The 288,358-nt window shown below is 39.2% G+C and overlaps 4 protein-coding genes and 1 pseudogene across 25 annotated transcripts; 4 read left to right on the forward strand and 1 right to left on the reverse strand.

Annotated features, from left to right (window-relative positions):
* The first annotated feature begins 4,029 nt into the window (after positions 1-4,029).
* Positions 4,030-16,409, forward strand: TOMM20L (translocase of outer mitochondrial membrane 20 like). Its single transcript, XM_070797670.1, has 5 exons — positions 4,030-4,156; positions 4,328-4,371; positions 11,814-11,895; positions 15,236-15,378; positions 16,298-16,409. Exons 1-5 carry the CDS (start codon positions 4,030-4,032, stop codon positions 16,349-16,351), a joined length of 450 nt encoding a protein of 149 aa, XP_070653771.1. The 3' UTR covers positions 16,352-16,409.
* TIMM9 (translocase of inner mitochondrial membrane 9) lies at positions 16,264-31,293 on the reverse strand. 3 transcript variants are annotated; one of them, XM_019968986.2, is made up of 5 exons: positions 31,145-31,293; positions 29,018-29,106; positions 19,530-19,593; positions 19,092-19,187; positions 16,264-16,924 (listed from the first exon to the last, which is right to left on the reverse strand). In XM_019968986.2, the coding sequence occupies exons 3-5, from the start codon at positions 19,566-19,568 to the stop codon at positions 16,790-16,792; spliced, it is 270 nt and encodes an 89-aa protein (XP_019824545.1). In that variant the 5' UTR covers positions 19,569-19,593; positions 29,018-29,106; positions 31,145-31,293; the 3' UTR covers positions 16,264-16,789. The 3 variants fall into 3 exon arrangements, with proteins under 3 accessions (XP_019824545.1, XP_070653772.1, XP_070653773.1); XM_070797671.1 differs by lacking the exon at positions 19,530-19,593 and having other exon boundaries at positions 31,071-31,286; XM_070797672.1 differs by lacking the exons at positions 19,530-19,593; positions 31,145-31,293 and adding an exon at positions 30,081-31,054.
* Positions 31,294-31,333: 40 nt separating this feature from the next.
* KIAA0586 (KIAA0586 ortholog) lies at positions 31,334-197,439 on the forward strand. 19 transcript variants are annotated; one of them, XM_070797657.1, is made up of 32 exons: positions 31,761-31,896; positions 32,404-32,685; positions 33,608-33,678; positions 36,091-36,157; positions 37,268-37,337; positions 43,754-43,928; positions 45,222-45,443; positions 47,747-47,900; positions 50,911-51,078; positions 52,686-52,809; positions 57,704-57,833; positions 58,423-58,637; positions 59,059-59,131; positions 60,827-61,054; positions 61,981-62,155; positions 64,398-64,592; positions 67,332-67,519; positions 69,283-69,393; positions 71,012-71,092; positions 77,335-77,528; positions 78,879-78,997; positions 88,368-88,567; positions 96,181-96,340; positions 96,752-96,971; positions 97,736-97,989; positions 99,124-99,200; positions 109,493-109,627; positions 117,056-117,230; positions 126,886-127,043; positions 130,787-130,895; positions 157,701-157,766; positions 165,039-165,379. In XM_070797657.1, exons 2-32 carry the CDS (start codon positions 32,430-32,432, stop codon positions 165,188-165,190), a joined length of 4,722 nt encoding a protein of 1,573 aa, XP_070653758.1. In that variant the 5' UTR covers positions 31,761-31,896; positions 32,404-32,429; the 3' UTR covers positions 165,191-165,379. The 19 variants fall into 19 exon arrangements, 15 of the variants coding, with proteins under 15 accessions (XP_070653770.1, XP_070653758.1, XP_070653763.1 ...); XM_070797665.1 differs by lacking the exons at positions 157,701-157,766; positions 165,039-165,379 and adding exons at positions 196,380-196,436; positions 196,943-197,439 and having other exon boundaries at positions 31,794-31,928; XM_070797659.1 differs by having other exon boundaries at positions 31,794-31,928; positions 126,889-127,043.
* A 979-nt stretch (positions 197,440-198,418) lies between these two features.
* Positions 198,419-198,516, forward strand: LOC139185476 (U6 spliceosomal RNA; annotated as a pseudogene).
* Positions 198,517-239,020: 40,504 nt separating this feature from the next.
* Positions 239,021-269,661, forward strand: DACT1 (dishevelled binding antagonist of beta catenin 1). 2 transcript variants are annotated; one of them, XM_070797673.1, is made up of 4 exons: positions 239,021-239,691; positions 241,881-242,013; positions 243,101-243,256; positions 246,851-269,661. In XM_070797673.1, the coding sequence occupies exons 1-4, from the start codon at positions 239,347-239,349 to the stop codon at positions 248,740-248,742; spliced, it is 2,526 nt and encodes an 841-aa protein (XP_070653774.1). In that variant the 5' UTR covers positions 239,021-239,346; the 3' UTR covers positions 248,743-269,661. The 2 variants fall into 2 exon arrangements, with proteins under 2 accessions (XP_070653774.1, XP_019823426.2); XM_019967867.2 differs by having other exon boundaries at positions 239,026-239,691; positions 246,962-249,897.
* The last annotated feature ends 18,697 nt before the right edge of the window (positions 269,662-288,358 follow it).

Consider the following 288,358-nt stretch of genomic DNA (forward strand, 5'->3'; position numbering starts at 1 on the left):
CAACAGACTGGTTTCAAATTGGGAAAGGAGTACGTCAAGGCTGTATATTGTCACCCTGCTTATTTAACTTATATGCAGAGTACATCATGCAAAATGCTGGGCTGGATGAAGCACAAGCTGGAATCAAGATTGCCGGGAGAAATACCAACAACCTCAGATATGCAGATAATACCACTCTAATGGCAGAAAGCAAAGAGGAACTAAAGAGCCTCTTGATGAAGGTAAAAGAGCAAAGTGGAAAAGCTGCTTTAAAACTCACCATTCATAAAACTAAGATCCTGCCATCCGGTCCTATCATTTCATGGCAAATAGATGAGGAAAATGTGGAAACAGTGTCAGACTTTGTTTCTTTTTTTTTTTTTCAGACTTTGTTTCTTTGGGCTCCAAAATCACTGCAGATGGTGACTGCAGCCATATAATTAAAAGACACTTCTTCGAAGAAAAGCTATGACAAACCTAGAGTGCATATTAAAAAGCAGAGACATTACTTTGCCAACAAAGGTCCATATAGTCATAGTTATGGTTTTTCCAGTAGTCACGTATGGATGTGACAGTTGGACTATCAAGAAAGCTGGGTGCCAAAGAATTGATGCTTTTGAACTGTGGTGTTGGAGAAGACTCCTGAGAGTCCCTTGGACTGCAAGGAGGTCTAACCAGGCCATCCTAAAGGAAATCAGTCCTGAATATTCATTGGAAGGACTGATGCTGAAGCTGAAACTCCCAATACTTTGGCCACCTGATGTGTAGAACTGACTCATTTGAAAAGACCCTGATCCTGGGAAAGATTGAAGACAGGAGGAGAAAGGGACGACAGAGGATGAGATGGTTGGATGTTCATCACCAACTCGATGAATATGAGTTTGAGCAAGCTCTGGGAGTTGGTGATGGATAGGGAAGCCTGGCATGCTGCAGTCCATGGGGTCACAAAGAGTCAGACACAAGTGAGTGACTGAACTGAACTGACTGAAGTGCTAGTCTTTTCTTTTTTTTTTTTTTTTTAACTTTGGCCACACCGCATCGGGATCTTAGTTCCCCAATCAGCGTCTGAGCCCTGGCCACAACAGTGAAAGCACTGATTCTTAACCACTAGACTAGTAGGTAACTCTGACAGTTTTATTTGTAATAGCCCCAGACTAGACAAAAATCCAAATACCTACCAACAGTTGAATGGTTTCCACAAATCAAATATTATTTACCTATAAAAATGAAGCATTGATAAAACAACATGGGTGATCTCAAAATCATGCTGACTGAAAGAAACCAGACAATATACAAGGGGAACATATTGTATGATTCCATATAGCATTATCGCTGGAAAAACATGGATTTGAACTGCCTGGGTTCACTTACATGCATTTTTCTAAATAATAAATGCTACAGTACTACATGATCTGAGATTGGTTGAATCTGAGGATGTGGAACTATGGATACCGAGGGCCAACTCTAAGTTATACAATGTTTGACTGTGCAGAGAAATGGCACCTCTAACCCTGACACTGTTTAAGGGTCAGCTGTACATAATAATCCAGAAAGTGCAAACTATAGTGACAAAGCAGAGGATGATGGACAAAGCAGGGAAGGATGAGTGGAAGAACAGATTTAAAAAAGGGAACCAAAGAAACTTTTGGGGCTGATGGATATGATTATTATTTTGATTTTGGTGATGGTTGAGTGGATGCACGCATATGTCCAAATCCATCAAATTGTACACTTCAAATATGTGCCATTTATTGTATATCAATTATAACCTCAATAAATTGTTTAAAAAAAGATCAATCATCCATTATAGAACCATACTTTGGGGACAATTATTAACACTATCTCAATTTGGAAAAAGCTATACTGGAATTCTTATTACCAAATCAGCAAGAGTGATGTCTATGTTTGAGAAGAAAAATCTACCCTTACCATAGAGACTTGCTTGAAAAATTTACTGCATGGTTTCTGTGGCAATTCAACTTCAGTGAGCTGTTTATTTCTATTTGCCTTAATAGTTCTCCTACTTTTACATGTCATTATATACCTTATCCCTGAACACCCAGCTGGGCTTCCTAGGTGGTGGTAGGGGTAAAGAACATGACTGCCAATGCAGGAGACATAAGAGACGTGCGTTTGATCCCCAGATGCAGAAGATCCTCTGGAGGAGGGCATGGCAACCCACTCCAGTATTCTTGACTAGAGAATCCCATGGATAGAGGAGCCTGGTGCACTACAGTCCATGGGGTCACAAAATCAGACATGACTGAAGTGACTTAGCACGAACACCCAGCTAGTCTCCAACAGTTTCTGTGCTGCCAGCCCTCTCCATGTACCACAAGGATTAGCTATGAGCTCAGGATGAAAAGGGGGACAGGGGAGAATGATTTTATTAGAAGACAAGCTGCTGCTGCCGCTGCTAAGTCGCTTCAGTCGTGTCCGACTCTGTGTGACCCCATAGACGGCAGCCCACCAGGCCCCACAGTCCCTGGGATTCTCCAGGCAAGAACACTGGAGTGGGTTGCCATTTCCTCCTCCAATGCTTGAAAGTGAAGTCGCCCAGTCGTGTCTGACTCTTAGCGACCCCATGGACTGCAGCCTACCAGGCTCCTCCATCCATGGGATTTTCCAGGCAAGAGTACTGGAGTGGGTTGCCATTGCCTTCTCCGTTAGAAGACAAGAACAGTCACCTAAAAAAGACTGTTTGGAGTTGGATTCGATCCATCACTAAGATTCTAAACTAAAAATCACTAGCAGATCACCAGTAACACTGGACACTGATGCTACTTTCTGTTTGTGTTTATAATCAGGTTACGACAACAGCCCAAGCTTCTAAATAGAAGACTGAGTTATAGGAAGAAACATGCAGTACGAAAGAAAACTACCTACATGTGACTAACACCTGCTAACTTTTAAATAGTGAGGGCATGGGCTGCTTCTTAGCCCCAGTGGAAGTCACAGCAGAGATGACTACCTTGCTGTGCACATACTAGCAACATCAGTAAACCGTGAGTAGCAGTTGAATAACCAACCAAACACAAAAAGATAAAGCTAGGTTTTACCTAGATTATGCCTTCTCTCTGGTTTAGTGTAAAAATCAAAACTTGTATTTGGAATGAAGTCTTACCTCCTTTTTGCTATGTCTTCTGAATAAGGCAAGTATTAGAAAAGCATCTAGGCTAGTTAAGTGGCATGGGTTTCTCAGAGTTGATCCTGCTCTGGAACCTTTTGCTGTCAGGTCCGGCCCAGACCAGCAAATTACTAAGTTTCACACGGTAAAGAATCTGCCTGCAATGGCGGGAGACCCAGGTTTGATTCCTGGGTGGGGAAGATCCCTTGGAGAAGGGAATGCCTACCCACTCCAGTATTCTTGCCTGGAGAATCCCATGGACGGAGAAGCCTGACGGGCCACAGTCCATGGGGTCACAAGAGTTGGACACGACTGAGCAACTTTCACAAGCTTTTTCTAGGCTAAACTTATTCTTGTTGTTGCTGTTACTATTATTATTACCTCAACAGGCTTCTTTGCTCCTGCTGTTTAGCTAAGGTGGTTGGGTACTTTAGACTGCTGGGTTCCTTCGGTGACAAAGCAGACGCGGTTGGGGAGTACGGACTAGTGTCCAGGTGTTCGGTGGGCAGTACTCTGAACTAAGAGATGACCAGAGTTATGGCTCAAATTTGCAGTTTAGGGAACAGAGACCAAAGGAGGGTCAGTTCCCTCAGATAACCAGATTCCCGCATACTGTGGTTTGCCTTGGATGGGTGTCTGAGCTGAGATAATGGGGCGCGTTTGGGTAAAGGGTTCAGAATTTGGAGTGCGACCGACCTGGATTGGAACAGAGCTCCACTACTCCGTACTGTGAGAATCCCACAAGCGTCCCCTCAGACCCTCCATGTTCTTCGTCGATGCGCTGCTCCTCCCGCCCGCGGCCCAGTGCACAGGAAGCCCCGAGGCCGGCATGGGCGCCGCGCCGACGCTCCCTGCCGGCTGGCCGGCTCCCCGCGCTCGCTGGCCCGCGCCCAACGCTCGGTTCGTGGGACGCCCGCGGCCGGATGCCCTGCGTCCGCACGGTCCTCGGCCTCCTGGCGGCCTGTGGCGCCATCGCCTTCCTTGGCTACTGCATCTACTTCGACCGGAGCCGGCGTGGCGACCCCGCGTTCAAGCGCCGCCTGAGGGAAAGTGAGTGAGACGGCGGCGGAGGCGCGACGGGCCGGGCTGAGCGGGCGGCGGTGGGGCTGACCGGGCCCCCGGGGCGAGGCCGGGCCGCGGGGGCCGCCGCCTAGGGGCCCGCGGGGCGCACGCAGGCATCTGGAGGGCTCACGACCAGCACGTGCCACGTTGTGTTTGCAGAAAGAAGAGCCCAGCAGCGAAAGGCTGAGGGACGGGGCGCCCAGGTGAAGTGTTTTAGCGACGCTGAGGTGGCGTTACAGTGAGTAACTTCCCGCCGGTGCAGGTAGCGGCTCGGCCTTAGGGTCCCTGGCGGTTTCCTGAGCAGCCGTTTCCCATTGCCTCGATGCCTGCCTGCACCCCGCTTCCGCTCGGGCAATATTTAGCTTTTATTGTCCGACATCGGGAGGAAGGAAGGAAGGAAGAACCATCTGGGGTCGTGAAAAGGCAGTAATAACGTGGTAGGAAAAGGCACTAATTTTAGTTTATAAAAAAGAAGAAAGAGGAGCCTTTGCCCTTCCTGAGCCGCGTGCGTGCGCAGTCGCTCGGTCCTGAGCCACACCAGACACTTAAAAAGAGACCCAGGTTTGCCCGGCCCGGTACGGTGCTGTACCGCCCATTCCTGTTCTACGGGGCCTTTCTTCTAGCTCAGAGACAGGATGTATCCTCTTTTTCTCCAAAATTGAATTTGATCAGTCGTTTTGAAGGATAATCACAATTATCTTGGTGATTGGTCCAACTTAACCAACTCACTTCATTTCTCAAACAGAGCGTTCTTGGGCTGTTCTGTGAAATTTTCATTCGGTTGATGCTCGTTTGAGCGCCTCGCATTTGAGTCGATGCCCACTGGAGGCATTGTTCTAAGTGTGGCAGAGGTTAGCAATGGCGAAAGAACATGCCCCATGTAACAGGAGCACAGGGGATTCCCTGGTGCTGCTGCTGCTGCTGCCAAGTCTCTTAAGTCGTGTCCGACTCTGTGCGACCCCATAGACGGCAGCCCACCAGGCTCCTCTGTCCCTGGCAGTCTCCAGGCAGGAGTGGTTGCCATTTCCTTCTCCAATGCATGCATGCATGCTAAGTCGCTTCAGTCGTGTCCGACTCTGTGCGACCCCATGGACAGCAGCCCTACAGGCTCCTCTGTCCACGGGATTTTCCAGGCAGGAATACTGGGGTGGGTTGCCATTTCCTTCTCCCATTCCCTGGTGACTCAATAGTAAAGAATCCGCCTGGCAATGCAGGAGACCCGGGTTCAATCCCTGGGTGGGGGAAGATCCTCTGGAGAAAGAAATAGCAACCCACTCCAGTATTCTTGCCTGGAGAACCCCATGGACGGAGGAGCCTGGCAGGCTACAGTTGCAAGAGTCCGACGTGACTTAGCAGCTAAACAACAACATCAGGAGCACGGAAGAGGCAAAGGATCACTTTCAGGGCCAGGTTATCATGGAGGTGTTCTGATTACCTATTGCTACTTTCACCTTAGAGCTTAAAACTTTATCTTATTTTACTCCTGAATCTTCAGTTTGAGTCGGGCAGGGTGGGGATATCACATTTTTGCTCCACGGACTTCCCCAGTGGCTCAGACGGTAAAGCGTCTGCCTACAATGAGGGAGACCTGGGTTCCATCCCTGGGTCAAGAAGATCCCCTGGAGAAGGAAATAGCAACCCACTCCAGTATTCTTGCCCGGAAAATCCCATGGATGGAGGAACCTGGTAGGCTACAGTCCATGGGGTCGCAAAGAGTCAGACACAACTGAGTGACTTCACTTTCACTTTTCACTTTCATGCATTGGAGAAGGAAATGACAACTCACTCCAGTGTTCTTGCCTGGAGAATCCCAGGGATGGGGGAGCCTGGTGGGCTGCCATCCATGGGGTCACACCAAGTCAGACACGACTGAAGTGACTTAGCAGACTTAGCAGCCCCAGGGCTACCTGCTGAGTCATCTGAAGGCTTACTCCCTCACATATTGGGCAGTTATGCTGGCTGGCCACTTGGTTGGGACTGTTGCACAGAACAGCTACACAAGTCTTCTCCTTGTGGCATGGTCTTCCTCACAGTATGGTGGAAGGGTCGTACTGGGTAAGCAAGTTTGTAATATATTTGTGTGTGTCTGTGTGGGTGTTGATACACACAATTGACCCTTGAACAGCAAGCAGTTGGGGCAGCAACACTTCTCTCTGTCAAAAATATGAATACAACTTTATAGTTGGCCCTCTGTATTGGTGGTTCCAAATCTGAGGATTCAACCAACAGCAGATTTTGTAGCACAGTAGCACTGTTTATTGAAAAAAAAACACACACATATAAGTGGACCTGGCAGTTAAAACCCATGTTGTTCAAGGGTCAGTTGTATATATGTATTTATTTATACATATATTTGAGAGAAAACATGGAGCCTGCCAGGTGGTGCCAGTTCTGCCTCATTGAGACCCACTCAGTTTTGAAAGGAGAGGAAATGGACTCCAGCTCTTGTTAGAGGAGGCTAGGTTTTGGAAGTGCACGCAGCTCTGGGAATATTGCTGTGGCTGTTTTTGGAACATGCAGTTCTTCACAGAAGACTTTGGGGGTGGCAGATCCTTCTACTCAGTAAATGTTTGACAAAGAAAGGAGTCACAGTTGGGGATGGTGGGAGGTGAGGTTGGAGAGCTAATTAAGGGCCCTGCATCTGGGAAGGCTTTGAAGACCTGAAGTTAAGAAATTCAGATTCAGTGGGGGGAATTATTGAAGATTTCTGAGCAGGAATTGTTTTTAAAATAAGGGGAGGAAAAAACTTTTTACGTTAGATCAGGCAGGAGTGTGCTAGATGGATTGAAGAAAAGGAAAGTTATTGCAGCAGTTCAGGTAAGAGGTAATCAAAGTCTTGAACTGTAGTGGTGTCAGTGGCAATTGGTGATGAGAGATGTAAGATAAACTCTCCAGAAAGAATAGGTAGTTCATGCTCGCTGATGAAAGGGTAGTAGAGAGCAGGAGACACAGATTTCTGGGGATTCAAGATGGAGTCTCATAGAGAAAAAAGGTACAGTTGACAAAGAAAGTAGGAGAGGGAGTATTCAAGGCTGGGCATGAGAGAGGAGATGCTTTCCCTGGGGCAGAGCCTGGGTCAATTCCACGTCCCTCTCCTTTCACTGCCCTTATAAATGGTTGAAGTTAGTGTTTGTTGGTGTGATTATTTGATAAATTCTTTCTGTTTATTAGAATCAACTCCACCAGGGCAGACCTTGTCTGTGTTTTTACTCTCCATTTTCTCCCCAGTGCCTAGAACAATGTCCAGTATATTGTAGGCACCCAACAAATATTTGTTGAATATTGTTGTTTATTGTTCAGTCACTCAGTCGTGTCCGACTCTTTGCGACCCCATGGACTGCAGCATGCCAGGCCTTCCTGTCCATCACCAACTCCGGGAGTTTACTCAAACTCATGTCCATCAAGTCAGTAATGCCATCCAACCATCTCATCCTCTGCCGTCCCCTTCTCTTCCCACCCTCAATCTTTCCCAGCATCAGGGTCTTTTCAAATGAGTCAGCTCTTTGCATCAGGTGGCCAAAGTATTGGAGTTTCAGCTTCAACATCAGTCCTTCCAATGAACACTCAGGACTGATCTCCTTTAGGATGGACTGGTTAGATCTCCTTGTAGTCCAAGGGACTCTCAAGAGTCTTCTCCAACACCACAGTTCAAAGGCATCAATTCTTCGGCATCAGCTTTCTTTATAGTCCAACTCTCATGTCAATATATGACTACTGGAAAAACCATAGCCTTGACTAGATGGACCTTTGTTAGCCAAGTAATGTCTCTGTTTTTTAATATGCTGCCTAGGTTGGTCATAACTTTTCTTCCAAGTAATAAGCATCTTTTAATTTCATGGCTGCAGTCACCATCTGCAGTGATTTTGGAGCCCCCAAAAATAAAGTCTGCCACTGTTTCCCATCTATTTGCCATGAAGTGATGGGACCGGATGCCATGATTATTGTAGGCAGAGAGAAACAGCTTGTGCAGAGGCACAGACCTTGAAATTGGAATATTTAAAGTATGTGGCCAAAGAGATAGCTGAGTGGTAGTTTGGTGTCTTATTGTGGAAGTCTTTGATGCCAAATTTAAAAGTTTTGAAATTTTTTTATTGTGGTGGATAACCAGTGATGGTGACTTTATTTCAGGAAGTGGATGTAATTATTTCTTTTTGAAGTATGGGGTGGAGAAGGGAAGGCAAAGACAGGAAAATCAGTGGCAGTCCAGGAGGGAAATGATAAAGATCTGTTTATGTCAAATGAGGAAGAGGCAGAAGCAGGATTTTTCAAATGTTCTTTTATATAATCCTCATAACAACTCTGTTCTTCTAGTTTTATAGATGAATAAACTAAGGCACAGAAAGATGTCTCTTCCTACTTACAGGATCTCTGTGCTTCGTCACCCCAGCCCTTTTTGTTTCCCACAGCATGGTCTGTGATTCATCTGCATTAGATTTACCTGGGGCATTTGTTAAAACAGATTATTTGACCCAAGCACCAGCCATTGTGATTTAGGAGGTCAGAGATAGCCCAGTGGTTATGCCAGCAGTAATTCTCAGGCTTCAGAATTTAAGAGTCATCTGAGGAGCTCATCAAAAATCCAGATTCCTGAGCTCTACTCAGAGAAATTGATTTGGTAGGTCTAGGTGGAGCCCAAGAAAACTGCAGTTTTAATAGCTCCTTAGGCCCATCCTTTGTGAAACACTGATCTCAGATTCTGCATAATCCCTCATCCCCCTGGAAGCTCCTTCTCTTCTCACTAAGTGAACTCAGATTTCTAGACCTGGGGCTCCAGATTTTGCCTGCCTGCCAGACTCTGTAGTCTTCAATGTTCTGTAGGCACCTCTGCTTTGTGTGTTCAGAAGTAAATTCATCATCTCATCCCTTGCCAGTGTTCCTTTTCCTGTTTCCCTGTGATACTGATTTTGCTCTCTGTTGTGACCCTGCTCAAATATCAACCTCACCTTCTACAGTCAACCCCCAGTTCTTATTTTTCTGTTTTGTGTCTCATACTCTGGGCTTCCCCAGTGCTTAGAAGTAAAGATGGGGGTTCCATCCCTTGGTTGGGAAGATCCCCTGGAGAAGTAAATGGCAACCCACTCCAGTATTCTTGTCTGGGAAATCCCGTGGACAGAGGAGCCTGGCGGGCTACAGTCCATGGGGTTACAAGAGTTGGACATGACTCAGCCACTAAACCACCCACAACCATCTCATACTCTTTTCCCTTTCTGTTTCCCTTGCTCCTTCACTACTTCAGGCTTTTATTACCTTTTACCCAGAATATTATAATAACTTCCTAACTTGTCTTACTACCTCTTATGCTGTCAGAGTAAATCCTTCTAATCTGCAGCTCTGTAATGTAGCTCCCTACTCTGCAGATGAAAGATGAACCCACTTAGCTTCACACCATGGACCTGGCATCTTGGGTGCCTTCTATATAGATAGCCTTCTTTTCCTAGGAATTAGACATAATATATGGAAAGCTTTCAGTCCATAGCTGGGCTTCAGTAACTGGTATTTATCATTGTTGCTTCATTCACCATATTATAATCCAGCTATGTAAGATCACTTGAGATTTTCCCTGCAATTTTGTGTCAATTGTACTCTTTTTTTTTTTTTTTAATTAGACCACTCAGTCAGGATTTCTTCTTTAAAAAATTTATTTAGTTTTTTTGGCTGCACTGGGTCTTTGTTACTGCATGTGGGCTTTCTCTGGTTGCCGGGAGCAGAGAGCTACTCTTCGCTGCAGTGTGAGGGCTTCTCGTTGTGGTGGCTTCTCTCACTGCAGAGCGCAGGCTCTAGGCATGCAGGCTTCCGTAGTTGTGGCGCACAGGCCTGGTTGCCCCGCAGGATGTGGAATCTTCTTGGACCAGGGATTGAACCTGTGTCCCCTGCATTGACAGGCGAATTCTTAACCACTGGACCACCAGGGAAGCCCACTTGTACTCTTTCTTCATCAGACTTTCACTGAGCTTCTTCACATCTCAAATGCCATCTTTTCTGAGGAACTTTCCCTGGTCTCCCAACCAAATGGAATGTGTTAATATTTTGAGCCTCAGAAGACACTGGACTTTGTTGTTGATGTGTTACTGATCTCAGGCATACTTATCTTTTCTCTTGGTTAGACTCTGGGCTCTGTGGGGATGGGCACAGGAGTCTAGATCTGCTTCCCTCTCCAGCTCTCCTAGAGTGTCCTGCTCTTGTTCACTAAATATCTCTTGAATGAAACTTGTGATTGTCACCAATCCAAGTTCGATGCATGATACTGGATGCTTGGGGCTGGTGCACTGGGACAACCCAGAGGGATGGTACGGGGAGGGAGGAGTGTGGGGGGTTCGGGATGGGGAACACGTGTATACCTGTGGTGGATTCATGTTGATGTATGGCAAAACCAATACAATATTGTAAAGTAATTAACCTTCAATTAAAATAAATTTATATTAAAAAAAAACAAAAAAAAAGAAACGTGATTGTGCTGATGACATGATCATCAGCATGTCTGCTGATAAAAGCTTAAAATATGATCTCATCTGCTGGTTCATCCTATTTAAAAAAGATAATTCTTGGGGAAAACAAACACAAAAACCCTCCGGATATAAAAGACTGAAGCTGAAGTGACTGTGGAGTGGATACTTTGAGCATGGTTTGCCCACTTTAGCTTTAAAGACAGCTCTTAGCTTAGTACAGTGATGACCCTGTCCTGTGAACCTGGTCACTTTCTTGAAACAGGCTGTAGCAAACCATAGCATCCTTCTGAATATCACCAACTGCCCTGTCAACCCCCACCATGCCCTTTGCTAAATCAACAAGCAGTGTTAATACTCTAAGCAAGAAAATAGGTTTGCAACATACAAAGAAAGCTACCTTTGTTAGAGTTGGTTACAGTGGATTTCTCCTATGTGTACTTAGCAAGCTGGGTAAAATATGAAGTTGTTACAAGTATCTTAACCAAACTTGAATATACCATGTTTTTCTTTTTTTTTTTTTAGGAGGGTGGGGTTCAACTTTTTTACAATTATAACCAGAGCTAAATTAAGAAATTACCCTAGTCTACTGACTTTATTTCTCAGAGTTGTTAGATCTAAAAGACAATATAACTCATGAAAATATATGGAAAAGTACAAAAGCTGATGTAAAATGGTAATCAGGATGTCAAAGAATTAGGGTAGCTGAAGAATAAAACTGGCTGGGCTGCAGACTGGCAGACAGTGGCTGTGCTGGTTGAACAAGGTGCCATCTAGGAAGGCCATTAAATGTACATGGTGACAAATCACAGCCACCATCTGCCATGTTTTTTTGCTTTTTTTTTTTTAGTTGCCTGAAATTATAACTCCATTTTAAGAAATTGTTTTAAATATAAAGAGCAACTGCATTTGTCATATTCTGTGTTTAGAGACTAGATTCAAGATGTGCTTTTAAAATAAAAGTTAGCCTGCCAGGCTCCTCTGTTCATCGGATTTCCCAGGCAAGAATACTGGAGTGGGTTGCCATTTCCTTCTCCAGGCGATCTTCTGAACCCAGGGGTCGAACCCAAGTCTTCTGCATCAGGCAGGCATTGGCAGCTGGATTCCTCACTGCTGAGCCACGAGAGAAGCCCTCAGTTTTGGCTAGTAACCATATACCTTACATTCGTTACTTATTGTTAAATATTCTGTGACTCTTTTAGTTGTGGGATCCAGCAAAAAATGAAAAATTACAAGAATTTTTTCTGCAAGAGGTACGAATGGGAGAACTTTGGTTATCCAGAGGTAAGAATGTAAACATACTTTTGTAAGCAGTTATTTATGATAACTGATGTTTGAGAAATATTTATGGATTGGTATTTTTATGTCAAAAAACTTCACCTAGCTAGATGTGTTTCAGTTAGAGAAACTATCCCAGCATTTTCACTTCATTGCTGTCCAGCTCCACTCTGTTAGAGTTTGTATTTAAGTTCATGTTGCAGTCTTGGGAAGTAGGCAGAAAGAAGCAAAGCCAAATACAAGAACACCTTATTTACTGTCAGATAAAATTCTAAGTAAGTGAGTTTTCCAAATGATTAAATGTTGTATGAATCAAAATGTAAAAAAAAAAAAAAAATTAACTTCTTTATAAAAATTTTCCTGCCTAAGCATATTCTTAATAAAATACTTACTTACTTTGATGATAAAATTATTGAGTGATCATTCAGTATAATGATACCTGTGGGGGTACCCTGCACTTGACTTGAGAAACTTCACAATGTTGTCAGGGAAAATGATGGTAGATAATATTTTATAAACATTGTATATAGTAATATCTTTATTGTGGTGTTTAACACTAGAAAGAAAAATTGTTTTGAGGCTTCTTATGTAAAGCATAAATGATATTGTATGCATGAGCACCACACCCATTTATGTCTTTTTTTCATGTGCTGCAAATTCCCATGCATATCACAGTGCCTACAGCTATTTCTGCTTCTCTTTTTTGTCATTTTTGGAGACTTTTTTTTCTCTCTGCATTTAGAGGGTAACATCCTCCAGGATTTATAAAAGCAAAAAGTAAGTCAAAATCCTGGAAAACTCATAGCAATATCCACGAATATTTTTTAATGCAGTGTTTTAAATGTTTTAATCCGATGGCTTAAATGTTTTAAGAAATGAAAAAGCCATTCAAAGGCATTGCGTATTAATCATCATAATTTGAAATTTCAGTACTTTTATTCAGTATAAATGTTAGTGACAAAATGAATAGTTAGAGCTGACTTAAACGACGTAAATAGGAGCTATTGTATACAAGATGATGAAACATAAAATTTAAGGGCTTTCATTTCCAAGGGCCTCTTTCAAGGTTCTGGGAAGATTCCTGCCAATCTTGTATTCTTAATTTCATATTCTTTTTCTTAAAAGGGGCCCCAGATTACATAAACTAAGGGCCACACAAATCTGCATGAAGCCCTGCTGCTGCTGCTGCTGCTAAGTCACTTCAGTCGTGTCCGACTCCGTGTGACCCCATAGACAGCAGCCCACCAGGCTCCCCTGTCCCTGGGTATACTCCTTTGTTATAGAGGCAATTAAAATACAAAGAACCTTTCACCTTTAACATTTTTTGAATTAGGACAGTATAAATATGGGTAGGAAAATGATGAATTATAAATCAAAAGAAAAAGAATTTTATTATATTTTTATTTATCTTTAAGAGCTATCATGTAATATAGAAGTGAATATTACAAATATTGAGATGATGACAAAAATTGCAAACTTGAGTTTTTAAATTTTTCTCTCCAGGATAACATTATTTCCGTGAGCCCCTAAAATAATTAGCACTTTTAGGGTTATATACTTCTACTTTATTTCTAAAATTCTCATTGGTTGCTTATTCTTTAATTCCCACCAAACCCAAAACCAATTAAATAAGAATCTCTGGGGTAGGACCCAGGTATCAGAATTTTTTTTTTATTGAAGTATCATTGGTTTACAATGTTGTGTTACTTTCAAGTGTACAGCACAGTGGTTCAGTTATACATATATTCTTTTTCAGATTTTTTTCTTATAGGATCTTGAGTACAGTTCCCTATAGTTCCCTTGTTGGTTACCTATTTCGTATTCAGCAGTGTGTATAAATTTGTCTCTCCCCATTGGTTACCATAACTTTTTCTGTTTGAGTCTATTTGTTGTGTAAATAAGTTCATTTGTGTCATTTTTTGGATTCCATGTTAGTGATATGACAGTGTATTTATCTTTCTGTCTGGCTTACTTCACTTAGTATGATAATCTCTGGGTCCATCCATGTCACTGAAAATGACATTATTTTGTTCTTTTTTATGGCTGAGTAGTATTCCGTTGTTTATATGTACCACATCTTATTTATCATTTACCTGTCGATGGACATTTAGGTTGCTTCCATGTCTTGGTAAATAATGCTGTAGTGAACAATGGGTGCATGTATCTTTTCAAATTATGGTCTTCTCCAGATGTAATATACAAGTTATTATTCTTTAAACTCCCCTAGGTTATTACAACACACTGGTTGAGAAACACTGTTCTAATGCAGTAATTTTTCAGCCAATTTTCTGTAATGTCTTCTCCAGTCACTTCTGCCACCACTGCCAACCCAGTTTTCACTACTTTGCTGTCAGGTAGTTCTGTAGCCGTCTCAGTTGTTTTTATGTCTATGTAACCAGAGGGACCACAGAGCCAAAAATTTTAATAGAAATCTCTGATTAGCTAATTTGATTGGATTGTTGGTTGACCTAATTAACCAAACTGACTAGTTTTGGAGCTATGTTAGCTCCATCGACTTGAGAGCAGCCTTACCGCTTTTTCTTTCTTTAAAGGGTTTGATACAAAGTCTTTGTTTCCTACTTAGTTATGTTAAATATGTCAAAATTTCAACTTTTGCTATTCCAAAACATGTGAAGGAGGGGCAGCGCACTGTAGTCTCAAGGTTCAGAAAATTAGGTGCTATTACTAATTCTGGCATTAATTAGCTTTGAAACCTTAAATTATTTCACTGATCTTTGCCTGATTTTCCTAAAACGAGGTAGTAAGATTAAGTGATTACATGTTTTAACTTAAAGTCCTATCATTAATGTCCACTCTTCACAAATTTTCATTCTTATTTTATAGCCAGTCATTCTAAAACTCATCTGTCTTCCCCTAGATACATAATTCATGGTTACACTAAATCGTGTTTCAGCTCTTTAATAATACAGTCTATTTTAGAAAAGTCTCATTTAGCTAGGATATCAAGATGTCTCATCTGTAATGTTTCATCAACCACATAGGTAAAAATAACTCATATCACTGACAGACACCAGTCTTTTTAAAATGAACTCAATATTCCCTCTTGCATACCCAAATTGCAGAACATGAACATTTTCAATTCAAGAGTGCACTTTTAAATGGTAATTTGGGTCAGAAAGTTATTCACACTGCAGCCTGATCACAGTGAATCTAATAGGCAGCTCAACATTTCCCTGTTTATATTATTTATTCTTTTTGAGATTTGTTCATAGTCTTTAGTTTGATATGCTTTTGTAGTTTTAATGCTTGGTGCTTTCTTGATAATTTGTAGAATATATGTTTGAGGAACTTTAAAATCCTGCTCTAAACTTATCAATCTATTCAGGAGAGCATCGAATGGGGGTTGAACATCTCAGCAATGCCCTTTTGGTGTGTGGGCAACCACAGGAACTTCTGAAAGTTTTCAAACACACACTTCCTCCCAAGGTATTTGAGATGCTATTGCACAAAATTCCCCTTATTTGCCAGGTAAGCACATATTTATCTTTGTTAAATGAACACTGTAAATAACCATGTTGGGCTTGATTAGACAAAAATAGCAAAGTATGTGTGTGAATGACCCTAAGTTTTAAATGAGTAACATCTCTGAATTTTTGTTTGCTTTTCTTAAGATGAAACAAATTTCTTCTTTCATGTTCCTTTGACTATGATGGATTGTATATTTTGTTGAGTATTATACACGTTTCAACATTTCAACTTTAAAGTTAACATTGTTTATTTTTGTACTTTCTGTTATTGACTGACCGCAGTGTCAACAGAGGCCTATAAGTGGTATTCTTAGATAAATGACCTAATGGCCTATAGAATGAGCATAGAAAACTGTAAATTATCGAAGCAGAATAATACTTCTACTTTCCAATATGACAAAACACAGAAATCACTTTGGTAAATTTAAACATATAGGCTAGTTAGTATTCTCTTAATTAGAAGTTTATATTCATAAGTGGACTGATGCCTATTAAAAAATTGGCTTATGAATGAATTTCATTTGATAACAAACTGCTTGCTGTGTGTACTTATACGTCAATCAGAATTTCCTGCAAATGCTTGGAATTGTTTAGCTCTAAGGTGCTACTTTAGTTTACTTTTTATTACAATTGATCACATGCAGTAGTTGAGAATATACTGTATACTGTTGGTCTGACTTGGAATCATTCATGGTGGATTCTCAGCTTTTAAACAAAATACAAAGCAACAGTCTCCACTAAAGCACAATAATCAACTCTTAAGCATTCCCAAACTAGTGTCAAATGGAATGTTTCCTCAAGATATATGAAAATGTAGCTAGGATAAGAATGTGTAGTGCCCACTGTGACACAAGAAAGGAGAAAAGAAAAGGATCATGCATTAAAATGATTAGCAAGTAACTATTTTATGTATTTACCAGCAATTTGAGGCAGACATGAATGAACAGGAATACTTGGAGGATGATCGTGATTGAAAAACACTTCAACGTATCCACAGTCCAGTCAGAATGCTATGGAATTATATAGTTTAAACAACTGCTCGGTGACATTTCCATTTATTTTACTTATAGTAATAAAATTTCTTCTATCTCATACATGATATTTTGCTTTAAAATTAACAGTCACAATTGAAGAAACAATGGTTTATTTTTCTAATCAAGTGACCAAGCTGCTGAATCTTAAGGCCTCAACAAGTGTTGCATCTTATTATTTTCATTGAACAATAAGACCTTCTATTTTGATTATTCCTGTATATAACAATTTTGTTTCTCCAGTTGTTTCCATTTGCCAGTCATGACAGATGGTTTAACATGGTGGCTACTGCTTTCAGAGGATTCTATCAGGTGAATCCTCATTTCCAGTGCAATAGCTGTTGGCAATCTTTCATCAAAAGTCCATCTGTTAGGACTTCTCTATCGTGGCTGGCCAAGGAGTCCTGCTTTGGCAGCCAGGGCTTCATTCTGCTGAATGTGATATTCCTGAAATCTCATAGATATTCGTTGAGTCATTTTTAAATACTTCTGTAAGCAATGTTCTGAACAGGTAGTCTAGAAATAAAAAGACCCAAGAGGCAACACAAAAATATTAATTAAAAATATTGCACATATTCTAAAAGAATAAACAGTGGGTACTTTTCTTTCTTCAAATATGTTTGAGAATTAAACGGTATCAATAAGTCACAAGTGATCATAGCTTTCAACTGTTAATACCTTCATATATTTATAAAAATTAGTACATACTGAATGCTTACCAGTTTGTAGGTACTAAAAACAATGGTAATTCCCTGCCTTCTGGACTAGATTTTCTGTAGGTATGTTTCAGTAGTAAGGCAAATTCCACATTCCCATCTGTTACTCTGATTGTCAGAATGTAGGTCCAGTAGCAGGTTGTTCCTTTTTAATGAGAAAGTCCATTCTCAATGTTGCTATTATTATTATAATAATTTTGGCCATGTTGTGCGGCTTGTGGGATCTTCGTTCCCTGACCGGGATTGAACCCAGGCTGTCAGCAGTGAAAGCACAGAGCCCTAACCACTGGACTGCCAGGGAATTCCCCATTCTTAATTTTCAACTTTTTACTTTTTAATAAGACTATTTTACTTAGCATCTCTCAAACTTTGTCATTTATTTAACAAACACTTATTGGATTGCTGTTTATATTAATATGTTAAGTTCTTGGCATTAAAATTTATCAGCATCTTCCACTGGAGGAAGTTTGTGTCACTTTTAGCAAATACATAAATGTTTTGAAGAGATTATTAAAAGTTAAGATTTGGAACTGGGATTTCAGAGTCCATCTATGCAATATGAGCCACCAGATTCAAGCTCTGCTTTTTCCAAAATTAACCTGAGTTCTCAGAGTCAGATAGGAGAGCTGTGTCAAGTTTCTCTAGCCTGGGCATCTTGACTAAAATCTAATTATTAAGAATCTTTGGGGAACACATGTACACCCATGGCTGATTCATGTCAATGTATGGCAAAAACTACTACAATATTGTAAAGTAATTAGCCTCCAATTAAAAAAAAAAAAGAATCTTTGCTGTGGAACAATATTCAGGAAGTCCCAGGCATCTTCTCTTTAAAAAGTCTGCCATAGTTCAGAGTGGCTGTGATACTAAATTTGATATCATTCAACTCAATGCCACAGAGTCCTTGGCTGTTTAAGTTCCTTTGAGTAAAGGAACATATAAAAGATAGCCTAAATTCACTAACACATGAAAAGATGCTCAACATTGCTCATTATTAGAGAAATGCAAATCAAAACTGCAAAGAGATAATTACCTCACACCGGTCAGAACGGCCATCATCAAAAAATTTACAAACAATAAATGCTGGAGAAGGTGTAGAGAAAAGGGAATGCTTTTGCACTGTTGGTGGGAATGTAAATTGATACAGCCACTATGGAAGACCATATGGAGATTCCTTAAAAAACTAGGAATAAAACCAGCATATGACCCAGCAATCCCACTCCTAGGCATATACAGTGAGGAAACCAAAACTGAAAAAGACACATGTATCCCATTGTTCGTTGCAACACTATTTACAATAGCTAGAACATGGAAGCAACCTAGGTGTCCATCGAGAGATGAATGGATAAAGAAACTGTGGTATATATACACAACGGAATATTACTCAACCATAAAAAAGAACACGTTTAAGTCAGTTCTGATGAGGTGAATGAACCAAGAACCTATTATAGAGTGAAGTGAGTCAGAAAGAAAAGATAAATACCATATTCTAATGCATATATATGGAATCTAGAAAAATGGTACTGAAGAATTTATTTACAGGGCAGCAATGGAGAAACAGACATAGAGAATAGACTTATGGACATGGGGAGAGGGGAGGAGAGGGTGAGATGTATGGAAAGAGTAACATGGAAACTTACATTACCATATGTAAAATAGACAGCCAACAGGAATTTACTGTATGGCTCAGGAAACTCAAACAGGGGCTCTGTATCAATCTAGAGAGGTGGGATGGGGTGGGAGATGGGAGGGAGGTTCAAAAGGGAGGGGATATATGTATACTTATGGCTGATTCATGTTGAGGTTTGACAGAAAACAACAAAATTCTATAAAGCAATTATCCTTCAATAAAAAAAGATAGCCTAAATTCATATAATAACTAGGAACAAGGAAAATGTTGAGGGGCATCCCATTTATATTGTTTATGATGACCTTAGAGAATTTTTAGTGAGCAACAGTTTTCATACCTCTTCAGGTTTTACTTCTCTTGTTGTGAAGTCTTTAACACAGTCCAAAAAGCAGGTTTCTGTAAGTTTATTGTAGGTTCCAAGAAATTCCTTAAACTACAAACAAATCAGAAGGTTCTTTAATAACAGGTTTTTAAAACAAATGTTTTAAATACTGATGTATCTAGGCAAAATATCCTGTAATACTTGAAAGGTTCTTTTACTACCTTCAATAGGTATAATATGATCTACAAAATATAGTCAGATTTTCTAGTTGAATAATTATCTTTTCCTGGATTATCTGAATTATTATTCAAACTATCTGAAAAATTTGCTTCATATAATTTAACATCCATCTGTGGAAATGAAATATAAATATTTTGTGCTGACTGACATGGTTGTATCCACTAATGCCTTTAAGTTTTGCAAAATCCCTTTTCCTTAATTATATTACCTTACCTGTTTTATCTGATCAGATTCTGGTATTTGTGCAGCCATATTCTTTTGGTACGTTATTAGTCACCTGATTTAAAAGTAAAAAGTTTTGTCAGTCTGTATACAAATGTTTTTAGGCTAACTGAAGGTAATAAAAACAAGAATAGATTATGAAATAGAATTGAAACAAGTCTACTTGAAATTACTGTTCAAATTTTATAGATTTCTAACTGATTATATAATTATATGCCATGCCTCCCAACTTCCCAGGTCATTAATAAGAACCTTATAGTTTAGAATTTAATTTTTTAATGTTAGCTAGCTATAAGACCCAAAATCCCTATCTATCTAAATCTCCAATTTTAAGTCAGTTTGCTCTGTTACTTTGCAAAGCCATGTGTTAAAGCCCCATTCATAGTAGAGTTTTATAGGAAAGAAATCTCTGGTGTCTCTCTATAAGTACTTAAGTTAACTGTTCCACTGGTTGCTAACACAGCTTAGACCTATGCTATTAAAGATCCTTTTTACAAACACCATCTACTTAAGACCTACCAGAAACTTCTGAATATATGACACTTGTGATCTAACTTGGGGGCAACAGAGAAGTGAAGATAAGGAAGTCAAAGAGCCTTTCTGAATTACTGGAATTTTCACATATCCTAAATGGAGGACACAGGCTCAGTTAATTCTGACACAGGAATGTGTCACATTACTTATTCTATCCTGGCTAGTTCTAGAACAGATGAAATATATAAAAGATTTGTATAAAACAAAGCTGTTTAAAACAGAAACAACATGTAAAGGAAGAAAAAACAAATGCTAATTATGTATACTGCAAACAGAATTTATATGCATTTAGCTTTGAGTTTCCTGGTAACCAATACAAAAAAGATAAAACTGGATATGTATACCATTCTTAGGTGCTGCTGCTAAGTTGCTTCAGTCATGTCTGACTCTGTGCAACCCCAGAGATGGCAGCCCACCAGGCTCCCCTGTCCCTGGGATTCTCAATGCATGAAAGTGAAAAGTCAAAGTGAAGTCGCTCAGTCGTGTCCGACTCCTAGCGACCCCATGGACTGCAGCCTACCAGGCTCCTCCGTCCATGGATTTTCCAGGCAAGAGTACTGGAGTGGGTTGCCATTGCCTTCTCTGACCATTCTTAGCTAATACTGTGAAAAAATATTCTCATTTTAAATAACAAATGCAATCAATGGTAATTCGATACCAGCATTTCCAAGCATGTATAAAACTTACCCTCTTTTGCATTTAGTCATCCCTCCTCTTTTGTCCCTATCCTGTATGTTCATGAGTATTATTGCCATTTTTAAAAGTTATCTTTTCCACATGCAAGGGGAAGCACCAGTTCTCTTCTATTTACTATCCTAGTCTTATTCCAAAGTCTAACTGTACTGTATTTTAGAGAATCTTTGGTTTAGCAGTAACATAATATAAACTATCTTTTCTACAAAAACTCTTTGGTATCTGCTATAAACAATGCAGTAGCGGTTTTAGATTAGCCCAGCAGTCAGGCAACCCAGTGTTCCATAAACACCTAAAAAGTTATCAAGAATGCTCTTTATTCCTATTTTACTTCACAGCTTTATAAATGAGATATATATTTTAACTACATAAATTACCTGAAAAATACCAGGAATTAACTAAAGATCACAACTTTTCAGGTATTGCTGTGACTATCATCATTGTTATGTTCCAGGTAAGATACTTCCATTATAGTTACACTTTGCTCACTTAAGTCATGAAACACTGATTCCATACCCTCCAACTATGGGACACAATAGAAACCCAAACCTAAAGATTACATCATTTTCTAATATCAATTTCAAACTTTTTTTTACAGTTTGAGATCTTAACAGTTACAATTTTGCTAGATAGATGTGGGTAGATGTTGATAGATAATCACTCAGTAAACATTTATGTACCAAGTATTGTGCTAGTTATGAAACCAGCCATGCTTCTGAGGTAAGGTGCACTTTATGACTGCTATAAAATATCACTAACCAGTCAAAGAAACAGACGATTCTGTTAATATATCATACAATGAGGTTTAGGATTTGTGCTTCTAGGAGGATGAGGTAGATATGCTTTTTGCTATTTGTCTAAGTACAACTAAAACCCCTGGACCTTACATGCTTATCCTCTCCACCAAAGGGCTAGGAACGGGGAAGCCTATAAAACAGAAAACTTTTAAACAATAACTGCTGTACTCCAGGCCAGCACAGAAAAAACTGTGGTCTTCACCTCTACCCAAATCAGCATATGCCAGGTAGACATCTACCCTCACCAGGCTCTCTAACAAGATACTCCAACTCCCATACCAGAGTAGCATCAGAGAAGCGTTATTAGGGAACAGGGGCTTTAATTCTTACTGAGTATTAATAAGGACTGCTCCCCCTAACTGTCAGTGGAAACAGCATGGGGAGCCTTCCATCTCAGTTGTCAGTGATGAAACACCTTTCTCCCTTCCCTCTGGGGCGGTATCAAAGGAGCCCTAGCTGAGATTCAGGACCTGCCTGCTGCCCCATAGTAATGAGGCCATATCCTCCTGTGGTGTCAGTGGAGGCTCTCTGGGGAGCAGCAGTGAGGTGCTCCAGTCCCCCTCGGCCAGGGAGAGACCAATGACGGCCTAGTAGAGCCACAGCTCCCACTCTCACCAGCAGAAAGGAGGAACATTCCCCAGACCCCTGAAACGCACACACCCCTCAAGTGACAGAGTGAGGAACCTGCACATCTACCTTCACCTGGCAGTAATGAGATGCCCTCCTCTCCCCAGTGAAGCAGTGTCAGAGCAGCCAGCTATAAGAGAAAGTTTAAGCAAATCTAGTCTCAAAATACAAGATGCAAAATCTCCAGGTTATAAAGAAAAAACCTCATACCAAAAACTAAGATCTCAAAAAAAAAAAAAAAAAAAAGTCCAACACTGAGATGAGAGATACTAGAATTATCTGACCAAGATTTTAAAACAGCTGATATAAAAAAACTTCTTCAATGCACAATTAAGAATGTTTAAAACAATTGAAGAAAATATAAAGCTCAGCAAAAAGTGAAAAATATGAAAGGAAAAAAACCCCAAATAAGCTCAACAGACAGAATCAACAGCAGAACAAGAATGGGGGAATAGAGGAAAGAATCTGTGAAGGAAGACAGAAAACAGAATTATCCAATCTGAATAACCAAAAAATATTGCATAGAATGAAAAAAAATGAACAGAGTACTAGGGATCTATATGACTATACCAAAAGATTTAACATTTGTTTTATTAGAGTCCTGGAAGAACAGAAAGAGGAGCAGGGCTGTTAAACTACTAGAAGAAATAATGGCTGAAAACCTCCCAGATTTGGCAAAAGAGGTTTACAGATTGAAGAACTAAATTGTATTCCAAAAAGCGTGAATACAAAGAAATCCACATCAAGATACATCATGGCCAAACATTTAAAAACTAAAGACAAAAAATTTTGAAATCTGCAAGAGAAAAAGAGACATCTTACCTATAGGGGATACACTATTAGGATGACAGCAGATTTCTTATCAGTCAACCCAGAAACCTGAATCTGGCAAAAATACCCTTCAGGAATGAAGGTGAAATCAAGCCATTCTCAAACAAAGGAAAACTAAGAGAATCCATTGCCAGTAGACCTGCCTGAAAAGAATTAAAGTTCTAAGCAGAAATGAAATTATAAAAGGAGACTTGGAACATCAGGGAGGAACAACACAGGAAGAAAGAATGAGTAAGTACAGTACATTTCCCTTCTTGAGTTTCCTAAATTATATCTGACAATTGAAGCAAAAATTATAAAACTGTCTGATGTGGCTCTAAATGAAATTAAAAGACACTTGCTCCTTGTAAGGAAAGCTATGACAAACCTAGACAGTGTATTAAAAAGCAGAAAAACTACTTTTCCAACAAAGGTCTGTATAGTCAAAGCTATGATTTTTCTAGTAGTCATGTACAGGTGTGAGGGCTGGACCATAAAGAAGACTGAGCACTGAAGAACTGATGTTTTTGATCTGTAGTGATGGAGAAGACTCTTGAGAATCCCTTGGATTGCAAAGAGATCGAGCTAGTCAAGCCTAAGGGAAATCAACCCTGAAATATTCATTGGAAGCCAGCGCTAAAGCTCCAATACTTTAGCCACCTGATGTGAAGAGCTGACTTATTTGGACCCTGAGGCTGGGCAAGATTGAAGGCAAAAGGAGAAGGGGGAGGCAGAGGATGAGATGGTCAGACAGCGTCACCAACTCAATGGACATGAATTTGAGGAAACTCCAGGAGATAGTGAAGGACAGGGCACAAAAGATCAGACACGACTTAGCAACTGAAGAACAACAAAATAAATGGGAAAGTAAAGGGAAGTAAGGCTTCCACACTTCACTGAAACAAGTAATATGCTGACACCATTAGACTATGATAAGCTTTGTATATCTCATTTAATACCTAGAGCAACCATTAAAAGAGAACAACATAAGGAGATAACACTCAAAAACATTAGATTAATATAAAATGTATTCAAATAATCCACAGTAAGGCAAGAAAAACTAGAACAAACAAAACAAAAAAAGCAATTAGATTAAATATAACTGGTGTAAATGATCAAGAGACAGATTGGCTGAGTGGATTAGCAAAATGACAAAATATATGTTGTCTACAAGAAACTGACTCCTGATTCAGAGTGAAAACAAAAGGACGGAAAAAGATTTATCATGCAAACATTCATCCAAAGCAAATAATGGATATATTAATACTAGATTAAGTAAGACTTCAGAGCAAAGGAATTTACCAGAGACAGAAAAGGACATTAAAGGTCAATCCATCAAGAAGACCCAGTACTCCTAGATATGTGTGCCTTAAGCAACACAGCTGCAAAATATGGAAAGAACTGAAAGGAGAAAAAGGCAAGTATAGCTGCAGATTTAAACCACCCTCTCCCATCAATTGATAAAATAACTCAACAAAATCCACAAGGCTATAAAAAACTTAACACCATTAACCAATAGAATACGATCTACATTTACAGAACATTTCACGTAATACCACAGAATACACGTTTTTTTATCAAGTGCCAATGGAACACATACCAAAATAAACCATATCCTGAGCCATAAAATAACCTCAATAAATTTAAAAGAACTGAAATCATACATAGTCTGTTCTTAGACCACAGTGGAATCAAACTAGAAACCACTACCAGATAACTGGAAAATTTCCAAACATTGGAAAATAAACAGTACACTTCTGAATAATCCATGAATCAAAGAGGAACTCTCAAGAATTTAATTAAACTAAAATACAGCATACTAAAATTTGTGTGACACAGGTAAATCAGTGCCAAGAGGAAAATTGTATTACTAAATGCATATATTAAAGAGGAAATGTCTCATGCAACTTCCCTGGTGGTCCAGTGGTTAAGAATTTGCCTCCCAGTGTAGGGGATGTGGGTTTTGATCCCTGGTAGGGGAACTAGGATCCTATAAGCTGCAAGGCAACTAAGCCAGTGCGCTGCGACTACTGAGTCCGCCACTGCACCCAAGACCCAACACAGCCAAATAAGTAAATTAAAAAAAGGGAACTGTCTCAAGTCAACAGTCTATGTTTTTATTTTCTTTTAACCTCAAGAACCTAAAAAAGAGCAAAATAAACCCACTTAAAGTATGTAGAAGGATGAAAATAATAAAGAACAGAAATCAGTGAAAATGAAAACAAAGCAACAAACAAAAATCAATGAAACAAAGATGGTCCTTTGAAAAGACTGTAATAGACCAACCTCCAGCAAGACTAACAAAGAAGTCACAAATTATCAGGAATAAAACAGGATATGGTAATATAAACCCTGCAGATTCAAAAGAACAGAACTATGAAGAACTTTATATACATAAATCTAACAACTTATTCATGAATTTAGTAGTATCCTAATATTAAAACTAGACAAGATGGTACATACAAGAAAACTACAGAAAAGTATCTTCATAAAATAGACATAAAAAATAGAAATAAAAATCCTTAACAAAACAATAGCAGATATAATCCACCAATATGTAAATGTGATCCACCATTTTAATAGATGGAAAAATAAAAGTCATATGATCTTATAAACTGATGCAGAAAAAACTTTTGATAAAGTCAGTACCCATTCATGATAAAAACTCTGAAAATTAGGAAAAGAGGGGAACTTCAACTTGGTAATGTACACCTACAAAAAATCCTATACCCTATACTACACAGTTAATGGTGGAAAACTGAATACTTTGCCCTAAGATAGTGAGCAAAGCCAGATGTCTGCCCTTAATACTCCTTCTCAACATACTGCTTGAAGTTCTACCCAGTGCGGTAACTCGAGAAAAGGAATAAGACATACAGACTGTAAAGGAAGAAAATAAAACTGTCCCTCTTTGTAGATGGCATGATTGTGACACAGAAAATCCCAAAGTCCCCTAAGAATCTACAAAGAAACTCCTAAAACAAAATAGTTTAGCAAGATCACAGGATTCAAGATAAACATGCAAAAATTGTATTTCTATATACTTTCAGTGAACAAATGTACACTGAAAAACAGAATACCATTTACAATCACTCAAAAAAGATTTAAGGGTAAATCTGACAAAGCATCTGCAAGACTTGTATGCTGAAAACTATAAAATGCTGATGAAAGAAATCAAAGATTTAAATGGAGAGACACATTGTGTTCATGGCCTGGAAGACTCAGCATAGTAATGATGTCAATTTTCCCAAAATTGATATACAGGCTTAATGCAATTCCTGTCATGGTCCCAGTAACATTTATTATAAATATGAACAAGATTATTTTTAAATTTATATGGAAGGCAAATGGACTTAAATTCAAAAAAATAATAAGTAGGAAGAATCAGTTTGCTTGATTTCAAGATTTAACTATATAGCTATAGTAATTAATACTGTATGGTATTGGTGGAAAAGCTGACACATAGATCAACGAAACAGGACAGAGAACCAGAAATAGTCACGCAAATAGGACCAAATGATTTTTGGTAAAGGTGCAAAAGCAGTTAAGTGAAGACAGCTTTTTCAACAAATAGTGCTGGAATAACTGTACATCTATAGGCAAAAAATTTAACTCAAAGTAAGTCTTTCACTTTATACAAAAATTACCTCAAAATAGATTTGGGACTTAAATATAGAACATAAAACTGTGAAAACTTATAAAGATAGGAGAAAATCTTTGGGCTTTAGGGCAAAGAATTCTTAGCCTTCACATGAACAGCAAACTACGTATCTGACCGATAACAATAAATAACCAGACAAGATAAAGAAGCCTGCAGACTCTAGTATAAACACAAATAATCCAATTAGAAAATATGCAACAGAAATTTCACCAAAAAGATTATTCAGATGATGAATAGGCACATGAAAAGATGTTCAACATCGTTAGCTGTTAGGGAAACAAAACCACAGTGATATATAGCATTATACACCTATCACAATGGTTGAATTAATTAATATACATCTATCATATGACCCAGCAATTGCACTTCTGGACATTTTCAGAAAGAAATATAATAATATATTAATATTATATTATTATAAGAAATAACAATAATATATTAATATTATAAGAAATATAATAATATAAAACTTATAGTCACACAAAAACCTGCACATGAATGTTTATAGAAACTTTATTCATAACAGTCAAAAATTGGAAGCAATCCAGATATTCTTCAACAGGTAGATGGTTAAGCAAACTGATACACCCATACCATAGAATACTCTTCAGCAATAAAAAGGAGTGAGGTACTGATACACCAATAGCCCGGATGAAACTGAGAGAATTACGCTAAGTGAAAACGGCCAATCCCAGAAGGTCATATATTGTGTGACTCCATGTATATAACATTCTTGAAATGACAAAATTATAGAAATAGGGAAATTATTAGTGGTTGCCAGGGGTTGAGGAGGGGCTGGAGGAGGAGGGAAGTAGGTGTTACGATAAAAAGGCAACATGTGAGACTTGTAAAATGGAAATGTTCTGCATCTCAATATCAGCATCCCGGCTGTGATATTGCACTATAGTTTTGTAAGATGTCACCACTGTGGAAGGCTGGGCAAATGGCACAAGGTATTTTTTTTCTTAGAACTGTATGTGAATCTACACTAATCTCCAAGTTTGAGGCTGCCAAGCTTTCTACTCCCTGCCCAAGAATAAGATACAGTGTGCTGTGTGGTTAGCAAATGTTCAGAACTAGAGTTCTTTTGGCTTACTACTCCAAAAGCAGCCTGAAAACCGGTAAGATGACTTTTGTGGATAGGTGTTAAATGAAACCTTTGTTTTGTGAGAACTTAAATTTATAAGTTTGCAAATTATAATGCCCAAATCAGTTTTTATTACTATCCCAGTATTTCTTCAGTTAAAATTCACATATGTGACTTTCTCAGGGAGAGGTCAGAGAGGCAGAAAGTATGAAATCTTTAAATGTTGTGTCAGTTTCAAAAATTGGTAACACTGTGTTGACTCCTCATCACTTCCCCTTTCATATATAATTCATAGTGACAAATGATTGTTATTGGGAAGTCTTTGAAGAGATACAGATAAGGAACACCCCCAAATATTATTTGTTCTTGGTACTGTCTTCTAATATACAGTCCTTAATAGTATGCTGCTGCTGCTGCTAAGTCACTTCAGTCGTGTCCGACTCTGTGTGACCCCACAGACGGCAGCCCACTAGGCTCCCCCGTCCTTGGGATTCTCCAGGCAAGAACACTGGAGTGGGTTGCCATTTCCTTCTCCAGTGGATGAAAGTGAAAAGTGAAAAGCACCCCACAGACTGCAGCCTACCAGGCTCGTCCATCCATGGGATTTTCCAGGCAGGAGTACTGGAGTGGGGTGCCATTGCCTTCTCTGCCTTAACAGAATATCTCCTCCTTAAAATGAAATAGTTTATCTTACTTCAACAGTAATAAAATCTGTTTCTTGAGAATTGGAAAATAAAAAAAATGTTTCTAGTACTCAAAGACCACTGTGTTAACATTATGATCTCCTTTTCTCTAGAATCATTCAATGATATATTTTCCAGTATCAAGATTATGGTATACCTAAGTGAAGGAACTTGTTCCTAGAAAATATTTGAGATAATTGAGTGAATAAATGATTTTCAAATTTACTTGCTAGTTTGGGTCTGACCTAAGTCTTCCAGCATTCTATTTTGCAGCTATTTAATCATTAGTTATGCTGACTGATCAAGTCCAACAGCCACACAAACCACTTGATAGTGAGAAGAGGTATAAGCAATATAGCTGCCCTTTTATTTGGTCCTAATTACCTTTTACTACAAGCAAATGTTTGTTATTGTAGAGGCAAATATCCAACCAAGGTGATACCTCTGGTTATATGCTTTAAACCTGGAGAGGGAGGGAAGGGGTCTTAAGAATGATTACAGCAATGCTAAGAAATTTTTGTGTCAAAATATATCATAAAACCAGGGAACTTAAAAGTAAAAAGAGATGTTAGTCATCAAGCTCAAACCTTTCTTGATGCATGAGTTTCCTTTCTGTTCTGGAAAAGGAGTTGTCCAATCTTCACTTGAATGTCTCCAGTAAGGCCTGATTTCTTACCTGAAAAAGGAAAGGATTACAGTATGACTGCTGAGGCCCCTTTAGGCTCTAAGTGTTTGATTAAATCTGAATTTCTTCTGGCTAAATCATATTTTTTGAAAAGCCTCTTCCTTTTCAATAAGCGAAATGAGTTTTCTCAGTCTGAGGTTATAGTTCTTTAGCATATGTGTTATTATGTATTAAAAAATACTTAATATCCTATTTTTCCAGGTAATATGTATGTTCAGGTGAACACACAAGGACCAACAATTCTCTGAAATTTCTGAGTATTAAAAAAAAGAAAGCTAGGGTGTGATGGGGAGATACCCTCTAGTCTTCAGAATTATATGCAGATCTGTACCATGTCTGCAGTCAAATTTCTAATTTTGTTCAAACTTAATTTACAATAAGTGATTCTTCTGATGTCCTTAGCCACTGTCACTATAATTGATCTTGGGTTCACCATGACTGGTACTGGTAATTGGAAATTCTGTGATTTAAGCAGGATTCATGAATGGATAATAAAACTACAGGGTTGTAGGTTGTTGGCGAACAGGATATATCCATTGTAGTATCAAAGCATTTCACAGGTTACACAAAAAGAAAACTTTCCTTTAACACTGGGAGATCTATCAATCACCACCTTAACCAGTGTGGTACCACATATGTGGTATTCTTGCCAGAAATGTTTGATGTGACTCTGATCATGAGAGAATAATTAGGAACATCCACAATGTGGGACAATGTATAAGATGACTGGTCTTTTCTAAAAATTAAAGTTATAAAGGAAAAGGAGTAGAAAGAGTTTTTCTAGAATACAAGACTAAAGAGTTGTGAATTTTGGATCATGAATCAAAAAAAAAAAAAAAAAAAACACTTTTGAGTTAAAAATAAAGACTTCTGGGGATAATCAGAGAAATTTGAATATGTCATTTTCTTAGGTGTGATAATCATATTGTGGCTATGTAAAAGTATGTTCTTAAGGAGATACATACTGAAGAAAATAGGGTTAAAGGTCATGATGACTGCAACTTTTAAGTGGCTCAGCAAAAAAAAAAAAGCCTGAAAGAGAAAGCAAGTAAGTAAAATGTTAACAACAAAAAGAAATGAAAGAAACCAGTCTTGTGAGCCATTTTTTTTGGTCCAGGGCTGTCTGTTCTTTATTTGATAGCTCAGATGTCTAAACCAATCTGCACTAACTTGCTATATTGATATAAAATAGGACTCTACGACATGTCCCTTTACTTCATATTATTTGCAGGAGGTGTAGGAAATTGTGCCTGATTAACCTTAGAGAGTAGAGGGCAAAGGTCACTTTTTCTTTTACATTTAAAGTTTCACCTAGAAAATAAGGGTGATAAATCATCTCCAAAGTCTCTTACAGCTCTGACACTGTCATTATATGTTTTAATTCACGTAAATTATAAAACAAATTGTGAACAGGTACTACCTAAAAGCCTAATAAAGGAAATATAACTGAAATTATAGAAACTCATCAAGATTTACAAGGTTCTCTAAAGCTGAGCCCTTACTGTCTTTTAATTCTAGGATTTCTTCTATCAAAATAGACAGCTGAGTTGTAAAAATAAAAATTTTCATTTAACTTTTACATCAGATTACATTTTAAAATTTTTTAGTAATGCGTAAAGGGAAACGTTTAAGTAATCCATCCTCGAAAATCAGCAGATCAGATAAGGTGTGTTGGCACTGGTATTCTCTCTAGAGAGAATTTTTCAGTTAAAGGAGGGTCTCCTGCTTGTCAGCTCAAGGTCAAGGCGTGGGTGCCTTTCAGTCTAACTCACTATCCCCAAACAAGACCCCGATTCCCCAGATCTGAAGATGGCTTAGAGCCTCGAATTCCGATTCTCGTCCAGTGACACGGTTCCGAGGGAAGTCCCAAACCCGCTCTCGGTACGCGCTGCCCGGATCCGCAGCCCCCAACAGTCCCAAGTACAAGAGGCGGCCTCCTTCAGAGACCCTGCCACCTTTCCCCGAGCGTTGCCGGCCGCCCCCTCGCCTGGAAACCCGGGATTCTGTGGACAGAGAAAAGAGACCATACTTAAGGACAGACTCTCGCATCCGACACCATAAAAGGCTGGGGGGCTGCGTTGCCAGTCGACTCGCTGGGGGTGGGGGGCGGAGGGTCTGGGTCAGGGCGGGCGCCTCAGTCGCTGGATGAAAGAGAACACGTGGGAATGGCGATGTCAAATGGCTCTTATACCCTTCGCCGCCGATTCGTTATAATGCCAGAAACTCTAGAGGAAAGAGTAGGTATCATAAGTGAATTTTAAAGTACCATGACAATTATTTTTTTACTCTATTCTTAGACAAAATTCTATATTTCTGACTTTCTCGCCAATATCAACACGAATCTGTCGAAACTTTTTGTAAAACTAATTTACTTAATCCCGCGTCCCTAACGGTCTCCAGGAGCATTACTGTAAACAGTCCCTAATAACAAGAATGGTGTATAACCAGCTAGGTCGGGAGTTCTTCAGGTCCTAGATGAGACTCGGGTGTTATTCAGTGTTTTAAGTCTTGTGGGGCAATGTACTACTGGCTTTAATAAAAAATTCACACCCGTTTTAAGTGTTTCACGCCGGCAGTTTGTTTCCACCCGGAGAGGGATGGAGAAGCACCCGACAGTATTTAGCTTTTTGGTTGGAGGATTTGGACGATTTCATGGCGCGCATGCGTGTTGTGTTTGAAGGGCGGGTTTAAAGGGAAGTAGGTGTTGACCAGCGGGCAACTGAACTTGTCAGATTAGACCTGTGACTCCGCAGAAACCGGGCTTTCGGGAGACATGGAAGGGTGAATTTAGGTGTCTGATTACTTCTGAAGGGGTGTGTAAGACTCTTTGGTTAAAGGAAGCTATTAAGCTTCTTATGTAGGTGATTTTGGAAAAACAGCATTTCATTTTGCCTGCTTGATTCCCTCTCATTTAACTCGCATCCGCATCTGGTTTCCTTTGTACTGCCGTCTCTCCCGGAGTACTGTAGGGCAGTGCTCTGTGTTATTGTTATTATTGCTTATGTGGCCGTTCTCCTGTCCTCCTCACTTTCAGATTTATTGGCGTGGTGCATTAATAGACTGAGTGGAATTAAAGGGTAATTATGTTCTAGTGGGATTGATGGGTAAATCAATCCTGGGTCAAATACCAAATTTAAATTTCCGGCTTTGTGGATAGTCTGTTTAGGCATTGTTTTATGTAAAAGTTGATGATTGCATGTTTCAAAATCACGTGAAATTAACCTTTTCTTTATCATACTCCTCCCTCATTTTTTCTCCCCTACGCCCGGCCCCCCTAAATCCTCATAGCGGTGAAAATTTTGTTCTGAAGTTTTATGGACCCAGAAGAAAATTCTGTTCAGAACTGTGGGACTAGGTTTGTTACCAGTAATATGAAAGGCTCAGAGTTTTGTCTGGAAAAGAAAAAAAAGGTTAAAGTACCAGCGAGGAGACTTCGTGAGATAGTTTCTCCAAATCAGGGAGATAATTTGGCTTTGCTGAAAGGTGAATTGTCCCGTGTTCCTCCAGCGTTGTCTGCAAATAAACGTCTTCCTGTTAGAACTGGGAAGAGCTTGAATGGAACGTTATGTGGTACGTGATTCCAAATAGTTTCAACCGGTTTTTGATTTTGTAAATCTTTAGTCTTTATTTTCATTTCGTTTTGTGTGTGTGTTTCAAAACCTAGAGGATTTTTAATGTTTAAATTCCTAAATACAAGATATGTCTCGCTTGTACAATCGTTAGAAGAGTGACCCCTTTTCCTGGGAAAATGGCCAGGCAGGAACAGTCTACATCGAATCATATTCAATAGATGGAATGAATAAAACATTTCGTATTTTTTCTTTGTGTGTTTTTTTTGGCACACGATTCTTGTCCATATCTGTGATGGAGACACTTAACTAGTGTGACGTGCTTTTCACCAGTAGGGCTGGCTTTTTACCTTCTGTTTGGCTAATGCTGTACAGTTTGGAATTGTAAAAAAGCACAATTTCTGCCTTTTGATGGCATCCATAATCCAATTCACTTAACTTGTCTGAGCTCCCTGGAAGTAAAGATAACATGTTGCTTTACCCACTTCACTGGTAATCAGATTAATGAATATAAGTGCGAAAAAGAATAAATAAAGTAGTTTTTATGGTGCTGCTTTTGGCAGTTTCAGCATAACCTAGGCCTGCTGTTTAACTAGGCTTTTATATCATGTGCATGTTTTCTTCCTGGCAAGTGATTGCACACATAGTTTGTCCTAATTCAGTAGTGTGACTGGTTGTATAACTTTTTATACTTGTCTTATTGGATTGTCAGTTCTGAGCCCTCACTTTCCAAAATATCAGATGTGAAAACCTTCATCGGTGTATATATATATGTACATTTTAAGCTTTTTGCATGAAGATTGGCTTCCAGTTTAGGTCTTGCATTAATATGGAATTTATAGTTATTGAATTATGCTTATACAGTTTCTACAGGAAACATTCTAATTTAAAACTCACTAAAATTGATTCTTTTATTTTGTTAGGTTCATCAGACTTAACTTCTGCCAGAAATTATCAGCAGCCTCCAGTAGAAAATCCTACTGTGTCAGAAAGTGTAAGCAAAAGAATTCTTAATTACACTCATGTTAAAGTTTTACCTATTGTCAAGTAAGGCTTTTTAAAATTTTGATTAGCAATAGGCCTTGTTTTTAATTAAAGTTCACTTACCGAAGACATATTTTTACAAACTGCTAGGTAAAGGTAAAGGAGCTGTAACAACAGAATTTTAAAAAAGTGAAGTGTGAATTTATTCTAACTATTCTGAAGCCTTTTGGGTGCTTTTTTTTTTTTGAGAGGTATTTAAAAGCTAATAACATGAAATTCTCATCTTAACGTCATTTTTAGTTTATAATGCTGAAAATATTTGTTTATAAATATATTTGGTCACACAATTTAATTAGACTTTGACCGCTTATCATAATATTGACTATATATTGTGAATTTAACAAGTAAACTAAAACGGGTATTGCAGCTATTTACTTATGAATTTTGTCAACAATTCATCATAAAAAGGTATAATTACGTGCTATACTTGGTCTCTGAATAAATGCCTAGCCTTTGGGTTGATGTTTTTATTTCTTTTTTGAGGAGGCTTTATTTAAAGATTAATGGTATTTTAATTCTGTTATTTAATTTCTCAAATATATGGATATGTTATTACTGTATAATTGAACATAAAAGGGTGATCTTTGGAAGATCATCAGGCAGGATTTCATTAGATTTAATATGGGCTAACAATTTGTTTTGTGTAGATTTGTCTAATATAAAATATACCTGCAGAGCAAACCTAGTTCTTTATCATTTTACCATGAACACAAACTGCAGCCTTTTTGCATTACGTTTTTATTTCATAAGTAAGGGCTAAGATTATATTCTCTATTGATTTGACCATACTATTTTAAAGAGGAAATGAAAGAAGTTTGTGTCCAATATGCTCATATTTAGATTTGCTCCTCTTCATACTTGTTTCTTTCTACTGATAAGTTACGTTTTCCTACTATAAGGAGCAAATCCTTATACATGTGCAGAAAGAAAACAAAACCTTAAAATCACTATAGAAAATTCAAAAAGAAGAAGGAAAAAAGAAATTCCACAATTATATAAAATCAAGTACTGTTAACATTTGGAGTTTTTTTCTATGTATATGTATATTTTATGAAATGGGACTATTTTATAACTAAGTAATATTAAAGTTATTGTTGCATGTCATTGATTTTTTTTCTTAGGAGCTTTTAATAAATTCACAGAATTTCAGTGTATGTATGTACCATAGTTTACATGTTCATATTCCTATTATTTGACATTGAGGTTTTTTCCCCCGAAATTTTTATAATATGTACAACCAGGTGATGAACATTCTGGTTTGTATCTGAGCTCACTTTCTTATATTAATTTCTAGGTATAAAATTATTACCTAAAAGAATATACACATTTTTTGTAATATTTCTAGATTGTCTCCAGAAAAACTGTATCAATATGTGTTCTCCAGCAAGGTCATGAGTAAAATTAGTGGATTTCCCTCCATCTTCATTTATATGAAGCATTAAAATTAAACAAACAAAGTTTGCTGTTTTGATAGGTGAAAAGGGCATCACATTGTTTGATTTTGTATTTCTTTTATTATTTGTGAAGGGGAAATTTTTTTCATTTATATTGCCACCTGTATTTATTCTCTTGTGAATACATATTTATGTGCTGTGCTTTTTCTTACTGTTTTGTGGGAATTCTTTGATTTCCCAGATGCATTCCACTGTATTGTTAGTCTCACTGGCTATTTTTAGGAATTTAACACCTATTATCAGCAGATAGCTTGTATAAATTTTCTTTTATTATTTTTTATTTTCTATTTAATGATTTAGCAGGGGGGAAAATGTGTGCCTAAGGAAGGTGAAGCAATGTTAAATGAAGCAAGTACTTAAAATGTCATGGTGTCTTAGCAGTGAATAGAATCTTAGAAGTGAAGTCCTGGGGTACACATGTGAGCAGAAATCTGTTTGGCTGTAGTTGTCATGTCTATAAAGAAGTCTTCTGAGACTACATTATAGCTCAGTGACAAAGAATACTGTGGAAATTAATTTCTGGTGTAGTGCCGTGCATTGGACATCCTTATAAACTACATTTGTCTCACAGTGAATCATGTTTTTACGTTTAACTATAACCATTGAAATGTTACATGGGTTGCTCTGCTGAAAGTAGCAAATTGGGATTTGAATCTGAATTTCAGGACCACTCTTGCTTGTTCATTTTCCAATTCATTCACTTGTCTGACAGCTCATTACTCATTCAACACATCTTTGAGTAGCTCAGGGTACCTAAGCATGGTGGTGCTGGAATTAAGTGTATAAATAAACAAATAGTTGTGTCCTCCCGAGACACAGTAGTCACATAAGCTAATAAATGGTACTTAATAAATAATGAATCATAAAGTGGATTTATGCCTTTCATTTCTTCCTTTCATATCCTGAAGGATTTTTCTAAAGATGCTGCAGTGCAAGTGTTGCCTTTGAATAAAATGGAAGAGAACAGACAAAAAGGTAAAAGGATAGATTTATTAATTTTTTTGGTAACATACCCATAATGTAAAATTTGCCATTTTTATCATTTTTAAGTGGCATTAGGTATATTCATGTTGTGCAGCTATCACCACCGTCCCATCTCCAGAACTTTTAATCTTCCCCAACCAAAACTCTGTTCTCATTGTATACTAACTCTATTCCCCTTCCCACCATTCTGCTTCCTGTCTCTATATATTCTATCTCCATATGTGTGGAATCATATATAGTGTTTTGTCCTTTGGTGATTGATTTATCTCACTTAGCATGTCTTCATGGTTCATTTATGTTGTAATATGTAAGAATTTGGGCTTCCAAGGTGGTGCTGGTGGTAAAGAGACATAAGATATGTGGGTTCAATCCCTGGGTCAGGAAGATCCCCTGAAAAAGGGCATGGCAACCCACTCCGGTATTCTTGCCTGGAGAATCCCATGGCCAGAGGAGCCTGGTGGGCGACAGTCCATAGGGTCACACAGAGTCAGACACAATTGAAGCGACTTAGCACACATGTAAGAATTTTTTTGGTAAGGATAGAATTTTAGAGTTTTAGATATTCATTGATTTTTTTTTAGGTATTTATTAAACAACCTTATAGTTTTTTCTTGTTTTCATTTTTAATTCATTTTTCCTTCCAACTTAAGCTTGGAAATCTCTGAAGTCCAGAAAATGATTTGTGATAGTAAAGGTAATTTTATTGTTGCCAACCTATTGCATAGTTTGATATTTAATACCTAAGTATAAAGGCTGAATAGTCTTTGGTAAGATAATAGATTAAAAATATGCTTTGACAAAATGGATTTAATAACATTTTAAAAGTAGTTGGTTTTGTTTTCAGCAAAGCAGTGTTCTCATTAGAGTTTGAACAAATGTCTCTAATTTGGCCCCAAGTGTTTCTACACAATTTTATTCTTACAATCTCGAGTTATGACTATTATTACTCAAGTCACTTAATTTGTTTCTTGTCTTTTTAAATTGAGAAATCATATTGCTGAATTCCCAAACATTTTTTTAATTAAAAATTTTTGAGTAGCTTATCAAAATGTGATACATTTCTAGGAATCTAAAGTATATTTTTGTGTTTTTATTTTGCAGCAAATGACATCTTTATTTCTCAGTACACTGTGGGACAGAAAGATGCTCTAAGAGCAGTTTTAAAACAAAAGTAAGTTTCATTTACAGAAAATGGGTGAGGCATTTCTTGTGTTTCTTTAAAATCAGCTTTGTTTATGTTTTGCACCTAGGGAAAAAAGTTGTTTTTTCCAATATGTGAAATATATAAGTGTGATAATATGTATAAAGCATTTTTCATGATGCTGGGCATGTATAAAATACTCAGTGGCTGTTAACAGCCAATAATAACAATGGCTGTTATTATTGTTGCTGTGGTGGTTGTTGAAGAGGTATTGTTGTAAGCACTTAATATGCATTAACTCATTTAACTTTTTCAAAATCCAATAATACAGATTATATTACCATCCCAATTTACAGAATCCCCATCTTAGAGATAAGGAAACTGAGGTACAGAGGGATTGATTTTCCTGAAGTCATTGAGCAAGTATTCACTGGGTTGGAATTCAAACCCAGGTAGTCTGTCTAAAGAGTACTCTCTTAGTCACTTCACTATACTACTCGTAGCAGCGGTCACATATATGACCACATACATAATACTGCTTACTGAAAAAGGACATTTAGACTTTTTCTTAATCTCTGCTTAGATTTGAGAAAGGGACAAGCTTAGTGTCTGAGTGGAGTGAAGGAAAACTGGCTATTACTCTATCTAAATACTTCCTTCCAGCTTTATCTTTACTGCTGATGAAGTACAGAATCAGCCCTGACAACAGCACTGTGCTAAACATGAAAGAATGTATCACCAGGGATATTTTTAAAAATCACTAGTGGGGGTGGAATGAGATTTATGTTCCTGCGCTAAATATATTCTACTCTTGGACCAGAGCTCTACAACTACTAAAGTAAAGTTTATTCTTTTTTTACCTACAGTTATTCATAATATACATATTATGCTCTGGGAAACAGTAACAAAGTAAATACTACCTCTAAACCACAAGGTCCTGGAAGAGGGCATGGCAACCCAGTCTGGTATTCTTGCCTCGAGAATCCCCATGGACAGAAGAGCCTGGCAGACTTCAGTCCATGGGGTTGCAAAGAGTTGGACATGACTGAGCGACTAAGCACAGCACAGTAAACCACAAGGAGTGTGATCTGAGCCAGCCAGAGTTTCACAGCTGGTTGTTTGGCTTAATGGTGCTTTTCCTTTTGACATTTGGTCAGCCTCCAGTTCCCAGCATGTAATAGGTGATTAGGAGGAGAATTTGGATGGTAAATTGTATCCTAGAGTTTGTAAATATATAAGAAAAGGCATAAGTAAGGATATGACGGAGGGGCAGTCTCCCAAATTCTGTACATAAACTAAAAATTTCAGATTACATCTAATTCATTGGAGAAAAAGTGATTACCATTTCCACCCAACTGACCCCAGGTAGAAGTGACTACTTGCAACCACAACAGGGGCTTTATCAACTTGCCTTCAAGTCAGAACTCTCAGATCCGAGAGGGAGAAGTTGTTCATAAACAAGTGGACAGTGAGAAGTAACTGAATACTACCCCTCCTACTTGTTCACAGTAGGTCTTTCCCTATTTCAGGATGAACAAACAGAATTGAAAAAGAAAAACTAGGAAGGGCCTTTGAGAAGGTTATTGCAGTGTAGAGAATGGTATGAGTCAGAACCATAAAAATGACTCTCATGTTGGGTTAAAAGATAGTCTAATTGTGTCTCTAGAGAAACTTTGCTGTAGTTCGTGTCACTTGATTTTCTGTTTTTCTTTTGAGAATGGCAGATGGAATTTGGCAAAGTGATACTAAAATTTACTTGAAAGGGTACACAGTTGAGAATATATACACATACTGTTAAGAATACATACATGTAGAATACACACAGTGGAGAATAGCTAATTTTGGAGAAACAAAAATGGAATGATGGAGAATCTGTCCTATTTGATGTTAGAACATGCAGTAAAGCTGTTAAAAAAAAAAAAAAAGGCAATTGACTGGAATGAGCCTTTGAGGAATGACGAGTCTGTCTAGAGTGTCTGGAACAAGGGTAGAATGACCTTTCCTGTGTCAGAAAGGTAAGTAGAGTTATGAACTACACCAAAGAAGTTTGGACTTAAAGAGAAATGGCAAATCATTTAACAGTTTTAAAGTTTGATATATATTTCTTACAAGGCTCACTCAGGAAAAAATGGATTAGAAGAGGGCTGGACTGAAGTCTAGGAAACCAATTGACTATGAACTTTTCAAAGATCTTTTAAAGAGATGGGTTAGATTGATCCTGAATCCATTGGTAAGTGGTAGGATATGAAGGTGGGAATCATGCTGGCCTGGAGAGGAGTGCACAGGTTTGGAAGATAATTTGGAGATAGAATTGACAGGAATTGATGCTTAGATGTGACCATGAGGAAGGAGCTAAGGATGGATCCCAGATTTTTGACTTGTATAAATGCAGTCAGTAATAGTATTCATTGAAAAGGGGAGATGTTGGGGGAATAAATTTCACTTTAGACATTGGCAAGGGTTTGAGATACCTATGAGACATCCAGGTGAAAAGCGTCTGATAGCAAATTGAACCTCTGTGCCATGTGCTCAATCACGTCTGACCCTTTGTGACCCCATGGACTGTAGCCCGCCAGGCTCCTCTGTTGATGGAATTCTCCAGGCAAGAATACTGGAGTGGGTTGCCATACCCTCCTCCAGGGAATCTTCCCAACCCAGGGATCAGACCCTTATCTCTGGTCTCTTCTGCATTGCAGGCGGATTCTTTACCCGCCAAGCCATATAGATGTCAAACTGGCAAAAGATTTCTAAGCTAGAAATCCATGTATATAAGTCATCTGTATGTAGATAGTAATCTGAGCTCTGAAAGTGGTTGAATTGGCCTGGTGGGAATGTGAGAGTGCAAAGAAATGGCTTAGGATAGATCTGTAAGAAAACCGAATCTTTAAGAGATGTACAGAGAAAGCAACGTGATTTCTAAGTGCCGCTCAGAAGGTTTATCCAGAGGTGAAGAGTTTGGTCTTAACAAAACCGGGGAAGTGAGGTTCTAAGTTTGATAGCTGCTCAGACATAAAGATAAGGACTGAAAAGTGTCCATTGAATTGAGCAAGAGGAGGTATTAATGGCCTTCGTAAGAGTGGTTTCAGTGTAGTATTGAGATAGATGCCACATTCAGAGGATTTAGGAATAAAAAAAGTTCTAGAGAAAGATAAAAAGGAAAGGAATAGTTTCTTCTGAGTGGGTGAATTATGTGCATTTTTTCTAGTTCTTTACACTTAGAAGTTCATTTGCTGCATTGAGCATTTCTTAATTTGATAATAGGAAAAAATAAAATTTTAAAGCTTATAAAGAAGTTGATGTCTGGCCTTATAATGTTATTTTTCTTGTTGGTCAATTTAAGATATTAATACAGAATGAGAGATCTTAAAGGATAAATCACATTCAGACTTCAGACAGAAATTCTACACGATAGGGATTATCTGAATTATATTTTCTTAGTACACCAGTCAGCTAAATGTATATTTAGAACCAACTCTGTGCTCTTTCTTTATGTGGTATAAAAGTCCCCCACTCCAGGTTGCTTAGAGCTTAGTTGGGGAGAGAATAGGTGCATAGATGGAGGAATGCATGATTAGAGCTGTGAGAGGAAACATTCGATACATTGTTAATTTTGTTAACATGTTCAGTTCAGTCTCTCAGTTGTGTCCAACTCTTTGAGACCCCATGAATTGCAGCTCGCCAGGCCTCCCTGTCCATCACCAACTCCCGGAGTTCACTCAGACTAATGTCCATCGAGTTGGTGATGCCATCCCGCCATCTCATCCTCTGTCGTCCCCTTCTCCTCCTGCCCCCAATCCCTCCCAGCATCAGAGTCTTTTCCAATGAGTCAACTCTTTGCATGAGGTGGCCAAAGTACTGGAGTTTCAGCTTTAGAATCTTTCCTTCCAAAGAACACCCAGAACTGATCTCTTTTAGAATGGACTGGTTGGCTCTCCTTGCAGTCCAAGGGACTCTCAAGAGTCTTCTCCAACACCACAGTTCAAAAGCATCAATTCTTCGGTGCTCAGCTTTAGTTTTGTTAAATGTCTATTCTGTGAAAGTGAAAGTTGCTCAGTTGTGTATGACTCTTTGTGACCTCATGGACTGTTCAGTCCATGGAATTCTCCAAGCCAGAATACTGGAGTGGGTAGCCTTTCCCTTCTCCAGGAGATCTTCCCAACCCAGGCATTGAACCCCGGTGTCCCGCACTGCAGGCAGATTCTTTACCAGTTGAGCCACAAGAGAAGCCATTTAAACCCTAGGATGGCTGACTGTCAAACCTCAGTTATATGATATTGGAAGTAAGTGTTGTGTTAGTCCCTCAGTCATTTCTGACTCTGTGCGACCACATGGATTGTATCTCGCAAGGCTTCTCTGTCCATGGAATTCTCCAGACAAGAATACTGGGGTAGGTAGCCATCCCCTTTTCCAGTGATCTTCCTGACCCAGGGATCAAACCTGGATCTCCTGCCCTGTGGGCAGATTCTTTACTGTCTGACCCATCAGGGAAGCCCATCGAAAGTAAATGAAAAGAAATTAATGAATGGAGAGATCAAGAAGAAGTGTTATAAGAACAGGCATATTTATTTTTTTGGCTGTGCCATTTGGCATTCAGGATCTTAGTTCCCAAGGTTGAACCCACGTTCCCTGCATTGGGAACTCGGAGTCCTAACCACTGGACGACCAGAGAAGTCCCCAAGAACAGGCTTATTGAAAAGGTAAGACTTTTGTTGAATCTTGGGAAGAAGGTTAGAGCAAGTTGGGTGAAGAAGATTGAGAGAAGAGAGTGAAAAAAAGCCTGGAGTCACCTGTGAGAACAGTGTAGTGCAGTCAGTGAGAGCAGAGTGACTGGGGAGAGGAAACAGAAAGTACAGTATGTGTTGGAACCTAGGGCAGAATGCCAAATAGGAAATTAGCCTATTTCAGTTGTCTATAAGGAATGACTTGAGATTTTTGAATGGTGAAATCTGTGTGAAAAGTTTTTAAGCAAATAGAAACCGGAAGAATGAAATAGTTGGCAAGAGATGATGGTTTTGTACTGAGCAGAATTATGAAGGGAGAAGTGCTGTTTTGAGAGAAAAAGCCTGATGTCATGGGACGGTCTATGGGCATTGGCCTTAACTTGGCTACTTACTAGTTCTATGACGTGATCAGGTAAATCCCATTATCTCTGTGGACCTCAGTTTCTTTCTTCATCTGTAAAATGAAGAAAATTAGGGAAGCTGGGCTATTGGGTTCGCCTACTTCTATAATTCCATGGCATGATTCCTGCAATTGTGATGAAATAATTGAGAAAACCTGATGACTCAGTTGGTTATGAGAAGGTAACTGAAGGGTAGAGAACTTAAGATAACTTCAAAATTTTGAGAATGTGAGACAAATGATGCTCTTAATAGAAATGAGGCAACATCAAAGAGGAGTAAGTTTAAGACCTCCATGCCTTCTTTAAAATTTAGAAGGTGGAAATCCAGCAGCTGGAGATGAAGCACATTCCTGCTGATTTTACTTAGACTTGTCTTAGGCACTCTTCAAGTTTGTCAGTGTTTCTTTAATTTCTTTTAGGCCAAACACAGCACAAAATTGACCAGTCTTTTTTTTTTTTTTTAATAAGTGTTTAGTTAAATGCCTTATTGTGAATATGTATTTTCCGGATTCATCTTTAATCCAGACTGCTTAGCAATGTATTTTATGCCCGTTTTAATAAATTAGGTGACATTTACTAAATCTAAATGAGTTAGAAGCTTAGAAATTCTTTTCAGCAGTTTTAATAGTCCCTCTTGGGTTGTCTTCCTTTGGGAGTAAAACTTGATACCTGAATACTTAGAGCCTTTGCTGTATGTTTTAAATTTGTACTTCTTTTTAAAAACGTTTTAAATTTTATTTTTCTTTATTTTTGGTTGCACTGGGTCTTTGTTGCTGCATGTGGGTGTTCTCTGTTTGTGGTGAGTGGGTGCTACTCTTTGTTGTGGTGCCAGGACTTCTCATTGTGCTGGCTTCTCTTATGGAGGAGCATGGGCTCTATGGATGCGAGCATCAGCAGTTGTGGTGCATGGCCTTAGTTATTCCATGACAGACGGGATCCTTCCAGACCAGGGATCGAACCTGTGTCTCCCTCATTGGCGAGTAGATTCTTAACCACTGGGCCACCAGGGAAGTCCCAGATTTGCACTTCTTGACTATAAATCATTGTAATTGTGCCCATGTCTTTTTCACATGTGTAAGTCATATTTTCTGAAATTATCAGTGCCTTCTGGGAATTATCTTTTAACTTTCTTAGTGTGTGGTGACCTGAACCTTAATAGATTTCATTAACCAAATGACTGATATGCTGACAGCAAAAAATAGGAATTTATCTTTTAAAAAAAAATCAAGAAAATTCACCTGCAGCAAATTGCCATTTGTAGGTATTTCTTCTAATGGTTCAGTATAGCTTATTGAATAGACTTTTTTTTCTTTTTTATTTCCAGAACTCAAAGCATGCCTGTTTTTAAAGAGGTGAAGGTACAGCTTTTAGAAGATGCAGGCACAGAAAAGGACCCTGTTACCCAGGAGAATAGAATTTCACCCAGTGGAATTGATTCAGCTACAACTGTGGCTGCAGCAACTGCCGCCGCCATTGCAGCAGCAGCTCCACTGATAAAAGTATATCTGTTTCTTCCTAGAGAGTCATAATTTCTTTGTAAAATGTACCAGACACTGATTTTGTAATTGTTGTGTCCAGCTGTGACTAGGGACATTCTCGTTGTTCTCTGTGGTTACGTATTATTTCTCAGAAGTTATGAGACTTAACTCTCATCCCTGTGTTACTGCTAGAAAATCCTGGATTCCTTTGTTTTAGCCGTGGAGTATCTCATCTTGGGAGCCACTCAGTCTTGGGTAGCTGGGATGGCTGGACATCCTAATTTTAGAGCTAGAATTGACCATACAGATCATATATGCAGAGCCCTCCATTTGTAACTGAGAAGACTGAAAAACAGGTCAGAGTCAGCATCAGGTCTTAGAGCTAATAGGTGGGAGAGCCAAGATTGCTGACCAAACTCAGTTCATTCACTCAGTCGTGTCCGACTCTGCGACCGCATGGGCTGCAGCACGCCAGGCCTCCCTGTCCATCACCAACTCCCAGAGTTTACTCAAACTCATGTCCATTGAGTCAGTGATGCCATCCAACCATCTCATCCTCTGTCTTCCCCTTTTCCCCCCGCCTTCAATCTTTCCCAGCATCAGGGTCTTTTCCAGTGAGTCAGTTCTTGGCATCAGGTGGCCAAAGTATTGGAGTTTCAGCTTTAGCATCAGTTCTTCCAATGAATATTCAGGACTGATTTCTTTTAGAATGGACTGGTTGGATCTCCTTGCAGTCCAAGGGACTCTCAAGAGTTTTCTCCATCACCACAGTTCAAAGGCATCAGTTCTTCAGCGCTCAGCTTTCTTTATAGTCCATCTCTCACATCCATTCATAACTACTGGAAAAACCATAGCTTTGACTAGACGGACCTTTGTTGGCAAAGTAATGTCTGCTTTTTAATATACTGTCTAGGTTGGTCATAACTTTTCTTCCAAGGAGCAAGCATCTTTGAATTTCATGGCTGCAGTCACCATCTGCAGTGATTTTGGAGTCCCCCCCAAATTAAGTCTGTCACTGTTTCCACTGTTTCCCCATCTATTTCCCATGAAGTGATGGGACTGGATGCTGTGATCTTAGTTTTCTGACGAAATAAAAATTGTATGTGGCAAATTTGGTATTTTTTAAGAGAAAAAAGATCTAGTTAAGGATAGCTATTCTGCCTTATTTCTGTGATTCTAAGAATAAAGGCTTTAGAAGCATAAGAAATATAGAAGGTAAAAGTTCTGGTTTGATAATTTCTCTATACCAGTTCACTTTATATAACCTTTCTAATAATTGAGCATGTTTTTGATGTCTGGATATTTTTGTTTTAGGTGCAGAGTGAGTTGGAAGCAAAGGTTAATTCTGTTACAGAATTACTCAATAAGTTACAGGAGACTGATAAACAGTTACAGCGTGTTACAGAGCAGCAGACAACCATGCAGAATAAACAGGAGACGCTACACTGTCATGATCATGAAAAACAAATGAATGTGTTCATGGAGCAACACATTCGGCATCTTGAAAAGCTGCAACAACAGCAAATCGATATTCAGGTATCTGTAATAAAGCGACCACACATCCCGTGACCTTTCATCACTCCGATCTCTAAGCTGATATTCATTGATTATTCCAGTAGTTCATCTCCTTAGATTGTAACAGTTTTAGTTATTAAATAATGGTTTGTTTGTTCATCATTCTTTTCTTCTATGTGGAAAAGAAGAACTCTGCATGTTCTAGTTCAGGTATCTAGCTTTGTGAGACCTCTCCTTAAAATTGTTTTTTTCATTCTTTTGTGATATTTCTTTTCATGGCATTTTAAAAGGGCTTATATTGTATTGCAGTTTTCTGTTTATATCAATGGTTCTTAGCCTGGCAAAGTGCTTCAGAATCACGTGGAGAGCTTTATAAAAATACACATGCTTATACCGGTCAGAATTCTGAAATAGCAGGTCTAATATAGGCCTGGACATCCGTGAAAGCTGTCTAGTGATTCTGATACACACCCTTGGATGAGAATCACCTAGTATACAAATTTGCTTCTACATTTACCTAGTTAAAAAGAATGAACATTCTTATGCCTTTTGAATGAGGCACAGGGCTATTATAAAGAAAGTTATCCTCACAGACAGCTAATAGTATAGCATATTTATTTTGAAATTTCCGAGTCCTTGGATAGTACCCAGCACTCAGGTACTCAGATTTTTTAAAAAAGATTTTTTAGAATGAGTGAATGACCAGCATTGTAAATGCATTGTTTTTAATTTACCCCCTCGCCTCCACCCCTTATTACTGTGCAACTTGAATTTCCCAGGTGATGTCAGTTCAGGAGATGCAAGAGACGAGGGTTTGATCCCTGGGTTTGGAAGATACCCTGAAGTAGGAAATGGCAACCCATTCAAGTATTCCTGCCTGGAAAATCCCATGGAGAGAGGAACCTGGCGGGCTACAGCCCATGGGGTCCCAAAGAGTTGGACAGAACTGAGCACACACTCCTAGTACTCCTTAAAAACTTTTAAAGATACAATTTAAATGTAGCATTCAGAAGAATATACAAAAATAAGCTTATTATAGCTCAGTATAAGATCATAGAGTGAACTCTAATATCCTATAATTTTTAAGACTTCCTAATAGGGTTTGTCTTGAAATCTTGATGTGACTGATATTAATTTAATTTGAATGATTATGGCATATAAAATAAAGTTTTAGTAAGTACTCTGTACATTGCTAAAATTGAGCGTGTAGCACGTCATCTGGAGAGGCCAGGAGTGGGCCTATCAGAGTGCTGGTCCCCAGTCTACAGAAATCTTTGCTTCTCTGAGCCTTGATTTCTTTACCTAGAAAACAATTTTATTTTTGTTGTTTAGGATAGAATGAGATTACACGTTTGAAGAGCACATTGATTTCTTTTTTTAACATAGTTCTAAGTGCCTTTCTGCCATTCATTTATCCTTCCATAAATAAACACATAATTTATTAACTTTATCATTTTTGAAGAATGAAATCTTTTGCTAATTCAGACATCTTGTTTGTGGAATTTATAACTATAGAGAAAATTGAACTTATGACATGTAAAGTATTTTCATAATTCAGTTAATGCTTAATGAAATGAAATTCTTTGAATCCATCCATCTGTTTTATGTAGAGGGATCTCAGCACACTTTTAAGAATTCTGTAAAATTCTTTTAAGAATTCTTTTTGTTTTGTTTTGTTTTGTTTTGCCTAGCATAAGACTCTTTTAAAATCAGTTTTATTAGTTATGATATGAGCACATTTCAGCTATTTTAATAAATACTGTTAAAAACTGTGTTGTCACTGTGTTTTCCATTTATATGTAAATGAATATTTTACTGCTGCTACTACACAAAGCTACGGTTTTATTTTAGTGCTTTCTACCAATGGTTTTTAAACCTTTAAATAAAATCTTATCATCAGTATTTAAAAGATGAGATGTTTTGGTTCTGAATTCTCTGGTTTAAGTAGAGGTCAAGGGCTAGGGTCCCTTTCTCCTGGTTCTCTCCTAGAGAGAGTGTCTCTAGGAGACAGTAGTGTCTCAGTGTTTCCTGAGGCATCAGGAGTGTCTGATGAGCCAGCTCTGAGGTGAAGAGGAAGAAACTGAGGTTTAGAACAAATGATCAGGGCCACACTGTAGAGCCAGACGTAACCCGAGTCTTTGTGTTACTGTGTCTTTCCAGTAGCATTGCTCCTGCAGTGAGTAGTTGCATGTAATGTTTATATTGTTATTATTTATTAAATCTAATAGATTGTCTTCAGGTCCTCCTATAAATTTCAAGATATTTTGTCATCTAACTCTTTCAGGTGATGTTTGAACTTAACAAAGTTATTTTATGTTTTCTAGGCTCATTTCATCAGTGCTGCACTGAAGACTAGTAGCTTTCAGCCTGTTACTGTACCTCCTTCTAGAGCAGTGGAAAAGTATTCTGTGAAACCAGACCGTTTGAATTTTGGTAGCAGTAATCTGTCTTCACATAATGTCTTTACTTCCAAACAAGGTAAAAATATGTAGTTCTCTATGAATAAAAGATGCCAGCTATGAATGTTCTTTGTAGTTTGTAAGCAGAAAACTTATTTACTAGGTTATAAGAGACTCTTAATTTTATAAAATTAGGGATTTTTTTCAGCCAAGTAATTTCTAGATTATTTTGAAAATTGTTCAGCCAAGTTATGGATCATGTTCTATTTAATGGTTTTAATTAATAACGTTCATAAATTGTCAGAAGCATTTCTACATAAATTTAGAAAAGTTTAACTTATCTAGCAGACCTGGGTTCGATCCCTGGGTTGGGAAGCTCCCCTGGAGAAGGAAATGGCAACCCATTCCAATATTCTTGCCTGGAGATTTTCATGGACAGAGGAGTCTGGAGGGCTACAGTCCTGGGGGTACAAAGAGTCATACACAACTGAGCAACCAACATACACACATATACACAGCATTGAAACTGCTTGTTAGCAGTTCACCAATACTCTGACAAACTGCATATTTACTGTTTTTCTTCATTCTGTCAGGGGAGAAACCACCTGAGTACAATTATAAACTATTTCTAAATATTTTCAAGGCGTAATACAAGTCTATTTTAATGAAATTTTAAAAATCTGTTTATAATAACAAAGGAATACACAACTTATTTGTGTTAAACCTTTGGAATTTAAACTCTTACCAAAAAATGTATCTCAAAGTTACTGATATTTGAATAATGAACTGATGAAAATCAAGAGCCTATCCCTTTAGTGATATATAAGATCCATGTAGTACATTATTCCTGACATTTGATTTGTTAGGACATTGTTACATTACAGACATATTAAAGGCTCCTTATACTTACACAGTTGCACTCACATGCTAGTAAAGTAATGCTCAAAATTCTCCAAGCCAGGCTTCAGCAATACGTGAGCTGTGAACTTCCAGATGTTCAAGCTGGTTTTAGAAAAGGCAGAGGAACCAGAGATCAAATTGCTAACATCCGCTGGATCATGGAAAAAGCAAGAGAGTTCCAGAAAAACATCTATTTCTGCTTTATTGACTATGCCAAAGCCTTTTACTGTGTGGATCACAATAAACTGTAGAAAATTTGAAAGAGATGGGAATACCAGACCACCTGACCTGCCTCTTGAGAAACTTATATGCAGGTCAAGAAACAACAGTTAGAACTGGACATGGAACAACAGACTGGTTCCAAATAGGAAAAGGAGTACATCAAGGCTGTATATTGTCACCCTGCTTGTTTAACTTATATGCAGAGTACTTCATGAGAAACACTGGGCTGGAAGAAGCACAAGCTAGAATCAATATTGCCAGGAGAAATATCAATAACCTCAGATATGCAGATGACACCACCCTTATGGCAGAAAGTGAAGAGGAACTAAAAAGCCTCTTGATGAAAGTGAAAGAGGAGAGTGAAAAAGTTGGCTTAAAGCTCAACATTCAGAAAACGAAGATCATGGCATCTGTTCCCATCACTTCATGGGAAATAGATGGGGAAACAGTGGCTGACTTTTATTTTTTTGGGGCTCCAAAATCACTGCAGATGGTGACTGCAGCCATGAAATTAAAAGACGCTTACTCCTTGGAAGAAAAGTTATGACCAACCTAGATAACATATTCAAAAGCAGAGACATTACTTTGCCAACAAAGGTCTGTCTAGTCAAGGCTATGGTGGTCATATATGGATGTGAGAGTTGGACTGTGAAGAAAGCTAAGCGCCGAAGAATTGATGCTTTTGAACTGTGGTGTTGGAGAAGACTCTTGAGAGTCCCTTGGACTGCAAGGAGATCCAACCAGTCCATTCTAATGGAGATCAGCCCTGGGTGTTCTTTGGAAGGAATGATGCTAAAGTTGAAACTTCAGTACTTTGGCCACCTCATGCGAAGAGTTGACTCATTGGAAAAGACTCTGATGCTGGGAGGGATTGGGGGCAGGAGGAAGAAGGGACAACAGAGGATGAGATGGCTGGATGGCATCACCGGCTCAATGGATGTGAGTTTGTGTGAACTCTGGGAGATGGTGATGGACAGGGAGGCTTGGCGTGCTGCGATTCATGGGGTCGCAAAGAGTCAGACACGACTGAGCGATTGAACTGAACTGATACTTGCAAGTTGCTTTATGTCTCCCACAAATGTGTGGATCTTAAACTTCTGTGAAGTAATGTGAGTCATTTTTTAAGTTGTAAAGGGAGGAAAATGAAGAAAGAAAGTTTATGACTGTCTGCTCTAGGTCACCTGGCTTGAGAGTTGGGAGTGTCAGAGCTGCAGCAGGAACTCAGGTTTCCCTGCTCACTGTTTATAGTTGTCAGTTTGTGGGCTTTCCTGGTGGCTCAGTGGTAAAGGATGGCTCAGTGGTAAAGAATCACCTGCCAGTGAAGAGACAAGTGTTGGACCCCTGGGTCAGCTGAACAATAGCAACAATGTGTTTTGTGCTCACTAAAGTGGGATCTCTAGATCAAAGTGAATAAAAATTTTAAGACTTGCTATACTTAGTACTGGGCTTCCCTGGTGGCTCAGCTAGTACAGAATCTGCCTGCAATGTGGGAGACCTGGGTTCAATCCCCGGGTTGGGAAGATCCCCTGGAGGAGGGCATGGCAACCCGCTCCAGTATTCTTGCCTGGAGAATCCCGTGGACAGAGGAGCCTGGCAGGCTACAGTCTATGGGGTCACAAAGAGTCAGACACGACTGAACAACTAAGCACACGTACTTAGTACTTAGTACCAGATGGCCTTCTCAGTTTTCATTGCCATGAGCAGTGTCTGGCTTTGCCATTTTCATCACAACTTAAATAGCACTGAATATTGTCATATTTTTTTCTTATTAGGTTTAAGTATAAAGTATTTATAGTTTATATTTTGATTTCTAGTAAGGATGAAGTTATTTCTATATATTTGTTAATAACTTGAGTATCCTATAGAATTTTGGTTTTATTTTTAAAACATGGGGAAGAGTAATGTTATAATTTAAATTTTTTTTAAAAGTAAGTTAAATTTATTATTTTCTTAATTTTCTGTTGAAGCACCTTCAAGAGAGGTTGAAGATACAAGTTTTGATAAACAGAGATCTCCGTTGGAGACACCAGCACCTCGCAGATTTGCTCCTGTTCCTGTTTCAAAGGATGATAAAATATCAAAGAGGGAAAATCCTATAGAAGAAAAAGAAAATACGGAGCTTTCATGTCATGCAGGTAATAAAGCAATTATGATTAGCACACACTACTTTTATTAGGGGCTTTCCTGGTGACTCTGTCACCGTGCTGTGCTCAGTCGTGTCCAACACTTTGCAACCCCGTGGACTGTAGCCCACCAGGCTTCTCTGTTCATGGAATTTTCCAGGCAGATTACTTGAGTAGGGTTGCCATTTCCTACTCCAGGGATCTTCCCGACCCAGGGATCGAACCTGCATCTCTGGTGTCTGCTGTGTTGGCAAGCAGATTCTTTACCAGGAAGTCAGCCTGCCAATGTAGGAGACATAGGTTTGCTATCTGGGTCAGGAAGAGCCCCTGGAGAAGGAAATGGCAACCCACTCCAGTATTCTTGTCTGGGAAATCCCATGGACAGAGGAGCCTGGTGGCCTGTAGTCCATGGGGTTGCAAAAGAATTGAACACGTCTAAGCGATTAAACAACAAAAGCAACAACTTTTGTTAGACCTATCTCAAGTTAGGAACAGATTTCCACATTTAGGATTTATAGTTCCCTCATGTGGACTTCCCAGATGGCTCAGTGGTAAAGAATCTGCCTGCCAGGCTGAAGACAAGAATTTAATTCCTGGGTCAGGAAGATCCACTAGAGAAGGAAAGAGTAACCCTAACCCACTCCAGTATTCTTGCCTGGGAAATCCTATGAACAGAGGAGACTGGTAGGCGACAGTCCATGGGGTCTTAGAGAGTCGGACACAACTGAGTGACTTAAAAAAAAAACAGCAAATAAACTGAAGTGGGACCTCAGTTCTTAATATTTTTCTTTAAGTGATACCAGGCAAATTAAGCTTCTTTTGATTCTCTGTAGAAGGAGTTGGAGATAAACCTTTGTAATTATTCTATCTTCTGCAAGTTATTATGTAAACCTTTAATGAAAAATATGTTATTAATAAATAAAAAATAATGCATTGTTGAAAGTAAGCTGATTATCATGTTTACTTATATTATTTTTAAGTGTGAGTTTGAATAATAAAACTAAGAAATTAACATTTATTATGTTCAGTTAGAAAAATGCTAATAACCTTTATAAGTGACAAGAAATAATAATTTGTTTTAGATCCTTATAGTATTATAGTAAAAGTAAGCAGAAATGTTAAGTATAAGCTATTGTTTTTGGAATTATATAAATGTATTCAATCTTGTCCTGGACATATTTAAAGACTCTTAAGTAATTTAAAAAATATAATCTTTATTAAGTAAACCAACCTTAACCACCCAAAAAAATTGATAAGTAGTCTCATTAAAGATGAGGCTAAAAGAAAGATTCAACCAATACTAGTTAAAGAAACTGTTAAATCTCCCTTTTACTGTTTATAAAAATATTTCTGTATACAGGGCTTTCCCATGATGTTACTTCTCAATCATACTCTTTTTTCTTCTGTAATGGAAATTAATTCAGGCCTAAACTTTTATAAGTATAGTTTCTGTGAGTTATAAATATTTAGTTTTTGATGTATATGTCGTCTACCTTGTAGAGTGAAATGAGTAGATCATTACCATGTGAAACTAATTTAGTACAAATATGTGTGAGCTATTATATAAAAGAGAAATGAATTAGTACTTGAAAAATGATACTATATTTCTTGTATTGTAGGAAGTGTAGGATTCTTGGAGCAAATTCTGAATAACCATGATTCTTTGACAAGAATAAGTGAATCTTCAGACAAAACCTCACTAGCTAGGTCAAAAATGGGATGGAATCCTGAGAGGAGAAACAGGTAAAAATGAGATTGGAATACAAACTAAATTGAACAGAATTTTTTTTTTAATATTTCTAAAATTTTTTCAGGAATTTTAATGGATTTATAAGATTGCTTTTAAAAATTGTCTTAGGTTTAGTTACCATTTTTTTCTGCTAATATATCTTTCCTCTTTTCTGTAATTATACAATGTGTGTGTTTAGTTGCTCAGTCGTGTCTGACTCTTTGTGGCCCCATGGACTGCAGCCTGCTAGTTTCTTCTGTCCATGGAGATTCTCCAGGCCAGAATGCTGGCTGGCGTGGGTAGCCTTTGCCTTCTTTAGGGAATCTTTCCAACCCAGGGTTTGAACCCAGGTCTCCTGCACTGTAGGCAGATTCTTTACCATCTAAGCCACCAAATGAATACATCTAATTTTCTCAAAATGTAAATTATTTACTATTCATTTCTGATTAAATGATATCTGGGATTTGCTTCAATAATAATCCATTGCAGGGTGGGGAAAACCAGGTTGGAAGTATAAATGAAATGAAGACAGCCATGAGTTAGTTATTGATGTAGGTAAATAGGGGTATATAGAGGTCATTATACTACTCTTTCTACTTTTGTGTTTGAAACTTTACATTATAAAAAGTTTTTAAAAAGTCAAGTAAGTAGTAAAAGTCAAGGTATAGTCAGCCAATATAAATTTTTCTTGAATGTCATGAAAACTACAGTAACAAAAACTAAACAAGCTACATTTTGTGTAATCTCATAAGGAGATATTGTACAATTTTAGTCTGTTACCAGTAGTTGTAATTGCTGATAAAGTAAGATTTATGTCTGTCATGTTGTTATATGTTTTTATATATCTTAGGTCTTTTTTTTATTCCACTATTCCTCCATAGTGTCTTTTTTTTTTTTTAACATTAAATAGATATTTTCTAGTATAACATTTTAATTCCCTTATTGCTTTTTTTTTTTTTTTTTTTGAGTTATTTTCTCAGTAGTTGCCCTAGGAACTACAATTAACATCTTAATTTAAAACAATCTAGTTCGGATTAATACCAGTTTAATTTCTATAGGATTCAGAAACTTTACTGCAATATAGATTGACTCCCTCCTCTTTCTGCCATTATTATCATACAAATTGTGTCTTTATACATTATAAGCTTGTCTCTGCAGCTTGATAATTACTGTTTTACACAGTTGTCTTTTATATCAGATAGAAGGAGAGAGTTATAAACAAATAATTTAATACTGTCTTTTATATTTACCTATACAGTTAACTTTCACTCATACTCTTTATTTCATGTGGATTTGAGTTAGTGCATAACGTCCTTTTATTTCACCCTAAGGGACTCTTTTTAGTATTTACTATAGGGTAGGTCTGCTAGTGATGAATGCTCTCAGTTTTATTTATCTGGAAATGTCATAATTTCTATCTTTGAAGCATAGTTTTACTGGATGCAGAATCTTTGGTAGATACTCTTGTCCTTTTACTGCTTTGAATGTATCATTTTACTACCTTCTAGATTTCATGACTTCTGATGCGAAATATACTATTAATCTTACTAAGAATACTTTGTATATAATTAATCACTTTTATCTTTAAGGATTCTCTCTTTGTCTTAGGCTTTTGACAGTTTGGTATGTCTAAATGTGGATCTTTTTGAGTTCATCCTCCTAAAATTGTGTTGATCTTCTTGGATGAGTGAATTAACATTCATGTTGGGGAATTTTTTGGCCGTTATTTTTTTACACAGTTCAATAGTACACATAACCTTTTTTTTTCTCCTTAGGCTATGTTGTCTGTTGGTATGCTTGATGGTATCTGACAGGTCTTAAGGATTTTAGTTTTTCTCATTCTTTTTTTGCTCTGTTCTTCAAACTGTGCTCAGTCACTCAGTCACGCCCAACTCTTTGCGGCCCCATAGACTATAGCCCACCAGGCTCCTCTGTCCATGGAATTTTCCAGGCAAGAATAGTGGAGTGGGTTGCCATTTCCTACTCCAGGGCATCTTTCCGACACAGAGATCAAACCCAAGTCGCTTGCATCTCCTGCATTGTCAGGCAGATTCCTTACCACTAGCACTACCTGGGAACCCATTCCTCTCACTGGATAATCTCAATTAACCTATCTTTAAATTTGCTGATTCTTTCTCTTACCAATCTGAATATGCAGTTTAGCCTATCAGGCGAATTTTACATTTCAGTTGCTATATTTTTCAACTCCAGAATTTCTCTTTTTTTAAAAATAGCTTTTTTTTTTTTTTTTTAATTATTTATTTATTTATTTTTGGTTGCACTGGGTCTTTGTTGCTGCTCGTGGGCTTTCTCTGGTTGTGGTAAGTGGGGCCTACTCTTTGTTGCAGCGCACAGGCTTCTCATTGTGTCTTCTCTTATTGCAGAGGGTGGTCTCTAGGTGTGTGGGCTCCGTAGTTGTGGCATGTGGGCTGTATGGCACGTGGGCTCTATGGTGCATGGGCTCAGTGGTTGTAGTGCATGAGCTTTAGTTGCTTCACGGCATATGGAATTTTCCCAGACCAGGAATGGAACTCATGTCCCCCACAGTGGTAGGCAGATTCTTATCCACTGTACTGCCACAGAAGTCTAGTAGTTTTCAACTTTTTTGGTATTCTTTGTTTGATGAGACTTCATTCTTATTTATTTATTTATTTATTTATTTTGATCTTGCTCCATGGCTTGTAGGATCTTAGTTCCCTGACCAGAGATTGAACCCAGGTCCTCAGCATGGAGTGCTAACCACTGGAAAGTATGGAGTGGTGAAAGCATGGAGTCCTAACCACTGGACCACCAGGGAATTCCCAAGACTTCATTATTATTTTTGTTGTTGTTGTTCAGTCTCTAAGTCATGTCTGACTTATTGCAACCCCATGGACTCCTGGACACCAGGCTCCGCTGTCCTTCACTATCTCCTGGAGTTGGCTCATATTTGTCCATTGAGTCAGTGTATCTAACCATCTCATCCTCTGCCACCCTCCTTTTCCTTTTGCCTTCAGTCTTTCCCAGCATGAGGGTCTTTTCCCGTGAGTTGGCTCTTTGCATCAGGTGGCTAAAGTATTGGAGCTTCAACTTCAGCATCAGTCCTTTCATTCTTTTGAAAACTGAAAGTGTTAGTTGCTCAGTTGTGTCTGACTCTTTGCAACCTCATGAACTGTAGCCTGCCAGGCTCCTCTATCCAGGGGATTTCTCAGGTAAGAGTACTGGAGTGGGTTGCCATGCTGTCCTCCAGGAGATCTTCCCAACCCAGGGACTGATACTTTTCTCTAATTATAGGTGCTGATTTATGGACTTTCTCTAGTTAAGTCCAATATTTAGGGTTCCTCAAGGATAGTTTCTACTGATATTCTTTTTCCTGTGTCTGAGCTATATTTCCTATTTCTTTGTATCTTACAACTTTTTGTTGAAAATTAGACATTTAAAATAATTTAATGGTCCAGTTCTGGAAATTAGATTCTTCCATCAACTCCCACCCTCCACCAGGGTTTGTTGTTATTGCTGGTTGTTGTTGTTCTTATTGTTGCTGTTTAATGATTTTCCTGGACTAATTCTGTTATTTTTATTCTTTCTTATGTGTAGCAAGTGTCCATTTGGTTAGTTAAGTTAGCTAATGATTGGAAGATTTCCTTAACTATTTTGAATGAGTAAGTCTCACTATCTTTGCCGAGGGGCTGTGTGTGTGTGTGTGTGTGTGTGTATACACTGGGGAACACCTTCAGTGCTCCAGCCGTTTGTAAGCCTATCTTAATCCTAACTTCCTACTCGTAAAGAGTTCATGGTCAGCCAGATGTGAAAGATTATGCCCTTCTTAGGTCATTCTTGTGCATGCATAGAGCCCTGTACATGCATGTGACCTTCTAGAGCCCTAGTAGTGTTTCGGAGCTTTTCAGACTCCACCGTGGGGACTTGCCGGGCAGTTCAGTGGTTAAGACTCCACCTTCCAGTGCAGGGGCTGTGGCTTGGACCTCTGGTCAGGGAACTAAGGTTCCACATGCCACGGGGTGTGGCCAGAAATTAAAAAAACAAACAGCTCCATCGTGGACATCTCCTTCCCCAGTTTTTGCTTATTGTCCACCCTCCTGTTTGCCTCAACTGGTATGAGTCCCTCAGGCAGCTAAGATGTTAAGCAGTTGCCACCGTTTTAAAAAAATGACCCTGGGATGGGATTTCTCACTGAGTCAGATTTAAGGAGAAACCTTGTGAATATGACTTTTTTGAGGAGCTCCACACTTTTTCCACCCTTTTAGTGGCTGTGAGGCTGTCGGTTTTCACAGCTACAGTGATGATGAGGCTGTTGATTTTCAAAGCTACTCAGAGTTGGGGAAAGGCCTCTGGGAATTGAGCAATTTAAAGTATCTTAGAGTTTGCTGTTCTTGTCAGTCATTTTTGTTAAGTAAGTGTTCCTACAAGCTTTTGTTTAATTTCCACCATTCTGAAAAAGCTGATTTGACCATTTTTGCTGGTTTTTCCAGTGTTCTTGCCTGGAGAATCCCAGGGACAGGGGAGCCTGGTGGGCTGCCGTCTATGGGGTCGCACAGAGTCGAACACGACTGAAGCGACTTGGCGGTAGCAGCAGCAGCAGCTAGTGTTTTGTTTGCTTTTATTCAGGAGTAGATTTTTAGAGGTTATTACTCTACCATTCTAGAAGTGCTTCTGCACATTAGTTTCTTCAAAGCAAAACCATTTTCTGCTCTTTTCCTACTATTCTTAAACCAATCTGGTCAGAGTAATTTTGTTCCTTGCAATTTTTGTGTTTTGTATGTTTAACCACATAATTGACTGATTCTTTGTACAATTTTAATAGGACCCATTTAGAATTCATATAACTAAGAATGTTTCAAAGATTTATATCATCAAATGTTTACTGAATTTATGGCAATTTAGAAAACTTTACTTTGAAATCTTTTTCAGCCTTGATACTATAGCCACTCAAAGATTTCCTTCCTGTGAAGAACTAGGAACAGCTAAAGTGACTGTGCAGAAGTCTGATGATATTCATGAACTTGATCAAAAGAGGAAAGAAACGAATAGCATACTCCAGGTAAAGTGTGAACAGTCTTGAAATTAATGATGAGCAAAGGTAAAAATTATGAAGAAATAAAGTTACCAAGACAAAGCAGGAGGAGGATGAAGAGCACTGAAAGACATGTGAGCCCAACTTGTTTCCCTTACAAAACTTTTCCAAAAGCCCTCTTCAGGTGATTTCTACTTCTTACTCCTTGGCTGAGAGTGAGCCACGTGGCCAGCTGTCACTCTCAAGCTTCTGTTGGAGAGGAAGGAAGGCGGAAGGGGAATGCGAATGGCCTTTGTTTATCCAGTTCACATTGTCTGCCCTGGCTACCCAGAGCCAAGGTACTCTTAATTTGTTTAGCTTTCTTCAGCAGATAGAGCTTTTATAGGCCACTGAACTACTATGGGCTTCCCAGCTCCATGCCACTGAACATTCACAGTATACATCTAAATGGAAAGAAACTTTAGTTGCCGAGTATTCTTTTATAGCTCTTCAATTTGACAAATTCATTCCTTAGACTGGTGTGGTATATGCCCCAAACTATACTAACAGCTCTTATGTGGATTAAAATATGAATATAAGTTTTACATATTGATATTCTTGCCTTTTTTCTTTTAAGTTGAAAGAATCTCAGATGTCAGGGCTTGCAGATCTTCCACAGAATTCCGTTAAGCTTCAAATAACAAATACAAGATCTGTATTGAAAGATGCTGAGAAGATTTTAAGAGGAGTACAAAATAATAAAAAAGTACTTGAAGAAAATCTGGAAGCTATAATTCGTGCAAAGGATGGAGCTGCCATGTATTCATTTATCAATGCTCTATCTAACAACAGGTAGGACAGGATGTTGGCATCCCAAGGTTTTTTATGAAACTGCCAGTTTACAGTCTCTCTCCTTTTTTTTCTAAGCACTTCCTTTTGCTTTAATGTGTTTTGATGTTTAGAAAAGATTCTTCATTGCCTTTGATAGTGTGGGCTTATTATAAAGTTGGAATTTGGTTATACACATGCTGCTATTATTTTTCACAGGTGTTAATTTTCTCTTTAATTTTTTTTTTCTCTTTTTCATACGAATTTACTGGAATCTACATATGCTTTGCAGGCATCCTTGAAACATTTGATGAAACTAATAACGTTGGCTTTTCCTTTTCAGATGAAGGCTATTGGGCTACACAATAGATTCAAAGCTAGATAAGAGATCTGCTCTTAGGACCTTTAATGTTAATCTAAAAAAATTCTTTTTTCTCTTTTGTAGGGAGATATCAGAGAAGATTCGGATCAAAAAGACTGTAGATGACTGGATTAAAACCATTTCTGCAGAAATTCAAGTAGGTATTGAAAAGAATTAAGTGAATTCTTAAGAGATACCATTGATTCCAATTTATAAGTATCATAGCTATTCTCAAAATATTCCTTATAAGTCCACTTATAAGTCTTAATTTCACTCTATCACCCATTGTACTTATTAGTAATAAGGTCCATTTTATTCATCATGTGCTTTGTCTCATAAATTGTATTATGGCTGTTAACTGGAAAATTGTAGATAACTACTAAAATATGAGTGATTTCAAAGAAAATTTAGCAAAAGCATTTGGAAAAGAAAATAGACATAAAGAAGTATACTTAAGAAGACAGCAGATTTAGAAGCATTGGCTTACCAAAGTAAAAGCATCAAAGTTACTTAAAAGGAGAATACTCCACAAAAATCTCTAAGGTTACTGTGTTTACAGAAGTCAGTTCCAGATGGAAAAATTGCCACTTTCTCACTTCCACACATCTTATGGTGTATCTACAGACATGAGTATTGCAAAAATTCAGGAGAGTTTTTTTTATTAGGTGGTCAGTAATTTAAAGGAAGTTTCTCAATATTTTATGTATTTTTAAGCAAAACTAGACAAGTTAACTCATTTTTACCTGTAAGTGCAAAGTGTTTTTTTCCTGACTGTAAGATATGTGTATATGCTTACTCAGTTGCAGCAGGGTGAAGTGTTAGTTTGGTTTCCATAGCACACTAAAATACACTTTTTTTGAAGGGGTGGGGAGGTTGTATGTGTGTGTGTTGCATTGTTTGTTGTCTGTTTCTTTTTTTTTTTATGGCTACACCATGCAGCTTTTGGGATCTTACTTTCTTGACCAGGGTTTGAATCTGGGCCCTTGACAGTGAAAGCATAGAGTCAACCACTGGACCACCAGGGAGCTCTCTAAAATACACTTTTAAACACTGTTATTTTAAGAATATGTATCTCTAAATACAGTTACAGAGTTTATATTAGCTGCTATGTGATGCACCAGAAAAAAAATTGACCTAAGGGTCAAAAGACTTGGAGTTCACCTCTGGTTCTTCAGATGACTAGCAATATATGTAACTCTGTAACAGTACATTTCATGCAAAATATGCTTCTTTAAACCTTCAAGTAACTTCTACTTTATAAATATCTCAGAGCTTTATTACAAAATTTTTACTTTTTGAAAACTTTTTTTTTAATTTAATTTTTGAAGTTACTATATTCATATGGTTTAAACATCAAAAAGTATAAAAACCTCTATGATGAAAAATTGCCCTCTTATCCCTGAAGATCATCTACTGTTTCTCATTCCTCTGCTCCATAAAATAATAGTCTTTAAAATTTTTTTTTGTTTATTCTAAAAAGAATTTTTATTCATATGTGAACCAATATCATTTATTTATAAAGCTTTTAAAACTGCTAAATCATATTTCTGTAACAGTAGGAAAAAATGGGCTTCCATGGTGCCTCAGCGGTAAAGAATCCACCTGCCAGTGCTGGGGACACAGGAGTCATGGATTTGATCCCTGGGTCAGGGAGCTCCCCTGGAGAAGGAAATGACAACCTGCTCCAGTATTCTTGCCTGGGAAATACCATGACAGAGGAGCCTGGCAGGCTACAGTCCATGGGGTTGCTAAAGAGTCAGATACAACTTAGCAGCTAAACAACAACAACTTTGGATGTGAAGTGTTACTACTTGGATAGATTTTAAGTAATTTTAATTTTGGTTATGTTAAGGATGAACTGACAAGAAAAGATTATGAACAAAAGAGATTTGATCAGAAGAATGAAAGGAACAAGAGAGCTCACAACATGAATAAATATATTAAAACCAACACACAAGATAAAACTGTAAACAACTCTGTAATTCTAAGAAAACATTCTCAAAAACAAAAAGAGGATCATCTTCGAAATCCACCTATAAGGAGCATGCCTGCTTCAAGCTTACAGAAAGAGAGAAAAGAAGTAAGATCCTAATCTGATTTTGTGATGTAAATGTTGCATAATTATTAAAGATATAAATAATGAAATGACTGTGAAAATATTTTAAAAATATGAATGGCTATACAAATGAAAACCGTCTTTAACTACTGATATTTAGAGTTTTGATATCTGTAATGTAGAAATTATTGCACAAAGTACACCATTCTTTTGAGTTGACATACTTATAATATTTCAGTTATACTGGATTTATCTAGAAATCATCTAGTCCAAAAATTAGATTTTTTTAGTTCATGGTATTCAAAATTGTATTTCATCTTTGCATGTGTATATGTGTATGTGTGTATTTTTGTTTGGTTAATTTTCAGTTTAATAAATGTCTGTTTAGTGCCCATTGATTGCATGGCAAGGTACTAGATGCTATGGAGGGAATTTTTTGGCTGCTCTGAGTAGTAACTTTGTTAATGCCAAACATGGATTGTTGGGCAGATTAATAAAGCATCTAATTAATTCAGTGCTTGGTGCTTAGCAGATATTCAATAAATGCTACTTTTCTGTGGCATTTAGATTATGATTGAAGGTGGGATCAGAAATGTAGAAAATTATTTAAAGACTTGGTTTGTGTCATTTTACTGTACTTGAAAGTTACTACTTTCAGATGTAAAATGTGTTTAAACTTTCTTTTTGGTACTGAAAATATGCTTAGTAGTGTAAGAATCTTCATGTTTCTTGGGTAAATGATTTTTGTCTTTAATTTTCATGCTTTTGAAAACTTTAAAACTACAGTTTGGAAATTGTCTCCAGAATTTAAGAGCCATTTACTACAAAGGATTTTCCTGATCTGATCATTCTTAATATAGTATCCTAGCTGGCAAAAGGAGGTTTTAGAAAAATGAGATAAGTGTTTGATGACTATTTTGCTGAAGAGTTGAATACCTTTGTGTACTTAGGGATTTTTGAAAGCAACCACAGTGGTGCAAGACAAGGATTATATGTTACAAATCTATGGAAAACCAGTTTATCAGGGTCATCGCAGCACTCTTAAAAAAGGACCATATCTCAGATTTAATTCTCCATCTCCTAAGTCCAGACCACAGAGACCAAAAGTAATAGAACGAGTTAAAGGTATGAAACCTCATTTTTTGTGGTATCAGTTTAATATATAAAGTTTAATTTTTGCTATTTATTTATTAATACATTCAAATTATATCATGCTTAGGGATGGAAATATTTCCTTTCAGGAATGTAGGAGAAAATAGACCAGATTTGAAATATTGGGGGGAAAAGTAGTATTAGATGGTATCTTCAGATAAACATGATAAAATTTATGAGATGATGACTCTTAAAGCAATTTCAATTATAATATAGGGAACGTAGACTATTCTTGCAGATCTTGGTCTATCATGTTCTTTATGGACAAAAAGATGAGCCGTATGCTGTACATTATCATAAAAGTGCGTATGAGCACTTTTAAAGTTCGGTTTGTTCTCAAAGATCCTTAAGTAGCAGAAGTGAAAATTTTTTTATCATGTTTATATACAAATAAAAATATCTTTATTTATCACTATATGTTTTGATTCACACATACCATTTCACTAGTATATTTAAATATAGCTCTTAGTTAAGTATTGAGTCTGTTGACTTTGGTTACATTTTGAAGTTTCTCAGCTTGTGCTTTAGCGGTCTGTAAGCCACTTTGATAATATGCCGTAACTTGTGGAAACCCAATTCATTTTCCTTTCTGATCCTATCTTGTGAGTTGGTGGTTGCTTTATTTTTCCTTTCCTTTACAAAAGTTAATTGATCATATAGGGTGTCAGTTTATCTAGAAATCTTATAGATTTTATTTTAGTAGGCTTTGTGGATGATATTTACCCTAATGTTTCCTTGATTTATTAGAGCTTTCTATTAACTTATATTTGTGATTTGGAAACTTTTGCAAACAATGACCCAAGGTTTTAAAATACTTTCAAATCCAAAAATCACTGTATGAATTAACTCTTAATGATAAAGTGATTGAGAACCTATGACACAGCCTCCTGTTTGGGCCTTGGTACCTGTTATTTCCCCTGCCTGGAGAGCTTTTCCCATAGGCCCTTGCATGGCTCACTCTGAGTTCTTTCAATCTCTGTTCTTAGCTGTTAGCTCAGAGGTCTATGTTGACCATCTCATCCAAAATATCATCACCTAACCCTCTCTATTCCCCTCCTCTGCATATTGCTCTTCATAGCAGTTTTCACCCTCTGATGTTGTATTTTTTATCAATTTTTTTCCTTAAGAAGTTATAAGCTACATGAGTACAGTTGGTTTATTCAATACTTGTATTCCCTTTGTCTAGAATGATGGCAAACACATTTTAAATGCTGAGAGAATATATTTTAAATAAACTTGTAAGAAAAACATTCATTCAGTTGAATGAATGAATATTTGAGAAGGCGATAAAAAAATTATAGGTGTAGTACTAAAATTTTTCTTCCTGGGATCATAAAACTATATTTACAAGTCCAGATTTATAAAACTACTCATATATTAAAACTAAAAATGTAGTAATGTCAGGTATCAATTTAGAAAAGATTTTAGTTTCTTTTCTTTTACACTTTTACTTAACTTTTGCAAGGTTTTAATAAGTATAGAATTTGATTATCTTTACATTATTTCCAAGGATAAAGTCTGGTTATTCAGAATAATGAGAGGATGAAAAAAATTTTCAATTCCAAAACTGAACTTTAACTTTTTTACACCTATTGGAAAAAATGTAAATGAGTTAAGTAATACATGCTGAATATTCTTTCAAATCGTAATCAACACTTTTTTGTAGTCATTATATCATTTCTTTGCTTTTTCTTTTTTTTTAACTTTTTGTCTTTATTTTTTGGTTGCACTATGCAGCATGTGGGATCTTAGTTCCCTGACCAGGGATTGAACCAGGTTTCCTGCATTGGAAGCCCAGAGTCTTAATAGGGAATTCCTGTAGTCATTGTATCTTTTCTATCATATTATTTGCACAGGTTGTTGCATCTATTCAGAGATTGAAAAACCACAACCTGCAGGCTACATGCCTGTTTTTATACATAAACTCTGTTGGAACGTAGGGACACATTCATTTATGTATTTGTCTATGAGTGCTTTCATGCTACAATAGCAGAATTGAGATGTTGCCACTGAGACCACATGGGCCAGGAGGCTAAAATATATCCTATCTGGCCACTTAAGAAAAAGTTTGTCACTCCTTGATATATATGTTACTTGTATTTTGGGGTCTTGTAACCTTGTTACATAGAGTGAGATCTTTCTGTGAAGAAGAGTTGCTATATTTGTAGATGTTCAAACAATATTTTTAAATATCTGCCATTGATGATTATTATAGGCACTAAAGTAAAGTCTATAAGAACACAAACAGATTTTTCTGCCAGGAAACCTACAAAGGTGGATTCTAAGTTGCAACATTCTATTACTACACTGTCTCCTGGTGATCAGCAGTATTTGTTCAGCCCAAGCCGGGAAATGCCTACTTTTTCAGGTACACTGGAAGGTCATCTGATTCCTATGGCAGTACTTTTAGGTAAGACCCAACAAAATATATGGCATAAATTTTAAAATTCTATTCGGCAATAACATAACTTACAAAATGGTACTGACACAGTAGTCATGTACTTTTCCTTTATGTGTTGCTTATATTTGTGAATAGGGCTTCGGGGTATGTTTTACTTTGTCTAGTAGCAGTGTCTGAAATGATGCTATATTTTCACTCACAGGAAACATTCTTACAGTATTTTATAGTATATCGCTGTAGATGAAATTAAAATAATGTTTAGACATGTCATGAAAGTAGTGAAAGTTGCTCAGTTGTGTCCAACTCTTTGTGACCCCATGGTCTATACAGTCCATGGAATTCTCCAGGCCAGAATACTGTTGGAGTGGGTAGCCGCTCCCTTCTCCAGGGGACTCTTCCCAACCCAGGGATCAAACCCAGGTCTCCCACATTGCAGGCAGATTCTTTATCAGCTCAGCCACCAGGGAAGCCCAAGAATACTGGAGTGGGTAGCCTATCCCTTCTCCAGCAGATCTTCCTGACCCAGAAATGGAACTGGGGTCTCCTGCATTGCAGGAGAGCTACCAGGGAAGCTAGACATGTCATAAACATTCATAATAATTAAAGAATTTAAGGATTTTGATTGGTTTAATATCATCGTATCTTAGGAGAAATACATTGAATTACCTTTTATGTACTTTTGGATTAAGCTATGATAAATAAAAAGTATGTAGCTGTGTGTTTTAAGCTAAGAGTTTGTTATTAACTTATTTGAGTTCTCTCTGACCCATCATTGTAAAAGTTGAATAAATAATTTTTGATATCACCCTAGCTCTTCAAACGGAGAAGGCAATGGCAATCCACTCCAGTACTCTTGCCTGGAAAATCCCATGGATGGAGGAGCCTGGTGGGCTGCAGTCCATGGGGTCACTAAGAGTCGGACACTACTGAGTGACTTCACTTTCACTTTTCACTTTCATGCATTGGAGAAGGAAATGGCAACCCACTCCAGTGTTCTTGCCTGGAGAATCCCAGGGACGGGGGAGCCTGGTGGGCTGCCATCTATGGGGTTGCAGAGTCAGACACAACTGAAGCAACTTAGCAGCAGCAGCTCTTCAAATCTAGTTAGCTATTTTTTCTTTTAATGTCATTGAAATGCTTAATTTTGATGAATTATTGTGAATATTTATATATATAATATGAATATTTTTCACCATTAGAGAATTTTTTATTTTTGATATTATGGGTTAATGACATATCAACTTGGTAGCAGTCTGTTCAACCATGTCTTCTACTAAAATAATAAGCAATACTTATAAAGTCCTTACTGTGTACCAGGTATAGATCTAAGTACTTTATATAAATTAGCTTATTTAATCTACCCTATAAAACACATGGTAATGTACCAGTTTTTATAAATGAAGGAACTGGGGCACAGAAGAGTTTACAGATTTCTCAGAGGCCACATAGTTAGAGTGGAGTAGATAGATTAGTTAGATTCAGACCCAGGCCATGTGATTTTTAGAGTCTGTGCTTTTAGTGAGAGCACTGCTCCCTCTTTACTTTGAAATATAGGAAACAAATGGAAATTTTGAAGTGAAAGGTAACAAAAATTTTGATTGGCTATGATAGTTACCAAATAGTAGGCCTACATGATATGTACTGGTAGTCAGGCACTAGCATTTTGTTGTTGGTTTTATTTCTGTCCATTTTTGCTCTATGAAAATTTGAGAATAAAAATAATGCAACATAATGCAGTATATTTCAGTCTTGCCTTCGCCTCTTACAAACTATTATGACCTTCAGCAAATTATGTTTCTAAACATCTATTGTCCTCAACTGTAAAGTGTGGATAATATTAACACTTCATCAGATCAGATCAGATCAGTTGCTCAGTCATGTCCGACTCTTTGTGACCCCATGAATCGCAGCACGCCAGGCCCCCCTGTCCATCACCAACTCCCGGAGTTCACTCAGACTCATGTCCATTGAGTCAGTGATGCCATCCAGCCATCTCATCCTCTGTCGTCCCCTTCTCCTCCTGCCCCCAATCTCTCCCAGCATCAGAGTCTTTTCCAATGAGTCAACTCTTCGCATGAGGTGGCCAAAGTACTGGAATTTCAGCTTTAGCATCATTCCTTCCAAAGAAATCCCAGGGCTGATCTCCTTCAGAATGGACTGGTTGGATCTCTTTGCAGTCCAAGGGACTCTCAAGAGTCTTCTCCAACACCACAGTTCAAAAGCATCAATTCTTCGGTGCTCAGCCTTCTTCACAGTCCAACTCTCACATCCATACATGACCACTGGAAAAACCATAGCCTTGACTAGACGAACCTTTGTTGGCAAAGTAATGTCTCTGCTTTTGAATATGCTATCTAGGTTGGTCATAACTTTCCTTCCAAAGAGTAAGCATCTTTTAATTTCATGGCTGCAGTCACCATCTGCAGTGATTTTGGAGCCCAGAAAAATAAAGTCTGACACTGTTTCCACTGTTCCCCATCTATTTCCCATGAAGTGGTAATTTAGATGGTGAATGTGAAGTGTTTAGTACATATGAATGCCTAGTAAATGTTGGTCACTGGGGAAAGGCTGACATGGTGAGGATCATGACAATAGTGATGACAGAGGGAAAGATGATTGCAGAGGGAAAGGAAAGGTCGTGCTTTCCTTTCATATGAGAATTTAACCATAAAGATCTAGGTAATTTATTAGAATTTTCTCTTTATTTCTGAAAAATGGTTGACTCCTTTTCTCCCCTGCATTTTTTAGGACAAACCCAAAGTAATAGTGATTCCATGCCACCTGCTGGGGTAATTGTAAATAAGCCACACCCTGTAACAGTGACAACTTCAATTCCACCATCATCTCGAAAAATAGAACCTGGAGTAAAGAAACCTAACATAGCAGTTGTAGAAATGAAGTCAGAAAAAAGGGATCCTCCTCAGCTTTCTGTACAGGTATGCAGTGTGTATGACCAGAAAAGTTTAAGAAATAAAACTGTTGGCATAACTTCAATGCTTAAAATCTGTTGTATTGCTTCATGAAGACTTTGCTTTCCTGATGGATCTTTCATTCTTTAAAACTATGATATTTATGTGATATCACTATCCTTGTTCTGCATGGTTTAAGCTACCTTTTTTAAGCCAGTGACTCATATCCTGGTGACTTCATGATATTCCAAAGGGAATAATTGAACAGTATGTTATAATTAATTTTTAAAAAGGCTTAATGTGTTTATATAATTAAACTTTAACCTTTACACAAACATATATGAGGACTTGAATTAATGGGGAGAGAACTTGTATGTGAATTTTAAATATTCAGGTTGTCAATTCTTCCTAAGTTAATGTATGATTTAAGTGAAATTGTATTTTAAAAATAAAAGCCATTAATTTTTTTTTTTAACTTGAACTTTAGGATCATTTTGATATTTGAAAGAACAAAGAGTTTAGTGTTTTGATACTGGTCCCATTTAAGAAATATTCTTAGTTTTTAAAAAGAATGTAGTGTGTAATAGATACTTCATTAGTCAATGGGAAATAGGATTCTCTTAAAAGAAATGACGTATGTTATAATTGGTTAGCAGTGCGGAAATGGATCAGTTTTAGACTCTAAATTTTTACTGTATGTAGCAAATGAGTTCCAAATAGGCAATAGGCTAAAGTATAGCTACAAAATATAAGAACAAGAATTAGAAGATAAGTGCATGCGGTCCTTATCAAAACTGAAGCTAAGTCTGGATATGAGAGGAGGAAACTTAGATATGATCGAAAACAGACTTGATTCTATAAAATTTAAAACTTATATATGTAAAAAACTTCTAAATAAAAAGGGAAGTGACATACAGTGAGCACATATGAAAGGAATATGATAGGTTTATTTTTAAATATAAAAACCTCCATAAATTAGTAAGAAAACATGAAGAAATTCAAATTCAAAGAATGTAAGACTATAGAATAAAAAGAGTTTATAAGATATCAAATTGAATAATTTAAATCTTGCTAGTTACCATGGTAATGCAAATTAAGATAACAATAATATATCTCCATTTTAAAATTGTTCTTGCCGAAATACTTCTGTTATCTGATTTCAGTGAAAGTTGGGTGACTGATTATGGTTTTGATGATGGAAATAGATCTCTTTTGGATTGCATTTCAGTAGCCATTACCAAGAATCTTAAATAATTATGCTTTTTGGCTCAAGAAGTTACTCTTATGTCTGACTGTATATCATAATGAAATAATTCAAAGTCAGGTAAAACAACCCTTACATATATATGAAATTTTTTGGAGTGATATATTTCTATCTATCAAATAGTGAGTATATAAGGAATATCCTGAACATTTACCAACAGGAAATGATAAAATAATAAAGGCATATGTACAATCATTTAAAATATAATTATGAAGTCTATATGGTAGTATAGTAAGGCATTTATGACCTGATTACAATGGAAAATCTGGAATGAAACAGTTTTAGATTTTAGCTATGCATAGTGGATAATAAAAAGATAAGGGGGATAGTAAAAATGAAGTTGTCTTAAGTAGGATTCTTTGTGTTTCCCTTTTATTTTCCAGTTTTTGTAAAATATGCTTTCATAATTTAAATTTGTTATCCATTGACTTTGCAATAAAAAGTTAAATATGTTATTGATACCTAGATTCACAGATATTTGAGTCAAAGTGATGAACTGAAAGCTGGATGTTGTATTCTGTTTTAGGTACTACCCAATGTAGACATTGACAGCATCTCTGATGGTAGTGCTGAGGTCGGTCTGTCTCCTTCTAGTCCCAAAGAAGCATCTTCTCCTCCTCTGAGAACCTGGATACAGGTATTACTTAGGAATGTATCATATATCTTTGAATAATCTGATTATAGACTTTAACTGATATTCTGTGCAAAGTCTTCCATTATAATATATTTTAATTATTTAGGTTTTAAGGAAAAGATTCAAAACAAATTTGAAATTGCTTATGAACTTGGAAAAAAGAGTTTGATTAAGACCTTTACATTTATCAACATTTTGAAAGTGATCATCCTTAGTGTAACTTTTTGGCAACTTAAGCTGTAAGACTCATACGTGAGGAAATAATTTCTGTCTCTTTGGAGAAGAATCTTGATTTAAATGGGAATTATATTAGTTTTCCTGAATGTGAATTTTATAATGACAATTAGAATTCATGTTTTGGGATGTTGCTTTGTCATCAAACTATTGACATGATGCAAAAATGTGCATTTCTCTCTAGTAATATTTATTTGCTGCTTGTGATTGAATGACAGAATTAGGACTAGCACTGTAACTTTTCCTTGGGTTTCATCTGTTCTAAGCAAATTTAGTTATTAAGCATATAGGTTTTTTTTTTTTTTTTTTTCTAGCGTGAAGGTCTTTATTTGTCCCATTGTTGAACATTGTTTTTGAGGAAAGAGTCGTCCGGGGTCGGGGTCGGGGTCGGGGTCACGGTCACAAATGGGGTTTCTCCTGGCACACCCAAGGAGTGGTGACAGGGATGAGGAAGATGGCGAGTTATTTCACGGGGCGGGGGGTCGCGCCGCCTGACGTTGGCCTGCGGTCCCTCTCGGATGGGAGTGCATTCCGCTGCCCCGTGGGTGGGGTTGTCAAGAATCCTTCCCTTTCCCCTCCCCCAACCCCCCCTCGCCCCCGTCGTACCTCGCCCAGGGACGTCCTCGAGAGGTGACTGAGCGGAGAAACTGCGTCCTAGGATGGGCCCCGTCTGGCAACGAGTCCCTGCTGGTCTCTCTCGGAGTTTCTAGGCTGCGGCCGGCTCTCTGGACAGCGGGTTGGTTGTCGGGCCTGAGCATATCGTTTTAAGGAGAGGAGGAACATCAATTTTTCACAATCAAAAATAGTGAAAATAGAATGACCCCGAATGCCATTTGTGCCTAATTTAATTTTTCATCAGTATTTTTTTTAACTAGAAGTTTATGAAAACATATATAATTTCAAATAATAACTTTTTAGACTATTAGTCATTGTGCTCCTAAGGAATTGTCTATTGTGGTTTTTGATAACTAGGTTATATATTGTGAGGCCTGGAGGCTAAATTTGTAAAATAATTGTTTTCTTTATTTTCTTATAAATTATTTGATTCTTTATCTTTTTGTGAGTTTGTGTATGTGTAAACTTATATATCCATGTAAACATTTTTCTTTAGGAGAAAAATCGCAATAATTAACTTGATCAGTTGACTTAAGTTGCTTTGTTGATGGAGTCCTTGATAGAAAAACTGATACTTAATTTTTTATAGCTGTTGAAATGATAACTTAATGACTTGAAGACTAGCTTGGATTTCATTTACTAATTACATCGTTTCTGAGCAGGATATCAACATAAAAAATAGAAGCATGTAATTATAAGCTTATGCTGTGGGTGGTATTACAGTAAATTAGGTATAATTTGCAACAAAAACTTTCTGAAAATGCTTTCTTAGGCTCCAGAATTTACGAAGGCAGATGAAGAAGAGATGAAGTTTCCAGGAATGAACTTTGATGAAGTAATTGATATTGTACAGGTAACAAAGCTTAGCAATCCTGTCAATTTATTTTTCTAGTATTTTTTCATGTGACTTGATTATCTTATTTTTTTTTAAACTTAATTTTTTTTTTTTTTGCTGCACCATGCAACATATGAACTGCCAGGGGATTCCCCTGAGACTTTTTTTTTTTAAGAGCAGTTTTGGATCACAGCAAAATGAGAGAGATGTACAAAAATTATCTGTATGTTCCCTACATCCACACATGCATAGCCTCCCCCATTATCAATATATCCTAACAATTTTAATTTGTTAAAGTTGATGTATCTACACTGACACATCATATTCAAAGTATGTAGGTGACCTTATGTTGTACATTCTATGGATTTGGAAAAATGTATTCATTGTTATACTGTTATACAGAGTATTTTCTCTGCCCCCAGGTCCTCTGTGTTCTATTTATCCTTCCCCTTACCCACCCCTGTCCCTAGCATCCATTGATACTCTTACTGTCTTTATACTTTTGTTTTTTCCAGAATGTCATATCCTTGGAATCATATAGTATGCAGCTTTCTCAGATTGGCTTCTTTCTCTCAGTAATATTTACTTAAGTTTCCTCCATATCTTTTCATGGCTTGAAAACTCATTTCTTTTTAGCACTAAGTAATATTCCATTGTCTAAATGGATCACAGTTTAGCCATTCACTTACTAAAGGACATTTTGATTGTTTACAAGTTTTGTCAATTATGAATAAAGCTGCCATAAGTATCTGTGACGTAAGTTTTTAACTCCTTTGGGTAGTTATCGAGGAGCACAATTGCTGGCTTATATGGTAAAAGTATCTTTCCATTTGTGAGAAACCACTAAACTGTCTTGTCATCCTTGCTGTACCATTTTGCATTCTCATCGACAATGAATGATAGTTCCTGCTTTTTCATATCCTTGCCAGCATATGGTATTGTCTGTATTCCAGATTTTGTCTATTCTAACAGGTATGTAATGATATATTATTGTGTTTTAATTTGCATTTCCCTGATGGCATATGATGTGGAGCATCTTTTCAAATGCTTGTTTGCCATCTATACATCTTCAATGAGCTGTCCGAAGGTCTTTGGCCCAATTTAAAGTTTGGGTTGTTCTCTTATTATTGAGTTTTAAGAGTTTTTTGGTATATTTTGGTTAACAGTCTTTATCAGATGTGTCTTTTGCAAATATTTTCTCCTAGTCTGTAGCTTATTTTCTAATTTTCTTGACATTCTTTTCAACAGAGCAAAAATGTTTAATTTGAATGAAGTCCAGCTTATCAGTTAGTTTTTTCATGGGTTGTCCCTTTGGTCTTATATCTAAAAAGTCACCTGATGTAAAGAGCTGACTCATTTGAAAAGACCCTGATGCTGGGAAAGATCGAAGGCAGGAGGAGAAGGGGACGACAGAGGATGAGATGGTTGGATGGCATCACCAACTCAATGGACATGAGTTTGGGTAAACTCTGGGAGTTGGTGGTGGACAGGGAGGCCTGGCGTGCTGTGGTTCATGGGGTCGCAAAGAGTCGGACACGACTGAGCGACTGAACTGAACTGAACTAAAAAGTCATTGCCATACCCACAGTCAACTAGGTTATCTCTAGTTTTATAGTTTTGCATTTTAATTTTAGGCCTATAATCCATTCTGAGTTAATTTTTGTGAAGGGTGTAAGCTCAGTGTCTAAATTTATTTTTTTGCCTGTGAATGTCCAGTTGTTCCAGCGCCATTTGTTGAAATGACTGTCTTTGCTCCATTGTATTGACTTCACTTCTTTGCCATAAAATAGTTGACTGTATTTATGTGGATCTATTTCTGGGTCCTTTGTTCTGTTCCATTGATTTGTCTGCTCTTTTGCCAGATAAAACAACTGCCTTGATTATTGTTGCTTTATAGTAAGTCTTGAAGTTAGGTGTTGTCAGTCCTCCAACTTTATTCTTCACCTTCAATATCATATTAGCTATTCAGGGTCTTCTGCTTCTCCATATAACTCTTAGAGTAAGTTTGTTGACATCTCCAAAATAACTTGTTGAGATTTTTCTTGGAATTACATCGACTCTGTAGATCAATTTGGGAAGAACTGACATCTTAATGTTATTTAGTCTTCCTCTCTATGAACATGAAATATTTCTCCACTTAGTTTTTTATTTCATTCATTTAAATTATATAGTTTTCCTCATAGATCTTAAGGGGCTTCCCTGGTGGCTCAGAGGTTAAAGCGTCTGCCTCCAATGTGGGAGACCTGGGTTCAATCCCTGGGTTGGGAAGATCCCCTGGAGAAGGAAATGGTAACCCACTCCAGTATTCTTGCCTGGAGAATCCCATGGACAGAGAAGCCTGGCAGGCTACAGTTCACAGGGTCGTAAAGAGTTGGTCACAACTGAGCGAGTTCACTTCATAGATCTTGTACATGTTTTGTAGGTTTTATACCTAAGTATTTCATTTTAAGGGAGCATGCTAATGTAAATGGTATTGCATTTTTAATGTCAAATTCTACTTGTTCATTGTTGTTATATAGGAAAGTGATAGACTTGTATATGTTAACCTTGATTCCTACAACCTTACCATAATTGCTATTTAAAAACAGGAGTCTTTTTGTTGTTTCTTTTTAGATTTTCTACATATATAATCATGTCATCTGCAAATAAAGGTAGTTTTATTTCTTCCCAATCTGTATACCTTTACTTTACTTTTCTTGTCAGATTACATTAGCAGGGACTTCTTAGTGCAGTGTTGAAAAGGAGTGGTGAGAGGTGATGACGTTCTTGCCTTTTTTATGATGGTTGAGTATCTTTTGACCATCAGTATTATGTTATAGTGCTTTGAGAAGCTTCCTTTTACTTTGCAGTTGAATATCTTTAAAAATTATAAGGTTGTTTTTCTATAGTACAGTGTTTATGCTTTGTTGCTCAGTCGTGTCCGACTCTTTGAGACCCTCATGAACTGAAGCCCACCAGGCTCCTCTCCATGGAATTTTCCCGGCTAGAATACTGGAGTGGGTTGCCATTTCCTCTTCCAGGGAATCTTCCTGACCCAGGGATTGAAGCTGCATCTCTGTGTCTCCTGCATTGCAGGCAGATTCTCTACCCGCTGAGCCATCAGGAAAGCTTTATCACCTAGCTGCCTCCATGGAACTTGATTGTTAGTTGTTTCCCGCCTGCGTCTCATCTCTCTTGCTTCCTACTTCCTTTTTCTTTTTTATTCCCTTTGGTTTCCTTCTCTCCAGTCTGTTCCTTCTTCTGTTACATTTGTCTGTTTTAATTTCTAGATTATTGACAAAGTTACTGCTTAGTTCATATTGAGGAAAAAAGTTGGGAGGGGTCTGAGATCCAAGAGAAGAGCCCATATAGCAGGAAGAGTTATAGAAATGATAGAAATGGTTAAATACAAAGAGAGAAAAATTAGGAGGAAGTAAAATATTAGATTGGCACAAAACTAATTGTGGTTTTGCATTGTTAAACTTTGCCACTTGATATTGGAATGCATTCTTAAATGTGGTTATGTTATACATCATTTTAATGCACATTTCTTGCTTTATGTTTTTTGTTAATGAATTATTACTTGCTCTTTATATGTATTTTAGACTATTGAAATGATGTTAGACAAAAAGCAAATTTGAGTGATTTTCTTATTCAAGTTCAAAATTGGTTATGAAGCAGTGGAGACAACTCACAACATCAGCAATGCATTTGGCCCCTGCTAATGAACTCCAGGAGTTGATGATGGACAGGGAGGCCTGGTGTGCTGCAATTCTTGGGGTTGCAAAGAGTCGGACACAACTGAGCGACTGAACTGAACTTAACTGAATGAATGGTAATGAATGTAAAGTGCAATGGAACTGCTAATGAATATAAAGGGCAGTGGTGGTTCAAGAAGTTTTGTAAAAGAGATGAGAGCCTTGAAGAGGAGGAGTGTAGTGGGCAGCCAATGGAAGTTGACAACTAATTGAGAGTAGTCATCAAAGCTGACCCTCTTACAACTACATGAGAAGTTGCCCAAGAACTCAATGTCGACCATTCTATGGTCATTTGGCATTTGAAGCAAATTGGAAAGGTGAAAAGGCTTGATAAGTGGTTGTTTTGTGAGCTGCCTACAAAGGAAAAAAATTCATCATTTTGAAGTGTTCCCTTCTCTTATTCTATGCAACAGTGAACTGTTTTATTGATCAGATTGTGATGTATGACGAAAATTGGATTTTATACCACCAGCAACAACCATCTCAGTGGTTAGACTGAGAAGAAGTTCCAAAGCACTTTGCAAAGCCAAACTTGCACCAAAAAAAGTGTCATGGTCACTGTTGGGTGATCTGCTGCTGGTTTGATCCATTATAGCTCTCTGAATCCTGGCAAAACCAGTACGTCTGAGAAGTATCCTCAGCAAATTGATGAGAAGACACCAAAAACTTCAATGCCTGCAACCAGCATTAGTCAACAGAATGGGCCCAGTTCTTCTCCACAACACCTGACCACACATCATACAACCAATGCTTCAAAAATTGAATGAATTGGTCTATGAAGTTTTGCCTCATCTGCCGTATTCACCTGACCTCTCCTCAACCAACAACCACTTCTTCAAGCATCTAGACAACGTTTTGCAGGGAAAATGCTTCTACAACCAGCAGGAGGCAGAAAATGCTTTCCTAGAGTTTTTTGAATATGCTAGAGAAATAAACCAACTTATTGGCAAAAATGTATTGATTATAAGGGTTTCTATTTTGATTAGTAAAGATGTGTTTGAGCCTAATTAGAATGATGTAAAATTCAGGCCCTGAAACCACAATTACTTTTTGTACCAACCTATATAAAGGATGGGAGAAATAGAACATAGAGACTATTTGAATAATGATGTGTCAGTAGACTTTCAAGAAGACATTTGTTCGTGTTTCTTAGACTTTCAGAACTAAGACTAGCTTTGTTTATAATAAAATAAAACCTTATTTTAAATATTAAGAGATATGTAATATATTAGTTACTTGCTCACTGGTATGTTTTCTCTTGTGAGCTCCACATGAATGTCTTGAAGGCAAGAATATTATTTATCTATGTTCCTAATGTGTAGAAGTGACTTTAGACAGCTGTTCAATGTACAAATGAAAGAAACATTATAGAAATAGCAAAGAATTTGGACTTCAAAGAGGAGTGTGTCTACCCTTGCTCTGCCACTTAATAGCTGTGGAATTCATTTTTCAATAGGAGAATATTATTGAGTTACACTTTTTAAAGATCCTTAACTTTTTTTGAGGTACATACTGGATTATTTACAGATAAAATGATATGATATCTGTGATTTACTTCAAAATGATATGTGAAGGGGAAAGTGGATGGGGGAAGTATAGATGACATAGAGCTGGTCATGAGTTGGTAATTTTAAAGTGGGGGAACAGGTAGGTGGGATTCTTGTCATTTATATATAGTGCTATTTTTTTAGCTTTAAATGTGTATCAGATCAGATCAGATCAGTCGCTCAGTTGTGTCCGACTCTTTGCGACCCCATGAATCGCAGCACGCCAGGCCTCCCTGTCCATCACCAACTCCCGGAGTTCACTGAGACTCGCGTCCATCGAGTCAGTGATGCCATCCAGCCATCTTATCCTCTGTCGTCCCCTTCTCCTCCTGCCCCCAATCCCTCCCAGCATCAGAGTCTTTTCCAATGAGTCAACTCTTCGCGTGAGGTGGCCAAAGTACTGGAGTTTCAGCTTTAGCATCATTCCTTATATTTTTCATAACAGAAAGTTTAAAAATTCCGGAAATAACACTGGATCCTGATGTGATGGCACAATTAATGTGTAAAATAACCTAACTGCATTTTTGCTGTTCAGTTGCGAAGTCATGTCCAACTCTTTGAGACCCCATGGGTCTCATAGCACACCAGGTTCCTTTGTCCTACACTATATGTTCCATAAGAGTAACAGCAATATTTGGAAGTATCAGTTTTACTATTATAATAAATTAATAAATATATAGGGGGAAATGTTGGTAATGTTTTATGCAGGAATAACCAAGTTCTCTAGTTTGTTTTTGACTATTTAAAATGAATATTGGGTTTTAAAAGACAAAATAATTGTATAATTAGAGTTTCTTCAATGTACTTTATATGACAAATGTATGTATGATAGTGATACCACCAAATTAGAAAATGATATTTATTAATTTAGAAGTGTTGGTTAATTCAACTATTTACGTTCCCCACCTATACTTGTCATTCAGTAAGTGTTGAACAGTTACTTGAATATAATAGTTCTTTTTTTAATTATTACCAGGAAGAAGAAAAATGTGATGAAATTTCAGAATACTCTGAACCAATTCTGGAGTTTAATAGAAGTGTTAAAGCTGTTTCTACAAAATATAATGGCCCTCCATTTCCGCCAGTTGCTTCTACTTCTCAGCCCACTACTGATATTTTGGATAAAGTAATTCACAGAAAAGAAACATTGGAAAATAGCTTAATTCAGTGGTGAGTTTATAGTGTTGGTGGGCTGAACAGAATTGTAGTAGCAAGTATAGATAGAATGTATTAAGTTTTGGTTGAATATCTTCCTTGTTTCTTTTTGTTTATTAATTTTTTTCTTTGCTGTACTAGTCACTGGACACTATCTGATGTGATGCCGAGGGTTTAACTAACTGTTGGAGGTATTATTTCTGTTCTTGAATATTTGTACATAGGCTGTCTATTATGGCAAAAGAGGCTATTGTTGAGTGACAAAAGAGCATTAAAAATGTTCACGTTCTTTGATCCAGTGGTTAGTTTCCAGAAATTTATCCTAAGGAAATAATTAGTTCTACCAGTAGGCCATAGAATACTTATCATTTGTATTGTAGTGCTAACTGCAAACAAGGCACTGTTTTATTATGTATATATTATGTATATAAACTCATGAACTCTATTTTTATACTTACTTTTACCTGTGAGAAGCCTTAAAGAAGTTATGGAATAAACTATACAATTGACTGTTAATACAGTTAGCAAGATTGGGTTTAAAAGAATATTTAATGATATAGAAAGATATTAATAACATACTGGTGCATAAATGAAGGAGGATACCAGGGATGCAACCATAGTTTAGAAGAGCTCACTCAAAAATGAATGTGCATGGGAAAAATATTGAAAAATAATACCAAATTGTTAATTAACTTTGTTTATTCCTGAATCTGAGATTGTGAGTGAGCTCTTTTTTTTTTTTTTTTAGCTTTTATGTTTTCTCTGATTTTTCTACAATGAACATCTGTTACTTGTATAACAATAATAATAATTAAGAAGCCTGTTAGCATCTCTAAAGAAATATACAGAAACAATCTCCCATTGTGTTTCCTTTCCTTTTACTCTCCTACTTTCCCTTCCTAATAATGACCTTGAAAATAAGTTTTTTCCCTTTTTAGGGGAAAACTGCCTGTGTTGCAGTATATATATTTACTCCTTTGAAGAGAGTGTAGCTGATCTTTTCTAGCTTTGATCTTGTTGGGGTTTTATACATGCTTTCAGAGTAGGGAACCCAACATTTTAGGTGCATGATATGCCAGGTAGTCATTGACCTAACCTTATTTTGAATTTATGAGGTCTTTTAAACTTTTCATTAGACTGATCAGAAAGATTTTAATTTGATAAACTATCTTTAACACAGAGATTTGATGTGTTTTGCTAGGAGATATTTTTGAGTTTTTTCTTCTTTTCCAGGTTCAGCTTTCAGGATGACTACTTTCACATGTAAATTTTTGTGTCTGTGGGTACCAGTTATTTTTAAGGGTGATATTTCTAACCATTTATATATTTCAACTAAATTTAGGAATTCTTAACTTTTTCCCTCAGGGTAGAACAAGAAATAATGTCAAGAATGATCTCTGGGCTCCTTCCAATCCAGCAGCAGGCCACAGCTAATGTCAGTGTCTCAGTCAGTGAGGCCAGTGAGCCATTGACTTCTGACATTGGTAGGTAAAGTGGAATCTTTTAGCTTTTTCTGTTATTAAAAGACAAAACCTTCAGGTCATTGCAAATTTATGTATTCTAGAAATCATGTAGTCCTTAGTTGACAAAAGATAAAAGTCCTTTTCTTTTCAGTATGACCTCTCAGTTCTCTGCAGAGGAAGTTATTTCTCCCTTACGTTCTTATTCCATACTGTAGCATTCAGATTATTCTACCAGCCTCTGTCCCCTTCCCCTAAATCTCTCTGTTATTTCCTGTAGCACTTTGTGTATGTGTATCTTTGTTATAGTAACTATCAAATTGTATTATGATTGGTTTGTATATCTGTCTCACTCACTAGGTTTTAAATTACTTATAAATAAGGGTTTTTCTCATTTAGATCCTAACTTTAAAAAAAAGTAATATATTTATTTTAATTGGAGGCTAATTACTTTACAGTATTATAGTGGCTTTTGCTGTACATTGACATGAATCAGCCATGGGTGTATGTGTGTTCCCCATCCTGAACCCTCCTCCCACCTCCCTCTTCATCCATTCCTAAGGGTCATCCCAGTGTTCCAGCCCTAAGCACCCTGTCTCATGCATTGAACCTGGACTGGCAATCTGTTTCACATATGATAATATACATGTTTCAATGCTATTCTCTCAAGTCATCCCACCCTCGATTTCTCCCACAGAGTCCAAAACTCTGTTTTTTATATCTGTGTCTCTTTTACTGTCTCGCATATAGGGTCATTGTTACCATCTTTCTAAATTCCATATATATGCATTAGTATACTGTATTGGTGGTTTTCTTTCTGACTTACTTCACTCTGTGTAATAGGCTTCAGTTTCATCCACCTCACTAGAACTGATTCAAATGCAGTCTTTTTAATAGCTGAGTAGTGAACTCTGGAAGTTGGTGATGGACAGGGAGGCCCGGCGTGCTGCGATTCATGGGGTCGCAAAGAGTCGGACACGACTGAGCGACTGAACTGAACTAAACTGAATATTCCATTGTGTAAATGTACCACAGCTTTCTTCTCCATTTGTCTGCTGATGAACATCTAGGTTGCTTCCATGTCCTGGCTATTGTAAACAGTGCTGCGATGAACATTGGGGTACACGTGTCTCTTTCAATTCTGGTTTCCTCGGTGTGTATGCCCAACAGTGGGATTGCTGGGTCATATGGCAGTTCAATTTCCAGTTTTTTAAGGAATCTCCACACCGTTCTCCATAGTGGCTGTACTAGTTTGCATTCCCACCAACAGTGTAAGAAGGTTCCCTTATCTCCACACCCTCTTCAGCATTTATTGTTTGTAGACTTTTTGATGGCAGCCACTCTGACCAGCGTGAGATGGTACCCCATTGTGGTTTTGATTTGCATTTCTCTGATAATAAGTGATGTTGAGCATCTTTTCATGTATTTGTTAGCCATCTGTATGTCTTCTTTGGAGAAATGTCTGTTTAGTTCTTTGGCCCCTTTTTTGATTGGGTTGTTTATTTTTCTGGAATAGAGCTGCAGGAGTTTCTTATATATTTTTGAGATTAGTTGTTTGTCAGTTGCTTCATTTGCTATTATTTTCTCCCATTCTGAAGGCTGTCTTTTCACCTAGCTTACAGTTTCCTTTGATGTGCAAAAGCTTTTAAGTTTAATTAGCTCTGATTTGTTTGTTTTTGCTTTTATTTCCATTACTCTGGGAGGTGGTTCATAGAGGATCCTGCTGTGATTTATGTCAGAGAGTGTTTTGCCTATGTTTACCTCTAGGAATTTTATAATTTCTGGTCTTACATTTAGATCTTTCATCCATTTTGTTTATTTTTGTGTATGGTGTTAGAAAATGTTCTAGTTTTATTCTTTTACAAGTGGTTGACCAGTTTCCATAGCACCACTTGTTAAAGAGATTGTATTTTCTCCATTGTATATTCTTGCCTCCTTTGTCAAAGATAAGGTGTCCATAGGTGCATGGATTTATCTCTGGGCTTTCTGTTTTGTTCCATGGATCTATATTTCTGTCTTTGTGCCAGTACCATACTGTCTTGATGACTGTAGCTTTGTAGTATAGTCTGAAGTCAGGCAGGTTGATTCCTGCAGTTTCATTTGTCTTTCTCAAGATTGCTTTGGCTATTCAAGGTTTTTGTATTTCCATACAAATTGTGAAATTATTTGTTCTACTTCTGTGAAAAATACCATTGGTAGCTTGATAGGGATTGCATTGAATCTATAGATTGTTTTGGGTAATATACTCATTTTCACTATAAAGATTGTTCTGATCCATGAACATGGTATATTTCTCCATCTGTTTGTGTCATCTTGATTTCTTTCATCAGTGTTTTATAGTTTTCTGTATATAGGTCTTTTGTTTCTTTAGGTAGATTTATTCCTAAGTATTTTATTCTTTTCATTGCAATGGTGAATGGAATTGTTTCCTTAATTTCTCTGTTTTCTCATTGTTAGTGTATAGGAATGTAAGGGAAATTTGTGTGTTAACTTTATAGCCTACAACTTTACTATATTCATTGATTAGCTCTAGTAATTTTCTGGTGGAGTCTTTAGGGTTTTCTGTGTAGAGGATCATGTCATCTGCAAACAGTGAGAGTTTTACTTCTTTTCCAATCTGAATTCCTTTTATTTCTTTTCCTGCTTTGATTGCTGTGGCTAAAACTTCCAAAACTATGTTGAATAATAGTGGTGAGAGTGGGCATCCTTATCTTGTTCCTGACTTTAGGGGAAATGCTTTCAATATTTCATCATTGAGGATAATGTTTGCTGTGGGTTTGTCATATATGGCTTTTATTATGTTGAGGTATGTTCCTTCTCTGTCTGCTTTCTGGAGGGTTTTTATCATAAGTGGATGTTGAATTTTGTCAAAGGCCTTCTCTGCATCTATTGAGATAATTATATGGTTTTTATCTTTCAATTTGTTAATGTGGTGTATCACATTGATTGATTTGTGAATATTGAAGAATCCTTGCATCCCTGGGATAAAGCCCACTTGGTCATGATGTATGATCTTTTTAATATGTTGTTGGATTCTGTTTGCTAGAATTTTGTTAAGGATTTTTGCATCTATGTTCATCAATGATATTGGCCTGTAGTTTTCTTTTTTTGTGGCATCTTTGTCTGGTTTTGGTATTAGGGTGATGGTGGCCTCATAGAATGAGTTTGGAAGTTTATCTTCCTCTGCAATTTTCTGGAAGAGTTTGAGTAGGATAGGTGTTAGCTCTTCTCTAAATTTTTGGTACAATTCAGCTGTGTAGCCATCTAGTCCTGGGCTTTTGTTTGCTGGAAGATTTCTGATTACAGTTTCAATTTCCATGCTTATGATGGGATATTCTATTTCTTCCTGGTTCAGTTTTGGAAAGTTATACTTTTCTAAGAATTTGCCCATTTCTTCCAAGTTGTCCATTTTGTTGACATATAGTTGCTGATAGTAGTCTCTTATGATCCTTTGTATTTCTGTGTTTGTTGTGATTTCTCCATTTTCATTTCTAATTTTGTTGATTTGATTCTTCTTTTTTTTTTTTATTTTGATGATACTGGCTAATGGTTTGTCTATTTTATTTACCTTCTCAAAGAACCAGCTTTTAGCTTTGTTGATTTTTGCTGTGGTCTCCTTTGTTTCTTTTTCATTTATTTCTGCCCTACTTTTTATGATTTCTTTCCTTCTACTAACCCTGGGCTTCTTCATTTCTTCTTTTTCTAGTTGCTTTAAGTATAAAGTTAGGTTATTTATTTGATTTTTCTCTTGTTTCATAGGATAAGCTTATATTGCTATGAACCTTCCCCTTAGCACTGTTTTTACTGAATCCTATAGATTTTGGGTTGTTGTGTTTTCATTTTCATTTGTTTCTGTGCATATTTTGATTTTTTAAAATTTCTTCTGTGATTTGGTAGTTATTCAGAAGCATGTTGTTTAGCCTCCATATGTTTGTATTTTTAATATAGTTTTTTTCCTGTAGTTGACATCTGATCTTTTCACATTGTGATCAGAAAAGATACTTGAAATAATTTCAATTTTTTTGAATTTACCAAGGCTAGATTTATGGCCCAGGATGTGATCTATCCTGGAGAAGGTTCTGTGTGCACTTGAGAAAAAGGTGAAATTTGTTGTTTTGGGGTGAAATGTCCTATAGATATCAATTAGGTCTAACTGGTCCATTGTATCATTTAAAGTTTGTGTTTCCTTGCTAATTTTCTGTTTAGTTGATCTATCCATAGGTGTGAGTGGGGTATTAAAGTCTACCACTATTATTGTGTTACTGTTAATTTCCACTTTCATACTTGTTAGCATTTGCCTTACATATTGTGGTGCTCCTATGTTGGGTGCATATATATTTATAATTGTTATATCATCTTCTTGGATTGATTCTTTGATCATTATGTAGTGTCTTTCTTTGTCTCTTTTCACGGCCTTTATTTCAAAGTCTATTTTATCTGATATGAGTATTGCTACTCCTGCTTTCTTTTGGTCTCCGTTTGCGTGAAATATCTTTTTCCAGCCCTTCACTATCAGTCTGTATGTGTCCCTTCTTTTGAGGTGGGTCACTTTTAGACAGCATATAGAGGGGTCTTGTTTTTGCATCCATTCAGCCAGTCTTTGTCTTTTGGTTGGGGCATTCAACCCATTTACATTTAAGGTAGTTATTGATAAGTATGATCCCATTAGGAGAAGGCAATGGCAACCCACTCCAGTGTTCTTGCCTGGAGAATCCCAGGGACAGGGGAGCCTGGCGGGTTGCCGTCTATGGGGTCACACAGAGTTGGACATGACTAAAGTGACTTAGCAGCAGCAGCAGCAGCAGCAGCATGATCCCGTTGCCATTTACTTTTTGGGGGGGATTCTAGTTTATAAACCTTTTCTGTGTTTCCTGTATAGAGAAGATCCTTTAGCATTTGTTGAAGAACTGGTTTGGTGGTGCTGAATTCTCTGAGCCTTTGCTTGTCTGTAAAGCTTTTAATTTCTCCTTCATATTTGAATGAGATCCTTTCTGGGTACAGTAATCTGGGTTGTAGGTTTTTCTCTTTCATCACTTTAAGTATGTCCTGCCATTCCCTTCTGGCCAGAAGAGTTTCTATTGAAAGATCAGCTGTAATCCTTATGGGAATCCCCTTGTGTGTTATTTTTTGTTTTTGCTTTGCTGCTTTTAATATTTGTTCTTTGTGTTTGATCTTCATTAATTTGATTAATATGTGTCTTGGGGTGTTTCGCCTTGGGTTTATACTGTTTGGGACTCTCTGGGTTTCTTGGACTTGGGTGGCTATTTCCTTCCCCATTTTAGGGAAGTTTTCAACTATTATCTCCTCAAGTATTTTCTCATGGCCTTTCTTTTTGTCTTCTTCTGGGGCTCCTATGATTTGAATGTTGGGGTGTTTAATATTGTCCCAGAGGTCTCTGAGGTTGTCCTCATTTCTTTTAATTCGTTTTTCTTTTTTCCTCTCTGATCCATTTATTTCTACCATTCTATCTTCTGCCTCACTTATCCTATTTTGCCTCAGTTATTTTACTGTTGGTTCCCTCCAGAATATTTTTGTTCTCAGTTATTGCATTATTCATTATTGAGTGACTCTTTTTTATTTCTTCTAGGTCCTTGTTAAACCTTTCTTGTGTCTTTTCAATCCTTGTCTCCAGGCTATTTTTCTGTAACTCCATTTTGTTTTAAAGATTTTGGATCATTTTTACTATCATTATTCTGAATTCTTTTTCAGGTAGACTCCCTATCTCCTCCTCTTTGGTTTGGTTTGGTGGGCATTTATCATGTTCCTTTACCTGCTGAATATTTCTCTGCCTTTTCATCTTGATTAGATTGGCCTTTCTGTATGCTGGAAGTTTGTGGTTCCTCTTTTTTATGGAGGTTCCTCCCTGTGGGTTTGGTTGGACAAGTGGCTTGTCAAGGTTTCCTGGTTAGGGAAGCTTGCATTGGTGTTCTGGTGGGTGGAGCTGGATCTCTTCTCTGTGGAGTGCAAGGAAGTGTCCAGTAGTGAGTTTTAATGTGTCTATGGGTTTGGTGTGACTTTTGGCCACCTATATTTCAATGCTCAGGCTTATGTTCCTGCATTGTTGGAGAATTAGCTTGGTATGTCTTGCTCTGAAACTTGTTGGCTCTTGGGTGGAGGTTGGTTTCAGTGTAGGTATGGAGGCTTTTGGATGAGCTCTTGTCAATTAATGTTCCCTAGAGTCAGGAGTTTTCTGGTGTTCTCAAGTTTTGGATTTAAGCCTCTTGCCTCTGGCTTTCAGTCTTATTCTTACAGTAGCCTCAAGGCTTCTCCAACCATACAACATGGATGATAAACCATCTAGGTTAGTGGTAAAAAGATTCTCCACAGTGAGGGACACCCAGAGAGGTTCACAGAGTTACATGGAGAAGAGAAGAGGGAGGAGGGAGATAGAGGTGACCAGAAGGAGAAGAGGGGGAATCAAAAGGGGAGAGAGGAATGTAGCTAGTAATCAATTCCCTATGTGCTCTCCACGGTCTGGAACAGTCAGAGAGGTTCACAGAGTAACATAGAGAAGGGAAGACGGAAGAAGGAGATAGAGGTGACCAAGAGGAGAAGAGGGGGAGTCGAAAGGAAAGAGACAGATCTAGCCAGTAATCAGTTCCCTTAGAGCCTAACTCTTGACTGACACCTAGTGATAAAGTCATTTTGTCGTGTTAGAAGAAACTTTTTTGAAAGAAGACATCTAGGAATACAAATCCGAAAGAAAACGAAAACCAATTCATCCAAATAATTGCTCCAAGAATATTTCAAAATCTGTTGAAAAAGCAACAGATGGAAAATGTCAGTCAAAATGAAACTGAAATAAAAAAGAACTAGAAGCTAAAGAGAAGGCAAAGCACCATGAAATATGCCTTGGAGAAACAGGCAGTTGGACTCCCATAGCTTTTGGTCAAGATTCTAGTTGTGGAGATGGTATTCAGCAATCCCAAGACAAGGAGACCAGTCCAGGAAAGCAAGCAAGTATCTCCAAAGATTCATCCAGTTTATAAGGAATATTATCCAAACTGCCAGATACTTTTTCCTCATTGCTAGGTCAGAATGTCCTGATGGCATATTTTGGAGTGTTTGCATTCTCCAGCAGTCTCTCCTGCTAGCACAAAGCAGGGCTAGTAACGGTCCTCTTCGCAGTCCATCACATGGGTCAGGTGGCGGTTTCAGTGAACTAATTCAGGCTTTGTTGCCTTAAGGAAAGATGGTCTCATGTAGAGGGTGTTTAGATTCTGTTCTGTTTTCTTTAAAAGCATGTATGTTCACTTTTGTTTTCCTATGCTTGAGTAGGGCTTTTAGGTTTTATAACAGAGATATTCTGATTTTTTATCATGTTGAAACATGGAATTATGGGAACTAAAAAGGAAACATATTGACATATATTTTTGAATTTGGGTTTGGGATTATGGTGATCTTTGCTGTGGTAGCTCCAGAGTAAATTGTTATTACTTACCTCTCAACAAGTGATCCCAAGATATCTCTACCTACCTTTTAGGGAATTCTGAGTAATGCTGCCATCAGTTCAGTTCAGTTCAGTTGCTCAGTTGTGTCCGACTCTTTGCAACCCCATGAATCGCAGCACACCAGGCCTCCCTGTCCATCACCAACTCCCGGAGTTCACCCAGCCTCATGTCCATAGAGTCAGTGATGCCATCCAGCCATCTCATCCTCTCTCGTCCCCTTTTCCTCCTGCCCCCAATCCCTCCCAGTATCAGAGTCTTTTCCAATGAGTCAACTCTTTGCATGAGGTAGCCAAAGTACTGGAGTTTCAGCTTTAGCATCAGTCCTTCCAAAGAAATCCCAGGGCTGATCTCCTTCAGAATGGACTGGTTGCATCTCCTTGCAGTCCAAGGGACTCTCAAGAGTCTTCTCCAACACCACAGTTCAAAAGCATCAATTCTTCGGCACTCAGCCTTCTTCACAGTCCAACTCTCACATCCATACATGAGCACAGGAAAAACCATAGCCTTGACTAGACGGACCTTTGTTGGCAAAGTAATGTCTCTGCTTTTGAATATGCTGTCTAGGTTGGTCATAACTTTCCTTCCAAGGAGTAAGCGTCTTTTAATTTCATGGCTGCAGTCACCATCTGCAGTGATTTTGGAGCCCCCCAAAATAAAGTCTGACACTGTTTCCACTGTTTCCCCATCTATTTCCCATGAAGTGATGGGACCGGATGCCATAATCTTCGTTTTCTGAATGTTGAGCTTTAAGCCAACTTTTTCACTCTCCTCTTTCACTTTCATCAAGAGGCTTTTTAGTTCCTCTTCACTTTCTGCCATAAGGATGCTGTCATCTGCATATCTGAGGTTATTGATATTTCTCCCGGCAATCTTGATTCCAGCTTGTGCTTCTTCCAGTCTAGCGTTTCTCATGAAGTACTCTGCATATAAGTTAAATAAGCAGGGTGACAATATACAGCCTTGACATACTCCTTTTCCTATTTGTAACCACTCTTTTGTTCCATGTCCAGTTCTAACTGTTGCTTCCTGACCTGCATACAGGTTTCTCAAGAGGCAGGTCAGGTGGTCTGGTATTCCCATCTCTTTCAGAATTTTCCACAGTTTATTGTGATCCACACAGTCAAAGGCTTTGGCATAGTCAATAAAACAGAAATGGATGTTTTTCTGGAACTCTCTTGCTTTTTCCATGATCCAGCAAATGCTGCCATAGTTGTACTAATTAAGGAGTATTACTCTTTGAGAGGTCATATTTCCATCAAGTTGTATTGATCACTGTTTACATGTTTTCCACACAGAGCTTTAGCGATATAGTCACTTTAAGCCTAATAAAGTCTCTTTAGGACGTTTTACTGACATCCTATATTCATACAAGTGAAAATTACAACCCATTTGGAAAATTAATATACCTATAGAGCTGCTGACAAGCCCCTAAACTATGTTAAAAGTTTGAGGAGGATTATCTGTAGTGTTAGTAATGGATATATCTGAAACTAGAGAAGGAAGTAAGGTTTGTCTTCATTTTCATGAAGAAGCTGCCATTTTTCTAAATATCTCCCTATCGCCCTTGTGTTTTGTCAGGATCCATCACAGGGTTTTCCTGATCCCCTTCTCTTGGAAATGTAGATTTTTTTTTCAGATGAAAACCTTTAAAGTGGCTGCAAATCCTTTTTAATCACTAAATTTTGTAGTGGTAGGGAAGAGGCCATATAAGTAAGTTTTCATTCGAATGTTTTCTTCCCCTGTTTAGTTTCTCTAGAGACAATGTTCATTATGTGAGTTTCCATCTTATTGTCTTGCATAATAAGTAGATTTTGTATTTTCATTTAATTCCTCGTTACACCATCTCATACACATATGTTCACATCTCTAAAATTATAAGAATTAAGACTTAGAATGCAAGCATGTTTTTTTCACACTTATTCTAAAGTTCTGTCATTTTTTAGTGGAAGGAACAAGCAGTGGTGCGCTCCAGCTTTTTGTCGATGCTGGGGTTCCTGTGAATTCAGACATGATCAGGCATATTGTAAATGAAGCTCTTGCTGAGACCATTGCTGTCATGCTAGGTGACAGAGAAGCAAAGAAGCCAGATCCTGTTGTTACAGGTGTTTCTGGGGATGTTTCAACAAGTGAAACACACTTGCCGGTAGGTATGACTCTTTTTCATGACTTGAAGTCCTGGGCAATTTTTAATACCTTTGTTAAAGAACAGTAAAACGGACAGATTTTAAATTGGGTCAAAAGATCATAGTTTGTGGTGGAGATTGATTTATTGTAGCTATGATTACAATAAAAATTACCCTTGTATTTTATTTTAAAAACTCTAAAATCTTAGAAAGTATAATACAGTGAACACCTGTGTATGCTTTATCTACATTTACCAATTGACAACATTCTGACACCTTTTCTTTGTCTTTGTATGTTGTGCATCGTATATTCTGTTTTTTTGGCTGCATTGGGTCTTCACTGCAACACATGCACTTCTCTTGTTGTGGAGCATGGGCTCTAGAGCCCATGGACTCAGCAGTTGCGATGTGCTGGCTCTCGAGTTGTGGTGCACAGGCTTATTTCCCCACAGCATGTGGGATCTTAGGTCCTCAACCAAGTATTGAACGTTCGTCCCCTTGGAAGGTGAATTCTTAACCACTGGACCACCAAGGATGTCCCTATATATTCTTTAAAAGTCATTTGACAGTTGTAGATATCATGATACTTTACTTCTAAAAGCATCAGCAGTATGTCCTAAGAATAAGATTCTTTATTACATATCCAAAATACCATTATTATGCCCCCCCAGTTTAACACGAATGTGTTAATACTATATAATATAGAGTCCATATTTGAATTCCTTCAGTTGTTCCAAAAGTATCCTTATAGCTTTTTTCTTTTTAAGTTCAAGATATAGCTAACAATCACATGCATTGCTTTTGGTTCTTACATAAACTGATATTTTTAATCTTTAAAAAAAAAATATATATTTTAAGCATTTCTGTTGTTGTTTAATCAAACTTTCTATGTTAAATAGAGTTTCTAATCTATTATAGTAAGATGGAATTATACAAAACCACTCCTGGTGGGCAGGGAGGAGAGGAAGTATCCAGGTAGGAAAGTGGGAGGTGCAAACTATTGGGTTTAAGATAGGCTCAAGAATGCATTGTTCATTACCATTCATTACCATGTGGTAAAATGGGTAGCCAGTGGGAATTTGCTGTATGACGAAGGCACTCAAAGCTGGTGCTTTGTGACAACCTACAAGGGTGGGACAGGGAAGGAGAGGGGAGAGAGGTTCAAGAGGGAGGGGACATATGTATACCTATGGCCAACTCATATTAGTGTATGGCAGAAACCATCACAATATTGTAAAATAATCCTTTAATTAAAAATTTAAAAAATTAATAAAAGGATGTATTGTACAACACAGGGAATATAGTCAGTATTTTGTAGTAACTGTAAATGGACTGCAACCTTTAAGAATTGTATAAAATTTTTTTTTAAACCAAAAAAAAGAAATTATGCAAAACCAGAATGTACTCTGTATTACCAACTCTTTAAAACTTCATAGTCAATTCTGATCCTGTAGATAATATAGACATCATTTTATATTGGTGAAACATTTAAACTGACTCATTTAAAGTATAAACATAAAGTTACATATTTGAATTTTATGGAAATCCATGTCAGGTAATTGGTATAGTGTTATTAGTTTGCCAGAGATTTGATACATAGTTTTGTTCCATGCTTTACTTATTAACTCATCAGTACTGTATGTAGTACAGATGTTGCCAGGGTTATGATTCTGCCTATACTAATTAATTTTGTCTTCTGTCCATATATTGCATATATTTTTATGAGGGTAATTTAATGAAAAAACATAGAAAAATCAGTATAAATCGGAAATATATGTAATTGTTAAGAGCATGAACTTTGGAGCTGGGAAGATCTGAATTTGAACCCTCAGTTCTGTTACTTTAGTTTTGAGATCTACTTTATACTAGAGATAAAATTTTAGAGTTTAAATAATGACAGCTTTACCAAAATCTGCTTTATGAATATTAAAGTGGCCAAGTTCTCTTCTCCCATTGCCATATTGTCCCTTATCTTAAGAATTGTCATGACTTCTTTTGCCTTTTAATCTTTTATAAATATTTTAAATTCTTTTTCAAATACTATAAAATATTTTGCTGGGATTTGTGTGAGAATTAATTCAGTTTTGGTTGGTTTAATTTGGGAAGAATTGACATCTTTATGATACAGTATCTTGTTGAGCCATAATACAAGATTTTGTGGAAGATTCAATGAAATGATGTATGAAAGAACTAACCTAGTTAAATACTCAATAACTAATTGTTTATCATTATTATCATTATTACCCATTACCAAGACTAGTAGAATATCTTTAAGTTTCTCATGATGATGAGTCAGTAGCGTTATATTTGAAAACAGCACTCTTATGCTATTGGCTTATGCAGTTAAGAAGAATAAAACATATGGTGTATTTCTTTCACTTAAAAAACAAAGCTAAGAATATGCAAAATGTTAAGCAATGCTATGGATTTTTTTTCTTTTTTCTGCATCACATGGCTTACGGGATCTTAGTTCCTCAATCAGAAATCAAATCCGGGCCCCACAGTAAAAGCACCAAGTTCTAACCAATGGATAGCCAGGGAATTCCCACTGTGATAGAATTATTAATATGATTCACGATTTTTAAATTATATATCAATTTGCAACTCAAAATACACAATGAAGACCAATTACCCCGCTATAAAAGTATGTTTTAGAAAGGGAAAAGACAAATAGAAAAATACAGAAAAGACATGTCTAGACAGTTCACAAAGCAAAATGAAATACAAAGCAAAAGGTGGTTAGTCTCACTGATAGTAAAAAAAATAAAAAAAAAATCATAAATCATTGAAATTTCATTTTTACATATCATATTGGAAAAACTCGAAGTCTGATTAATGCCATTGTTCAGCAAACCTTTGGGAAGCATAAATTCTCATACCTTCTGGTGTTAGTGTAAAATGACACTCGTTAAAAGGAAATTTGGCAATATGTATTCAAATTAAGAATTCTGTTAGCCCATTAATCAAGCAGTCCCACCTCTGAGAATTTATTCCGTATGTCAGTCAGTCAGTCAGTCAGTTCAGTTGCTCAGTCGTGTCCGACTCATATGCTTCCCCAGAATTCTCCACCCAACTCTGAAAAACACACAAGGCTTTCTGTATTCTGGTTTTTAAATCTCATGACATAGTTCAGTTCAGTTCAGCTACTCAGTTGTGTCCAACTCTTTGTGACCCCATGAATCACAGCACGCCAGGCCTCCCTGTCCATCACCAAGTCCTGGAGTTCACCCAAACTATTGTGCATTGAGTCGGTGATACCATCCAGCCATCTCATCCTCTGTCATCCCTTCCTCCTCCTGCCCCCAATGCCTCCCAGCATCAGGGTCTTTCCAGTGAGTCAACTCTTCTCATGAGGTGGCCAAAGTATTGGAGTTTCAGCCTTAGCATCAGTCCTTCCAATGAACACCCAGGACTTATTTCCGTTAGGATGGACTGGTTGGATCTCCTTGCAGTCCAAGGGACTCTCAAGAATCTTCTCCAACACCACAGTTCAAAAGCATCAATTCTTCGGTGCTCAGCTTTCTTCACAGTCCAACTCTCATATCCATACATGACCACTGGAAAAACCATAGCCTAGACTAGACGGACCTTTGTTGGCAAAGTAATGTCTCTGCTTTTGAATATGTTATCTAGGTTGGTCATAACTTTCCTTCCAAGGAGTAAGCATCTTTTAATTTCATGGCTGCAGTCACCATCTGCAGTGATGTTGGAGCCCCCCCAAAAATAAAGTCTGACACTGTTTCCACTGTTTCCCCATCTATTTCCCATGAAGTGATGGGACCGAATGCCATGATCTTCGTTTTCTGAATGTTGAGCTTTAAGCCAACTTTTTCACTCTCCTCTTTCACTTTCATCAAGAGGCTTTTGAGTTCCTCTTCACTTTCTGCCATAAAGGTGGTGTCATCTGCATATCTGAGGTTATTGATAATTCTCCCAGCAATCTTGATTCCAGCTTGTGCTTCTTCCAGCCCAGCGTTACTCATGCTGTACTCTGCATATAAGTTAAATAAGCAGGGTGACAATATACAGCCTTGACATACTCCTTTTCCTATTTGGAACCAGTCTGTTGTTCCATGTCCAGTTCTAACTGTTGCTTCCTGACGTTGCATATAGGTTTCTCGAGAGGCAGGTCAGGTGGTCTGGTACTCCCATCTCTTTCAAAATTTTCCACAGTTTTTTTTTTTTTTTTTTTGTGATCCACACAGTCAAAGGCTTTGGCATAGTCAATAAAACAGAAATATATGTTTATCTGGAACTCTCTTGTTTTTCTGATGATCCATCGGTTGTTGGCAATTTGATCTCTGGTTCCTCTGCCTTTTCTAAAACCAGCTTGAACATCAGGAAGTTCACGGTTCACATATTGCTGAAGCCTGGCTTGGAGAATTTTGAGCATTACTTTACTAGCATGTGAGCTGAGTGCAATTGTGTGGTAGTTTGAGCATTCTTTGGCATTGCCTTTCTTTGGGATTGGAATGAAAATAGACCCTTTCCAGTCCTGTGGCCACTGCTGAGTTTTCCAAATTTGCTAGTGTATTGAGTGCAGCACTTTTACAGCATCATCTTTCAGGATTTGAAATAGCTCCACTGGAATTCCATCACCTCCACTAGCTTTGTTCGTAGTGATGCTTTCTAAGGCCCACTTGACTTCACATTCCAGAATGTCTGGCTCTAGGTGAGTGATCACACCATTGTGATTATCTTGGTTGTGAAGATCTTTTTTGTACAGTTCTCCTGTGTATTCTTGCCACCTCTTCTTAATATCTTCTGCTTCTATTAGGTCCATACCATTTCTGTCCTTTATCGAGCCCATGTTTGCATAAAATGTTCCCTTGGTATCTGTTATTTTCTTGAAGATATCACTAGTCTTTGCTATTCTGTTGTTTTCCTCTGTTTCTTTGCATTGATCTCTGAGGAAGGCTTTCTTATCTCTCCTTGCTATCCAAAAAAAATACCCAGTTGTGGATGTGATTGGTGATAGAAGCAAGGTCCAGTGCTGTTAAGAGCAATACTGCGTAGGAATCTGGACTGTTAGGTCCATGAATCTAGGCAAATTGGAAGTGGTCAAACAGGAGATGGCAAGAGTGAACGTCAACATTCTAGGAATCAGCGAACTAAAATGGACTGGAATGGGTGAATTCAATTCAGATGATCATTATATCTACTACTGTGGGCAGGAATCCTTTAGAAGAAATGGAGTAGCCATCATGGTCAACAAAAGAGTCCGAAATGCAGTACTGTGATGCAATCTCAAAAATGGCAGTATGATCTCTGTTCGTTTCAAAGGCAAACCATTCAATATCACAGTAATCCAAGCCTATGCCCCAACCAGTAACGCTGAAGAAGCTGAAGTTGAATGGTTCTATGAAGACCTACAAGACCTTTTAGAACTAACACCCCAAAAAGATGTCCTTTTTATTATAGAGGACTGGAATGCAAAAGTAGAAAGTCAAGAAACACCTGGAGTAACAGGCAAATGTGGCCTTGGAATATGGAATGAAGCAGGGCAAAGGCTAATAGTATTTTGCCAAGAGAATGCACTGGTCATAGCAAAAACCCTCTTCCGACAACACAAGAGAAGACTTTACACATGGACATCACCAGATGGTCAACACCGAAATCAGATTGATTATATTCTTTGCAGCCAAAGATTTAGAAGCTCTATACAGTCAGCAAAAACAAGACTGGGAGCTGACTGTGACTCAGATCATGAATTCCTTATTGCCAAAATCAGACTTAAATTGAAGAAAGTAGGGAAAACCACTAGACCATTCAGATATGACCTAAATCAAATCCCTTATGATTATACAGTGGAAGTGAATAATAGATTTAAGGGACTAGATCTTATAGACAGAGTGCCTCATGAACTGGAGGGAGGTTCATGACGTTGTACAGGAGACAGGGATCAAGACCATCCCCATGGAAAAGAAATGCAAAAAAGCAAAATGGCTGTCTGGGGAAGCCCTTACAAATAGCTGTGAAAAGAAGAGAAACAAAAAGCAAAGGAGAAAAGGAAAGATATTCCATATGTACATATATGAAATAACTTGGGCTTCCTTGGTGGCTCAATGGTAAAGCATCTGCCTGCAGTACAGGAGACATGGAGACACAGGTTTGATCCCTGGGTTGGAAAGATCCCCTGGAGAAGAAAACGGCAAGCCACTCCAGTGATCTTGCCCAGAAAATACCATGGACAGAGGACCCTGGAGGAGCCCAGTTCATGAGGTCAGAGTCAGACAGGAGTGAGCGACTAAACAACAAGAACATGAAATGACTCAAGTCTAAAATTAGACTCAAAAGCTAAAATTAGAACTACCATATGACCCAGCAGTTTCACTTTTGGGCATATATTCAAAAAAAACCAAAAATACTAATTTGAAAAGATACATGCACCCCAGTATTCACAGCAGTATTATTTATAATTGCCAAGCTATGGGAATAACCTAAGTGTCTGTCAACAGATGAATGGATAAACATGTGTTTTATATGTACAATGGAATACTGTTCAGGCATTCAGGAATAAAAAAGAACAAAGTTGCCATTTCCAGCAGCATGGATGGACCTAGAGATTATCATACTGAGTGAGGTCAGAAAGAGAAAGACAAATATCCTGTGATGTGATTTCTATGTGGAATCTAAAAAGATGATGCAAATGAACTTATAAACAGAGGACTTACAAATATAGAAAACAAACTTATGGTTACCAAAGAGGAAAGGTAGAGAAGGGCAAATTAGGAGTTTCAGATTAGCAGATATAAGCTACTGTATATAAAATAGATAAACAAGGACCTCTTGTATAGCATGAAGAGCTATATTGAGTATCTTGCAATAACCTATAATGGAAAAGAATCTGAAAAAGGTTTTTTATAAGGCAAAAAAATCTGAATCACTTTTCTGTATACCTTAAACTAACACAATATTGTAAATCACCTACATTTTAATTAAATTTTTTAAAGTGGGACTATAGCCAATATTTTGTAATAACTGTAAATCTAGTGTGACCTATAAAAATTATATAAAAATTTTAAAAATTCTAGATATAAAAAATGACAAGATTGTATCTGGTAATTCTGTCGATGGGAACTAGTTAGATAGGACATGGATAGGAAAGGAGACTTAATTTTCACTAACATCTTTTTGGATTTTGAATTATTTGAATTACCTAATTAACAAATTGATTTAAAAATTTTTGCTTTTTCCTTCTCTAATACTTTTCATTTCTACATTGTCTTCATTTCATTTCCCCCTACTTCTTCTTATCCTTCCATTGCTTTTCATAAGCTCTGTTCTTTTGTACTAAAAGGTTGATTTTTGATATTGTATTAATTAGTTAAAATGCTTTCTTTCTGTTATTTGGTTTACCTAGCTTGTGTGTGGGTTTGATCTTCAGCTGTTTTCCTCTCTGTATTAGATAAGGGGGCCTTAGATTTCTTGGGAGCCTAATTCTGAGGTAGAGCTGTTTGAATTGTCTGAGGCTTCCTCAGACTAGTCCTGAAACAAATAGCTAGAAATTAGAGGACTCCATTTTTCACCCTCCATCCATTTAAATTTTATGCAACTCTGAATAAGATCATTTTATTTTTCAAATTACCCTTATTTGGGAATTATAAGCACTACTTATCTTGTTTTATTTTAGGCAAGAGTGTGTACCCCTTTGGCTACCCCACAGCCAACTCCTCCTCGTTCGCCTTCATCACCTCCTAAGGAGCACGTGTTGGTAAAAACTCCAGATTCTTCTCCCAGTGTTTCAGATCACGATGTTGCTTTTCCCATGAAAGAAATATTGGCTGAAGAAGGTAGAAACTTTATTTCTATAACTCAGTTTTAATTTTTGCAACTATCATGGTTTGTTGTATTAGAGTCTTTGTAGACTAGTATACACATAGCTATTGCTGATTAAGTTTTAGAAAATAACTTTTGCTGGAAGGGAAACTAAGGATTTGGTTGCCACTTTTTAAAGTATATGATCTGGTAGACATTTAGGTTGTTTTAAGTTCACGGTAATGTTGAAACTGAAGTCTTTTCAAGGTTATTTTTTTGTACTTTACTAAACTAATTTGGGAATTTTCCCATTAAGGGCCTTAATTATTATTATTAATTATTGTTGCCATCATTTGTATGCCAAAATATTAAGGGCTATCTGAAACAACATATCTTGCCTTCCTGTAGACTTCATATTGACTCTTTCTTTTTAAAACAACCTTTAGGAGATGATGTACCTGCCATCACACTTGTTAATACCCCAGCAGTCACCCCAGTGACTACACCTCCCCCTGCAGCAGCTCTTACCCCAACTTTGTCAGAGACTTCAATTGATAAATTGAAGATGTCAAGCCCAGAGCTTCCCAAGCCATGGAGTGATGGAGACCTGCCACTGGAAGAAGAGAATCCCAACTCTCTTCAAGAAGAGCTTCACCCAAGAGCCATGTAAATGATAATATATTCACCTTTAGCAACTATACATTTTACCTTAAGTTGACTTAGATGACCTATTGAAAACATCAGAAATGATAAATAAGGTTTATAATTCATGAGCTAATCTATAGTAGGAAGAAGTTTCATAAATTTCAAGTTTTTACCAAATTTATTCCTTCAGTTCTCTTTTTTCAAACAGAATTTTTGGGAAATAGGTTAAATTTGAGGGAGAATCAGATTAATTTTGGGGGAAAACAGATTAAAATAAAGATATCTATAATACTGTTAATAAAATAGAATATGATTTTTCCCCAATGTGAATCTTCATTTACTATGATAAGTTAAGTATTACCATGTATTACCATGCATTACCATGCATTACATTACCATGTATCCTCATGTAAGCTTTATTTTAGGGATGGCAGAACTTTCAAGATGGTCTTGAAAGTTCTAATCAAGAGATTAAAACATGAAGATGATTTTGGAAAAATAGATCTTGTTGGTTAATTATAGTAGTACAGATTATGTTAATATAGAAATATGTTTAAAGGAGACAGTATTTTTTCATCCATTTTTTTCGTATTATTTGGTTATACTGTGTGGCCTGAGGGATCTTAGTTCTCTGACCAGGGATCAAACATTTTCCCCCTGCAGTGGAAACATGGTGTCTTAACCACTAGATTGCCTGGGAAATCCCTATATCTATTTTCTTATATAACAATGAATATAGGCTTTCACTAACCTGATAAATTCAAACCATGTCTCTTTCTTCTTAGTGTAATGTCTGTGGCCAAGGATGAAGAACCTGAGAGCGAGGACTTCCCTGCTCAGCTTGCCCCTCCAAAGCCAGTTGCCCTTATGCCACTTCCTGCTGGCATCAAGGCTCCTTCCCCCATACAGATGCCAAGTTCAGATTCCTCCACTGTGGAGAGTACCTTGAGTGTTACTGCCACTGAATCGGAAACCTTAGATAGACCCATTTCTGAAGGAGAGATCTTATTTAACTGTGGTCTCAAAGTGGCTCCTAAGAGTAAGTTAGCTTGTATCAATTGATTTCACTGGTTAAATTATGATCCTTCCTAAGTAATACTTTTCTGTGTGAAATGTTTTTACTTAGTTTGTAAGATTTAACATAGTATAGTAGAAAGAATATGGACTCTGCAAGTTAACTTTTCTAAACCTTAACCTTAGACTCTAAAATCTCCCTCATAAATTCTACCTTCCAGAAGTATCACTCTTAAAAGTTTGGGGTATACTTTCCAGTCTTTTTTTAAATATGCATATATAGGTACCTAAATACATCTGTATGTTACCTTTAAAAATAGGGTCATATTATACATACTGTTATGAAACCTGAATTTTTTTAACCTTAAATACACTGTGGACATTTTCCTGTATTAATACATATAGTCCTACCTCTTTTTTTCAGTGACTGGCCATTTAGATTGTTTAGATTGATCTAGTGGTGCCCTAATGGTGGGCGTTTTCAGTGTTTTTATACCATACATAGCTCTCTGCTGAGTATCCTTGAACGTGTATCATATATCTAATATATAACTGATAGCTTCCTTATAATATGTGCCTAGAAGTGAAATTGCTGAGTCAGAGTAGGCACCTTTAAAATAGCAATACATTGCCAACATGCACTCCAGAAAGTTAAATCAGTTTTTAATTGTATCAATAGTATATAGGAGTATTTTCTCTTTTTCAGTTTCATAGTTCCAGTTGATATTTATAGCTCTTTTAAATTTCTGACAAGCTGGTAAGTGAAGCAAACATCTCACTCATCTTTGTTATAAAACATACTTTTTAAAGAACTGGTGAGATTGAACGTGCATGCATGCTAAGTCTCTTCAGTCTCATCCGACTCTTTGACCCTATGGACTGTTAGCCCTCCAGGCTCCTCTGTCCATGGGATTCTCCAGGCAAGAATACTGGAGTGGGTTGTCATGTCCTCTTCTGGGGATCTTCCTGACCCAGGGATCAAACCTATGTCTCTTATGTCTCCTGCATTGGCAGGCGGGTTTTAGCTTGTGAATTATGATTTATGAACTTTGTCAGTATTTTTATTGTGTAAGTTTAAGGGTAATGTTTTACAACTTTATCGTGAGATTATTTACTAAATTTGTTTCTTGTTTCTAAATTTTTGCATTTTAATTTCTAGTTTTAGGAGATGAAGGACTGTATCTGGCAAACCTAAATGATAGCTTATCCAGTACTTTGCAAGATGCCCTCGAAATGGTAAGAAATGATTCACTTCACTTTGAATTCTGACATAAAAGATATCCCGATGAACTTGCTGCAACTGATCAGGGTTTTTCCTCAAATATTTGAGTTATAGTCATAAAATTCAACAAAGGAATTTAAAGTTTCTTATACATCTTATTATCATATCTATATATTTCATTATTGTAATTATAAAAATAGAAAATTATAATAGAAGATTGTAATGAATAGAAAATTGTTGTTAACCCCTGTGGCTCCAGTAGTTGAAACATGCAATTAATGTAATTAGATAATGAAAATCTCAGTGTACATTGTCATGTGGAGATATTGTAAATGCCTTTATAATATTGCAGGCAGGACCTTCAGTGTTGAAACCAGCTCTCTTATATTTGTTATTTTTCCCTAACCATGATTATAATTCTTTATGCTAAAAAAATAACTGAATTTAGTTAGTTTTAAAAGAATTACTGAAATAGGACCCAGGGGCACTAACTCTTCTTAGTTATTATTTAGCTTTATAGACAAAAAATAGGCATTTAAAAATGTATTTTTACATAGAATATATATATTATATAATGTAAATATATATATTATATAATGTAAATACCACACAGAAATTATAATAGGAATTTTCTTTTGAAAACTGTTAAGGAATAGAAATCTTTACTTTTTATGTTTTCAAACAACCTAAGTGAGGAAGGGTTGTTGTGCTCAATTTTCATCTACATTTATCCATGTGTGTGTGTATGTGTGTTAGTTACTCAGTGTGTCTGACTCTTTTCAACCCCGTGGACTACATGCTGGGCTCCTCTGTCCATGGAATTCTTCAGGCAAGAATCCTGGAGTGGGTAGCCAGTCTGTTCTCCCGGGGATCTTTGCTGACCCAGAGAATAAACCTGGGTTTGCTGCATTGCTGGCAGATTCTTTACTTTCTGAGCCACTGGTGAAGCCCACATTTATCCATAGTCTTTGCTAAGCATTGCTAATACTATTGCTTTTAAAACTTAGTTGATAATTTTTGACATATGTATATGTCTGTAAGCCATTATCACAGTTAATGAAATAAACATACTCATCATCCATCACTCCCAAAAGTTTCCTCAGGCCCTTTCATTATCCCTCCTTCTCATCTCTCATCATTCTTCTCATCCAATTTATCTCTCCCACCAACCACTGATTCACTTTCTGTAACTATAGATTAGTTTGCATTATCTAGATTTATATAAAAGGAATCACATGGCATGTATTCTTTTTTTGCGTGTGATTGCTTTAACTCAGCATAATTATTTTGAGATTTATCTGGGTTATAGCTTGTATCATAGTTCATTCCTTTTTATTGCTGAGTAGTGCTCTATTGTCGGAGAAGGCAATGGCACCCCACTCCAGTACTCTTGCCTGGAAAATCCCATAGACGGAGCAGCCTGGTGGGCTGCAGTCCATGGGGTCGATAAGAGTCCGACACGACTGAGTGACTTCACTTTCTCTTTTCACGTTCATGCATTGGAGAAGGAAATGGCAACCCACTCCAGTGTTCTTGCCTGGAGAATCCCAGGGACGGGGGAGCCTGGTGGGCTGCCATCTATGGGGTCGCACAGAGTTGGACACGACTGAGGCGACTTAGCAGCAGCAGCAGTGCTCTATTGTATGGATGTACCACTGTTTGTCTGTTCACCTGTTGATGGACATTTGGATTTATTCCAGTTTGAGACTATTACAAATAAAGCTGCTGTGAACACTTGTGTGCAAGTCTTTGTATGGACATAGATGCTTTAATTTCTCTTTGACAAATAGCTAGGGGAGGAATGGATGGATAATGTGGTAGTTATATGTTAATCTTTCAGTTCAGTCACTTAGTCGTGTTCGACTCTTTGCGACCCCATGGACTGCACCCCCTGTTCATCACCAACTCCCGGAGCCTACTCAAACTCATGTACATCACATCGGTGATGCCATCCAATGATCTCAACCTCTGTTGTCCCTTTCTCCCGCCTTTGATCTTTGCCAGCATCAGGGTCTTTTCCAATGAGTCAGTTCTTGGCATCAGGTGGCCAAAGTATTAGAGCTTCCACTTCAGCATCAGTCCTTCTAATGAATATTCAGGACTGATTTCCCTTAGAATGGACTGGTTTAATCTCCCTGCAGTCCAAGGGACTCTCAAGAGTCTTCTCCAACACCACAGCATCAATTCTTCGGTGCTCAGCTTTCTTTATAGTCCAACTCTCACACCCATACATAACCACTGGAAAAACCATAGCTTTGACTATATGGACCTTTGTTGGTAAAGTAATGTCTCTGCTTTTTAATATACTTTTGGTCGTAGCTTTTCTTCTGAGGAGCAAGCATCTTTTAATTTCATGGCTGCAGTCACCATCTGCAGTGATTTGGAGCCCCAAAAAATAAAGTCTCTCACTGCTTCCATTGTTTCCCCATCTGTTTGCCATAAAGTGATGGGACTGAATGCCATGATCTGAGTTTTCTGAATGTTGAGTTTTAAGCCAACTTTTTCATCTCCTCTTTCACTTTCATCAAGAGACTCTTTAGTTCTTCTTCGCTTTCTGGCTTAAGGGTAGTGTCATCTGCATATCTGAGGCTATTGATATTTCTCCCGGCAATCTTGATTCCAGCTTGTGCCTTATCCAGCCCAGCATTTCACCTGATGTACTCTGCATATAAGTTAAATAAGCATGGTGACAATATACAGCCTTGATGTACTTCTTTCCCAACATTGAACCAGTCTGTTGGTCCATGTCCAGTTCTAACTGTTGCTTCTTGACCTGCATACAGATTTCTCAAGAGGCAGGTCAGGTGATCTGTTATTCCCATCTCTTGAAGAATTTTCCACAGTTTGTTGTGATCCACACAGTCAAAGGCTTTGGTGTAGTCAATAAAACAGAAATAGATGTTTATCTGGAACTTTCTCGCTTTTTTGATGATCCAGCGGATGTTGGCAATTTGAGCCCTGGTTCCTCTGCCTTTTCTAAATCTAGCCTGAACATCTGGAAGTTCACGATTCATGTACTGTTGAAGCTTTGCTTGGAGAATTTTGAGCATTACTCTGCTAGCATGTGAGATGAGTGTAATTGTGTGGTAATTTGAACATTCTTTGGCATTGCCTTTCTTTGGGATTGAAATGAAAACTAACCTTTTCCAGTCCTATGGCCACTGCTAAGTTTTCCAAATTTGCTGGCATATTGAGTGCAGCTCTTTAACAGGATCATCTTTTAGTATTTGTAATAGCTTAACTGGAATTCTATCACCTCCAAGCTTTGTTCGTAGTAATGTTTTCTAAGGCCCACTTGATATTGCATTCCAGGATGTCTGGCTCTAGGTGAGTGATCACACCATTGTGGTTATCTGGGTCATGAAGATCTTTTATGTACAGTTCTTCTGTGTATTCTTGCCACCTCTTCTTAATATCTTCTGCTTCTGTTAGGTCCATACCATTTCTGTCCTTTACTGTGCCCATCTTTGCATGAAATATTCCCTTGGTATCTCTAATTTTCTTGAAGAGATCTCTAGTCTTTGCTATTCTGTTGTTTTCCTCTATTTCTTTGCATTGATTGCTGAGGAAGGCTTTCTTATCTCTTCTTGATATATTTTGGAACTCTGCATTCAAATGGGTATATCTTTATTTTCTCCTTTGCCTTTTGTTTCTTTTCTTTTTACAGCTATTTGTAAGGCCTCCTCAGACAACCATTTTGCCTTTTTCACTTCTTTTCCTTGGGGATGGTCTTGATCACTGCCTCCTGTACAGTGTCACAAACTTCCGTCCATAGTTCTTTAGGCACTCTGTCTATCAGATCTAATCCCTATTAGTCACTTCCACTGTATAATCATAAGGGATTTGATTTAGGTCATACCTGAATGGTCTAGTGGTTTTCCTTACTTTCTTCAGTTTCAGTCTGATTTTGGCAATAAGGAGTCATGGTCTGAGCCACAGTCAGTTCCCAGTCTTGTTTTTGCTTACTGTATAGAGCTTCTCGGTCTTTGGCTACAAAGAATATAATCAGTCTGATTTCAGTATTGATCATCTGGTGATGTCCATGTGTAGAGTCTTCTCTTATGTTGTTGGAAGAGGGTGTTTGCCATGACCAATGTGTTCTCTTGGCAAAAGTCAAAGTCTGTTAGCCTTTGACCTGCTTCCTTTTGTATTCCAAGGCCAAATTTGCCTGTTACTCCAGGTAGCTCTTGACTTCCTACTTTTTCATTCCAGTCCCCTATAATGAAGAAGACATCTTTTTTGGGTGTTAGTTCTGGAAGTTCTCATAGGTCTTCATAGAACTGTTCAATTTCAGCTTCTTTAGCATTACTGGTCAGGGCATAGACTTGGATTACTGTGATGTTGAATGGTTTGCCTTGGAAACGAACAGAGATCATTCTGTCATTTTTGAGATTGCACCCAAGTACTGCATTTTGGACTCTTGTTGAGTATGATGGCTACTCCATTTCTTCTAAGGGATTCTTGCCCATAGTAGTAGATATAATGGTTATCTGAGCTAAGGTCACCCATTCCAGTCCATTTTAGTTCACGGATTCCTAAAATGTTGATCTTCACTCTTGCCATCTCCTGTTTGACCACTTCCAATTTGCCTAGATTCATGGACCTGACATTCCAGGTTCCTATGCAGTATTGCTCTTTATAGCATCGGACTTTATTTCCATCACCTGTTACATCCACGACTGAGTGTTGTTTTTGCTTTGGCTCTGTCTCTTCATTCTTTCTGGAGTTATTTCTCCCCTTTTTTCCAGTAGCATATTGGGCACCTACCAACCTGGGGAGTCCATCTTTCAGTGTCATAACCTTTTTGCCTTTTCATACTGTTCATGGAGTTCTCAAGGCAAGAATACTGAAGTGTTAATCTTTAAGAAGAGTTTTTTTTAAGTTATCTGCCAAAATCTTGTGTAGACCTTTTCCTTCTATGTTTTATATTTTTATATTGCTATAAATATGTTTTATATTACTGAGTAATATAAAATATACTGAGTTATGTTTTATATTGCATAATATGCTTATATTTATATTTAACTGAGTAATATGTTTTTTATTTACATTCATATTTAACTGAATAATATGTTTTATATTACTGAGCTTCTCTAATACCTCAGATGATAAAGAATCGTCCTGCAATGTAGGAGACCCTGGTTTGATCCCTGGGTTGGAAAGATCTCCTGGAGAAGGGAATGGTAACCCACTCCAGTGTTCTTGGCTGGAGAATCCCATGGACAGAGAAGCTTGGTGGGTTACAGTCTGTGGGATTGCGAAGAGTCAGACACTACACTTTCTTTGACTTTTATATTACTATAAATATTTCTGAGCATTGCTCAGGAAATGGCTAAGTACTCAGAGATGGTTTTATCCTTTTGCTTCTTGCTTTTATGGTTTTTTAGGCAAAACCACAGTGGTACTCAATCTAGGGCTACTTATCCCCATTGTGGAGAGAAGACTCTTCTATGTACTCCACTCAGTGCCTCAATATTGAGGTTTTCCAGCGTGGCCAGTGGAAACAACCATTGTCCTTTGTTATATATGATGTTATTTAACATCAGTTCAGTTCAGTTCAGTCGCTCAGTCATGTCTGACTCTTTGCAACCCCGAGTCACAGCACGCCAGGCCTCGCTGTCCATCACCAACTCCCGGAGTTCACTCAAGCTCATGTCCATCGAATCAGTGATGCCATTCAGCCATCTCATCGTCTGTCATCCCCTGCTCCATCAGGGGTCTTTTCCAATGAGTCAACTCTTCCCATGAGGTGGCCAAAGTATTGGAGTTTCAGCTTCAGCATCAGTCCTTCCAGTGAACACCCAGGACTGATTTCCTTTAGAATGAACTGGTTGTATCTCCTTGCAGTCCAAGGGACTCTCAAGAGTCTTCTCCAACACCACCATTCAAAAGCATCAATTCTTCAGCACTCAGCTTTCTTCACAGTCCAACTCTCACATCCATACATGACCACTGGAAAAACCATGGCCTTGACTAGACGGACCTTTGTTGGCTAAGTAATGTCTCTGCTTTTCAATATGCTATCTAGGTTGGTCATAACTTTCCTTCCAAGGAGTAAGCGTCTTTTAATTTCATGGCTGCAATCACCATCTGCAGTGATTTTGGAGCCCCCCCAAAAATAAAGTCTGACACTGTTTCCACTGTTTCCCCATCTATTTCCCATGAAGTGATGGGACCAGGTGCCATGATCTTCGTTTTCTGAATGTTGAGCTTTAGGCCAACTTTTTCACTCTCCTCTTTCACTTTCATCAAGAGGCTTTTTGGTTCCTCTTCACTTTCTGCCATAAAGGTGGTGTCATCTGCATATCTGAGGTTATTGATATTTCTCCCGGCAACCTTGATTCCAGCTTGTGCTTCTTCAAGCCCAGCGTTTCTCATGATGTGTTCTGCATATAAGTAAAATAAGTAGGGTGACAATATACAGCCTTGACGAACTCCTTTTCCTATTTGGAACCAGTCTGTTCCATGTCCAGTTCTAACTGTTGCTTCCTGACCTGCATACAGGTTTCTCAAGAGGAAGGTCAGGTGGTCTGGTATTCCCATCTCTTGCAGAATTTTCCACAGTTTATTGTGATCCACACAATCAAAGGCTTTGGCATAGTCAATAAAGCAGAAATAGATGTTTTCCTGGAACTCTCTTGCTTTTCTGATGATCCAGCAGATGTTGGTAATTTGATCTCTGGTTCCTCTGCCTTTTCTAAAACCAGCTTGAACATCTGGAAGTTTGCAGTTCACGTATTGCTGAAGCCTGGCTTGGAGAATTTTGAGCATTACTTTACTAGCGTGTGAGATGAGCGCAATTGTGCGGTAGTTTGAGCATTCTTTGGCATTGCCTTTCTTTGGGATTGGAATGAAAACTGACCTTTTCCAGTCCCGTGGGCACGGCTGAGTTTTCCAAATTTGCTGGCATACTGAGTGCAGCACTTTCACAGCATCATCTTTTAGGATATTAAATAGCTCAACTGGAATTCCATCACCTCCACTAGCTTTGTTCGTGTGATGCTTTCTAAGGCTCACTTGACTTCACATTACAGGATGTCTGGCTCTAGGTGAGTGATCACACCATCGTGATTATCTGGGTCATGAAGATCTTTTTTGTACAGTTCTTCTGTGTATTCTTGCCACCTCTTCTTAATATCTTCTGCTTCTATTAGGTCCATACCATTTCTGTCCTTTATCGAGCCCATCTTTGCATGAAATGTTCTCTTGGTATCTCTAATTTTCTTGAAGAGATCTCTAGTCTTTGCTATTCTGTTGTTTTCCTCTATGTCTTTGCACTGATCGCTGAGGAAGGCTTTCTTATTTCTCCTAGCTAGGCTTTGGATCTCTGCATTCAGATGCTTATATCTTTCCTTTTCTCCTTTGCTTTTCGCTTCTCTTCTTTTCACAGCTATTTGTAAGGCCTTCCCAGACAGCCATTTTGCTTTTTTGCATTTCTTTTCCATGGTGACGGTCTCGATCCCTGTCTGCTGTACAATATGACGAACCTCCATTCATAGTTCATCAGGCACTCTATCAGATCTAGTCCCTTAAATCTATTTCTCACTTCCACTTCATAATCATACGGGATTTGATTTAGGTCATACCTGTATTTAACATCAGACACTGTTATATCCAATCCCTTCTCAGATACTTGTTCCTGCAGTCTCATGTAGTTACCTCAGATGCCTCTGCTGATCAGTAATCAGCTTAATACTCAAGGGAATCATCTGCTGTTCTCCAGAGTTCTGTCTCTGCAGCTTTCACTTTTCTAGCAGCCTGTCTTCGGAGAAGGCTATGGCATCCCACTCCAGTACTCTTGCCTGGAAAATCCCATGGACGGAGGAGCATGGTGGGCTGCAGTCCATGGGGTCACACAGAGTCGGACACGACTGAAGCGACTTAGCAGCAGCAGGAGCAGCAGCAGCCTGTCTTAGGAACTCTAGCTGTCTTGGCCTTCCTGGAGTTTTAGCTCCATCTTTTCAGCTCAGGCTCCTGTGCCACAGTCTGGAAGCCTATAAGCTGTAAGCTAGAGCAGTCATAGGCTTCTTCTGATTTGTTTCCCATTTCTCAGGGATCATTGTTTTTTGTTAACTGATGCTCCATGTTTTGAAATGCATTTTTTCACATACTTTGTCCATGTTTTAAGCAATGTGTCTGGTCTTTATTACTCCATCTTGAATGGAAGTAGAAGGCTAGTTACATTAATCTTTTCATTTGTATCATTGTATATGATCATGATGAAACAGAAGGAGATTGGTATACTTTTGAAACATCATGTTCTTCTATCCCATTACAATCATAATGCTAGAAATTTCTTTAAAGCAACCCATTCAAGTGATGTAAAGTAGGACTGTATATTAAATTCACCAGTGGAGCTTTTAAAAATGTGTGTCTTTGGCCTCACCCTCTGATATGTGGATTCAGTAGATCATAAGGGTTATGTGGTATGCATGTATGTGTGTGGGCGGTTAGAAAACCTCTATATTTAAAAAAAGCATCTTAAAGGATGATATGCATCCTTTGTTAAAAATATGTTAGTACTTGTTTTACTTCGAGTTGAAGGAGGTTAAATCACTTATTTGTGTCACATAGCTATATAGTCACAGATTTTTATGTGGATACATAATACTTTTGCCTTTCATTTTAAGCTATCAACTTAAGCTGTGTGTACTAAGTCGCTTTAGTCATGTCCAAATCTTTGCGACCCCGTGGACTGTAGCCAACCAGGCTCCTCCATCCATGGAATTTTCCAGGCAAGAATACTGGAGTGGGTTGCCATTTTCTTCTCCAGGGGATCTTTCCAACCCAGGGATTGAATCTTGGTCTCTTACATTGCAGGCAGACTCTTTCCCATCTGAGCCACCAGGGAAACCTGATGTTAAGTTTTGTCAAGCTAAGAACTGTAAATTTTGAGTTCTAATAGGGGCTGTATGAATTCTAAAGCTTGAGTTGCAAGGGGCTGGTGTTTGTCAAGTCCAACAAACAAAAAATGAAAGATGCCATATAGCATCTTTACACTATTAAAGACACAGGAATGAAAGATGCCTAATCTGGAGATTCATATGTTCAAAATGTGTTAAAACAATTTTCTCTACTATATGTGGGAGTATGAAGTAATGAAGGAGCATTTTGATAAGATATTAATAGGGCAGTTACTTTTCCAACAGTAATTATTATGAGTAATTGGTTGAGTCTATTCTGAAGAGAGTGGAAGTCACTTTTATAAAAATAATACCAGGGGGAAGACTAAAGGAGAAGTCTTTGTTTTCAGAGAAGCATTAAACTAATATTTGGCCTACTTCATATTGTCATTATGGCATTTTTATCCCTTCTTAGAACTGTATCTTGGTGCCAAAGCATGTTTAAGTTTGTTCAAAGTAAATTGCTGACCTGAACCAGGACTTAATTATAACATCTTTCTTTTTCTGCATTTAAAACTAATTAACTTCAACATTTTTACTAAGCCTAAAATCAGATATGCTACAAAGTTATGATAGAATCACATGCAGAAATACAATCTTGAAAAGCTGAGACTAATTTTGAAGTTATGAATCAGTAGGTATTTACCTATGTACACCTGGGGGATAAAGACTTGTGCTCCAGAGTTAATAAACTTTATTTCATTAAACATATGATACTTAGGTAAAATTACTATTAATGGAATCTAAAGTCATGTTAATACTGGTATTTACAAGGAATCCAGTTTTCTGGCTCTGTGGCCTACATTTGGGGAACTGGTCTATTTTGAGGTGCCAAGAAGTCTAAGCTGGGTCTTCCTGCTCCCTCAAAAGCACTGGAGGTGAGCACAAAGGCACAGGGACAGTCAAAGGCCTGTAGGTGCCTCAGCATATTTCCGTAGGTTTTCATTTCTGCCTGTGGTCCGGGTTGCACCACTGCAGTGGTGCTTCACCCCCATTGCCACGTTGGGGCACAGCTTTGTGTGCCGCATCCACAGGAAGCAGGAAAATGTGTGAGAAGAAACTTGACGATCCTGAATAAAGTGTTTATGAATCATTGTCACTCAGTCTCATGGGACAGCAGGTTTAATTTTCATCTTTTATAGTAAATCTCCAATTCAAATGTAACCAAATTATTTTGTACTGATGATTATATTTGAGGCAAACACAAAAGATTTTTAGTATAGTTGAATAGAAATGAGATCTAAATGATAGTAAAGAGTCCATTTTCTTTGTGTAAAGTGCCAATATGATCATATTCATAATGACTTAAGTTTTATGAATCATGAATTATTAATATGAAAAATGGGATTGTTTGGGGGATTAATTTTTGTTTTTTGATTGTATTATCTTTGTATTTTATTTAGGAAGATGATCCTCCCAGCGAAGGACAAGTGATTAGGATGCCCCATAAAAAAGTTCATGCCGATGCAGTTCTTTCTCTTCTTGCTAAACAAAACCCGAAATCATTAGTTTCACAGCAAGCCGTATATCATTCAGAGGTACTTTTTAACTTTAATTATTTTTTCTGTTAGATCTAAATACAAGAATAAGATAACAAAGATATTCATAATTTTAGTTAAAGCATGCTAATTGCTGCTGCTGCTAAGTCGCTTCAGTGGTGTCCGACTCTGTGCGACCCCATAGACGGCAACCCACCAGACTTTGCCGTCCCTGGGATTCTCCAGGCAAGAACACTGGGAGTGGGTTGCCATTGCCTTCTCCATTGTGTGAAAGTGAAAAGTGAAAGTGAAGTGGCTCAGTCATGTCCGACTCTTAGCAACCCCATGGACTGCAGCCTACCAGGCTCCTCTGCCCATGGGATTTTCCAAGCAAGAGTACTGGAGTGGCTTGCCATTGCCTTCTCCAAAGCATGCTAGTACTTCAGCTTATTCAGGGATCAGCCTTGTAGTAACTTTAACCTGAAACCATAGAGTTATGATTTTTTTTACAACTGAAAGGAATTTAGGCCATCAGTTCTAAACTTCATATTCTACAGATGAAACAAGCTGAAGCCCTTTTAAATGATTTGTGGGGATCAGTCGTTTGTTCGTTCTTTCTGCAGCCATTTACTGAGTATCTACAATATGCCAGACACAGCATCGGAAAAGATATAAAGATGTTGAGGCAGGATCCCTACTTTTAAGCAGCTTACAGTCCTGTAGGGAAAAAAGAGCTTAAACAATTACTCTACCATGCAGTAACTGATCAAATAACTAGAGAAGTAGATTGAACCAGATAATCGTTAAGAGCCTTGTAGGGTAAGGCCATTGGAGTCCCTTAAGATATTGTGAGCAAGGGAGTCACAAGTTAAGATATTTAAGAAGGCATCAGGAGCCATGGACAAGTGACGGAAAGATGGAGGTCTGTCATAACACCATTGGAGTAGTCCAGACTGAGAACATGAACAAAGGCAGTTAAATAGAAATGGAAAGGAGAGAGATTTAAACTTGAGTACGGAATTGGCAGTAATTGGTCACTGATTAAGAGAAGTTGTGCTTGTGTAGTTGTGGACTTTGAAATGCAGAGAGAACAGTGCCAGGTTGTGTGAGGAAGATACTGAATTTGATTTGAAACATTAAGGTGCTTAAGGAAGTGCCAGGTGGAAAGGTACAGTGTGGTCACTCAGGCTGGTTAATGATAGAGGTGGGACTTGGATTCTTGATTCTGTTTAGTATTCTTTCTGTTGTGTTTGGTTGTGCTTGAACAGGTGAGAAACTATCTTTAAATGAACTGGAGATCCGAACTCTGTATATCATCCAAGGAGATGGCTAGCTTTATTGTCTATTAATTTTTATTCTTAAAGATTTAAATGCTTAGGAAAGATAGAGGAAAAAAGATATGGAACTTAGAAATAGGAAAAAAATGTAAATTTAACTTATTCCTTCTTGTTGAAAAACAACTAATTTTTCTGCAACTTATTTAGGTATTGATTAAAAATTGATTTCACTGGAAAGATATTATTTGTAATTGCTGCTACTGAGTTTGAGAAAGTACTCTTGTAACTCTAGAAACCAAGCTGCTTAGTATAGAGACCAGAAGTCTGAGAGAGAAGGAGAGAGAAAATGAGACACACAAATGGAACAAAAAATAGTAGAAAATAGCAGAAATGTCAGTGTAATTTAAAAATTCTGCTAACTTAATCCCTGTTTCCTTCTTTTTGGAAATCAGTAATATTGTTTAGCCTTCTCCAGCGGCTCAGTGGTAAAGAGTTCACCTACACTGCAGGTTGGATCCCTGGGTTGGGAAAATGCTTGAGAGAAAGGAATTGGCAACCCACTCCAGTATTCTTGCCTGGGAAATCCCATGGACAAAGAGTCTAGGAGGCTATAGTCTGTGGGGTCACAAAAGAGTTGGACACAACTGGACAGCTAAGCGCCGCCACCACCACCAATACTGGTCCATTTATTCCTTCTGTTCTCAGACTTTTGCATCTTTTTAATGCTGGGAAATTTATTTCTACTACTTTTTCAGTTTTTTTCTTCCTCTCATCTTTTTCCCTCTCTGGCTAAAACTTATTTCCAGATATTAATACTTCTGCTTCTGTTTGTGTCTTAGATTTTCTATCTCTTCATTCTTTTTTACTCTGTTCTTGGAGAATTCTTCAATCTGATCTGCCAACCACTAATTTGTTCTTTAGCCTACTGTTTATCTGACTTCTATATTATTCATACTGGATATTCTCACTTGTGTCTTTTTTTAATGATCTTTTGCTCCACATTGTTAGTATTTTCTTTATTCCTTTTGTATGTGTATATGTGTATATGGTTAATGTTTTTCACTTTTTTTTTTTTTTTTTAACATTTACTCCTTGAATAATTTGTTTCTTTTGTTATGTGAACTCATGTTCTGGGGCCAGGGTGGGGGCAGTACGATAAGCTCTTCTGTCTGAGAATTAGTGTTGGGTATGGCAGAAAGTGAAGAGGAACTAAATAGCCTCTTGATGAAAGTGAAAGTGGAGAGTGAAAAAGTTGGCTTAAAGCTCAACATTCAGAAAACGAAAGATCATGGCATCTGGTCCCATCACTTCATGGGAAATAGATGGGGAAACAGTGGAAACAGTGTCAGACTTTATTTTGGGGGGCTCCAAAATCACTGCAGATGGTGACTGCAGCTATGAAATTAAAAGACGCTTACACACCTTGGAAGGGAAGTTATGACCCTAGATAGCATGTTCAAAAGCAAAGACATTACTTTGCCAACAAAGGTCCGTCTAGCCGAAAAAGCAAGAGAGTTCCAGAAAAGCATCTATTTCTGCTTTATTGACTATGCCAAAGCATTTGACTATGTGGATCACAATAAACTGTGGAAAATTCTGAAAGAGATGGGAATACCAGACCACCTGATCTGCCTCTTGAGAAATTTGTATGCAGGTCAGGAAGCAACAGTTAGAACTGGACATGGAACAACAGACTGGTTTCAAATAGAAAAAGGAGTTCGTCAAGGCTGTGTATTGTCACCCTGTTTATTTAACTTATATGCAGAGTACATCATGAGAAACGCTGGACTGGAAGAAACACAAGCTGGAATCAAGATTGCTGGGAGAAATATCAATCACCTTAGATATGCAGATGACACCACCCTTATGGCAGAAAGTGAAGAGGAACTAAAAAGCCACTTGATGAAAGTGAAAGTGGAGAGTGAAAAAGTTGGCTTAAAGCTCAACATTCAGAAAACGAAGATCATGGCATCCGGTCCCATCACTTCATGGGAAATAGATGGGGAAACAGTGGAAACAGTGTCAGACTTTATTTTTTTGGGCTCCAAAATCACTGCAGATGGTGACTGCAGCCATGAAATTAAAAGACACTTACTCCTTGCAAGGAAAGTTATAACCAACCTAGATAGCATATTCAAAAGCAGAGACATTACTTTGCCAACAAAGGTTCATCTAGTCAAGGCTATGGTTTTTCCTGGGGTCGTGTATGGATATGAGAGTTGGACTGTGAAGAAGGTTGAGCACCGAAGAATTGATGCTTTTGAACTGTGGTGTTGGAGAAGACTCTTGAGAGTCCCTTGCACTGCAAGGAGATACAACCAGTCCATTCTGAAGAAGATCAGCCCTGGGATTTCTTTGGAAGGAATGATGCTGAAGCTGAAACTCCAGTACTTTGGCCACCTCATGCAAAGAGTTGACTCATTGGAAAAGACTCTGATGCTGGGAGGGATTGGGGGCAGGAGGAGAAGGGGACGACAGAGGATGAGATGGCTGGATGGCATCACTGACTCAATGGACGTGAGTCTGAGTGAACTCTGGGAGTTGGTGATGGACAAAGAGGCCTGGCATGCTGCGATTCATGGGGTCGCAAAGAGTCAGACGTGACTGAGTGACTGAACTGAACTGAACTGAACTGAAGGACTAAAATCAGGCCACGGTCTGTTTAAGTGAATAGAAGAGGAGACGAGGTGATGAGCCCCAGGAGGGGGCTTCTCAGGCAGCACAGAACCACTCCTGATGGTGACCACGGCTGTTTGCTGATATTCTGCCATTCAGTTCTTCTGATGGTTTTTATGTCTTTAAAACCCTTAGGAAGAAGTTTCTTTGAGAGGTTTTGTATTCCTGTCCTTGGGTTCAAAGGGGGACAGAGTGAGGAGTGAATGCCTATGGGTTCTTGGTCAGATGTAATCTCTAACTTTTCACCCCAACTGGGCCTTCATGCTCCCTGATATCGTTACTCTGGGGCACTAGTATCTACAGCCCAGATTGTTGCCAAGATCTTTATGGTTAAGGTGCAGGCACTGATGATTTCCAGTTAATGAGGCAAAGAGGAAATGACAGCAGCTCTTTACATCAGTCATTCTTCTCACTGCACCCCCTGTAGCCACCTTCCTCCACAGGATGCAGCCCTTTTCCCCCCCACACACCAGGTCAAGCTAGCAGGTGGTCTTTCCCAGTGTTTTTTCACAGTTTTTACTTAATTCTCAGAATCCGTGGCTTCTCACTTCTGTAGTTGCTCCAGCATTTTGGGGACAGGGAGCTGGCAGCCTTTGTTAGTGTGTCATCTTGGCTAGACCAGAAGCCCAGAAGTTGGAAGATTATCCTTTCCAGGTTTTTTCTAAGTATCTAAACATTTGCACGTGCATGTGTGTGTGCTCATGTGTGGGTAATTTTGAGGTATGTGTATGTGTTATTCTGCCATCTGATTCTTAAAATTTAACTAAATCCTAAAAGACGTACCATATCCTTTTTATCTACCATGTAGTATGCCCTAGTTTATTCTCCTACTGAAGAATTTTTAGACTGATTCCAATTTTTCTTTCTCCAAACTATGAAAAGAATAAAATCCTTTTTTGTACCATGAGGAATTGCCTCTCTACCAGACCACCTTACCTGCCTCCTGAGAAATCTGTATGCAGGTCAGGAAGCAACAGTTAGAACTGGACATGGACCAAAAGACTGGTTCCAAATCAGGAAAGGAGTACATCAAAGCTATATATTGTCACACTGCTTATTTAACTTATATGCAGAGTACATCAGGTGAAATGCTGAGCTGGATAAAGCACAAACTGGAATCAAGATTGCCAGGAGAAATATCAATGACCTCAGATATGCAGGTGACACCACCCTTATGCCAGAAAGCGAAGAGGAACTAAAAAGCCTCTTGATGAAAGTGAAAGAGGAGAGTGAAAAAGGTGGCTTAAAACTCAACATTCAGAAAACTCAGATCATGACATTCAGTCCCATCATTTCATGGCAAATAGATGGGGAAACAATGGAAGCGGTGAGAGACTTTATTTTGGGGAGCTCCAAAATCACTGCAGATGGTGACTGCAGCCATGAAATTAAAAGACACTTGCTCCTCAGAAGGAAAGCTATGACCAACCTAGACAGCATATTAAAAAGCAGAGACATTACATTACCAACAAAGGTCTGTCTAGTCAAAGCTATGGTTTTTCCAGTGGTCATGTATGGATGTGAATGTTGGACTATATAGAAAGCTGAGCACTGAAGAACTGATGCTGTGGTGTTGGAGAAGACTCTTGAGAGTCCCTTGGACTGCACGGAGATTAAACCAGTCAATCCTAAAGGAAATCAGTCCTGAATATTCATTGGAAGGACTGATGCTGAAGCTGAAGTTCTAATACTTTGGCTACCTGATATGAAGAATCAACTCATTTGAAAAGACCCTGATACTGGGAAAGATTGAAGGCAGGAGGAGAAAGGGATGACAGAGGATGAGATGGTTGGATGGCATCACCAACTCAATGGACATGAGTTTGAGTAAGCTCCAGGAATTGGTGATGAACAGGGAGGCCTGGTATGCTGCAGTCCATGGGATCACAAAGAGTCGGACATGACTGGGTAACTGAACTTAACTGAACTGATAGAAGATAACGAGAAGTGGAATTTACTCAGAAGGCACAGGCATTTATAATTTAAATAGACACTAAAGCATTGCTTTTCAACTTTATGAGATTCTGACACCTCATTATGTATTTTTTTTTCATTATGTATTTTTAATCTTAAATTTTTGCCAGTCTGATTAACAGTGATTGACATTAAATGTGTTCTCCTATGTTTTAAACATTTGTTTGTAATAAGAACTAGTAATAATGATATATTTGTAAGTTAAAATACTGCTTTGGTAAGAAAATAGTAGCCATTCTTTGTTGCTACTCTGCCCAGAGGGAGCATCTGGTCAGTGAGAGCAGTCTGAGGACAGAACTGCATCTTGTGCATTTATGTGGATGGGCTGGGTGTGCTACTGGAGATTATAGATAAACTAACTTAGAGTTGATATGAGTCTGAGATTTGCATAGGATATAAAAATGACAAATGCTTATGTGGTATTAGAGCATTGTGTGAATAGGGAAGCTAAATCTTCCACAGAGTATTAAGGTGTTCGGCAATTATAAGTACCCTTGACAATGTTCATCAAAGAGAAGGTACTGTATATTGCACAACATTTATATAGTAGTGGTAGAGTAATATAGGTCCTGTGAAATATTTCTAAGGAAAATGTGTCTGCCGTCATCCTAAACTCTGCCCAAGAATCTTCAAGGGTTTCATAATAATTAAAAACCAATCTTTTCCTGTTTAAAGGATGTTGAGCTATTGATATTCTTTAAGAAAAGTCAGATTACAGAATAAGGGGAGCTATAAATCTGTAGAGGATAATTAGGGTAAATTGTAGAAAATTGTGAATGATGAGCTAAGCAGTTAGATTTTATTTTGTAGTCAACAGTCATCAGAGATGTTTCAGCAGTGATTTCTTCATATATTCTAGTTTAAAAAAAAACCCTTGGTTGAAATTAAACTCCTTTTAAATAAAAAATATGAGAGCCTTCATATATTGGAATTTTTATTCAGTTCTTGATTAGTAAGCTCATTAATTAGAATATCTCCAAGTCACAACATGCGCTTATGATTAGGTCATCTAGTTTTTAACACAGAAAGAATTTTAACACATCATTTTTAAAGTTTTTACTTTATATATTTGGTAAAGAAGCATATTTGTACTTTTTGTATATTTTCAGCAAGTGTTTCATTATAAATTTCATTCTGACAACTTTAGCCCATTTTCATTTAGAAAGAACAAGAGGTAAATTTTCTGTTTTCTAATTTTAAACTATATAAACAGCTTAGGTTGTGTGCCAGAATTTAGTGTTTTAAATAATAAAAAATGTCTTGTGTGTTTTATTGCTGTCTAATTTGGAGGTTGAATAAACAGATAATGGGTATTTAACTTCAGAAGAAATACTTCATAAGAAAAGCAAAGCCTACACTTAGGTATCTTATTAAACTAACTTTCATGTAATGTGTATGTGGCTTGATAAGCACTTTCTAAAATACTTTTCAAGCAATCAGGTGGTCTGCATCCTGATACATTTGACAGATATTTTTTGTTTTGACTTGATTTTATTTTATTTTTTGTTTTTTGACTTGATTTTAATGTGATGTTTATAACAGTGGTTTCTACTTTTTACAGGACTTGGAAAACAGTGTGGGTGAGCTTAGTGAAGGACAGAGGCTGACAGCTGCAGCAGCAGAGAACCTCTTCAGGGAACTTTCCGCATACGTGCAGCAACCTGTGGCTGAGGCAGAGTCTTCAGATGCAAAATGTGCTCCGAAGCCATCATCTCAGCAGTGTGACACGGTTGCAGGTATTCACCAAAATACCCCTTCCTGATGTAGTGTCTGTTAGAATATTTACTTTGAATCCCATCACACTCTCTTTGTACTGTTTTCATGTCGAATGCTGTATTCTGTTTTGTATTATAATCTACAGTAGTGTTCCTACTCTGAATTAAGGAAAGCATAACTGTTTTCAGGTAGAAGCTTGCAGACCTTCTTTATTTAAAAGGGTATTCACAATTGAAAAGTTTGATAATGACTTTTTCTATATATAGCAATGTTTCCCCAAATGTGATTCATGTAACCGTGTTGGTGCATGAGTCTCTGGGTGGGGCATGAGATAGTTTTGGTAATATGTATATGTCTACTTTAGATTTTTTAGTAGTGATATTATTTTAATGTATATTGGGAAAAAGATGACTAGCACATGAAAACTGTCACATAACATCTTGTGTAGGACAATGTTTAATTAGGTAATACTGTAGAAGTTCACTCTTTATGCTGTAGGAATTTCTGACTCAGAATTCAGTGCACTCAGTCTTATTTTGAAACTTTGTTAACTAAACTTTTTGCTGTAACAGTTTGAGAATAAGAATAGAATAGAGAATATCAGTTTCTGGTATATGTAGTTGATTCTCATTAGGTCCTATAATAGAGACACCACAAACACTGAATTAGGAAATACTGAGCTACTCTTCCTAGAGGAAATCCTGGGTTAGGTTCCTATGAGCCTGTATATTATATTATATTTATATTTATTATATTTATTGATACATACACAACATTTTTGATAATATATAACCTTGCTTTATGTATGTTTCTATTTAAAGGCAGTTATTTAATATACACTGTTGATTCATTAACACTGATTCTCATGAGCAATAGCACTATAACTCATTACTGAATGAAACTTACCTAGCACATATATTTTTTCTGTAAGGCCCATCAAAGCTTTTTGCACTTTGGAACACTGAAGAGCACTTCTGCACTATGTTTTGGGGCCATTTTAAAGAGCAAAATCACGAAAAAAACATATAAGAATGTGGAAAACCTGTCACTAAATAGACAGCAAAAAAGAATACTTGTTCATAGTGTAAGAGCTGATCAGAAAGCAGAGCACCTGTGCTCAGCCTCGTCTGCTGAGTGTGTGGCGGGTGATTCAGGCCTCACTGCTGTGTGCATGCATGCATGTCCACAAGTCGCATGTGCTGAGTGTTGATTTCAGGGTTGCAAATACATTGTATCAGGTGGATTTGTAGAAATAAAGTCTTCAGAGTAATGAGGATCAACTATATTCTCATTTATTGGTAATCTCATGTTTATTATTGCAGTCTCTTAAATGAAAAGAACTTCTGGAGTCATGCAGATTTGCCAGAAATCAGAAAGAAGTACATTGGTGTGGAGTATTTAGACTGTCAGTTTTATATTAAGCTTTCCACCTTATCGTTCAGAAATGAGAGACTCTCAGGACTGAATTTTCCATGGGAATAAATATAAATTAATACTTGAATTATTTATTTTGTGCACATAGTAGGAGTATTCATTTTTAACAGTATTTTAAATTAGGGTTCAAAGTAGTATAAAATACAACTTCTATATCTGTATCCAGCTAACTGTGCAGATTGTGATTAAATAGAATCGACACTAGATGGCTCTCACAGATCACTTGAGAGCTGCTTGGTACTTGTGAACAAAGAGGTACTTACTGAATTGTTACAGAATAAAATCCATTAGGATGTATCCTATTCAGCCCCTCCTTATGGTATCACCTAGCTGGTTACCTACAGACCAGTACATTTTTAATTGTAGGTACTCTGTAGATATTTATTTAATTGAATTGAAAACAATAAGTTGTTCATGGAAAATTAGATGGGGAAACAGTGGCTGACTTTATTTTTGGGGGTTCCAAAATCACTGCAGATGATGATTGCAGCCATGAAATTAAAAGACGCTTACTCCTTGGAAGGAAAGTTATGATCCACTTAGACAGCATATTAAAAAGCAGAGACATTACTTTGTCAACAAAGGTCCATCTAGTCAAGGCTATGGTTTTTCCAGTGGTCATGTATGGATGTGAGAATTGGACTATAAAGAAAGCTGAGCACCACAGAATTGATGCTTTTGAACTGTGGTGTTGGAGAAGACTCTTGAGAGTCCCTTGGACTGCAAGGAGATCCAACCAGTCCATTCTAAAGGAGATCAGTCCTGGGTGTTCATTGGAAGGACTGATGTTGAAGCTGAAACTCCAGTACTTTGGCCACCTGATGTAAAGAGCTGACTCAACTGAAAAGACCGTGATGCTGGGAAAGATAGGGCAGAAGGAGAAGGGGACAATAGAGGATGAGATGGTTAGATGGCATCACCGACTCATTGAACATGGGTTTGGGTGGACTCTGGGAGTTGGTGATGGACAGGGAGGCCTGGTGTGCTGCGGTTCATGGGGTCGCAAACAGTCAGACACGACTGAGTAACTGACCTGAACTGAAAGTGGCATTAGATTAAGTATGTAGATGAGTCATTATAACAGAGTGGCTAAGAGCTTGAGCTTTTGAAGTTTTGGAGATCATTTTAAATTCCAGATCTGTATTTTTGGGCAAGTAACTTAATCTTCTGAGCCCAAGTTTCTTCATCTATTAAGTAGAGATAATATTAATGTACTAGTTATCTATTTCCGTGTAATATATTACCCCAAAGTTTAGCAGATGAAGACAGGAAATATTTATTCTCTCTCACAGTTTTGAAAGCCATGAATCTAGGAGTGGCGTAGCTGCGTGGTTCCCAGGATCTCTCATGGGGTGTAGTTAATCTGTTGGCTGGAGCTGCCATCATCTAAGGACTTCAGCTGGGGCTGGAGGATCTGCTTTCCAAGCTCATTCACATGACTGTTGGCAAGATGCCTCCGTTCCTCACCACGTGAGCCTTACTGTTATGCTGCTCATGACATAGCAGTTCGCTTTTCCCAGAGTGGATGATCTGAGACACAGTGAGCACCCAAGATGGAAACCCATGGTGTTTTATAACCTAAAGTCAGAAGTGACATGTCATCACTTCTGCCACATTCAGTTAATAGCAAAGACCAATCCTGGAATAATATAGCAGGGGATTACAGAAAGGTCTGAATACCAGGCGACAATCGTTAGGGGGCCGTAGTGGAAGCTGCTTATCAGAAACAGTATCTGCCTCATAAGGTTATTAGAGGTCAGTCAGTCAGTTCAGTCGCTCAGTCGTGTCCGACTCTTTGCGACCCCATGAACCGCAGTATGCCAGGCTTCCCTGTCCGTCACCAACTCCCGGAGTCTACTCAAACCCATGTCCACTGAGTCAGTGATGCCATCCAACCATCTCATCCTCCATCGTCCCCTTCTCCCGCCCTCAATCTTTCCCAGCATCAGGATCTTTTCAAATGAGTCAGCTCTTGTATATAAAGTGTCACTATGCTTGACACATGATACTGTTTTGGAGAAGGTAAAAATACCTTCTCAAATACATTTAATAGAACCAGAAATTACACACAGTTGCCTAAAAAAAAAGGTGCCTATAGAGGACTAGTTTGTCCCTCTTATTTTAAGTATTTTGTTACATTATGGTTATTGTAGAAGAATGAGTCCCATGTATCATTATTTCTGCTACTGTCTAATCTCATGCCCTTCATGTTGATTTCTAATAGCTTCCTCTACAGAGGCTCATCTGTTCTTACCTTGCCTGTCTCCACTTCTGCTCATTTTCAGAAAGTATCCTATTTGCAACTCATAGTCCTATACCACTGTTTCTAATTCTGAGGCTCTCAGGTTGGGTTGAATAACAAAAAGATGCTAAATAAGGTTTGAAGAATTGTTTTAAGAACCCTAAAATGTGAACTGGTATTTTGAACAAACTCTGAGGACTGAGATTTACTACCAATTATAACTCTTCATCTGATCTGATCTGATCTGATAACTCTTGATTTACTCAGAAAATGCACTAAATACCTGCATATATCCGTCACTATATTGGTACTAAATAAGGGTTTTGAGAGGCAGAAGTAATAGCTGTCTGCTCTCCAGGAAGTTTACAAACTCATGTAGGATAATGTGAGACAACAATTACAATATTGTTGATTAATGCAACAACACAGGCTGCTATGGGAGCACAGAGTAGGAATAACCCACACATGAGGGCTCAGAGGAGGTTTCCCGGAAGAGCCAATGTGAAACTGAGTATTAGAGGAATTAGCCAGACTATGAAGTGTGATAAACATGTTCCAGTTTGTTCATTTACATATTCAGAAAATATTTTTTGATTGCTTGCTCTGCTCTAAGGATATTCTAGGTGGTAGGAACATAAAACCTGGTAACACCTTATTCTTAGTGAATTTTTTCTCTAGTAGAGATAGTATATGAGAAAGCAAAAACATGCAATAGGTTATTGTGGTTATTGTATAGCAGTCCAAATAGGATTGGGGTACAGGTCAGTTGTATCTGGGGAGATCAATCAAGAAAGACATCATATGTGAGCTTACTTGAAATGAGTTCTCAATGATGAATAGGCATTTGCTGTGTAGTAAGTGTAGGAGAAACCTTCATGGCAGAATACATAATAAGACAAGGGGATAAAGTTGAAACGACAAAGATACTTAAGCAGGGAAGTGTAAGTACTTTGTCACAGCTTTAGAGCTTAGGATATAATGAAGTTGGACCAGTAAGCAGAAACCAGGTAGATATAGATGATAACATCCAGTGGTTTTGGGATTTACTCTTAAGATAGTAGAGATTTATTTATGTGCAAAATGGAAAATAATTCCAATCTTGCTTTATATTTATTCCCATGGAAAAGTCATTTGTGAATTTCTGTCAATTCTGAATGTTTTATAATATACACAGATCCATTAAGAATTGTATATAAATGAGTGAAATGATCAAATTTGCCTTTTATTTTGGCAAGAACATGTGAGGTGCAGTGTGATGGATAGATTGGAGAGAATTAAGGCTGGAGGCAAGGAGCCTCTAGCTGAGACAGTTATAGTAAACTTGGTGAGTCATTATTGAGCAGCAGGGAAGTATAAAAAGGGAGATTTGGTAGACATTTGAGGAGAGTGGACAAGACTTAGTTTGGATATGAGAAATGCAAAAGAAGAGAGGGTCTAAGAAATCTCCAGGTTTCTGGCTAGAATGATTTGATAGTTGGTATCTCCATTCACTGAGGGAGAGAGGAGATATGGAGGAAAGATAGAATTAGGAGGAAATAAGAAGGAGTGGAATTTGAGGTGCCTTTGGGTTTCATACAAATGGAGTAACTTACTAGACGTGCAAGAACCAAAGCTGCTGCTGGCACTGGCAAGTCAAGCAGACTGAGTCTACGATGGCTGCTTTTTCAAAGCAATAGTATTCTAGAAAAATAAAATTAGGGATTTCAAATTATAATTAATTAAATTAAATTTGACTTGAATGGAATAATCCTTTGAGCATCCCTCCTAAAAAGGGATAACTAACATAATTACACTCAATGAGTGTAATTTTTAGAAGTGACGTAGCAAATGCAACAGTGTGGTCATTGTTGTCATGGAATCCTTGCCTGACCCCTTATCACTGAGTTAGATACCGTCAAATATTCTCTCTGTGTAGTCCTCTAATGTCACCTGCCTAATGTTGCTCTTATCACACTGATTTGTAATCTCACTTGAGATGGGGACTTCATCCTGTCTGCTGTCATAGCTCTGGCATCTAGCAGAGAATGTAGCATAGTCAGTAAATAAAGGTTAAGTGATAGAGTGTTTTATGAGCGGAGAGTTATTATGCACTTTTAATGCTTTGGGGAGATGTTTGTTTATATACTTTTGGGTTTCTACATATAATTTTTTTCTTTTATCACAGTCTATCTTATGTCTTTGTAATTAATTTTTTTCATTACACCCATGCGTCAGCCACATATCATTTTATAGAAAAATAAAATGTGATTATATTATATATTACTTTAAAGTATAGATTCATTTTTTAATGTTCTTCATCTACCCCTCCTCCTCACATTTTTTCCTGTCACACTTTATTCCTTATCTCAGGTAACACATGTTAAGATTCTGATATGTAACCTTTTAGGTTTTTTTTCCTTCTGCATATAATTATATATGATAGGTACATATGGTGTGTATATATTTATTGTCATTTTTCAAGTTGAGATTATATCATGTGTTTTGTTTTCACCCAGGAAACCCTGTGGAAATTACTCCAGGTCAACTAGTATTACTTAAATTCATTCTTTTTATTGACTGCGTAAAACCTTTCAGTATGGATTTCCAGTAATTTATTCAGTTATTGCTTTGTTGATGAATGTTAACTTTATTATCATTTCCCCCCACTATAAACAATGCTAGAGTAAATATTCACTCATGTATAGCCTAACATTGGAGAAGGAAATGTCAACCCACTTCAGTACTCTTGCCTGGAGAATCCCATGGACAGAGGAGCCTGGCAGGCTACAGTCCATGGGGTCACAAAGAATCAGACGCAACTGAGCGACCAACAACAACAGCAACATAGCCTAGTATATTGCTGCATTATATATTTAGGGAGTAGTTTCCCAGAAATAACAGGTCCAAGGGAAAATATATTTTAAACTTTAAAATAGATATGCCAAGTTGCTGTCTTAAAAGTTTAAACTAATTTTTCTTTATCAGTAATATATTACAACCTTTCCCCTGTATCCCTGCCAGATATTATTTTTATTACCTTTTTTATTTTTGTCAATTAAAGTATAAACATATGACTGACTCCTGGTGAGTTTATATTTGATGATTATTTGGATTTGCTCTTCTGTGAATTACCTACTTAAGTTCTTTCCCTGTCAGGTTATGTTTTTCTTATAACTTTATGTAAAACTTACTGTGGCTCAGCTGGTAAAGAATCTGCCTGTAATGTGGGAGACCTGGGTTCGATCCCTGGGTTGGGAAGATCCCAACAAAGGGAAAGGCTACTCACTCCAGTATTTTGGCCTGGAGAATTCCATGAACTGTACAGTCCATGGGGTCGCCAAGAGTCAGACACAACTGAGCAACTTTCACTTATCTAAAAATACAGATTAATGTAAAAAAAGAGAGAGTGATTATTTGCTATACCTAAGAAATTTTCAACAGACTATACCTAAGAAATTTTCAACAGACTACCTGTAAGTGGAAAATATAATATCTGTGGGGTCTTAAAATATCATTTCATTTGAAACAACTTAGTTTATGTGTAGAGTTTCAGGTCTATTTCTGTTGACTAAAATGAGATAGACCATACTGTGCTGTATTTAAAAGATGACCATTAATTAGGAAAAACAGAATTTTCTGAGAAATAATTTAGCAAGAATGTGAAATAAGGAACAGTGAGTAGGAGTTGAAAGATGAGGATTTTAGTTCCTGTACACCTCTTAACTAGAATTCTGATTTTTGAACAATTGGTTAACTTTCCTGAGCCTTAGCTTTGTCAGTGAAAGACAGTTATAAAATTATCTGATCTTCTTACCTTACAGAATGATTGTGAGATTCAAATTAAATGAGATCATGTATGTGAAAGTGCATGGAGTTTAAAGTGCCATATAAATGTACAGTGATGTTATTAGATAAATATTTGTTTCTGTTTATATTGTCTTCTTTTTATTGATTTGATTGAGATGTCGTTTGGATGAGGAAAAGAGGAGCCTGATTGTTTGAAGAAAAATATCTAAGCAATATCAACATTTCCTAGTCAGGAAACTGTCCTTTGCTTTAAGATTACATTTTATTTTATTTTTATTTTTTTTTAAACTTTACATAATTGTATTAGTTTTGCCAAATATCAAAATGAATCTGCCAAAGGTATACATGTGTTCCCCATCCTGAACCCTCCTCCCTCTTCCCTCCCCATACCATCCCTCTGGGTCGTCCCAGTGCTCTAGCCCCAAGCATCCAGTATCGTGCATCGAACCTGGACTGGCATCTCGTTTCATACATGATATTTTACATGTTTCAATTGAGAAAGAAGAATGGAACTGGAGGAATCAACCTACCTGACTTCAGGCTCTACTACAAAGCCACAGTTATCAAGACAGTATGGTACTGGCACAAAGACAGAAATATAGATCAATGGAACAAAATAAAAAGCCCAGAGATAAATCCATGCACATATGGACACCTTATCTTTGACAAAGGAGGCAAGAATATACAATGGATTAAAGACAATCTCTTTAACAAGTGGTGCTGGGAAATCTGGTCAAGCACTTGTAAAAGAATGAAACTAGAACACTTTCTAACACCATACACAAAAATAAACTCAAAATGGATTAAAGATCTCAACGTAAGACCAGAAACTATAAAACTCCTAGAGGAGAACATAGGCAAAACACTCTCTGACATACATCACAGCAGGATCCTCTATGACCCACCTCCCAGAATATTGGAAATAAAAGCAAAAATAAACAAATGGGACCTAATTAACCTTAAAAGCTTCTGCACATCAAAGGAAACTATCAGCAAGGTGAAAAGACAGCCTTCAGAATGGGAGAAAATAATAGCAAATGAAGCACCTGACAAACAACTAATCTCAAAAATATCTCAAAAAAATCTCAAGCAACTCCTACAGCTCAACTCCAGAAAAATAAATGACCCAATCAAAAAGTAGGCCAAAGAACTAAATAGACATTTCTCCAAAGAAGACATACAGATGGCTAACAAACACATGAAAAGATGCTCAACATCACTCATTATCAGAGAAATGCAAATCAAAACCACTATGAGGTACCATTTCACACCAGTCAGAATGGCTGCGATCCAAAAGTCTACAAATAATAAATGCTGGAGAGGGTGTGGAGAAAAGGGAACCCTCTTACACTGTTGGTGGGAATGCAAACTAGTATAGCCACTATGGAGAACAGTGTGGAGATTCCTTCAAAAACTGGAAATAGAGTTGCCTTATGATCCAGCAATCCCACTGCTGGGCATACACACTGAGGAAAGCAGAATTGAAAGAGACACGTGTACCCCAATGTTCATCACAGCACTGTTTATAATAGCCAGGACATGGAAGCAACCTAGATGTCCATCAGCAGATGAATGGATAAGAAAGCTGTGGTACATATACACAATGGAGTATTACTCAGCCATTAAAAAGAAAACATTTGAATCATTTCTAATGAGGTGGATGAAACTGGAGCCTATTATACAGAGTGAAGTAAGCCAGAAGGAAAAACACCATTACAGTATACTAACTCATATATATGGAATTTAGAAAGATGGTAACAATAACCCTGTGTATGAGACAGCAAAAGAGACAGTGATGTATAGAACAGTCTTATGGACTCTGTGGGAGAGGGAGAGGGTGGGAAGATATGGGAGAATGGCATTGAAACATGTAAGATTACATTTTAGATAGAAAGTATTCTATTTACTTTTATTGACCGAAAAGGTATTCTGGAGGGTTGGGAGTTGGTATGTAAGAGTGGGTGTTGTGTGGGGGCTGCATAAACAACTTGCTGACTGGAACCCTACAATAATCCATAGATATGTTTGAACATAGATAGGTACTTTTTGAATTTGCTATGACCTTTGGTTTTAATTGCAATGAAGGCTTGGTGACAGGCATTTTCTGTTGAAGTATTTCTATTTCTAATTCAGCAGATGAGAAATATTGGTAATTTTAGCCAATTTTTCTTCCTTTAAGAAATAGTTTAACTTTTTGTTTACTTACTTGATAGCAGATGCTGTTTATGAAGATTTATGTGCTAGTCATGGTCCAATGAGTTTGGGAGAATTGGAGTTGCAGCCAGATCCTCACGTTACTCTTCCCACAACACTTCTGACAGCACAAGAAAGTGATGTTAAATTATCAGAAGCCGCTGAAGGCTTTCCTCAGGTACCCGATTAAGTACTTTACTTAAAGTACTTGTACTTTACTTAAATCAGAATGGTAACAGTATTGCCTTAGCATGGCACACTATCAAGAGCACAGTCTCTGGAATCAGACAGCCTCAAATCATGCCTCCTTTTTTCTGTTTTTTTTTTTTTTTTTTTTTAACTGACTCAAACTTGGCTATAAATCTTAGCTTATCCAGCTTCTAGCTGGGACCTTGAATATATACATAGCTTTTTTCTAAGCCTTAATTTCCTTGTCTTTAAATTAAAAATTAGAAATAATGTATATAAAAATGCCTGTTACCTAGGTAGATAGCTATGTTCTATATTCCCATGCAATAACTAGCTTAGTAGTCTGTCTATAGTAGGTATTCAGTAAATATTTACTATATTAAAATTCATGAATTCTTGTGTACTGAAAAAATAGGATACTCTCCAAGATGTAAAAAAAAGAATGCTCATGTTAAATTAAATGCAATAGCATTTAATTACAATGCTATTACAATGTTTCTCATTGTGGATTAATTTATTCAATAAATAGTCATGGTATGGTATTGTATAGCATTGCAGGGTGTTGCAGATGAAAGCCAAAAATGTATAAGATAAAGATTGTTTATGGAATACACTATTATGTAGGGTTTAATATTAATGACCTATGACCAAATAAAGATCAGGAAAAAACTAATAATAAATAAATATCTGTTAGTCACTTCTGTAATAAAATAAAAGTTGTGACCTTGGGCTAGGCAAAAATGGCACCAAAAACTGTGTCCATGAAAGAAAAAAGTTAATAAACTGGTCTTCTCAAAAATAAGAACTTCGCTTTAAGACACACTGTTAAAAGAATGAAAAGACAAGCTACAGATTGGGAGAAGATATTTGCAAATCACTTATCTGATAAAAAGCTTATATCTAGGATATATAGGGAACTCAGAATTCAATATTAAGAAAACAATCCAATTAAAAAATGGATGAAATCTTTGGATAGATACCTTACCCAAAGAAGTAAGCACATAAAAAGATTTTCAACATCAAGTAATCATTAGGAAAATGTCAGTTAAAACCACAATGAAATGCTACTACACACCCATTAGAACATCTAAAATTAGAAAGGCTAACAAGCCAAATTTTGGCAAGTGTAAAGCACTTAAACTCATATGCTGCTGTGGGAATGTAATATGATTCAACTGCTTTGGAAAACAGTTTGGCAATTTCTTAAAAAAGTAAAATGTACGCCTACCATATGACCCAGACATTTCACTTCTAAGTATTTATTTACCCAAGAGAAACTAAAACATTTCTACACAAAGACTCACACATGAATGTTGATAGCAATTTTCCATCCCTGGATCAGAAAGATCCCTCCAAGAAGGAAATGGCAGCCCACTCCAGTGTTCTTGCCTAGGAAATTCACGGACAGAGGAGCCTGACAGCTGCCATCCATGTTGTTGCAAAAGAGTTGGACATGACTTAGTAACTAAACAACAGCAAAAACTTTACACACACAAATGTCCATAGTTGCTAAATATACACATATTGGCATATCTATAAGATGGAATACTATTTAGTAAGAAGAAGCCATGGACTACTGATACAGAGTAACATAGATGATTTTCACAAGAGTTATGTTGAGGGGAAAAAAGGCAGAACCCACACCCAAATAAGAGTGCGTACTTTATGATTCCACTTATATAAAATTCTAGATGATGCAAGCTAATCTGTAGTTATAGGAAGGAATATAGAAGGTTATGAATAAACTTTTGAGATTGATGGATTTATTCATCGTATTATCTTGATTGTGATGATCACTTCATGGGTATATACATATGTCAAAATTTAGCAAATGATACACTTGAAATCGGAGAAGGCAATGGCACCCCACTCCAGTACTTTTGCCTAGAAAATCCCATGGACAGAGGAGCCTGGTAGGCTGCAGTCCATGGGGTCACTAGAGTCGGACACGACTGAGTGACTTCACTTTCACTTTTCACTTTCATGCATTGGAGAAGGAAATGGCAACCCACTCCAGTGTTCTTGCCTGGAGAATCCCAGGGACAGGGGAGCCTGGTGGGCTGCCGTCTATGGGGTCGCACAGAGTTGGACACGACTGAAGTGACTTAGCATCAGCAGCAGCACACTTGAAATATATGCTGTTTATTGTCTATCAATTGTACCTCAATAAAGATATTTAAAAAATAAAGATTGCCTTCCTTTATTTATTGGCCTGTTTTAAAATAAAACTGCAAAGTGTTACCATTAGAATGGCTTCAAAAAAATTCATTTCTTAGATTTCCTTTATTAAAGGAAAAATAGACTGATGATAATAATAGCATAAACTTATTTCCAGTGCTTATACTCAACTGGATGCTGTTCTATGTTTGTTACATATTTAACTCATTTAATCCTTACAACAACCTACTGAGGTAATTATTATTATCATCCCCATTTTATGAATGAGGAAATCGAGGTATTTGAGCATTAGGTAACTTACCCAAAGTCAAAGCTAGGTAATGCCTTACCCAGATTTGAATACAAGCAATTTAGCTCCATAATCTGCATGCGTGCATGCTCACCTCTTTGTGATCCCCTGGACGATAGCCTGCCAGGCTCCTCTGTCCACGGATTTTCCAGGCAAGAATACCGGAATGGGTTGTCCTTCCTTTCTCCAGGCGATCTTCCTGATCCAGGAATCAAACCTGCATCTCCTGAGTCTCCTGCATTGGTAGGCAGGTTGTTTACCACTGAGTCTCCTGGGAAGCCCCACAATACTCTGTGGTTAAGGGAGGCAGTCAATAGGAAGGATCATAGGAATGTTCTAGTTGAAGTGGCCCAAGATAGTCATAGTACTCATCTTAGAAATACACATCAAAATAATATTTCCTTCAGGGCAGAAACCTACATAACAAAGGCTCTAAACTTAAAAGACCAGCGGTAAGGCTAGTTGTGACTATTACAGCTTGAAACTGCTCATTCTTACCTGTAGATAAATAGGTCCCTGCCAGAACTGGAGTGGTTCCATTTGAGTCCATGTGGATAGGTTTCAGATTCTTCTCTGCTTGTATTTTGATAAGAGTTCAGGGACATCTTAAGTTTCTGTCAAATTGTATCTGGTAGCTGTTCTTAGAGTCTCATTCATAACTAGACTCATAAAACAGGAAAGAAAGAATGGCTAAATTCATCACAATTTGTAATATGTGATTGTGAAGGAATTTTACCACTGAAAATTTTAAATTTGATTAGATTGTAGTAAGGAAAAGAGATGATGAGGCCTATGGTAGAATATACATTTCTTGAGTGACAAAGGATAATAATACCTCTTCAACACTTGTGAGAATTAAATGATGTTATTATATATAAAAGCTTTTTGAAAATTGCAGTACATTATGCAGATTTTCATTTTATGCAAAAATAATTATATGGAAGTTCTTACAGCCAAATTAAGTTTTTATCCTGTCTAAATCCATCATGTATGTATCTAGAGTAGTTGATTTATAAGTAGCTCTGAATTCTCTAGTAAGAAATAGAAGCTATTTGCATATTTGAAATCTGTATATTATCCAAATCTTTTGAAAGATTTTATTTGTAACATCTTTTCTTTTGTAATATGTACTCCGTTACCCATCTGGTACTTAGAAAGCATGCATAGTATTCAAAGTTTATATAATAAACACGTAAATAATTGCTCATATCTTTTAAAAGTAACTTAAAAAATGATATTATGACTTCATGTCTTTAATTCTTTAGTACCCACAAAAGCAAGGCCAAGATGTTAAGCAAGTTGAACACAAGCCAGTTCAAAGTCGTCTAATACGTGTAAGAAATAAACCTGATATTTCACTTTCACAGCAGCAAGGTAAGACTTGTTTTCTTGTAATTAGTAGTTTGATACTTGTGATATTGAACAAATACATAATGAGAATACTTTTATATGTCTTATTATCTCTAGGGTTTTGTTTTTGTTTTTTCACATCTAGTCCATTGGGATTAAGACTCTCATCCTGTATTTGAGTATATTATTTGTTAGTTCTTTTTACCAGTAAATGCTATTTCTAATAGATTTTAAAAATTCTCAGGTAGTATTTTTCTTTTAATCTTATTTTTTGGTTCTTGTACAATTGAATGTCAGTATCTTTTTATCTGTGTACAAGTCTGTAACATAGTTGTCTGTTTTAAATTATGATAAAGGCAGCATTATGGATATTCAGGAGCTTTGTAAAGGCTGTTTATTATTGTGTGGCGATTTGATTAACAGGTGCAGCTTATAAAACAAAGGACTCTCATGTTAAATGCTGTCATATGAATGAACTTTTCTGTATTGTTTGATTAACAAAATGATGTGGCTGACTGATTCTATACTCAGTATCACAGCATTTTGATGTTGTCTTTATGTTTCTACAAGGTTGCTTTGTTTGCCTTCTTGCTTCTTAGTCATTTATTTTTTTTTAAATTTTATTTTATTTTTAAACTTTACATAATTGTATTAGTTTTGCCAAATATCAAAATGAATCCACCACAGGTATACATGTGTTCCCCATCCTGAACCCTCCTCCCTCCTCCCTCCCCATACCATCCCTCTGGGTCGTCCCAGTGCACTAGCCCCAAGCATCCAGTATCGTGTAGTCATTTAAATTTTATATAACTTAAATTCTGAAATTTGGCAGTACAAACTAAGATGTTTTTTGTTTAAAAATTCTTCTATCTGCAAAAGTGTTAGGAGTATTTTGAGCAGTAGAATTTTTTTTTTTTTTTTTGCTTTTGTATTTGTGTTTTTTTTTTTAGCTCATGTATTGAATGCCAGTCTAATTGCAAAGGTAACTAGGCATTTGGCATTTTGGGGAAGACCTAAATGAGAAAGAGCTTAAGATTATGTTATTTATGTTTTTACTTTTCTGTTTGTTTTCTCTTCCTGTCTTGCTCCAGCTTTTTAGAACTGTGCCCTCCTGACCACTTTTTTAAACTTAACAATGGTACAATAATGTTAGTTATTATGTTGATATTGTATTTTAGAACCCTATGGAAAATTGCCTGTAAAACTTTCCTCCTTGTATTAAATCATGACTATGTAGATATGAGCAAAGGAATATGTCTAAGATAGTATCAAAACTGCCTTGATGTACTACTGAATTCTGTTACCACTCATGGCCAATGACTGTATATTTAATTTAGTTTTCTAAAAAAATATATAATTTCTTAAATGTATAAATGAATTTTATCTCCTTGGAGAAGGGTGTATGTAATAAAACGATCATTTTTCTCAGCTGATAAGGAAAATATATTTGGGAATATTTTAAAGGTAAATCTCTTTAGGAAAGTGACATTGTTTTCAGTTTCATGTATATGAATGGCCACAAGATGGCAATATTTAAATTTTTGTTGACTTACAACAATGTCATTAAATAATGTCCAATTAACATTTAATGTCAATAAAAATAATAAAATAGAAGAAGCCAATGTGTTAGTTAGTGATGCAGTTTTATTTAGAAAGAATTTAGAATAATTGGATTTAATATGTGTAAAAATTATTTTCATTTAATTTTACATCTAATACAAAGAATCTGCCTGCAATGCAGGAGACCCAGTTTGATTCCTGGGTTGGGAAGATTCCCTGGAGAAGAGGTAGGCTACCTACCCCAGTATTCATGGGTGTCAGACGGTAAGGAATCCACCTGCAATGCAGGAGAGTTGGGTTCCATCCCTGTGTTGGGAAGATCCCCCTTGAGCAGGGCATGGCAAACCCATTCCAGTATTCTTGCCTGGAGAACCCCCATGGACAGAGCAGCCTGGTGGGCTACAGTCCATGGGCCGCAAAGAGTCGGACGCAACTGAGTGACTAAGCACAGTTACAGTATAATACAGAAGTTAGGGGAGCAGGCCTATGTCAGCTTTAACCAAGACAGATAGATACCCAGTGGGCTATAGATAGAACATTTCAAATAGTCGAGTGTTTCACTCTGTAATTGATATATATCTCCCTACTAAATACTTTTTGAATGAATATGATTCCTTTGGCAATAGTCAGTTACGACATTTTTCCCCCATAAATTTTGTGGGTTTTTTTTCCTCTGATAAAACTCTGTTACGTTGCCAAATGTTTTAGAGACTAGGAAAGTCAGAGTGCCAAAATAATCCTCTAGGGCTTTCAGGACTTTGACTGACCTTGAAGGAATTCAATCCTATCTTGCATATGCAAAGGGCCTTGAAGATACTGAAGGAAATTCACCTTATCACAAGGGAATCAAAACCACATCTTTTCTGGAAGATAAATTCTTCTACGAATACTTGAACCCAAAATTATGGCTGTTTCAGGAAGAAGTATCATGTATTTCACTTTGAAATGTATAGTAGTTTTATATATGTGTGTGTGTGTGTATCAAGAAATCAAGCCATTTACCAGCAATAGTGGTAGTTTTTCAGTGATCATCCATTAAAAATTGACTGAAGATAATGGTAGAACATAGATTCTAGCACTAAGCTTTTGGGAAATCTGTAAAGACAAGCTTTCTCCTCTCCCCTGGATTATTACTTTCAGATTTTAACACAACAGAGAAAAATTGATTTGAGTTCTGAAAGATGATATCTTTGGAATCTAAGAGTAAAACTCTTGGCTTTGAATTCATTGAATGTATTTTTGATCACATGATATCACTTATCTGATTCTAAGCCCTGATTAGTTATCTAACAGTTTTATAGTGAAAGCAGCTTTTTAATAATTTAACAACTCATTTCCCCCCCCTTTCACTGTGCAACTTAGCTTTCTTCAGTACAAATGAAGTATTTGTATTTAAATTCATGTATTTGTTATGAACCCAGGAACAATTAAATTCTATTGTGATATATTAAAATAGTTCACTTTAAAAAATATTTTTCTGTAGTTTTTCTCTTAAAATTTTAAGAACTTCAAGTAAATAATAAATTAGAAAAGTCAAACATGCTTTGCTAGAGTCAAGGGGAAAAAATTAGAGTATATGTTTTGTGGTTAAATAGTTGTCAAAGGTGTTTAAAATTACAGCATTCTTCAGTTTTCTTATTTATAGATGATATATGTTGCTCAGAAAATATGTAGCAAAGTGCTAAAAGTAATATAATTGCAATAGTTTATCAAAATCTGGTTACTTTTTTGTGGGAAATCACAGATAGATTTTTTTTTTTTACATTATGTATTGAATTGGGCTTCCCTCCTGGTAAAGAATCTGCCTGCAATGCAGCAGACTTGGATTCCATTCCTGGGTGGGAAGATCCCTTGGAGTAGGGAATGGCAACCCACTCCAGTATTCTTGCGTGGAGAATTCCACTGGCAGAGGAGCCTGGCAAACTACAGACCATGGGGTCACAAAGAGTTGGCTCAGTGGATATGAGTTTGAGCAAACTCCAGGAGATAGTGAAGAACAGGGAAGCTTGGCATTCTATGGCCCATGGGGTCACTAAGAATCAGACATGACTTGGTGACTGAGCAATACCAACAAATGTCTTGAATTTAATTCCTTTACATCTTAGCACCTTTTATGCCTCACTACAGTGATTATAACTTCAGATATGTGAGAATTAGGAAATTCAAATCTTATATATATTTGGAAGCTATTTCTAACCACAAGTGCAAATGAAAATTTTTGCCTTTGTATTTGAAATATAGTTAAGTTACAATAGATCTCAGAATTACAATTTATTTTAGTAATTTTAAAATCACAGTTAAAAGTTTGTTTAATGGATTTTTTTCTCATAAGGTATGACAGTAATTTAAAAACCATGTGTATAGATCTCTTATAGGGTTCCTGGGAGAAGGGGCACAGACTAACAAGTCTGCCCCAAATCCATGTAACCAAATGTTTAACAAGCATAATCTGAGTAAATGTGTTTTTTACAAATGCATGCTATTACTGATTAATAAAATGGAAATTCGCTTTAAAATGTTGCTGCATGTGGGGTTTCTGTTTCCCCCTAGGAGGAGGAAGGTGGAGAGTGTCACTTCTAACTCTAATAAAATGTCAGATAAACTATAAAGTCATAGCATTTCTTGAACCAATCAGATAGCTTATAATGTAGAGCAAGTAGCTTAAAGTCCACAGAAAGGCAGACTTCTCCAGAGAGATGGGACACAAGAACTGTGTCAACAGAGACTGTGCCACAACATAGTCACAGGCACCATACAAGCAGATAAAGATGTTGACTGAGCTTTTCTTTAATGAATTACTAAAAGCCAAGCATAGAGCCATTGGTAGCTACTGATATAAAAGTAGTTCACTGCTACCTGGAATCTCTTCTCCATAGACCTCTGGAAAAAGAAAGAATGGGAGCTAGGACAGGAGACTCGAGAGATTCTCATTCACTGATACGGTCTTAGAAGAGTAGCTCCCACTGCCAGAAAAACTTGTTAAGTTTAACAAGCTTGAACAAGGAGAACTTGTTCAAGCATAACCCTGATACCAAAACCAGCCAGAGACTTTACTGGAAAAGAAGATTATAAACCAGTATCCCTCATAATCATAGACAAAAAATTCCTCTACAGGATACTGCCAAACTGAACTGACACTTTTTATTATTCAGCATTCAGCTGCATTTTCCCAAGTCCTTTCTGAACCTGCAGTTGAAAATGGCTTCAGTTCAGTTCAGTGCAGTTGCTCAGCCATGTCTGACTCTGAGACCCCATGGACTGCAGCACGCCAGGCTTTCCTGTCCTTCACCATCTCCCGGAGCTTGCTCAAACTCATGTCCAGTGAGTTGGTGATGCCATCCAAAAATGTCTTATTCATCCTTAACTCCACCCTCCAGATCTTTGGTGCCCTGAACGTAATCTTTTTTTTGTTTGTTTTATGTAATTATGGTTGACTCTGCTGGGTCTTTGTTGCTGGTCAGGTTTTTCTGTAGTTGCGGCGAGCGGGGGCTGCTCTCTAGTTGCAGCGCGTGGGCTTCTCACTGCCGTGGCTTCTCTTGTTGTGGAGCACAGGCTCTAGGGCATGCAGGCTTCAGTAGTGGCAGCTCCCGGGCTCTAGAGCACAGGCTCAGTAATGTGGTGCATGTGCTTCGTTGCTTGGTGGCATGTGGGATTTTCCTGGATCAGGGATCAAACCCATGTCTCCTGCATTGGCAGGTGTCTTCACCACTGAAGCACTAGGGAAGCCCTGAACATAATCTTAGCAATAGTTTCCATTTACTGAAGCTTTATTAGGCACTTTATGTTGTCTCATTTATTCCTCATAATGCCACGCCACGCAGTTAGTAATTGTTCCCATTTATATGAGAAATGATAAGGTTCATGAAGGTTAACTAACTTTCCCAAAGCACACAGTTTAGAAAATGAAGGTCTAGAATTCAAGCCCATATCTACTTGAGGGCAAAATTGATGTTCTTTTCCTTGTTTTATACCATTTTATTGAGTGAACACTTCATAAATATTTATTGTACGACTTAATAGTTTATGGCAAGAGCTGCCTTTACCAACTCTGTATTCTCCAGACTGGTTAAAGTTTCAGAGAAAGTGATATATAGGATAGTTTTGTAGTTTATTTGTTAAGATAGGCTTTTCTATTTATTTAATAGACCTTGTTTCCCAGCATAGCACTGTGCTTAAATACAGTCAGTGATCAATGTGTTGATTGAATTGAATTTGATGATTCAGTCCATTTTGCTTTTGACCCCAAACAACATTTAATTCTGTCATTTAGTAAAAAGATAGAAGGAAGAAGAGAGGGAAAGAAAAGAAAGAAGAAAAAGAAGAAAATGACAATAGTTCCTTATAATCATTTTTCAGTTGATAATTTTGAATGTAGACATGGTACAAACAGCCGTAGTACAATAGCCTTGTCATTTTTACTTTTCTAAAAGATTTTGTGATTTCTTTTATGTACTAAAATTTTTCATTCTTTGAGGATGTATTAGTTAAGCAAGGGGAACAGGCAACAAGAATATGCCCAAAGTAGAGAAAGTTAAATTGGGTTACATGTTAGTCAGTGGGCAGTATTTTTGAACTCTAAATGAAATAGAAGTAGTGTGAGCATTCCTTCACTCATTCTTGATTTTTAAAATGGAGATAATTGGAAAATTTTACCTTTCATAAGGTACAGTTCAGTCATTTTTATCCAGAAATTTTTGCACTAAAGGAAATCCCATACCCAATAGTATTCATTCTCTTCCCTCCCCTCCCCCCAGATCCTGGCAACTACTAGTTTACTTTCTATCTCTATGGGTTTACCTATTCACATTTTATATACATGGAATCATACAGTATGTGGGTTTTGTGTCTGTCTTCTTTAACATGTTTTCAAGGTTCATTCATGTAAGGAATGTCATTACTTCACTCCTCTTTATAGTTCAATAATGTTCCATTGTATAGTCATTCTTAGGTCATTATTTTTAGCATCCTTTTTGTGTAAAGGACTGTGAAGGTGCTTTGGAGTTAGAGAAAGAAATAAGACAAAGCATCTTCTCTCAAAGGATAAGAAAAAGAAAAAGGAGTTGTTTGAGAAAAATAATTTCTTTAAAACACTGCATCTCAGAAATAATTGGTTGGAATGCTATTAAATATAAAAAGACAAACATCTTTTTGTAATCACACTGTCAAATTGTCCCTTTTTCTTACAGTGCTGAAAAAATAAACATATGGCAGCAAGTGTGTTAGGTCAGCTTGCTGATTGTCTTTATGTATATACATTTCTTACATTTTATGTGCGAATGTTTGGATGGAGGTGGGGACATAAGCCATATGAGAGAAGACACTCTGCTGGCATGTTAATGGATTTTTAGCATAGAGGAGTATTTCCACTGTTTCTTCCAGACAGAATTTACATCTTTTATTTAAAAATAGAAATATATGTGTGTATATATGTTATATGTGTGTGTGTGTGTGTGTGTAATCTGAGAGAGAAATGTGCATAACTAAGGCTAAGAAGATTGATAGAAAAAATCTATTGGAAAAGACACTGAAAATTATTCAAGGATTTCTATAACATTTTCACTTGTTGTTGCTAAAGTAATTTCACTTTCTATCTCGGAGTATTTTAATTATGGAAATTATTTACTTTTCTTATTGTTATAGAATTAATGATACATTTTGTATGAAGCACATAGATTTTTCTCAAGTCTTTGATAGTAAACCTGTCTCACCAAAAACATATACTAGGGTTGTTTTGAAGACTTGCCAGTATTCCAGAAACCTGTGCAACTCTTTCATAGTTCTTAGCCAGATTTCCTAAAACCTGACTTTAAAGTTTTTATGCTGTTGTTTATAGAAATCAAATTGATATAAAACATAATTTAAATTTATTCATTAAACTTAGTAGCCTTTTTATTTAGCAGCCATTAATTAAATAAAATTTAACCTTCCAAAATAACCACAGAGATAAGTGTAGATTTGATAACATCCTTGTATTTTAATATCAGTGAAATGCTGAACTAGGAGTCGGAAAATTGCATGCAGTCAGATGAATAACCTTTGGTTTTGTTGAACTGGGAATGATCCCTCTGCTACCAAGAACCAAAGGTTATAATTCTGATTAGTGAAGCATTTGATCTTCTTACTCCAGATGTAGTAGTTTTTCTATTATACTACATTATACAGTGGAAGTGAGAAATAGATTTAAGGGACTAGATCTGATAGACAGAGTGCCTGATGAACTATGAATGGAGGTTCGTGACATTGTACAGGAGACAGGGATCAAGACCATCCCCATGGAAAAGAAATGCAAAAAAGCAAAATGGCTGTCTGGGGAGGCCTTAAAAATAGCTGTGAAAAGAAGAGAAGCGAAAAGCAAAGCAGAAAAGGAAAGATACAAGCATCTGAATGCAGAGTTCCAAAGAATAGCAAGGAGAGATAAGAAAGCCTTCCTCAGCAATCAATGCAAAGAAATAGAGGAAAGTAACAGAATGGCAAAGACTAGAGATCTCTTCAAGAAAATTAGAGATACCAGGGAACATTTCATGCAACGATGGGCTCGATAAAGGACAGAAATGGTATGGATCTAACAAAAACAAGATATCAAGAAGAGGTGGCAAGAATACAGAGAAGAAGTGTACAAAAAAGAGTTTCACGACCCAGATAATCATGATGGTGTGATCACTCACCTAGAGCCAGACATCCTGGAATGTGAAGTCAAGTGGGCCTTAGAAAGCATCACTACGAACAAAGCTAGTGGAGGTGATGGAATTCCAGTTGAGCTATTTCAAATCCTGAAAGATGATGCTGTTAAAGTGCTGCACTCAGTATGCCAGCAAATTTGGAAAACTCAGCCGTGCCCACAGGACTGGAAAAGGTCAGTTTTCATTCCAGTCCCAAAGAAAGGCAATGCCAAAGAATGCTCAAACTACCGCACAATTGCACTCATCTCACGCACTAGAAAAGTAATGCTCAAAATTCTCCAAGCCAGGCTTCAGCAATATGTGAACCGTGAACTTCCAGACATTCAAGCTGGTTTTAGAAAAGGCGGAGGAACCAGAGATCAAATTATCAACATCTGCTGGATCATGGAAAAAGCAAGAGAGTTCCAGGAAAACATCTATTTCTGCTTTATTGACTATGCCAAAGCCTTTGACTGTGTGGATCACAATAAACTGTGGAAAATTCTGAAGAGACAGGAATACCAGACCACCTGACTTGCCTCTTGAGAAGTTTGTATGCAGGTCAGGAAGCGACAGTTAGAACTGGACATGGAACAACAGACTGGTTCCAAATAGGAAAAGGAGTACGTCAAGGCTGTATGTTGTCACCCTGCTTATTTAACTTATATGCAGAGTACATCATGAGAAACATTGGGCTGGAAGAAGCACAAGCTGGAATCAAGATTACCGGGAGAAATATCAATAACCTCTGATATGCAGATGACACCACCCTTATGGCAGAAAGTGAAGAGGAACTAAAAAGCCTCTTGATGAAAGTGAAAGAGGAGAGTGAAAAAGTTGGCTTAAAGCTCAACATTCAGGGAACTAAGATCTTGGCATCTGGTCCCATCACTTCATGGCAAATAGATGGGGAAACAGTGTTAGACTTTATTTTTCTGGGCTCCAAAATCACTGCAGATGGTGATTGCAGCCATGAAATTAAAAGACACTTATGCCTTGGAAGGCAAGTTATGACCAACCTAGATAACATATTGAAAAGCATAGACATTACTTTGCAAACAAAGATCTGTCTAGTCAAGGCTATGGTTTTTCCAGTGGTCATGTATGCATGTGATAGTTAGACTGTGAAGAAAGCTGAGCACCAAAGAATTGATGCTTTTGAAATGTGATGTTGGAGAAGACTCTAGAGAGTCCCTTGGACTGCAAGGAGATCCAGCCAGTCCATCCTAAAGGAGATCATTCCTGGGTATTCATTGGAAGGATTGATGCTGAAGCTGAAACTCCAACACTTGGGCCACCTCACGCGAAGATTTGACTCATTGGAAAAGACCCTGACGCTGGGAGGGATTGGGGGCAGGAGGAGAAGGGGACGACAGAGGATGAGATGGCTGGATGGCATCACCGACTTGATGGACATGAGTTTGAGTGAACTCCAGGAGTTGGTTATGGACAGGGAGGTCTGGCGTGCTGTGACACATCTGGTCACAGAGTCGGACATTACTGAGTGACTGAACTGAACTGAACAGCTGCTGCTGCTAAGTCGCTTCAGTCGTGTCCGACTCTGTGCGACCCTATAGACAGCAGCCCACCAGGCTCCGCTGTCCCTGGGATTCTCCAGGCAAGAACACTGGAGTGGGTTGCCATTTCCTTCTCCATGAACTGAACTGAACACTGCCCTATTCCAAATAACACAAACTACATTGACAAGTTAGTGTATTACAGATGATTTTCTTCCAATCAACAGAATAATCATTCAAATTTTTTATGATTTTAGTTTTATATAATAAAATACAAATTAGACTATTTCAATCAATGGATGCAAATAGTCTAATATTCTACTAAGCCAGTGATAGTGAAAGTTGCTCAGTTGTGCCCAGGTGTTTGCAACCCCATGGACTATACAGTCTCTGGGATTCTCCAGGCCAGAATACTGGAGTGGGTACCCTTTCCCTTCTCCAGGAGATCTTCCCAACCCAAGGGATCAAATCCAGGTCTCCCGCACTGCAGGCGGATTCTTTACCAATTGAGCCACAAGGGAAGTCCTCTACTAAGCCAGCTGTACCCTAAATAAAAGAGAAACTGGATTATTTCAATTCAGAATTAATTAGAACAGAGAAGTAATATTTTTATACTTACAGGATGTACTATCACTCGATAGTTTTAGTCTTTAATACAGTGTCTTTCAAATTTTGACTTAATCTCCTGCATTTCTAATTTAAAATGTAGATTCCCAGCTTAACCCTGAGACTGAGTCTAGGCCTGGCAATCTGAATGCTAAACTAGCACCCCTGGTCGTGCTGATGAGGAAAGAGGAGTGCCCTTTGTGAAACACTGCCTAATGACTCTAGATGTTCATGCTGATGTCTGTTCTACTGTAGAATTAGAAGCACTACAGCATAGAGCTTATACTTTGGACTCAAACTTCCTGAGTTCAAATTCTAACTCTGCTGGCTATTCACTAGCTGGTGACTTTGGGCAAGATACTTAACCTTTCTGTGCTTTTCTCATCTGTAATGTAGTATCTATTCCAGAAGGTTGACAGCTTGGTTGAAGACATGTAGTGCACATAGAACAGGACTTACACGTATTAAAAGCTATGAAAATATTAGTATCATTGGCATGACTGTCTCCAGAACGCCTCTTCTTTTTGAATACTCATGTTGTAATCCGCTCTTCTTTAACAGATAGGTATTGAATTTGCATTGGTCCTGAGCTTTAAGGACGTTGGTGAGAAAATGCTAGAGATGGTAAAGTTCTATATATAGTATTAAGGAGATAAATTAACTTACAACAATTTTTTTTATTCTTCAGTGATTGTATTTAAGATAATTTCTATTTACTAAACCTAGGATTGTTTTACAAAATTTTTTTATTGATCTGCATATCGGACAACTAAATATAGTGAAGCTTATTAACCAGGATGATTTCCAATTGATAATCTTATCTATTGAAAAATGAGTGTTGTAGTGAACTGGATTGCCAGCAATTCTCTTGTTTTTAAATCTAAGAGAAACTGATAATGCAAGAGCTTAGTAATCATTTATGAGCTGTGGCATCCTGATTAAAAGTAAGGGTTAAAATTAGGGGCCGTGTTGGACACACATAAAAATAATAAAATGGTTAAATTTCATGGCAAAAAACCCTGTAACTCAAATGGCAAAAGGCACTATAATTTCATCGTCCATCCTGGAAACCTTCCTCATATATTCTTGAGAAACATTTTTCTCCTTTTTATTGTACTTACATATTTATTTTATTAAATTAATACTTTAATGTTTCATATCCATAGTACTTTTGCTTTTTACCACTATTAACACTATTATTATTGATGTTATATAGAATAAGGTTTTATCTATGTAACATGCCCTCAATTTTTGCCTTTGGGCTCAGCCTTTCCACTATGCCTGTTCTAAAGAAAGATCTAACATCATCCAGGTATGCTTAATACTACTAGCTTTATTACAGAATCATGTAAAAAAAATTTTAAGTGGGAAAACTCTCCCAAGATTGTTCTTTGCTATAAAAAACAACATTGGAGAACAGTGTGGAGATTCCTTCAAAAACTGGAAATAGAACTGCCTTATGATCCAGCAATCCCACTGCTGGGCATACACACTGAGGAAAGCAGAAGGGAAATAGACACGTGTACCCCAATGTTCATCGCAGCACTGTTTATAATAGCCAGGACATGGAAGCAACCTAGATGTCCATCAGCAGATGAATGGATAAGAAAGCTGTGGTACATATACACAATGGAGTATTACTCAGCCATTAAAAAGAATACATTTGAATCAGTTCTAATGAGGTGGATGAAACTGGAGCCTATCATACAGAGTGAAGTAAGCCAGAAGGAAAAACACCAATACAGTATACTAACGCATATATATGGAATTTAGAAAGATGGTAACAATAGCCCAGTGTACGAGACAGCAAAAGAGACACTGATGTATAGAACAGTCTTATGGACTCGGTGGGAGAGGGAGAGGGTGGGAAGATTTGGGAGAATGACATTGAAACATGTAAAATGTAAGAAACGAGCTGCCAGTCCAGGTTTGATGCACAATACTGGATGCTTGGGGCTAGTGCACTGGGACGACCCAGAGGGATGGTATGGGGAGGGAGGAGGGAGGAGGGTTCAGAATGGGGAACACATGTATACCTGTGGCAGATTCATTTTGATATTTGACAAAACTAATACAATTATGTAAAGTTTAAAAATAAAAAAAAATTAAAAAAAAAAAAAAACAATGTTGGTCAAATAAAGGCCAAATTTTTAACCATGTAATTCATACGTAAACATGTAATGCAAGCCTATGGCAGAGTTCAAAGATGTGTTCTACCAAAACAAACCTGTAGTGATTTAGAAGCACAAATGAGATCATAGATACTGTTTGGAGATGGGAGTGACAGATTAAAATTTAGGTGCTTAGGACTATGAAGTTTTCTAGGCAAGTCTTACTGGTTTTGAACAGTGTTTATGAAGAAGAAATTTTAAGGGAATTATCTTTAGACAGAGTTCTCATTGCTGGTCTAGGGGGAGTTCAACTTACTGCCTCTCATTTCCCTTTCTGACATAAAGTCAACTCCATTAAGGAATAGAAGGGATGACTTTTGGACTTCTGTGATGTCGTTCGGGAGCAATTGAGTACTAATCAGCTGGAACTAAGTTTTCTGAGATGGCTTTTTATTTCCTTTCATCTTCTCTAGATTTTCTTTTTTCCCTAGAAACTTCAGTTTGTGGGAGAAATTGCTGGGGAATAATAAGTGATCCTTGGAGTATAGGGATAGTTGTCTTATTCATTATAGAGCTTAATACTTTTGTCTTTCTTCCCCTAACTAACCTGGCCGGGTTGGGTAATGGGACAGGAGGGAGGTGTTGTGAGGTAGTTAGTGTATCGGTTAGTAGAGCCACTTCAGTCATGTATTCTTTCTCCCACCTGTACTGCAGCCTCCATTGACTCAGTCCTGTTTCTCTTGACTGGCTGTTCCTTAGGCCCTATATTCTGCCTGATCTATATGGTTAACTCATGTAAATACTGTCTTATAACCATCCAAGACCTCTGTGTCTCTTTGATCTGTGTTAATCCCCATTCTCTGATTTTTGTTCCTGGTCATGAAATTCTAATGGTGTTCATGCAGTTTGTAAAATTATAACCTGTTAGCAAACTGTGCCGTGAGGCTTGAATGGAAGTTTGGCTATTCCCCAGTAATAACTTTTATTAATTTCATATGGATTTTGGCTCCAAAATAACATCTATTCTAGCCCTTCTCCCCAAACCCTTAATCCCAGTGTTATCCCCTCAGTTCTCTTTTAATTATGCTTTTGCTTTTCCAACTTCTACTCTTTCAAATGTATTTCCAAAATTCTACTTTCATTTATAGCTACTCTAGCTCCAACTTCTTACAATTCTACATTAATCTTTTCATTTTTTTTTTCCTTTTGGGTTCAAGAAAGAATAGTGCTTTTTACCTCCTTGAAGGTAACTCTTCTACCTACAACTTTGATTCCCATCTCATTTCTACTCTTGACAAAGGGAGAGGGAGAAAGATGTAATCCTGAGAGATGAAAAGGATAAGTGCAGAGAAAGAAAGGGAAGGAATAGGAAGAAGGGAAGAGGTCTCACTTTGAGAGAGTAGAGGGGAAAGGAAAAGGTAGAAGGGGAAGGAGAAGGGGGGCAAGGGAATGAATGTGGAATACGAAGGATCATTCATTGTTATGTAAAGAATGAAGGTGGGCTCAATGATTCTTCAGTCAGTTGTAGCCACAAATACTTCATAATTCTATTTCTTCTCAGCCCTCATCCTACTGTGCTTACCAGTGTCTCCTACATTTCCCTTCACATGCCTTTCTCAGTGTCTTCACTTGGAACTGTTCCCTCCTCTGCCCTCTTTTACCACCTTTCCATCCTAGAAACAAACATTTTTGGTCTACTATCTATCCCTGAAGGGCCTATGCTATTTGGTGTATATTTCGCTTTTAGTCCTTGCATCATACCTTGTAGGATTATTTCCTTATAGCCTCTCTCTTTCTCTGGAAAGTAACTGTCTAAGAGACAGTGGCCTTGTTTCATTCATTTCTGCACCACCTGCTCTCTAGCACAGCACCATAAATGGTAGTTTTCCATTAAGTGTTTATTGGATCAAATGTAAGAGGTAGTCCTATTCTCCCATCTAGTTCAGGGGCCTTGTTAACAGTTTTCTTTCTTTTTCTATTCATTCTTAAGTAGTTGCTATGGGCCAGGTATTGTTCCAAACCTTGGAGAGAGTACGGTAAACATATCAGGTGAAATCCTTGCTTTCACAGAGCTTACATCCTTGTATACATAATAGAAAAAAGTAAATTAATTTACAGCAATTTCAGATGATGTTAAGTGCTGTGAAAAACATGAAGGGCTTTTAGAAGTCCTAGGAGTCAACAGGCAAATGCGGAGTGACTAGTACTGCTGGAAAGCCAGCATGTTGCAAGCATCCTAGTAAAGATTACATGGGGCAGAGGTCATCAGTGAATGCTAAATGTACAGGAAATTTTAATGAGGGGCAGGATATTTGCATGGTCTTAAAGGGTCTCCTCACAGAAAGGGAAACGTAGGATAGTACCCTGATGGGATGATCAAAATTAGTGCAACCACGGAGGGCCAGATGAATACTGTGTGCCTCCAGTTGGGATTGCTGAGACCTAACCTGCATATGGTCATGGGGAAACAGCATACCAACCTAAACACAGGGGAAAGTTAACCACTATGGATCTGGGCAAGTGAGATACAGGTATTCTTTATATTATTCTTGTAACTTTGCCCCAAGATCAAAATTCTTTCCCAATAAAAAGCAAAACATTTTTGAAAGGTATTCTTTATTTTAAAATAATGTCTGTCAATTTGTATTTCTATTAGTTTCAATTAAGAAGAACATAAAGCAGAGTGATAGATAGTGAAGAAAGCACGGTAAGTGGTTTTGCTTCTGTAGATCATTTGGTTAGGGGAGCCCTTTTTGAAGGAATGGCATTTCCACACAGAGTGAAGGGAAGGAGAAATGTTCAAATGTTTGGGGAAGAGTATTCCATGTAGGAATATGGGAATATGAAGGAAAAATGAAGGTGTTATGGTGGGAATGAACTTGCCCGAGGAACAACAAGAAGGCCATTGTGGTTGGAGGGGAGTGTGCAAGGGATCTGTGGAAGGAACTGAAGACAGGAGACGTAGGCTGCAGACCATGTCGAGCTCTGCAGACTCTGAGAAGGAATTTGGATTTCAGTCTGAGCATGATGAGAATAAAGATAAACTGGAGGACCATAAAGAAGGCAGAGCACTAAAGAACTGATGCTTTTGAACTGTGGTGCTAGAGAAGACTCTTGAGAGTCCCTTAGACAATGAGGAAATCAAACCAATCAATCTGAAAGGAAATCAACCCTGAATCCTCATTGGAAAGACTGATGCTGAAGCTGAAGATCCAGTGCTTTGGCCACCTGATGCAAAGAGCTGGCTCGTTGAAAAAGACCCTGATGCTGGGAAATATTGAAGGCAGAAGGAGAAGATGGTGACAGAGGATGAGATGGTTGGATGGCATCACTGATTCAATTGACACAAACTTGGGCAAACTCCAGGAGATGGTGAGGGACTGGGAGGCTTGGCATAGTGCAGTCCATGGGGTTAGTGCAGTCCATGGGGTTGCAAGAGTTGGACACAACTTGGCAACTGAACAACAACAACAAATGAGGAGAATCCTGTGGAGGATTTGAGCTAGGAAATGACAGACTTTAATTTACATTGTTAAAAGTTTCCACCAGCTTCTAGATGGAGAACAGACCTTCGGGAGGCAGTGGTGGAAATAGACTAATTGGAAGTGTGTGACTGTCCCAGTATTCCAAATGAGAGGTGATGGTGGCTTGGACCCTGGTAGAGGTGTCACGTTAAGGCTATGTATTGATGGCATATACCTAATAGAACTGAAGAATAAGTTGATTTAAAAAATTACTTACTAAGGCAAATTAGATGTAGAGTGTAATTGAAACCAGAGTCAAAGATTCAGTTCAGTTCAGTTCAGTTGCTCAGTCGTGTCCATGACCCCATGAACCGCAGCATGCCAGGCCTCCCTGTCCATCACCAACTCCTGGAATTCACTCAGACTCATGTCCATCGAGTCAGGGATGCCATCCAGCCATCTCATCCTCTGTCGTCCCCTTCTCCTCCTGCCCCCAATCCCTCCCAGCATCAGAGTCTTTTCCAATGAGTCAACTCTTTGCATGAGGTGGCCAAAGTACTGGAGTTTCAGCTTCAGCATCATTCCTTCCAAAGAAATCCCAGGGCTGATCTCCTTCAGAATGGACTGGTTGGATCTCCTTGCAGTCCAAGGGACTCTCAAGAGTCCTCTCCAACACCACAGTTCAAAAGCATTAGTTACTCCTAAATTTCTGGTCTGAAAATTACTGGTTGAATGATAGTGCTACTTATTAAAGTTAGGAAGATTGAGGTGAAAATCAGCCATTCTGTGTAGGACACATAGGTTTTGAGAAGCCTAAAAAAACTTCAAGTGATAGGCAGTTTGTTATTAGAATTCAGTGAAGAGGTTGGGACTGGAGATAAAAAGCTGAGAGTTGACAGTATGGATGCTATTTAAAGTTGTGGTATGGATGACATCACCCAAGGATTAAGTAAAGGGAATGGGAGCATCCCTGGATTAAAATCTTGAACATCTTCAAGATTTGAAGATAGAGAAAGGAGAGGGAGCCAGCAAATGAGACATTACGCTCAGTAAATGGTTATCTCCCAGTATCAGGAAGCACCCTTGTTTGTTGTACATTTTATTGATGGAAAGCACTAATTATTCTTACTGAGTTAACATTGGCCTCTCATAACTTCTCACTTATTGGTTCTAGTTCTGTCCTATTGGGTGTTAGAAACAGGTGTTTCAATGGAACAGTCTTTCAAATATTCGATAACAATTATAATCCAAAATCTACATGCTGTGTTCCTTTTGCGTTCAGTCTCTCAGTCGTCTCTGACTCTTTGTGGCCCCATGGACTGTAGCCTGCCAGGCTCCTTTGTCATTGGAACTTTCCAGACAAGAATACAGGAGTGGGTTGCCATTCCCTGCTCCAGGGGATCTTCCCACTCAGGGATCGAACCCACATCTCTTGCATTTCCTGCATTAGCAGGTGATTTTTCATTACTAGTGCTACTTGGGAAGGCCCATGTTGCTTTTACTATTTCTTATATTGTTTCCAAGCTCTTAACTAGTTGAGCACACTAGAGTGTGCTCTAGTCAATCTATCCTGCCTAGAGTTGCACTAGGATAGAACAGTCAGTGCCAAATATGGTAGATTTGTTTCTTCCCCCAAACCTACAGTGATGAAACTAAAATCTTGGACATCATCAAGATTTAAAGGTAGAGAAAGGAGAGGTGCTTTATAGCTGACAAAAAACTCTCAAGTGTTGAAGTTTTCCTTCTCACAGTAAACTAGTGAGTATGTAAAATGTTTTTATTAGTGGTGTTATACAGATGAGAAAGCTGAGGTTTCAGAGAGGTTAAATAGCCTCACTACTCTTGATTGTCTCAGTGTTCACAGAAGTTGTTAAAAACTGGTTTAATACTAAAGTTTTTGGTGTTCTAATAAAGCTAACCACAATTTTTTTCAGCAGCTTGGTGTCAAGCTGAGTTTTCTACTTTCTGTAGTTGATTTTTTAAATCATAATATTCCTCAACTTTAATATTATCCTGAGAAATTTCTCAGTTGGTCTTCCTATATTCATTTTGCTCCCCTATTTTATCTACCCAGAGCAAGAGTCACTGTTTAAAATATTAATCAGATCACTTGACTCCTTGCTCAGACCCCTCCAAAGACTTCTTTTTGCACCAGCCTAGAGTCTAGACTTCACATCATATCCTAAAAAGTTCTGCCTGATCTGGCCTTTGTTCTTGGAAATCATTTCAAGATATGTTTATCAGATAAAAATAGTTAATGCAATTGCTTATTTTTTTCATACATATATGTGTGTTTGTGTATATATATATACACACATATATACCCATAAAAGTAAAAATGGGCAATGTCTGAAGAAATTTATATCAGTATACCTAATAATAAAAATGACACCAACTCCTTTTTCTTCTTGGGTTAATCCAAGATCTAAGAAATACATTTACTAATAAATCCCAGACAAACTACCTTTGTTAATCATTTTATTAGAGTTGATTCCATGTGTTTAGAATAACTTTTAGCAGAGTTGATACATTTATTCTTAATTCCTTTTGTATAAGACCAATTTTTTCATGTTTTCCTTTCCTTCTTATTACATGGGAATTCAGCTTATAAGCACAACCTGATTTTTGGATTTGATGATTAAATTTAGTCAAAACCATCATTCAGTACCGTTGCCAGTAATTTAGACTGTAAAACAATGTGTGTGAATGTGTGTGCATGAACAGCGGAGTGGAGGGGCCGGGGCAGGAGAGTGCCCATGGCTGGAAATGCTGATGACTGCATTTAGTCTGCACATCAGGCTGTTACTCCACTTCTGTTTCTCTGGTTTACTTCAGAAATGCCTTGCAAAGGATGAAAGATCTAATGCAACAGGAAAGATGTCATTAAATGTTTGGCCTCAGTTTTTAGGGGTGGGAAGCATAAAAAAAAAAAATAATCAGGATAGTGCATCAAATGCAAATTGGAAAACCTGGGTTGTGTCTCAAGTATCACAGTAATTTTCACAATTCCACAGATTCATGTCTTCTAAGAAACCATTTTTTATTATAAAGATACAAAATAGATTTACTGTTTTATATTCTTTTATATTTTAGTTTATATATATTTTATATTATAAAATATGTTCAAATAATTGTATGAAAAGTGCTGTTACTTTCAGTTTCTGTGATGGGCTAGTTTATCACCTAAGAATAGTGACTACACATATAAGGCTTTCTTGGATGTGTTATTAAATTAGTAGCAAATGCAGAGGCCCAAGTTGTGCTGGAATTTCTAATGGAAAATAAGCAGTTACCTATGAATTATTTTAAGCTAGAGTGCTATTTACTATCTTTCAGAATAGCAGAACAGATGACTGTTGTGGAGTATATGCCTATAAAGTCTTAAAGTGAAATGTTATTGCCGAAAGTTATCTTAAAATCGAATTGTTAATCTTTATTATATTGTCAAGATGGACAGGTACCAAAAAAAGAAAGATGAACAGGTACTTGTTAGTGTGATGACACTCACGCAGTTTAAGTCTGTAGAGAACTCTGGCACTTTTTTGCTGTGGATATAATTACAATAATACTGTCCCATCTAATAAAGTCCGAAAAAATCATTTAGGTAGAAATGTAGTTCCAGGAGCCTGTAATTATTGCCTTCATGCTTTTCTTCCTGCATTAAAACAAATCAGACCTAAGAAGTCATGGAAATATTATGTTGGATATTTTCTAATTGCTGTGTCAGCATAATCAATCATTTTCTAAATTTACCAATTTCTTGAAATAGCTTAACCTATGTTCATAGCACTTTACAGGAAGCAGCACAAAATTAGTTTCTATGTCCTCATATATTTCTCTCAGTGTCACAAAAGTATTTATTGTATAAATGAAATATTTGTCTTTGGCAGAAAGGCCTGTACACCAAACTGCAATTAATGAATATAAGAATTAGAAAGCAAAACTTTGTTTAGTCTGAGGGAAAACAATTCTTTAAACTGTAACCACATGACTGTTTCTTGTTTGCATCAACTCTGGGTGACTGTTATTGTCTTCTCTGAATTCTCTGGGGCAGGGGCCTGACTTTGTTGAATGAACCAATTGTTTTCCTTTGTGTTGCCCATCTAGTAAGTTCCCATCTGGTTTGTATCAGACTGTTTTCACAGCCAGCAACTGCTGTCTTCTCTATATCCTGACACTTCAGGGCCCCACGCTATCAAAGCACTGCTGCCATGGCCTTGCTGGCAGGGCCCATACAGCTGCGCCTCACAGCTTGGAACTATTACCCAGAGCAATGCTAACATAGAACTTGGACTGGCCCTTATTCCCACTGGTGTCCTGTGTACAGGGAGCAGAAATCCCCCTTGCCTCCCTTCCCCCCAACCCTGAAACTTACTAGTCAACAGAAATCTTTAAAGCTCTAATTTTAGGATATGAAATGGTGGTGTTCTTATTTTCTAGTGGCTTCCTGTATTTGAAAGCTCATTTTTCATTCTTTCACTCTTTTTTTCAAGTTGCCAGGTCTGGCCTTGGGGAAGTGAACTGGTCACTGTGTCACATTTAATTTTTGTTTCCAAATTTAGTTAGGCGTGACTAGATATGGCAAAATCCACTGTAAAGGATTTTACCGTATTTTCACTGTATTTTTAGTGATAGTCACAGGCCATAGTTTGATAGGAGTTTTCATTAGAAAGAATTTCCATCTCAGAAAATGAATTTTCTGTGTGTAAATTATAAAAACACTCAGATTCAAACTGTTAAGTAAATATTAGGGACCTACTTTGCTTTCAGCTTTGTTTGCTATCAAATGTTGTTTATTTATTTATTTATTTTTCAAATGTTGTTTATAACGATGTGATAATAGTGACCTTCTAAACAATCTGTGGCCTTGTGTGATTAAAGTTATAGGAGTTACTATTGATTAAGAGTTATAGTTGAGTTTAAATGTCATTATGATGTCATTGCTTTATAGATGTAAGCTGAAAGAGCAAACTTTTTTTGGTAGTCAAAATAAGTAAATAAATGGCTTTTATAAAATGTATTAATATTTTAGAAACACTGTCAAGATTAGTTAAAATGAGATTAGTTTGAGCTTTCAATTAAATTGAATGGCTCATTGTTGTAGCATCAGGTATTCTAAGTAGTAAGTCAAACTAGATTTGTGAGAGTCAATCGAGAACAACAACAACAACCAGAACTTACCTACTTACCTTCTGCTTCTGAATAAAATGGCAGCCCACTTCAGTATTCTTGCCTGGAGAATTCCATGGACACAGGAGCCTGGTGGGCTACAGTCCATGGGGTTGCAGTCAGATACTACTAAGCAGCTTTCCCTTTTTTTCACTTTCTGAGTAATTTCAGCTCACGGTTGTTTCAAAATTTTAAGAAAAGAAATAGGAATTTGTCTTTGCAGTCAGCAGTGTGGCCTGTTGCCGATGCTAACTTGATGTGAAGGGCTGGCTGGTACAGTCAGTTACGTGGCGTTTCATTCATTGGAAAACAGTCTAACACAATAAGATGAAACTAACCTTATGGCAGAAAGTGAAGAAGAACTAAAGAGCCTCTTGAGGAAAGTGAAAGTGGAGAGTGAAAAAGTTGGCTTCAAGCTCAACATTCAGAAAACGAAGATCATGGCATCTGGTCCCATCACTTCATGGCGAATAGATGGGCCAACAGTGGAAACAGTGGCTGACTTTATTTTTCTGGGGGGGCTCCAAAATCACTGCAGATGGTGATTGCAGCCGTGAAATTAAAAGACGCTTACTCCTTGGAAGGAAAGTTATGACCAACCTAGGCAGCATATTAAAAAGCAGAGACATTACTTTGTCAACAAAGGTCCGTCTAGTCAAGGCTATGGTTTTTCCAGTAGTCATGTATGGATGTGAGAGTTGGACTATAAAGAAAGCTGAGCGCCGAAGAATTGATGCTTTTGAACTGTGGTGTTGGAGAAGACTCTTGAGAGTCCCTTGGACTGCAAAGAGATCGAACCAGTCAATCCTAGAGGAGATCAGTCCTGGGTGTTCATTGGAAAGACTGATGTTGAAGCTGAAACTCCAATATTTTGGCCACCTAATGCGGAGAGCTGACTCATTTGAAAAGACCCTAATGATAGGATAGATTGGAGGCAGGAGGAGAAGGGGACGACAGAGGATGAGATGGTTGGATGCCATCACCGACTCAATGGACATGAGTTTGGGTAAACTCTGGAAGTTGGTGATGGACAGGGAAGCCTGGCCTTCTGTGGTTCATGGGGTCACAGAGTCGGACATGACTGAGCAACTGAACTGAACTAAACCTTTTAATTGATGAAACTAACCTGTTGTATTTTTTTCGACTTCAACCTTTTATGGAAGTATAATATACATATGGAAAAGTACACATAGCTGTACAGCTGAAGGAACTTTCAGAAACTAAGCACACTCAGGTATTCAAGAAACAATATTGCCAGCATCTCCAAAGCCCCTTCACGTTCCCTTTTAGACACAGCTTCCACCCCCAGAAAGATAACCACCATTCTGACTCTTTTTGTTCTGACTTCTAGCAGCATAGATTAGTTCTCTTGGCTTTGCACTTAAAAAAAATGAAATCACACTGAATGTATGGCTTCTTTCATGGGGCAAACCTATTGTAATTTTTAAGATTCCTTTAGTTTTCAAACCATTATGGCATGCTTTTATAAAGAATTATCTGAGAGGAATTTGTTTTAGTAGCTGTGTCACAGGCTGTTCAACCAGCAGGAAGTGTCTTACAGATAAAGTTGTCTACTAAAACATCGAGTCTCTCTGTTTGCAACCAGATTTTAATGCTGGAATGTCCCTCTAGACATTCCTGCCACTAAAAGGCAGGAACTCTCTTTGTCATTACACTGCTCAGTAAGCACTTAAATAGTTTTTAATGAGCCTTAATAACTAAGTGTACATTATTCAAATAAATCATAGTCTGCATTCAGAATAGGTGGGTCATCTATTTTCTGAATTACCAATCAGCTTCCTGTCAGTTGAATATAAGCTTTTATGCTGCCAAGATACTATTTCTGAAAATGCTATTATTGGCAAGAGTTGTATACCTATTAGAGATGCAGCCAATGAGTAACATATTTGTTTGAAAAGTATTAACTTCTATATCTAATAATATTCCTAATAGCCCCCTTTTTTCCTTCAGTGAGCACGCTAGTATAAAAGTTCCAGCTATTCTGATTGTTAATAATTTTAGATTTCTGCTTGTTAGATCTGGTTTCAAATTCTGGGTGTCACTCATTTAAAAACTCTTGTTTTGTGGGTTAAAAAAATTCCTGTTTTGGACGCCGTCATCTTTATATCCTTGTTTTGCAGTTAACAGTCCTATAGTACTGCATGGTTTTCTTAAATACATAAAGAATTTGCTTAAAACAGTAATATAATGATCTACAGGTTTAAGTATTGCTATACTAGTGGTTCTTACTAAAGATAGTATTACAGAGTGGAAGATAAATTTTCAGCCAAAAATAAAATTTTTATAATACAGGAGTAAAACATAAAGCCTACGTTCCTATCCTTTTAAAAGTACCACTTTTTGAAATACGATGACTTGCTTTCATGTTGACACCATATAGCTACAAGATTTTGAAAGACCATTTAAAGTGCTGAAATACAGTGAATGTTTGGAAGAAGTATAGTGTACAGGTGGCACAATCCCCATGCCCTCAGTGTGCCCTCATTTAAAGCTTTTTCAGGAGTATCCCTACTTTTCCAGCCTTCAATTCAATTTTAGATCTAAGATCATTTGTTTTTATTCCATGGTAGTTTTAAACATTTAAATAAAGTTAACACATTTGCGTTTTGTGGTGAAGCTAAAAGGATAAATTACATTCACAGGTAATTTATGACTCAATTTTTGGTCAATACTACCCACTCGGAATTTCCATAGAAATGTTAATAGAAATCTATAGATAAAATATTTAGAAATTTTTTATTCATTCTTTTACTTGAATACCAATGAATATTATGTTTCTTCAGTTTTGAACAGCAGGGTGAGGAAGTGTAAGGACTAACAAACTTGGTAGACACCTTTCAAATCCTGTTGCCATGGTGTGGGTTGTGTTTGCTCCCTTCATTGTCACCTACAGAGCGCAGTATACCAACTCCCAGTAAACCCTGTCGCCAGCAAGTGAGAATTATGAGGCAGCTACTTAGTATAGGAAAAAGTGACAATAGTTAACTCTGGTATTGACAGAGCGGTCTTTTTTTCCCCATTAGAAATCATTGTAGAAGTATTCTCTCCTAGTTTGGGTAAAGGGGAGTTTTGTTTATGGTTATAGTAACAATGAAAACAGGTAATAGCTACATTTATGTGTACTTCCTTTATGTCGTGTACTCTGCTAAGATCTTTAATCAATCCAGTTAGGTAGGTAATGTTAATAGTAGTCTTATTTCACATTTGACAGACCTGAGGCTCAAAGAAGTTACATATTTTGCCCAAGGTTACACACTTAATAAATGATAGAGCTGGGAGTCAAAGCAAGTCCAATTCCGAAATCAACGGCTATGCCCTTGAACATACTATATGTTTCCTTCCTTCATAACTCTTTTTTAAAAAGTAGAGCAGATAATTTCTGATTATTCTTACAGGTCTCGATAGCTCAATATCTACCAAGATACATCCTAGTAGAAGAATATGAAAATGTTGGGTGGTGGGGAAAGAACCTTTTCTTACGAGTTGTAGTTCCACAGCTAACTTGTGACGTTGATTTCTCTGTCAGTGAACCTTTCTGAATTGTGATTTCCTTATTAGTAAAAATGAGATAATCTCTGAGCTCCCTTACAGCTCTACTGCTCTAATATGTGATCAGTATTTTTTTTTCTTTTTCTTAAACAAAAAATCTCCCTGTCAAAATATGTTTTGGAAAGATTGCTTTAATGAGAGCAATTCTTTTGTCAATTGGAAAAAGTTAGAAAAAATCATAGGCTAAATAATAATAAAACAACCATTTGCTGAGTGCCTCTGTGGGCACTGCTCTAGGTTATTTAATTTACATATATCATTCTTGTTCACGATCATGAGAAATCTGTGAGCTAGAAGAGGAGATGGAAACACAAAGTGGTGATACTTCAGTGTGGTGTTTCTCCCAGACCTCACGCGAGTCGGAACTATGATTTGCATTCAGGTAGCTTAGTCTCTGAATCTGTGCTCTTAGCCACAAGCTTTCAGCTGTCTCTCTAATAAGAGTGTCTGGTTATTATTTACTTGCCAAAATTTTTTTATCTTACATACCAGTATAGTAGGAACAGAAAAAAAGTAGGTTCTTTTTCTTAGCTTCCACCCTGTTTTGTTTAGTCTGAAAGGGGATGGTGTTGCTTATTTCTTACTATAACACAATAGGTAAGTTTGAATTCTGGGCTTTCAGGCAACCACTTCAGAGAAAACTGCCTCTTAATTTACTTGCTACAAACAAGTGGTTCTTCAGTGGAAGGGATCTCTGAGCTAGTATTGATACCTTTGTTTCTGTGTTTGTATACCAGATTCTATAGACTCTGAATTACAGAATCTGAAAAACGCCTAGCAGTAAGTTTTGTCCCCTCGCTCAGAAACTTAAAGGCAGAGGAAAAGTGAACGTGCTGCTAAGTCGCTTCAGTCATGTCCGACTCTGTGCGACCCCATAGACGGCAGCCCACCAGGCTCTGCTGTCCCTGGGATTCTCCAGGCGAGAACACTGGAGTGGGTTGCCATTTCCTTCTCCAATGCATGAAAGTGAAAAGTGAAAGAAGTCGCTCAGTCGTGTCTGACTCTTAGCAACCCAATGGACTGCAGCCTACCAGGCTCCTCGGTCCATGGGATTTGCCAGGCAAGAGTACTGGAGTGGGCTGCCATTGCCTTCTCCAAAGTGAACATAGATAGTATCTAATAGTAACACCATAGTAAGCGCTACTCCCTCTCCCTCCTCACTGCATCCCAGAGTACCGGATTGAGCTCCCTGTGTTAAAAAGCAACTTCCTGCTATCTATCTATTTTACATATGGTTATGTATATGTTTCAGTGCTACTCTCTAAATTTGTCCCACTCTCTCCCCACACTGTGTCCACAACTCTGTTCTGGATGTCTGTGTTTCTATTTCTGTCCTGCAAATAGGTTCATCAGTACCATTTTTCTAGATTCCATATATATGCTTTAATATACAGTATTTGCTTTGCTTTTTCTGACTTACCTCACTCTGTATAACAGGCTCTGGGTTTATCCACCTCTCTGGGGACCCATCTTGCCCTGTTAGTGGGAGTGTAAATTAATATAGCTACTATGGAGAACAGTATGGAGATTCCTTAAAAACTAAGAATAAAACTGCCATATAACCCAGCAATCCCACTACTGGGCATATACCTCAGAAAAATCATAATTGTAAAAGACACATGTACCCAGTGTTCACTACAATGCTATGTAAAATAGCCAGGATATGGAAGCAACATAGATGTCTGTTGACAGATGAGTGGATAAGGAAGTTATGGTACATATATACAATGGAATATTACTCAGCTGTAAAAAGGAACAGATTTGAGTCTGTTCTAGTGAGGTGGATAAACTTCATTTATAATGATTAAATCCTTAAGTAAGCGAATCTGTGAAAACTTTTAGCTTTGGAAGAAATGGCCCATGAGCTTCTCTTATTTAATACAAATAATTATGCAAATTCTCTCATGATCCTTTTCCCTAATTTTTGATGCATAAAGATAATAATCCATTAGGTAAAGTATTATTCTATTGACAGTCATTAAAATTCAGCTGTTTAATTTCGTTTTTTACATTAAGGCCACGAGGTCAGGCTTCTGTTTGCCTGGTTTTATGAAACTAACTGTGGAAGTGCATTTAGTTTGTGGGTTTGTTTGTTTGTTTGTTTGTTTTTAAGTGGAAGAAACCATGATTATGCTTCACTGATTTTCTTATGAAAAAAAATTTTTAACTGTAGCTTCACCAGGTGATACGGATCAGACACAAATTGAGCCCAGTCTATACCTCACATCTTTATTTACAGGTAAGATTTTTTACTTTAAATGTTTCAATTTTTTTTTCATTTCCTTCTTTCTCTCATAATAATCAACACAGTAGAAACAATAATTCCAATTTTTTATTCTTCTAAATATCTCCAAATTCATCCCAAGTATAAAATTCCCTTCATACACTAAACTCAACTCTCCAAAAGTTAGGGGACCAAAAAATCTATCATTTCCTATGAAAGTTTATAAAATGTTGAATTAAAAGGCTGCAGGTGTGGTATTCAGAGCACCGAGGCTAGTACTCCAGATAATTCCATCTGGGGGAGGTTATTTGTTGGGACAGGACACTGTTTAAACTTTGAAGTCAGTTTTAAACAAAGTGAAGCAGCTGGAACCTGGCATAAGAAGAAACAAATCTTTCACATTAGCTATTGCTTTTGGAGAAAAAAAGATTTGGAGTTGTTTTTACAGGTGCCGATACATTTATTCTTTCTATAGGAACTGCTGTATTTTTATCTTAAATTATAAATTTAAAAATAAGCATTTGTCAACTCATTTAAAAAACAGAAGCAGTCATAAACTTAAAAAATGTAATAGGATTTATATGTCTAAAACACATTTTGGGATGAGACTATAAAACATTTAAATCACTTTTAAACTTGAAAGTAAGGAAAGAAATGTTTAATAGTGACTAATTGTGTGAAGCAGAGGCAAATCTAAATTTTCATACTATGTACTTAACATCAAATGACCAGACATCATCTTCATCAAAACTTGTAGTATTTGTTCTCAAGCACTCAAGCTATGATTGCAAAATCTGCAGGGCTGGGTTAAGTATGTGAGGAGAATTGAATACAGCAGGATAGTTTAGCAGCTGCTTAAGCAAGGAATTTAAGCAAGAGTAGATGAGCCCAGAGTGGACAGGAAAAATGCTTCAAGAACTCAATAAAGCACAGCTGAAATACTGTTAACATTTTCATAGACAGCTGGGAAGCAACTGTGTTACTGGAACTCAGGGCTAATCTTAAAGACAAGATCTGGTCAGCATGAATCTAAGCAAGCTGTTAGCCATGAGGAACCACAGACTGTCTAGGCAGAAACAAATCAGCTTGGTCCAGCAATCATTTTAAGGCCCAGCATGTACTAGCATTATGCTGCAACTTTGCAGAATACAGAGGTAAACAAGACAAAGTTGGTTTGCTCATAGGGTACATTTAATAGGAGCAGTAGACCTACAAACAAATAATAAGAATATGAATCACAGTCCATGCTTTTAAAGAATCTATTGTCCAGAGGAAGTTATAGACATGTAAATAACTGCAATGCAATTTCCTAAGTGCTGCAGTGGAGTTGCCATCCTGAGACTAAGGCATCAACAGTGTACAGGAGAGGAGCCCATGTATTTCACCACCGTGGCTGGAAAAACAACCCAGAGAATGTGCTTCATCTGCACATGTTCCTAAGTGTTTAGGGTCTGCAGACCCCTGAAAAACACTGATAGCTATGACTGCCTGACTCCCTTCCAGACTGTATTTATGTGAATACATATAAATATGAAAGGATTTCCTATGAAAGTAATTTGCATATGATTTCAGGGTATTCATAGATCCATGATCACCCATCCTTGGACTTTAGGTTAAGATCTTTCATGTACTTAGGTTAAAGATTATTACAGTTTTTGTTACCTTTTTCATTTTATTTTTAAATGAGTTTATAAGAAACCCATCCTTATATGCACAAAGAAATACCCAAATCCAAACAATTTAAAGTCAATGTACTATCTATTCATCTACTCATAGAAGAATCCCATAACTTTATTTATGTGGCTTATGCCACATGCAGTTACTGAATCCAAGTAAGGAGTATCCGGTGCTGCATTCTTCTGTGAAGTTCCTGAGGAATTTTTTTCTTCTTTTCTCTACTTGTCTCATGTTGTTTTAGGAGAGAATGCTTTGTTTGGATTCCTCTCAGTTTGCAAATAACAGAGACATAATAATGGGTTACCGGCTGTTTGAAGATTAGAGTCAGAATCTAAAACTTACTGATGAAATGGATTATCTAAACTTAAAAAACTTTTAGAAAGTTATATATATATATGTATTTTTAAAAAACAATACATGTACAATATATAGGCAGATTCTTAAATGGACATTAAAAATCTTGCATTATTGCTTTATTAGAGTAATTCAGTTTTAGATTTTCTGTTCGTTAGTCTTATAAGAAGGTAACAGAAAACAGAGTTTCTTTATGAATTTTAAATACTTTTAAAGCAAAAAAATGAATTTCAAATGTCTAGAAAGTATATTAAAGCCTGTCTTAGGACGCTTCAAATACATGGTCCTGCTCAATGACATCTCCGGCTTAAATGCATGCTGGGTTAAATGACGTACTGCCTACCCACGGAATCAGGGAATAGTTTGTCTTTTTTTAAAACAAATCTGAAAACAGCTGTTGAAACAATTACATCATAGAGTAATGATATGACTGTGGAAATTTAAAAAGTCAAGCTTTGAAACCATCAAACTACATTAATAGAGGTAGAAATTTTATGTTTGCTTTAATGATGATTTATTAAGATATTATGTCTTTTCTTAAAAAAATTAAACTCTTTGAGGACCATAACTGGATATGAATGTTATACTTTTTGCCTGTTAACAGTGATGCTTTTTAAAAAATGTTTCCAGCCTAAAAAGTTCACTTTTAAAGTTCTAAAACTCAGATTTTGCTTGTATAAATGAGCACTTCAAAAAATCTTTCCAAAATGTACATTAACAAACCCTTTAGATAAGATGATACATTTTATTTGATTAAAAACACAATTACTAGAGTTAAAATTAGCATAATTATTTGGAGGCCCTCTGGAACTGTGGGTGGGGTTTTTTCCTTAGTGTATTTCAGTGACACATTCTTACCCCTCTCTCATAAGTTGACCTACCTTTTGCAGCCAAGCCTTAGGATAGTTTCTTTCCAGTTTCTTAAAAGCAAGTGCTAATCTGTGTTAAGTGCTTTTTGTGTGCCAGCACTATTCAAAACACTTTATATACATTATCCCATTTAATCCTCACTAAACCCTTGGAGGTATTGGAGAAGGAAATGGCAGCCCACTCCAGTGTTCTTGCCTGGAGAATCCCAGGGACGGGGAAGCCTGGTGGGCTGCCGTCTATGCGGTCACACAAAGTCAGACACGACTGATGCGACTTAGCCCCAGCAAACCCTTGGAGGTAGGTACTCTAACCTATATTATGTAGGTGAAGAAACAAGGGTTTTGAAAATTATGTGTAACTTTCTCAAAGTCCCTCAATACTTATTCTTCCTCTTGTACTAAGTTGCTTCAGTCATGTCCAACTCTGCAGTTCCATGGCCTGTAGCCCTCCGGCTCTTCCGTCCATGGGATTTCCCAGGCAAGAATGGAGTGGGTTTTCATTTCCTCCTCCAGGGGATCTTTCCCACCCAGGGATTGCACCTGGGTCTCTTATGTCTCCTGCATTGGCGAGTGGGTTCTTTACCACTATAGCACTCATCACAGCCTGACATAGTATGTTTGTTTCCTTATTTGTTTGTCATTTGCTCTTTACACCTATCTGAAATATGATATCAGTGAGATTAGAGCTTTTCTTCTCTTCAAAATCTCCAGAGTCTAGAACAGTGCCTGTTCTGGAACATAGTAGGTGCTCAGTTGATAGTTGTTGAGTGAACGAGTGGATGTGCCCAGCTCTGCCGTGTCACAGAATCCACATTCTTACTCCTCCCCTTCCCTTTTTACTCCTTTCCACATGAAAGCCTTACTGACAGTCTGGATGGGACCATTCCCAGGTGACTGAACAGTAGACTTCATTTGGGTCCCAGCCTTGACCAATCATAAAGGGATTTGTGCTTGAAACTTTATCACTGCTCCTCTCTTTAGGTGCCCCTACCATTACATACCACTTCTAAAATGGAATTTCTCTCAACCACCTTAAAAATAATGATTTTTATGTGGGTAATTAATGTATTTGGTATCAGGCAGAAAGCGATGAGTATGAATTAGTTGAATTATACTAGACTCTTTCTTGAAAACCATCTCTTACCTTGTGTGACTCTTCAGTTTTGGATCTCCTTATCTAACATTTCCCTTTTGTGTTCCTCTGTTTTCTCTTTATTCACTTTTCTTTATCCTCTTATTTCTGTTATCATTTATTTTATTTCCTTCATTGCCTTCCACATCTTTTAAGTCCTAGCTCAACTGTTGCTTTCACTTAACTTAAACCAAGTATTCCTCTATACGTTTACTTCCACTACTAGGTTTTAAGCTTCTTGAAGATGAGGACTGTTTCTTTCTCACCTGTGTATCTTCTTAACACCATCTTGGCTCCACGCATGCAATAGACTTTTATAGATATTTAGTTAGTGTGCATATGCATCTGGAAAGGCCCACTCTGATATCTCTCTGCCTCAGTTACCTTTACCTTGTCTTTCTTCCAGAATTACTATCAGGATGAGATAAGATGATGTGGAAAAGATTTTTGCAAAATTTTAATTGCTGTATAAATATAAGATAGTAATTACAAGAATTAACATAACTTTATAATAATTGAATATGTTCCTTGAGACTTGGTGAAAGTGGAGAGTGAAAGTGGAGAGTGGAAAAGTTGGCTTCAAGCTCAACATTCAGAAAACGAAGATCATGGCATCCGGTCCCATCACTTCATGGGAAATAGATGGGGAAACAGTGGAAACAGTGTCAGACTTTATTTTTCTTGGCTCCAAAATCACTGCAGATGGTGACTGCAGCCGTGAAATTAAAAGACGCTTACTCCTTGGAAGGAAAGTTATGACCTACCTAGATAGCATATTGAAAAGCAGACATTACTTTGCCAACAAAGGTTCGTCTAGTCAAGGCTATGGTTTTTCCTGTGGTCATATATGGATGTGAGAGTTGGACTGTGAAGAAGGCTGAGCGCCGAAGAATTGATGCTTTTGAACTGTGGTGTTGGAGAAGACTCTTTGAGAGTCCCTTGGACTGCAAGGAGATCCAACCAGTCCATTCTGAAGGAGATCAGCCCTGGAATTTCTTTGGAAGGAATGATGCTAAAGCTGAAACTCCAGTACTTTGGCCACCTCATGCAAAGAGTTGACTCATTGGAAAAGACTCTGATGCTGGGAGGGATTGGGGGCAAGAGGAGAAGGGGACGACAGAGGATGAGATGGCTGGATGGCATCACTGACTCGATGGACATGAGTCTGAGTGAACTCCAGGAGTTGGTGATGGACAGAGAGGCCTGGCGTGCTGCGATTCATGGGGTCGCAAAGAGTCGGACACGACTGAGCGACTGATCTGATCTGATCTGATCTTGAGACTTGGAAACTTCTTCAAGGTCCCCCCACCAAAAACAAATAACAGCTGTTGTTACATCATTGAACAATCTAATCGGTAATCTAATGCTCAGAGTAGAAAATAAAGGTACATGTAAAGCAGTTTTGTGAAATTGGATAACAGAGAAAAGAAGAATGTCTGGTAACAGTGTAGTATTTGACAGATATGTGAGTAATGGAAGGAATGAAATTTTTTCTTAATTGAGGAAAGATAGCATTTAAATTTACAGGTTGACCAGTAATTTTGTTCTCAAGCCTTAGTTGTACCCTGTGTTGGTTTTTACTTTATTGACAAAGTAAACTCTGGTCTTGGATTACTACTCTTGGTTACTTGAGTATTCTACATCATGGTTTTGTAAAATGTCAGAATATTTAAATGCTTATGTACTATGAAGATTTTTTTTAAGTCCTTATTGTTTCTTAATTTTAATTTTTATCATATCCTGACAGAGCCAGATATCAAGAATTCTTTTCCTATTTAAAATACTTATTTAAAATGACATAAGAATTGCTTTCTTCTTAGAGGATTATGCTGGTGCATTAGTTTGTGATATTGATATAATGATACCAAATCTTATTTCCCTTTCCTCTTTTATGAAAAAAAAAAAAAAGAAATTGATGTAAGTAACAAACAGGAATGATAATATTAAAGTAATCATTTTTAGACATCAGAATATGAAAGGAATCTGTCTTTTACAAATATTTTGATCATCTTGGACAGCTATGATTGAGTCATCATTGAAATCTCCAAAACTGACTTCTTCTACTGTGGTCCCTATAAAAGTCTGATGGAAATTTTCACTTTATTACTATGGAAACTATTTTAAAGACTGTTATAAAGTCAATTACAATGACTGTTGACTCAGAGATATCCGTAAGATTATTTAAGATGATTTGCCTTTAAGATGCTTATTATTATGATTATATGGTAAATCCATGAAATTTGAAATGAGGGTTTTTGTGATCTTAAACAGTACCAAGTTGGCATTCTTTATATTCTTAGGTAATGTGCTTTTTAAACTTAGAGGAATGAATTAGGCTATCGGCAGATAGATACACATATGTAGTCAACTCTTTTTTTTTTTTTTTTTCTTTTTAAACATATTAATGAATTCTTCATTTCAAACTGCCTCCCCTGCTTGGTCTTACCTACCGTTTATCATCTGTAACATGACTTTGGGCACTTGTATTCTGTCTTAGTCCATTCAGGCTATTATAACAAAATACTGTAGACTGAGTGGCTTTTAGACAGCAGAAATGTATTTCTCACAGTTCTGGAGGCTGGTCGTCCCAAGATCGAGGCACCTCTTCCTCGTTCTGTGTCCTCACACGGTGGAAGGGGCTGGCAAGCTCTCTGGGGCCTCTTTCATAAAGGCACTAATCTTGTATATGAGGGCTCCACTCTCTTGACCTAAGCACCTCCCAAAGGTCACACTTTTTAATACCACCACACTAGGCATTAGGATTTTAACATATAAATTTGGGGAGACATAAACATTCAGAAACTCCAGTACTTTGGCCACCTCATGCGAAGAGTTGACTCACTGGAAAAGACTCTGATGCTGGGAGGGATTGGGGGCAGGAGGAGAAGGGGACGACAGAGGATGAGATGGCTGGATGGCATCACTGACTCGATGGACTCGAGTCTCAGTGAACTCCGAGAGTTGGTGATGGACAGGGAGGCCTGGCGTGCTGCAATTCATGGGGTCGCAAAGAGTTGGACACAACTGAGCGACTGATCTGATTTGATCTGAAACATTCAGATCATAACATATACTTGTAAAATATTGTCTCTAATTGTCTGGGAGTGGGTATGGAAAGAAGGGTGATTTTTATCTCTCTGACAAGATCTGAGCACCTTGAGAAAAGAATTTATCCCAAATGCAATTCTCTTTTTGATCCCCAGTATTAAGTACTCAGGTACACTTCTTTAGCTGAATGAGTTTCTCATTTTACAGGTGGTAAAGCGGTTCCACTCTTCACTTCTCAAACATCACCTGCCAAGATGTCTGTGACACTACCCTCAGTGAACCTGGAAGACTGCTCACAGTCTCTGAGCGTGGGCACTGTCCAGGGGGACGCGGACTCCTCAGGAGCAGATACCTTCTGAGTGCGAAGTGAGAGCCAGTACAATACTTGTCTGCTGGTTTTGAGGTCATTTTCCTTGGGCGTAAAGCCATCTCTCAGGCTCTTTTGGTCCTTCAACATATTCAGAAAAACAATTTTAAATTTTGTATTGAAGTGGAAAGCGTAATTTGGCTATTTGGGTAACATTTTTAAATAAAAGAATTTAAATGGATATCATTGTGAGTCTTGTGTTATTTCTTAGAATCCTAAGGCAGCTATGGAGTAGTGGAAAGGGCAGAACTTTTGATATCCAAAAATTTACAGATATAATGATCTGTACTTAGTTGTGAAATTAAGTTGCTCGGTGTTATTCGTCCCAAATTTTGTATAAGAGCAAATAATTGGTACCAATCTAATGCCTCTCAATAAGGAATTAATTGAAAAAGTGTTAGTACAACAGAATACTAGGTGTCACAAAAAAGAATTTTAAAATGTTTGTGTGTTGATATGGAATTATCTTTGAGATCTGTTGGGGTTTTTTCAGTTTTAAAAAAAATGAATATGATAGTTGAATAGAAAAATGAAGGTATAGTTGACTCATAATATTATGTTATTTTCAGGTGTACAGCATAATGATCCAGTATGTGTGCGGATTATATTCCATTGTAGGTTATTACAATATATTGGGTATAATTCCCACTGCTATGCAGTGAGTCCTTGTTGCTTATTTATTTTATATACTATATAATAATACCTGTTAATTTGTCCCTCCTCCTTTCCCGTTCCCCTTTGGTTACCTCAAGTTTGTTTTCTATGTCTGCGAGTTTGTTTCTGTTTTGTATATATGTTTATTTTTATTATTTTTAAAATTCCACATGTATGCTTTTCTCTGTCGGACATATTTCATTATGTATAATATTCCCTAGGTCTGTCCACATTGCTACAAATGGCAATGTTTCCTTCTTTTTTATGGCAGAGTAATATTGCATTGTGTATATTATATATACCACATAAAGTGCGAAAAGCCACGTGAAAAATAATATGTGAGTTATGCTACCATTGTTTAAAATGAGATGGGGATCAACCCAAATATATGGATGTACATACACACACACCTACATAATGCTTATGTATGCATTAAATATCTTTGGAAGGCTAGACAAGAAACAGCTAACTTGATCTCCAAGAAGGGAAATGGAGTGGCTAGGCGATAGAGAGGCTGAGTGATTGGAATCAAGGATGAGTGTATTTACTGTGGGTTCTAAATACAGTTGTAACAGGAAAAAATGGAGCAGGCTTTTGGTCCTGGACTTCTGTTTGTTGGGATTACTGACTCAATTTCAGTACTGGTAATTGGCCTGTTCATATTTTCTATTTCTTCCTGGTTCAATTTTAGGAGATTGTACCTTTCTAAGAATTTGTCCCTTTCTTCTAGGTTGTCCATTTTATTGGGGTATAGTTGCTTATAGTAATCTCTTATGGTCCTTTGTATTTCTGTGATGTTGGTTATAATTTCTTTTTCCTTTCTAATTTTATTGATTTGGACCCCTTCCTTTCTTTTTCCTGATGGGTCTATCCAAAGATTTATCAATTTTATCTTTTCAAAGAACCAACTTTTTGTTTCATTGATCGTCTATTGGTTTTCTAGTCTATATATCGTTTATTTCTGTTCTCATCTTTATGACTTCTTTCTTTCTACTAATTTTGTGTTTTGTTTGTTGTTTTTTCTCTAGTTCCTTTGGTGTAAGGTTAGGTTGTTTGAGATTCTTTGTTTCCTAAGGTAAGCATATGTCACTATAAACTCCTCTCTTAGAACTGCTTTTTAACAAAAGCATTTTTTATTTAAAAGTGTTGGTAGCTTTTTCATCCTAACCATAGAAATCTAGCCTTTTTTGGTTTCAGAATAGAAGTATAATCTTTGATTTATTCCACTCCATATGTACTTGAGCTTTACTTTTTTTTTTTTTTTGGTGTGTCTTTGTATGTTTCTGTATCACGTGGCTTGCAGGATCTCAGCTCCCCTACCAAGAGTGGAAATTGTGCCCCTTGTGGTGGAAGTGTGGAGTCCTAATCACTGGACTGCCAGGGAATTCCCTTGAGCTTTCCTTTAAAAAGTTTGGTATCTTTTCATCAGTATTTTGTTTGTTTATAGGATTATCTCTGGCCGAGTTTGCTTCTATATATTCTTCTGCCAACCACCTTCAATTTTTTAGAATAAAATTATGTATGTAAAAGTAAATTACTTTGATGCTATGGGCTTTAATTTTTTTTTTTTAACTTTACAGTATTGTATTGGTTTTGCCATATATCAACATGAATCCGCCACAGGTATACACGTGTTCCCCATCCTGAACCCTCCTCCCTCCTCCCTCCCTGTACCATCCCTCTGGGTCGTCCCAGTGCACCAGCCCCAAACATCCAGTGTCCTGCATCGAACCTGGACTAGCGACTCGTTTCATATATGATAAATTTTTTATCTTATATTTGATTTTATAATTTCCAACTTCTGGAATGAACCACTTATAAGACATGTTGTTAATAAGTAGACTTTATCAAGATCAAGACTGTTGTTGGGCTTACATGCCAGGGTAACAGGTATTTAAAATGTTTCTTTGATTTAAATCCTAAAATACGTTTGCTTTTTGTGCATTTTAATAGAATGTTGAATAAATGTTTTTATTTTCAAAAGATGATTACATCAGTATATTTCTGATCACTTGCATATTTCTGGTCTCTTAATTTTTATTTTAAAATATTAAACATATATTTAAATCAGTTTTATAATTTTTCTATTAAAAACAAAATTTTTCTGAAAAATAAATAAAATGGCACTTCTTAGTTGGTGGTGGGTTACTGCCCTTAATCCAAGAGTAATTCTGTAGTTGAAACATTGTTTGAGACAGCTTTTAAAAATGGCCTGAGGGTATCATTTCCATATAGATGAGTAACTTGATCAGTAATAAAGAATAAAATTCTTGGTATTTCTGTGGTGTTGCTAAGAAGAAACTCACTAAAAAATTCTTTTCTACTGTACATCATCTATGTATCTGTTTAACAGAAATTAACTATAAGGCTTTTGGGCATACAGTGTGGTGTGGTTACTTATGGCCCAGGCTAGGCCACCATCTCAGGACTCATTATTCTCTCCCTTTGGTCATCTGCCTCTCCTGGAAAATAAAGGTTGATCAAAGAGTTCTGTCTCTTCCTTGTGTAGAATCACCATTTGTTCACCTACCATCAGTTGTTCAGTAGTTTTTAAAACTCTCTTAAGAATGCACTGGAGAAAAAGGAATTTTATAATTAGAAAGCTCATTGTTATAGTTCAGAAAATTTCAGGAAGTCAGTTTTTTTACTTGACCTAGCCCATGTCAGGAAAACAGATTCCAGGTCTTAAGACTGTCAAGCCTTTGAGAGTAATCAGCCCTTGTCTGTACTTTCTAAAGATATTATTTCTTCTTGTACTGAAGTGTTTACCTAGAAACAATAGGAAATATTAGCTAGAGTGCAGATGTCCCCTGGTGAGACCAATAAATATTGTAAAGCTATGTTGATGGTTCATTAATTACTAAGAAAGCAAGCAAATTTCTTTTTCTGTTTTTTTTTTTGTTTGTTTTTATTTTTATTTTTTTAGTGTGAGTGGTCTTATTGAACAATTTCAGGCCTAGTAAGGGATATATTACTGATCCGTCTCTTAAATTCAGAGAGCCCTAACCTAGGTAAAAACCCTCAAGCAAATCAATAGACTCCTCCAACTTCTCCTGGGAGGTCACTTCTATGAGACCTCTGAAGAGACCCAGATGGTGAGACTGAACAGGATTTAAAATCTTGAAAGGAGCTGGTAAGAAATCCCAGAAATAGCTCTTGGTATGCATAGAGGTCACAGATAAAGAACAGGCCTGGTGCTGCACAACTGATATGATTTATGTGTAAAGAGTTGAAAGTGTATGTCTTTTTCACTGAATCATCATGACATACAATGATAACTATATCAATCAACTCTTTATAGCCTACTTTTCCTGAACAAAGATATATTTTTCTTTTCTATTTTTCACAAGGTGTTACCTTAGAAATAAGTATCAAGTGAGGAAGTATTTCTACCATTGGGATAGTTTAATGGGATTTCTTGGTAAGCCTTGTAAGTATTTTTATTTCCCTTGATTGTATTTCTTAATACTTGCATGGTTACAAAAGTACCATAGATAGGAGTATTTTAAAAGGTGATTGGGGGTGATTTTTCTCTCTGGATAAAACATTGGCTGTTTATAATTCTGTATAATTATAATAACCAGCCTGAATGTCTGGGTTGGGAGATAATTGTCTGTATGTTCTGAAGTATAGAGATGTTCAGACCCTGTTCTCGACAGGCTGTTTGCTAGGGTTAAGGAGAGGTATTCCCATGGTTCTAGTGACCCCTGGAGTTGTAAATGGTAACAGATCCAGCAAAACGTTAGGTTGGTAGAAGAGGCCATGGTCTGACTCATTCTTTACAATACAGTGAGGACAGGGAACTGTATTCAATATCCTATGATAAGCCACAATGGAAAAGCATATGAAAAAGAATGTGTATATATACATGTATAATCAAATCACTTTGCTGTATAGCAGAAATTGACACTGTAAATCAACTATAGTTCAATTATAAAAATAGCACTAAGAAGGAAAAAACAAGGTGAGTAATATTTTGCTTCAGAAAAGGGAAGGGGAAATGAACAAAAGTAGAGTCATAGAAAACAGAGAAGGAAAGCAATAGTCCATAGTGACACATTAACCGTCTTATGAGGAGGGCAGTCGGTTTGATTTGCTATAACAAAATTCTAGTTTTGTTTCATTGTTTTGAGTGGAGTTTACACTTCTCAAGTTGTCTGCTTGATCAGAAGGTCTCCAGTAACCTGTTTGTGCCTCAAGGCCATCTGCTTCTGGAGGCTTCTTTGGTTAGCATCAACTTGCAGTCAGTCATGGGAGTGAATGTGCATTGGTCTGAGTTTGAAGTTTATTTTCATTATGACATATTGCACCCTGGGTGGACTGTTTTAGCTGCTGTCAAGAGGACCTGAAATGGCTCCTTTTCATAATTTCAAACACTTTTGCATCTGTATCACTTAACATTTTCTACAAAACAAAATGCTTCCCAAACCAGGTGGCTTAACACAACCATTTATTTATTCATGATTCTGTGGATGAGCTGTTTGGCTGGGATTGGCTGGGATAGCTTTGCTTTGTTCTTTTCCTCATGGTGTTGTCTGGCCTTACAACACATGCATTTATAGTCCATTGATAGTTGATGGTCTCATTCACATGTCTGGCAGTTGCAGGACAGTGGAGGTCACGGGGCCCATCATCTAGTGTATCTTCGCGACCCAGGAATCAGACCGGGGTCTCCTGCATTGCAGGTGGGTTATTTACCAGCTGAGCTACCAGGGAAGAGAACATCTAGCAGGCTAGCCCAAGCTCATTCACATGAGATTGGTTGAGAGTTCCTAAGAGTAACAAGAGAGGGTAAGCTCCAATGTGCAAGCAGATTTCAAGCCTCTGCTTGTGTCATGTTGTTAACAATGCTTTTGTTGGCCAAAGCAAGTCATGTCCAAGGCCAGACTCAAAGAATAGAGGAGTAGACTCCCATCTCCTCATGGAAAGAAGTACAGGCATATGCTGAGGAGCAGGCAAATGGGATCGGAAGAATTTGTGGCCATTTTTGCAATTTAATACACACTGATATCTTTTCCAGTGAACCTGGTCACTGAGCTAGGAGGCATAAAAGGTAGGGATGATGTCTCCTTTAGAAAGGTGGCTTGTGCATGTTGAGGATAAGACAGTATACTAGATTGACTTCTCACAGTTCTCAGCTAGATCTGCATGCAACGAAATAGAGTGATTAGAGGCATTATTACCAATCGCATGGGACATCCTGTAATGATGTCCTAAGGGAAAAATCTGGATGAGCTCTGAGGAAGGGATCATGTGGCCATTAACAGTAGTGATGATACATGATACTAAAGCAGATTAAGAATTGCCACTTATTTAAAACTAGAGTCAGCAAGTTTTTTCAGTAAAGGGCCAGATAGTAAAACTTTATATAGGCCAAATATGATCTCTGTCATATATTTCATATTCTCTTCTTTCTCCTTTTTTTTTTTTTTTTGTTTAAAGCAGATGTTTTAAATATGTAGGAAACTTTTTTTAAGCTTGTGGACCATCTGAAAGCAGTCTGTAGGCCAGATTTGTCCCATGGGCTTTGGTTTGCTAACCCCTGATTAGGACAGTTTAGTTCCAGTGTCTCATTTATTCTTTCTACCTTTCCTGCATAGAGAGTACAGTTTTTATGTAAGGAGAGGAATCCTGCAGAGTTCTGTTACCAGGCAATGGGTTCTGCTCAACCATTGGTCGGTGCCTCGGTGGGCCCACCCACTGGCAACCAATTTAACCCTTAGTGGTCCTGCTCAGCCATTGGACAGCACAGCAGTTGGACCGCCCAGAAGCAACTAACTATCAAACAGCAAGAGTTAGATGGTCAGACAATGGTGGAATTGTAGTCGGGAGGTGGAGAGTGAGGTAAGAGTGGATCCCAGCCTTTTCCTGAAGGCCCTCCAGTTCACCCCGCACTGGGACAGTAGGTGAGCTGGGAGCCTCAGAGAGCAGACTGGGGGCTGTGTCCTGCAGGGCTTTAGAAGCCACCCGCTAGACTTGGCCCAGGCCTTGAGGCACCAGTGAGCCTCTCCCCCATCCTGGTCTCTGAGACCTGATAGCAGTGGCAGTTTGGGATGGCAGCCTGTGGACCAATCTCCACCACATGGGCAGCCTGAGGAGCCTGAGTGCCAGTTGGGTCCTGGGCGCCTGGCTCCCTCAGAGATGACAGGTGGACAGAATCTGGAGACCTGGCCCTAAAGGAGCTGCCAACTGAGCTTTGCCTCCTCTTAGCGAGGACTGGGACCTTGGAGGGTGAAAGTTGTACCTTGGGACCTTGCCCTTTCTTGCCATGACAGAGAATAACATTCCTTTGGTAGAGATTTACAGGAACATCGTTACCTGACCATGACCCAACTTCAAAAACAAAGGATCTGACACCAGGATGTTTGCAACAACTAACCACATCCCTCCCTTACCTTTTGCTTTTAAAAGGGGTTTGATGAAAGCTTTCAGTAACTTTGGGGTCCATAGGGAATGAGCCTCCCATCTCCTTGCATGACTTTCTAACAAACCTTTCTCTGTTCCAGACTCTAATGTCTTAGTATTGTGTGGCCTTACTGTGCATTGGGCATGTGGATTTGGCAATGTTCAGTAACAGAGTTCCAAGATCACTGGGTAGGAGAGTAGGAATTCCCTGTGCTCAGAATACAAAGTCTAGCAACTGTAACATCTGCAGCTTCTCATCAAGGAATGGGTTTTTTCCATCCTGAAAACTTACAGGCTACTGATACTATATATTTAATAGCCTAGAGATCTGGGTAGTTGTATTTCCTGGTGACTCAGTAAAGAATCTGCCTGCAATGCAGGAGACCCAGGTTTGATCCCTGGGTCGGGAAGATCCTCTGGAGTAAGAAATAGCATTCTTGCCTGGAGAATTCCATGGACAGAGGAGCCTGGCAGGCTACAGTCCATGGGTCGCAAAGAGTCAGACACAGCTGAGTGACTAACACATACACACACACACACACACATATGCAAATGGCCTTGAGAAGGGATTTCTGTATTTTGGCTCACCCCTCTCATGTTTACCTGGGTTATGTTAGCACAGGTAAGACATAATTTTACCACCTCCTAGTCAAATTTTGAAAAAGTTTCCATTATGTATCTACTGTGCAACTTGATTTGTTCCTGATGCAAAAAATTACGGGAAATTTAATTAGCATTCACTGGATGGACTGTGGTACTCCTGAGCAGCTGTCAGGAGATTCTCAGAACCCATCTTCATGGAGAGAGTATCCCTGTAATTGACACTATTGTTTTTCTGAAGTTTGGGTTGATTGTTATGAATCAATCAATAGTGAGTCTAAAATTGAGCCAGTATCCTTCCAAATTTGGTTGGGGAGGCTTGTCAATTTGGTGGAACTCATGGTTGTGGCAATAAAAGCTTTTTGTTTAGAATGTAAGTTAGAAAGGGCATTCATTGGTTTCTGGGAACATGTATGGTCTATGAATGTCTATCTTAACTGACAGGTATTTTTCAAAATTGAATAGCTTTTCAGTTCAGTTCACTCACTCAGTTGTGTCCCACTCTTTGCGACCCCATGAATTGCAGCACGCCAGGCCTCCATGTCCATCACCAACTCCTGGAGTTCACTCAAACTCACGTCCATTGAGTCGGTGATGCCATCCAGCCATCTCATCCTCTGTCGTCCCCTTCTCCTCCTGCCCCCAATTCCTCCTGGCATCAGAGTCTTTTCCAATGAGTCAACTCTACACATGATGTGGCCAAAGTACTGGAGTTTCAGCTTTAGCATCAGTCCTTCCAATGAACACCCAGGAGTGATCTCTGCTAGGATTGACTGGTTGGATCTCCTTGCAGTCCAAGGGACTCTCAAGAGTCTTCTCCAACACCACAGTTCAAAAGCATCAATTCTTCAGCACTCAGCTTTCTTCATGGTCCAACTCTCACATCCATACATGACCATGGGAAAAACCATAGCCTTGACTAGATGGACCTTTGTTGGCAAAGTAATGTCTCTGCTTTTCAAAATGCTATCTAGGTTGGTCATAACTTTCCTTCCAAGGAGTAAGCATCTTTTAATTTCATGGCAGCAATCACCATCTGCAGTGATTTTGGAGCCCCCAAAAATAAAGTTTGACACTGTTTCCACTGTTTCCCCATTTATTTCCCATGAAGTGATGGGACCAGATGCTATGATCTTCATTTCCTGAATTTTGAGCTTTAAGCCAATTTTTTCACTCTTCTCCTTCACTTTCATCAAGAGGCTTTTTAGTTCCTCTTCACTTTCTGCCATAAGGGTAGTGTGGTCTGCATATCTGAGGTTATTGATATTTTTCCCAGCAATCTTGATTCCAGCTTGTGCTTCTTCCAGCCCAGCATTTCTCATGATATACTCTGCATATAAGTTAAATAAGCAGGGTGACAATATACAGCCTTGACATACTCTTTTCCTATTTGGAACCAGTCTGTTGTTCCATGTCCAGTTCTAACTGTTGCTTCCTGACCTGCATACAGGTTTCTCAAGAGACAGGTCAGGTGTTCTGGTATTCCCATCTCTTTCAGAATTTTCCACAGTTTATTGTGATCCACACAATAGTCAAAGGCTTTGGCATAGTCAATAAAGCAGAAATAGATGTTTTTCTGGAACTCTCTTGCTTTTTCCATGATCCAGCAGATGTTGGCAATTTGATTTCTGGTTCCTCTGCCTTTTCTAAAACCAGCTTGAACATCTGGAAGTTCATGGTTCACATATTGCTGAAGCCTGGCTTAGAGAATTCTGAGCATTACTTTACTAGCGTGTGAGATGAGTGCAATTGTGTGGTAGTTCAGGCATTCTTTGGCATTGCCTTTCTTTGGGATTGGAATGAAAACTGACCTTTTCCAGTCCTGTGGCCACTGCTGAGTTTTCCAAATTTGCTGGCATATTGAGTGCAGCACTTTCACAGCATCATCTTTCAGAATTTGAAATAGCTCAACTGGAATTCCCTCACCTCCACTAGCTTTGTTCATAGTGATGCTTTCTAAGGCCCACTTGACTTCACATTCCAGGATGTCTGGCTCTAGGTGAATGATCATACCATCATGATTATCTGGGTTGTGAAGATGTTTTTTGTATAGTTCTTCTGTGTATTCTTGCCACCTCTTCTTAATATCTTCTGCTTCTGTTAGGTCCATACCATTTCTGTCCTTTATCAAGCCCATCTTTGCATGAAATGTTCCCTTGGTATCTCTAATTTTCTTGAAGAGATCTCTAGTCTTTCCCGTTCTGTTGTTTTCCTCTATTTCTTTGCATTGATCGCTGAGGAAGACTTTCTTATTTAACTTATATGCAGAGTACATCATGAGAAAAGCTGGGCTGGAAGAAGCACAAGCTGGAATCAAGATTGCCAGGAGAAATGTCAGCAACCTCAGATACGCAGATGACACCACCCTTATGGCAGAAAGTGAAGAGGAACTAAAAAAGCCTCTTGATGAAAGTGAAAGAGGAGAGTGAAAAAGTTGGCTTAAAGCTCAACATTCAGAAAACTAAGATCATGGCATCTGGTCCCATCACTTCATGGGAAATAGATGGGGAAACAGTGGAAACAGTGTCAGACTATTTTTGGGGGGCTCCAAAATCACTGCAGATGGTGATTGCTGCCATGAAATTAAAAGACAATTACTCCTTGGAAGGAAAGTTATGACCAACCTAGATAGCATATTGAAAAGCAGAGACATTACTTTGCCAACAAAGGTCCATCTAGTCAAGGCTATGGTTTTCCCAGTGGTCATGTTATGGATGTGAGAGTTGGACTGTGAAGAAAGCTGAGTGCCGAAGAATTGATGCTTTTGAATGGTGGTGTTGGAGAAGATTCTTGAGAGTCCCTTGGACTGCAAGGAGATCCATCCTAGAGGAGATAAGTCCTGGGTTTTCTTTGTAAGGACTGATACTGAAGCTGAAACTCCAGTACTTTGGCCACCTCATGCGAAGAATTGACTTGTTGGGAAAGACCCTGATGCTGGAAGCGATTGGGGGCAGGAGGAGAAGGGGACGATGGAGGATGAGATGGCTGGATGGCATCATCGACTCAATGAACATGAGTTTGGGTAAACTCCAAGAGTTAGTGATGGACAGGGAGGCTTGGAGTGCTGTGAGTCATGGGGTAACAAAGAGTCAGACACGACTGAGCGACTGAACTGAACTGATGATGAATTTAAGAATCATAATTCTTTTTATTGTTTCTTCTGAGGTCTTAAATCAATAGCCTTTTCCATTAGTTTTATTAATTAGCAATGAACCTTGCAAGGACTGGTGCAAGTAGAATTAGCCCATTCTACTAATAAAAAAATGGCATTGAATATGAGATCATTCAGGTTTGAGTAGTCTTGGGTAATTGAGGCAGGAGTTTATAAGAATAGATTTGAATCTTTGTAGGGTCAGCATTAATAAGCATAGTTCTTAGCCTTTGAATATGGTTCTTATTCCTAAGCTATGGCCCTTCTAGGATTTCAGTGGAATGTTCAAATTGTTTACTGGGCTCCTCTCAATTGGAGGGACTCTGTCTTTCCAGAATCAGGCAACTGTTGACATCTCAACTCAGCTCTTTCAACTTCCAGCTGTTGCTTTCCACTAGTTCCTGTGTAGTGCAGGAGTCAGCTAAGGATTTGAGAGTTTTTATGAATATATTGCCCCCCTCCCCATCTGTGGCTCTCTTCTTTATGGACTTCCCATGTACAATAAGTCCACCTTTCTGAGAGCCCTGAACGCTGATCCTGACTGCCGAAGACCAGCAAAACTGCCCCTTTACTTGAGTGCATCCTTCATGCCCATAGGCATTGGAAAATACCTCGGATAAATGTGGATCTCAACAAGTGTGTTTTCCTTTTTTCAAGGTAGTAATATTTCTTGTCCCTGCCTGCTTTTGATTCCTCCCCATTGCCTTCAAATGAAGGCAGAGTTTTTGTCCAGACTTTTGTCCAGAGTTTGTAATTGTTACTGTTAGGAGGGTTAGTCTGTTATAAATACCTTTTCATTACTAGAAGCTGGAATAGGAGCAGCAGTAAAATGGTGAGAGAGAGGTAGACAGACCTTCAATTTTTAAAATCTTTCCTTCCTTCTCTCTCCCCTTTGTACTATCAATCTTTCCACCATTGGCCCTCACCTAGAATGACCTCAGTAAGAAGGAAGGAACAAAATAGGCTATTGCTGTGAAGGGGTGGCTCAAGAATCTGGAGAAGAAAGATGGTCTCCCTTTGCATGTAAGTCTCCTCTCATCAGTGATATCCTGAAAACACGAGTGATTCCAAATCTGGCTCTGGACAGTTTAAAAACCAAGACACATAGGTACCACTCCGTACACAGACACACAGAAGTCGCTCAGTCATGTCCGACTCTTTGCGATCCCATGGATTGTAGCCCACCAGGCTCCTCGGTCCATGGGATTTTCCAGGTATGAATACTGGAGTGGGTTGCCGTTTCCTTCTCCAACACCCACCAACAAATCAACAGCTGGTGGAAGGGCCCAGTGGGTTCTGATGGTTAGTTGGGCCCAGTGAAGAGGCAGGCCTCAGATGTTTCTTGAATGGAACAGTGGATGAATGCACATGCACGACTGGCAGTGGTGAGATCATTCCCACAAGTGAAAACTGCCTTCTCTTCCACAGCCCGTCTCCACTATGCTGAGTTGTTGAGGGCTTGTCTGAGTGCTGTGGAAAGTATCAGCTAGCGTGTGTTTTGACAGTGATCTATGATGCCTTGCTTCATGGGAAATAGTTCAGGAACAGCCAGGAAGTCTGAGGTCCGTTGAGAATGTGTTAAATGTGAGGGGTCCTGTTAGGTTTCTCAATCTCTCAACAGTCTTGAAATTTGTTTGTCCTTGTTCCAGTTTATATGCTCCTGAAAAAGGCCTTTTATTGTCCTGAGCCTGTCACTTAAAGATATCCTTTAACTCAGGAAACAAACCTCACTGATCTTTAGAAGTGTTTTACTTGGATCAAAAAACAGCTGAATACAAATGCTTTATGATGCTTGAAAAATAACACCCAGAGGTACAGTTCTAAAGCAGTTTTGAAGTCCTCCCCTTTTCATAAGAATCTTTCTCCTTTGGGAGGATGATTTTTTGAGAGGTAATAATCTGGCTCTTGGCATCAACCTAAGACCCTTTGCCATTAATTGTGAACAAAGCTGTTGGTTGTAAGATGAACTTATATCAGGTTTCAGGGACTTCAAGCTTCCCAATAAAAAGAGGGACAATTCACAATGAACTGATAGCCTTATTCTGTAACTGCATTGGAAGATTTGGTTTAGACAGGAAAACTGTCTGCAGAAGGGCTTACTTGATGAAAGGATGTGGTCCCCATCCTCTGAGTGCTAAACGTGGTATAAATTGTCCCTAATAGATTTCTAGGATATACATTGTTATATCTTCACTTTTACTGCAAGTTTACTGCAGTAGCACTAATCAGTGATGAGAAAGTGTGTGTATGTGTGTTGTGACTTTTCTCTTCTGAAGGACAGTCAATAAACTACTTTTATGTTTAGCTGCTTCTCTTTTTTTCTTGGTATGCATTCACATCTGGATTTTCTCTTTTGGAATGTAACTTCCTGTGAAGCAGTGATGCTGATTTTAAAGAAAAATGAATATAACACCTAGCATAAGGTCATATATAGTTTAATATATAAAAGTTTTTTTTTATATTTTATTAATGATAATCATATGTACCAATTTGGGGCCTTGTGAAATTATACAAGCAGAACTTGAATTGTAATTTTTTGCCACCTATTTTTGCAGTAGAAGAGCAGCTGGATAAAAGAGTATTTAGAAACTTTATCAACTTTTTTTTTTCTTTCACTTTTTGGTCATGTAGCATGTGGGATCTTCCCAAAACAGGGATCAAACCCATGTCCCTTGCTTTAAGAGCATGGAATCTTAACCACTGGGCTGCCAGGAAAATCCTATATATTTTCTTCTTTTTTAAACTGAAGTATAGTTGACTTACAATGTTTCAGGTGTACACCAAAGTGACTGAGCTATATATATATATATATATATATATATATATATATATCCTTTTTACGATTCTTTTCCATTATAAGTTATTACAGTTAGTCCTTATTGTTTATCTATTTTATATAACATTTTCTTTTTCATGTTAGATTTTTTTCAAAGTTTTTGCCCAACATTATTGTTTTATTCGGAGAAGGCAATGGCACCCCACTCTAGTACTCTTGCCAGGAAAATCCCATGGACCAAGGAGCCTGGTAGGCTGCAGTCCATGGGGTCGCTAAGAGTCGGACACGACTGAGCGACTTCACTTTCTCTTTTCACTTTCATGCATTGGAGAAGGAAATGGCAACCCACTCCAGTGTTCTCGCCTGGAGAATCCCAGGGACGGGGAAGCCTGGTGGGCTGCTGTCTATGGGGTCGCACAGAGTTGGACACGACTGAAGTGACTTAGCATAGCATAGCATAGCATTGTTTTATTAGATTTAATCATCTACGTGGACTAGAGAATTAATTAGAAGGAAGAGAAATGGAGAAGAATTAAAATGTTTTGACAAAGAATTTTAAATGTATATTTTAAACTCAGATTGCATTGATCCTTTTCACTTCTATATGGACATAAAGCTTCATGAGGGGGTGGCTAAATTCCTTGTTTTTATGGGATTCTTCTTTAGTCTTTCCCCCCTTTCCCCTTTCTCCCTTAGAATGCTAAATATTCTCCTTCTATGTAGACTAAATTAAATACATCTTGAATTCATTTCTTAGAACATAAGAAATCTTTCTCTTACCCATAAGCTGTCAGTACCATTTATATTTTAAATGAAAGGCAACCCTTTTCCTGAAGGAGGAACTCCAACTTTCTTTGGGGATTATCTAAACAATGTCACGTGTCCTCTTTTCTCTACTCCATCTTCACATGAGAAAGCATAAATCATGTAGCCCAACAAATAAACACAATTGACATGTTATTTCTCTTTCTGTAGCGACATCAGTTCTTTAATCTCCTACTTCTTGCAAACAGGCCTACTTTGGAGGACTGAAATCCTAATGTATACACAATGGTATTCTGTAAGTAAGAAAGGAAACTCTAATGGAACTGTATGTTAGAGAAATTTAATGTAACATGACTACATGAATACCTCTTGCTGTTTTGCTTCTCTCATCCCACTTGGTCATAAAAACCAGAAAGCATTCCTGCTGAAAGGAAAAGAGCAGCTAGCTAAGAGTAAAATCTAACCGTGAAGGGCTGGCAATGCTCAATGCCAAGAACCTGAGACTTTCTTTCAGACATGATGTTTCATTGTTAGGGTTTTATAAGAAGTTAGCTTTAACCTATTAAGAAAAGGGTGATTTAGAAATAGGGAGAAAGGAACAATTTTCCCCCATTCATTCTTCTCTAGTATAAACAAGGTATGAGGCTAATGCTTTCTTGGCATAACATGAAGCTCTGAACTAACAAAAGAGGTGCAATTAAAGCTCACCTGGCCACAGAGGTCTTCTTTACATAAAAGTTAAATTCTAATGATTGGTACTCAGTAGCCAAGATTGGCTCAGAATATTGGCGGCATATTTAATTGATACAGAGCAGTTCTACCAAAATAAAAGTCATTAAACTGACTGGAGAAAGTCTAAGAGAGGAGCAGCAAGGGGATCCTTTTTACGTGTTTTTCTTCAGGGGAAAGCACTGTGGATAGGGGTCTGCTGGTGTGAATGTTTGGTTTGTAAGCCTCTCAAGGCAATCCAGGGGTATCTTTAAGAGTATGCTTCAGAAAGGCCAACAACATGAATCTTGTTCCCAAAGAATATGGGTTGTGCTATGATTTTATTGAAGTATATTTGATTTATAATGTGTTAGTTTCTGGTATACAGCAAAATGATTCAATCATACATATGTATTCTTGTTCGTGTTGCTTTCCATTTTGGTTTATTGCGGGATGCTGACCATAGTTCTCTGTTATACGGCAGCACCTGTTGCTTATCCATTCTGTATCTAATACTGTGCATCTGCTAATCCCAAACTCCCAACCTGTCCCTCTCCTGCCCCCTCCCCTCTGGCAACTGCAAGTCTGTCCTCTCTGTCTGTGAGTCTGTTTCTTCTTCATAGATAAGTTCGCTTGTGTCCTATTTTCGATTCCACATATATATGAAATCATATGGTATTTGTCTTCCTCTTTCTGACTGCAGTGTGATACTCTCTTGGTCTATCCATGTTGCTGCAAATGGCATTATTTTTCTGGTTGAGTTGTATGCATATATATACATATATATATGTCACATCCTCTTTATCCAGTCATCTGTCGATGGAACATTTAGGTCGTCCCCATGTCTTGGCTATAGTAAATGGTGCTGCTATGAGCATAGTGGTGCATGTATCTTTTGGAATTGTAGTTTTGTCTGGATATATGCCCAGGAATAAGATTGCTGGATCATATGGTAATGCTTTTTGTAGTTTTTTGAGGAACTCTCATACTGTTTTCCTTAGTGACTGCATCACTTTGCATTCCCACTAACAGTGCAGAAGCTTCCCTTTTCTCCACACTCTCTCCAGCATTTATTGTTTGTAGACTTTTAATGATAACCATTCTGACTGGTATGAAGTGGTACCTCATTGTAGTTTTGATTTGCATTTCTCTAATAATTAGTGATGTTGAGCATCTTTTCATGTGCCTATTGGCCATGTGTATGTCTTCTTTGGAGAAATGTCTGTTTAGGCCTTCTGCCCATTTTTTGATTGGGTTTTTTGTTGTTGTTCTTGTTGTTAAGTTGTATGATCTGTTTGTGTATTTTGGAAATGAAGCCCTTGTCAGTCACATCATTTGTAAATATTTTCTCCCATTCTGTGGGTTGTCTACTCATTTTGTTTATGGTTTCTTTTGCTGTGCAAAAGCTTTTAAGTTTGATTAGACCCCATTTGTGTATTTTTCCTTTCATTTCTATTGCCTTGGTAGATTGACCTAAGGTCAATAGGTATGATTTACATCAGAGAATATTTCACCTTTTCTCTTCTCGGAGTTTTATAGTGTCATGTCTTACATTTAAGTCTTTAATCCATTTTGAGTTTATTTTTGTGTATGGTGAAAGCTATATTCTGACTTCTGTTGTAGGCAGCCGTTCAGCTTTCCCAATATCACCTGCTGAAGAGATTGTCTTTCTCCATTGTATATTTATGCTGCCTTTGTCAAATATTAATTGACCTTAGATGTGTGGGGGTTTTGATAGGCTCTGTATTCTGTTCCATGTCTGTTTTTGTACCAGTACCATGCTGTTTTGATTACTGTAACTTTGTAGTATTATCTGAAGTCTGAGAGGGTTATTATGCATTTTATCTGGTATGCTTTGGTCTAAATGATTCCCAGTCTTCAACCAACAGAGAGCAGGCAGTGGAGCAGGCATTCTGACTCAGGTTTGGTTTGGTAGCTGCACTGATAGCATCTAGGAGAGCCAAGTTGCTTCCTGTGTAGAATAAACGAATCCTCTGTAACAAGCGGATGAAGTGAACTCTTTTTCCCAATCCAAGGCTAGATAATGAGCAGTAAGTATGCCTTTACTGTTGTGAGGTCTGTGCGTGTGTATGCTCAGTCATGTCCAAGTCTTTGTGACCCCATGGACTATAACCTGCCAGGCTCCTCTGTCCTTGGAATTTTCCAGGCAAGAATACTGGAGTGGGCTGCCATTTCCTACTCCAGAGAATCCTCCCACCCAGGGATTAAACACACATCTCTTGCTTCCCCTGTATTGGCAGATGGATTCTTTACCACTAGCACCACTCGGGAAGCCCCAATTGTTGTGATGCACTAGACCCTTATGGAGGAATTGCAAAGGGAGTGGTGATAACTTGACCCTAATACCCACTTCAAAGATAAGAAACAGGCTGATGCTTGATGTTAGAGAGAACTTCTTGGTAGAGAAGTTTGGTTTGGGAGTGATGCTGAGTTTGATGGCACCCAGTTCAAGAAGCTTCAAGCAGGCCACTTAAAGACCTTGTTTTTAGCAACTCCCTGGACTACTGTCTCAGGAACATAATGGTGAGACTCTGTGGCTATTACCCTGATACAGCAGGGGATAGAGAAAGAGAGCAACTGTGATGTATTAGAACTAGCCGCACTTATCACTAAAGGGGATGGGAAAGTGCAGGGATGTGTGAGTGGTTTTTTTCTTGGACCAGAAGTGGACAATGTGGGAGAGAGCCCTGCTGGAGACATTTTATATCTTCCTAGAAGGATTACCTAGAGGGGTGATGTAACCCCAACCAGGGTTGAATCATGAAATTCCCTGGGGCTAAGGGGAAAAGTAAAAAGAGTCAGCCATCGGGAAATGCAATGTACACGTGAAGAGCATTATAGTCTAATGTTCCCACTGGGATCACTGAGGAATTCAGAAATGCACAAGAAAGGTGGTCAACCTGAACTATCCACCCAGTTTAGGAAGCATCAGCTTAAAATAACTCTACAGCCAGAGGAGATCCACCCCCAACTGATACTGGTGTCAGTCAAGTAAGATCTTTTGTGCCGATGTCCACTCACCCTCCCTCATTCTAGAGCCTTTCAGCCTACTGAGTTGGGGAGAGCAAAATTGGGAAAGACAGACAGAGAAATCTGTCTTTGGAAAAGGAATCTTCCCCACTGCAAGTCTTCCTGCTGCAGGGCCCTGGTCTGTGGGAGGGGGGGAGGTTTGACGTTAGATGTGATTCAGAATTCTCACAATAACACTGGGGATTTTGATTTTTGTGAATTTTAAAATATTTATTTGTTTATTTGGCTGCCCTGGGTGTTAGTTGCAACACGCAGGACTTTTAGTTACAGCATGTAAACTCTTAGTCGTGGCGCATGGGATCTAGCTTCCCAACCAGGGATCAAACCCAGGCCCAGTCCATTGGAAGTGCAGAGTCTTACCCACTTGACCTCCAGGGAAGCCCCATTCTTTAAAAAATATTCATCTGGGATTTTTGTGATTTTTTTTTTTCTTCCTCAGTGATCAGGGAATTTTTTGTTAATAGGGATGAATGGATAGCTCCTGCTTTTATTGTGATTTTACTTATAATCTAAGAATTAGTAATATAATAATCAATCATGTTATCATATTGAAGAAGGAAATAGCAACCCACTCCAGTGTTCTTGCCTGGAGAATCCCAGGGATGGGGACCCTGGTGGGCTGCCGTCTATGGGGTCGCACAGAGTCGGACACGACTGAAGTGACTTAGCAGCAGCAGCATGTTATCATACTACTGCTTATCATCTAAGAGTGAATGGATAAGCTGTGCGTTCACTTGATTTGTCATCTGGGGATCAAGGAACAATGAACCTCAGACAGTGGACTTGAAGTAGAGTTCTGTTCTGTAGACCAGCTCATGAATCAGTTCTGCTCAATCAACATGCCAGGCAGAATTAGGAAATTACTTTATAAAAGAAGATGTTTCACATCCCTCTGCCTCACCCTGACATAGATATTTTCTGCTCCTGAAGTGCATTTGGGCAAATAAAGAATCAAATAAATGATTTCTTGAGCAGGTGAAAAGGTCATTAAAGAATTTAGTGTCCATGAAGTCCATCAGCAGATGAATGGATAAGAAAGCTATGGTACATATACACAATGGAGTATTACTCAGCCATTAAAAAGAATACATTTGAATCAGTTCTAATGAGGTGGATGAAACTGGAGCCTATTATACAGAGTGAAGTAAGCCAGAAGGAAAAACACCAATACAGTATACTAACGCATATATATGGAATTTAGAAAGATGGTAACAATAACCCTGTGTACGAGACAGCAAAAGAGACACTGATGTATAGAACAGTCTTATGGACTCTGTGGGAGAGGGAGAGGGTGGGAAGATTTGGGAGAATGGCATTGAAACATGTAAAATATCATGTATGAAACGAGATGCCAGTCCAGGTTCGACGCACGATACTGGATGCTTGGGGCTAGTGCACTGGGACGACCCAGAGGGATGGTATGGGGAGGGAGGAGGGAGGAGGGTTCAGGATGGGGAACACATGTATACCTGTGGCGGATTCATTTTGATATTTGGCAAAACTAATACAATTATGTAAAGTTTAAAAATAAAATAAAAAAAATAAAAAATAAATAAAAAAAGAATTTAGTGTCCATGAAAATGAAGGGGAATACATAGCCACTTCTTCAAGGTTCACAGACTATATGTTAAATGTTACTTTGTCTAGGACGCAGGCATGTTTCATAGTGATCATCCTCCCATTGAGTAAGAATCTGGAAATAAAAATTAATAGGACAATTTTTATGTTATAGAAGAGACATTATGTGTAGAGCTATCGATAGCAGGCACACAGCCACTTTTAATGAAGTCTCACTTCAAACATCCACCAACGCTTGATGAGCTCACTTGTAGTTTTTCTTTTTTAATGATGTGTTAAGTTCTAAAATATCTAGTTAGTAACCTGTTTTTGAAGTAGGGCTCTTTAGAACACGACAAGGTAATCGGTTCAGAATAGTGACACTCGGCTGGCGAGTGCCGCTCTCTGGGGTCAGGTGGAACATCTGCTCTTAAAGAATGTAAACTGGTGAAATAAATTCTAAATAAAGATAAGGTTGTTCCTGCAGGAGGAAGAAGGAGACTAAGAAAACTGCTAAACTCTTGAAAAGTGTCATTTCCCAATGCTGTCTAGGGAGTCTTTTGAAGGAAACAGTGATTAGTACAAAGGCTGCAGAGTGTCTGATAATTACCGTTTTATTTGTGTTTTTATTTGATTCATGTCATCCCCTTAGCTTCATGAGAGCAAGAACTCCTTGTCTCTCAAATTTAAAATGCCGCCCAGCCCTACAATCATTTGGCCTCTTTTCTTTTTCTTTCACCATCAGAGAGATTTCCCTGGAAAGGACCTTGTCTACTGTCTCTCTCATCAACAATTCCCTCTGCTAAGCCACACTCACTCCCTACCTTGGGATGTCTCTTTCAGGGTGTGAGGGTGACCCGAAGTTGCGGGGGCCGGGGTGCAGGTGAGTGGCTCCTGCACACACAGGCCTGTGGCAGCTTGGACAGACTCTGGAGACACTGGCCCTTTGGAGCAAATCCAGAAGCAGTAACGGAACTCTGATGAATATCCCTTTTATTTTGGTTGGTCGGTTTTTCAAGAACATACTTCAAATTACAGAGAAATGTAAGCCGCCTTACACTGTATCAGGGCTGCTTGGTACAGTGAGAAAATAAAATGTAGAAAAGCACCAGGGTTTACTCTTTATCCTGGGAACCCCTTCTTCTTCTTGTCAGCACTGACAGCCCTGCCAGGCTACTCTCCATTTCAAGAAGAGTAAATGGACTGTGGTGTGTGTGTGTGTGTGTGTGTGTGTGTGTGTGTGTGCGCGCGCGCGCGCACGCGCACATGTGCATGTTTTCAGCAGGGTTTAGTCCATGAGGAGAAAGTGTTCACAGAGAAGAAACAGAGCTTGTACTCTTGACCCTGCTGTTCATCTAGTGTCCATAGGTCCCCATTCCACATCTTCCTTCATCAGACTTTGCTTTTTAGGATCTTTGTATTTATAAACTATCCCTCCAACAAGTAGTGTTAAACTGTTTTTAAAAAAGTGAATGACTCTGGGTTTTATATTTTGGTTGTTGTGGTTGGCAACTAAACTAGAAATCCAGGGCAGGTCTCCCTCCTTAGAACACATGACTAGGGGATTGGCCTTTCTTCCTTTAGAGAGTCTCTTGGTGAAGAGAACTTTTAACAATTGTTCATCTTAAAATGCACCTTAAAAATTTCAAGAAACACATTAATTTTACTAATGGGAAGGCAGATTTAAAGCAAAAGCAGTGAAATCTTTTCATTCCTTCTAGAATGTGGCCCAAGGTGAATACATTAAGTGTAGAGCTTGGGATTTACCTAATGGTTTTCAGAAGCCAACTCCATAGCTTTGATTAATGCTGCCTCATAATACCAATGATGTGTACCCCAGTAAATCACTGGAACATTTTTCCCTGGTAATATATTAAAGTCATACATTAAGGCTACTGTGGTTTGGGTGATATATTGCTGGGGGGGAAAACACACCCAACTGCCTAAAGGCCGTGTTGTACACACTTGGGTTGACTTAAGCCTAGCTCCTTTTTCATGAGTATTTCATTGAGTATATTCAGAGAACTTTTTGAGTACCTGCCCACCCCCTACCCACACCACCGCCAACATTAAAGACATGGTCCTCAAATTTGCATGGGTACTTTGTTTCAAAGAACTCTGTTCAAATACAAGTACATGTGAAAAACGTTGAGTAAGTTAAAAGTATGGGCTTCGTAGTCCTCAAAATTGTTGGGTTAGAGTTCTAGCTCTTTCATTTGATGGGCTATGTGGTCTTGAGTAAGTAAGTCATTTAGACTTTCGGTACAATGGGGTGTGTGTGTGTCTATCTCGCAGTGTCACAAAGAGGATGAGCTGAAATCCTAAATGTAAGTGGATAGCCCAGTTCTTGGCACCAAGTCAGTGAGTGAGGGCTCCTTTTGAATGTTCTAGCAGGGACCTCCTAACCAGCATTTTTGTACTCTACTTGGAGTCTTCCGTAACAACTGCTTTATTTTGAGCTGCTTTGGGTGACTAGGTTTATATAGGAGTCAAGGTTAATGATCCAGGTAATGGCCTTCCATTTGGAAATGGTATGGCAGAGTTGCAGGGTGGTGCTAAGTACCTCGTCTGGCAGACTCCATTCTCCCTAGGCCACCTTCCTTGCTGGGCAGTAATGGGCAGCATGGCTCTGTGGTCTAAGCACAGAACATCCTGTGCCACAGTGTGGACAGGATCTCAGTGAGGGAGAAAGTAGTGGCCATTCTAATTCTTGTCCTGAGTTTTGGCTGTTGATGCTGGAGATTAAAGAGAAAAATGAAACTGGAGAGACAGCTTTTTTCACCAAGTTCAAGTGAAATGATTTGGTTTCAAGCATCCCAGATAATCTCTGTTAAACTTCAGTCCCAGCTGAGGCTGTACTGGTCTGATCTCACAGTCAGCAAAATCACAGTTACCTTTTAAAAATGCCCAACTTGGGTTGTTACAGAAATCCACCTATGCCTTGTGTGTACAACTTGTGGGTATAAATCATACTAACTGCATTTGTAAAATAGCAATAATAGTACAAATAAGGAAGTTTTCTCTAATTTCACCAGTCTGACTCAGCTACCGTTTTCATATTTCTAGAATCCTCTCCAAACTTTACCCTATGCATACACAATTTTATGTTTCCACTATTGCATAGTTACAATCATTAATTTTATTAGATAAGTAATACATGAATATACACATGTACAAATATGTACAAATTAAAAGTATAGACTTCCATAGAGCTAACAGTGAAAGTCTATTACCTCACTCCAACCAGTTTTTGTTTCATTATGTTTTTTTTCAAAAATGTCATCATCTGCTTGTGTTGTCTGTGATTTCCTTTTTTTTTTTTTATTCAGTAGAAAGACAGTGAGCTTGTTCTCATTTTATAGATGAGGCAACTGAAGCCCTTCCCCACTTCTTCCTGGAAGAAACAGCAAATCTGAGAATGAGGGCCATGTGCTCAGAAAGGGCCTGGGTCCCTGATGACTTCCTTGAGCGGTTCTCTCAGCTCTGGGTTGCCTACATCTGGTTTTGTATTACATGAGAGAAATAACCAGCTACTTGGTTTAGTCACTCTAGCAGGGTTTCTATCACATGCAGCCAAACACATTCCCAGCTGATACAGCTGTGTTCTCTCATAGACTTATCCACTTACCATTTGCTGATTTCCGGTCATGTGCCCACAGTGTACAGATTATGCACATAAGGCTAATAGTTAACATTTCTAGAACAGTTACTGCGGGCAATACTTGTATCATGACCTTTACATGTCTTCTCATTTAGTGCTCCACAATAACCCTAAAGTAGGTATTATTTTTCTGTATTTACAAATGAAGAAACTCAGAGAGATGAAGTATCCCACTCAATAGCACTCATCCAGTAAGCTCCATGCCTCTTGGACACTCAGCTGCAAGAAACTGCATCCCATTTATCCTTTAGGGACATAGGGACCGAATAGATTTTTTTGAGATGCCAAACAATATGGTTAAAGAAATCCTTACACTGTGAAGTATGTATGGTTATTCCCATCTTCAAATGAGATTCAGAGAGATCAAATGCCTTCAATGCAATTAATTCAGCCTGACAAATATCCACGGAGCACTGCATTCTGGAAACTTTCTCAGGTGCTTGAGGCTACCCGGCCGGATGAAGCAAGGCCTGGCTCAAGCGAATGCTGCAAGGCAGGCAAGACTTTTTCTGGAATTAAAGCAGTTGCAGAAGTTGTGCTTTCTCCGGCTGGCATCAATTACTGACTTTCTGTCAGCAGAATATTCCAGATGGGCTGGTTTCTGTAAAATCCCTAGGGGGAATCCCAGGGCTTAGGAAGGGGGAAGGGGAGGGAGGAAGCTGGCAAAAGAGACTGTTTGCAAGGGCTGCTTTTCAGTCTCCCCAAATCAGGTACAAAATCATGAACTGTCCCAGAACACACTCTATTTGTTAATTGTTCAGTTCTCCCAAGCACAGAGAGGAGAGAGAAAGGGAACCTTTGCCATGTGATTGGACTCAGATTTGTTTACCAGATCAAAGCCCTTGGGTAATGGAAACTTCAGAGGGGGAGAGGGCGGGCGGGGAGCAGCGCCGACAGCGTCTACTTAGCTGAATGCATCATTCTGTACGCTCTGGAGCTTGAGCTGCACGGTTTGGAAATGCCAGCTCTCTTCAGGCTTGTCACAAGAGGGTTCTGGGGCGCTGGAACAGCTCAGGGACGCTGGATGCTAAGCATGTTTATAGAGGGAAGCTGCTGGGCCACGTTCGTCTCCCATTCTGTAGACATCTCTTGTTTCTTAAGGGAAAAGTAACAAGTTCTTGGTTCCCCTAACATGTGTGTAGCTAATTTTGAAATTGTTAACATTTCGTGATGATAAACTTTTTTTTTTTCCATTAATAAACAGCAGGAATTTATTTCTTCTAGGTCTGGTTCTTCTAGTTCTTCTAGTTCCAAGATCAGGGTGCCAAATTGTCGGGTGAGGGCACTCTCCTAGTTGCAGAATTCTCGTATCCTCACATGGTGGAAAGAGGACGATAAACTTTCTGAAGGGTTCTCTGTATATCTCATGTCCTCTGGGGAAATACGGACCCTCCAAAAATTCCTACACTGAACCCTATCCCCATGGGGATATATTAGGAAACTGTCAGGTTTGGGGGAGGTGATTAAGGTTAGATTAGGTCATGCGAGTGGGGCCCTGGTGATGGGACTAGATCGTCACTGTTGCTCGGGTTTTTCTTTAGTTGCGATGTGTGGGCTTTTCACACACACAGTACTGGCTTCTCTTGTTGCAGAGCCTGAGCTCTAGGGTGCGGGCTCAGTAGTTGTGGTACGCTGGCTTAGTTGCCCTGTGGCACGTGGAATCTTCCCAGACCAAGGTTTGAACCCTTGTCCCCTGCATTGGCAGGCGAATTCTTAACCACTGGACCACCAGGAAAGTCCTCCTAGAGCCTTTATAGAAAGAGGAGGAGACAAGGAATCTCTGACTAAACCATACACTCTAATAGTTGTACTGAGAATCATTTATAGTTCAAAACATTAATTATAAATGAAGAGTAAAAGGGAAGGAAGGATATACCAAATTAATATCCTGGTCACCTCCAAGGAGGGAAGTTCAGTGGGAAGAGGGCCAGGAAGACTTTTACTTTAAATGTGTTGTTTGGATTTTTCTTATAATGAGTCTGTACTAATGTATTACTTCTATAATTAAAAATTTTTTCTAAAAAAAAATTCTTACACAGTACATATTAAAAGTGGCTCTTGCCTTTAGTTATTTTAAACTACGAGGATTCTCATCAATCTTTTAAAATAACAACTCAGCATAATGCCAGGTCTTGAAAAGTAATGTTTTTAAAATGACAAGATAGTTTGGGATTAGAATTCTCTTATAAAGTGGAGGTTGTTTGCACTGGGAATGGACCGATAATACTTTGCAAACAGCCGTTGAATGATTTGTGATTGCTAAGTGCCCAGAGGATGAGCAGCCCCCAGTGCATGCCTGGTGCTGTTATTAATGTATCTTTCATCTTTTGCCTGCTCTGCAAATGTTAACTGGTTCACTCTCAAGAATGATATGATAAATTCTTACTGCAGTTGGAACCTGAGGTATATAGGGACAGGTCAAGGGGATTTTTTCACTGTAATTTTTGTGGGAGCTGATTTAACAGTCAATAGAATAGAAGGGTCTGGGAGAGAAGACTGCTGTTTTTTTTTTAATTTATTCCTTTCTAGCTGTACTGGGTCCTCATTGCTGTGTGTGGGCTTTCTCTAGTTGCGGCGAGCAGGGGCTCCTCTGTAGTTGTGTTTGGGCTTCTCATCATGGTGGATTCTCTTGTTGCAGAGCACAGGCTCTCGGACTTCTGTAGTTTTGGCTCCCATGCTCTAGCGAGCAGGCTCAGCAGTTGTGGTGCATGGGCTTAGTTGACCTGCGGCATGTGGGATCTTCCCAGACCAAGGATCTAAACCATGTCCCTGCATTGGCAGGAGGATTCTCGACCACTGGACCATCAGGGAAGTCCAAGACTTCTGTTCAACCACCAGCAGGATGACCTTTATGTTTTATGCCCAGTGTCGCTGCCTCTGGGCCACACTTGCGACAAGGGTGTCTCTGGTGAGGCTGGGAGTCCCTGTGCCTGCCTGCTTGGGCCGACCATGAATAAAGTGTTTCAAAAGACCCTCTCCCTTTCAACTTGAGATTTTACTTTCTGTTAACTTTCTCTGTTTCCTCTGAAGACCTAAGAAAATTACTGTGTCAGATGTGTTATTACTAGGCACAGTGACTTATGGCAAAAATTAGCCTTCATGGTGAACTGTATCTACACAGGGAAAACCTAGAACCTGAGGGAAGCCATAGCTCTGGGCTTCCTGAGAGCTGTGACTCAAAACTGTGCAAGTTCTTTGAGGGCGCCAGGCACAGCAGCTATTCCTGTGGAGTTGTTACAGGAAATGCTACCTCCTGTGGGGCATGAGGGTCTAGACCGGGGCAGGGATCCCACACGGACCTCATGTGGTCTCATATTGTTGCACTGGAAGCCTGGAAAACCAACAGAAGAACCCACGGTGCCATATGGATTGCTGCATGGACCACTTCCCAGGGGAAAGGGAACACTGTTGCTGCCCTGCTGACAGGATTTCCTATCCTAGATTCTGAATCTAAATATGCTTGACTGTGGTCTTGTGCATCTGGATACTGAGTTGAGTCTGAGAAGCTGCCTACCCAGGAAGGTTTTACAGATCCACTCTGTAGCCATTTCCTGAGGTCTTGTGCCTCTCAGGGAGTTGTTAGGCATCCAGACTTGGTTCCCTTCTGCTTCCTATAAAACCTCTGCCCTTCTCAGGCCACTGGGAATCTCTCCTTGAAGCCTTTTCGATATTCCCATTTTTCTTCCTGTTCTCAGTACTGTCTCTTTGGTACGTATAGTCCTTTAATAAGATTGGAAGAGCCATTGCCTTCAAGCATCTTTGCCTTCGGCCCTGCAAAAATTGCTAAGGCAAGGAAATACGAAAGGCTATATGTTAAGAATGGTGGGCAGGGGACAGAAAAGAAAATTCTAATCAATAGGTGAAAAATTCATGCCGCCACACTTGTCAATATTAATAATAAAAGCTCTTCACATTATATAGAGCTTGGTTCTTTGCAAAGTGTTTTCACAAACAGTCTCTCGTTTCAGCCTGACAATATTATTAATATAAGGGAAGCAGGCAATGCAAGCCCTTGGGAAGGCTTGCTTTGTAACATTTGCTTGTCACCGTGGTGTAAATGCTCACACCATGGCCAGTTCCAAACTACCAATGACTTAACAATCTGAATTTCTAGATATTTAACTTGGGAGTCACTTTGGGAGTCAGGACATAGATAATCATCTTAATTTAAAGGTGAGCAAAGCAAAGCTCAGAAAATCTGTCCAAGTCACAGAGATAATAAGGAACAAAGCTAGGAACTTGAACTCATTTCTGCTGTTCTGTGCCCTTTTCTTGAATCAAGTCCATCCTTCTGGTATAGTAATAGTAAAAAAAAAATCCTGAATATATTTGCCACCAATGAAAAATACCTAAAAAAAATTCCCTTCACATGTCTACTTGATAATCAATCTTATTTCTCTCCTCCATCTGCTTTAAGGAAAGATTCTCTCAGTGTGCAGAATCCTTACCCTCCCCATTCATCTGGGACCACACTCCACCAGTTAATTCCTCTGTCTTACATCTCTGAATCATGACTCTTCCTCCCTCATCTGTATCTCCATTCACAATGTCTCTAATCCAAGACTGATTCCCTTCCTTTGACTTGTTCACCATCTATTTCTGATGATCATGCTTCTTGACAAAGTCAGGTTTATTCCAACATTTCCACCCCTACGTTAGGTCACTGTTTTTTGACGTGTCCTCCCAAACACCCCAGATCTCCCCTCTCAAAGGTCATCTGTGCCCTTCTCATGTCCAAGTTCGGGCTTTATATCAGTCCTCCTCTGGTTTATTCTTCCTTTGGCACTTGATGTGCTAATGATATCCTTCTCAAAACGCATTTCTCATTTGGTTTTCCTTCTCGGTCAGGCTCCACAATTTTTCATCACGTCTTTGTGCATGGTCTTCCTCTTAGAAAAGGGAGCCTCATGAGTATCTAGACAGAGCCTGGGGTTCATGCTTCATTATTCAGTCATTGACTCCAGCACCCTGTCTCTTCTGTTTCTCTCTACCTTTTACATCCAACCTGACACTTGGCAGAGGAGCCTGGCTGCTTTTGGAACACCATCATATTCATTTCACTTTATCTGCCCCATGACTCTGTGAAGATGCAACACCCACTAGGCAGGTGTACCCATATATTATATGAAAGGAAAACATCAAACTAGCCTGTGTTTCCAGGAGAAGTCCAGAACAAGTAGACCTGATGGAAGTGGCACGTCAGCTCACCGCCTAAGTCTCATGGTTCCTGACTTCACTATTCTCACAAAATTCTCTTGGACCCTTTAGATCACCAGAGTTTGGTCTGTTGGAAAGAATATAGGCTTTGAGGAAGGTCTGGGCTTGAATTCGGGTTCTGTCACTCACTAGCATCATGGCTTTGGGCACGCCCTGTAACCCTTCTAAGTCTGTGTTGCCATCTGAAGAAGCTAAGACCCTGTTTGTGAGGAGGCTGCGGGCTGTGAGATAAAGTATGAAAAGTGACAGCATGGCGGTCACTGAACAAATGGCAGGTCATTATCACTAACTAGGTTTGTGTTTGATGGCTCCCCACAGGCTCTAGTTCTCAATCCTAACCGATTTGGATAACCCCGCTCCTGGCTTGATCTGGAGCACCCGTCCACAGATGGTATTCCTGTCCAGACCCTGACCTTTGGCTCTTTGAACTCTACTTTATTCCCAAATTGAAGACATATAGGAAAGGAGTTTCACTCTATTTTAGCCCAGCTAGCTTTGCCAATCTCCCAGGTCCTCTTTTGCCTGATTTATGACCTAGTAGGGCCACAGTTTGGTTTGGAATTTCTAAGTAATTTAATGTAAACTGGAATGCTTTTTAGGTAAAGTTTAATATACATGCAGGTCTAAGTTGGTTTGCTATTTCTTTTATTGTCTTTTGAGATCTGTGAGCAATGGTCACTTCTTGGTTTGCAAAGAAATGCCTATCTCTTTTGAGCTCCAAACCAGTGAGTTTCTGGAAGTCAATTATGTTTAGCCCAGAGGATACTTTTGTATTGTTTTGTTTAAGAACACGTTTCCCTATGCTGAGTACTAAAAAGATACTATCTCAGTAATTTCTGTTGGGAGGTGAATCAGCAAATATAGAATTCCTTTCCTTAATATGATACCATCTGTAGTTTTGTTCGCAGGTGGCCCAGTGGTAACAAATTCGCCTGCAGTGCAGGAGACACAAGAGACTCAGGTTCGATCTCGGGCTTGGGAAGATCCCCTGGAGAAGGAAATGGCAACCCACTCCAGTAGTTTTGTTTGTTCATTTGTTTATTCCTGTACCTTACTTAGGACTACAAAAGTTGTGAAGATGCTTAAATCAGATAATTATGTATTTCTGAAAGGACTGAAGAGATTAAAAATCTTTTATGAACAAATTATTAAAGAATGATATATTTTCAAATTCAAGCAGTATAGAATCCATAAGATATAACACTATTAACATCACCTTTAGAGGATTTTTTGCATGTGTACTAACAAACACATGTCTGAAAAATATATATGTTTATATGCATTCTTGTGTGTGTATTCACATAAGGCTCTGCAATTTGCTTTTCTCAATTACAGTGGACTCTTAGAATTTCTGTGTCAGTAAATAAAATTTTGGCTTCTTTATTTTTAATCATATGCATAATACTGTCACTAAACAGAGGTGCAATTTCAAATCAACTCATTCATTCTCATTCCTTACAACCACAGAACTTTTGGTTCTAATAGGATTTCACTGAATAGTACCTAATTATTTAAATAGACAGCTCTTCCTGTCTGATAATTCATGAATAAATAATTCATTAGTAACTGAGGACGACCACAAACTTATATTTCTACGAAAGAAGAGGCTTATTGAATTAGGAGGATTTGTATACCTAAGCAGAAATGGCAAGGCATATAGGAGAAGACATTGCACTAGAGGCCGAAGATCTGGATTCTAGTTGCGATTCTTTTGTGTTGAACAAGGCACCAATATCACTGGGCCTCAGCAGTGTCAGTAAGTGAGGATATTAATGTCTACCTGCTTAACTCATAAGGTTCTTGTGAGGGTGTCATAAAATATACGCAAGCACTTTGAAAACTATCATTTTTGGCTATTTTGTTATTTAATGATTTCAGTGAGTTTGAGCAATTGAGAGTAAGTTGATAGTTGACACTAATGTTGAGATCTCTAATTATAACATGTCTCAGAGATTGGCCACAAATTCTGTGTGATATCTTCTATTGAGAGGAGATGTCTAATTCTTCCCAGCTTGGGTTCCAAACTCATGAATGAAGGAGCCATCTTGGGTATTCCAGCATTAGCAGACATGACGTGGTGAAGAGCCATCTTAGATACTGTAATACATATACAGACAAAGTACTTATGCTCAATATATACAAAGAATTCTTATAACTCAGTGGTAATAAAACAAAGGGCCAAATTTCTCTCTGCCAGCCCCCTTGAGACTAGGGTGCAGACATTTTGTCGCTTGGCAATCAGATGCACCTTCTCAAGTCCTTCGGTCCTGAGCTGGTGATGTGAACATACAGAACCATTTAAGGTCACGCCGGTGGCACTGAGTCTAGCGGCTGGTGACAGAGGCTGCAGGGACAGCAGGGTGTCCTCAGAATCTGTCCCGTTGATGACGTGGCTTTGACTTTGTGTCCTGCTGGCCAGCTGGAGTTCTGGCCATTTTCCCAGACTGATTCTCCAGCCTTCTAGTCCTGTGAGTCACCTGCTATGTTTCCAATAAGTTCCTTTTTCTAAGCCCAGTTGCTATGGTTTCCAACAAAGAGCTCTCACTAATTTGACAGAAAAACCTTCTTGGGATATCAGTGAGAGAAGGCCATGTGTGCAACTTCCTTCCCAACTCAGCAATCTGTTTTTTTTATAGGACGTTTATCATTCTTTTCGTGTTATCTAACCAAAGGACTAGAAGCCAAAAGTGTCTGTAAGTATAAGCCTGTCTATAGGGATGTTTGCCATTTAGTATTGTTGAGTTTTTCTCACCTTGGAAAATTAAAAGAGAAGTCATTCTAACATTTTTGGTATTCAAGTAGAAAGTATATTATGTCTTGCTGCTGCTGCTGATGCTAAGTCACTTCAGTTGTGTCCAACTCTGTGCGACCCCAGAGACTACAGCCCACCAGGCTCCCCCGTCCCTGGGATTCTCCAGGCAAGAACACTGGAGTGGGTTGCCATTTCCTTCTCCAATGCATGAAAGTGAAAAGTGAAAGTGAAGTCACTCAGTCGTGTCCGACTCCTAGTGACGCCACGGACTTCAGCCTACCAGGCTCCTCTGTCCATGGGATTTTCCAGGCAAGAGACCTGGAGTGGGTTGCCATTGCCTTCTCTGATATTATGTCTTAGAATGTTTTAAAAAAAAGTACATTGTTTTGGTCAAATCCATCTTGTCAGAAGAGTGTCTTGCTTTATTAATTTTTCCCATGTTCCCAGAATAAGAGACAGCAATCGAACATCAGTTCAAGGCCCCTTACAACTCTGAATGAATTTTAAGAAGAAAAAATTTCAATGAGGGAAAGCTTCCTGCTCTAAAGGTGAAGTCTCAGAGAGAGGAAGGAGTAAGAAGTCAGAAGAGAGGGCCACAACAGGAGTGGAGAGAAGATGGAGACACTAAAAAGACATGAACTCTGAGCACAGACCCAGGATGCCTCTGTTACCATTGTGTTCATACTCTTTAGATGGTGCCCTGAGACTCAGCTCTACTGCTCCAAACTGCCCAGGAACAGGTGAGAGGCAGGTGGTCAACTCAGTCATGGTCCAAGAGCCCTCACTGAGATGCTGTCTCCAAGAAGAAGGAGTACTGAGGCCACAGAGGCTCCAGTCTCAGCCCAGAGGTGAGGGTGCAGTGAATGGGCACAGGCTACCACTCCCCTTGCATATAACACCCAAACCAAGTTGGCCACTTACCTTCTCACTAATAAAGACCATTATGTCATGTTTTCACACATGCATGCTCAGTTGTGTCTCTTTTGCGACCCCATGGACTGGAACCAGCTGCCATTTTCTCCTCCAGGGGATCTTCCTGACCCAGGGTTTGAATCTGGGTCTCATGCATCTCTTGCATTGGCAGGCAGATTCTTTACCACTAAGCCACTTAGAATGTCGTGTTTGGTTTAGTTGCTAAGTTGTGTCCAAATCATTGCAACCCCATGGACTATAGCCCACCAAGCCTGTCATGTTTAATATATATTAAAAGACATTGGAACATATACATAAGTGATGAAACACAGTAATAAAATGGAGACCCTCCATCCCACTACCCAAATTAAGAACTAGAATGTGTGTGTGTATGTGTGTGTTAGTTGCTCAGTCATGTCTGACTCTTTGCAACCCCATGGACTTTGGCCCCCCAGGTTTCTCTGTCCTTGGAATTCTCCAGGCAAGAATACTGGAGTGAATTGCTATTCCCTTCCCGACCCAGGGGTCGAACCCTGATCTCCTGCATCACAGGCAGATTCTTTACCATTTGAACTACAGGGAAGTCAAGAACTAGAACTAAAACTACAAGGAAGTCAAGAACTAGAATAGCCAGTATTAGTATTAAATTTGCCCTTTCCTTTCTTTTTAAAATTCCTAGTATGGAGTGCTTAATTCTGTCAAAACACATATGTAGACTTGGGTGAACTGAAATAGACTAATACTGGATAATATTGGAGTAGGTTGCCACTTCCTACTCCAGGGAATCTTCCTGACTCAGGGATCGAACCTGCGTCCCTTGCATCAGGAGATGTGGATTGTTTACCACTAGTGCCACCTGGAAAGCCCTAAGAGTGGTTATTCAGTCTTTACTTACATATTCCTAGTTATGCTGTTATTGAACAGCCCCCTTTTAGAAGAGTCTTCCTTATATTGAACGGGAGTCTGTGTCCCATGACTTCCACCCATTATTCTTAGCTTTACCATTGGGAGGCACTGTGGTTAAGAGTGCAGATTCCAAGATACAGAGAGGATTAGCATGGCCCCTGTGTAAGGATGACACGCAAATTCATGAAGCATTCCATATTTTATTAAGAAAAAAAAAAGAGTGCAAATTTCAGAATTGACTAGATCTAAGTTCAAAGCTCAGTCACTTGCTGATTATGTGATCTTGGCAAGTTACTTAGCTTCTTTGTAACTTAGTTTCATCTTCTGTAAAGTGGGACTAATAATACTATCCATTTTATAAGACAAGCTGGACCAGACCATAAATGATGGCCTGGGTTTGAGGACTGTTGAGGTTTGCTTTGAATTACTGTAGCTTCTGTGTATTATCTGATCATTTCGGAATTACAGTACACTGTTGTTCACAAACCGGAATTATAGTGGTTTTTAAAGGTTAGTGGTTTAGTTTTTCTTCAAGTATAAGGGAGTAGCCAGTCCAGAGCTGGTATTTTTCTGCTCTGCCATTTTTAGTGGGTGGTTTCATGATTCAAGAAGGCCACTGAGTTCAAAACACCATCAGAGTTCCAGACAGAAAACTCAAAAAGGGAGACAGGGTACATGCCAATAGCCTTTCTTCTTTTTAAAGAAGCTTTCCTGTAAATCCTAATCAACAATGCTCACCTGTCATTCGACAGAGGTAAATCATGGGGCCATCCTTGGCTGTAAGGCAAACTGGGAAACGTAGTCTTTTAGCTAGAACGTTACCATCCTAAATAAAATTAGGATTCTGACACCAAGAAAGAAGAGAAAAATGGGTATTGGCAGCTTGCAGTCCCTGCTAAGTAAATTAATCAAGCACACACACTGATAGAGAGTACTCTGCTTTACTTAAAGTCTACTGAGTTAAATGTTAATCACATCTAAAAAATGCCTTGACAGAAGTCTCTAGACTGGTGCTTGACTGAGTCCTGTGACCCAGCCAGACTGATCCACAAAATCAGCCATTACACATACATTAAAGTTACAAACAGCTTTGGCAGCTCTGTGCCTCTGTTTCTAATGGATTGAAGTGGACATGAAGTTCAGTGAATCTACCAGCCCTGGAGGAACTTCCCAGATCACAAGAGCCCTGAGCCTTGGCTTGCCTTTTGCATCGTCTCTGGCTGGTGGGGTGGGGAGGTGCAGGTGGCAGGAGGGATGTCTGATGCTCTGGGGTCACCTTGTTACCATGGAACGCAGCCTTTGTGTTAGTCACAAAATATTTACTTCCATGTTTTATTTCTTACTGAGTCCAAGGGCACTACAGGCCTAGTCGGAGCCGGCTGTGAGTCACGCATGGGTTCTGTCAGCTCGCTCACCTAGACCTTTCCAAGGCTCACCCAACTCCACACAGAGTTCATTCTCATTCCTAACAAACATTTGATAGTCACTCTCACATCCTCTCATAAGTATTTCTTCTCCTATACATACCTGGTTTCCATCTTAGCACTTTATAATCTTGGATGTACATTGTCATATTGGCGGGGGGTGGGGGGGGGTAGTGGTGATGGGAGGGTGGGAAATGGGACATGTTAGTGCATTTCTCATTGTCACAGATGTTAGTGTGCAATGTAGTTAAATGCAGACTTTAAACAGCGGAGTTTTATAAGTTGAATAATAAAAGCAGTTTGTTTATAAGCACATGAATAGCACTTGATAGAGGAAACAAATCCTGTGTTCACAGGGGCATTTCATTTGCGGGTGTACAGCTCCCTCCCACTTCTGACCTGAAGAAGTCTGATCTGGTGACAGCTCGTTTTGCAGACATCACAACTGGAGCAAAGCCAGATCAGAGGAAAGGGGCGGGGGAAGGGTGGACTTGGTATTTACTATTTGGTGATACGCTGTAACTAAGCAGGAGCTTTACTGCACTTTTCCTCAAAGCCTCCAGATATGAAATCCAGGTAGAATTGATAGGGTAGAGGCCGAAAGAGAGCACTATGATGTGCTTGCAGTTATGTCTGGTGGTTTCTTACATTCTTACTTATATTAATAATGGAGAGAAATAGTGGCAAGGGGTGGGTTGGACAGAATGCATTTCACAACTGTCTCTCTCTCTCTCTCTCTCTCTATATATATAATATATAATCTTCAATTTGAAACTTCCCTTGGTTTCCACAGCCCAGCTGCAGAAGGCCACCCAATTAGTTAAAAAAGGTTTGAAATCAGGGCTGGGTTTCTTTGTGTGAACTAAAATAGAGGAAATGGCTACAATTGCCTTGCCAGGGGTGTTCAACCCTAAATTAGACTAAAAAAGCCATCATATAACATCAGACAACTTAAAAAGATGTAATACGGGAACTGCCTACTTTGCACATCTGTTAAGAACATCTGGCTTTGGCCTGAGCCCTGATAACTCTGACAGTTAGCTGGTGGCCCACAGATTAGAAAAAGAGACAAACCCTCAACCTGTCAGGCTCATGGCATAACCACTAAGCCCAAGGGCGAAAAGAAGCTGGGGCATTTGAAGCTGCCATCATGGCCTATGCTCAGCTCACATTCTGACTGCAAACTTGAAAGAGAGAGGCTTTTGGGGACTCAGGTGCTGGCCTCAGGATGCTGTCACTCTGTACCTGGCCCCAGAGGGCCCTTTGGCACCAGCATCATTGTTTTTGGGGGAGGGGCGCAGTTAAGGGGCTGCATCCCCCAATCACAGCTCCATTTCTTTGGTGGTATGTGTGTGCTTGGTCGCTCAGTCCTGTCTGACTCTTTGTGACCTCATGGACTGTAGCCTGCCAGGCTCCTCTGTCCATGGGATTTTCGAGGCAAGAATGCTGGAGTGGGTTGCATGCCCTCCTCCGAGGGATCTTCCCAACCCAGGTGGTACTGGGTTGTTGAAGAGATGTGCCCTGTGGCAGGCTGCATTTTCCAAAGATGGCCACGACGACATCTCTCATCCCACATGCTAGTCCTCATCAAGAGGCAGAGTCTCACTTCCCTGCCCTCGAGTGTAAGCTGGCCATAGTTACATGCTTGCAGCCAGTAATGTGTCTTGGAGATGGTGACTTCCGAGGTTGGGCTTGGAAGGCCATGCAGCTACCCCCAGGCTTTCTCAGAAGGCTTGCTTTTTGGACATCCCTCCTTTGGTGCTCTGTGTCAGAGCCAGCCGCCACGCTGTGGGAAACCCCAGTCACAGGAGAAGGCCACATGCCCATGCTCCTATTGACAGTCCCAGTGGAGGCTGGCCTTTGAGTCCTTTCAGCTTGATCCCAGACATATAAGGAAGGAAGCCTGCAGATCATTCCAGCTCCCAAATGAGTTTTGCAGCTGAGGCCCCAGACATCATGAAACAGAGACAATATACCCCTACTCTGCCCTATCCGAATTCCTGACCCCAAGCATCCGTGAGCACAATAAAGTGGCTATTAAATTGATGAGGGTCTTCCCAGGTGGCACTAACGGTAAAGGATCCACCTGCCAATGCAGGAGACAAAAGAGACAGGTTTGATCCCTGGGTCAGGAAGATGCCCTGGAGGAGGAAATGGCAACCCATTCGAGTATTCTTGCCTGGAAAATCCCATGGACAGAGGAGCCTGGCTGGCTGCAGTCCATAGGGTCACACAGAGTCGGAACCAAAGGAAGTTTTCAGTTGAAGATCTATATCGTCTACTAGGTTTGGGGTGGTTCATTATACAGCAATAGATAATCATAGCGTGTCCATAAGACAAACTTCCAGAGGAATCTGAATGCTATTAATCAGTACAACCCGTTCACTCTACCCACCTCCCCAGGATCCTTCTAGGCATGCCCATCACTATGTTACACGAAGTGCACTTTTGTAAGAGAAGTACAGGGCTACTACCTGCTGCTTTTTCATAGGAACAGAAAAAGATACCCATCCCTCTGAGACAGCGTGGTCCTGCCCCACATCACAAGCCTGGCAGGCCAAGTGCATACTCTTAACCTGGTAATATCTTGCGTAGTGTACCTGGTGATATCTTGCATAGTGTACTGTACACAGCAGCCCTGGAGAAGTGTAAAAGTAAGTCTCTCTTAAGGAATGTACATTCTTATCTATATGAAATATGTGTATTTTATAAAAGGAAAGTGTCAAATGCTGAATCATGTGCTAACACTGATTAGAAAAAGTTTTGTGCCCTGTGGACTGTAGTCCACCAGGCTCCTCTGTCCATGGAATTCTCCAGGCAAGAATACCGGAATGGATTGCCATTCCCTCCTCCAGGGGATCTTCCTGACCCAGGGATCAAACCTGGGTCTCCTGTATTGTAGGCAGATTCTTTACCATCTGAGCCATAGTGGAAGCCCATAGAAGAAGCACTGAGCTTTTAAATAGAAGATCTGGATAGAAGAAGTGGGCTCAGGTTACATTCTGCTACTGACCAGTATTCAAGGCCTTGCTTGGTGTCTGGGAACAGGTGCCTGGGTTCTTTGAACTTTGGTGTCTTTCACCTGGGTAGTAAGACTTGGCTCTTAAGTGGTCACTGTCAGATATTCCCCACTTATGGTAGAGCGGGGTCTAAGGACTTAGAATTACTGCCAAAACCTGGACTCAATAACTCATATGCACATTTTATTTGTTCACATGGCTTGGTTCTTGGGAGAAAAAAAAAATCACCTCAGTAGAAAAGTCTTCCCCAACCACCATCTTTAAAATATCAGAGCTCCGTGACCACTACTGTTCCCTCTCTGTGGTGGATTGGGGATGGCCGCACGTTCTTTGATCTCCTTCCTGTGGAGAGACAGCGTCTCTGTCACTTACATGTAGGCAGGTCCTGTGGTTTCTTTGAGCAACAGAATATGGCAGATGTGGGGCTGGGAGAGTTTCCAGGCCCAGGCCTTAGGAGGCTGACAGTTTCCACTTCCTGCCTCTTAGAACAGTTTTTCTGGGAGTCCTGGATTTGATTACCTGAAGCTGCCATGCTCAAGTAAAGTGGAGGCACTCCACTCAAGAATTCCAGCTTAGCCCAGGCTTCTGGTCACCTCCACTGAGGCTGCAGACACTCTGGACCTTCAAGACTAGTCCATCTGCCAGTTGACATCACTGACTAGAAGGACTCCCCCATCTGGGCCCTGTCTGGTCCGCAGAAGTATGAGATGTAGTAGAACAGTTCTTATTCCAAGCCACTAAGTCTTGGGTGGTTAGTTACACAGCAGTTCCAGTATCTGGAACACCACCCCTCCGTCTGCTTTGTTTTCCTTACCTCCAGTGGTGTCCTGGATCTGGCTCATACTGGCCTGTGAGAACAGAGGATAAAATTTTCAGGAATTCTGTGAGCTAGTTATTAAACAAAGCCATCACTAAAAATTAAATAGTTCAAATTACAATGAAATTGATAATGTTAAAAACAAAAGTAATAGATCCTAAAAACTCTTAACGTCCTAGTTCTTTTACTATGTTTTACCCTCATCTGTGCTTTGAGGTTATATCCCTTGTGTCTGTCTATGGTGCGGCTACTCTGCAATAGTGCATTACAGCTCATCTCCTCCCAAGTCCATGGTCAGGGATATCACACTGAGAGCTTCAAAGTCACCGTGTGTGTCGGCTAAGTCACTTCAGTCATGTCTGACTCTTTGTAACCCCATGGACTGTCACTGTTGCTGCTGCTGCTGCTGCTAAGTCGCTTCAGTCGTGTCCGACTCTGTGCGACCCCATAGACAGCAGCCCACCAGGCTCCCCCATCCCTGGGATTCTCCAGGCAAGAACAATGGAGTGGGTTGTCATTTCCTTCTCCAATGCATGAAAGTGAAAAGTGAAAGTGAAGTCACTCAGTCGTGTCCTACTCTTAGAGACCTCATGGACCGCAGCCTACCAGGCTCCTCCATCCATGGGATTTTCCAGGCAAGAGTACTGGAGTGGGGTGCCATTGCCTTCTCCGATAAATACCACAGAAATTATCAAATGCCTTCCAGAGAGCTGGTTGTTAACTATGTCTGAGCTCGCCGTTACTGCTGTTCACTGTATTTACAACCAACAGATATCTTAGGTATTTTACTGAGTATTTCTTTATTGTTTCCTTCCTCAGTGGACTCTAAGCTTCCTGGAAGGAGAAACTTTATCTTTTTTTTTTTCACTGTTGTGCCCCCAGAACCTCAGAAAACATCAGGCACAGAGGAGGCATTCTATAAGTATTTTGCATGAAGGCATTCTGCTCTGTAGCATATGTGTAGTGAAATTCATAGGTCATTTGCCACATCCTCTTCTCTGGAGACCTACTGGGATCACTCTCAGCAGCTGTGTGATCTAAAGTGCTGGCCACAGATTCGTAGTTCAAGCTAGACCAGTGAACATCCCTTAACCACACATTTGGAGTTAAGTGAGGGAATCCAAGATGAAGTGGGTGTGTGAGGATGAGGGAGTGTGAGCACAGGCCAGCAGTTGTGGAATGACAGGTACTTTAAAACTTTCGGGCTTGCAAGCTATAGATGTCCTTTTCCTGTTCATCATGGGGACTGAGTAGCAAAGAAAGCTCTTCTTCCAAGAAGACAAAGCCGTTTCTCAGAGAGACACAGTGATGAGTGATGGCTGCTTCCGAGGTCTCATGTATTCTCAACCTTGGGTCGCCCTGTATCTTATAAAATGTTCTCTTGGTGTGTATTCACTAACTTAAATTGATTTCTGCAACCCAAAACACCCTAACAAACACAATCTCTGTGTTTGTTTTAATATAATTTTTAAAATTATAAAAAAAAAAATAGCCATGTGTCTCTCTGGGTCCTTTTAGTAGTTTTGGAAGGATAAGTCATGTTTAATCTCTATTGTCTGAAAACACATACATGAGGTTTGTTGTTCAGTCACTAAGTCTTGTCCGACTCTTTGCGACCCCTATGGACTGCAGCACAGGCTTTCCAGGTGATTCTAGTGGTAAAGAATCCAGCTGCCAATGCAAGGTTAAGATAAGAGATAATAAGAGAAATAAGAGATGCGGGTTTGATCCCTGAGGTGGGAAGATCCCCTGGAGGAGGGCATGGCAAACCACTCCAGTATTATTGCTTGGAGAATCCCATGGTCAGAGGAGCCTGGAAGGCTCTGGTCCATGGAGTTACAAAAGAGTTGGACACGACTGATGCGACCTAGCATGCACACATGGACTACAGCACCCTAGGCTTCCCTGTCCTTCACTGTCTCCCGGAGTGTGCTTAAATTCATATCCATTGAGTTGGTGAGGCCACTCAACCATCTCATCCTTTGGCCTCCAGAAATTTGTCTCCTCAGTCACAATATGTTGGAAATTACGTAAAAGCTATGACAAACCTAGACAGTGTATTGAAAAACAGAGACATCTCTTTGCTGACAAAGGTCTGTATAGTCAAAGCTATGGTTTTTCCAGTAATTGTGTAGAAATGTGAGAGTTGGACCACAAAGAAGGCTGAGCACCAAAGAACAGATGCTTTCGAACTGTGGTGCTGGAGTAGACTCTTGAGAGTCCCTTGGACAGCAAGGATATCAAACCAGTCCATCCTAAAGGAAATCAACACTGAATTCACTGGAAGGACTGATGCTGAAGCTGAAGTTCCAACACTTGGGCCACGTGATGTGAAGAGCCAACTCACTGGAAAAGACCCTGATGCTGGGAAAGATTGAAGGCAGGAGGAGAAGGAGCAGACAGAGGATGAAATGGTTGGACGGCATCACTGACTCAATGGACATGGGTTTTAGCAAACTTTGGAAGATAGTGAAGGACAGGGAAGCCTGGCATGCTGCAGTCCATGGAGACGCAGAGAGTCGGACATGATTGAGTGACTGAACAGCAGCAAAGGTTAAAATATACTTGTGGGTTGAAACAGAAATGGCTTCCTTTTGCATCAGTTTACAGTTTATATTAGGACCATGACTATGGAAAAGACACTAGAAACTGATGTGTGCAGGTCCACATCGGAGAGAGTTTCATGTAATTATTTCTTATTATATGGTCAGTTTTAGGCAGAAGGAAAGTCTGATTTGAGACAGTCTTTTTTACTGTGTCAGAGAAATCCTTGTCTAAGGACTTTTTCATGAATAAAGATGATTCATGGTGTTATTCTTTATCTTGCCACTTAACCTGAAATTTTTATCACAGGTAAATGACATGAAGGTCTTCTATGACTTGTATTCCCCACAATCAACACTTTATGGCTTTTCAGATTTCATTTTCCTCACAACAGCCTACTTCTGTGCAGGGAGCACATTTGTTCTTTGCTCTTCCGCTTGACCACGGAGAGTGTTTAGTCTCCATGTTTGCTAAGTGAGCCCATTTTGGGAGGCAGTTTCATGATTAGTTGAACAATTGAATTCATTCACCCTACTTGGGTTTTTCCTCTTTGTTTTGATGTGGTTTTTTTTTTTTACCCCTTCATGAAGAAACAAAACAATTCAATTCTGAATTTGTATTCTGGTGGCAACTTTTCTTGGATTTGCCAGCCTACATTTTCAAAATGAGGGTTTTCAAAGCTACTGCCCATTTCAGCACCATTTTGTCTAAACTGACTAGTATCCAAACAATTTTGTTGTTGTTGTTACCTACTTGTTAAACCATTTAAATTTATGTTTCATACCTCAATGAAGTCAGAGAAAAAAGGAGAGCACTTTGAATTGAGCCCCTGCTGGTGAGTTAAAGAGCAGTTGCCCTTCACCCAAGCTACCTGCCAAGTCCTTTTTACTCCTTTAACTTAAAGGCAGGAGGAGAAGGGGACGACAGAGGATGAAATGGTTGGATGGCATCACCGACTCAATCGACGTGAGTCTGAGCAAGCTCCAGGAGATAGTGAAATACTGGGAAGCCTGGCTGTCCGTGGGGTCGCAAAGAGTCGGACACAACTGAGCAATTGAACAACTTAAAACAGATTGGCCACTTTCTTCACACGAGCTGCACCCTCCAGCATCATTCTGAAACCCACCTTGGTGAAAGCTTTGAGCAACTCCTCACTTACTCTATTTGCTTTTCCTTGGCTGTTCTGAGTTGAGACACCTCTCTTTTTAGGTGCCAAAAACTGTACTGCTCTTTCTTCAAAATATACACAATTATTAAAAATACTTGAAAATACACACAGCCAAGTGATATAAATGCTTGTGCTCAACACATAGATTTAACAATACTTACTTTTTGCCATAATTGCTCTAGGTCCTTTTTCTTACAGAAATTGAATATTACAAATGGAAAGAAAGCCCCTTTTGCAGCCCTGTCTTTCCATTGTCTCTCTCCTCACGACTGGTTTTAAAATGTCACTATAAGAGTGATGGCTTCATGTGTTATATTCCTCAGGGCTTTCCCAACTGAGAGGCACTGTGATTTAGGCCCATTTACGTCTCGACAATAACAAAGCCCATATTTGAAATGAGTATCCAGGTGCATGTCCTGTGCTTTGTAGAGTGACAACTGCATCTATGCTTTGGAGTGACTCACTGTGATGTCGCCAAAAATCTTGGCTTTCTCTGTCCACCAAAGGCAAATAAAAATACAGAGACACAGTCTGGAGGAAATAGAAAGGTGGCTTTTAATCATCAGCTAACGGAGGGGAGACTGTGCCGCATGAGGAATCAGGGGATATATAGATATGGGCTTGCAGTCGGGTTGGTGATGAGGAACGAACGTGTAAGAATCTTATATTCTTCTTCCTCTAACATTGTTTTAGAAAGAGTCATAGACTTGCATCAGGCGGCTTGGTAGTTAGGTCCACTGTCTTTCTTGAACTGTACTATGGCCTGCTTTCTGTAGCATGAAAGGAGAAGCATTACAAGGTATGTGTGTGTGCTGAGTCGCTCTAGTCATGTCTGATTCTTTGTGACCCCATGGACTGTAGCCTGCCAGGCTCCTCTGTCCATGGGTTTCCCAGGCAAGAATACTGGAATAGGTTGTCATTTCCTCCTCCAAGGGATCTTCCCAACCCACGGAATGTCTCCTGCATTGGCCGCTGGGTTCTTTACCACTAGCGCCACCTGGGAAGCACCAAGTGGTCTGCAAAGAGAGTGCTGGAAAGGTGAGCACCCAACACAGGATGTGATTATCATATCCGGTTAATCTTTCTTAGTCTCTAGACTACAGATTAGGAAGAGTTAAAGTAAAACACGTTCAGAAAAGGCCAAGAGAAAAAAGAAAACATTTTCCTCTTTTTTACTGCAACAACTGCAGTGGGGACTGTGCTACTTTCGTTTTCCAACTGAAAATTACCACCCTTTTAATAAGGTCAATGAAGAATGGCACTGAAAGTTACAAAACCAAGAATATCTGGGACCTCTGCGCTAAAGGAAATTCCAGAGGCACTTTGGTGATTCAGCAAGGGGGAAAGAGCCAAAAGCTAAATCCCCTGATTCCCATAGATGTGTCCTCCCACATAGACGAATAGGTGGTTCTATTTCACTCTCAGATCTGAGCTGCACGAGGCAGCCTGAGTACTCACTTTCAAGAAGGTGGCTCCCATGTAAGACAAATGGAGATTCTGGAGAAAAATTGCAGACAGCCTGCCAGAGGGGATAATCTGTCTCCAAGTTGGCATCTCCCAAGTGTCTGATTCTAAAGCTATAAAACATGAAAAGTGTGTGGGAAACAGGCAAGCTAATTCCAATGGTGCATGTCTGAGCTGTCCAATACTTGCTGACTTTAAGAGGCCTTTGTACCAGGAGACACCTTGCCCTTCACCACATAGCACTGCCTCAAGGGCAGGCCCTTCCAGGGTCCCAGTCACTTGTCATCTGGGTGATTCCAGCCTTTGCCAGCTTTTGTGTGGGGCTGAGTCAGAGGAACTCATAACAATAATAGCAAACATCATAGAAAGCTTAGCATGTGCCTGGCACAGCCAGAGAGGGTTTATATGCTTTATTTTGTTTAATCCTCATAGCAGCCCTTTAGGGCAGGTCCTGTGGCCCTGAGGTCACACAGGAATGAGTTGGAAGGGAAGCAGTGTGACCTGGAACTTGGGGCCCTGTGGCAGTGCTGCTGTGTTCCTCTCCACCCAGCTCTCATCCAATTACCATAAAACCACCTCGGCAGCCAGATACTTCTAATAGCTAAGTGTCTAGCAAAGGCTGCATTGTCTTTGGAGCCTTAAACACAGCCCTTTTAATTGGAATTGCTTCCTCATTCAGCTTCATATATCTTCTCTCCTCCCACACAAAAGAATCCATTGTATTGGTCTCAGGAACAAACTGGATGCTCCTTTGATATACTTTGCATGTAAATGTAAGGAACAAGACTCATCTGATTTCATTATATCCTTTATTGATGTGCCTGCAGCATTTTATTGTAGGTTTTTGTGACTAGAATTTCTAACAAAGGAGGGAGTGGGCTTCCAGGCTGGCAGCTCTGAAGAGAGAGGATTTACCACATCTGGCTCTAAAGGGACTCTCACTCGTGGCTGTTGTCATTCCTAAGCTTTTAAAAGGGCTGGATGTTTCAGGAGCTGCTGCTATTCTCTGACTGTAAAAGTGTTATCAAGCGCGAGACGAATGCTCCTTGCCACTGTAGGGGGGGTGGGGGACTTTTTGAACCTGCCTGAAAAGAGAGGCAGGATGACATGGTATCACTCGGGGAAATAAATGCACTCGCATGCCAGGACTGACAGAGCTGGTACCTAATCCTTCCTACCTGCAATGACAGGCTCCTGGGACTACAGAATGGGGTTAATTATTCCCAACATTCTTCATTATAATTCTAAATGAGATGATGATTAGAAATAGTACCTAGTCATTGAACTGTAAATGCCGGAGGCATTCTCTTGCTGGAGAAAACTAGCATTTTTTTTCCTATGGTGTGTTAATTCCTTCAGCACTATCTTTTTTTTTTTTTTTTTTTTTAGGTTTGGTTGGTCTTTTAAATAACTGGAGCCTCTGCAACTCTGTTGTGCCAAGTAGAAACAGTGAACAGTGACTAAAAGCTGACTAAGCACCAGGTTCTTTACTATGTTACTGCATTTAATCCTCACAGTCATCTTCTGAAATTGGGATTTTATTATTTCCATTGTATAGGTAAGAGATGGCAGGGAGTGACTAAGTGCCTTCATTGGTGGCACAGCTAGTAGGCTGAGGTTTTAGGACTTGAATCCACAGAGTCACACTGCAAAATGTAGGACGCTTGTCTCCGAAGACCTAGAGTTTTTTTCCCTTAACACCTGGCTTAGAGGTCTATCCTTATCTCATCTAGAAGCATCCGGGGTCTAAAGCCTTCCTGATGACACCACTTCAGCTTTCTCTTTGTCAATGTTCCAGTTTAATCTGTTCATTCTATCTTTTAGCAAGGCACATCTAAGACTACCCCCCATCAGCCAAAGTTTTGTTCACTGAAGAAAAAAACAACCATTCAATATGAAAGCTGTGAGTTCAATCTTATTTGGAGTTACTGAGGAATATAGCCCAGGAGACCACCTCGTATATAATTCTGAGGAACTGCTTCAAATAGGTAGGAGGTGAGGTCAGCAAATATATGATTTTGGCGAAGGGGGTAAGTATAATCAAGCACACATCTCAGTAGAAGCCTGCTGCTAGTCACGAGGAGCAAATGTCTCTGTTAATTAGTTTAGTGCTCTTCTAGACATAAGAAGATGAGACAAGGAAATGGCAACCCACTCCAGTATCCTTGCCTGGGAAATCCCATGGAAAGAGGAACCTGGCGGGCTATCGTTCATGGAGTCTCGAAGAGTCTGGCATGACTGAGCGACTAAACAGCAGCAAACAAGGGATAAGAAGATACAAGAAATTGGGTGCATAATATTTTTCCTGACAGTATTTATTTGAAGGCCTGTTCTGTCAGTTTTTCCCAAAGACAGAGTGCCTCATCCTGATTTCCACCTAACTCTTTTCAAGATGTGTTAAGTAAAGATCAGCAACAGGACTTCTGCAGCTAGTGACTTCATTTTGTAGAACCAGATGGAGAACCACATTCTTTAGTCTATAGTTTCTATGGGCACTGCACTTCACGAAAACTAATTGAATGTAGTTTTTTAAAATCAGGTCTTCACTATAAAAAGTGTTGGTATACAAAAGTACTTATCAATACAACAGAAGTCTTAGCTTGCCTAATTATATATACTACTAAAAGCTAAATTTGCTTTCCTTAGACTTACTGTAGTATTCCTTCAAATACTGAGCTCCCTCATGCATTTAAAGTGAGATTCAATTGATGACAAAATTGATTCACAGCTTTTTAAGAATGAATGCATAAAGAAAGCAACCTGCTTCAAATAAATTCTTTCATATATATTCATATTATTTCCTTTAACCTAGAAGCTCCATTGCTAAACAAGACTAAAGGTTTTTCAGGGCTTCCACACATCAGTGGAGCGCAATTCTCTTCCTATTTTCTTTCATTCCATTTCTAAATTGAGTATCAGAGTGATAGAAAGTCAATCATCAGATAATACCTTTCTATAATTCCAGAACTCACACACTGCTTTCTTTTACCATTCTTTGAAAAAATATCTTAAGATTTTCTAACTGATTGGAGAGTTAGTGAGAGCACAGTAGGGTCTAAATACTGTTATCTTTCAAAGACACAGCCAAAGAGTCAGAATCACTGACTAGTTCACACAAGCACTTTGGAAGATAATCAATAACCTTGAGATTATGTTTCTGGTTTGTTTGTTTGTTTTTTTTAGCTCTGCAAAAAGAAGTTTGACTCAAATAGCAAACCAGTGATGATTATGGATGAGATTCAGATGATAATCAAGTGAGTGGTGGCTTTTATTTCAAATCCAAAAAGCAGTTTATTACTGCTTTTCTTGCTCATGTTTCCCTGTCAAGTAGGCAGTCCCATGCTGGGGTTCCTAGCAACTTTAATTATCATGTAGTTCGTGACTTCCTTGGTAGGTTGGGCTCCCCATTTGGTCCCCACCCCTAATTTTCTACCCCTCTCTATTAAGTTATCTATCACTGTATGGCAAATTACCAGAAACTAAGTGCCTTAAAACAGCATACATTTAGGATCTTACAGGAACTGCCTAGCTGACTTCTCTGCTCAGTTTCACAAAGCTGAAATTAAGGTGCCCTCTGAGGTTAAGGTCTCGTCTGAAGCTTGGGGTCCTCTTCCAGATACATATAATTATTGGAAGTTCATTTTCTTGCAGCTATAGAATTCATGACCACTTGCTTCTGCAAAGCCAGCATCCCTAAACTCTAGGCTCTCTTTTAAGGAGCTCACCTGGTTTGGGCAGGCCCACGTAGGATAATCTCTTTTTGACTAGTTTGAAGTCCACTGATTACATCTGAAAAAAATGGCTTCATTTTTGCCATATAACAATAACCATAGGAGTGCTGCCGCATTGCCTTTGCCGTATTACACTGGTTAGAAGCACGTTACAAGTCCCACTGACACTCAAGGGTGTGGTTCAGTGGGGGGTCATTTTAAATTCTTCCTACCACATTCACTTTCTGGATAAGAACAGAAACGAGGCTCATGAGCACCCAGTAGCCACTCTTTCCTGCATTCAGGGTACTTTAATGTAGGTTAATACTAAAGAAAATGTCTTATGTCACCTATTTACATCATTGAATCATGTCCCAAAGTCAAAGATCCCTATTTTGAGAGTTTAAGGGTTTTCCCTCATTGGGCAACTTTGACATTAACGTGACTTTAGATCCAGTGGAGGTGAAAGGTGGGTGTGGTCATTTTGGATGTTTAGTTGTTCCTTTCTAGGGGCTATCTGAAGAAGGAAATGGCAACCCACTCCAGTATTCTTGCCTGGAGAATCCCATGGACCGAGGCGCCTGGCAGGCTATAGTCTATGGGGTCACAAGAGTCGGACATGAGTTAGTGACTAAAGAGAGAGAGAGGGTGGGGTGGGGGGCGGTGGGATATCAGGGAGCAAAGAAAGCTGAGTTTATTAGCAGGACTTTTCTTCAACCTCAAACGGAAAAGCAAAGGTGTTTTGGGATAAAAATCAATTCTTAGTCAAGTAGACTAAAGAGTGTCATTCAAAGTGTAAGTGACATGTGTGTGTCAGTAGATTTTGTAGAACTCACGATTCTAAAATTTGTTGATTTGGAGATGTGCTATTTGGAAGAGAGGATTAGAGCAGTACTCACATGTCTGTGTGCACATGTATGCATATATATTTACACTTTCACACTTTCTCATTGCTATTCAAATATGACCCTAAAATAACAATAATACCAATCAGTTATTGCGAATAATCATGTTCTAGCCATCTTACATGCAATATTGCTTATCTAATATTGTTAATGTAATACAGATAATGTTGGGCTTCCCCTACCTTTGAAATTTACATAAAATTGATTTGCATGTCCTAATTATCTGTGGAAATCCAATTTTCTCACCAAGATTAGGATCGATTCTTATGGTCACTGCCAGCTCTAATTTCATGTTCCTACTGAATTCTCAGTCTCATTGATATCTGGCCTTTGGAGCTTTCCCCTTATCTGTCCCATAGACCCAGGGACCCCAAAAGATAACATAGGTCCAACAGGACTGGATACATAATTTGTAGGATCTAGTGTAAGAGGAAAATAAGGAGGTACTTAGTCAAAAAGGTTTAAGAATTTCAAGATGGTGACAGAACCTTAAACCAAGCATGTGGCCCTTCTAAGCTTGGGGGTATGACTGTACACAACATGTGTCCATGAAGGTAATACTGTCTTAGAATTTCCGCAAGTACCACCCCTACAAAGCAGTCAGGTGAACTACACATTTCTTAGAGTGCCTAGGATAATAATAGAAGAGCATTGCGTTTAGGGATCACAGCAGCTCACAGTGAGAGAACCTCAGAATAAATATTTCCTTCAAATTTCTGTCCATATCTACTAAAATTTAGTTTATAATTTCCTCTTTTTTCCCCTGATATCTTTCTAAACCATGGCCCATACCCACGGTGCTCATCAAGGCATGCTACTGGGCAAAATTTGACCTATTCCTAAGAGTAACTGTCTCCTTCCCTAGGAATGGAAGTAGGAATAGTTGTATTTTAAATAGCAAATTATCCTCTTTTGTGCATGTTACTATTATTATCATTCTCATTTTACAGTTAAGGAGTTCTGATGTTCAAGAGAACAAAGCGGGTGAAATATCTGGCTTCAATGCTTGCATTCCTTCCACTATGCTTGCTGCTCTAAATCTGGAAGGGTTTATGAGAAGTTACAAATTAGTCCCAGAATGTGCCAAGACTATCTCTATGGGGTGCAGCCTGGTATAAATCTTTCAGTGGCTCCACTAGAACCAAACAGTTTGGACTGTTAGAGTCAGATTATCACGTGAAGCAAGGTCAGCCAGAGGGCTACCATGGAGGAAGGTTAGACTATGTCTCTCTTCCTTTCCTGGGTAGTGTGGGATTTAAGGACTGTTCAAGATCCCTTTCTTCATCTCTTTGTAGAACTGGAGACCACCATTATTATTCTTATGGTCTATGTACAGTGAAAAACAGAGCTATCCTCTTGGGACTGTCAGAGCCACTCTTGTTACTGAATTTCCCTCTCTCTACACAAGGGAGGAAGAGTCTCCGGTGTGTGGCAGACATCCTTGGGGACATTCTGTCCATTGTTGCTGTGGTCCACGTGCTGTGGTCAGTCCATTGCTCAGTCTTAGGATGACCAAATTCAAAGCCACTTGAGCCATCAAACCAGCTGTGTGTTTAAGCTGGGTATGTATGAATGTGCTACAGTCTACTTTTTGGGCTAAATTTCAGTATGAAATGCTGCCTTATGAATAGACTGCTTACATAATTTGTCACCCAAATGTACATTCATTAACCAACCAATTAGTTTTATTATGGTAAACCTATAAAGTCTGTTCAGAAAATATTTTCAAAAAAGAAATTATTTCTATAGAATAAAAATAATATATCAATGTATATTAAGAAAAATATTGTTACTTATATTTATTTCTGAACTTTAAAAGTGATACAATCTAAGTAATTAGTCTTAGAATATGTTAATGTGCTTTCTTTAGTTTCATAGTATTCTGTCTAATAACCATGTTGATTGTATGTTTCTGATGAATATTTTTTCAAAATGGTCTTGTTAAATTAAATATTCACAGACAAATGCTCAAAGTCATCTTAAAGATTACATTTTAAGGTTAATAAATTTTAAAATTGTTAACACCTTTAATTAGCTTCTGTTTGAGAAAATACTCTCTACAAATGCTAAGGCGCTTGTTAAGCTCAGAGCAAGCAAATTCTGCTAAGTAAAATAAGTTTGCAATTTAAATTTTTAATTCAAATTTTCAAATGTAATATTTCAGCCCATGTATTTTCACAAAGACCATCTTTTTGTCACTATTTAGTTTATTTCAACAAATAATTTTATAAGTAAAAACTCATTAACGTTTTCTTGATTTACAAATAGATTGCCAAATTTAAATGCCACTAAACTGTAGACCTTCTCAAGTTTCTTTCCATTCTGTAACTATAAATTTATCCTGTTAAAAAACAGGAATTTTTATCAAAATATACCTCCTACAAGATGAGATATTTCCAAGTACAATTACAGAATTTCAAATCATACCTGGGCATTATTTGAACTCTCCTTTCTGGGTTGTTGACTTTCTCACTTGGCTGTATAGGGATACACTTCAATATCTTTATATTTGTCAGCTTTGTTTTTAGTAATTGCAATTTCATTAAACTTCAGAATCTGAACTATTTGGCATTCCATTCAATAAATACGTCAATATTTCCAACTAATTTTCAATGAACTGGAGACCAAATGTAAAAAACTTGTTTACAAAAATGTAGATGGGAAGGCGAGAAAGCATGTAGTGCCATGCTGGTATAATTTAGAGTCTTCAATGTCAGATTTGTAGTTCAGTACTGCTGCTGCTACTGCTGCTGCCGCCAAGTCGCTTCAGTCGTGTCCGACTCTGTGCGACCCCAAAGACGGCAACCCACCAGGCTCTGCCCTCCCTGGGATTCTCCAGGCAAGAACACTGGAGTGGGTTGCCATTCCCTTCTTCAATGCAGGAAAGTGAAAAGTGAAAGTGAAGTCGCTCAGTCGTGTCCGACTCTTCGCGACCTCATGGACTGCAGCCTCCCAGGCTCCTCTGTCCATGGGATTTTCCAGGCAAGAGTACTGGAGTGGGGTGCCATTGCCTTCTCCATCAGTACTGCTACATGCTGTTATTGAGTCATTAAGTCATGTCCGACTCTTTTGCAACCCTGTGGAGTGTATAACTCACCAGGCTCTTCTGTCCATGGGATTTTCCAGGCAGGAACACTGGAGTGGGTTGTCATTTCCTTCTCCAGGGAATCGTCCTGACCCAACGATCAAACCCGTGTTTCCTCCATTGGCAGGCGAATTCTTTACCACCGAGCCACCATGAAAACCTAATGCTATGTATAGGTAATTTTATTTGTCTATTTTGTGAATTGAATCTTCTTTTATTTGGATATAACTATAAATTATATGAGGCTTCCCTGGTGGCTCAGATGATAAAGAATCTACGTGCCAATGCAGGAGATGCAGGTTTGATCCCTGGGTTGGGAAGATCTCCTGGAGGTGGGCATGGCAACTCTCTCCAGTATTCTTGCCTGGAGAATCCCCATGGACAGAGGAGCCTTCTCTATCAGAAACTAGATTTCTGATACAGCCATTCTGGAAAACAGTGTGGTAGTTTCTTATCAAACTAAAAATGCATTTACCATACAACCCAGCAATTGTCATTTATGCCAGAGAAATAAAAACTTATGGTCAAATCAAGACATATACATGGATGTTTATATAGAAGTTTTCTTTGTAAAAAATAAAAGTCAGAAACAACCTCAATGTCCTTCAATGATTGAACAAGCTGTGGTACATCCTTACCATGGAATAGTACTCACAAAAGAGAAGAACGAAGTATTGATCCATGCAACAAATTGGATGGACCTCAAGGGCATTATGCTGAATTTAAAAAGTGAATCTAAATAGGTCACATACTGCATGATTCTATTTCTATCATATTCTCAAAAAGACAAAATTACAGGTATGTAAGCTTACTCCTTGGAAGAAAAGTTATGACCAACCTAGATAGCATATTGAAAAGCAGAGACATTACTTTGCCAACAAAGGTCCATCTTGTCAAGGCTATGGTTTTTCCAGTGGTCATGTATGGATGTGAGAGTTGGACTGTGAAGAAAGTTGAGTGCCGAATAATTGATGCTTTTGAATGGTGGTGTTGGAGAAGACTCTTGAGAGTCCCTTGGACTGCAAGGAGATCCAACCAGTCCATTCTGAAGGAGATAAGCCCTGGGATTTCTTTGGGAGGAATGATGCTAAAGCTGAAACTCCAGTACTTTGGCCACCTCATGCAAAGAGCTGACTCATTGGAAAAGACTCTGATGCTGGGAGGGATTGGGGGTAAGAGGAGAAGGGGACGACAGAGGATGAGATGGCTGGATGGCATCACTGACTCGATGGACATGAGTCTGAGTGAACTCCGGGAGTTGGTGATGGACAGGGAGGCCTGGTGTGCTGCGATTCATGGGGTCGCAAAGAGTCGGACACGACTCAGCGACTGAACTGAACTGGTCTGAACTGTAAACATATTGATATTAACCAAGGGTTAGAGACAGGGGTGAGTGCAACTATCAAGAAGTAGCATGAGGAAGCTCCTTATGGTGATGAAGCAGTGGTATATCTTGTGTATTGTGGTAGTGATTATATGAATCTACACAGGTGATAAGTTTGCATAGAACACACACACACATGAGTGCAATTTCCTGGTTTTGATATCACACTGTAGTTGCCAATGTTTTGAACACTTTGGTAAATTGTTTATTTTTGTTTTATTGCACTATAGTTATTTAGGATGATGACTGGAGAAAAACAGGTGAAGGGTACTATTTTTGCCCCTTTCTGTGAGTTTAGAATTACTTTCAAACAAAAAAGTTACATGAAGAAACAAAAATACATTTGCCCCCCCTTTTATGTTGTATTTGGTATTATGATATGATATCTGCTTGCCTGGAAAGGAAAAGTAATAATCAAATGATTTCAAATTTCAGTTCTTTTTTTCCTTTCTTTTTTTCTGTATTTCTTATTTGTTTTGTGGTGAGTATGTATTATTAACGTAATATATATAATGAGGAGGTAAAGTAAATGTTGGACTACTAATGTCAAGGAGGATTGAGATGAAGGAGCAGCTGCTGAGATAGTGGCCACAGACATCAGTGGCTGTGTTTTTCAGTGTCATGTATAATGCATACGTAATGTATGACTCTCAATAGGTGCCCCGTGATGGTTCACTGAATGAAAAAATGAATATTCAAAGGGTGCCAAACAGAATTCAGAGCAGATGGAAAGAGGTTCAGAAAGAGGCTGGAAAGCCAACAGGTAGCAAATAGAATAACTTCCTCTTAAACCAGAGCTCATAACTGAAATCTGTTTTTAAGCAAAGGACTGATAATCTCAAATGTGGAAGAAATCCAGATCAGAACTGACTCTGTGCGTGCTTAGCCATGACTGACTCTTTGTGACCTCATGGACTGTAGCCCCCCCAGGATCTTCTGTCCATTGGATTTTCCTGGCAAGAATACTGGAATGGGTTGCCATGCCCTCCCCCAGGGAATCTTCCTGCCAGGAATCAAACCTGCATCTCCTGCACCTTCTGTATTGCAGATGAATTCTTTACCACTGAGCCAACATGGAAGCTCAGGACTGTTTAGACCAGGCTTAAATGCTAAACAAGATCTCACTGGGTTCAGAGAATAAACCACTTGAACTGCTAATACTTCCTTGGATCTGGAGAGCCAACACTGTGTCAGGTAGGAAGGAAGCTTTGTTTTATGAAGAGCTGAGTGGGTGCCTGCTGAAGTCCTGCGAGGCATAAGCATCATACCTTAGAGGAAAGACCAACAGCTCTAGACTCAAGGAAAATTCCCTGTCTCTCAGAGCAGAGCTGTGTAAATTTCAAAAATGATTTGAGGCTTTCTTGGAGTAAGTCATTACCTTAATCCCACAGGTCAAGTTTAGCTTGTGACAAGGGAAGAGTGGAGATTGGATGCTTTACTGGGCCTAAGTAACATGAGGTTGTCCAGCAAGGAGTTCTGTTAGCTCCGTGTTCACTAACGCTTGCCACACCACCAGTGATAGCTCAGGTCTTGCCTCAGTTTCTTTGTGATGCCAGGTGAGAGGCTCACCCTGTGCTCCGTGTGTGGTGTGAGCTCTTCATTGGTCATATGTGTCAACCGCAAAGGCACCTTTCAATGCTGACTTCCCTCTTGTAGTAATTATCATTATGTAAACAATCTAATCTGAGTGCTGATATGTGTAGTTTCACTGAGCTGACAATACTGAATGTTGAGTGTGCTGTTCCACAGACCTGCTTCTTTCCCAGGTGAGGGGCAGCAATGATGAGCATCCCTTCTGTGGCCACACAGAGTTCACAGGTTTTCAAGGTCTTCAGAGGAGCATAGCAATTTTCAGGTCAGTAATAGGAAAAGGGGTACGTCAAGGCTATATATTGTCACCCTGCTTATTTAACTTATAGGCTGAGTACATCATGAGAAACACTGGGCTGGAAGAAGCACAAGCTGGAATCAAGATTGCCGGGAGAAATATCAATAACCTCAGATATGCAGATGACACCACCCTTATGGCAGAAAGTGAAGAGGAACTAAAAAGCCTCTTGATGAAAGTGAAAGGAGAGTGAAAAAGTTGGGTTAAAGCTCAACATTCAGAAAACTAAGATCATGGCATCTGGTCCCATCACTTCATGGCAAATAGATGGGGAAACAGTGGAAACACTGGCTGACTTTATTTTGGGGGGCTCCAAAATCACTGCAGATGGTGACTGCAGCCCGGAAATTAAGACACTTACTCTTTGGAAGGAAAGTTATGATCAACCTAGACAGCATATTAAAAATCAGAGACATTACTTTGTCAACAAAGGTCCATCTAGTCAAGGCTATGATTTTTCCAGTAGTCATGTATGGGTGTGAGAGTTGGACTATAAAGAAAGCTGAGCACCAAAGAATTGGTGCTTTTGAACTGTGGTGTTGGAGAAGACTCTTGAGAGTCCCTTGGACTGCAAGGGGATCCAACCAGTCCATCCTAAAGGAGATCAGTCCTGAGTGTTCATTGGCAGGACTGATGTTGAAGCTGAAACTCCAATACTTTGGCCACCAGATGCAAAGAGCTAACTCATTGGAAAAGACCCTGATGCTGGGAAAGATTGAGGGCAGGAGGAGAAGGGGACGACAGAGGATGAGATGGTTGGATGGCATCGCTAACTCAGTGGACATGAGTTTGGGTAAACTCCAGGAGTTGGTGATAGATAGGGAAGCCTGGCATGCTGCGGTTCATGGGGTCGCAAAGGGTTGACCACAACTGAGTGACTGAACTGACTGACTGACCCCTTTTTTTCACCCATTTAGAGTGAAAATCATAATAAGATATACAAGCGTTTGTGATGGATAGCAGCATACTATAATTCAAGAGAAGAATTACATATTTTTAGAATAATATTTGATGGTCCTTTGGAACATTTTTATGGTTGAACATTCATTTCCTGGGAGCAGGACTCTGTAAGCCTACCTAGTTTTACCAGCTAAGCCACCCAGTTTTGTTCCTAATCTGTGGTAAATTGTCTTTCATGGTCAGTCTCCTGTCTGAGACATTTTGCAGATCTTCTGGTTCCAACTCTCACATTTATATTTCAGAGATGCATAGACCACAGATATAGGAGGGACAGAGCTGGTCTCAGGACTTGCCTCATCCTTTTCATTGCAGCGCTGCTTCTCCCAGGCTGCACACCACCTTTACAGGCTGCAGGACGCCAGAGGACCTGAGTAAGGCCAGGGGACAGTTAAACGTGATATTACTTTGTGACATTCAAAGCTGCAAGGAATAATGGCAGCCAGATATATTCATTCGATCCATTCAACGATTACTCACAGAGTACTTTCTATGTGCCAGGGACTGGTTTAGGTGCTTGGGATGCAGAAATGAACAAAATAGCAAAAATTCTCATCCTCGTGGATCCCATGTTCTAGTCATAGTACAAGGAAATACATAGCACTTACTGTGTCCCAGCTCTGTCCTCAACACTGCACGTACATTAACTCATTGAATCCTCGCAATGACTCTTCGAGGTCAGTATGATCATTCAGTTCAGTTCAGTCGCTCAGTCGTGTCTGACTCTTTGCGACCCCATGAATCGCAGCACGCCAGGCCTCCCGGTCCATCACCAACTCCCAGAGTTCACTCAGACTCACGTCCATCGAGTCAGTGATGCCATCCAGCCATCTCATCCTCTGTCGTCCCCTTCTCCTCCTGCCCCCAATCCCTCCCAGCATCAGAGTCTTTTCCAATGAGTCAACTCTTCACATGAGGTGGCCAAAGTACTGGAGTTTCAGCTTTAGCATCATTCCTCCCAAAGAAATCCCAGGGCTGATCTTCTTCAGAATGGACTGGTTGGATCTCCTTGCAGTCCAAGGGACTCTCAAGAGTCTTCTCCAACACCACAGTTCAAAAGCATCAGTTCTTCGGTGCTCAGCCTTCTTCCTATGATCGTTAATCACGTGTTAAAAGTAAAGAGACCAAGGAACCGGGAACAAAATTAAGAAGCTTGCTCAAGGTCGTGTTTTAGTCGCTCAGTCATCTCTGACTGTTTGTGACCTAATGGACTGGAGCCCCCCAGGCTTCTCTGTCCATGGTATTCTACAGGCAAGAACACTAGAGTGGGTGGGCACGCCCTTCTCCGGGGGATCTTCCTGACCCAGGAATTGAACCCAGGTCTCCTGCATTGCAGGCAGATTCTTAACCATTTGAGCTAGCTGGGAATTTTTATTCACTTGCTCAAGATTGTGCAGCAAGTAAATAAGCAACCCAGGATTCAGCCCTGGTTATTTGGTTCTTAATCCCTGCTCTAAGCCACTAAACTTGACTGCTTGACTCACGACTGAGGTTAGAGCCAATCTTCTTTTATTTATTTATTTTCCTTTGTAAACAATAGAAGCCTCCCTCTTTTTAAAAATGAACTTCGGGACATCCCTGGCAGTGCAGGGGTTAAGACTTTGTGCTTCCAGTGCAGGGGGCGCCGGTTCAATTCCCGGTCATGGAACTAAGATCCCACGTGCTGTGCAGCACAGCCAAAAACAAGAACAAACCAAAACAAAAAAATGAGCTTTCTTGTGGAGTGCCAAAAAATGCCTTGTCCTAGAGTTTGCTCTTACTGGACAGCAGGAGCTGATCAATAACTGCCTGCTTTTAGAGAGCCTCTGCTCCTCCTGGGTCCCTAGCCCATTAGACCCAGCATCCTGCACAAAGGCTTTAGAAAGAGCTAGAGTAGAGGTACGGAAAATAGAGAGATTGACTTGTCTACGTCAGTTCTGGGAGGTTAGAGGTATTGTCCTATTAGTGTCATCAGAATAACTCAGGATTTTCCAATCTGTACCTCCGCAGTGTGTGTTTTGGGGACCCTCTCCCATCCTTTGAGAATAACTGATGCTGTGGTGCTCTTCTGTGACTGATGAGAGAGGGTCTTATTAGGGGAACAGTGGGAGGTTGAAGGCACATTGAAAACCCAGGGATGCGTGCCTTCTCATAAGACCTTCTTTTGCCTCCTGCCTTGACTGTCTGTGGCCTTCATGATGTCTGTCTGGAGCCACAGACAATGCCAAAAAGAGGCCTCACAGTCCTCGGGCTGTGGATCCCTTTGAGCATCCACCGAGGTCAAGTTTTATAGACCTCTAAGGGCTACTGTGACAGTGTTGAGGAAGTTGCCTTCCAGCAGCACCATTATTACACCATCTCTTAAAAGAGTAGAATAAATATTACTACTTCTCTTCCCAAAGAACCTGCCTGAAGTTGCCAGATTCAAAGGGCAGTACCTGGGGTATTTTGTTTCAGAAAGTCCTGCAACGGAGCAGTTTATAAAGTCATTTTGCCAAACCTTTCTTTTGCAGCCTCTCCCATTCCCAGCCCTCAGTAATAAGCTGGAGGTTTGGAGATCATTTGCTCAGGCCAGCCTGGAGGTAGCTTTTCACCAGCGACTCCTCCAGGTTCCTTCTCACTGGGCTCTGCTTTGAATTGTTAATTTCCTCTCTGAGGGCACTTTCTGACTTTGTTAGCAGGTCTGACACTGTCTGGCTGCTTGCAAAGAGCAACCAGTGCCAATTAGGTGCCAGCACTGTTCTGGAAGTGGGAGACATAAAGGGGAAAAGATCCTGTTTCTAACCTCAAGGTGTCCACAGATCAGTGGGTAGACAGCCAGGCAAACATGAGATTACACTATGGTGTGATATCATGTTATAATTGTCAAAGGAAGGCTGTAGTGGGAATGAGGCAGAAGGATGCCTCATTTGCTTGGGAGAAGCAGGGCTTTTTGAGAGAGGGAACCTACAGCTGAGACTTGGAAAGAAAGAACTTCAGGGATATATGTGTTAAGTTGGAAGAAAACCATTGCCAAGGATTTTGTGGCATCATGCCATACGTGGTATCTAAGGCGCTGAGCTGTGGTACCTAAAGAGAGAAACACTGGGTTCCTATACCTGCTTCTCCACCATCAGGGCAATCACATATTAGTTTAGAAATTGATCATTACTTCCTTTGAACTCTCACCAGAACCTCCTTGAGAACTGGTGCTTTTTAAAAAATTTCACTCTTTCCTGTCCCACCTCACCCCCAGGAACAAGTATAATAATTTTGCCAATTAGCACTAAATAATGGGAGCCAAGTTAAACAATGCAAGAATAAAATGGGAAATAAAAGATGGAAATTAGCTGGCCAGGTTGTGGAACGCCTTCCATATCAGTAAAGCTAAGGAATGTGGGTTTTACTTGGAAGCAGACAGAAGACTGATGAGGACTAGAATGAAGGAGGGACAGGTTAGCGCTAGAGATCAGGTTTAGGCCATCATCAGTATGCAGTGAAGAATCCGTTGAAAGCTGCCAAATGGTAAAAATTCTCAGAGTAGAGAGAACCAGAAAAAAAAAAGAAATGAGAACTGCAAATATAATCTTGAGGACACCACAATTAGAGAGCAGACTCAGGAAAACCTGTCTTAAAGTATTGCCTTCCACGTATGTAGATATTAATAGCACCACCCAGTCTGTCTGCTCCAAGGATTTATTGAAATAATACAAGAAAAGTGCTTAGCATAGTGCCTGGTGTAGAGCACTTAATAAATATCACTCTTCATTTTTATTATAAAAGAGTGATTTCTTTTTTACATTGAGATTAGTTCGACTGATGTACAAATACTAATTGTTAATATATGCATTGATGATTTGTTGCCCGGTAACTATGATTTTTGAAGTGACAAACTCATTTCAATGTTTGCCTTTTAATTAAAATGGGTATTTCGGCATTTTAAAATTCATTTTTGAAGGAACCCCCTACTGAGCTGCAGCATCTCAGGCACAGCAGGCGTATACTACCATTTTTAAAAAGCCAGCTAACGATTAGTGTCATAATTTTGTATTTATCCTGCTAATTACAGCAGAGACAAACCCCAGTTTGTCCACGACTGTGCAAACAAACAAAGAAGTCTCAGCACCAAGAGGCAAGTTACTTGTAAATTTGCATATTAATTACTGTTTACCGCCTCTGCCCCTGTGGCTGATTACTTCTAACAAAGAGCAGACTATACAGTGACTTGGATTGTCTGAGACCACCTGAAATGCAGCCACTCTAAGCAGGACTGGAGAAGGACACCATGTTTACTAATGGTGACATGAACAGAAGGGAACAGTCCACACCCCTGTCTTAAGGGATCTTTATGTGAAGAGTCATCAATTTCTAAGACTCTTTTTCTTTTTTTTTAAATTTATTTGGTTGTGCCAGGTCTTAGCTGAAGCATTCAGGACCTAGTTCCCTGGCCAGGGATCGAACTGGGCCCCCCCTGGATTGGGAGCACAGAGTGTTAACCACTGGACCACCAAGGTAGTGCCCCTGAGATTCATTTTAATAAAGACAATAGACAATAAAAGTGGTTCTACAGATTCTCACTCAAGTAAGACCATCTTTGCTAAGGACTTCAGAGCAGTATTATTCTTGATGCATGCCATACAATGTGAAATATAATATCTACTAATTTTTGTGCTTTGAAATATTACTCATACATTATAATTAAACTCTGGTCACAGGACCTTGGAATAAAAGATTTCCTAAGGCTCTGGCACCAACTGTCAGGAGGACAGGGTGCTCTGGGGGGAGCCACCCAAAATCCAGTCCTGTTTTCCCCTAACGGTGTTGAATGGATTGGGACACGTTCATGTCTAACATGGGAATGGGAGTTTAGTGTGTACTGTAGAATTTAAACTTGGTTGTAATTGGAAACAAAAGCCACATTAGTTGATTTAAAGACACTAAAAGCCTGAAAGAAATTCTTTGTGCTCACAATTCGGAAAAAGCGAAAGTATCCTCCTCTTGAGACGAAGGCCCGTCCAACAAAGCCCTTGATGGAGGCAGGAGAAAAATCAATGGAAAAATTTTAATCCTTACATAAGCATAATACATTATGCATGATAATCTTCAGAATTTGAAATCCACTTATAGGCAATCATCTGAAAAAGCAGGGGCTGGTTTACAAGGTGACTTCATTTTTCCTGTAGTTGCGTGAAAAGTGTTCAAAGTGTAAGAACAGAAAAACTCCTTTCTGTTTTTAATCTCTGAAAGAAGAAAACAGATGCTTTTATGTGTAATGTCTCAATAGCCACCCCTTAGGAAAGTCAAAATAATATAACAGTAATAATAACGATAATGATAGCTAACAGTTATTAAGTGCTTACTCTGTTCCAGGCACTTAATATGCATGATCTCCCTTAATCCTCACAATGAGGAGGGTTTTGATTTTTCATCCCCATGAAAACAGCTGAAGAGACTGAAGCTCAGAGAGATTAAGAAACTTGCCAGAGATCACAAAAGTAGAACTTGGAAGAGCTGGGATTTGAACCCAGGCAGACTGACTCCACGGCTGCCATGCTATGTGGTTCTCATTTTATGTATTAGGAGACTGCTGTTTATTTCCCTAAGGCCTCAAGTTTTGTTGTAAAGTTGGAATTCCATTCTAGTTTTCTGAACTCCAAAACCCATTGTCTGATACTTTCTCTAATTAAAACCATTAGATTTGAAATATCCCAATATCTTACAGTAGAGATCAGTGACTAACTGACAATCTGCCTACTATCTGATTTTGTAGATAAAGTTTTTCTTGGAACACAGCCATGCCCAGTTGTCTAAGTGTTGTCTGTGGCTGCTTTTGTGTTACAGTTGAGTTGTTGTAATAGCGTAAGGTCCACAGGTTAAAATGTTTCCTATCTGGCTGTTCACAGAAAAAGTTTGTTGACTCATATAAGAAACGTTTCTTTTCTTTTTCCTAACTAACCTATGGTCCACGTCTTCAGCAGTAGCAGCTTTGAGTAAGAGAGTAGGTATAGTGATGACTAGCCTGGCTAACTGTGCTTATTTAAAATCTGAGATTGTCTGTTGTTCAGTAGCTAAGTTGTGTCCGACTCTTTGAGACCCCGTGGATTGCAGCACACCAACCTTTCCTGTCCTTCACTACCGCCTGCAGTTTGCCCAAACATGTCCACTGAGTCAGTGATGCCATCAAGCCATCTCATCCTCTGTTGCCCCCTTCTCCTCTTGCCCTCAATCTTTCCCAGCATTAGGATCTGGGGCCAAGTAAATGCAAGGACAGAGGCTTTGTTATAACAAAGTGTATCTGGTCTTTGGTGCTTTCTCTCAACCTGCCATAGAATTGAAGAAAAACAATTCCCTTTTGTATACCCAGCACCTTCAACACTGCCAGAGCTATCATAGACAATTGGTCTGATTGATAGTCAGAAATATCTTGCAATAGACCACAAATTCTGTCTCCAGTCAGTCTCCAGGATGGAGTTCAAGTTCAGTAGCCTGACAGTTGTGATCCTCTCCCCTCCCCCTACATATCCTAGCTCATTTGCCTATGCAACAATTTCTATTTCTTCAAGACTTAACTCCTGACCATTTGACCACTCAGAAAGGCCAGATTTGCTAGGCTGGCCAGATCACAGCTGGCTTTGGAAGAGGACTGATGTGATCAAAATGATGCTTATGATGTGCAAAAGAACCTGTAGGGGGGAGAGACTGGAGGCTAAGGGGTCAATTAGGAACCTATTTGAGGTGATAATTGTGTAGACAGGGGCAATGAGAGTAGAGAGGAAGGGACAAATTGGAGAGAGATTTGAAAGGAAGCATCTTCAGGAATCTGATGACTTAGTGATCTGAGGGATGAAGAAGATAGAAGTGTAACAGTAAGAATTTTAGTGTTAGTGACTAGTAGATGGTGTTGTCATTGACAAAAAATAGATATTCTCAGAAGAAAAGCAGGGTAAAGGGGGTGAAACAAAGTGTATCTGGAATTAAGATTGGGATTATCCTCCTGATAGTTGTGTGGAATAGGAAATTAGTGGCACTTTTGAATTGAGGCCTAGAGATTTTAACCTAATAAGAATTGCCAAACAACACTGTAAATCAATTATACTCCAATAAACCTACAATTTTTTTTTTTAAATTGACAGAGGGACTCATGCATTCATTCACTCAGCAAATATTTATTTGAGCCACCACAGTGTGCCAGACATAGTTCTAAGCCCTTGGGATGTATCAGAGAACAAAACAAAGATTCTTGCTTTTATGGAGCATCAATTCAGTTCAGTCGTTCAGTCGTGTCCGACTCTTTGCAACCCCATGAATCGCAGCACGCCAGGCCTCCCTGTCCATCACCAACTCCCGGAGTTCACTCAAACTCATGTCCATCGAGTCAGTGATGCCATCCAGCTATCTCATCCTCTGTCGTCCCCTTCTCCTCCTGCATACATTCTAGCAAAAGAGACAAGCAATAAATAATGAATATCATAAATAAGTATATAGTATAATAATGTGTTAAGTGTATGATTAGGCCGGGTAAAGATTAGGCAGGGTAAAGTGTCTGGAGGCTCCTGGAGCAGGTGAGGGCCTTTGCAACTTTTAAAGTGTTCCCAGACAACACCTAGAGCTCTTTTTCTATGATCTGTGGTTTGTTATTTGTCTTCTGACTGAAGGAACAGAAGAAAAAATGGTAGGGAATTGGCTACTGTGTGATGTTTTAATAAAGATTCTTTGTGTGCCACATCTGGAGGCAATTTTAAAAAAGGGAAACTTCTTATGGTTCCCATTTCCTGAATGAGTAGCACTGCGATGAAATTTAGGTGAGTTGAGGCTGATAATTTTCAGCAATTTAAATGTCGTTGCCTTTCCTAGAAGGAAGACCTTTGTTTATAAACAGCTGGGTCAATAGAAGTTGTAGCTTCGTTATTCACATTCTTCTGATAGGCTCCCAGTCGGGACACAGGGTGCAGAAGGGACATACAGGGGTTTGAAGCATCATTATTTAGCTTCGGGGTTTTGTTCTTTGTGATGAGGGGGGAAAGGTACAGAACTAATTTCTCTCTTTCTTAGTAGACAAATTAGATGGGATGACAAACTTTTCATAAAGACTGAGAATTTAAGCAATTACCTAGTGATGCGTAGGAACATTATCTGCATTCTTCCCTTCTTGGATTATTAACAAAGTCCCCACTTGGGTCACATGCTAAACAGCTCTCAGTTTTCTGTGTTTCTTCAATAGGATATGATGTGCCAAAGAGCCACTTTGATTTCTACTGCTTTCCATTGCCAAGATGCTTATTTAGGGTCCGCAGAGGAGAGGGGATATTTAAAAAGGAAGGAGAGAGAAAAGAGAGGGTGACATGGTTTTTGGACAGTGTCTGAAGACACCCTTGGTACAGATTAAGAGAGAGGTATGCACTGTAATTCTAAAATGGCCTCAGTTCTATTGAAAATAGAGAAACTTGATTCTTTGATGTGGAAATGAACTAAAATGGGAAAGGAAAAGGTCTACTTGTAAACTCTGGGTCTTTTTTTATGTGTTGCTTTTCCTGAGCCAGTGAAATTCCCCAGGTGCAGGGGGCAGCCTGATGCTTGAAGGGACACCCATCGAGCAGACCCAGGTTTCCCTCCCTTTGTGTTGACAGAAGCAGCTGCAGCCACAGCAGTTGGCAAGGTAAGATCCTGTCTGCCTTGGAAGAATCCTGGGAAGAGCCCAGCATCAGTTTGCATCTTTTCAGCTGCAGGTTGAGTAGGACAGAAGGGGTGGGTACTGGAATCGTTTTTAATGTAAAACCTTCTGCACTCAGAGAACTGGGCTCACATACAGCCATCCTTGGAAAGGAGTCATTTTTTAAAAAATTTTTACTGAAATATAGTTTACTTACAATGTTGTGTTAGTTTTAGGTGTATAGCAAATGACTCAGTTATATGTATATATGTGTATATATATATATACACATATATACACACACACGTACATAATAACATTCTCTTCCAAATTAGGTTACAAAACATTGAGTAGAGTTTTCTGTGCTATATAGTAGGTCCTTGTTGGTTAACTATTTTATGTGTAGTAGTGTATAGATTTTAATCCCAAACTCCTAATTTATCCCTCCCCTGCTCCCTTTGGTAACCATAGTTCATTTTCTATGTCTGTGAGTCTATTTCTGTTTTTTAAATAAATTCATTTGTGTCATTTTTTTTTAGATTCCACACATAAGCTATATCATAGGAAAGGAACTATTTTCAGTTAGAAGAGCCCTCACCAAAGAATGTCTTCAGTGGAAATGCATTTGTTTAATATTGCATTAGCGATTTCTACCCCTTGCACCTATCCAATTCAACGTTTATTAAACTCCTCATGGGTGCTTAGGACTCTGTGTGGTGCTGCAGACTAAAAGGAAAGAGTAAACTTGAATTAATGACAAAGTAAAGTGAAACGATTTTTTTTTTAGCAATCTTCGTAGGAATTCCATTACAAGGAAGCAATGAGAAAGCATGGACCCCACACTAGTGATAGCCCCTGGCATTCCTTATCCTTTCACACACACATACAAACACCCAGAGATGTGCTCAGGTAGGAATGCTCTTTGGGTAAGAATACCCAGGGCTTTTTACACAGTGCCACTTGTCCTAGCTGGGCTACCCCATGGTGTCATCTCATTGATGAAATGCTGATTAAGTTGCTTTGTGCTCCATCATGGACCAATGGGTCATTCTCTGCTTCTTGTCAACTTCAAACAGGCTGGGCAGTCTGAGTTTGTTTTAACTCTACTGACCCCAAATGCCTTTTGTCTTTATCAGACTTTATTCTTATCTTTTCAGAAATGGAATAGTTTCTCTTTTTCCTGTTTCCTCAATATTTGCCTAAAAGATGCAAACTTACAAAAGATGTTTCTGAAAGTGAAGCCGACTGAAAAAGTACCCAATTTTGTTTCTAAATAACTATAGAATTTTCCAAAGACAGTCTGTCACAGATGGGGGATTCCATCTCAGTCTACCTTGAAAAGCAATCAAATTAAACAAACATTTGGTGAGTATCTGCTTTGTATCTGACTTTGTTCTAGGGGAGTTAGAAAGGAAAAAGGATTTATCCCTGCCCTTGAGGAGTTTAAAGTCAAATTGAATTAAGAGGCAACATTAATTAAGCCAAGAATTTACTTCTGAGTTCTTGAATTTGCATTCTTGGCTTCAGTGTTTCTGAATGGCCAAAAGGGTCCATTAAGTTTAATCTATGCAACATAGTAGATTTAGTTGTTCATGAAAAAGAGCTCTCTAACCCAAATAAAGGAAACTCAGTCTAGACACTGGGGATGCTTTAACTAATTTTCAAGCTAATTTGGCTTAACTAGTTCTTTTCCTAATAGTACTTCCTTCCAGACTCTATGAGCATTAAGCACTCACGCAGTCCGGCCACTTTCCCTGGAGAGGTAAAGCTGAATCAGGCATGAATCCAGCTCTCAAGAAGCTCACTGCCAAGCTCAGCAGGTGAGACAGAGCACGAGGGAAAAAGTCGCTGGTGCACAAGGACAAGAACCACGGGACCAGTAACTGGGGTTGAGAGGTTGAGAGAATCACTCCTCTGCTTTTTCTTCAGAGTAACTTCATCTCCCCATGTCAAAGTGTAGTGTAAGGACTGTGGGGAATTCTTTGTGCTTTTGGATGCAAGGTGTATTATATAAGGTCTATAAAAAGTTTTGGGGTACATTTAGAAAAAAGTGATAACAGTGATAATAATATCTAATATGTATTGAGTGCTTATTATATGCCTGGCATTAACCTAAAGATGGGAATATAGCTCTAATCTGTAACTCTATTTTATATCTGTTGACCCCTGAATTATCTAAATATTAATTTCTAAAAGTGCGTTTTTCATAATCTTTTTATAATTGTTAACCTGGGTGACATTTTCATGAGAATTCATTAATTCTCTCTACTTTTGTGTCTTTAAATTTTTCATAATCAGAGGCCACGCTAAAAAAGGAAGGGGCCAAATAAACTTCATTACCTAAATAATACCTCTGACAAATGATGAAGGCTAAGAAGTCAACAGTTTTCAGTATTTACTATGAGCCAATCCTTCACATACTATCTGTGAACTAACTGTGATTGCATTTTACAGTTGAGGCAATTGAGGCTCAGAGAGGTTAAAGGACTTCTTAAGGAGTTGAAGGAAAAGGCAATGGCTCCCCACTCCAGTACTCTTGCCTGGAAAATCCCATGGATGGAGGAGCCTGGTGGGCTGCAGTCCATTGGGTCGCTAAGAGTCGGACACGACTGAGCGACTTCACTTTCACTTTTCACTTTGCATGCATTGGAGAAGGAAATGGCAACCCACTCCAGTGTTCTTGCCTGGAGAATCCCAGGGATGGTGGAGCCTGGTGGGCTGCCGTCTATGGGGTCGCACAGAGTCGGACATGACTGAAGCGACTTAGCAGCAGCAGCAGCAGCAAGGAGTTGAATGCTGGTCAAAACTTATGTATGCTCTTTCCAGCATACCATCTTGCTCTCCTGGTCCATATGGTTTCTAAGGACAGGATCCCTGTGTTTAATCTTGGCAGCCCCAAGTGCCAGTGGGTAAAATCATACTGCTACACTTCAAAAGTCTCTCTCTGACCTAGTTCAAAACCAGATAAAATGTTCTAAAAACAATATGACATGTATGCTTTAGGAAACATTTCAAAGAAAGATAGAGAAAACTGGCAAAGCAATGGTTAATGATAATTTGTCTCTGAGCGGAATGTCCTTAAATGTCCCTTCACTGTGTGGGTGTGAATATGGAAGCATAACATTTGGGACTTTGGGGTAACCAACATTTATTTCCAGACATTTCACAACCTCTCTTTAAGGTTATATATAAGGCCCATTTTACAGATGAGAGAAAGGAGGTTGAGAGGTCCAAGTTGGCAACACCAAGTGTCCGCTGAGCATTACCATGCCATGGAGTGTGGTGCAGCTGGAGTTCAAATCTGGCCGTCCTGTCCCTCGGTGAACATCCTCTCACCACAACAGTTAAGTGCTATGGTAGAATCAGATGCTTTCTTCTGTGCAAACACCATCTATTAAAGGCTACAGAGGGTCAACCAAATTCCTCTATGTGGCCTGGGAGCGGGGAAGCATTGGGTGTAACAAAATGGCAGCATTTCTTTGTCATGAGGCAAAACTTCCCCCACTCTGTTTGGATTTATTTGGTCTGCTTGGACCAAACTGAACAGAAGTGAATTATCCCATCTGTTGTCAAAACCATCCTCCCTGACTTCAAAGAGTCCCAGCCCCCGGAGGGAGAGCCCCCCAGGGTGCAGAGAGAGATGGAAGCCCCTAGGCCTCCTGTCGCCGCTTCAGTCTCTGGGGGCTGGAGCTACTGCCTGTCATCCCAGCTGACTTCACTTTGAATCTGCAGCTCCTCACCACCCCCAGCCTTCCCCTCAGCTCAAACAGACGAGGCCCGATTTCTGTTTGAAGTAGATGTGCTACTCTTCACACGGTGGGCTCTCCACGGAGGTGCAGCGGGATTAGAGGAAACGGCTCCCCGTGGGGCGAGGCCACCTAAGCCTCCAGCGGCAGTGGCGACAGTCAGAGCTTTCAGCCGCTCAGGGGGCAATAATGGCATTCCGGGCTTTTCCACAGGGGTCCCCAGGCCACCGAGGGATCTTAATTAAAGTGGCTTTGTGGGCCTTGGAGGCAAACACAGGCCCAGAACTCAGAGGGGGTTCTTGTTGTGAGTTCTGGTCTCAGAGGGACCTAGTTCATAGGAGCAAAGGAAATGAAACAACTTGGGCCTACTGTCTAAATTCTAAAGCAAAAGTCTTGTTCACCTGAATAACCCAGAGCGGTCCCCGCAGAGCATCACCTGGTATTTCCTTTGCTGGTGTAGAAATGGTTGGGAAACCAAACTGGAAATTGCTCAAAGTAGAGCTTTCCTGGTGGCTCACTGGTAAAGAACCTGCCTGCCAATGCAGGAGATGCAGGTTTGATTCCCTGGGTTAGGAAGATCCTCTGGAGGAAGGCATGGCAACCCATTTCAACATTTTTGCCTGGAGAATCCCGTGGACAGAGGAGCCTGGTGGGCTATAGTCCATGGGGTCGCAAAGAGTTGAACGCAACTGAAGCAACTTAGCAGGCACACACCATGCATTGGAATGATGCTTTCTCCTCCCTCAGATTATTCTGAGGAAAAGGTAATAAATAGATCTGTAAGGAAATTAGTTATCTTAAAGTTTAATTACATGCGTTAGTTATTACCTTTTCATGATGATAGATGAAAATTTTGAGTTATTTTGCTATAGGGCAAGTATCTCCCCATAGATATTTTAAATGTAGCTCTAAGCAAATATTTTTTAAAAAGATAATACAAAGTTAAATATAAAATTATCTTCTCTGTAAAAATATTTTTTATGAAGATCAATTTTGTGTGTGTGTGTTTGATTTAATTTGAGTATTACTCTCTGGATAGAATCATAGAATATATTTGTTTTGAAAATGTTATTTAAAAAGGAAAAATGAAGTCTGGGTGCCATTTTTAAATAGAATATCAATAATTATATTTTCTCATTAAGACGATACAATTAGATAGGATTAAAAGAAATATTAGTATCCAAGGATAATTTATATTGATGCCTTCCCCTCTGTTCTTAAAGTATGAAATTATTTACACATCCCTCTAATTGGCAGTTGTTTCACAATTTGGAGATATATATACATATATGTGTGTATATATATACATATATATATCACAAATGTGTGCAATTGTTTAAATAGTGCCAATTTTCCTCCTAGACCTTAAGCTCCAAGAAGGTAGGGACTATATCTGATTTGTTTACCATTGTATGCCCAGTGCCAGACATGTCTTAGCTGCTCAAATATCTGTTGAAATACATAAGTAATCACTCAAAGAGATGTAATGTAATAATGATGGTATTTATTTGTTTTTATAAGAGTGCCTGCTTTGAATTTTTTCTCTTAATCAAGAGAATCAGGTAATAAATTTGGACTTTATGATTTTAAGAAAGCACTAATGTTTATCTACAAAAAATTATGACTGAAAATAGTCTATGGATTGTCACATCAGGTATGCAATGGTTTACCAGTTCATACAATTGAGACTTTCAAAAAATTGGTGACTGGTCCCAACAAATCAGAGTAAGGGTAAAATTTACTCAATATAATTGTTTAAAGAGTCTACTTGTAGCTGAAACACGTTTAAATTTTGCCTGGAGATGAAGTAGTCTTATTTCATGGTGTTAGTACCAGAGCAGGTAGTTCTAGGGAATTTGCACAATTGCTGTGCTACGCATTTCATCTATAAAGATGACTAGCTGACATGGCAGAGCTAAGGGACTGAAGTTCAAAGTTGGTGTAGACATCTGTGATTGACTGTAGGGAATGCCAGGCACTGCCAGACAGATGTGTTGGGAATTCACCCCCAACCTTCATGGAATCACCTTGTGCTCACTCCTTCAAGAGAAATCTGGTGAAGGGGAACTTTAACAATGCTGAAAAAGAGCTAAACGATAACCTTTTCTTCCAGGAATAAGGATGCCTCTGGTTGTGCACGAGTCAGTGAGAGTAGGAGCTGTCTCATAGCCTTGCAGACAAGACCTGCATTGTCCAAGGTTGCTGTTTCCGCTGCCATTCCCTGGTTCCCCTCTGCCCTCAAAAGATTTGTAAAGTGGTCAGGGCCATGATGTTGCCCAGTTTTGCTACCAACTTTCTTTTCTCTTGATCTTTTGTTTCAATGTCTGCTTTCTTTCGTCTATGTGCTCACTGAAGCCTAATTGTGGGGGTCAAGCTATAATTAGTTTATATATGAAGTTTAATTCACTGTGGCTCTTCTGGCATTAGACTCAAATGGGCTTTGATGTCTGGCTGGAGCTTTGATCCCTGTCCCTCGAATGGTGGTCATCACCCCAACTCAAAAGACTGCCTTTTATTTTTTTCCCTCCTATTAGGAGACAGCTTTTCCCAATTACATCATTTGTGTTTGTTTGGCCATAAAAGCTGGAAGGCATCATTTTGTTGCATTGCTCTATAGCTAAACGTGCAATTGATGCTCCTTACTTTGCTGGGCTGCAAAAAAATGTTCACTGCTGGATAAGGCATTTGTACAATGATGCTCAGACTTTGTGGGGGGTGCTGTTGGGAGTCGTTCTGCCCAAGGGCAAAGCGTCAGACTGTGTCATCTGAGGGACCTTTCCTGGCTTTGCCCAGGAAATGTCTTTAAGTGTAAGCCACATGACTGTGATATATTCAGTCAAGATTCTTTTTCATGCTGGCAACTTTATCTTACTCTCTAGATCCTCCGGGTGGCAGATCCACCCCGTCTTTAATGTCACACATTCTGAGTGTCGATTAGCAGCCTTTCTGAGAAGACAGAAGCCTCCAGGGAAAGCAAAAGAACTAAAGAGAGCTGAGCAATACTAGAAAAGAGATAACAAAGTAGCATTGGTGGAGGAAGAAGCACCAGTACTTGCTTTAAAAAGAAAAGGAAAGAAAAATCAAAACAGTAGGGCAAAGTGAGATCCTGTAGCTGACAGGAAGGAGCAGCAAACAGTGGGTGATTACCTTCAACTGCTTCCCAAATACCTGCAACCAAAACAAAGACTCAAAGAGGAAAGAAAGCCTAAGAAAGAAAGACTAAATTGGAGAGGAGAAATAGGCTGTTGGGTTAAAAAGAGAATAGGGGCAACCCAACCAGGCACACTTAATCTGACAACATTAGTTTTCCTGGAAAAACAATTACAGCGTTGAGCTCCTTGGTTCTAACTTCACTTGACAGCCTGAGTTTGTTTTAATTGGTGCATGAATGAACAGCATTATTTATTAATGTGTAATGGATACTTTGGAAAGCATAACCTCTTTTCCTATTTGTGACCATTTTATTGGTGGAGCCGTTTGAATAGATTAGTTTTAATATTTAAACTTGCTGGGAACACTTTTTCATGGACATGTACAAGCTGTTATGGCAAATGGTTTGCTTTGGGCTAATGAGCCAGCTCGAAGCTGCATTTGGTGAGGAGGGGGCTGGGGAGGTATAGAGGTTTGGAGACACAGTGACTTGTCTGTCTACTTTAACAAGATTTATTAGTAGTGTGTAAAAACATGTTTCGGCTTTTTTCCCCCCTCTCGACTATATAAATATAGTTGTCAATGTGTGACATAACACAGGCCCCAATAATAGACTCCACCCAGCCAGAAGGAATCTAATTCAGAACTAGAAAGCAAGAAACTTGCCTATAAATGAAAGGCACAAGACAATGACAGAGGACAAAGGGGTGTGGCATTTGGCAAAGAGGACCAGTCATTATTCTTTAGTGCTTTACTAAAATAGGAAGGAAAATTTGGTTCCTTTATTATCAAGTACTGTGTTTGGCACACAGTAGGCATAAAGCTTAGATGAGCTGAAGAGAATTAATTTTGTATGCTGATGAGCACCCAAGCATAATTCCATTTTTACATTTTTAGATTTAATATACAATCTAGTTAATGGTGAATCATGGTTGTAGTTATAGTTCCAATTATGACTGTGAGGGCAGCAATGGGGAGGTCAATGGAGAGTGGCTAGAGAATTCTTATTTTTGCTTTTTGGTAAATGTGAAATTGTTTTTTGCAGAAATTAAGTTAGTTAGACACTGTGTTAATGAAAAAACAATTTACAACCAACCTGAAGTTTCTTGAATGATTGCAAAGGCATTGTCCTGACTATAGTAATACTTATTGTTAGGTCACTCAATCGTGTCTGACTCTTTGCGACCCCATGGACTGCAGCAGGGCAGGCTTCCCTGTCCTTCACCATCTCCCAGAGTTTGCTCAAACTTATGTCCATTGAGTCGGTGATGCCATCCAACCATCGCGTCCTCTGTCGTCCCCTTCTCCTCCTGCCTTCTGTCTTTCCCAGCATCAAGGTGTCTTCTAATGAGTCTTTTCCAATAGTAACATTAAGAGAAAAATAATCACTGCCTTCGAGGAATCCTAATAATGTAATTGGAGAGAACAGATACACATAAATACCTATGTACATAGTTATGTGTGTGCATAACCGGATAAATAACCATGCAAAGAGCATTTGGTAAGAATCAAATATTCATGCAGTTGACTGGAATTCAGAGGAGAGAAGTGAACTGATCTTGGAGGGAAGAAGGTTGGCCCACACAGAGGGGAGAAAGGAAGAATTCTTAACAGGGGTAAGAAGCTTAAGAAAGGTCTAAGAGTCTTAAATAATGATATAAAATGCATACAACATTGTGCCTGAACTTCAGCAAACTGCAACTGGCTGAATTCAATTTCTGAGTACATCTCTTGGACGTACTGCTTTTAAAACAGATATGGTACTTTTCCATGGACAAGCCGACGAGAGGCATTTCCAGACCCCATCTCACTGAAATGCCCTGAGACCTGTGTCCCAAGCATAGATGACAATATTACAAATGCAACCGCAGGGGGAAAGTTTGTTAAGTCCTTCTGGAGGAAGAAAAGAAAGATACAACTTAACTCACATAACCTTTACTCTCTCTGTGCCTGTGCCACTGTAAACACACTATATATATATATATATATTATATACTGTATATTATTATAATTCTTACAACAGGCACCTTGTTAGTAGTTCCATTTTACCCTTGGGGAAACGGAGGCACAGAGAGGTGAAGTTACTTGCCTGCGCAGCTAGTCTTGGCAGGAAAGGGGATTCAAATTCAGGCAATCCGGTTTCAGAGCTCTTGTGCTTGCAGACTAAATAACAACAATAAAAAACTCTTAACAAAAAACCCCAAAGCGCGCAAGCGCACGCGCACCCCCTAAGCCCGGAGCTTGTAGAAGAATTGATGCAACCGCTGGCTGTACAGCGACATCCTCCTGCCTAATTTTAAATGCCTTCCATGAAAAGATTAAAACAACAGCAGCAAAACCAAGAGTTCAACAGTTTTCGGACAACGCTGCACTGTGCCTTGTAGGGCTTGCCTTTACAACTTGGAATCACAAAAGCCAACTCCAAGAAAAAGTCTTTGAATACACTCGCAGTACCTTACTTGGTAAGGTGGAAGAAACCTAAACCAGCCTGAGTGGATACGAACAGTGGACGTGTGGGGAAAGGGTTAACATGGTGGGCTGCAACTCGGTCGAGTTTCAGAAAGTTCTCTGGGGAGCCCAACTGCTGCGTCCCTTGGCGGACCCTGCCAGCGAAGCCGGCTGTAACAGGATGCTGGGGCTCGGGGTGCTCGCCCCTGGCTTTGTGCGATTGTAAAGAACCAATAAGAAGCGAGGCAAAAACTGGGTGCCGTAAACCCGAAAAGGGGGCGAGGAGGCCCGCGGGGAAGAGCGGGGGAGGAGAGAGGGAGGAGCGTGGAGGGCCAGGCGAGCAGGAGGCCGGCGCCGAGCGCGAGCGGCGCCCCTGACACTAGAGGGGGAAGCCGAGGGGGAGCGGGCCTCGCAGCCGAGGGGCCGGCGCGGGGAGGGGGTTCGCCTGGCCGCCGCGCGTGACGTAGCGCCGGGCAGGGCGTTATCAGCTGCGGGGCCGCGGAGAGGGACGCGCGGCGACAGCGGACGGCGCCGCCCGGGGCCCGGACGGCTGCAGCCCGGGGCCGCGCGCGGGTCCTGAGCGCTCCGGGTCCCCGCCCCCGCCGCCGCGCCCTGCCGCCGGGAGGCATGAGCCCGAGGCCGCAGCCCTAGCGCCCGCTCCTCCGCCCGGGCGGCCCGGCTGCGGGGACGGGTGCGCGCGGCCGGGTTGGGGGCCATGAAGCCGAGTCCGACTGGGACGGCTAAGGAGCAGGAGCCGCCGGCGCCGGCCCGGGGAGAGCAGCGCACGGCGGAGCCTGAGGGACGCTGGCGGGAGAAGGGCGAGGCGGACACGGAGCGGCAGCGCACCCGCGAGCGGCAGGAGGCCACGCTGGCCGGGCTGGCGGAGCTGGAGTACCTGCGCCAGCGCCAGGAGCTGCTGGTCCGGGGCGCCCTGCGCGGCACGGGGGGCGCGGGGGCCGCTGCAGCCCGCGCTGGGGAGCTGCCGGGGGAGGCGGCGCAGCGCAACCGCCTGGAGGAGAAGTTCTTGGAGGAGAACATCTTGCTGCTGCGGAAGCAATTGGTAGGTCGTGTCCGGAGGTGGGGGCACGGCTGTCCCTGCCCACGGGCCGGGGGTCGGGCAGGTGGTCCGTGGTGGGTGCCTCTAGCTAGGAGCAACCCTCTGGCTTCCCGGGACCCCCGCCCGGCTCTTCCCTGACCTGGGTTCCTGCGGGTCCCCGGGGGCGCGTGTGTTGTCGACGCCCACGCGATCCCGGCGTGTGCCCGCTTTGTGTCAGGTGAGGGGCCGGAGACCCCGCGCGGACTGCCCGGGAGAGGCTGGCCGCTCTCTCCTCCGGCCCTGCCTTCGGGATTCTTGGAGTAGTCTGGTCGGAACCTCCAATCGCTCTAGTTAGACGCATGCCTGCCCTCTCCCCGAAGGTTTGCAAACCCTCATTTAAAACAGCATTTCTTTGGAGGGCTTCTTGGCTTTAGGTCCTCCCGCCGAGAGGGGACAAAAGCCGAGGAGGGGACTTTGGGGCGCGATTGACTGTCCAGTGCCGAATTTTACTATTACACGGAAGCGGCCGCGGGGAGCCCTGCCTGCCCCTCCCTGGGCTCCCCACCTCCAGCCTGCCAGCTTTTGCCTACTCTGCTGCTTAATTTCAGATAGAAGCCCTTTGTATAAGACGGCTAAAACAGATGCACATGATGGAAATTTGGCTGGAGAAAGTGCCCCCTCCTCTCATAGGTACTGCTCGTTGTGACTTGAGGTGGAGGTGGGCGGAAGGGAAAACCTCCTCTCAGGGAGCATTTATCTTATTGGATTTGTGTCAGCATCTCAGACATTCTCTACCGTCTTCATTAACGGGGAAGAAAAAGAACTTTGACGCTTAATGTATTGATGAACAGCTTTGACCCAGCCTCAGAGAAATGGCGGCAGCTTTGTTTCCATGACCTCAAAAATGTAGTTTTGAAAACAGGAAAAAAAAAAAAAATCCTTATCTGACCATGTGATACTATCTGAAACTAGACATATACTAGATAATGTCTCTCCTGCTAACAGAGTGATGCCTTGTGGTTGTTGAGTGTTTTCTTGTATTATCTTTTTTCAGATAATTTGTCTCTTTTTTGAGCGTCAAAGTGATTTTACTTGGTTGGTTCATTTTTTTCCTGAAGAAACTCGTTCTAACAAACAAGCATGTTATGTGTCCAAGCTTTTTAAGTTCAAGGACAGACAAGAGGAACAGATACTCATATGCATCTGTTTTGTAAGGCTGTGTGGAAGTAGTGGTTTGTGCAATACCTCAGGTTTGGCATTTTGCTGTGGTTTTTGGTAGCAGACTGATTTGAGTCAATTGTTGCTGGTTGTGCCTGGTCATTGACATTCTGTGCATTGTCTTATACAATAGCACCTTCTTGTCTTCATGAATCTCACAATTGTGAGTGGCACATTCCTGTTGTTCCCTGGAGAGGGGCAAGACAGCATGTCAGGAGAATTCCCGTCCAGTCAGTGTTTGTGGTACTATTTTCATTTGTAGACTTGGCATTTGTGATTTGAACCAGATGCCTTTGAGTTTTCTTTTCTTTTTTTTTTGCTTTCCCAGCAATAGGAAGCACTAGGTGGCGGTGTGACTTAGCACTACAATCTGTCACCTTTGGAAACCCGAGTTGAGTTCAAATCTTGATGGACCTTCCCTTGAGGGTTTTGGATTCTGCCAGCTCACATTATACTTGGCACTGGCTATTAGTATTAGTTTCTCACTTTCAAAGGCCCTAAGACTGATTAAACCCCACAAAGTGACTAATAGAAATCAAAACTCTGCAGGACATTTGGCCAGAAAATCTCACCTAAGAAAGATTATAGTGTATTGTAGGAAATCTGTTACACTCTGACTTCAAATTAAAGAGTTTACTGTGAAGTACTGTTTTGTAATAAATTGGCTGTACACAGAGGTGTTTTTTTTTTTTTTAATCTCAGTGGGTTTTTCATATCCCTACCTATAAAAAGTAAGTTTATATATATATTAGCTGAAACTAAAACCAAGTTTTGTTTTTATGAAGAAAATTTATATCACTGCAAAATGTGAGAAAGTGGAATTAAACAGGACATATTCTTGAAGTTTTTCTTCACTTCAGATCATCCAGTAAAATTTTGGTTTTGAAAAATTTAGGGAACTCTTCAGATGGTAATTTGAATACTTAGAGCCAACTTTGTAGTTCTTTGTCACCAGAATTTTTTTTTTTTTCCTTTCTCTGTTTCTTCCTCATCAGAATTGTTTGAGGAGAAGAGATGCTGGTTTGTTGAACCAGTTGCAGGAACTCGACAAGCAGATAAGTGACCTCAGACTGGATGTGGAAAAGACATCTGAAGAGCGCCTGGAGACAGACAGCCGCCCCAGCTCAGGTGAGTGTGGGGGCACGAGGAGAAACTCTGCTGTCATGAGTTCTGTCTCGGCTCCCTGTGCTTAGCATTCTCAGACCTGCAAAGGACAATGGAGTTTGTTTCCAGTACAGAGAGACTACAGCAAAACAAAACAAGAAAAGTCTGTTATTCAGTTGCATGACAGGGAAACAAAATCAGGCAATAAATTTATTGAAATATAGTTGATTTACAGTGTTGTGTTAATTTCTGCTGTACAACAAGTGATTCAGTTACTTGTATATATATTCTTATCTATTATGGTTTATCACAGGATGTAGTTTCCTGTGCTGTACAGTAAGATCTTGTTGTTTATCCATTTTCTTTTTTTTTTAATTGATTTTTAATTGGGAGAAAATTGCCATCCATTTTCTACGTAATGATTTGTATCAGCCGATGCCAGATTCCCAATCTATCCCTGCCCACCATTCCCCAGCAACCACAAGTCTGTTCTTTTATATCTGTGAGTCTATTTCTGTTTCATAGATGAGTTCATTAGATAACAAAATTTTTAATAATGAGACTCATCTGACTGAAGTCCCCTGAGTTTAAAAATAAAAGCTTCTATGCAAATTTCTGGAAGCGTGATCCTCCTTTGAAACTTGAGAAAGTCAGAACAGGGCTAGAAAATTAGTCACACTTCAGCTTCCTGAGACCACTTCAAAAGTTTTCTTTTTTCCTTTTAAACCATTTGGCTCCTTACATAGATTTGTTTTTCTCTTCAGGTTATTTTTTTCTGAAATGTTTGTGAAAAAGTTGACACTCTCACAGATCTGAGTCTCTTTCCTTGCCCATCTTTAAAGGTAGGGTCAAGGAGGAAGGTCAGTTTGAGAGTGAGAGTACTCTCAACTTTGAAACGTACTTGTAGTTATGGGCTTTTTGCCTTTTTCTGAGGATTGCTGGAAACGAAACCCTAAAGTCAAGACACTATATCTCATGAACCAAAATTGCCATCCCTCCCTCCATATTCTCTTTTCTGTCTTTTGTACATGATTACCCCTTTTCCTTTTAAGCACAAATGTGTATTTTTGCTTGACATGATCTTAATTTCAAATGATGTTTTGATTTGTAGGGTTTTATGAACTGAGTGATGGGGCTTCAGGATCCCTGTCCAATTCCTCGAACTCGGTCTTCAGTGAGTGTTTATCCAGTTGTCATTCCAGCACCTGCTTCTGCAGCCCCTTGGAGGCAACCTTGACTATCTCAGATGGTTGCCCCAAATCTGCAGGTAAGACTTTTTAGAATTGACATTTAAAAAATTTCTTTTCAATTGGAGGATAATTGCTTTACAGCATTGTCTTGGCTTCTGTCATATAACAGTTTGAATCAGGCATAAACATACATATGTCCCCTCTCTCTTGAACCTACCCCCACTGCACACCATCCCACCCTTCTAAGTTGTCACAGAGCACTGCATTGAGCTCCCTGTGTTATATAGAAATTTCCCATTAGCTATCTCTTTTACATATGGTAATATATATATTTCAATGCTACTCTCTCAATTGGTTCCACCCTCTCCTTCCCTCTGTATCCAAAGTCTGTTCTCTATATCTGCTTCTCTATTCCTGTCCTGCAAATAGGTTCATCGGTACCATTTTTCTAGATTCCATATATATACATTAATATATGTTATTTGTTTTTCTCTTTCTGACTTACTTCACTATATAACAGGCTCTAGGTTCATCTACCTTCCTAGAACTGACTCAAATGAGTTCCTTTTTATGGCTGAGTAGTTTTCCATTGTGTATATGTACCACAACTTCTTCATCTACAGAATTGATAGACATTTTTAATTGGAAGGGGTCAAAGGTCCTTAAAAGTTGTCTAGCTTCAGCCCCTTCTACTGATGAAAAACAAAGAGAACTTCATCTGCTTTTTGCCTTTAGTGCCATAGCTACCTCTAGGATCAAGATCACCACTATTCCCAGTCCTTTTTGGGTGTTACCTGGCTTTATATCCTGATGGTAGCAAGATAGCTTATCTTTAGAAATCCTGTCCCAATATTATAGATCTTGAGCTCTGTTTCTGAATCTTTGCTGTTAACTTGTTTCCGTTTTCAAGATTACTTTAGATCTGCTTTCTTCTTCCTTTAATCATTTAAAGTTAAGGCTTCTCTGGTAACTCAGTCAGTGAAGAATCCTCCTGCAATACAGGAGACCCAGGTTTGATTCCTGGGTCAGGAAGATCCCCTGGAGAAGGATATGGCAATCCACTCCAGTATTCTTGCCTGGGAGATCCCATGGACAGAGGAGCCTGGCAGGCTACAGTCCATGGGATCATAGGAGTTGGACATGACTAAACCACCACCACCAAAGCTTACATCAAATTAAATATATCTGTCAGCCTGCTTAAGAGCTGCTTGGCTCTTCTGGTGGCAGTGGCCCTGCGTGTTCTCCAGAATGCCTTGTGTGATGGCAGCTTTCTCTTCTTTTAGAAGGTGGATGGGGTTAGATCCCCTCGACCATTTCCCCCTTTGGGGCTATTATTGCAGTGATCTCTAGAGAGAATCATGCCATTGTTGGTTCTGGAAGAGTTTCTCCATTTCCACTATGTGTCTCACACACTGCTGTATGCTCCGCGTACATTTCTCTGCTTTGAATCCTCCATACAGTTCTGCAAGGTGCAAGTGTTGTCAGCAACCATTTTATGTATCAGAAAATGGAGGCCCAGTGAGGTTAAGTTTGGTAAGTTGCTTAAGACTATATATAGTGAGTAAGTGGCAGAAGCAGGGTTCAAGCTTAGGACTAACTGCTAGATCCTTGTTTTTCCACCACACTAAGGGAATTCAGAAAGTGTTGTGTTCAACCTTCTCATCAAACAGGAGGAATTTGGTTTTACATGCCTTTTTTCAGAGACTCCTGGTTTTGCTGAATGGCAGAGTTGTTGCTGAAATTTGGGACATCTTCCTTAGTTCAGATTTAGTGTGATTCCTCAGAAGAGCAGAGAAAATACAGAGATTAAAGGAGGCGATAGGTTCTGGCACAAGTCACTATACCCTTGGTTTTATGTATTGTCCACTTAGGTATAGGCTGAATTTCTGAGGTCTAGGCAGTGCAAACATAACACCAAACAACTGAGGCTGCTAATCAGCTGGTGTCTCTGTAGTGTGTGGTGTTAGCAGCAATCATTTGGGGAAGCACAGATCTGTGTTATCTAGAGTGTCTGGGTCTCAAGTTCATTGGTAATTGCTGCCTTTCATTCTGCAGATTTGGTTTCAGAGGGAAATTTTATAAACCCATTAAAGGTACTTTGGTATAGGTTTTCCTTAAGGACAGACTCCTCTATCCCAAATGTCACATCTTCTCATAATTGAGACAGTTGGGTTGGCCTTTGGGGGCTGGGATGTCTGTCTTGTTCCTTAACTCTAGAAAAGAGGGAACAGGGACGAGAGGTGTCATGTAGGTAAATGTGGCTTTGAGTAAGATAAGGATAGGCCTTGGGGTAGTGAGGAAGAATGAGCACAGATATTACCTAGAGAGATTTCCCCTTCTTACAACGAACTGTTTATTGGGAGTGGAAGTGGAAATGGGGACATGACACATTTATTTTATAATAAACTTTTGTTTACAAATGAGTATCATTTCTGGGTCTAGACTGGCCCTGCCACCCAGACTGCTAATAATCATAGAAATTCACAGGGTTTTTCTTTAAACAATTAACATATAATCTAGCACATAGTAGGTTTTCAATATTTGAGTGAATAAATATAATTATAATGGAAAGCAGATTAAATAGGGACAAAAACTTTGATCTTCTGTAACTAAAAGTCACACAGAGGACTTGATATTTATAATATATACCAGGATAAGAGAGCAGAATAATCTAATTAAGCAAGAAAGCTTAATTTCATTGTATTTTGGCATCTATGTTTTTGAGATGTGGAAATTTTATTCATTAGTACTACTCCTCAATCTTTTAAAGCCTTATCAAAAGTTCCTTCATAAAATATTGTGCTTTATTTTTTAGTATAACTATTAAAAACATAAGGTGATTATTATTTAAATTTAGTTTTGATTGAAATTAGTTTCCCTGACCTTTCAATTGACAGTTATATTCAAACACATGTCATTAAGAATTAGGTCTAAAAAAAAATTCAAAATCAGGAGAAAGCCCATGAAAGTATAGTTTATCTCAAGTACTTAAAGGGAAACCAGGAATAGAACACAGAAGGGAAAGTGGCCCAGAGAAAGAATGGCTCAAAAAACGTTTATTTTTCCAGTTATAAATGCAGTACATATGTGAAAGTGAAGTCGCTCAGTCGTGTCTGACTCTTTGTGACCCCATGGACTGTAGCCTACCAGACTCCTCAGTCCATGGAATTTTCCAGGCAAGAGTACTGGAGTGGGTTGCCATTTCCTTCTCCAGCATACTTTTATTGAAAAGTTAGAAAATAGAAAAAGAAGAACGTACCATTACTTGCTTTCCCAGCACTTTGAGATGCTACTATTAGCATGTTCACATGCTTCATTTCAGACGTTTTTCTTTGACTATATCCAGTCTTAGTAAAATTATAAAGTTATGATTTTCACTCCACTTTAAAGTGTTTTCCATATATTATTCAATAGTTTGAAAGCATTTTTAATGGCTGAATATTTTTCATTCAGAGTTATATCTTGTTAAAAATTCCTTTGTTGATTATTTTTTTCCTCATCTAGTAGTATGAACTGTATATGAAATACTACTAGAGTAGTATTGTCTTATATTTGTTGATTCTTTGTTATTCTCTCACTACCTCTGAAATTGTCTTCATAGAAACTGGCCTGATCAAGCTGGTGCTGACCAGTTCATTTCTTCAGAGTGTGTACCTTTAAATGTTTTTCAGATCTCATAGGATGGCTGGAATATAAAGAAGGCCATTGTGAAGACCAGGCCTCAAGGGCAGTTGACTGTTCCCCCTCCACACCACAATCTAATTCCCTTGCTGTCATTGCAGATGTGAATCCCAAGTACCAGTGCGATCTGGTGTCTAAAAATGGGAATGATGTGTATCGCTACCCCAGTCCACTTCATGCTGTGGCCGTGCAGAGCCCAATGTTCCTCCTTTGCCTGACTGGCAACCCACTGAGGGAAGAGGAGCGGCTTGGTAACCATGCCAACGACGTTTGTGTGGGATCTGAGCTGGACGCCGTCAAGACAGACACTAACTCACCATCTCCAAGCAGTTTGTGGTCTGCTCCCCATCCTTCATCCAGCAAGAAGATGGATGGTTACATTCTGAGCCTGGTCCAGAAAAAAACCCACCCAGTAAGGACCAACAAACCGAGGACCAGTGTGAACGCTGACCCCACGAAGGGGCTTCTGAGGAATGGGAGCGTTTGTGTCAGAGTGACTGGGGGTGTCTCACAGGGCAACAATGGGAACCTTAAGAATTCGAAACAGGTGCCTTTGCCCTCCGGAGGCATCCCTTCTTTGGACAATGGGGGCTTCTCCCCACCAAAACAGTGGTCAAAAGAATCAAAGCCAGAACCTCTGGAAAGCAAGAGGTTGCCCGCGCCTGAAGGCTGTTCTCCAGGCACTGCTACCGAACTTCAAGGTAAGCATTTGCCCAAAAATGCCAAGCCCGTCTCCCAGGAACATGCGAGGTGTCCCCCCGCTGGGACAGGGGAGTCCTCTAAGGAAAGCGGGCAGATCCCAGCTGCCTCTCCGAAAGAGAGCCCTGGGAGGGTCCTCGCACCGCTGCAAGAGAACAAAGTGGTCCAGCCACTGAAAAAGGTGCCACAGAAAAACAGCCCGCAGGCAGGCACTCTGGCGCCCCCTCCCGCCGCCTCAGCCCTGCTGCCCCCCACTTTCCCGGCGGAAGAGCGGCCGGCCCTGGATTTCAGAAGCGAGGGCTCTTCTTCTCAGAGCCTGGAGGAAGGGCCCCCGGGGAAGGCGCCGCCCGTCCTGGCGCCGCCTCCGGGGGTCAGGCCGCCCCGGGGTGCGCGCCCCGCGGCCGCCCTGAGGGGCTCCGCCGTGAAGCACCGGGCGCTGGCCGTCCACGGGCCGGAAAGTGCTCTGCCCCCCGTGAGGGAGAAGGCCCGGGTGGCCGGCAAGAAGTGTCGGTTCCCCGACGACACGGATACAAATAAGAAATTGCGGCGAGCCCCGGCTAAGGCGCGGCGGGGCGGGGGCGGCCAGCCGGACGCGGGGCTCCCCAGCCGGCCTCTGGGGGCGGGCCACCGCGCAGGGAGCCGGGCGCACGGCCACGGCCACGGCCGGGAGGCGGTGGTGGCCAAGCCCAAGCACAAGCGCACCGACTCGCGGCGGTGGAGGTCGGCCGCCGAGGTGTCGTACGAGGAGGCGCTGCGGCGCGCGCGGCGGGGCCGACGGGAGCCCGCGGGGCTGTTTGCGGCCGGGCCTTACGCCAGCCCCTACGCGTACGCGGCCAGCGACTCCGAGTACTCGGCCGAGTGCGAGTCCCTGTTCCACTCCACTGTGCTGGACACCAGCGAGGACGAGCGCAGCAACTACACCACCAACTGCTTCGGCGACAGCGAGTCCAGCGTGAGCGAGGGCGACTTCGTGGGCGACAGCACGAGCACCAGCGACTCGGAGGAGAGCGGGGGCTTGATTTGGTCCCAGTTCGTGCAGACGCTCCCCCTGCAGCCGGTCCCGGCCTCCGACCTTCGCCACAACCCCACCAAAACCTTCGTCAAGATTAAGGCCTCGCACAACCTCAAGAAGAAGATCCTCCGCTTTCGATCGGGCTCTTTGAAACTGATGACGACGGTCTGAGGCACATCCTCCGTGTAGAGCGGGGCTTTCTAGTTCCCCGCCAGTCGGTGGTGTCTTCCTTTTTTGTGTGTAATAATTTCACGGAGTGCTTTCCTTTGGTTAAAAGAAAACCGAGGTGAATTTTTGTCTCATCTTCGTCACGTATGGACACTAGTGCCTTTAATGGAAGGTAAAGAATGTTTTTTTTTTGCTGGTTAGAAGTGAATATTGAGTTTCTTATGGTGGTGACAGTGAGTGGATTTTGTGGTATCAGATGATTTTTCTTTGAAATGGTCTGAGCATCTGTGAAGGCACAGGTTTTGATGTTCAGGTGTTAAGTGGCTGAGACCTTTTGATCTGGAGGTCAGGTGGATGGCATTTGAGGACATGCATTTGCTATTTTTGGTTCTTCAGGGCAGCGTCGCCATGAGGGTTTTCCTGTTGGGGGTATCACATACAGTTGTGTGAAGCAGATACAAGGGGCAGTCGTGGTTTTCTGTCATTTTTTATATATTCTGCTTTTCTCAGATGTAGCCCCATTTTGTTTTCTTCTCAGAACTATTTGGTTTACTGGACTCAGAACTTGAAGACCACACCCTACATCCAGAAAGGTGATCTGGGTAGGGAGGCTGGTAATACCTTAAAAGGATTCGCTAAAACCTTTGCCACCCTTGGTGCCTAGGCCCTGGTTACAGTAACCCCTTCTAGGGCCATTTACCCAACATTGATGCCTTTTTCCCGCCTCTCTAATTTACAGCAGATCCAACCATTTCTCCCTTGGAGACTTGCCTTTGGTATAACTTTTCGTCATTGGGTGCAGAGAAATTCACTCCTAATGAAATAACTCTTGGGTGCGACTCCAAGCTCAGAACTGCTCACAGAGCACTGTGCCATCTAAACATTAGCCCAAACATATTAGTGCAATCCAGTCCAGATTGGACCACTGACCCTGTCTTGGAAGGGCTTTTTTTAAAAAAAATTTTTTTGGTAAACAGTATTGTGTAAAATTGCTTTTTTATACCAATATATGCATGTTTTGTGCATGAGTAGTATTTGTTTTGATATTCCTGTTGATGTTAAATGACTGTATGATATAAACAGTATGTGTTTTTATATATCTTTGTGTAAATTTAATATAACACATTATATGCTGTAATAAACGATTTGTTTTCCTGCTGTTAAGTTTGTTATTTGGGTATAAAACCAGATGTTTACACCTATAAATCTTGTGCTGATTATTGTGGGATTTATATTAGGCCTATTCTAGCATTTGAAATATTATTTATAATAATTAAGGCAGATTTTAAGAGTATTTGAATGGATGGTACATAAACAAATGAGGACAAGCAATTCACTTGTTGAGAATGGTTAAGGTGCTTCTTTAAAATTGAAGGTATGTTTAATAGAGCTCTTCTAAGGAAAATATTTCTGTGAAAACCTCCTCTCTCCCTCAACTTCTAAGTATGCAAAATTGTCAACATGCAAAAGTTGAAAGGATAGTACAATAAACACCTGTGTAGCCACCACCTAGATTCAACAATTGTTAAGATTTTGCCATGCATGGTTTAACACTCTATATAAATAGATTAGATTAAACCATATTGCTGGTTTTGTGGGTTGAAGATAGATTTGGTAATCTTCCCTCTCCCTACTACACTACTACATTATTTTAGAGTAAATTTCAGGCATCATGATGTTTCATTTATAAAAACCAGGTATTTCCTAAGAACAAGGCGATTCTCCTATGTAACCACAACACCATGATCACACCTAATGAAAATTGACAATAATTCTTAATATCAAATGTTTAATCTCTGTTCAATAGCTTTCCAATTTGTTTCAGGATTTTTAAATAGCAGCTTCACTTCTCCGTCCAACCAGGATTCAGTCAGTTATACTCTGCATTTGGTTATAGATCCCTAGTCTTAGAATTTGTTGTTGTTCAGTTGCTCAGTCATGTCCGACTCTTTGCAGCTCCACGGACTGCAGAACACCAGGCTTCCTGGTCCTTCACCATCTCCTGGAGTTTCCTCAAACTCACGTCGATTGAGTTGGTGGTGCCATCCAACCATCTCGTCCTCTGTTGCCCCTTCTCCTGCCTTCAGTCTTTCCCAGCGTCAGGATCTTAATCTTAGAATAGCCTCTCCATATTTTTTTACAATGACATTTAGTTGTTAAAGTCAGCACAGTTGTCTTGTAGAAGAGCCCCATTCTGGATTTGGTTGTTTCTTTGTGTGTGTATGTGTTTTTTTGTTTTTTGTTTTTTTTTTTAACATCTTCTAGTCCCTCTATTTCCTGTAAACTGTGAGGGCTTGATTGGGTTTAAGTTAAACATTCTTGGAAAGAAAATTTCACTAATGACCTTGCTGCTTTTATTGCTTCACATCAAGAAACAGAATATCAGATTACCTACTATTACTGAATTTAAGAGTGATCCCTTGGTCAAGTTAGTGAGCAGAGCTTTCTCCACTGTAAAGGTTTTGTTTTTCCTCTTTGCTGATGGTTAATATTTGTGAGTGATTCTTTGGTACAGTGTGTATGTATATCCTATTCTTCATAACTTTGGACTTAATGGCTTGAGTTTACTTTGCTGATACTTGCCTGAATCAGTTATTGCCTTGGGGATGCAACATGGTGGTTTTGTAAATATCTTTCCTTCTACTTTTATTGGGTGACATGATACAAAAAGGAACTTTCCTTATTTTTTTCCCTTTGTCTCTTTAAACGAGCATGGTGAATTCGTGGATTTTTACTCATTTAATACTTTATAATCACTTATGTGTATTGTTCTTTTTGATGCTCAACATGTCCCAAATTTGACCAGTGAGAGGATAAATTTCATTAAAAGACTGTGGAGTCAGCTCAGTCTCATCTATTTGAAATATGAGAAATTGTACTCTATTAAAATGATTTTTCAGATGCTAAATTTCAATGTAACAAAAATCTGGTAACTATCCATTTTTTATTCTGTCTTGGAAGTGGTCTCTTTTCTGTATTTCTCTCTTATCTCTAAGAAGGCTTTTAACTTTGAAACTATAGCAAATTATTTCTCTGAGGCTTATAAAGATAAGGCTTTTTTTTTTTTTCCCAACAAGAGTTCTTTTTTTAAGAAGACATCTCAGACAATTTTTGAAAATGTAGAGTTGCTAGTCTTTTCATATTTGTATGTTTTTACATGTAGTCATTCTTCTTTGACTAGAATTTCTTTGGTTGCCTGATTAAATCTAAGCCAAGGACAAACAAGCAGATGATCTGACCATCTTTTCTAATGCTATGTGTGATCCAATCTTTTTGGGGGCAAGTTATAAAGTTTATTGTGTAAGGCAGCTGTGACCTACAGTCAGTTCTTGAATCATGTCCAGGTTGTTCTCAATAAGCACAGAAGGGGGACTCTTTCTAAAAACCAGCTTCTGAATAATTAAATTTTAGGTGACAGAACACCAAAGAAAGAGAAGTGAGAAAAACAGGATTTTCAAAGAACCTTGGGTTTGTCCACTTCTGTCTGTTGCTTGACTTATCTGTAGCTAACAGTTGTACTACTCAGTTCAGTTCAGTTCAGTCGCTCAGTCATGTCCGACTCTTTGCGACCCCATGAATCTCAGCACGCCAGGCCTCCTTGTCCATCACCAACTCCCGGTTGTAGTACTAGAAAATTGGAAAATTGGATTTTAGAAAATTGGATTTTGTCCATTATTTTCAATGACAAGTATACCTTGTTATACTTGTTATTTCAGACAAAAGAACTCTTTAAAATATTTTTCTTTATTTAAATAAATTACAAATTCTCATTGTCAGAAGGAAAAACTGTCAGTTTATGTACATATGTTTGCACTCTTAATCTTCCTCAAATCCTACCCTTTAATAATGTTGGTGTGTATATTTCCATACTGTGTTATGTGTACAAACATATATTATCATTATATTTTTTCTTCAAAACCAGGTCCCGGTCTATATTTATCATTCTGTAACTTATTCTTTCATGAATATAATTCTCTGCTTCTAATGGGGTTCCAAGTACTTCCTCACTGAAGAAAAAGGCACCAGATTTTATGGGGCTACTTATTTGCCCTACTTAGAAAAATTCTAATATTTAGCAATAAAAGTGTTACCCAAGTGCTGTACACTTGCAGACCTACTGCCTTTTTAGTTTTCTCATGTGTTATTGTTCAGTGTCCTACTCTTTGCAGCCCCATGGACTGCAGCACACCAGGCTTCCCCATCCTTCACTATCTCTCAGAGTTTGCTCAGATTCTTGTCCATTGAGTCGATGATGCCATCCAACCATCTCATCCTCTGTCAGCCCCTTCTCATGTCCTCAATCTTTCCCATCATCAAGATCTTTTCCAATGAGTTGGCTCTTCGCATAAGGTGGCCAAAGTATTGGAGCTTCAGCTTCAGCATCAGTCCTTCCTATGAATATTCAGGGTTGATTTCCTTTAGGATTGACCAGTTTGATCTCTTTGCTGCTGAAGGGACTCTCAGGAGTCTTCTCTAGCACCACAGTTTGAAAACATGAATTCTTTGTCATTCAGCCTTCTTTACGGTCCAACTCTCACATCCATACCTGACTATTAGAGGAACCATGGCTTTGACCATATGGACCTTTGTTGGCAAAGTGATATCTCTGCTTTTTAATATGCTGTCTAGGTTTGTCATAGCTTTTCTTCCAAGGAGCAAGCATCTTTTAATTTCGTGGCTGCAGTCACCTTCCTCAGTGATTCTGGAGCCCAAGAAAATAAAGTCTGTTACTGTTTCCATTGTTTTCCCCATTTATTTGCCATGAAGTGAAGGGACTGGATGCCATGCTCTTCGTTTTTTGAACGTTGTGTTTTAAGCCAGCCTTTTCACTCTCCTCTTTCACTTTCATCAAGAGGCTCTTTAGTTCCTCTTTGCTTTCTGCCATAAGGGTAGTGTCATCTGCATGTCTGAGGTTATCGATATTTCTCCTGGCAGTCTTGATTCCAGCTTGTGCTTCATCCAGCCTGGCATTTTGTTCACTGTATTTTATTATTTTTTACTGTTAGGTCACTTCAGTGGGTTATTATTGGGGGAAATCTTGTGAGGCTTGATTAAGGATTTGGCCATACCGAGGAGCTTTGTCTTTTTTTCTCCTAGGTGCCTTAGGGACATATCCACGCTGGACCACTTTTAAGTTCATTTGTCTGTGTTGGGGTTACCTGCCCACAGAGGTAGTACAAGTGCAAATCCTAAACCCACATGGAAGTACGCTGGTTACATGTTCTCAGAGGAGACATTTCCCACGGCAGAAGAGCATCTTTATTTTCATCCTGGGCCAGGAAGTGAAATTTTTTTCTTGGACCAACCCTTCGCTGAGGGTGTATCCCTTCTGTGCCTGTAGAAAATATGAAGAGGTCTCAGTCCCAAATGCTACAAGTCCTTGTCCTCATGTGCCTTGCTTCAGGGACCAGAAACTTCTCCCTCTACTCTCCAAAGGTAGACCGAACTTGGGTGCATTTGTAGTGAAGTCAATACACACGTATGAGGATGTTTGTTAATAGTTCACCCATCATTTCTAAGTGTTTTACAGTGAAATGATTAGGTTATCTAGCCCATCAAAGGGCTGGAAATAAAATCCATACAGGCACCCATTCATTGCCTTTGCCAATAAGTTGCATTCTCATTTCCTTCTCTCATTTTGGTACAGTATTATCAAGGTACAACTGAAGTATGGTAAAATGCACATATTTGAACTTTACAATTTGATCAGTTTTGACATACTTATATAATTATGTAATCATCACAATCAAAACAATGAAACTTCCATCATTCTCAAAAGTTTCCTTGAGATCTTTGTGTCCTGTCTCTCTCTCTTGCCCTCCACCCCTTTCCCCAGAAAATCACTGATCTGCTTTCTGTCACTATAGAATACTTTGTGTTGTCTAGAATTCTGTATAAATGAAATTAAACAGTGTGTACCCTCTTTTGCCTGAATTTTTCATTCTTCATAATGATTTTTAGGTTTATGTATATTGCTTCATGTCTCAATAGTTCTTTTCTGCTTTATTGCTGAGTTGTATTCTTCTATACAGATAAATAATGATTTGTTTATCCCGTTTACTTGTTGATGGACATTTGGGTTATTTCCAGTTTGGGGATATTATAAATAAATCTGTGAAGAACGTTCATGTACAGGTCTTTGTGTGGACAGATGTCTTTGTTTCCTTTGGGTAAATGAAATGTGTTGGTCTTATGGTAGGTGAATGTTGTAGAAATTGCAAAAATGTATTCCAAACGAGTTGTACTATTTTACATTCTTATAAGTGACATAATGAGAGTTTCAGTTGCTTCATATCCCTACTATCATTTGGTGTGCTCCGTCTTTTTAGTTTTAGCCAATTTAATGGATGTGTAGTGGTATCCTATTGTGGTCTTAATTTGAACTTCCTTGATGACTAAGAATGTTGAACACCTTTTAATGTGTTTATTGGCCATCTACCTATCTTCTTTGACAAAGTGTCTGTTCACATAGTTTGTCTATGGGTTGTTGGGCTTCTCATAATGCATTGTGAGAGTTTTTCTTTTTTAAAAATTTAATATAAAAGTCCTCTGATGAGTATTGTGAGTATTTTCTCCTAGTCCATGGCTTGCCTTTTCACTTTAATGGTGTCTTATGAGGAACAGACATCTGTAATATTAATCAAGTCCAGCTTTTTATTTTTTCTTTTATGGTTTGTGATTTTAGCATCCCATCTAAGAAATGTTTTCCTAATCCAAGGTTGTGAAGATCTTCTCCTATGCTTTCTTCTAGAAATATTATGGTTTTAGGTTTCCATGTAGATCAAATGACATATTCTGAGTTAATTTTTGGGATATAATGGGAGGTAAGGACAGATGTTCAATTTTCCAAACACATACTTTCAGTCTAGTACTATTCATTGAAATGATTTTCACTTCTGACTTGGCACCTTTGTAAAAAAATTGAAATATATATACATACACACACACACACACACACACACACACACACACACACACACATATGTTTGGATTCTATTCTAGTTCATTTATCTGTATGCCTATTTTTTCACCAGTATCAACTGACTTGATTTTTGTAGCTTTACAGTAATTGCTGAAATCAGGTAGGGCAAGTCCTCTCAACTTTGCTTTGTCATTTTCATTCTTTTAAAATCCTTTGATTATTCTTAATCCTTTTCATTATTATTTAAATTTTATAATCAGCTTATCAATTTCTACCAAACAACAAAACCCTGCCAAAATTTTTATTGGTATCACATGGAATGTAGTTCACCATAGATGTATTACCATCTTAAAAATAGCCTTTCCATCCATAAATTTGCAGTATTTATTCATTTATTTAGGTCTTTTAAATTTTCTGAAGCAATGTTTTATAGTTTTTAGTATAAAGGTCTTAGTCATCTGTTGTTAGATTAATTCTATGCATTCTATGATTTTTGGTGATACTGTAAATAGAAGTGTGAAAATTTTATTTTCTAATTGTCTGCTGGTGATATATATATATAAGAATACAATTGATATTCTATATTGACTGTAAGGGCTTCCCAGCTGGCGCAGTGGAAAAAGTGCCTAACAACGCAGGAGATGCAAGAGATGCTGGTTCAATCCCTGGGTCGGGAAGATCCCCTGGAGAAGGAAATGGCATCCCACTTCAGTATTCTTGCCTGGAAAATTCCATGGACAGAGGAGCCTGGCAGGCTGCAGTCCGTGGGGTTGCAAAGAGTCAGAATGATTGAGCACAACAATAACATTATTGACCTTAAACCCTGCTAAATTCATTTATTAGGTTTAGTAATTGCTTTGTAGAATTCCAATCTTAGACTTTTTGATATTGTCCTAAAGATCTGGAGTGTTGGAGAAGACTCTTGAGAGTCCCTTGGACTGCAAGGAGATCCAACCAGTCCATTCTAAAGGAGATCAGTCCTGGGTGTTCTTTGGAAGGAATGATGCTAAAGCTGAAACTCCAGTACTTTGGCCACCTCATGCGAAGAGTTACTCATTGGAAAAGACTGATGCTGGGAGGGACTGGGGGCAGGAGGAGAAGGGGACGACAGAGGATGAGATGGCTGGATGGCATCACCGACTCAATGGATGTGAGTCTGAGTGACCTCCGGGAGTTGGTGATGGACAGGAAGGCCTGGCGTGCTGCAATTCATTGGGTCGCAAAGAGTCGGACACGACTGAGCCACTGAACTGAAAGATCTGGAAACCTTGTTCATTTTTCCAATACTTTCTGTTTTTCAGTTTAGATGATTTCTATTGATCTATTTTCATTTTCCCTTGTTACCTATCTATTTTCTGCTATTTGGCCCATCTAGTGAATTCTAAAAAAAATTGGATATTGTATTTTTCAGTTTTAAAGTTTCCAGTTGGATTTTTTGTTTGTTTGCTTTTTTTTTTTTTCTTTTTTTGTACTTTCTGTTTCTTTACTGAGAATCTCTATCCATTCATTTCAAATGTATTTTCCTCATGGAGCATAGTTACAGTAGTTACTTGAAAGTCTCTGATCGTTTCAACATTTAACTGATCTTGAGGTTGGCATCTGTTGATTGTTTTCCCCTTGAGATCCGGTCATATTTTCCCGTTTCTTTGGTTGTCAAGTAATTTCAGATTGTATCCTGAACTTGTCAGAGTAATATTGCATAGGTTCAGAGTCTGTTTATAATCCTCAGGGGAATGTTGATGTTTTTGCTTTACCAGGCAGTTAATCTTGTTAGGCTCTGACCCTAAGTTCTTCTCACCTTTGTGGGCAGTGGTTTAACTCTCACTCATTTATATAAACCTTTGCTGTGGTGCTTTGGGTCTGTTGGGTACCTGCACAGTTCAAGGGTTAGTCTGACACTTAGGTTGGTGGTTCCTATCTCATTTAAATTCTCAGAGCCTTTGCTGATGTTGGTTTGAGTCGGTACCTTGCATACTTGACTCAAATGTTAGATTGAGCCAAGGGTTTCATACACAGAAGTGGGGGACCCCCTTTCTCTAGCTTTTTTCTCCTCTGAGGTTTCTCCTACTCACTTCACACCACAGGGTGATCATTTCCTGGTTTCTCTGGCTAGAAAGACGTTTTCTATTGGAATTTTAGCTGCCTATTCCACACATTGCTTTGAAACTGGGACCAATTCTTAGGATGAAGCTGCATGAGAAAAGGAAAAAATGGAAAGCACACCCATCCCCCCATCCAGCTGCTTTTGTTTACTTTCACAGTCCTCAGGTAGTTTTTTCTCCCCGTATTTTTGTCAGAGTTTTTAGTTGTAATTAGTAGGTGGACTCGGAGAAGGCAATGGCAACCCACTCCAGTGTTCTTGCCTGGAGAATCCCAGGGACAGAGGAGCCTGGTGGCCTGCCGTCTATGGGGTCGCACAGAGTCGGACTGAAGTGACAGCAGCAGCAGCAGCAGTAGGTGGACTAGCTGCCATAGTAGAACCAGAATCCACTGACCTATTTATTTTTAATATGGATAGATTTCAAAGATGCAGCAGAATCCTGAAGGAAAGCCAATCATATGCTTCCCCCAAATTCCCCACCCGACTCTGAAAAACACACAAGGCTTTCTGTGTTCTGGTTTTTAAATCTCATGACATAGTAAAAGTCATTAAAGGCAAGGAAATACTTTACCTGGAAGAAGGTGTATTTAGGATTGGTATGGTCAGTTTTATTTTACTTTTTTCTAGGTGCAGACCTTTAATTTGTAGGATAGAAGGGAGCTATATAATTGTTTATTTCTTTGATTCTTTCCTTTGGGGCTGAGTGAAAAATAATTTTCTCTACACATGTGTATATTGCTTCAAAGGTAGCATAAAAGTGCCTTTTGTTTCCTTGAGTCATTTTGTTTAGTTTCAGACCTGTCACTTTTATTTATTTACCTGATCATCATATCTCTGACTATAATATAAATATAGTATATAATTACATTTTTGAAAATGGTTATTTACTTGTTGGCCCACAGTGGTTTTTTTGGAGCTGTTACAACCTATCTGTTAAACATAAGGAGTAGCAGCATGAAGCCCAGAGCTGATTCAGATAATTATTTTAAGTTGAGGACCATTGCCCAGGTAAATAACAGCTGCTTTGGAATCATTACTGCTCAAGTGGTCAATGAATAATTTACCTTTCCTTTTAACTATAACAGATGAATATTTCAAGGTTACCAAAATATGAAAAAAGTCTTAAATATCACTAGTTCATCTAGCTGTTATATTTTAAGGGAATGTTATGCATAGATACTCGGAGAAGGCGATGGCACCCCACTCCAGTACTCTTGCCTGGAAAATCCCATGGATGGAGGAGCCTGGTGGGCTGCAATCCATGGGGTCTCGAAGAGTCAGACATGACTGAGCAACTCCACTTTCACTTTTCACTTTCATGCATTGGAGAAGGACATGGCAACCCACTCCAGTGTTCTTGCCTGGAGAATCCCAGGGACGGGGGAGCCTGGTGGGCTGCCGTCTATGGGGTCGCACAGAGTTGGACACGACTGAAGCGACTTAGCAGCAGCAGTAGCAACATCAAAATGATCAGAGTGTGAACTTGGTTTTGGTAAACAACCCTAAAATCTATTTATGTATCAAAAAACTATGCAAAATGTGTTAAGGCTTTACACTGGCAACTTGGGCAGGGAATCTTGCAAAAGCAACTTTTCCCCATGGGATTTTCTTTCTGAATGTATGTTCTTTACTTAAAAGAATGCTTCCCACATTTCTGGCTTTCTATAGGTTCTGACATTTAGTTCTGAGTATTGTATGTAGCCAGGACCAGGATAATGCAGAGGTCTATTTTTAAAACTGAAGGGGGCTTTTTTTCCATTGAAAATATTCTTTTATTATTACAAACACAGTGTATGTGTATTATAGAAAGTCTAAAAAATACAAATAAGCAAAAAGATAAGGCTATAAAAACATGATTTTTGTTATCCAGAGATGATTCCTGCCAACTCTTCATTGCATATCCGTCCAAATCCCCTTCCAATTACGCTTCTATGTATTTTTGTCCCTCTGTTGTTCAGTTACTAAGTTGTGTCTGATTCTTCAGAATGAGATTATACCTTTCATACTGTTTTGCCACTTGATTTTTAAAGACAAGGATCTCTACCTTCCCACGTGCAATAAATGCACTTTTATTTTGTCTAATATCCAGTTCACATTCATATTTCCCCAATTGTTTAAGGGAACTTTAAAAATTTTTAAAAATTCAAAAATCAATCTTTTATTTCTAGGGGTGTTATTCTAAATATTTGCCTCAATTTGTTGGATTCAGATGATTCATGGGAGGTCTATGGCAGGCCTGATAGTTGGCATTGATAATCATGTGGTCAATTTGGCTATAGATTAATTGATTCTGCTCACAGCTCTAGAGTTACCAAAACCAAAGATCAACCTGTGCTCTGGTGAATTGAGGGACTAAAATGACTCCCATTCTGTCAAGAAGTTCTTAATAAAATTGAGAAAATATACAATGTAAAAAATATATAGTACTTTATATTTGTAGCATTTCACTTTCTTTTGTATTACTTTATATGATGCCTGATTAGGGTTTACCATGGGAGCAAGTTAGAACCTTTGGAAAGGACCCAGGTAATTGCTGACCATTAGAATGTATCCCATAAACAAGTTTTTTTTTTTTTTTTTTTTTGAGTTTTGTCCCCTAAATGATATCACATGTCAGGAAAGAGTTACAGTTATTCCCAAAGAGCCAAAAGTAGTCCAAGGGAGGAACATTCTTTCACTGGAATCTCATCAGTTGATATTTAGAGGAAAGGATTTAGGAGGCTGAAAATATGGCTTGTTGCCTAAGATACACATATTTTACTCTTCAGAAACAAATTTCTGGAAGAGTATCACTGTAACATTTAGATAAATGTGCCTAATTTTCTTTTTGTCCTTACATCCAAGTTTTTAAATATAAAAGTTGAAAATCTACAAATTAAATGAAATTGAGAAAATAGAGAAAAAAGGAAAATTATCATTACTTTATCTTCCTACTCAATTATTAGTGTTTTGATGTTTCCTCCAAATATTTTTCCTATGCATATACCATAGCTACTACCATATACATGTATACATATGTATACATATACACATATTTATATGAAAGTGCATACCATGCATGTATTTATGTAAGTACTTGCATGTTCATTTTATATACATATAGTGTGTACTTATATTTTTATATACAAATAGATATATAAGTGGAGAAGGCAATGGCACCCCACTCCAGTACTCTTGCCTGGAAAACCCCATGGACAGAGGAGCCTGGTGGGCTGCAGTCCATGGGGTTGCTAAGAGTCGGACATGACTGAGTGACTTCACTTTCACTTTTCACTGTCATGCGTTGGAGAAGGAAATGGCAACCCACTCCAGTGTTCTTGCCTGGAGAATCCCAGGGACAGGGGAGCCTAGTGGGCTGCCGTCTGTGGGGTCACACAGAGTCGGACATGACTGAAGTGACTTAGCAGCAGGAGCAGCAGCAGATATATAAGTATACATTATATGTGGGCTTCCCTGGTGACTCAGTGGTAAAGAACCCACCTACCAACGCAGAAGCCACTGGTTCAATCCCTGGGTGGGGAAGATCTCCTGGAGAAGAAAATGGCAACTCAGTCTAGTATTCTTATCTGGGAGATCCCATGGACAGACAGAAGGGGCATGCAGTCTATGGGGTCGCAAAAGTCCGACATGACTTAGTGACTAAACAAGAACAAATACATTTTATGTACTAAGTACATAAACATATGTACTCAGCAATAGTGGAGCACTGTTCTCTGATTACTACAGCCTTTCTAATCAGCATTTGGTAACGGTTACATAGTGTCTTCTTCCAGTGTTCAATAATTTATTTAGCCCTTCCACTCATGATGGAAATATATTTTGTTCCTATTCAGAACCCAGTGTCTCCTAGCCCACCCACCAAGTGTGCCCGAGATGCTCCGTGGAGGGTTCTTCCTCCCCTTTCCCTCCGGATCTCAGGGCATGGCTCCAATATCCACATTCTAGAATGTTCCCTCAAGGAGCCTGATCTCGGGTCAAGCCTCATTTCCGCTCTTTCACTCTGCTCTACTCTGATGGACTTGACATTTTGAACTCTTCTTTCTCGTTCAGTCTGCCTTGCCAGGAAGTCGGACTCAAGTTCTGCGCTCTTCTCTGCCTCTTCCCAAATCTGTCTGCGTCTTCCCATCTAGTCCCGGGTTTATAACTCTCGCCTGGGCCAGAGTGCTCGGCCTCAGCTCACCATTGGATGGGAATGAAGGTGGCAGGGGAAGGTCACTGGATCTTTAGTTTGTGCCTATTATAAATGACTCTGGGATGAACATTTTTTCATAAAATTTCCCCTCATACTTAGGATTATTTTCTTAGGATAGAATCCCAGAAATGGAATTACTGAATTTAAAATTATGACTGTTTTTAAAGCTGCTAATATTTGTTATCAGCTGTTATAGCTAATATTTAATAACCATTTCTGAGACAATATCTCATCTAATTTTTATACCAGTTTTGTGCACCTCCCTATTGAGAAGACATATATGGTATGGGTAACACTACAGTGCATTGTTTTGGGCTGTCATCGTGGCATCATCTTTGTTTATTCTAATTTAAAAGGCAACAATAGGCTTTGTTAATGTGGTTGCTTAATTCAGGGCGTGGGGAGTAGGTATAGTAGCAGAATAGGTTCATCAAGTAATTTTATTTCTTTTAAAAAAGAACTGTGTTTTGGGTTTGTTTGTTTGTTTTTTTTTTTTGAGCATTATTCGTACAAAAGATCCTCAGACATGAAGACAAAATCTGTTTTAAACCACAAGAAAAGCAGGAGAGGGATCTTGGTTGATCAGGTATTTCAGCACCTAGTAGATGCCTAACTGTGTAGATATTGAGCTGTAATGTAGGCTTCACAAATGGAGGACAAGAGAAGGACCCTGTCTGCTTTGGTGTTTCCAGAGCCAGGATGCTCAGTGCTGGACACTTGGTAGGTGCTCAGAAAATGTTTGTAGAATGAATGAAAATTTTATCAGTTCGAATTTGGGTCATCAGTGAGTGACAGAAACCCCAAAATAATAGTGGCTTAAACTGGATAAGGGGTTCCCAGGAGAAGCTAGTGGTAAAGAACCCATCTGCAAATGCAGGAGACATAAGAGACTTGGGTTCAATCCCTGGGTCAGGAAGATCCCCTGGAGGAGGGCATGGCAACCTGCTCCAGTATTCTTGCCTGGGGAATCCATGGACAGAAGACCCTGGTGGGCTATAGTCCATAGGGTTGCAGAGTCGGACATGACTGAAGTGACTTAGCATGCACGCAAACTGGAAAAGTTTCTTTCTTACGTAAAATAAATCTAGAGAAAAGCAGTCCAGGCTGTTTAAGGAAGGTTCATAATATCAGGGCCCAGTTGCTTGTGTCTTATAACTTTGTATTCCTTGGCATGTTAACTTACTTTAGGGTCCCAACTCACTGTTTGAGCTCCGGCCATTGCATCAACATTTCTAAGAAAAAAGAAAAGAAGAGCATGCTCCCTCTCTTTAAATTGCGTACAGCCCTTTTACTTATGTCATATTGGCCAGAACTTAGTCACATTGTCAATTCTAGGGTGAGGAGGCGACGAAATGTGGGCTTTGTTTTGGGGGCTATATGCCTTAGGTAAAATCAGGAGCTCTGTTACTCTGGAAGAGGGAAAGAATGTATTTGGGGGACCACTAGCAGGATCTCTCATAGTGAACTTAAATCTTAGGAGGTGAAACTATGCGTACATTAAATTTTAAATAATCACATAAAGCTTTTATATTATTGAAACCAAACAAATTGTATGGATGATATGAAGCACAGGGAGACCAACTGAAAGGATATAGTTGAGAACGGCATCATAGCTGAGGGGTGGGACTGGGTACACAGAGAGTGGTAGGCAGAACTGGAAGCTAGTCCAAGGGCAGCAGATGTTTTATATTAGGTAAAGGTGGTAAAAATACAAAAATAAAATCATGTTGCTGATGAATAAAATCTATCTACTTTTGATTGTGAAAAAAAGGTCATAGTAATACAGTTTCAAAATAAATATATTTTATTTAACGGGTACTTTTACTTCCTTGAAACAAATCTTTAAAGTCATGTTACTTGGACTTCCCCCTTCAAGCCTCCTGTGGTTCTTCTGTATTTAATCAGTGGTTCTCCAAGGCCTCAATTTTCTTTATAAGGCTCTTCTGTTCTTTTACGGGGCACAGAGCACTCAAGGAATCCTTGTGGCCAATGGAAATTTCTTCCAGAGTTAGGGCACCATAGTTCTCCCCCCTCCCTCCTCTGCCCCACTTCCCACACCAGTTCAACAACTGTTGTCTCCTAAGTTTCCAGTACAAAAAAAGGGGAATGAAAAACTCTTCCACGTATTTACAGAGAGTTTCTTTCTCTTATTATTATTTTTTAAAAGCACACAGATAATACACATTCACCAAACAATGAGAAAACAGGGGTGAGCAAAAAGAAAAAAGTAATCTGTAATTCCACTCTCCAGTGTTCGCCACAGTTCTTCTTTTTTTTTAATTGAAATATAGTTGATTTACAATATTGTTTGTTTTTGGTGTACAACAAAGTGATTCAGTTATATATACACATATATATTCAGTTATATATATATTCAGATTCTTTTCCATTATAGGTTATTATAAGATATTGAATATAGTTCTCTGGGCTATACAGTCGGTACTTGTTGTTTATCTATTTTATATACAGTAGTTTGTGTCTGCTAATCCCAAATTCCTAATTTGTCTCTCCCTACCCCTTCTCCCTTTGGTAGTCAAGTTTGTTTCCTTTGTCTGTGGATCTATCATGTTTTGTAGATAAATTCATTTGAATTATGTTTTAGATCCCATAAATGATATCTTTTAATATTTGTCTTTCTTTGGATAGTTCATATTTTGTTATTAAGCCCTAAGAGAAATTTTAACTCCTTAAAAATATATTTACATAACCATTTATTTTAAAAAAACACTAGCAAATTAATGTTTTATAATTTGCATTTCAATTTAATAATCTAGTGTGAACTTTGGTCAAGATATAACTGATCATTATTTTACAGCTGCCTAATATTTTATTGGGAAATTGTGGAAGGACCAATTTTCAGTGATTCGAAAAGCCTGTGTGCTGTGCTTTTCATCAGGAAGTTAGAACTGAGTGGGAGCAGAAGGCTTGAAAGAAGGTCATCAGCAAAGGTTAGTCATACCCTTGCCCGAGGCTGAAAGACTGAATCTGATACCTGGACAACTGGTGCCTCCCAGAGGAGGCTGTCTGGAGAGGTGGCTGTCAGTGGGGATTGGTATCGCTCAGAGCCTGGGGCTCCCCCAGGAAGCGGCCTGGAGCCCAGGTGAGAGCCTCTTTGAAGGCAGATGGCTCTCAAGCCAGCTGGTGTTTGCAGAAAACCCTCATCTGCCGGATGAGGACCTGTCGTTTCTCCAGTTGGTGTTGGAGAAAAAGAGCTCTGTGTAGCTGCTGTAGTTTTAGAACTTCTTTAGCTGCTACCTCATTCCCGTTACCTCACCCCTCATTCCACAGTTGCTTGCATTCCGCTACCACTATCTGATGGCCACGGAGAGCAATGACTTCATGAGCTAGGTATGTGTGGCGCTTAAGCTTTCCCACTCAGGAGCCTTTTGAAATAAAACTCAGATTAGCTAACTGCTAGGACTGGATAATCGAGTACATTTTTTAATGGTGACATAATGACTTTTCTCAGTTATTTCCTATTGTTTGAAGGGGGTCATTATCTCTCTGTGAAGCCATATCTGATATGGAGGCTGAAGTGAATTGCTGAAATACAGGCCCTTACCTCTGAATGGTAAGAGCCCACCTGCCTCCATGTAATGGGCTTTGCACCATCAGGACACTGAATGGATGCTGGGCGCTTGCAGGCTGCCCTGATGTTGTGCATTAAGGTTATATTTCTTATAATATGAGAGCTACATCTGACATAGATTCTGTTCCACAAGAATAATTTGTTCTTTCTTGAGAATAAATGACCTCGGGGATCGTTGGCTTTTAAGTGTTATAAATTTTTATGACATTATGAAAGGAATGGGGGCTATAGTAAGCCACTTAGTATTATATTTCCATTTTCTGGATAATGGATTAGATATAATGGCCCAGCAAATGTGAGTAGACTACAGAGAGACTAGAAATAGAATAGGACACAAAATATGCACAACAAAATCGCCTAAGAAAGTCAGGTTAGCTCTCCTCTGATATGACCAGTTGTTAAAATACAAAATACAAGGTAAATGCTGAGGAACAATGTTAATGATTGATGGGAAATTAAGTGAAAATAAAACCTGACTAAGTTCTTAGAGGACCCTAAAACTGGAATTTGGAAAAGGTAAAGGTAGCCAGAATAGCAGAGACTCAGGCTAGATATCAAACAGGAAACTGGGGAAGTGGATTGAGATAAAACCAGAAGATTCAGATGAGATGAATGCAGAGATGTGACCCTGAGGAAGAAAAAGGAGGAGAGAAATGCAGGAGGGAAGGAAAGAAAAAAGCAAGAAAGGAAGGAAGAGAAATAATTGCAAATATAATTTCTATGTGGAAATATAAATATTTCATAATGCTAAAGTGTTTTTCATCTAGGAGAGCAGGGGTTTGAAATGAATTCACATATTAAATAGGATTCTGCATGTTAAGAAGGATCATTTTTATTCTTTTTGATAGGAGAAAAGGAAAGATAGTGAGAAAGATGCTTCATATTGCTAGGGGCTAATCTTTTTGCCTGGAAGCTGCTCTTACTCTTAGTAGTTACAGAGTTAAAATAAGTAGGCTTTTTTTGTTGTTCGTTTTGTTTTGTTTTGTTTTTAGGGAAACTGAAGTCGAAGACAAAAGGAACCTTGTGATTTGGTAGTCAAGGCCATTGGCATAGGGCTACGTGTCCATGGGAGCTGGCATTCAGAGAAACAAAATACCTTGAGAAACAGATGGGGAAACAGCCAGAGAACCATAAAGCACTTTGCCGGACATCATATTGCTGAAAGTTGGCATAGCAAATTCTCTCACCATTTAAGCATTATGAAGGAGTTCAGTGACTCAGGGGCAAGCCATAGACTGACTGGCAGGAATTGACTGAAAGGATGTTCCAATGCTATATATTTGGATGTTGTCACTTTATGTCTGTCTCAGCCTCTGTTTCCACATCTGTAAAATGATGGCATTGAAATAGATGATTGTGGCCCTAGTGAGGGCTGGAAAGAGGGCTAGGGCTTTCACAGTTGGGAAAGTTGAGTGTTTTATCTAAGATAATAGTGAATCAGTCTTCTAGGCAAAGCTAACTAGGAGTACCAAATCTATAGGAGTCATGAGGCTTAAGTGGTGGTGGGTCAAAGATAGAAGAGTGAGTTTCTAGGACACAGTCTCCACACAGGGTCAAATGGCCAACTTTGGCATTTTGTTGTTAAGACCTTCTTTCTTGCCATGCTCTGTACCTGAGCCATGTCAGTCCTAAAGCAGCTATATATGGGAGCAGCTGTTAAATCCAGATACTGTATTTGTGAGAAAAGTTTGTAAGTATCAGAAAATAAGGGAGCCAACCTAAACAATAAAAGAGAAGTGATTATTAGCAGGGGTGCTTGGCACCTTGGTAACAGACTCAAAGACTGGAAGGCTGTTGGGACTTTCCATCTCTGGTCTTTGTTCCTCTTGTGTCTCTGCTTGGTCTGTTAGGCATAACCGCATTCTCATCAGCACTGTTAGTGCATAGCTGGGATATGGTGTCCAGTCCTGGACTTTACATCCCGAGGGTGCACATGAAGACTGTTCAAATAGGAATGATTAAAGAGCTAAAAAAAATTTAGCCCTGAGAGGAGATGCTAGAGAACCAGGGATAATTCATCAAGAAAAAGTCTGCTGTTGGGCATAATGCAGTTATAAGGATATGATGGATTATTAGTGGAAGATGGTTGTGACTGATATTATTTGCCTTTACTAAGGATAAACCAAGAGGGGATAGACTCCAGTCACAACAAAGGGGATTCAGGCTGGATGAAAAAGGGGGGGGTAAAAGCAATGGAGACTAGAGGCATTTTGATGACTTTCAAGGGAAGGCTGAGACCTCACCTCTAGCAGTTCTGACAGATAGGCGATTCTTATCTCTGTGGAATATTTGCTCTGTCTTCAGGCAATGAGATGACCTGGAAGGGCCTCCAGCCCTTCTTCATTTGCGGGGACAGATATTTGGTTGGGTCAGAGACGTTCTGATTTTTTTTTTTTTTTTCCTGCCATATCAGTGTCTGAGGGACTTCTTATGCACATTGGTATTGGCTCAGGCTTACAAGTTAAAACTGGACACGGAACAACAAACTGGTTCCAAATAGGAAAAGGAGTACATCAAGGCTGTATATTGTCACCCTGCTTATTTAACTTATATGCAGAGTACATCATGAGAAACGCTGGGCTGGAGGAAGTACAAGCTGGAAACAAGATTGCCGGGAGAAATATCAATAACCTCAGATATGCAGAAGACACGACCCTTATGGCAGAAAGTGAAGAGGAACTAAAAAGCCTCTTGATGAAAGTGAAAGAGGAGAGTGAAAAAGTTGGCTTAAAGCTCACATTCAGAAAACTAAGATCATGGCATCTGGTCCCATCACTTCATGGCAAATAGTTGGGGAAACAGTGGAAATAGTGGCTGACTTTATTTTTCTGGGCTCCAAAATCACTGTAGATGGTGATTGCAGCCATGAAATTAAAAGACGCTTACTCCTTGGAAGGGAAGTTATGACCAACCTAGATAGCATATTCAAAAGCAGAGACATTACTTTGTCAACAAAGGTCCATCTAGTCAAGGCTATGGTTTTTCCAGTGGTCATGTATGGATGTGAGAGTTGGACTATAAAGGAAGCTGAGTGCTGAAGAATTGATGCTTTTGAACTGTGGTGTTGGAGAAGACTCTTGAGAGTCCCTTGGACTGCAAGGAGATCCAACCAGTCCATTGTAAAGGAGATCGGTCCTGGGTGTTCATTGGAAGGACTGATGTTGAAGCTGAAACTCCAATACTTTGGCCAACTGATACAGAAAGCTGACTCATTTGAAAAGACCCTGATGCTGGGAAAGATTGAGGGCTGGAGGAGAAGGAGACGACAGAGGATGAGATGGTTGGATGGCATCATCAACTCGACAGACATGGGTTTGGGTGGACTCCGGGAGTTGGTGATGGACAGGGAGGCCTGGTGTGCTGCGGTTCATGGGGTTGCAAAGAGTGGGACATGACTAAGCGACTGAACTGTACCATTACATCGTCTTCTGTGTTCATTAGTCTCAAGTTGACAAAGTGTATTTACATTAGATTTGCAAATTTGAGATATATTTTTTGTTGGTTATTTAGAAAAATGAATTTATGTTAGGTTTGCAGCTTTGTCTAGCTGACACAGTGCATTTATGTTAGATTTGCAGTTTGAGGACATATTTATTGCTGTTTTTAGAAAATATTTAAATAATATGATGTCTAAGCTGCTTCTTGCCTTCGAAGCATCCAGTGGCTATTTCACAGATGTGAGTCTGAACTGATTATTTAGTTTTCAATCACATGATTTGGTTTTTCAAATAAAAATAATTAATATATGCCCTTCAACTGTAAAAGAAAAATAATTACAATTTTTTCCACTTAACTGCTTTAAACTCAACCGTTACCTCATTCAGGTACACGTGACTCAAGTAATTGAAAGCTGCTCAGCTCACAGTGTGAGAGCAGAGGCGGGGAGTCACATTTTGTAATGAGGTCCTTAAAACCAACTCTACGAGTTGGCTGTTTTACATGTTAAATGAAAATCTTCCGATGAAGCAAAAAGTCAGTTGAAACTTTCATTTAGTTTTTACCAGGAAAATGCACATTTCCCAGCTAAATGCACAGAAAAATTATAAGGACCGGGGAAGTGTTTTGGGTTGTTTCATGGCTAGAAAATCAATGGAATAAAACTCGCCCTCTTATTTTGATTCCTTTCCCTGGTGCATTCAGCCCTCAATTGCAAGTCCCTCTCTAGGTTGGTGGTATCTTTGACCAGCTGGAAGTGGTTTTAGTGCTGAACAGGACTCTTCTAATAATACGAAGCTGTCACAAAAAATAAGGCCTTGGAATAACAATAAACTACGTCTGCGTCTGATAATTACACACAGAATTTGTATGCACCACACATTCTGACACTAATTGAGTGTCTTGCTTCCAGATGGATGTCAGTTTCAGTCATGCTATGATGCCTTCTCCCATAGACTACCAACCTCACCACTATTATAGTCCCTAATGATAGGAATTTCATATTGATCTCCAGTTATTACAGCCCCAAATGTTATATTTGGAATAATTTTGCATTGTTTCTCTGTAAGGTTTGGGTGAAATTACAAAGAACTGGGCTCAGGGGTCTGCTACCCAGCCTCCGTCACTCAGGTGCAGGGTACAAAGAACTGGGTTCAGGGGTCTGCTAGCCTTCCCCAGCCCCCATCATTCAGGTGCAGGGTGTCTTTGACGAGAACGCAGCCTGAGCCACAGCTGCTAACAAGGTCAGATGACAGTGGGCTAGGGAGGCTTACAGGCAACCCAGGCTACTGTGAACAGCTTGTGGTGGATGCAGTGGGAATCCAGGGTGTGGAGAGCTGGCTTCTCTTTGAGTGGGGCAGGCAGTAGAAGGTCAGAGGAAAAGCCAAGGGCACAGTGAGGCCAGCAGAGTGGAATTCAGACACTTTTTGATAAACGGACTGATATGGGTTGGGGCCCCAACTGTTGCAGGAGCAATGTTCACCCAAATCCTTCACCCCAGGTTTCCTTGAAGTCCTTTATAAATGTTGCTGTTCTCATTAAGCAGGGCATTTCATCCTGATTTCAGATTATATCCCCAAGCACTAGTCTTGGAACCATTAGGTTTCTGAAAGATGAGATGTTATTTCAACAATAGCTCAAGGCAAAGACTGAGCTCCTGTCCTTCAGTGTTGATCCAGCCATGGAGCCCTTGGGTGCAAGGCCAGCCTAGATATTCTTCCTTCCCCTAATGGTGCTTAGGCTCTGCTTGCAGCTAGGTGGGCATCCCAAATCTAAGAGTAAGCAACTCAATTGGGTTGAGTGCACCTTCAGTGAGGGAAACACATACAGGTTCACTTAGACACAGCAAGCTCACCACATTACACTGAGGATGGCATTTATTCCCCTAACTGGTTAAAAGGAGAACTGCCTAAGATGATTGATCTACTCTGTAGACATTTTTGCAACAGATAGAAATAACTAGCACTTTCCACTGAGAGTAGGCAGTGTCCGAGTCCTATTACTGTACTGTGTTGGGCTATTCCTGTCCCTTGTCAGCTCTGGGGGCTTGGAGCACCCCCAGGCACAGAGTGGGATGGGAATGAGGGTGGGTGAGTATAAGATGACTGACAAAATTCTGAAGTACATATACTTAACTTTCATCTCTTCCTGACGTCCGTTTTTAGATTGGCTGAAGATAGATGGCTGAGCTTTGAGAGCGAGGACAATGGCAAAGAGAGCAGCCTTATTCTTTAAGTTTTTCTTTTCCTGTTGTTTGTTTGTTTGTTTTCATTACTTTGGCTGCCGTTCGTGGCATGGAGGATCTTAGTTCCCTGAGCAGGGATTGAACCTGTCCCTGCTGCGTCAGGAGCTTAGAGCCTTAACCACTGGAACACTAGGGATGCCCCAGCAGTCTTGTTGAAAGGTGTTGGGGGGATGGTATTAGATGGCTTCAAGAAAGTTAAGGATTTGCTCCTAAATGTGGACTTGGAGCAGTGGACGTGGAGCCATGTGTGGATGAGTGAGGGGTAAGTCAGCCCAGGACAAAGCACAGTCAATTACCGAGGCGGGTGAGGATTCACCCCTGCTGCCTGACTGATTCCTAGCGCCATGTGGTCTCTCCTTCTAAGTAGCTGACTGCATGTGCTCCCGTTTTGGAGCTGGCGAGAAGGTGTTTGCCGGAAGAAGATCCTGGGGAAGTCTCTACCCCAGGTTCTGGAATAAGCAGAAGACAGCCCTGCTCCCCAGCATAGTGACAGCTGAAAGTCACGAGGGAGCCTTCTGTTTGGGTGTCATGACCTTTCCTGTCACATCTCTGCATTGTGGCAGGCTGCTGGGGAGGAGATTGGTGTGACAGGCTCACCTTTCAGCATGCCTCAATCACACCACTTAGATTGCAGGCAGGAAGAGGCAGGAGAGAGAGGCGAGCTGGTCATGTTTCCTAAACACCCTCTTCTCTCCATCAGGACCAGGTCACAGAGGTCACCTGTCATGTGCGAACATCCTGACGATAAGGGGAGGCCTGTCCCTAATCCCTCGAGTGTGGCGTTTGCATGGGTTATTAAAGAAGGGGTGTTTATCTCACCTGGGCCATTGTCCACACACACACATCCCAAGCCCCCCTAACAAGCCCCTCAGCTAAGATGCCCGCCTCAGTGAGAATCCAGCCTTCACAGTGGGGAACTCTTGATTTTTAATTATGCCGGAAACCACTTTCTCTTCTCCTTCCTTTTAAAAATGATAAATGACTTAAGGAGAAGCAGACACAATTGTGTGTTTTCAGTATCGTGTAGGAGATTTGGAGGAAGAATTATGATGGGTTGAATTTGAATTTGCTTAGCTTTGACTAAGATAAATTGTCACTAAAATCATAAGTTTGCATATTTTCACAATCAAGCCCATTTCACTTTTGAAACTAGCTATTCTTTATAGGGTTTTTGTCAGCAACAGGGAAGAAATGGGATGATAATGATCAGATTAGAAAAATACCATTAAAAGCACTGAGACAGTTGATTTGCTGGGTTGAAATATTTGGTTAGGATGCTGTTCTCCTTGCTTTCCCTATAGCAGGAAGTGTGAGGAAACTGTTTCTGTGGCCACTGCTGTTGAAACTGAAATTATTCCTTGTCATAGCAAGCGCTATGATGTTCTACAAATAATGGAAATTGACCTTTGTTCACATCATTATACAAAATACATTTCTAAGTCATCTTCATAATGCCCAGATAAAGACAATGGACTTACTCTGGACAAAATTTTCCTAAAGATGATATATTTGTAATTAATTGTATGCATAGACCACCTCTGAAATAATATAGTAGAAACTGGTAACTTTGCCTCCCTCTGTGAAGAAAAACTGGATGATTGGAAGGGTGGGCTATTATTTAATCATTTTAAAACTAGCCATTAGAATATTACCTATTAAAATGAAAACTTAAAAATTCTTTTAAATATTTTTCTTTACTGAAAAGTGGATACCATGCTGTGACTATGTGTGGTTGACCCATTGTATATATTCAGTCCCTCTGGCTTGAGTTGAAGACAGGCACAGAGATGTAGGCTCAGGCATGAAAGGAGTAACAGAAGCAAAATCTATCAGAATGATTGTCCCAGCACATCTCCCCGGAACATCTATGATTGTACTTGGCTGCATGCCGATGTTAATTTAAACGTGAATTTAAGATCAACCACCACTTATTATTTATCTTATAAATGTGTTCCTAGTAGGACAACATTTAGAAGTGTTGATAAAGGAAGTCACCCATAATCTAACTGCTCAGAAATCATTGTTGTTAACCTTTTAAAATATATCTGTATAGGCCCTTCTCTATGTTTATCTCTTTACATATGTGACTGTGTCTCTGTGTATGGCCACGTGTGACCATATCAACTAAATTCCCTCTAAGGACCAGGCAGATAACATAAATGTGTAAACTTAGAGAATGATGAGGATTATGCTAAACTGGAGAATTTACACCTAGCCTAAAAGTACTCAAAGTTGTAAAAATAGGCTGCCAAATGTAACAATCTGTAGGTGGGGTTTAGCTTGTAGGGCACTGGTTTGTTTCACAAGAGGTCACCAAGATGATTGTTTTCTTCTATATCCTTTCAGAGATATTCTCTGTGTGTGTGTGTGCATTTTATATGTGCACAGACACATGAACCCATTCCTTCCCGCTTTTTTTTGTTAAGCAAGTGGTAGCATGTCAGTTGCAGTTTTAACTCTAGACTCAGCTGAACCTTTTGGCTGCACTATCATCCTGTCTGTATTATCACTTGTTACCTCTCTTCTGATCTCCTCCTTCATTCTTTTTGATCTTCTTCTGGGGGTGTAGGGGTTCAACCCTACTATAGTATATTTGCATTTCTTTTATGGTAAAAAATATCTTCACTTTATACCTTATATAATTTCATACCCTCTTCTCTTCACTTTAAATCTTAAATTGTACCAAGTTCCGTTTTATTTTCTTCCCCCTGCCTTGTTAGTATCACCATCACTCATCAGTTATGATTATCTTCAGATTCTATTAGCATGTTGTTATGCCTGCTGCAAAAATCCTATGACATGTTAAATAGCACTAAGCCTGAGGTTGACCCTTGGGTCACCCTATTAGACTCAACCACCTTCCCTAAATTGAATACTATGTCATCCATCATTGTATATTCTAAATGCTCTTGCCAACAGCTTTTAGCTATCAGGAGCTCCTTTCAGTATCTACCACCTGCTACCAACCCCCATCTAACCGTGTAACAAATTTAATGAAGAATCTTGTTCCACTAATAAGATTATTAGGCATGCTTCTGTTGACAGTGCACACATTGGCAGCTTTTCTTAAGAGCTTTTTAAAAAATTGCTTGGCTGCAGATAATTTGTATAAAAGAGCCATTTCTTCCAAAGCGCTTAGAGTGAACAAAGTGAATAGAACTGAGTTCTTATCTTGATTTGATTGATGTATCATCTTGATTTAACTACTGAGCCTTGATTTCCTTGTTGATAAAACAGGGTTAATAATATCCACTCCAGTTATGTCACGGGGTTATTGGAATAAACTTACAAAACAAATGCAAAAACGACCTTGTTAATTGCTATATGCGTTGATCCTTTTCCACTCTAGGGCTGCTCCACAGTAAGCTGAGAAAATCAGTAGCATTGGATTTACACTTAAGCTATTTTAAAATTGCAATTTCCCCTTGAAATTTCTTACTTTCCTTTAGCCTCTTTCCTAATACTCTTTATACAGCAGATGACTTTGACCTGAGACTCTAGGCAAAAGCTTTCTCCATGTCAGTGTCAAACTCCAAAATCCTAACTTTCAGTCTTTCTTTCATGACTTCATTGAAGACGACAGACTCAAGTCGTTCCTGCTGGTGCACCTTATCGTCTATTACCTGCCTTCTCTCACCTCGCTGACTTTGCTCTATCTTTCTTTTTAAAAAATATTTATTTATTTGTTTGACTCTGCTGGGTCTCAGTTGCAGCATGAGGGATCTTTAGTTGTGGCATTCAAATTCTCAGTTGCGGCAAGAGGGATCTAGTTCCCCAACTAGGGATCAAAACTCGGCCCACTGCATTGGGAGTGCAGAGTCTTAGCCACTGGATTGTCAGAAAAGTCCCTGATCTGTCTCTCTAAGGTATAATTTCCCTCCTCCTCTATTGGCTCCTTCTCTCCCTCAAGTGTACTCGTGTTTCTTTTTCTAAAATCCTTTCCTTAATGCAGCTCTTCCCTCAAGACTAGCACTCATTTTCTCTTTCTTATCTCACCACTATATATCTGTTCCTCACGGTCCCTTCCCACTCACTCTGGCCTTAGCTTCTTGCAGTCCATCCCTCCATAATGTCCTGTGGCATCTTGATGCCTTGAAAGCCACATTCTAATATTCAGACTTGCTAGTTTTAACTTAGTTCTCATCTTACTTGAATATTTTTAAACTTCATTTAACATTATTGGCAATAAAGCTTATTTGTTGTTCAGTTGCTCTGTCGTGTCCAACTCTTTGTGACCCCATGGACTGTAGCATAGGACTGCCAGGCTTCCCTGTCCTTCACTATCTGCCAGAGTTTGCTCAAACTCAAGTCCATCGAGTCAGTGATGCCATCCAACCATCTCATCCTCTGTCACCCGTTCCCCTCCTGCCTTCAATCTTTCCCAGCACCAGGGTCTTATCCAATAAGTTGGCTCTTTGCATCAGGTGGCCAAAGTATTGGAACTTCAGTTTCACCATCAGTCCTTCCAATGAATATTCAGGGTTGATTGCCTTTAGGATTGACTGGTTTGATCTCCTTGCTGTCCAAGGGACTCTCAAGAGTCTTCTCTAGCACCAGTTTGAAAGCATCAACTCTTTGGCACTCTGCCTTCTTTATGGTCCAACTCTCACATCTCTACATGAATACTGGAAAAATCATAGCTTTGACTGTATGAACCTTTGTTGGCAAAGTGATGTCTCTGCTTTTTAATATGCTGTCTAGGTTTGTTATAGCTTTTATTCCAAGGAGTAAGCGTCTTTTAATTTCTTGGCTCTAGTCACCATCTCCAGTGATTTTGGAGCCCAAGAAAATAAAGTCTGTCACTGTTTTCATTTTTTTCCCCCATCTATTTGTTTTATGACTTTATGTGATGGGACTGGATGCCATGATCTTTGTTTTTTGAATGTTGAATTTTAAGCCAGCTTTTTCACTTTCCTCTTTCACCTTCATCAAGAGGTTCTTCAGTTCCTGTTTGCTTTCTGCCATTAGGACTGTATCATCTGCAAATCTGAAGTTATTGATATTCCTCCAAGCAATCTTGATTTCAGTTTGTGCTTCATCCAGCCTGGCACTTTACGTGATGTATTCTGCATATTATTACATTCTCAATTAAGGCTGGTTTCTCTTTTTTCTGCTTCTAGGTTCTGTTCCCAAACCTTGATGGTCTTATCAAATTACATGTCTTCTATGGATAATCCCCTAATACTAGGTTATATCCTAATTGCAGCCCGCATTTCCAGCAATCGACAAGACAGCTCCATATGCAGGTCATGATGAAGTCATTCAAACTCAACATTTCAAAGTCAAACTCCTCATCTCCTCAATGCTAATCTGTACACTTGTTCTCCCTATTTCCATTCAGATGGTTTTTACTATAAACTGACAATTACTACTAAAGCTGCAAAATGAGGAATTAGGTGGAGAGAAAATCAGGAAGAATATTAGAGTAGTAGTAGGCCAAGTGAAATTAGCATGAACCACAAGAGAAAACTAGGCAGGGGGCAAGAAACTGACATCATGCATTTTGCTTAAAATGGAGTCAGAAGATCCACTAAGGACTTCTTAGTATGCCAGTGTTTGTATTTTGAGTCTTCAGTCAAGGCTCCTGATTGGTAGATACAAAGCTTAGGCCTGCATCCCCAGTAATTTGTTGTTTTAAAACTGCTGTGTGATAAATATATCTCTTTTAGACTATCTAATTCCTTATACTCACATTTAAAATTTATACATTCTTCATTATCCCCTCTTACTATGAAATATTTTAAACATACAGAGAAGTATAGATAACAGATACTTCATTACCATTAATCACCTTGCCACTTTGTCATATTTTTGCAGCCATTTATAAAGCATTTTATCTTGAAATAATTTTAGACTTAAAGATTGCAAAAATAATATATACTTCATCTTACATTCTCAGTTGTTAACCCTGTGGTTTACAAAACTATAGCACAATGATTGAAACCAGAAAATTAACACTGATACAATACTCTTAACTAACATACAGACCTTATTTATATGTTACCAGTTTTACCCGCTAATGTCCTATATTGCCTCTAGGATAGCTCCTCATCTTCTTTTTTTTAATGATTTGATTTGACCCTTTAAAAAATACTGGCCAGTTATTTTGTGGAATGTCTCTTAATTTAGATTTGTCAGGGGAAACAGTGGAAACAGTGGCTGACTTTATTTTTTTGGGCTCCAAAATCACTGCAGATGGTGACTCCAGCCATGAAATTCAAAGACACTTACTCCTTGGAAGGAAAGTTATGACCTAGACAGCATATTAAAAAGCAGAGACATTACTTTGTCAACAAAGCTCCATCTAGTCAAGGCTATGGTTTTTCCAGTAGTTATGTGTGAGAGTTGGACTATAAAGAAAGCTGAGCACCGAAGAATTGATGCTTTTGAACTGTGGTGTTGGAGAAAACTCTTGAGAGTCCCTTGGAGTGCAAAGAGATCCAACCAGTCCATCCTAAAGGAGATCAGTCCTGGGTGTTCATTGGAAGGACTGATGTTGAAGTTGAAACTCCAATACTTTGGCCACCTGATGCGAAGAGCTGACTCATTTGAAAGACCCTGATGCTGGGAAAGATTGAGGGCAGGAGGAGAAGGGGACGACAGATGATGAGATGGTTGGATGGCATCACTGACTCAATGGACATGGGTTTGGGTAGACTCCGGCAGTTGCTGATGGACAGGGAGGCCTGGCGTGCTGTGGTTCATGAGGTCGCAGAGTCGGACACAACTGAGCGACTGAACTGAACTAAACTGAACTGATGTTGAAATTCCTGGTATGCATTTTTAGCAAGAACAGCACAGAAGTGACTTCGTGCCCTTTTTGGTCCATCACATCAGGATGTTCTCAATGTTGATGTGTTCCATTACTGGTGATGTTCATTTTGATCACTTGGCTGAAGAGGTGCTTTCCAGGTTTCTCCACTGAGAAATTACTCTTTTTCCCTTTGCAATTGGTAAGTATGTTTAAGTATCTTTTGTAGAAATATACTGACTATGCAAATAGCCTATTTTTCACTATATCTTAAACATCCATTAAGGACTCTTGTGGCCACAATGATTATGTTGGTTTTTGCCCAATGGTGTTTTCATTCTCTTGATGTCAGACCATATCAACCCTGTATATGTTCTCATTCATGACTTTTATCTTGACTACATGTATATGGATCCATAAATAATCCATAATAATAATAAAATAATCCATAATCCATAAATAATGTAGTTTGGGTATATTTTATAGCACTAAGTGAAGTGAGTGAAGTCGCTCAGTCGTGTCCGACTCTTTGCAACCCCATGGACTGTAGCCTATCAGGCTCCTGCATCCATGGGATTTTCAGGCAAGAGTGCTGGAGTGGATTGCCATTTCCTTCTCCAGGGGATCTAATGTTTGTATATATATATATATATATATATATATATATATATATATATAAAAAACTATACTTTTACAAATTCACATAGGTACATATGGCTCGACATCTCATTATTTTAACTGCTGTATAATATCCCATTGTAGGATTATATTAAATTTATTTATTTTTCATTGCTTAATAGATGTTTGACTGTACCCAATTTTTGTTGTTATGAGCATGTTCTTTTTTTAAATTGGAGAATTGCTTTACAATGTTGTGTTGATTTCTGTCGTATAGCAATGTGAATCAGCCATAAATATACTCTTGAACCTCTCTCCCACCTCCTCCCCCCCATCCCACCTCTAGGTTGTCACAGAGTAAATATATTCTTGTAAGCTATCTGCATGAACTGTTATGTTCCACTGGATTACATACTTGAGGTATAATTACTAGGCCTTAATGTATGCATGTTCTCAACCTCATTAGCTTTCGTCTCTAAGACGTTTGTTTTTATTTATGCTACTACCAGTCTTGTGTATCCCTATGTCTATACATCTTCACCAAATCTTGGTTTTATTAGACATTTAAGTTTTTGCTTATAGGAGTGAAGTGGTTTTTGTTGTTTTTATCTGCGTTTCCCTGTGTATTAGTGAGGCTGAACATCTTTTAATGTTTATTAGCCATTTTCTCCTGTAAATTGCTTGTAATTTTCTGCCCATTATTCTATTGGATTGTTGTTCTCTTATTAATTTGAAGATTTTTACAAGTTTCACCTACTGGCACTTTGCTAGTTATCTGTGATGCAAGTATCTTCTCTCAGTTGATGACTGGTTTTCTTGTCTTCTTTATTTATTTATTTATTTTTTTATGGATTGTTTTCTAACCTTGCTCAAAGTATCTTTTCATCCTTCTCATTTTAATTCAGTCTTCCAAGTGGGTTTCCTAATTGGGCATATTAATGAAGTAGCCTTTGACATACTACTCATAAATCAATTTCTTTTAACTAAATTTTTTTCACCTAGAGTTTGAAAAAACTGGATGAGTTTAAAATGAATTTTTGGATTCAAGGATCAGAAATGCACTCAGAGATGTTTGAAACAAAAACAAAAAAAGAAAGAAAGAAATCAAAAAGCAACTTTGATCCTGTCACAAGTGAAGTATAGCCTTCATCTATTTCTTTGTAATAGAATCTGAAGCTGGGAAGCAGGGCTCTTTGAAATATGTAATATCCAATTTAAAATTCACTGAATTTTTAGAAATAAAGAACTAGAAGGAATCACAGGGACCATCTGGTTCAACCCTCTCATTTTACAGGAAATAGAGGCTCAGAGAGATGAAATGAAATATTTAGGGTTGAGATCTAGTTTCTTTGCCCCCAAAGATTCTGATTTTTGAAAGGATGGATTTAGCCCTTCATTCTCTCAAGGGAATGAGACTCTCACAATTTGACTTGGGCACACATAATATCCTGTAAGTTTCCCTCTTTTTTTGATGTATGACTGTCTCCCACCCCCCTGCCATTTACTATCACTCTTGGAATTGAATATAAGTCCTGGTCAAATGCTTTGGACATATAGCAGTTCATATTCTGCTGAACCTAATGGAGATTATGAATCAGTCTGCAGAATGAATGGGGACTTCCGTTTTCTCTTTGTTTTCTTTCTTCTTTTTTTTCTTTTATTAAGATCCATTTCCCTTCTCTAGGGAGAGAATACAATAATATTCTTTCTCGGAATTAGGAAACTTCGGTTAGAAATAAATCTCTCCGAATGGTTAGCTGAGAGTCCCTTGAGCAAGACTGAAAGGCCCCCATATTTTTTCCCACTTATTTTTCTTATACAGAGTCTGCATCTAAATGGCCTAAAGGTTTATTTTGGTTAAATCAGTTTTCTTTTCTAAATAAAGTGCTAAATGAGGGGTTATGTTTCTAGTTAGAGTCCTTCTTGGTGCTAAATGTCTATGAATCTAGGATAAGATACATCAAAAGGGCTTTGAGAAAAAGCAGAGCAAGCAACTGAATATAGAAATCCTTTGGGATTCCTAGTAATGACTATCGATCCTAACTGCCCGGTGTTGTTAAATCACCTCTGGATTTCCCTTAAGCTACTTTATGTACTAATTGTCAGATTTCTCTGTGTCCTTTCTTTAAATTACAGCTCTCCACAAACAACTTTGCATGCTAGAAACCAGATAGCTACCCCCTCAAAGACATGTCTCCTTTGTTCATTAGTGTCGCCTAATGATGACAGTGAGGAAAATGGTGGTGATAAAAATAAACTAGTCATGCTCACTACATGCCAGACCATGCTCCAAGTATTTCATATGTATTAATAGCTCACTTAATCCTTACAAGCCTAGGAAGTAAGTTATCCTTATTTTCTGCATTTTATAGAGGGAGGCATGGAGAGGTTATGTGATTTATCTAGAGTCACACTGTTTATCAGTTAGGATCCAAATAGATCATAGATGGTGCATAAAAATAGTTAACTTGGGAGGGTCTGAGTAGATGAGGGGAGTGAGCAGTCAATCAAACTCTGGAGGAGAGAGGTATGCAACAAGGTATGCTCCTTGCAAGGAGCAGTGATCTCTGAGGGGTAGAGGCACTGTTAGCCCATGGCAGCTTTTCAGGGAAGGAGCCAAGGTAATAAACACCCTAATCCCTTTCCCATCCCTCTGGGCTCCAGCCAGGAGTCTTCAGTGGTAGACTTGGCAGACTTCATCAGAAGTTCCAGTTTACTGAAGCCTGTTGATGTCATCTACACAGCCTAGCATCAGAGCAGAGATGCAGGGTTCATCTGGCACAGATCACACAGTAAGTAGGAGCTAGGATTTGAATTCAGGCAGTCCAACTCCAAAGTCCTTAACCACTATGCCATATAGTGCCTTGTAGAAAGAGGAGGCAGCGTAGCGCACACGGACTAGCATGTAACTAGAATGTGTAAAATAACTACGCTAAGAGGCAGTGGCCTGCTCTATAGCACAGGGAACTCTGCTCAGTATTATGTAACAACCTACATGGGAAAAGAATTTGAAGGAAGAATAGATACATGTATATGTATAACATGTATGTGAATCACTTTGCTGTACATCCGAAACTAACACAACATTGTTATACTCCAATATAAAATAAAAAGTTAAAAAAAGAGGCAATGATTGGTTCAGTAAATCACTGAACAGGTTCACATACCACTAATATTTGTTGGTGTTTGTTCTGATGGCAAAAGAACCAACAGTACCATGTTGATTTCATTATTTATTTGTATGTGCCTAACAATTCAGAGAGATTTGCAATCGCAAAGAGTCGGACACGACTGAGCGACTGAACTGAACTGAACCGAACTGAACAATTCAGAAAGGATTCCAAGCTATTGGACTCATCTCCCCCTCCATCATTAATCATGTAATCAGCACTTAATCATATAATCACATAAGATCATAATCATGATCTTTTCCTTTTAGGTTGAGGAAATCATGAATCTTTTCCTTTTAGGTTGAGCAAAAAAATCTACTGATTTCCCTCCAATTACATATGCTTTCTTGTAGTTGTATTCTCTTGTTGAATTATTCCAAAATAATTGGATTAATGTAAATTGAGCTGAGTACAGAATCAAATTTTATAAGCAGTTACCAGTTGCTTCAAGAATCACTCATTGCTGCAATAAAATATTTTGATATGATTGGTGTTTTCCAGTTAGTTTCTATTTTACATGATAGAAAAATCCTGGGGCACTGTGTGATAGCTCTGGGGTACAAAAACTGGCATAAGGAATCTTTGATTCTGTATGAAAAGTAATTGAGGCAAGGAATAGTGGGTGAGTTCCATCCTGGTAAAGTGGCCTAAGGGCAGATTTCATATCAGAGGCTTCATCAAGGAGGCTGCCCAAAGGGAACACAGCCTTAAGGACAGAGGACAAAAAATAGACTTAGGAGAAAACAGAGTGATGTTTGAAAAAGATATGTATGTCTTTGATTTTCTTTTTTAAATGTTCATGTTTGAAAAACTGCCAGTGGGGGTAAGAATTCTGATTCAAATACAACTGTACAAGTGGCAATTTATTATAAAGTTTCCAAAGCAAAGGGTAATGCAAGAAAGGTAGTTACAATGCTCTCTGGCTTCTTTAAGTTATACGTACTATCAGCATTTGCCCAGCTGCTCCAGAGGGAAAAATCCCTAGGACTCAGAGAGCAGGGAGTTCTCTTTAAATAAAGGAACTCACTGTATAAGAAAAGAATCGCTAAGGTCCTATGGTTGAAGACCTTTCCTCTCAATTACAGAAAAAATAACAAAGCAAAGAATAGAAGTGTGCTTCACTCTCATTTTTTGAGATGCGAGCTACATTAAATTGCCAAAGAATGTGGAGGTCAATTCCAGCCTTATGGATTGATCGCAAAGCAATGGTGAGGATTGCTCAGGACTCAGTGAACTGTCACCAAAGGGATGACACGCTGGAGCACTGGTATGTTCAGTGGGTGGCACCCTGTCAACAAGGTCTGGGAGTGGGGAACCACTCTGTGGAGTGTGGTGGGCTTGCTGTAGCAGGGGAGCTTGTGGCCAGAGATTACAGTTCTGTGTTCCTACCTCTTCCCCTTCCTTCAGGAAGAGAAAGTTGCCAGCTGCTTCACATTCAAGCAAGGACAGAAACTAGTTTTGAAGCACCGTTTCCTTATTCTTTAACAGAATCGCTTGTGTGGCCCCACTGGAGTTGTGTGCGTAGATGAGTAGGTATTGTGATATGGAGAGAGAGATGATTGAGGTACTGGGACCCGACCTCACTCAGCCTTCCCAGAGTTGGCTGGCTCACTTGGGTGTGGCTATTTACATGAACTAAAAAACTGATCACTAGGAGGGTAACACCCAGGGCTCAGGTCTTTGAGGAGGGGTCTGATGAGGAGGAAGAGGTCACCTTGTCTTGAAGAACTACCAGGAGGAATTCTCTTTGGCATTCATGGCAGGCAGCTAGAACTCAGGCCTCAGCTGTGGCATCTTGCTTCCAACTCTCTTCTTTGGATAGCTTTCTTGGCACTTCCCCTTCCTCTGCCCTGTATCTTCTCGGTTGATCATGGCCTGAATTTCCATTTCCTCATGTATGTGAGACGACCTATGAAGCCTCCCCACCTGACTCACCCTGGATCCTGGTAGATGCAGCAGAGTAAGAAAATAAATGAGCCAGAATCCAAAGGGTACTGGCTGATTTGGCAGGAGGCCTCTTTATTGAACTTAAACATGGGGCGTGAACATCCTAGTCCTAAATCACTGCAGCCACTTTAGTCTCTGTGGTTCCTATGGGAACCAGAAACATCAGCCAGCTTCTCTGCACTAGGAACATGATTCATTAGTCATGCCTCATCAGCAGCGCCCAGGTTCAGTCAGTGCCTGTGCTAGACTGGACTTGCTTTCCAGATACCTCAAGGGCCTGAGTGACTCCAGGACAGAGCGTAGAAAGGGTGTTTGGGTCATGGATAGACCAGAAGTCATGCAGTCACTGCCTCAATCTCTAGGAATTACTGGTGTGAGTTATTATTTTTTAAGCTTTTTATTGGAGTGTAGTTGTGTTAGTTTTTGCTGTATAGCAAAGTGAATCAGCTATATGTGTACATATATCCCTTCTTTTTTGGGTTTCCTTCCCATTTAGGTCACCGCAGAGCACTGAGTAAAGTTCCCTGTGCTATACAGTAGGTTCTTATTAGTTATCTCTTTTATACATAGTAATGTGTATATTTGTATCCCAAACTGTATAGATTAATCCTTGTTTGTAGAGCATGTAGTCCCCACTCTGATAAAAGCTCCTCTATTTTTAAAGTTGTTCATAAAATAATATAAAGAATGGTTAGACATTTTATCCTGTGCCAGGAGATTTAAATTCCTGGGTGGAATGGATTGAATGAGTAAAATTTTAATGTATGTATTTTAAAAGTAATTTTATTTACTTATTTTTGGCTGTGCTGGGTCTTTGTTGCTACGTGGGCTTTTCTCTAGTTGTAGGGACTACGCTCTAGTTTCTGTTCACGGGCTTCTCATTATAGTGGTTTCTCTTGTTGTGGAACATGGGGGCTAGAATGCGTGGATTTCAGTAGTTGCGACACATGGGCCAATAGCTGTGGTTCCCAGGTTCCAGAGCTCAGGCTCAGCAGTTGTGACACATGGGCTTAGTTGTTCCGAGGCTTCTAGGATCTTCCTGGATCAGGGATCAAACCCAGGTCTCCTGCATTGGCAAGTGGATTCTTTACCATTGAGCCACCAGGGAAGCCCTAATCTATTTTTTAAAACCCAAAAACTATAGGACAAAGGTCAAGGAATAAAGATCCTTTATAATATTGCTGTCTTTGCAGATTTTTTTTTGTTTGTTTTTGAAATTTGATTCAGAAGCTGCCAGGCTTCTCTTGGAAAGGTTTCTGCTGGTCTTGACATTCTTCAGTGAGCATTTGTGGGGAGCTGCTTGGTGTCGCCTGGTGCAGATTCCTGAGACAGACAGCACAATGAACATATTCCTACTTGGCAGAGTGATTGATGCACTCAGTGTTACGTAGGTTTATGGGGATACCCAGATTGAAATGGTGCCCTGCCTTATGATTTGCACCTGTGCAGCAGAGCGGACTCAGAATAGGACTTTTCAGAGAGGCTGGTACCTTTTCAGCACTAATGCTCTTTCCCTGAGATCATTAGATCAAAGAGAAAGTATTAGGATTTAAGGACAATGAAACTGGATTGAATTATGCAATTGCATACTGTGCTGAGGAAAAAGAAATCACCAGGTATGCTCCAAACAACTGAGGGAAAATCACCTTTTTCGTTACTTTGAAGAGAGTGGGCTTGAGCTCCAAAGCTCCTTCGTTTCCTTAAATTGGGAAGGAATGCTGTGATCTCTTTTGAGGTGACCTCAAGTCACTGCATTTGAGTTTTAAGCAAGAGCTCTTCTAGAGCAGGTCACTCCCTCCGACATGGGTGTGGAGTTCTTTCTCTCCTGTCAAGTGAAGATTTCATGAGAGTGATAAGATAAGAGTGGAACTGGTGAGACATGCTGTTCACTGTGCACCTGTGGAGGGACCCATAGGAGGTCCAAAAGCCATGGGCATTTACAGGTCCTCTACGTGTCAGGCAAGAGGAAGGCTATATTATACTGTCCCTGCCCTCAAGGCACTCTCTCCTTACAGTGGCTTTGGAGACCTGAAGCTGCTGGCGCTTCAATTTGGTAATATTAGGATATGATTAAAGATTAAACTCAAAGTATTTATTAGATATAAATAAATCTTGAGCCAAGTGACATGTTATTACTCTTCAGAAATTATCCTAGCCTTCAACAGACTTGAACCTGAGACAATAAGGGATCAGAAAATAATATCTGAGCAAATACTATTGAAAGCTTTAGTAATCAGGCAGCTGAAGGCTGCTACTGCCTGAAGATTTTGTTCGCAATGAAGACACTATTGTGGTTTATGGAGGAAATCAGATCTCTCTAAACTTCCTTTCCTCCCTTTGGTCCCCAGCTGCAGAGTTGCTTCAGTGGCTTTCTTTGTAGTAGTCATTGGCTCTGAATACTGTCCACCTCTTTTCTAATTCATTTATTCTTATATATGTTCAATAACTATATGAGTGCCTCCCATATGTGACATATTGTGCTAGGCGTGGGAGAAGGAGCATAAAGCAAGGTTATGCTTCCTGACCCGTGGAACTTACTTTCTTGCTGGAGAGACAGATGTTAAACACATAATCACATATTGAGCGAAGTGGATGTGTTAACTGGGTGAAGGCAAAATACTTGTTGTAAGAGTGTATAACGGAGGACTTGCCCTGGTCTGAAGAAGCAGGGAAGCTTTTTAGAGTGAGGGATGTCTGAGCTGAACTTTGAAAGATGAGTAGGAATTAACATTTGACAAAGGAATAGGGGTAAACATGTCAGCCAGAAAGAGCAACTTGTGCAAAGGCCTGGAGCAGGAGAGATCAGGAAGGGGTTTGATGGAGATTAGCCTGTATCACTGCTATGATAATGAGAAGCCTTCAGTGGATTTTAAGTTTCATTGAAACATGAACTAATTTGCACTTGAAGCTTAGGTTACAGAGAATGGTCTAGAGGAAGGAGAGACTGCAGGCAATCATGCCGGTGCAGAGAAGAAATGAAGTCTCCTGAAACAGTGTGTAGGAGATGGAGGAAGTGAACAGATTTGGGAGGTGCTTGCTGCTGCTGCTAAGTTGCTTCAGTCGTGTCCGACTCTGTGCAGCCCCATAGACGGCAGCCCACCAGGCTCCCCCATCCCTGGGATTGTCCAGGCAAGAATACTGGAGTGGGTTGGCACTTCCTTCTCCGTGGTGGGTGCTTAGGAGGTAAAATAAGACTTGGAGATTGATTAGGTCCAGGGGTGAGCCAGGCTATGTTAGAGAAGGACCAGGTTTGGTGGGAAGAAGGAGATGATGAGTTGAGAGCTAGACTTGAAATTTTGAGGTGCCTCTGACACAAGTGGAGATATTCAGTAGACACATGCCCACTAGAAGAACATTGATAGCTGAATAACCCAATAGTCATTCCTAACTCCCTCTTTCCTGTCTCAATTCTCATGATCGAATAAACCAGAAACATCCTTTTTCCAGTCTCACAGACAGAGGTGACCATGTCACTAAACTGTGACCAGTGAAACAAGGGGGAAGCATATTGGTGGATCTTTGAATTCCCTGATGAAAGGAAGAGATGCAAGAGAGGAATTGCTTCATCAAGAGAAATAAAAGCATATATTTACACAAAAATGTGTATACAAATGTTCATAGTAGCAATATTCATAATAGAAAGACAGTAGAAATAACATGAATATTCAACAAAATAGGTGAGCAAAATGTGTCCAAATGTGTGGCAGATGATTTCAGTTTTATTGACTTACCAAGTCCCTCCACTGAATAGATTTTCAGTTTGAAACAGAAGTGGGGGAGAGAGTTATCAGAAGGAAAAGCGGTAAAGAATGGGATAAAGATATCAGTCAAGAGTTTAAAATGTGATATTATCTCAGATATGGCAATTTATAAACAGCATGCTCACTCCTTTCACTGTAAGTTGCCAGTCACCAACAAGATGAACAATGTGCCTTTCTTTAAGAGAAATTGGAATCTTCATATTCTGCATGTTTTCTCTGAGATATACTGTAAAGCAAATACTTCAGACACATTGATTCAGCCTTCCAATGTGATGGTTCTCCTTAAAGCCAGGTGTTCACAGCTCCCCGTCAGTCCTCCCTGAGGTGGGTGACCTGTCTAAGCAACTGCTTTGGCATCAGGAGGACTGAATCCAAATACCAGTCAGAGCCAGGGAAAATACACAGTAAGCTCAACATCTAAGTGTCAATCGAAATGGTAAATATGTGACGTGCATGCTATTAACACACACCTCTCTTCGCCCATGGCAGACATCACTAATCCATTGCATTGCTTTTTTCCTACCAGATCCAGACGTGGCTTTGGAACCTTTCTCCAAAAGGGCCTTCAGACAATTGATCAGTTTAGCTCATGAGGAGAATCCAGGTTGCTGTTTTTGGTCCAGGAGGTCAACTTAAGAAGTCCAATTTTTTGTAACCACTAATGTATGATAAAACATTTTAGTGTTGTCCATTTAAGTCACTTAATACAGACACTTTACCTTTGGACCCTTCCTCCTTATAAATTCTATCCTTTGTAAGTTGGGTTTCCCAGGTGGCACTGCTGTTACAGAACCCACTTGTCAATGCAGGAGGCATAAGAGATGCGGTTTTTCAATCCCTGTTTTGAGGAGATCCCCTGGAGGAGGGCATGGCAACTCACTACGGTAT

Source organism: Bos indicus, chromosome 10 (genome assembly GCF_029378745.1).
Source record: "Bos indicus isolate NIAB-ARS_2022 breed Sahiwal x Tharparkar chromosome 10, NIAB-ARS_B.indTharparkar_mat_pri_1.0, whole genome shotgun sequence".
NCBI lineage: Eukaryota > Metazoa > Chordata > Mammalia > Artiodactyla > Bovidae > Bos > Bos indicus.

Excerpts from the sequence above, each read along its gene's own strand:
- KIAA0586 (XM_070797657.1), top strand. The coding sequence starts at position 32,430 with ATGGACCCAGAAGAAAATTCTGTTCAGAACTGTGGGACTAGGTTTGTT. Across the intron at positions 37,338-43,753 it reads AGAGCAGTTTTAAAACAAAA|AACTCAAAGCATGCCTGTTT; the intron begins GTAAGTTTCATT and ends TTTTATTTCCAG. Across the intron at positions 57,834-58,422 it reads AAACGAATAGCATACTCCAG|TTGAAAGAATCTCAGATGTC; the intron begins GTAAAGTGTGAA and ends TTTTCTTTTAAG.
- TIMM9 (XM_070797671.1), bottom strand. The coding sequence starts at position 31,164 with ATGCGAGAGTCTGTCCTTAAGTATGGTCTCTTTTCTCTGTCCACAGAA. Across the intron at positions 29,107-31,070 it reads CCGGCAACGCTCGGGGAAAG|GTAAGAAATCAGGCCTTACT; the intron begins GTGGCAGGGTCT and ends TTCCTTTTTCAG. Across the intron at positions 16,925-19,091 it reads GAGAAGTAAAACCTGAAGAG|ACTACCTGTTCAGAACATTG; the intron begins GTATGAAAACTG and ends TTTTATTTCTAG.
- TOMM20L (XM_070797670.1), top strand. The coding sequence starts at position 4,030 with ATGCCCTGCGTCCGCACGGTCCTCGGCCTCCTGGCGGCCTGTGGCGCC. Across the intron at positions 4,157-4,327 it reads CAAGCGCCGCCTGAGGGAAA|AAAGAAGAGCCCAGCAGCGA; the intron begins GTGAGTGAGACG and ends TTGTGTTTGCAG. Across the intron at positions 4,372-11,813 it reads CTGAGGGACGGGGCGCCCAG|TTGTGGGATCCAGCAAAAAA; the intron begins GTGAAGTGTTTT and ends TGACTCTTTTAG.
- DACT1 (XM_070797673.1), top strand. The coding sequence starts at position 239,347 with ATGAAGCCGAGTCCGACTGGGACGGCTAAGGAGCAGGAGCCGCCGGCG. Across the intron at positions 239,692-241,880 it reads TGCTGCTGCGGAAGCAATTG|AATTGTTTGAGGAGAAGAGA; the intron begins GTAGGTCGTGTC and ends CTTCCTCATCAG. Across the intron at positions 243,257-246,850 it reads TGGTTGCCCCAAATCTGCAG|ATCTCATAGGATGGCTGGAA; the intron begins GTAAGACTTTTT and ends AATGTTTTTCAG.